At 35.2% G+C, this 271,077-nt stretch overlaps 25 protein-coding genes and 7 long non-coding RNA genes across 52 annotated transcripts; 15 read left to right on the top strand and 17 right to left on the bottom strand.

The window, feature by feature from the left end:
- Positions 1–7,756: 7,756 nt before the first annotated feature.
- Positions 7,757–8,657, bottom strand: LOC118266488 (keratin-3, type I cytoskeletal 51 kDa). The gene is made up of 2 exons (XM_035579962.2): positions 8,503–8,657; positions 7,757–8,210 (listed from the first exon to the last, which is right to left on the bottom strand). The coding sequence occupies exons 1-2, from the start codon at positions 8,509–8,511 to the stop codon at positions 7,848–7,850; spliced, it is 372 nt and encodes a 123-aa protein (XP_035435855.2). The 5' UTR covers positions 8,512–8,657; the 3' UTR covers positions 7,757–7,847.
- A 9,524-nt stretch (positions 8,658–18,181) lies between these two features.
- LOC118266515 (uncharacterized) lies at positions 18,182–20,792 on the bottom strand. The gene is made up of 3 exons (XM_035579992.2): positions 20,639–20,792; positions 19,632–20,231; positions 18,182–18,381 (listed from the first exon to the last, which is right to left on the bottom strand). Exons 1-3 carry the CDS (start codon positions 20,672–20,674, stop codon positions 18,370–18,372), a joined length of 648 nt encoding a protein of 215 aa, XP_035435885.2. The 5' UTR covers positions 20,675–20,792; the 3' UTR covers positions 18,182–18,369.
- A 573-nt stretch (positions 20,793–21,365) lies between these two features.
- LOC118266128 (uncharacterized) lies at positions 21,366–22,966 on the top strand. Of its 2 annotated transcripts, none has more exons than XM_035579504.2 (3): positions 21,366–21,652; positions 21,891–22,281; positions 22,543–22,966. In XM_035579504.2, exons 1-3 carry the CDS (start codon positions 21,587–21,589, stop codon positions 22,947–22,949), a joined length of 864 nt encoding a protein of 287 aa, XP_035435397.2. In that variant the 5' UTR covers positions 21,366–21,586; the 3' UTR covers positions 22,950–22,966. The 2 variants fall into 2 exon arrangements, with proteins under 2 accessions (XP_035435397.2, XP_050550710.1); XM_050694753.1 differs by having other exon boundaries at positions 21,891–22,286; positions 22,543–22,681.
- A 618-nt stretch (positions 22,967–23,584) lies between these two features.
- LOC118266523 (uncharacterized) lies at positions 23,585–26,265 on the top strand. Its single transcript, XM_035579998.2, has 3 exons — positions 23,585–23,847; positions 24,085–24,994; positions 25,447–26,265. The coding sequence occupies exons 1-2, from the start codon at positions 23,826–23,828 to the stop codon at positions 24,945–24,947; spliced, it is 885 nt and encodes a 294-aa protein (XP_035435891.1). The 5' UTR covers positions 23,585–23,825; the 3' UTR covers positions 24,948–24,994; positions 25,447–26,265.
- A 3,787-nt stretch (positions 26,266–30,052) lies between these two features.
- Positions 30,053–32,465, top strand: LOC118266378 (uncharacterized). Of its 2 annotated transcripts, none has more exons than XM_035579818.2 (2): positions 30,053–30,138; positions 31,970–32,465. In XM_035579818.2, the coding sequence occupies exons 1-2, from the start codon at positions 30,100–30,102 to the stop codon at positions 32,360–32,362; spliced, it is 432 nt and encodes a 143-aa protein (XP_035435711.2). In that variant the 5' UTR covers positions 30,053–30,099; the 3' UTR covers positions 32,363–32,465. The 2 variants fall into 2 exon arrangements, with proteins under 2 accessions (XP_035435711.2, XP_035435710.2); XM_035579817.2 differs by lacking the exon at positions 31,970–32,465 and adding an exon at positions 30,373–30,970.
- A 10,648-nt stretch (positions 32,466–43,113) lies between these two features.
- Positions 43,114–43,874, bottom strand: LOC126910855 (glycine-rich protein-like). The gene is made up of 2 exons (XM_050694769.1): positions 43,720–43,874; positions 43,114–43,443 (listed from the first exon to the last, which is right to left on the bottom strand). The coding sequence occupies exons 1-2, from the start codon at positions 43,732–43,734 to the stop codon at positions 43,210–43,212; spliced, it is 249 nt and encodes an 82-aa protein (XP_050550726.1). The 5' UTR covers positions 43,735–43,874; the 3' UTR covers positions 43,114–43,209.
- A 3,205-nt stretch (positions 43,875–47,079) lies between these two features.
- LOC118266476 (uncharacterized) lies at positions 47,080–48,380 on the bottom strand. 2 transcript variants are annotated; one of them, XM_050694755.1, is made up of 3 exons: positions 48,279–48,380; positions 47,685–47,901; positions 47,080–47,648 (listed from the first exon to the last, which is right to left on the bottom strand). In XM_050694755.1, the coding sequence occupies exons 1-3, from the start codon at positions 48,291–48,293 to the stop codon at positions 47,506–47,508; spliced, it is 375 nt and encodes a 124-aa protein (XP_050550712.1). In that variant the 5' UTR covers positions 48,294–48,380; the 3' UTR covers positions 47,080–47,505. The 2 variants fall into 2 exon arrangements, with proteins under 2 accessions (XP_050550712.1, XP_035435841.2); XM_035579948.2 differs by having other exon boundaries at positions 47,080–47,901; positions 48,279–48,379.
- A 9,413-nt stretch (positions 48,381–57,793) lies between these two features.
- LOC118266095 (uncharacterized) lies at positions 57,794–69,068 on the top strand. Its single transcript, XR_004782814.2, has 4 exons — positions 57,794–58,092; positions 60,585–62,005; positions 66,762–67,000; positions 68,609–69,068. It is a non-coding gene; the product is annotated as an uncharacterized LOC118266095 (long non-coding RNA).
- A 1,246-nt stretch (positions 69,069–70,314) lies between these two features.
- Positions 70,315–71,237, bottom strand: LOC126910861 (uncharacterized). Its single transcript, XR_007705441.1, has 2 exons — positions 71,071–71,237; positions 70,315–70,652 (listed from the first exon to the last, which is right to left on the bottom strand). It is a non-coding gene; the product is annotated as an uncharacterized LOC126910861 (long non-coding RNA).
- A 5,689-nt stretch (positions 71,238–76,926) lies between these two features.
- On the bottom strand, positions 76,927–92,807 carry LOC118266093 (uncharacterized). 5 transcript variants are annotated; one of them, XM_050694766.1, is made up of 2 exons: positions 92,130–92,544; positions 76,927–77,317 (listed from the first exon to the last, which is right to left on the bottom strand). In XM_050694766.1, exons 1-2 carry the CDS (start codon positions 92,139–92,141, stop codon positions 77,042–77,044), a joined length of 288 nt encoding a protein of 95 aa, XP_050550723.1. In that variant the 5' UTR covers positions 92,142–92,544; the 3' UTR covers positions 76,927–77,041. The 5 variants fall into 5 exon arrangements, with proteins under 5 accessions (XP_050550723.1, XP_050550722.1, XP_050550724.1 ...); XM_050694765.1 differs by lacking the exon at positions 92,130–92,544 and adding an exon at positions 90,997–91,634; XM_050694767.1 differs by lacking the exon at positions 92,130–92,544 and adding an exon at positions 78,526–78,576.
- Positions 92,808–93,023: 216 nt separating this feature from the next.
- LOC118266092 (uncharacterized) lies at positions 93,024–96,277 on the top strand. 4 transcript variants are annotated; one of them, XR_007705435.1, is made up of 5 exons: positions 93,024–93,251; positions 93,667–94,362; positions 94,877–94,923; positions 95,394–95,649; positions 95,729–96,277. It is a non-coding gene; the product is annotated as an uncharacterized LOC118266092 (long non-coding RNA). The 4 variants fall into 4 exon arrangements; XR_007705433.1 differs by lacking the exon at positions 94,877–94,923 and having other exon boundaries at positions 93,667–94,478; XR_007705434.1 differs by lacking the exon at positions 94,877–94,923.
- LOC118266090 (uncharacterized) lies at positions 96,273–97,565 on the bottom strand. 2 transcript variants are annotated; one of them, XM_050694756.1, is made up of 2 exons: positions 97,351–97,565; positions 96,273–96,777 (listed from the first exon to the last, which is right to left on the bottom strand). In XM_050694756.1, the coding sequence occupies exon 2, from the start codon at positions 96,760–96,762 to the stop codon at positions 96,415–96,417; it is 348 nt and encodes a 115-aa protein (XP_050550713.1). In that variant the 5' UTR covers positions 96,763–96,777; positions 97,351–97,565; the 3' UTR covers positions 96,273–96,414. The 2 variants fall into 2 exon arrangements, with proteins under 2 accessions (XP_050550713.1, XP_035435355.1); XM_035579462.2 differs by lacking the exon at positions 97,351–97,565 and adding an exon at positions 97,022–97,268.
- Positions 97,176–99,928, top strand: LOC126910859 (uncharacterized). Its single transcript, XR_007705439.1, has 3 exons — positions 97,176–97,320; positions 99,102–99,140; positions 99,761–99,928. It is a non-coding gene; the product is annotated as an uncharacterized LOC126910859 (long non-coding RNA).
- Positions 99,929–103,754: 3,826 nt separating this feature from the next.
- On the bottom strand, positions 103,755–107,852 carry LOC118266096 (uncharacterized). Its single transcript, XR_007705424.1, has 7 exons — positions 107,713–107,852; positions 107,237–107,288; positions 105,654–105,668; positions 105,050–105,076; positions 104,790–104,819; positions 104,408–104,434; positions 103,755–103,931 (listed from the first exon to the last, which is right to left on the bottom strand). It is a non-coding gene; the product is annotated as an uncharacterized LOC118266096 (long non-coding RNA).
- Positions 107,853–110,210: 2,358 nt separating this feature from the next.
- On the top strand, positions 110,211–116,771 carry LOC118266100 (uncharacterized). The gene is made up of 5 exons (XM_035579474.2): positions 110,211–110,379; positions 111,037–111,226; positions 111,710–111,894; positions 115,962–116,154; positions 116,519–116,771. Exons 2-5 carry the CDS (start codon positions 111,043–111,045, stop codon positions 116,701–116,703), a joined length of 747 nt encoding a protein of 248 aa, XP_035435367.2. The 5' UTR covers positions 110,211–110,379; positions 111,037–111,042; the 3' UTR covers positions 116,704–116,771.
- A 2,605-nt stretch (positions 116,772–119,376) lies between these two features.
- On the bottom strand, positions 119,377–122,275 carry LOC126910863 (uncharacterized). Its single transcript, XR_007705443.1, has 2 exons — positions 119,918–122,275; positions 119,377–119,714 (listed from the first exon to the last, which is right to left on the bottom strand). It is a non-coding gene; the product is annotated as an uncharacterized LOC126910863 (long non-coding RNA).
- A 47-nt stretch (positions 122,276–122,322) lies between these two features.
- Positions 122,323–126,817, top strand: LOC118266099 (ejaculatory bulb-specific protein 3). 2 transcript variants are annotated; one of them, XM_035579473.2, is made up of 3 exons: positions 122,323–122,488; positions 122,933–123,137; positions 126,083–126,817. In XM_035579473.2, the coding sequence occupies exons 2-3, from the start codon at positions 122,951–122,953 to the stop codon at positions 126,265–126,267; spliced, it is 372 nt and encodes a 123-aa protein (XP_035435366.1). In that variant the 5' UTR covers positions 122,323–122,488; positions 122,933–122,950; the 3' UTR covers positions 126,268–126,817. The 2 variants fall into 2 exon arrangements, with proteins under 2 accessions (XP_035435366.1, XP_050550719.1); XM_050694762.1 differs by lacking the exon at positions 122,323–122,488 and adding an exon at positions 122,517–122,676.
- Positions 126,818–132,962: 6,145 nt separating this feature from the next.
- Positions 132,963–141,844, top strand: LOC118266098 (ejaculatory bulb-specific protein 3-like). Of its 2 annotated transcripts, none has more exons than XM_035579472.2 (3): positions 132,963–133,179; positions 140,457–140,652; positions 141,342–141,844. In XM_035579472.2, exons 2-3 carry the CDS (start codon positions 140,472–140,474, stop codon positions 141,527–141,529), a joined length of 369 nt encoding a protein of 122 aa, XP_035435365.1. In that variant the 5' UTR covers positions 132,963–133,179; positions 140,457–140,471; the 3' UTR covers positions 141,530–141,844. The 2 variants fall into 2 exon arrangements, with proteins under 2 accessions (XP_035435365.1, XP_035435364.1); XM_035579471.2 differs by lacking the exon at positions 132,963–133,179 and adding an exon at positions 139,941–140,045.
- A 1,298-nt stretch (positions 141,845–143,142) lies between these two features.
- Positions 143,143–145,361, bottom strand: LOC118266097 (ejaculatory bulb-specific protein 3-like). Its single transcript, XM_035579468.2, has 3 exons — positions 145,235–145,361; positions 143,863–144,057; positions 143,143–143,442 (listed from the first exon to the last, which is right to left on the bottom strand). The coding sequence occupies exons 1-3, from the start codon at positions 145,305–145,307 to the stop codon at positions 143,255–143,257; spliced, it is 456 nt and encodes a 151-aa protein (XP_035435361.1). The 5' UTR covers positions 145,308–145,361; the 3' UTR covers positions 143,143–143,254.
- Positions 145,362–147,243: 1,882 nt separating this feature from the next.
- Positions 147,244–150,190, top strand: LOC118266106 (ejaculatory bulb-specific protein 3-like). The gene is made up of 3 exons (XM_035579479.2): positions 147,244–147,402; positions 148,059–148,272; positions 149,820–150,190. Exons 2-3 carry the CDS (start codon positions 148,077–148,079, stop codon positions 149,966–149,968), a joined length of 345 nt encoding a protein of 114 aa, XP_035435372.1. The 5' UTR covers positions 147,244–147,402; positions 148,059–148,076; the 3' UTR covers positions 149,969–150,190.
- A 4,311-nt stretch (positions 150,191–154,501) lies between these two features.
- On the top strand, positions 154,502–160,930 carry LOC118265700 (uncharacterized). Its single transcript, XM_035578777.2, has 5 exons — positions 154,502–154,665; positions 155,567–155,759; positions 157,141–157,327; positions 158,183–158,421; positions 160,629–160,930. The coding sequence occupies exons 2-5, from the start codon at positions 155,579–155,581 to the stop codon at positions 160,808–160,810; spliced, it is 789 nt and encodes a 262-aa protein (XP_035434670.2). The 5' UTR covers positions 154,502–154,665; positions 155,567–155,578; the 3' UTR covers positions 160,811–160,930.
- Positions 160,837–162,626, bottom strand: LOC118265688 (EF-hand domain-containing family member B-like). Its single transcript, XM_035578756.2, has one exon. It carries the CDS (start codon positions 162,526–162,528, stop codon positions 160,966–160,968), a length of 1,563 nt encoding a protein of 520 aa, XP_035434649.1. The 5' UTR covers positions 162,529–162,626; the 3' UTR covers positions 160,837–160,965.
- Positions 162,627–162,832: 206 nt separating this feature from the next.
- LOC118266221 (ejaculatory bulb-specific protein 3) lies at positions 162,833–164,741 on the top strand. The gene is made up of 3 exons (XM_035579618.2): positions 162,833–162,987; positions 163,770–163,956; positions 164,415–164,741. The coding sequence occupies exons 2-3, from the start codon at positions 163,776–163,778 to the stop codon at positions 164,600–164,602; spliced, it is 369 nt and encodes a 122-aa protein (XP_035435511.2). The 5' UTR covers positions 162,833–162,987; positions 163,770–163,775; the 3' UTR covers positions 164,603–164,741.
- Positions 164,727–168,177, bottom strand: LOC118265692 (allergen Tha p 1). 2 transcript variants are annotated; one of them, XM_035578763.2, is made up of 2 exons: positions 168,020–168,177; positions 164,727–165,249 (listed from the first exon to the last, which is right to left on the bottom strand). In XM_035578763.2, exons 1-2 carry the CDS (start codon positions 168,097–168,099, stop codon positions 164,859–164,861), a joined length of 471 nt encoding a protein of 156 aa, XP_035434656.1. In that variant the 5' UTR covers positions 168,100–168,177; the 3' UTR covers positions 164,727–164,858. The 2 variants fall into 2 exon arrangements, with proteins under 2 accessions (XP_035434656.1, XP_035434657.1); XM_035578764.2 differs by lacking the exon at positions 168,020–168,177 and adding an exon at positions 165,615–165,765.
- Positions 168,178–188,106: 19,929 nt separating this feature from the next.
- Positions 188,107–198,644, top strand: LOC118266222 (uncharacterized). The gene is made up of 6 exons (XM_035579619.2): positions 188,107–188,259; positions 188,838–189,027; positions 192,051–192,250; positions 195,573–195,637; positions 196,194–196,378; positions 198,343–198,644. Exons 2-6 carry the CDS (start codon positions 188,844–188,846, stop codon positions 198,528–198,530), a joined length of 822 nt encoding a protein of 273 aa, XP_035435512.2. The 5' UTR covers positions 188,107–188,259; positions 188,838–188,843; the 3' UTR covers positions 198,531–198,644.
- A 5,774-nt stretch (positions 198,645–204,418) lies between these two features.
- Positions 204,419–208,107, bottom strand: LOC118265699 (allergen Tha p 1). The gene is made up of 3 exons (XM_035578775.2): positions 207,957–208,107; positions 206,045–206,233; positions 204,419–204,648 (listed from the first exon to the last, which is right to left on the bottom strand). The coding sequence occupies exons 2-3, from the start codon at positions 206,220–206,222 to the stop codon at positions 204,458–204,460; spliced, it is 369 nt and encodes a 122-aa protein (XP_035434668.2). The 5' UTR covers positions 206,223–206,233; positions 207,957–208,107; the 3' UTR covers positions 204,419–204,457.
- Positions 208,108–213,079: 4,972 nt separating this feature from the next.
- On the bottom strand, positions 213,080–224,934 carry LOC118265697 (allergen Tha p 1). 6 transcript variants are annotated; one of them, XM_050694758.1, is made up of 3 exons: positions 224,780–224,933; positions 213,487–213,686; positions 213,080–213,358 (listed from the first exon to the last, which is right to left on the bottom strand). In XM_050694758.1, exons 2-3 carry the CDS (start codon positions 213,677–213,679, stop codon positions 213,168–213,170), a joined length of 384 nt encoding a protein of 127 aa, XP_050550715.1. In that variant the 5' UTR covers positions 213,680–213,686; positions 224,780–224,933; the 3' UTR covers positions 213,080–213,167. The 6 variants fall into 6 exon arrangements, with proteins under 6 accessions (XP_050550715.1, XP_050550716.1, XP_035434665.2 ...); XM_050694759.1 differs by lacking the exon at positions 224,780–224,933 and adding an exon at positions 220,220–220,347; XM_035578772.2 differs by lacking the exon at positions 224,780–224,933 and adding an exon at positions 214,017–214,145.
- On the top strand, positions 213,126–219,016 carry LOC126910856 (uncharacterized). Its single transcript, XR_007705430.1, has 2 exons — positions 213,126–213,275; positions 218,945–219,016. It is a non-coding gene; the product is annotated as an uncharacterized LOC126910856 (long non-coding RNA).
- A 5,917-nt stretch (positions 224,935–230,851) lies between the features above and the next one.
- LOC118265696 (allergen Tha p 1) lies at positions 230,852–233,847 on the bottom strand. Of its 2 annotated transcripts, none has more exons than XM_035578770.2 (3): positions 233,682–233,847; positions 232,217–232,413; positions 230,852–231,388 (listed from the first exon to the last, which is right to left on the bottom strand). In XM_035578770.2, exons 2-3 carry the CDS (start codon positions 232,410–232,412, stop codon positions 231,198–231,200), a joined length of 387 nt encoding a protein of 128 aa, XP_035434663.1. In that variant the 5' UTR covers position 232,413; positions 233,682–233,847; the 3' UTR covers positions 230,852–231,197. The 2 variants fall into 2 exon arrangements, with proteins under 2 accessions (XP_035434663.1, XP_035434664.1); XM_035578771.2 differs by having other exon boundaries at positions 233,678–233,784.
- An 11,043-nt stretch (positions 233,848–244,890) lies between these two features.
- On the top strand, positions 244,891–247,103 carry LOC118265691 (ejaculatory bulb-specific protein 3). Its single transcript, XM_035578761.2, has 4 exons — positions 244,891–244,977; positions 245,892–246,095; positions 246,644–246,770; positions 246,879–247,103. The coding sequence occupies exons 1-4, from the start codon at positions 244,914–244,916 to the stop codon at positions 246,994–246,996; spliced, it is 513 nt and encodes a 170-aa protein (XP_035434654.2). The 5' UTR covers positions 244,891–244,913; the 3' UTR covers positions 246,997–247,103.
- Positions 247,104–247,584: 481 nt separating this feature from the next.
- LOC118265690 (uncharacterized) lies at positions 247,585–249,516 on the bottom strand. Its single transcript, XM_035578759.2, has 3 exons — positions 249,077–249,516; positions 248,357–248,483; positions 247,585–247,792 (listed from the first exon to the last, which is right to left on the bottom strand). The coding sequence occupies exons 1-3, from the start codon at positions 249,369–249,371 to the stop codon at positions 247,615–247,617; spliced, it is 600 nt and encodes a 199-aa protein (XP_035434652.2). The 5' UTR covers positions 249,372–249,516; the 3' UTR covers positions 247,585–247,614.
- Positions 249,517–250,883: 1,367 nt separating this feature from the next.
- LOC118265687 (glutamyl-tRNA(Gln) amidotransferase subunit B, mitochondrial) lies at positions 250,884–256,091 on the bottom strand. The gene is made up of 5 exons (XM_035578754.2): positions 255,403–256,091; positions 255,036–255,212; positions 253,565–253,717; positions 251,952–252,124; positions 250,884–251,560 (listed from the first exon to the last, which is right to left on the bottom strand). Exons 1-5 carry the CDS (start codon positions 255,802–255,804, stop codon positions 250,903–250,905), a joined length of 1,563 nt encoding a protein of 520 aa, XP_035434647.2. The 5' UTR covers positions 255,805–256,091; the 3' UTR covers positions 250,884–250,902.
- Between the last annotated feature and the right edge of the window lie 14,986 nt (positions 256,092–271,077).

Here is a 271,077-nt window from a genome sequence, read left to right on the forward strand (position 1 = left end):
CAATGTGTTTCAAAAGCTTCCGAATTAAATCAGGATCTTTGGAATAGTTGTTCTTTAAATATTTTCATCTCGTTGGTACTGCAGAGCTTAATATTTACAAACTAGCTTCCGCCCGCGACTCCGTCCGCGCGGATGTCGGTCTTCGCGTGGAAGTTTTATTTCTCCATTTGGAGTAAATCTGACAATGACATCTTATAAATATCTATTGTACGTAAGAGTAGACAAATATAATCAGAGAGCTCCGAACTTCTAAGCTATCGGGAGTTATACGTGTTATTGTGAGTCAACCATAAGAGATAAACATTTGCTGTTGTGGAATATTTTTTAAACAATTTTAAGGAGAACATTTCCGTCATACATGATTTCTGTGTAGCTATAACCATTAAGGCTGCACACGCGACGGAAGTTTAAAAAATGGAGTAAGTTCTCCTGTTTTCCCAACATTTCCCTTCACTGCTCTGCTCCTATTGATCGTAGCGTGATGAAAAGTATACTATAACCTGCCCAGGAGTATGAAGAACAATTGTACCAAGTTTCGTTGAAATCTGTTGAGTGGTTTTTATTTCTATAAAGAACATACAGACAGACAGACAGACAGACAGACAGACAGACAAAAAAAAATCTGATTGCATTTTTGGCGTCAGTATCGATCACTAATCACCGGCTGATAGTTATTTTGGAAATATATTACATGTACAGAATTGACCTCTCTACAGATTTATTATAAGTATAGATATAGATTATGTAATCACTTGTATAAAATCAAACAATGTTTCATATTTATTAATTTTATTTTTAATCGTTGATAAGATTGGACATTCATTTACAAAAAAATCTTGTTTTAATTATTATGTTATCGGTTGAATTTAATATGTCTCACGAAAGTTTTAATAAAATCTTGTTATTGTATTCTTACTTCTGATTCATTTGTCTGGATAGTGTTAATCCCACCCAAAACATAAATGTGAAAGGATGCCAAGTTCGATAATATTGGAATGCTTCGCCTATAAAAGAAGTGAGATCTAAATAAGTACCAAGTTCCATACACAGACCTCAGTTAAAAATGATATAACAAGTTGGCAAGTTTTCACACACTTTGTTATAAACCTACTAAACGCAATGAGTCAAGTATATAATTTTCTATTAAAACTTGCCAAGTTATATCATTTTTAACTGAGGTCTGTGTATGGAACTTGGTACTTATTTAGATCTCACTTCTTTTATAGGCGAAGCATTCCAATATTATCGAACTTGGCATCCTTTCACATTTATGTTTTGGGTGGGATTTCATTTATTTTTGTAAGGTTTATTTTCTTTTTTTCTTATTTTACTTTACTTTGACTAAATACAAACCTTCGTAACGAATTTTAGGTCGGTACGACCATTGGAAGATATAATATAAATTTTTTGTTTTAGTTCCTTAGGGGTATGAATTTACACCTTCATTATTTTTAAAACCGACTCACACTTGGCCATTTTCAGATTTTTTCCTTTACCTTGACCTAAAGACCTACCTCCATGCCAAATTTCAAGTCAATACGACCATTGGAAGTGGTCTAGGTTTTTGATGAGTGAGTCAGTCAGTGAGTGTATAGTAAAAATAGCGATTTTCTGACGTCAATATCTCAAGACCTACAATAGGTACATTAATGAAATTTTGTATTTTAGATAAGTAAGTAGATCTCGACAGATACTAGAAATTTCATATGCGTAGATAAAATAGATTTTGAGTTATAGGTGGGTCGAACTTGGCCCGAAATGGTTCGTGTAATATAACCCACGGCCGGTGTGTCGGTTTTTTTGCTCGAACTTGGCGGACACACTGCCGTGTGTCTAGATTATTAAATGCGGTATAATCCTCTTTCGTAGCATCTGAAGATAAAACTAACGATTTATGATGATTGCTCTCGACCTTTCTATAATGCTGACTTTTTTAAAACTCTTCTCCTCGATCGTATAAAAAGTGTAAAGTTCATCAACATTTAGGTAATTATACATATACATATAGATATAGTATGTCTGTCTACTATTTTTTATTACAATAAAGGTTTTTCTGCCTATTTTGCTTACTCATGTTTGAACGCATTTTTTGATATTTAGTAAGTCAATAATCGGATTTTAATTAGAGTGAATAAGCGTTTCCCTTTGAAGATATAATTGGTGATCAACTTCAGAATCAATTTGAAATAGAATCTATTACTTAACCCAGTGCTTAGCAATTGTTTTCATAGTCCGGCACTGAATTGTTAGGGTTGTTGATTGATTGTTGACAGTAAATACTGTAATAGGTAATTTTGTACTGAGGTATTCAATGTCTATGTAAACTTATTGCTACAGTTACTGAAAGAAACTGATACCGGATATTTTATACTAGCTTCCCTTAGTTTCGCGCACGTTCGCGATAAAAAGTATTCGGATTTCGGAAGAAATTCGGATATCTTATATGTTATTTTGACAGTGTTTTCCAAAAATCTCTACCTGATTATGTACATTTTACAATAAATATTCAAACATATTATTTGGTGTGTAAATAAATTCTTGATCAATGCGTCAGACAGATGATAATTGAGGTGTCGAAACCAATGACATTGGTAAATCGCAGTTATGTTTGTTGAGAAATATGTGAAAAACCCCGCAGTTGGTAGCTTTGACGAGTATCACATGCAAACAACAAAATAAGTACCAATGATTTTGTTAGTCAAATTCTTACTGACGCATTTATTGTTTATGTTAAAAACTTGTTTATTCAACAATCTTGAACTTGATCTTGGTCGTCGACTGGTTGATCAAGAACATTATGTAGATAAACTGGTTTTCGTAGATAAAATTTAATATTCTGCGAAAACAAAAAACGAATATGTAACACCCGTTACTGTTGGCTGGGTTCAAGGGGAAGAACTACAATCTTGTTTCTTTAATCTCGTCGTGGAGTCTGCATGAGCTAAAACAAAACAGATTATTTTAATTATTTTTTGGTTTTTTGGCTGTATACGTGATCATATGGAGTAGACTATTACTACTACTACTCATTACAAATGATGAGTGTAGCAGTTTCTTTTGTCCATTATCTAAATTCTTTGCAGCACAAAAGTAGATACTAGTTTAGTAGAAATCCCTCGTGTGAAAGGGAATGTAGTACATAAGATAAATATTTAAACAAAAGTTAATATCGATTCACAATTACACAATGATTCCAATGGTTACCCAGTGATTCACTTACACGGACTGCTCTTACGGTCGGAGTCGAAAGCTTGACTGTCATTGATAACTGCTCGAGCAGCCAGCTTAACTGCTCAAGCAGACCGTGTATGTCGAAGTCCGTAGTTTACTATGCAGTCGCACCTTTTAGCAGTCTATCATGTTCACTGTCATATTCTCCACGTCTATTTTTAATTGAATTGACACGTGACAATCAGAGACGGGGAATTGAAGGTGACAACCATTTTACAAGGTTTCTCGAATATCATATATGATATGTAAAGGTGTCACGGCTCTGCTAGATGCAGGTTGCCTCCTACCAGCCTATCTGGAAGTCAGGAACTGATCGAAGCTTAAGTTTACCAGTGGACGTTTATGACTGATGACAATCATAAATGTTTTTGCACTTCGAGATAAATAAAAAGATACCACAATCTTTTATTGTTTTATTTTTAATGATGAGTATTTTTATGGTAACCGTACTCTGCGACTGACTTAACTGTGGTGCTAATTTATTAAGCCATTATCCGTTTAACACAATGGTAGCTAAACACGTTTAATTTGACATTATTTACATATAATGCTACCATTTAGTAGCCGGTCGATGGACCCTGTAATCAGGTAAGAAAACATAAACGTTTATTTAGTACAAGTGGCTACCATTGTTATCCATGATAAATTAGTGTTTGCTTTTTAACGGACCCGTATCTTTTAAAGCCGTTGTAGGCCCAATTACCCCCTGCCCAATTCCCCCATCACCAAATCCTCAATCTTCAAATTCCTAAACTCCCTTAAGGTCAGCAACTCACATTTGTGTTTCTGGTGTTCATGGGTGGATTCGATGATTACTTATAATCTGATGATCCGTCTGCTCTTTTGCCGGGTTATTCCATAGGAGAATATAAAAAAATAAACCAATATACATAGTAAAGAGGAGTCATATATTTCTTCATACCTAAGTTATGTTAGGAAGGCCTGTTAACAAGAAATGACTAGTCATAATGTTAAAAATAGATACTAATCAAATATTATTAAAGAAAAGATCACATAATCGATTAATATTCATACAGCATCTATGTGAGTAATTTCGTTTGCACATAATCTTCAAGTACTTACATTAGGTATACTTAGCTTTGATTTTAAGCAGTTTGTTGATTGGCAAAAAAGAATATTCTTATTGTGTGCCTTGTATGACGTTCATAGCAACATATCACACACACTCAACATTGCATTACTCAGATCAAGAGCGTTTTTGTAACACTTTTTTATTTTTGTAATCAGTTTTACGATTGAAATGTCCCAAAAATATAAAAATGCATAATAAATAACTATTATTTTTATATTTATGCATGCTTTCGTGATCCCAGTAAGGCATTTGATTACTTTCAAACATTATTATTTATTTTGTAACATACACCTTAGTAATACGAAGTGAAACGTTTAGTATATTGTATCGAAGAGGCACGTTAAGTGGTTGACATAATATTAAAAGATGTGGCTCCTTTAATTTCTATTTATGTTATTTTTTATGTTTGGTGTTCCTCAGGGATCAATCATAGGTCCCTTGCTCTTTCAGACGTGTATATTTTCTGTATAGTTTTTCTTTACACGTATCTCGAACAGTTTCTAATTAAACTTAATTAACGAATTATATCAAAGCTGTGACAGTTTTACGTAGGTATTTAATTATTTCCTCGTAATTCATTGTACCTGAACCTTAAGTATCACTATATTGCAAACTAAAACGGTAGCTTATATTGTAAATAAGAATGCCTGTATTTGTTTTGTGCGGAAAGTAAAACCACTACACATATCTGCGGTTAATTGCTCAGACTGTGCGCCAACTATGACGATTCATAACAAATAGTTTTCTTAAATATCCCGTTACAATGTTTACTGAACAATTTTTGACTTACGCACTTTTTTTATAGCCACATAGAAAACAGTGTACGCAAATATCGACCAGGCACTGTTATGTTTCCAACGGAAAGTTTCTAAGATTATTTAGACACTACTGACAAACGGTGAGGGAAACCATCGTGGGGAAAACTGGGTTTATAATATAAATCGCCAACCCATATTGAACAAGCGTGGTGATTAATGCTCAAACCTTCTTTGTGTGAGAAGAGATGTTCGGTCAGCAGTGGTTACTTATAGGCTGATGATGTTATGTTTCCGACCCACCCTCTGCGTATCGTCCTATTTGCCTGTTCCATGAGGTTTCCAAGTTCTTTAAAAGAGTGATTGGTGAAAGGCTCGTGGGACACCTGTCGTGAATTGGTCCTGACTTATCTGAAAATCAGATGGTTTCCAACAGCAGCGTACCACAATAGATGCGATACTGCGCGTCCACTCGATGTCGGACCAGGCAGTGCCCTGGGGTACCAAAATCCCGTTTGTATCAACTCTAGGCGGACCTTTGTGGCCGCTAGTGTAGAGTAAGGACTCGATTTGCTATTGGTTTCCATGTTGGCAATATGATAAATCGAAATCTTTCATGGTTGGTAAAAGACTAGGGAGGTAGTTTTGAAAAGGTGGTGCGTGATGTTTATGCTTTTTGTATAAATATGTAGTTCTATTAAAATTGGTAAACTATTATTAATTATTACCTTTTTGAGAGTGGAAAATCATCAAATGACGAGGAAATGAATGATTGTCTTGGATTCCACAACGAAATAACTAAATTAAATAACTCCTCTGGTGTTGCGGGTTTCATTGGGCGGCGCTGATCGCTTACCATTAGGTGACTCGTTTGCCTCCTATTCCATAAAAAAATCAGAAGATTTTATTAGAGGAAAAGAAAAAGAAAATACTATAGTTTCCACTTCATTCGGTGTATTTAATGCGAAGACAGAATAACTTAAGCCTAAAGGCATTAATAATTATTGTATGAAGTGGTAAGAAGTTACTTATTTGCATATGTGACTTATGTTTTAATGAGTGCATGAGTAAGTTTATACAGGAAATCATTATTATAAGTTACGCCTGATGAGTTTATGATTATACAATAAGTGTTTGTAAACAAAAACTTATTATGATTGCCATTAATTTTCTGTTATTGAACTAACTTTGACTGTTCACGTAAACAAAGTTGTTTACTTATTTACTCTCTATATACTCGAACGAGATTAATTTGTTATGTTGTTGTTGAAATTTGTTGGGTTTCTATGAATAAATATAATTATTTTTTGGTATAAGCCGGTAAACAAGCAGACGGATCATCTGATGGTAATTAATCGCCGCCGCCCATGAACACCGAAACACCAAAGGCGTTACAAGTGCGTTGCTGGCCTTTGGGGGTTAGGAATTTAAGGGTTGTTGGGGATTCGGGAATTAGAAAGATTGTGGCCTTCGGTAACCTCACTCATACAACGAAAGACAACACAACCGTTGTTTCACGTCGGTTTTTTGTGAGGCCGTGTTATCACTAAATTCCACAATTCATAGAGAATACTAAAGAGTATTGGTTGTTGTTTTGCATCTACTATTCGTCGTTTTATTCATTAGGTAATTGAAATCATCTTGTTGGGATTTGATATACCTGTTTTGTGAATATTTTTTAATTATGATGTTTATTTATCTTGAGACATTCGATGACTTGTGCTTAAGGAAAACTTTAAGAGTAGGTACCTAAATAAAACTGGTTGAAGATTTGTATTATCAATAGATTTTTGATTTTATTCGATAACAATAAACAGTAATAGTTGTTATTTTCGGACCAGTCCTCAACGATATATATTATATTTTTGTCAAATAATGTCTATATACGAACTGCGTAATAGTATGCTAAGTTACTATACATTACCTTTAAGTCAAATTTCCGTACTGCTTGGCAACTGGGCTTCTCGTAGTTGTGCAGTCTTTTTTGTGCCTAAGGCTTAAGTCATTCTGTCTCCTGTATTAAATTAATTTACCGAAGGAAGAGAAAACTATTGTTTCCTTTTTCTTCTCCTTTAATAATATCTTCTGATTTATTGCGTTGCGGGATCCAAGACATTCATTTCCCAGTTTGATAATTTGAACCTCTCTAAATTTTTAATAATTGAATTATTCTAAATTAATCTGAGAAAATTCTTGCAACCAGTAAGTTGCGCGCCGTCGATGTCGCCGCGTCTGCGCACGATAAAGAGTCGCTCTGTGACTCAAAACTAGTAGAGCTTTTTTCAGAATGTTTACGTGAGTAAACCTTTAAATTAGTTCACGAATTATAAACTTCATTTTACTTGCATTGATGTATTGTTTTCTAATCGTTCAACTAAGAAGTTAGCAGCCAGTCAAAAGGCAAATAACCCTTAAAAACAAAATGCGTTTTCTAGAGTAAAACCTACGTAAAGTGTAAATGCAGACGAAAGCGACTTCTAAAACTTTTAGGTTTGATTCATTTAAATCAATTGTTATGAATGACATGTTATAATGTGACTAAGTATGCAGTTGATATATAAGTTTTATATCTAGATCCAGAATGATATACTACTGCCACAATAATTATAGTTATGACCACTAAGACTACCGATTCAAGACGTGTTATAACAACATGAAGTGTTAAATAACATCACAATTTTTTCTTACTTAATACATATAATTTATTTTGTTAAAATAATCACAGAAATCAATATGGAGTTTGAAAAGTTCTAAATCGCTGCACGGTATTAGCGTCCAAATCCGCCGCCGAAACCGCCACCGTAACCACCGCCGAAACCGCCACCGTAACCGCCTCCGAAGCCGCCGCCGTAGCCGCCGCCGTAGCCGCCGCCGAAACCGCCGCCGTAGCCGCCGCCGTAGCCTCCACCGAAGCCGCCGCCGTAGCCGCGACCGTAGCCGCCGAAACCTCTATGTCCGTGTCCGAAACCTCTGTGACCCCACCTACGGAAACGGGTATCTTCGGCTTGTAATTGAACGTCCGCCACCGCCACTGGGGCTACTCCCGGTGCTAATTCACTGGGCGCCGCGTCTATAGGTACGGACGCTCCGTACGCCACACACGTAGCCACCAAAACAGCAAGGCACAGCAACTGCAAAACAAATTGTAATTTCAAATTATTTTTATTGTTAATACTGTACGTTCTGATTCAGGGCACATTCTGTAGAAAAATACACTGAACTTTGATTTTACAGAAAAAAATATTAAAAGTAGATTGTTCTTCGTGTAATTTTTTTGGATTGTTAAAGATTGATTGTTATTTCTTTTTATTATTTTTTCCAATAGTTAATATTACATCATTTTAGATCACATCGTTTCAATGCTACATAGGAGATGTAATTATTTGTAGGAGATTTAAATAGTGTAGAATTGTGTCTACTTACAGTCTTCATTGTTGCGAATTCTGTTCACTAATGTTGTTGGTGGACGATTTGGAGACGTATATATATGCGCGCTGGGACGTGCGCTACTGGTCTGAGTCAGCGCAGGTAAATAACCGCCACATAAAATCATTAATACGGAAATCTTAAAAAAAAGTTATCAAACTGATAGCTGAACTTCTTAAATGTTAGATGAATATTGTTATCACGAATGTAATTAACGAAATGTGATGAATTCATCACAGTTTTTGATATTGGCAAATGTGATTTACAACTTTGATTCAAATTGCGTTTCTATAGCCGGATGTTCGGTTTAGTTTCGTTTGTCTGATGTGTGTGTACATTTTGTCATTGTGGGGAATGGTAGTGAGTAGTTTTCGCACGAGATTGACCCCAACCTTGATACCTTTGGACAAAAACTGTGTACTAGGCAATAACTACGTCACGTGTAGGTACAAGGATGACAAATGATTGAAGATTCCGCGATGTCACATCGTACGTGTGTAATTACATTAAATCCCACATAACATATTATTATTCTAAGTATGTAATATTTGTGTAAAAGGGTATTTACTTTGCTCTAAGGTACCTTAGTTCCGTTAGTTATTGATTATGTCTAAACATTTTTCTTTAATTTCCATAAGTTTATTTCCAATTGCTATTCGTTGGAGTCATATTTTTTTTTGTATTGAGAAAAATATTTCTGTATTTTAGTATTATTAACGTGTATTAAAAATATGAGACATAATTATTATTAGGGTTTTATTATAATTGTAGGTACCTTTATTAATATTCAAAGTCATGGAATTTTTCTTCAATTGATGTTTATTTGCTTTGTTTTTGATTCACAAACACTTTAGTGTTAATTGCGGATCTATCGATTCGCTGGGAAACCCACACATTAGTTGAAGAATTATTATATTTATGCACATACGTATATTCTTTACATAGTATATGATTATGGTGACAAATATAATCATCTGGTTACCAAGGTAAACAACAAAATTATAGAAGTATATAGTTGTTGAAGTACGCGCCCATATTACTGTGTGCATTCCTTGTGTCATCTTGGCGATCCATCTCAATTGTACCTTCGTTGGAACAAAATTCAGTCACATAATTACTACACCTTATGTAGTTGCACAATATTTCATAAATGACTAATGTTTTATGATCATCTCTCGATACATGCCGTGTCATTGTGGTTTTAAGAAGACGAGCATTAAAAAATTTACATCTATTCATAACTAAATGATTAAGGAGCTGGTATAATTCCATATAAGTGTTATAATGGTCTTAACTAGGTACTTATTGTTTGTGATTTATCCTGCACTGAAGTGCATTACGTAGGAGTTTCACAAGCACGCACGTAGTTTTTAGATGACGGCCGAAATGCCTCAAAAGCCTCTTCTCACACGGAGAAGGTTTGAGCTATAACTACCAAGCTTGCTCAATGCGGGTTGGTGATTTCAAACTTATAAATAATTAGAAATTATAGGTACGCCCAGGTTTTCTCACGATGCTTGCCTTCATCGTTTGTCGCAGTGGTGTCTAAATAATCTTAGAAAGTACATATAAATCGGAAAAAGTCACATTAGTTCTTGCCCTCCGTAAGTTTCGAAAACGCCCGCACTAAGAAGCGGGCGTCTTGAATCTCCGGGCTTCCACGACGACCCTCCGGCCTCCGACCGAAAACTCGTGTAAATGTTACAATATTATAAATTAAAACGTTTTTCTAGTTTGATGACATTTAATTGAGATGATAATATTGTAATTATTTGATACCATATAATACGCAAATGAGATAGGTACCTACTTAAGGTAAAGAATCGAATTGCTAATTAGTTACTATTTGACTTGATTTCTTGATTTTGATTGAATATGTATTAAGTGTCTATTTTTGTATGTTGTAAGTAGTTGCCCCTATATGTTGATATAGCGTGATAAACATTTTTATATGGAAAAATTAAATACGTATTCAAAATCGCTGGTCCCGCTGTAAATTCCAAGTTACATACATAAATCCTAAACATAATGAAGTTGAGGTAAAGTGTTAATTAAAAATTAGGTATTGTACTAAATATTTATCGTCTTTATACTGTTCAATCATATTAAAATTGACGTATTGTTTTTTATATGTTTCCTTTATATAGTATGACATTGTTGTAATTTTATTTATTGCTCAAGATTGAATTTGCAGTATGTGATTCGCAGGTTGGAGTCCAAATAAACAAAATAAAAATATAAATAAAAGAATATGGACAGTAGAATTATACGATACTTATAATGTAGCGCTTAATTGCTACTAAACATAATGCTAGGTTAGAACGTGTTTGTGAAGAAGCTGGGGCGCCCTGCGGACTCTCCGTCCGCGTACCGGCCCATTGTGCTGCTCGACGAGGTGGGAAAAGTCTTCGTAAGGATAATTTCGAACCGCCTCGTCGCGCACCTGTCTGATGTTCAACCAACTAAACATTCTGCATTCCTAAAACACTATACATATAATATTGAAAAATATAATAAAACTACTGATACAAAATAAAGAAAAATAAGAAGTATTTAAAATAGAACAACATTTTTACAAGTCTTATATTAATAGGATTATAAACTCCGGATTGGTCGATTTTTTCACTTTATTAGTTTGGAACAAATTAAATGAGAAAAATAATAATTACTAGTTCGACTTCATCGTGAATTCCCGCTTTAATTAATATGTGCTAATGCTTATAACCTATGCTATGATTATCATCTATATCTATTTTATGGTTATGCATATGTATATAAACGATGAATGTTTTGTCATCACTCTATCTATAAAACAGCTAGATCAGTTTTGGTGACATTCAGTGTCGAATTTTAAGTCTCCTCCATTATTCATCATCATCAGCTTATAAGTGACCATTGCTGATTAAAACCCTCTTCTGACACGGAGAAGGTTTGAGCATTAATCACCATGCTTGTTCAATGCGGGTTAGCGATTTCAAACTTATAATTAGAAATTATAAGCCCAGGTTTCCTCACGATGTTTTCCTTTAGTCAGTGGTAATTTAATAATTTTAGGAAGTATAATACATTTAACTCGGAAAATGTCCCATTGCTACATGCTGTTGGTAGATTTTGTACACGCACTCTCATACCTAAGAAGCGGGCGTCTTAAAACACCGGGTGATTCATCTTGAGTAGTTGAATTTACTATACGGCCAGCTGTTAAGTTCCTATTCTTGGTGGCGAGAGAGACGCACTCGTGTGATTGATGTCTTTAAGATTTTTTTTTATCTTTCAACCTTTTTGGACGTGACATGATTCAGTACGCACTGTTTACTCTTTTACCCTACAAGGAATCATCAAAAGTCGCTAGTTTTACACGCCGCATTTACTTATATCACTTAACTATCTGAAAAATTGTCGGATACAAAAAAAGTAAAATGTCCTCTCGATAAAATCTTACGCACTAAATTGTACAAGTTTTTCGTACGTTATATAATTACGTTAAGTACTTGTGAGTGCCAAAAATGCCGAGACGATGATCCCTTTATCTGGACATCCGTATGTAAAAAATAAGTAGATAACATTTACTATGTAGAAGTACCTACTCAAGAAGTTATCCTTCACCTTTCGTTGACATACCAAAATGACGAGTTGAAAAAAGTAATCCGCTATAAAGTGTCTGCAGTTGCATTTGTTATGACAGTGACAGATCGGTAGGCAATAATAAGTTTTGGAGGGAAGAAGCCCTCATTCTTGAGAGATTGTTCCTTTATAAACATACTTTCGTATCTATATACTTATATAAATTCACGTCCTCTCTCAAGGACACCTTACATCAGGACGGATCACCTGATGGCAAGCAATCGCCGCCGCCATGGACGTCAGAGGATTTATAAGAGCGTTGCCTTTGGGGATTAGGAATTGAATGGTTGTTGGAGAAATGGGGATTGGGTTAGACTGGGAAAGGAGGGGAGAGGTGGTAATTGTGCCTCCGGTAACCTTACTCACACAACGCAAGCTTTGTTTCACAAAGGTGTTCTGTGAGGCCGTGGTATTACTATTAACTCCGGTCGAGCCGGCCCATTCGCGCCGAAGCATCAATACTAATTTGTCAATGTTTGTTACCTACTTTGTTTTGTTTGTTACTTTCCTTTCCTTCCGTTCATGGTGTAAACAATGGTTCCAAATCCCGGTGACGTTACTGATTAGAAGGCGTAATTTAATCAATTTCTACCGTATAATTAATTTATCAATTGTTTGTAAGTGAAAGGTCATTAAAAAGTTTAAGGGCTACCTTCAGAAACGAATGTCAAGTTCACGACTTTCATGTCAATCAAGGTAAACAGGATAACAGGGACACAGAGATATATCTTTGTAATTGTTTTTAAATAATAATGGTTAATGTTTTTTATATAAAATTGCCCATTCGGTATACAGGAAAGTCAGTCGTTTCGGCAGATTAATTTATTAGGAATTGTGAGTTTCCTTGTGCTGGTCTTTGAATCGCAACCGACAAAAAGTTCGTATCACACTAATATTATAAATGTGGAAGTTTGTTTGATTGTATATTTGTCCATCAATCACGTTGAAACTACTGAACGGATTATGATGAAATTTGGTATACAGACAGGGTATGAGTTGACTTGGGTGGTAGGATATTTTTTATCACCCGGGATCGCAGGCGAAGCCGCTGGCAGAAGCTAGGTAATGAAATATTTATTTACACTGAACCTTGTATTCTTTTATTAACCTGTTATTATATAATGTTAAAATAATTGAATCCCAAACAGTAATTTAGAATTAAACACCTGTTAAATAATAATAAAAAAATATTAATTTAATAAAAAGATAATCTATTAATAATAAATGTATGCGAGATTTAGGTGCAGATTTGCAAACGAGTTAATAAAACTATTAAGTTTGCATCATATTTATTTACATAAAAAATATAATAGAATGAAATATGGCAATACGTATGAAATTTATATTTTATTTTTTAACCTACCATTGTTATGGGTATTCTCTGAATGTCATTTGGAAGTGTCCTCTACAGGCGATCACTTATGTCAACGTGTGTTCAGTTGCTGGGCGAAAAGTCGCTTGACTGAGTTTGAGATGAAACAACTATTTTTTTATGTGATGCATATACTTTTGTTTCGGGTATAACGCCAGATTTTATAATTTACACTGCGACGACACATGACAAGTGAGAGATGACAGAAGTCACGCATAGACGATTGTCGAGCAAATCAACGGATGACGTTATAAATCCTACATCGCACATATGAAGTTTACATGCGTATAAACACCACAACGAACAAAAGTTGAGCACAAATCCTGCCAGGCATGATCACTTCGCCTGGTCGGAGGATCCTCATTTTTTTAGGGAACTTTAGTCTCTGTTGTCAAGTATTTATTTCAATTAAACCTAAAAATAGGCACTTTTGAAACGACAAGGAGTACGAGAAAAACTTAACGTAGACACATACACACAGGAGGAAAAATTTGTATATGGTTATGTTTTTGTAACAAAAAAAGTAAGTCTAGCAGGGCGGATACATAGTTGAGAATCCGAGCGTAGGAGGAAAATAATCCCATATTTTTATTTATAAAAGTCACGGTTGCACAATATGAAGTCAGTCTAATAATAGATCATCATAAAAATCGAGTTTTCCCTCCTACTACACCTGCCAATTTAGATATTCGGTGTTACATATTTTGTTATATACATATCTTTAACTGATGTAAACACTAGTATTTTTATGGTATAAGTTGCCAAACGATCACCTGATGGTAAGTTATCACCGCCGCCCATGGACATCCGAAACACCAGAGGTATTACAAATGCGTTGTCGGCCTTTTGGGGGTTAGGAAACCAAGGCAAAATGTCACAAAAAGGCAAAATGTCAGTCTTTTACGATTTTCTGCAAAACGGCAAGTTTTATTCTTAAAATACCTAGATTAAAATTCGTATCCAGTTCGTACCTAATTTAATTTCTGCAGTTTTTGATTATTGGAGGTATCTACTCATATTCAATTATGATAAAAAATTACGTGAGTATAAAACTAGTAATTTAACAAAAACGAAGGATTCAAACTCGGCCATAAAGTGGCAATAAAGGCGTTATCTATCTTATGCTACATACCAGATTTTTTATAAGATGGGAATAATATATTATCCAATGACTTCTCCCGCCTTGGGCGAGGCGTGACTCACACTGTATGTGTTAGGTAGGCTCTTATGGACTAAAAACCACCCCGTTCCTACTCCTGCTTTTCTAGCTTTACATATTTAATGAGCTACAGCATAATTAAAAAAATGGCTCAAATTAACAGACATGCTCTCAATTGTGACGTGAATTATAGAAGAAGCGAAAATAGTATGCCAAAATGGGGTCATTTGGCATTCTATTGTTTTTGTGCCTATTCGAATGGGAGACAGTTACATACATGTATGGTACACCAGTACCCTTAGTACGAGTTTGTTTTACATTATACGAAAACGAAGCGAGAGCGCGTTCGGCGCTCTGATTGGCCCGCTCAAATGAATCAACTAATCTGAGCACCGGACGCGCTCTCTTTTTGATCTCGTTAAACGCAGAACAAACTCATACTAAGCTCTCTGTAAGATTATTATTATTGTTGGGTCTTAATATTTGTCATCGAGTCATACGTACTTAGGGCAAACCTGTATACTTGTGTTTCCTGATCCTCTTCTGACGATTCACATAAGTGTCACCTCATTGCAATCATCATGTGTTAGTTACACAAAAAGTGATCTCAGGGATCACTGGACTATGCCGGATCTTAAAGCACAAGTCATTTGCGTCATTCACTATTGAATTGAATTACTTGATCGATCATTATAAATATATTGAAAGATACGTTTGTCATGTGATCATCACAGTCATCATCACTTGACGTTTCTTAATCACCCTGATTGTAGCAGATTTCATTACACTGCCTTGCAGGTCGAGTGGGCACGAAGGTTGAATGACTTGCCTTGGGTGAAACGAGAGGGAGCGTCAGACTCTTACTGACTAAAAACCACCCCGTTCCTTCTCTTGCTTTGAGCCGGAACTCTGGTACCCTGTTACGTTGTACGCAGTTCCGGATCGGGCATCAGCCCTACTAGGCCCCATCTGTGGTGAAGTCGATCCTGAATATTGATTTTAGGATTTTGGTTATTCTGAATATTTCGCAGTAATAGCATTGAGTCTAGAATTTTATCAAGTTGGTGGCAATGAGCTCGCTTCCAATGCATGGAATTCATAACATAACTGATGTAAAGTGGTTCCCACCTTAGGTGAGGCCAGAGGGAGTATCAGACTCTCTCTGAGTAAAAACCATAACCACCCCGTCACTACGTCTGCTCTTTGAGCCGGGGCCCCGATAAACCCGCTAGGCCAGTCCGCAGCTGGAATTTAAAGGCAACACCAACTTAAAGTTATGTTATTATGCCATGTAGTAGTAAATCAATCTATCTTAAACTACAATATTGCAATAATATGTTAAAATCCTGTATGTAGATATACACATAACCAATGTCATAACTATAATCCGTATGTAATTTGATTAAAATATGTTATTATGTATTTGCTACGCTATATTGAGGAAAATAAATCATTTAATATCCTTTTGATACATAATGCACTCATAGATATGCTAAAAATATTATGATTAGATTAGCTGATCTCATTTTAAAACTATTTTCATATCTAGTTTTAAAGATAGGTATCATAAGTTTTATAAACAGCACGAGTGAGATATTCTTAAGACTTCACTAATTGGTCATTGTTGACATAATCACAGAAACACTGGTAGTTGACCTTAATCTGACTTTTGGTATTTCCCAAAGATGGGCTGACATCAACTAATATCCGATTTTCATCAAAATCTCTTCATCGATCCATTTCAGTTTTCTAGATAGAAACTAAAATTGAAATTGTTCAATCAAAATTCTTGAATGGACGAAGCGAAACATCTTAAATAAAAACTTAAGCAATTTCGTAATACCAGTGCGGTCCAATTGTATTACTCCAAGTAATAGCCTAGTCGTAGGTCGTGGTTCGAAACTAAGCAAGCAATTTCGCGTGTAGATAATTGGTTAAAACAGGAATGTGTAAAAAAGCTTTACGATTAAATTGGGCTATTATAGTTTTTTGGTTAGATACAATAAACATTTTTGTGGATAGATTTCAGTCTGGTTCTCACTTTGGTTGGTTGGTCAAAGAGTTATAAGGGTTTCCTAATATTCACGGGACATAGGGTTAGCTCACGGGTGATATAGACATATTATTCCATCATAAACATTAATTCCTGAATTGATGCTGAACGCAGAAAACTTCTAGATAGGGCAGTAGCAAGCGACCTGCATTCAGCGACAATCCCATTATCAGGTTTTCTATCCATCTCGTGGTTGGACATACTGCGCTTGCCAGTATATGACCTTCATTCCAGAATTTTTTTACTCGTAGGTTCTCATCGCCATATGCCCCGCCCACTAACACTTCAACGCCAGACCAGACACATAACTTGTTATAATTACATATATGTATGGGCTAGTCGTCCCTAGACAAGTCTTCTTCAATCTTCAGAACCAGTCCCAGGTCACAGCCATTTGTGGTATTTTTTGTCAATATCAAAACGATTACCATTTTTTGGATGCTTTTTATACAACAGACGAATTTATAGTTCGGTGACCGGGCGATAATAATTAACACATAACAGATGTTGGGGAATTCTATATGGTCATTAAGTATACACCGCACATTATAAATAAATAAACTTTTAGTACTTATAGTCGACTTATTGTATTTGTTGAATCTCAGGTGACTTATTGGTACATCCCCGAGCCCTCTTATAAAATTGTTATTACGAAACCATTTATTATTATCTTATGAGCTACTTAACTCTGGAATTTGCATAGTGTGACATTTTAACGAATAAAAATAGGATAGATACACATTTTTTTTGAGGGAAACCCACCTATGTTACTTTTGCCGCTTTGGTCTAGGGGAGAGGGAGTGTCAGACTGTTACTGACTAAAAACCACCCCGTTCCTCCTCCTGTTTTTTGAGCCGGAGCCCCGGTAAACACGCTAGGTAGTCCGCAGCTCCGGTTGAGACATCAGCCTTACTGGGTCCCATCTGTGGTGGTCTGATGGCATTTCGAGGCGCGTGCGGTATGCGTCGCTCCTTTTGCAAGGATTTGGTTCTGGTCGGGCGGCGAGCTACCCTTGCTCCGACGGCGTGCGTGGCCAGCTATCGTCGCGCGATCCGCGACACCCGAAGTGTCTTTAGCGGTGGCTGGGGCGTGAGGAGGTTCGTTCTTCATTTATGAGATTACGTTTAAATTACGAGGTTATGTTGTAAGTACTATAGTTCTAGAAGTACACGGATAGGGTTGGGTTTTTCTAATAAAATATTTGTAAAATGTTTATTATTCGTGGTCGTCGAAATATTTTCGTTCGGTTCTTTGTCCTATATTGGAGTTATAAGGAGAGTCACTCCATTATGAAAAAATCAAATAAATCTGTATAGTTCGGTAAGGAACTTGTAGTTACAAAATAAAAATTAGTAAATTAGCTTTATTATAAAAAAAGAACTCTCTTTATAACAAAATACAATTGAATTTTATTGATTAATCTAATTCACATCACTGACATACAAGACTTACCTACATATAAACACTTTCAATAATAAAATGCATAGGTCATAGGTAACCAAAAAAATATTAATAAACTTAAATAGAAAGAAAAAGAAATATATTGCAAGAAGAACAATAAAGAAACAACGATGGATGTTTATAGTGCATGCCTACATCAAAAGGACTGCTACCACCTCAGCGTGGTGTGGCGCGCAGTAACATCAAAACGGAATTTCAGACGGAACCCTGCAAATAGAAATGAAGGAAAAAGTATAAATATTGCTCTAATAGACTTGATAATACTTATGTGTAACTGATAGTATAGGTAGTATAAAATGAAATCGCTTCCCACTGTCTGTTCCTATATGTAAGTATATGCTTAGATTTTTAAAACTACGCACCGGATTTTGATGTGTTTTTTTAACATATTATGTTATAGAGAGGACCCAAGAAGAATAAGTGCTAGTACTAGCTAAGCTAGAAGATAAATATAGAGTAGGAATAAAAGTTTCTATTTATGTGTTGAAATTGTAACACACCACGGTATCCTGATTCTCGACACAAGCTGTTGAAGTCGCCATGTTTTCACTATTTGTTTTCAGTAAATTCTCGCTTTCAGTGGTATTCTCAAAATTCTGGTTGGCTGGTTCTGATTTAATTACGTTATCCCGTAAAATTGGTAATATTTTAGTAACTATTGTTGGTTTTTGAATGGATCTCTTAAATATTTTACTATTTGTAGATGGAATTGGATTTGCACTCTCATAAATTTTTGCTAACATATTTTCTATGTAAGGTGATAAAGTTTTTGTTGTCGTTTTATTGTTAATTGGTTGAGTTCTACTCTTAAGTAATTCGGTGCTTTGAGCAACTGATTTAGTACTTTGAGTAACTCTTGGATTACTTTGAGTAACTGTTGGATTACTTTGGGTAGACGTGACAATACTTTGAGTAACTTTTGGATTACTGTGAGTAACTGTTGGATTACTTTGGGTAGACGTGACAATACTTTGAGTAACTTTTGGATTACTTTGAGTATCTGTTGGATTAATTTGCGTGGCCGTGACAATACTTTCAGTAACACTTGGATTATTTTGAGTAACTGTTGGATTATTTTGAGCACTTGTTGGACTACTTTGGGTAGCCGTGACAATACTTTCAGTAACTCTTGGATTACTTTGAGTGACTGTTGGATTACTTTGAGTAATTGTTGGATTATTTTGAGTGGCCGTAACAATATTTTGAATAACACTTGGATTACGTTGAGTAATTGTTGGACTACTTTGAGTAACCGTGACAATACTTTCAGTAACTCTTGGATTACTTACTGTTGGATTATTTTGAGTAACTGTTGGACTACTTTGTGTAGCCGTGACAATACTTTCAGTAATTATTGGATTACTTTCAGTAACTGTTGGACTACTTTGGGTAGCCGTGATAATATGTTCAGTAACTGTTTCAGTATTTTGAGTCCGCTTTGATGTAGAAGAATTTACCTTTTCAACGGTTGAAGATATTTGCTTCGTTGTCTCTTTTGTAGTTGTTGCGGGTTCAATAAAAACAGACGGTTTAGCTATAGATTTCACTAACTGTTCGTCCAATGTGGATTTTAGCAATTTATTCTCAAGGATGTCACTATCGACTTTGTGGTCTTTATTTGATATTCCAGATATTGGGGTTCTTGTCGGTCTTTGTCTCTCTACAGGTTTTTCTGTCTGTTTAGTTTTATCTTGAAGTTTGAGTTTATTGTCATAACCGCATTCCATTCTATCACCGCGAAGTCGACAACCGTTGCCTAAATCGATTATTTGATCAACTTTATTCAGTCCGATGTTCTTTCCATAGCCACATAGTATTCTACTACCGACTTCAAGACATTCTTCATAATCTTTTGATTTCCGTGCGTTGTTATTAATTACTAAGTTTAATGGCTCATTTGGTTCGTTTCGGACCTTTCTTATGGGCATTATATCCCTATCATTTTCTAGATAGTCGTCTGATGAATCAGATGTTGGCAATAGAGGATCGAAGATACCATTTCCAAAGTTAGGAGCGAAATTGAATGTCAATATACCTTTAGGTATAAGCAAACATATCTGAAATGTAAATAAAAGGTAGGTTGATATTTGCGTATTTCCGAATAGAACAAGATAATTTCCTAGAAAATGTAAGTATGTATATAAAATGTTATTTGGGCTACATATTAATTCAATAATCATCATCAAAAAACGGAGAGAACAGGCCACGTAGTAATCATACACATACCAATCTAAGAATTAAAAGTCAAAACACTTTAAATATTATTTAGATTTAAAGTCCCAGAATTATTTTTAAACTGACTAAAACTTATTTAATAGGATATCTATCACATTAACTTATTTACGTACTTAATTAGTTAATGGATCCTGCATTATGGCTTGCATTACGTTTATACCTTTCTCTATTTCTATTGAACCTAACCTCTCTGCCTATCCCACTTTAGTATAACAAAAAACTATCTTACCAGTAACGTTATTGACATTGTATATATTTTATCCATAATCCATAAACCTAGGTATCGGCTCAACGCCGACGTTTAGATTTGATTAATTTAACTTTACGTTCATAATTTTACAATTATATACTCGTGTTTTCTTATGTACGGTCTAGCAATACGCTTTGAAGTTCACTTTTTTATTAAACTAGTAGCTCGCCCCTGCTTCAGTCGGGTGTTATTCTCTGACTTGCATTATTCACCTTTGGCATTTTCGTTCTTAAATCAAAGAGATATAGGTGATATAATTCAAAATCAAACATTTTTTGTGGTATACTCAGTGTATAAATATTTGTGCAAATTACACAATACTTGAATCCTACTTATGTATTGCTTCTAATATTACTAATACCTGCGCATGAAAAGTGTTAATAAATAGGTAATCTAAGTGGTTTACAATGTTTTATATTTGTAGCACGGGATTCCCCTTGGCGTTCATTAGATACTTAGGTGCAAAGTCCAATATATCACATAGTCATACCTGTTCATTGCATGGCTCCGGGTTTTATGGAGATCAAACAATTGATTTGTTGGTTGATAAAAAAATCAGAAACATGCCAATCTGTTCTGGAGTAATACCCTAGTTGATAATATCATAAACTAAAGACAAAAATGATATCAAACTCATAGAAATTATTGTCAGTTTTCGAACGAAACAATTTAAGCCAAAAGAATATGTCAGAATTCCGATCAAAAATATTTATACTTTATCTGACTTTACCATGATAATAGCGCAATAGCATAAAATACAAATGTAAAATTAACAAAAAGAGTTATATGGAGCAGTATGTTTCGCAACACACAGTGTAAATAAGAAAAGAACAAAATGTAAATAATCAATATGAACAAGAAAAATTCATATTAAAATACTGAAATACTCCTATACCTGCACATTTAATTTAAATTTTTAAATTCACAATGATCAGAGCAAATATCAGGGCTTCAAAATGGAACGTAATCAAGAGTGCGTCCGATTTAGTAATAGTAAGTTGTTTGTATTAATTAACTAAATATTTTGTTCGCACTTTAGAATTCATCTTAGCTCCTGAAGCATGTATGTGCTACAAGGATATTGAAAAAAGTTCGGTTTTTAAACGTTCTTAAAATTATAGAAGTAAAGACTGAACATCTTAAAACCGTACAGTTTTCCAAGATAATAAGTTATTCTGAACCTCTTTGTCTGCAATGGATTGTTCAAAATTGCATTGGATTTTGTTTACAGATACCTAAAAAAAGAAAAGAGAAATCTTTGCCTGCCATAAAACTAAACCAAGAAAAACGAAATAAAAAACATATCAAAAACGAGAATACCACAACTACTCAACATGGGGCAGGTCTAAATAAGATTTACGATATCCAGAAGGAAGCAAAAGGAAAGTCTAGTCTTGCGAAAACAGATAAAAAGTCCAAAAAAGGTGGTAAGAAACACATTAGCAAGCCCAGTAGCACATACGCAGAAGAACATCTGAAAATAACAGCAAACAGAAATCAAGACAGACCAAAGAAACCAATAAGTAAACAGAGAAACAGTGAAGTAAACCAAAATAAAGTACAAAGTAAAAGTGTTGAAACACCCATCAAAAGACGTAATCGTTACTTCAATGAAAATAAAAGTTCGGTAAATCTTTAAAACACAGCATGGAGATCACTCATATGACTTTAATGAAACTACAAGTAGTACTCGTCCACAGAAGCATATTACAACTAAATAATTTTTACCTACTGGGTCTACTTCGTTCATTTTTCGTATATTGTCAGCCAAGATGATAACAAATATGTGGTTTAAATTAAGTCATAAGAGGTATCCCCATATGGTATATGCAATTTTAAGAATGATGATAAACTATATAATGACGGGTCATTATTTATTTCAGATTACTTTAAACTTGTCAAGCGATCCAACTATAAACATGTAGACCCTAAGGTTGAGACGAAAAGTTATATTTTATCCATAATGAAGAAATGTAATAATGATAATAAGGATTTAAAGAAGAAGAGTCTGCCCAGGACTACACAAACTAGTGCCGAAAGTTTAAGTAGCAACAAGAGTACTAAGAGCAAGGGTACAAAGACAATAAAACATAGACTTAGAAAACAAATATGGCACTGGACGAAAAATTCTATGAAACGTAGTGAACACTGGTCTAAGTTCCTTGCTGATAATAATATAAGTTTAGAAAATTTAGACATAGACAAATTAGACCTCAGTCTAATAGATGTGGACGCACTTGGTATTGAGAATAAATTACTTAAGCGTACTATACTGTGGTTATCTAAATAAAATTTTCGTTCAACTTATTCTCTATGCTTAATTTATTTTTCCTGATTTATCTGGGGGCACGGCGGTGCTTCAACCAAGTCGAACGCGAAGCAAACACTGCTGTACTATACTTTACTGGAACCATTTCGCCGCATTTTCAGGCCCCTATTTGAGAACCTGGATAAGACCAGAACAAAAATTGTTGTCTTCATGTCAGCTATAATCACATACTTAAAATCCACAAGACTGTAGGTCATTGAGTTCCAAAGTTAAGCGAAAGCAGTTTCGCATTGACACACACTCCCTCATGATCATCAAAATAGAACTAGTATTTCCCATAAACTCAGCCCAGCAACTATATAAACTAGGATAATCGAAGATCTGGAGGATCAGGGTCACCCCTGATTAAAATGTGCAATTGCCAGTCATATAGCATTTATTATAATAATAAAGAAATCGCTGGAAGGAACGTTTGACTTGGCACGAGTTTGTCTAGATTTCATTATTCTTTAGAGTTAAACAAGCAGCTCCATCGATACTTGGCTAGGTTTATCATAATGTTTTTTGTGGGAGCATTCTTGTCTCTTCTACGACGATATAACTCCTCTTTATGTTTTCCTAATGGACATCTTGAAATCTTGTATAATCTGTTGGATTTGACAGTTGTTTATGTTTCCAAAATAAAAATGTGAAAGCTGAAGGAAAAATGTTTTTAATATTAATACGATTACTTTAATGATTTTGGAAAACCTTTACACGTTCTAACAGGTTCAACATGATTATGTTATCATAATCTTGTTGAGCGTTTAAATTGAAAGCAATCGTAAAGAGGATACCATCGTGATGATTTCAAGAAATATGATATTTTAAGAAGATTTTAAATGTAAATAAAATGAAATGCGCAAGCATCGCAGAAAAGGTAAATATTGCGTTTCCGACAACATTTCATGTATCTTTCTACATTCCTAAATGTCTATTAATACATTCGCTCTAACTATAATTATTATGAAAGTCAATTCTTTTAAGATTATGACAATAGTAGTGTTTCTGTAATTAGCCACCGTAGTTTTTCTGAATTTCCTATGATTGTAACGCATATTTATAACAGTGTGAAATTGAAGTGCAATTATATAGGCCCCTATTCTTCTTTGGTTAGATTCTACTTCTTCAAGCAGCCAGGGGGTAATTAAAACAGAAGAAGAAGAACATCATCATCATCATCATCAAACACAACAACAAGAGCCAGATCAACAGTCACAACAATCACAAGCGAAAAGGAACAGCTTAACGGTATTTAATGGATGGATGAAAGGAATTTTTAAGAAGAAACCCAAAGAAATTACACCCACGCCGAGGCCACAAGCTACACCCTCGAAGCCACAAAACAACCAAGCAGGAAATGATAAATTACTGCATATGCGAAATTCTCTAACTTCATTATTTCATAAAAGTCACAAACCTAAACTTACTATCAAAGATATTGAACTTCTTGAGGGCATGGAAGTAAATAATATGAAGAAGCGTTTCGCGGTGACTGGTCCAAAAGCTAACATACTTGAAATGATGGTAGCAGATTATAAACGTGGGAGATTCTCATCACAAGGTACATCTCACAAACCCAAACCAACTACATCAACTCCGAAGGCACTCGACAAAGCTACATTGGATCAAATGATAAAAGATTATGATGAAGAAATAAGAAAAAAAGATTTAGAAGAAATACAAAAGAATGCTGATGACTTGAAAAAGAGATTTGCTATGCCTGAAGCGGAGGGGATTAAATTTGATAATATAGTCAAAGAATTGTACAAGGGAAAAGGATCTCAGTTGGATTTAACCGCAGCTTTACTTGATCCAAAGAAACTGACGAAAGAACAGCTTAATACCTTAATAAAAGAATACGAAGACAGTCAGGTTAAAAAGAAAAGATTGTCTAACATTTTTGGTCAAAGTAGACTTTCGCTAGACACGTCTAAAAAGAGATACTTTCATTTGAGGGGAAAAGGGTCTGACAAATAGGAAAATAGATAAACGAATGCAATTTAATAATCACATAAGTTACACAGGTAATTTTTTTCAATAACAGTAATTATAAAGTCGTGCATATTTCATACACAAACTAAATTTTAGAGCATGTTAGAGTAGTCTGTAGAAAATAAATGATGTAGGCCTGTATCCACACATAACTGTATTTTGACTAAGCTATGTTCACTAGGCAAGCTTTAGAACTACATGCATTTTACATACATTTTATTCTAGTCTAGTGGTTAGGGCTAATTTTTCCAACGCCAGATATATTTTATCGAACGACTGATTTTGAATATTTGTCAATTTTCTCATACCAATAACTGTCAAATACCAATACAGATAAGGTTTATCTTTCTGTTGATTGAAAAATCAGCCCTAAATCATAAAACCACAATATTTCCCTCTTTTTATGAGGAATCATGATTGATTTTATGTATTTACTAGGAATATATTTTTAAACTATTGTTGTATTTAACATTCTTGTTCACAGTTCACAGGTCACCATGAATTTCTCCTTCCACGATACTACCACACCCTGGTACTTCACATTGACCAAAAAATATCGTGCGATTCCCAAACCAAAAGATGAAAATATTTCAATGCCATCTCGTACCAAGCGATACCCTTCTACATTACCAAGACAAAAGTGTAATACCAAAGAATTACCAGTAGAAGTTCTTTTTGTGAATAAATCTATACGTCATCAGTTTACAAAATCACGTAAAATAAATGGCGAAACAAGTAAATCAATGCAAAGAAGAAGTCGTGAAGAACCTCACAGTACTAAAATAAACTCTAGAGGAAATGACACGTATAGTATCGTAACGAAAAATCAACAAACTCAAACGAAAATTCACGAGAGACATAATGCTTGCAGTAAACTATTCAAGTTAAAAAACAAACTCATATGAACATGGGCAAGGTATCAGATCATAAACAAACTTAGAATTCCAACGTAGTGTATTCAAATATGCTAGCAAACGTGAATGAATGCGGAATGCGTACTGATTAATTATTAAATTGAAAAAAACGTGAATCATCTTGGACAACTAAATATAGCTAATTTGGAAATGAAAACGTAAAAGGTAATGGGAACATAATTTACAATGTTTAATCAAACTGAAGTAACACAAATGAGTAAAGAAAATGTCATCAGGCTTCGTTTAATGAGACGAGATGAAGACAAAGAGAAAACTCATGGAAAGCAAGGATAGAAGACAGTATGAAGACTGCCATCAAATATAATGAACTTTGGAGTCAATTGTTTGCCATAATATTTTGGCTTTTTAAATAAAGTTATGGTTGCATTAATATTTCTTATTCCATACGAGTGTAAATTAATGTTTGGTTCGTAAAGAATTTGATGTGTCTACTGATAAAAATAAGAAACGAAGTTTGTGAGTGACATTGTCATGATCGTCATCAACTAAAAGACTTCCATTGCTAAATATAGGCCTTGATATTATTTATGCATGCCGAAAGACAAATTACTTGTAACCAATGGGTACAAGATTAGAACACATACTTGGTTAGAAGAGCCATCAGTGTACCAATTAAATTCTTATAACCGACTCCTACCAATTATACCTTGTGCGCTGTAACATGGTGCGGCTGACAGATTCAGTAACGTTTCGTATCACTCTTGAAAGTTGCTGCGATTTAAAAATTATGCCTTAGTATTTTAACTGTATCACATTCGTATTATGTTAAATCATTCGGAAGTGTAGTTAATTAAATTAAATCCAACCGGAATGTTCTAGTCTTTAAATAAAATCTAATGAAATCTATACTAATATTATAAAGCTGAAGAGTTTGTTTGATTGTTTGTTTGTTTGAACGCGCTAATCTCCGGAACTACTGGCCCGAATTGAATAATTCTTTTTGTGTTGGATAGTGCATTTATCGAGGAAGGCTATAAGCTATAAAACATCACGCTATGACCAATAGGAGCCGAGCAGAGCGGGTGAAACCGCGCGGAAGTAGCTAGTGAAAAATAAAGTAAAGTGTTATGCGTATAACGTAAAGCCATAGTCGTGTTTAGTGATGGGATGTACTGCTACGATGGATAGGCAGTCGATGTTTTTTTTAGAATAAAAAACGAAAATAGTGTGTCGTTCAAATTATCACTCTTAAAAAACCTTTAATTATGTGGGTAAATCTACTGTAGACGCGGCTCTTTCTGCCCGAACCACAGTGACTTTATCTGAGCACAAATATGTAGTAGATATAATCTGAAAGATCGTGGTTGCTTTAGTAACATATACAAACTAATATACTTATATTCTTCACGGTTCTGTAAAACTGAAACTCTGAAACACCTCAGGGCTCGGTCATAAAATATTTATTTTGACAAGTATATACACGTAGTTACACTGCACAACTAAATAACACACACATTTAATAAAAAAATAAAGAGAATTAAATGTATGTTGTGCGTATCGATAGCGATAAAAAAAGATTTTTCTAATGTCCATCCCTAAAGAGAGATGTCAACGTCATACAGGCATCTGTCAGCCGCACCATGTTACAGCGTACAAGGTATAAATAAGAATTTAATAGGGTATTATCCTACTAGTCAAATTCAATACTTTTATCGAAATGTCAAAAACGTTACTTTTCTATGAATTTTATAGGATACCGCAACTTCTGACGTCATATTTTTTTGCGTCAAATGGCATACTTATTATGCAAAAAAAAACAAAGAAAACTTAAATAAATAAGTATATCGTCAAATGAGTGAATGAAAATACGATTATTTTGGGATATTTTATTATGTTGAAATATCAAAATAATTTATTTTTGACCTAGGAAACTACCTGTAATATACTCCGTATCACAATGATCACTACAAACTGCCACTGGCTCGACAACACACGATATGTGCAGGCGCGCGTCCGCTCTCCACCGTGTCTCAACGTGTAGTATCCATATTGTATAGTCTATGGTATACTACCGTGCGCGCCCCACCATCCGTGTGCACGAGACAGTGTATGTGCATATATGTAACTATCTTTATAGTTACTATACTGACACAAACACTACACTACCCAATTGGTAGGTACACTGATGGCTCTTCTGAAGTCGTAAGGTATAAAGGTGTGTCCAAACATAGCGCGGCATTCAAGCGCGGCTGCCGCGCGCGGTTTGCTTGTGGCCGATGGTCAACACTTGCGGTCGGGATTGTATCTCTGATATAAATATTTCTATATCCATATGAACCACAGACTACGTGCGTGCGTTATCGTTGACTCCAACAGCTTTACGCGCGTATCGCGCACAGTGGCGTGTGGCGGCTTTTTGTGTCAACGTTTAGTCGCCGGTGCGGGCCACAAGAAGCAAACTGCGACGATTTATGATTTGCGTGTGGTAGTTGATTTCGTAATAGATCCCTTCTAGTTTCTTTGTCTTTGTTGAAAGAGTGGTCGCATCCAACACTGCTTTCTTTTATTCCTTCTTCTACGTAATTTTCGAATAATAAGCATAGCGACATTACACGCTGCGGGTCTGCGGACGGCGAGCAAGGGTAGCTCGCCGCCCGACCAGAACCAGACCCGTGCGTACGGCGCGTAGCGTTCCGCGCGCGCCTCAAAGAGCCAGACCACCACAGATGGGGCCCAGTAGGGCTGATGCCTGATCCGGAGCTGCGGACAACGTATGAGGTTACCGGGGCTTCGGCTCAAAGCAAGATAAGGAACGGGGTAGTTTTTAGTCAGTAAGAGTCTGACACTCCCTCTCGAGTCACCCAAGGCGGGAGAAATCATTGGATGATTTTCACCCCTAAAAAAAAGCGACATTACACGCGGTGTGTGTTACAGTGTGAATACGAAATAAAGAGCGCGGCGTGTCTCGGACATGCCGCTCGGCACTGCCGCGCAGAAGGTTTAAACTAGTCGCGCGGCAAATGACAATGCCAGAATCTCTATAGAGCTTAGCCCCACCAAAAAATATAGTGTACAGGCATGCCAAATGTAGCATTCTATTGCTGCTCAATTAGTGATAACTAAAAACATGATTAAAAGCCTTTAGACCTTGCGGTTTCTATATAAATCTAAGAACAAAATATTACAGGTTAGGTTAATTGTAGTTGTAATGGTAGAAATAATTAGATTAAGTGCTTTATATTATTACAATGCTATCATAGGGTGTTTAGCTATGAAAGGCAGGAATGTCATCACCAATATCACCTTTAGTAATCCTACTTTTAATTCATAGTCATAACGAAACAACAATGTAAACAGAACAGACAGAGCGAATGTCAAATAATGACTTTTTGGACATAACTGACGCACGCATGCCAATGACGTTTCGTTACATCTAATCACTAACGTTCAAACACGAAATAATAATTAGAATATGCATTCATTATAATATATATTATAAAAAAATTAAATTAACTAATAGTATGTATTAAAACCAAATTCATATTAAAATCCGTACACATTACATTAATAAATCTTTTTTTTTATTGAATGACTCGTTTTGTTCCTTGTGCAAGCGTACTAAGAAACGCAGATGGTCGCGATAAATACAGGAAATAGGCCTTGGGTTTTTTAAATTCTTTTTATTTCCTAATTTTTATCCGTAACTTTATCAGAATTATGATTAAGTAACCAAGGGACTTATTTTCGTTGCATAATTTTGATTAATTTACTTTTCTTGTACATTGATGAAATTACGTGGGGCAGGATCTGGCATTGTCATTTGTGTCCCGCGAATGCCGCGCGTAGCTGCCGCGCACTTTGCCGCACCGTGTTTGGACACACCTTAAAGTCTGCAATAGATAAAGAGAGAATCTCTCCAGAGCGGAATTAAGGAATAAGGCATGGTTTTGCCTGTGTGGAAGGAGATGGATCAAAATTGCTCCACGTCCTATAACATTTTTTTATGGATTATGAAATTTATGATACTTCTTCTTTCTTTGAAATGTCATTCGTCTACTGTTACTTACTCCGTACTTCCAACAATTTCAAGAAGATGTAAGGAGCTTGAGTAAAGGGTAAAGAGGTAAGAAACAAACAAACTTATTTTCCCATTATAAATGTCTTCTTAAAAATCAAATAACATTTTCCTGGTAACAGTACTTTTATAAGAACCGCATCAGTAATTGGAATGCACACATGCATTTAAAATTTCTTATCTTAACATGTGTAGACTTTGTGGCAGCCCGCTCATTTTAATCATGGTTAGTTTCAACGTTTTCTTTATTTTTAATTGATTTCACTCATTTTCCGTTACCAAAATTGATAATTATGTATTTATGTACCAAATCAGACATTTTCGGACAATATTTCGTTATTATAATTAAAAAGAAAGTTAAACACGATCTAGTTACTTTGGCCACTGAACAAAAAAAATCCTATAATAATACGGGAAATAAATTTTATTTACGAATTTGTGGATATTCGCGCAATTACAGATTTTTGCCGCCGCGACATCTATTGATGGCGCGCCGTACTGCGGTAATTGCATTAAACAGCAACCGAACTTGAGAAATAGACCACACAATAAACTGCTGGCGATGGATTGGGATGCGCATTCAGGCGGTATTGCATTCAGGCGTCAGGGTGGAGGCGAAACGGTACCAGGACAAGACCTAAACCTAGCGTTACCTGGCGACCCAAACGACCCAAGCAATAATGGGAGTCCAAGGAAAAATGGGAGGAAGCAGTGCTGTCCATATGACTTCGACCGAAATTTTTGCAGGGTCTTAGACGACAGGGTTCTATGTGGATATAATAAAAACATTGGACAGCCAAAGAGTAAAGATGAAGTGTTCAAAGTGACTGAGAACTGTAGGATACGTGGGGGACGATTAGAGTGTGGGTATGAGTCAAGTCCCTATAACGGTATTAGAAGGCCTCCCGCGTGGGATCATGAACACTATGGCCGTTCACCAAACGAAGATCGTGGTGGATCTAAACCTGTCACTACTCCAGGGTATCCGGCCCCAGTCACCAGTTGTGTAGAAATTGACGAGCGTATTATTTGTAAGAGAATTTCTTGAATTTAATTTATTTTTTGTTTGTTTATTTTTGATATATTTTTGATCAACAATATTGTTGATCGAAGATCGTATTACATTAATAAATGAATATACTTCGCATTCATTGTTTATGAAACGCGTTTTTATTTCTCACTTTTTAGTGTTTAGTTTAGTAGCTACTGCTAAAATTTTAGAGCTGACTATAGAATTACATGCTAATAATTTAAAAAACTAAAAAACCCGACTGCGTTTCTTTATAATATGAAAATAAAAAAACCCTAGTTTTTTAAATTACCTTTTTTATTTTATTTTCTTTTAGTTTTATTATTTCTTATATTTTGTAGTACATAGAGGTGTCGTTGGATTCGTATGTACACAGTAAATACGAATCCAACGACACCTCTCAAGCCAAAATCCATCAAGGCGTTTAGGCTGCAGAGCGTGCCAAACAATTATACATACATACATACATACTCTCGAAAAACATAACCCTCCTTCTGGCGCAGTCGGGTAAAAAGACTAGTACACGAGGTCGTACCTATACAGAAAGAACTATCGATGCAACACATTTCGGCATAAACTCAATAAGTCGATAATCTAATAACTAACATTACGTAATGAGCCGGAATGCGCCTCACGCCTCAAACTTTTCAATTTAACTGATCGCAGTAAGTTGCAGGTAAGTAAAAATTTACCTAAATGACTGCAAATTTAGGTAAACTTTTTTATAGAGAAAAGGATTATATAGTCTCGTCTTAGACTGCCATGAGTGTAGATGTATAACGGATAGATATGTATACAATATTTAAATATTAGAGAAAAGCAATATTATTTGAGAATGTGAGTTTTATCAAATGCTTACCTACTCAAAATGGATATGTAACAACATTAAGTATATTCTGCATTACTTTTAATAAGTTAAGTCTATATAATCTTATATAACCCGTGCATTTAATAAAATAAGTTAGGTATAGTTACATAATAATTATAACATCTATTGGATATAAGTAATTTATTTTTATACTTCCAGATAATTGCAATCACGAGTATGATAAGTGGAAACTGCAAAGACATTTTCCAAAATGTTAAAGTTGCGATTCGCCGCCACAATGAGATTGAATCTCGGAGGTTGGCCGATATGAGAGCACGGCAACAATTGCAACTTGCACGAAGAAACGATCACGATCGCTTGTACGATTTTGACAGCACAATTTGCAAAACTGTTGGCGATAGAGTTCTATGTGGATACAATAAGAATGTGGGTAAATATGAGGCGGTTATCGACGACACGACGGTGACGCTACCTGGTGGATGCAGGATAAGAAAAGGAAGAGTTGAGTGCGGATACGAGAGACAACCATTAACAAATCCGATACCACCAGTTTTAGATGAAACGAACGAAAATAAAAATATAACAAAATAGTTTTATTTTAGCATTCGTGCGGAAATTCTCTATGAGCTACTTAGCTACTTCTTTCAAGATTACTTTTAAATAACAATGATTATAATTATTACCTATACCTTTATGTGTATTCTTTTATTTTGCCTGTTATAAATTATGGAACACAAAAGCTCCTGTTGTTTTTCTCACAGCAAGACTCTTAACGCCTGTTAAATTATCTGAAATCACGAATCTTAGATTTGCTCAAACATAATCGATAGGCGTTCAAACATAGTTTGTGTCTTTGTGTAACTACATGTTTCTTTTGTTAGTCGATTTTATAGTTAATTTTAACTATAACGGGTTCTAACTCTTTGCTTATATTCATATTGTGTCTAATATTGCGCTGTTTCTTTGTTCCCAAATGTACCTGAGGGTAAAATGAAAGTGCGGTTAGAAATAAAACAATTATTACAATGATAGCAAATAATTTTAATAAATTACATTACTTATTCCTTAATTAAGTACATAAAAACTATTTAGAATTAAAATACTGGCATAAAAATTACATCTAGTGACGGAAAGTTAAAAAAATAAATTATGACTTAACAATGATGACTATCGTTGTTGTGGTCACCAGATAGATGTCGCTAATGTGGCCTAAAGACTAAGGTCTTACTTGTCCAGTAACTTGTAGTTTTCAAAAGTTTATGTACTGTGATTTGTGATACGAATACATTTACTATTGGGTAAAAAATATATAAACGGCTCTATTTTACACTGTACACATTTAAATGTACAGTAATATTAAAACTGAAAAATACCCTAAGTAGTTATCAGTTGTGACCTTTTATTATGGGGAGAAAAAATTATCCAATCACTTATCTCGCCTTGGGCGAGGTGAGAGGGAGTGTCACACTCTTCCTGACTAAAAACCAGTCCGCGCCCTACTTCTTCGAGCCGGAGCCACGGTAACCCACTAGATCGTCCGCAGCTCCGAGAAGCGTATTTACATTTATACGACAGTCATCATTATGTACATTTCATAGTTACCTACTTCTCCCTTTACAGTTAGACAATACTAATAAATATTAATGGCCAAATTATACATATGTGTGCTTAAAAACGATTACATACATAGATGAGAAAGTACAATAATTAAATCTGTAGATTTGTTTTACATAATTTGTTTTTCCATTGCTACTAGAGGTAAGAGTTATAAAATAGTACAGTCATACTACAATTGAATATTACCCATTATGTTAATTTTAAACACATAACTTTAAGTACGTGTACCTCTGCCTAACCTTTAGGGATAAAAAGCGTGACGTTGTTGATAACTTTAAATCAATCATCATGAATCATGATTCATGATGTTTGTAGATAAGTATTAGCATTATTGAGGATCAATCATGATATTGTTTGTAGGTACTAGCATTATTGAGGACTTATTAAAAACACTAGCTGTTCACGACATCATTCATTCCAATAAGAACTGCAAACTTTCCCGTGAGATATTTTATTTATTTTATACAAGTAGTTTGAATATCATTGGCCTACATGTTTTTATGAACAGATAAATAAATAAACAATAAATTAGCTTTAACGGTAATTGTTCGTAGTAAGCTGACATTAATTGAAACAGCGTTCTTCTTGAACAGTAGAATAAATAGTTATCACAATCAGAAAAGAGGTAATAAGTTTTATCCCTACATTTGCTTACATATATTATGACATAAAGACTTATTTTTTTTTTCTTTTAAGAAAACGTTGCCCCACATTAGGATTTTCTCCTGTGTCGTGGGTGCGTTTACAAACAAACAAGTTCACATACACATGACACCTAGACCCGAAACAACAATTTGTGGATCACACAAAGAGTTGCACCGTGCGGGAATCGAACCCGCTACCCGTTGCGCGGCAGCCAGTTGCCCAGCCACCGCACCAACCGTGCAGTATTAAACAATAAGATGAATGAGACAGTAGGTTTGTGTGTTGTCTATGTAAACTGCACTTCATACGCACACTTTCGTCAATTCATGATTGTAAGGTGATTGCTGCACCCTTAGTACGAGTTTATTTTACGTTTAACGAGATCGAAACGAGAGCTCTGATTGGTTGATTAATTCGAGCCGACCAATCAGAGCGCCGAACGCGCTCTCGTTTCGATTACTTTAAACATAAAGCAAACTCATACTAAGGGTACTGGCATTTTGCATATAAACAAGATTGTGTCCACACAGCGGCAACACAACACCGCATCAATCATTCGTCATACAAATCCGCCTATCGTCACTTTGTATGTCGCATTATGATGTCCACGGATAGTAAGCTTAAATTACACTCAAATTACATCATAAGTTCCATCAGTCCACCGAGAAAACTTTCATTGTCTGTGAGTATGGAAAAGACCCACTTCAACATTCTAGATTCGTAGTCATCCTTTGGATAGACCATGTCTAAATAGTCCATGACTGCTGACGCCATACTTCTTTGTTCACTCTCCATGCTGGATTTTCTTCGGAACCAATGATGGTGTGCATCGCAGAATGTGAAGAGTAACGTTATTGTTAAAGCTGCTATGAATATTTTGAACCGCATCTTTCTGGAAAGAAGGAAAGATATAGGTATATTAGTATTGAGGTATCTACAGAGATACGTTAGCTAAAATAATATCTGCCGCACTTAAAGACATTTAATGACTACTTAAACTATTCCTTAGTAATGATTTTGTTCCGAAAACAAATGCTGAGGATTGGTTTAAGTAACCATCAAATGACGCTGAGTACGGCAGTATTTGGTCTATTTTAAAATAGGCGTTTTAGAGTGGTCTATTGTGGGTTTTGATAATGTTTATTACATTCGGAGAAAAGTATAAATAATGCAGATACAAGTTTCGACTACGTGAACGTGGCAGAAAAACTATAAAACTTTAAATAAATTCAAATTTTACACCTTGACTTAATCAAATTTAATCAAAAGTATCGTCAAGAAACTAATTCCCATACTTTTACAACGTAACTGTTGAAAGTTAAGTGGTATTAACGTATTAAGGTATAAAAGTCACAAGTATAAACAATTTATTACCTACTTAAACAATGGAAAATATTTGAATGACAAATAGGGAAAGTCGTTTCGACGTAAAATGAATATGAACCCACAGTTAAAATATTACATAATGCTTATTGACAACTGTGTACCTACGTTTTGTAACGGATTCGTATGAAATATGATTAGGCACTAAGAGGAAAACAACATATAAGTACATACGTAACATATATACATTTTTGCCTTCGTTCCAAGAAGTTATAACAATTCTAAACATCTTTAGATATAATGTAGTCTGGTCATACATGTAGATAAATAAGCGTGGGAGAGCCATGCTTCTGCACGAATGGGCCGGCTCGACCGGAGTGATACCACGGCCTCACAGAAAACCAACGTGAAACAACGCTTGCGTTGTGTTTCGTTGTGTGAGTTATGTTACAGGAGGCCCAAGGAGGAATAATAATCAAGACACTGTTATGTAAGGTAAGATAAACACAAGATTTCTAAAACATAATTTAGGTACACTTTCAGTCACTGCCAAATAACTAGGCAGTAATTTCTTACACGAAAATAACGTAATTACAGTCTACCTATCACTTCAGTAAAAAACTAGTTTTACTGTTATGCAATGAAATAGGTTAATCTTTTCTAGTAATATTCTCAAAAATATGTGACATTGAGGTATTCCAAGATAAACTAGTTTATCTTTATTGGCCTATGAGAAAGTTTTTGATTGTTGAACTTTCTTATATCTAATTTACATGGATTCGTTCGTCCGTCCATTCGTCCGTTTCGTAACACCGTTTTATCTGTAGACACAGTTTATTAGAATATTTAGGCGAGACATGCGATTGTTAGTGTGGGCGGTAATAGAACAAGTTAATTATGTAATTGCTCAAATATTATTTCTTTGGGTAATGCAAAGTTCCTGGTGTCTATGTAATGTATTGACATAGGCTGATTCTTGTGTTGTATTTATTATATAGGTAGGTACAAATAGATAGTTGTTATGTTCAGTTAGTTTTCTTTTTTTTTAAACGTTGCCCCACCTTAGGATTTTCTCCTGTGTCGTGGGTGCGTTTACAAACATACAAGTTCACATACACATGACACCCAGACCCGAAACAACAATTTGTGGATCACACAAAGAGTTGCTCCGTGCGGGAATCGAACCCGCTACCCGTTGCGCGGCAGCCAGTCGCCAAGCCACCGCACCAACCGTGCAGTTATGATACGTTTTTGTCTTGAATCGTAATATGATACTTAATATCAAATGACGAGTCTTGTCATTTGATCGTCGAGTATCGTCATCATGGAACGAATAAGATAATTGTGATATATGTATAATGTTTATATTACACTTCTGTTTACTCTCAAGGTGTTATCTATATTTAAAATAAAAGTGAATTACCAAAATGTATTTACGCGCTAATCTTCGGAACTAATGGTTCAAATGAATTCCTTTTGTGTTAGATAGTTCATTTATTAAGGAAGGTTTTTGCGCTACAAGCAATAGGAGTCAAGCAGAGCGGGTGAAACTACGTGGCTATAGTTAGTATCAAAGACAAATAAACCGTTCTTTAGAGGATAATCAAAGAATATCACGCAAACTATTGAGAAAACTGTCCGTTATAATATATTAAAATCTCGTACACAAAGGTGAACTTATTTATTCTTAGGTCAATGAACCCATAAATAGTTCACGATGACAGTTTAGCTATTGTGTATGTGCTTCAGAGAAAGTGAATTACTTGTTTAGTTTAAAACTTAGTTATGTGATGTAATTATATTTTGTGAACTACATGTATGTACTTCTTTATTAGTGCGTATTATGTTATTTAATAAAAGTACGTAAGAGATTTTTTGTTTAGCCCTTCAACAATACTATACCCGTGTCACGAGTCCAAATATTATGACCGTTTCTTTTTGAGGTGGGAAAATCATCCAATGTCTTTTCCCACTTTGGGCAAGGCGAGAGGGAGTACCAGATTCTAACTGACTAAAAACCATTCTGCTTTAATTTTTAATAGCTAACTTAGTAAGCAAAAATCATTTATGATCGCTACGTTCAATTACTTTTTCTAGGTACTATTTTTCCTTAAGGACAAATAAAAGAACTCTTTGAATTAAATAGGCACAAGGAAAAGTTTAGTTACTCTATTTACGTTTGTACTTGTAGTAAAGGAATCGTTGGAAATTGCTTATTAACACGCACTTTAGAAACATTGTTTTAATTATTATTCATCTTTCAGAAGTGATTCTAGTAAAGGGCTGACCAAGAAACAATCGAATGTTTGTGTTCATGTGTATGTTTGTTACTCAATCACGTCAAAATGGCTGAAGGGATCGGGATTAAATTTGGAACAGGGACAGATTATGATCTGGAATAACACATAGCATAGAATAATAGGATTTTTTTTACTCATAGCATACTTCAGAATACCTTCAGCAAATGTGTTCTGATGGAATTCGAGCTCAAAGACTGTCAAACCTTACCCAACTTTGCTTATTTATGGTATACATTTACCGCTGTACTCAGAGTCATTTAATAATTACTTAACCTAGTCTTTAGCATTTGTTTTCGATACAAAATCGTTAGTAAGGAATACTTTAAGTAACCATTAAATGTCTTTGAGTACTGGAGTTACTACATAGTCATTAATTTGAAGCTTGATTTCAACATGTTTTTTGTGTGGTTGTGTTGATTTCATCTGTTTGCGTCTCTTAGATATAAAACATATTATGATTAATTATAGAATTTCCATATATTTTCCACATAAAAAGAATGAATAAATATATCACTAATACGTAGTACGAAAATAATGTATGTAAATCATATGATTTGTTTTTTCCGACGTACGTAATGTTATGGTAACTATAGATCTATTATATTCTGGAATGTTTGGCTAACAAGATTGTTCCTGTTGTCCTTCCTATCCCCTAGTGCTTATGTACTTAGATCAGGATAAAAATAATCGTACAATACAATTTGAACTCTATCTTTTATGTTTTACGAACTAAAATAGGAATAAGATTGTTGTAACACATAAATTGATCAGTAATAGTAGCAGTATTCATAAATCTTTACTACGTGTATTGCTATGGACTTGTCTGCGGAACAGTTAAGAGTAGAAAGAAAATAATTGTTTGTATGTGAATGATGGGAACTAATAAACCTCGTTAGATACATTCGATCTAAGTACCTACTCTGTGACAGTCATGTTAGGTATTGATCACAATGTGATAGAAAGACAGCCTATTGTTAAAGTTGGGGCATAATAGCTAGGCAACATGCTTTATTTCTAGGCTAAACTTTTAGGATACAGGAGCAGTAGTACACTTTTTATATCTTTATTTATTTAGAGGCTTATGATTATTAAATAACAATGTCAGCCCCACCGTAGCTCGTATATAGAGATACATACATCCTTAACTATTACTGAGAACACCTTGTAAGCTAAGCTGCACACAAACTTGTAAGTATCACATTTCTACAATTTGTGACTCAAATAATTTGATACATACCTTTATATCCTTGATAATAAAACATTAAATCTCATTCACTCACCTCACTCTAAATACAAGTCTCATTCACTCACTTCAATTAAAAAAACACTCACTTGTAATCATCGTAACATTTTGTAAAAAAAAAGTAAAATTTTGTGAAATAGTGGTGAACCAATAAGCGCGTATGGGCAACTGTCTCAGACCGTGAACAGCCTGGATCCCTACCACCTACTACCTACCTCTTAGAGCCACTTTCTTGCACACGTTAGTTAGATAGTTTCTACACACCCACTGCACATACAAACTACTAAGAAAACTTATTAATATTGTCATTTTGTTCACAATTTAATTGTTATTCTGAATTAGTATCGAAGGAGTGCGTGATACTAAAGGAAGGTAACGGTTGCATGATTTATGGGAAACCTGTATACACAGTGTGTTTTAAATTTTGCCTGGGACAAGATTTCTCCTTATTTAATTCCTTTTGCTTGTGTAGAGATTCGAGAATTTTGTCAGTAGGTCGGTGAATATTTTGAATACTTAATATTTTCGATCGATTTCTTTAAACGAGTGTCTATTTATAAGTTTAACTGTGTGATCAGCTTTTGGCCTGAGAAATGTATTAACAAATCGATATCAGTTGTGACAACAATGTCTGGTTATTGAGGGAAAATTTTCGCGGCGTACTTGCTGGCCTGGGGCAAATTAATTCTCTTAAGTGATGACTTAAATGTAATAATAGGTACATATTTATAATTACTTCAAAGTACCAAAAAGTTGGAAATGGAATATAGAACGGAATAATGGAATATGAATACCATAGGATTTGCAATTCCTGAAAAAGGCCGTTAAGCTTTGTATAATATTTAAATTAAGACCTGTAATACCTTAACATGCAAATAAAGAATTTGAGTTCGAGTTTGAGTTTGTTTGTTTGTTGTAAAACATTGTTGTAGTCTAAGCCAAATCACTTATATGTCGTATAATATCCATAAAGGCTAGTGCGCGTCCCGCAAATAAATTGTTGTGAACGGAAGAAGATTAGTATGGACATCCGTACTCTAGATTACGTTCAAACTAAACTTGACTACACATGGAGCTATATAAACCAACATATCATGGTCTCGCTATGTATGATCTTTCCATTTTTATTTTATTTTTATATTATTTTTATTTTATTTTTTTTATTTTTATTTTTATTTTTATTTTTATTTTTATTTTTATTTTTATTTTTATTTTTATTTTTATTTTTATTTTTATTTTTATTTTTATTTTTATTTTTATTTTTATTTTTATTTTTATTTTTATTTTTATTTTTATTTTTATTTTTATTTTTATTTTTATTTTATTTTTATTTTTATTTTTATTTTTATTTTTATTTTTATTTTTATTTTTATTTTTATTTTTATTTTTATTTTTATTTTATTTTATTTTTATTTTTATTTTATTTTATTTTTATTTTTATTTTTATTTTATTTTATTTTATTTTATTTTTATTTTTATTTTATTTTTATTTTATTTTATTTTTATTTTATTTTTATTTTTATTTTTATTTTTATTTTTATTTTTATTTTTATTTTTATTTTTATTTTTATTTTTATTTTTATTTTTATTTTTATTTTTATTTTATTTTTATTTTTTTTTTATTTTATTTTTATTTTATTTTATTTTATTTTTTTTTTTATTTTATTTTTATTTTATTTTTATTTTATTTTTATTTTATTTTTATTTTATTTTTATTTTATTTTTATTTTATTTTTATTTTATTTTATTTTATTTTTATTTTATTTTTATTTTATTTTTATTTTATTTTTATTTTTATTTTTATTTTTATTTTTATTTTTATTTTTATTTTATTTTTATTTTATTTTTATTTTATTTTTATTTTTATTTTATTTTTATTTTATTTTTTGATTTTTGCACATTCGACGGTCAGTTTATACTGGTTTGTATAGCTTGATGTGAAGCCGTGTTTACACAAACAGAATGACTGATGAGTAACACAAGTAATTCCGGTGGTGTACAAGAGTAACAATTATTGCATTTATTCTTACTATTACATAACAAATTGTGTACAATAAATACTTAGTGTACGGTACCTAAGTAGTTTTTAATGATATCGACGACAATGTAAAACGCTTCTTATTGCTCAAATGATTTGTAGACGTGTCGAATGCATACATTTCTTTGTAATATATACTCTGTCAGTTTACCATAAACTTGGGTGAAGAAATGGTTGGTTTGGTTGGTTTAGTCATTTCTTTATGTAAATTAAATACCAAATTCAGCCTGAATAATACGCGGGTTTATAATATTAACATTATCATGAGATGGAGTACTTGATATTTTTTTGTCTAGCAAGTAAATATTGTTACTATCAAATACACATAGTATTTTGATGGCCAGGGTCGGCGATCCCGACCTCCTCATGTATCAAATGGGATATCTACAACAGTGTATTTTAAACCGACTTCTATTATACTTTATGTGAAATAGTGTATTTAAGTAAGTATACTGAATACTTGGACTAAGAATAATAAAAATGCAAATGTAACGAAATGTAAGGTAATGGTGCAAAAAAAAGTACGTTTTTAATTGATGTCACGAAGTAATTACTGAAAATGTGCTAATGGAAAACACATGAAATTAGTACAGTAATTTCCAGACTCTATGGGCAATACAATAATTGCCCAGAGACTGTTTCAAAAGTGCAATTATAGATAAGCTGATTGACTTGCGGCGGCTTAAACGCAATAAAGATTTTCAAAAGATAAAATAGCAAATATGATTCATTTACCATTAGCAATATTTTCCGGAAAATGAATAATTAAGAAAATACAATATAATAAAGGTTACTCCAACTTAATAAACGTAGTGGTAAAATTGAAAATTCAATAGCAATGAAATTATGAATACAATGCAAACCTTGGTCAAATGAATCGCAGTATCGTAGCGTGCTAGATAAAAAAGGTTAAGGAGTTGTAATTACTATCAATTATGAATGAACATTGAATTTGACCATAATAATATTATTTATAGTCAGACTTTGTGATTTTCTGTTGATTTTCATTGTGGCATTCATTACAGTATGACGAAGTTTCTCGAGGTACCATTTTATTATATTGTGTTTAAATCTTACGCTGTACAAATTGTGTTGTGTCCTGGATTTTAATGTACTGGTTCTGGTTCCCAGGTTATTTTCCTAATTGTGGCAGTGCTGTGGTCAGATTCCAACGGAACACCATTATTCCAAGGCATAAGTTTCCAAAGAGGTTTCGAAATCAACTTCAAGCCGTTACCGAGAAAGCCAATAAGCTTCATAAAAGAAAAATGGTCTCCATTTGGAGTGTTTGGGAGAAAGCATATAATACAGAAGAGGCAAGCACTAGATGATCTCATGGTGACGGGAGTCGTGCCCCTATCTGTGGAGCCAGTGCGGCCCGCGCCAGTATACGAACGAATTGAAGATCCTGGACTATTGCAGACGCCGTTTTTGGTGACGTTACCACAATCAACTGTTAGACCTGTCCTATTGTCGTCACCTTTACCTCCACCAGTGTCTCCAGTATTACCCCAAGGAGCTACTCCCAGACCTGTTCTAATTCCGTCTCCAGCATCAGTGCCACCAAGTGTAATAGTCACTCCGGTATCTCCAGCTATGAGTAGTTTGCCACCACCGGCAGGGATCCAAGAAATAGTTCAAATACCTCCTAGGGGACCAATAAACAGTGGTATACCACTACTGCGTCCACCCCTGCCTCCGAGAGAAGGTATTCCTCCTATTTCTACAAATATGGTTGTGTCCCCATCTTCTGGTCTCTTCACGGACATCACGCGAGCTATGACAGGGGGTGCAAGTTCAGAGCCCATACAGCCTAGTCTTGGTCCTCCTGTAGTTGAAAGTAATGTGGCACCTATAGAAACCAATTCAATTCAACAAGAACCACCAAGGAATGGTTTCTCGTTAAATGACAGTTCACTGGTACGAGCATCCAAGGTAGCTTTGTACTTTGGAAGTGTTTTCCTTCAGCTTATGTCACAGTTTATGACGAATGCACGAGCGACTTTCGATCAAATGACTAATCCTCCACCAGTTTACAATAATTAATTTAAGTCGAAAGTTGTCACGTTAAGGAGAACGGGAGATTAATCGGAGGCAACATAATGAATGATTGCAGCATATGTTTTTAAAAAGTTGTTCTTAACTAAAATTAATTTTAATAAAAACGAAACTCAAATTTGTTAAACAAAATTTATTTAAAATAAATAAATTAATAAATAGAAAGTATCACAAAGACTTAGTATCTAATGCAAGGGTCTTCAGTTAAGGTTGATCAGAAGTAAAATCCTGGGCCACCAAATCCGTGTCCGTAGCCGCCATAGCTGTAGTGGCCGTAGCCGTAACTGGGTCTGTAGAAGCCTCCGTAGCCATGGCCTGGGAACCTCCCATACCCATAGCCTGGCCCGTACCCGCCACCGATGAAGCCAACTCCTAGGCCACTGACCCCGATGACATGTGCGGTAGCTACCGATAGAACCACAGCTAAGAACACTGCTAAAAGCGTAACCTGGAAGAAAATAACGGATTAATAGATAGTTTATAAGTAATTTGTGATTATTTCTGTGTGATTAAATCAAAACACTAAATTGTAATGGATCAAAGTTATGTTAGTTAGTAATGTTTATTTTATAAAAGTCTGAAACAAAAGTATAAGTTAAGTATTATTTATTATTTTTATTAACTGAATAAATCAATTGTAAAATCTGTGTCAGTATTAATTATTGCTAGTAAATCACTAAGTTTCTTTTATTCTAGTATTTTTTTATTTTACAATTTGACTTACTTTTGAGTTTGCCATTTTGTGTTGTTTTGTGTATGTCCTCGAAACACGAACTGATGTTTATATATAATTTCGCTTTACATATATATAGCCGAATAGGCTTGGGATTTCACATTCGAGTTTATATTGATTATAGCGGTTCTATACATAAACATACTTATAATATTAACTTTCCTAAAGTTTATTAATTAATTAACGTTTATTTAATTTAAGCGACACGTAAACTCATTAAAGTTCTGTTATCTGTAACAAAGTTGGTTTTATTTTAATGCTATTAATGTTTTTTTGTATTAGTTTTTCTTTTTAAGGTTACTTTAGTCCTAACGGCTTTTTGTGAGACACAATTTGGTTAATGAACTGTGATTTTATATAATTTTGCTTATCCCTTTTGAAATTAAATAACCTGATAGCTTGTTCTTAAGAGTATTTAGGTTACTATGTTAATTGAAAAGTGCTTTATTTATGACAGTGTTTATATGTTGTACCTATGTCTGTTACATATTGATTCATTCATTTCAATGTATGTATATTGTTGCTATGTATATATTCTAGAATATCTCACTCATAGTACTCATCTATATCAACCGAAGGCAAACATAAAAAGCAAACTTTGAGAATCGGTGCTAAGTTTATTAATACACGAACGAGAATGTGCCAAAAATAGCGATAGTTTGTGATACATACATTAATGGCCTACTGCCTTGCTGCGGACTAAAGACGAAAAAAGCCTACTGATATGATTTCCGGGTATAACAATTTTCTCAACCTGAATCTGAATTAATTATTACTAGCAACCCCCCAGCTTCGCATGGGTGCAATGGTGATATATTATGCACGTATCTATTATATAAAAATAAGTCAGGTTTTCCTTCCTGACGCAATAACTCTAGAATACACGAACCGATTCCCACGGTTTTGCATTCGTTGGAAAGGTCTTGGGCTCCGAGAGGTTTATAGCAAAGAAAATTCAAGAGAAATGCAGGAAAACAGGGAAAATCATTGATGGCGAAACGGAGTTCGCCGGGTTTGCTAGTAATATATAAAAACCTTCCTCTAGAAACACTCTATATATAAAAAAATCGTTGCGTAGTTTTAAAGATTTAAGCATACAAGAGACATGGGGACAGAGGAAACTGTAAAATTGGCCTTTATTTCAAGGGATTATAAACAAAACTGGCACTTATGGATGCATTTCATTTATGCTGGTATTCAGACAATCTGTTCAAGCACATAGGTATGATGTACCTAATTACGTTCATGTTTACTTTTGCGTGTCAAATAATTATTTATATTAGTCTGTTTAGGCTTATTTGTTGTTCTGTATAATATTTAAATAAATTAATAAAAAACGGAGAATCCATGCGTTCTGCGTCAGAGCCCGAAATGACGTAGATACAATATTTTGATAATAATATTGTTCGAATGAATGGAAATTTTGAGATTCTGCGCATAAATTCCGCATTCGTGAAGAGAAATGACTAATTTCAAATACCTGGGTCCACACATTTTAATAGGGTATTTTCATTGAATGTTACTTGAAAATATTTGGGCAATTTAGAAACTCGATCTCACGGCTGTGCTCACGGACTTTATTGTCATACAATTAGGACAAAGCCTTTATTAAGTTACTTCATTATAAAATAAATAAATCTTTACATTTGCATCGTCCTATAGTAACTGAAAAATGGATTTCTAGACACCATAAATTATTACTAGTGGGCAATTGTACCTATATTCTCCTTTTTTTTTCTAAATTTTATTATATAATATGTATGCCTGTTTTATTACACTTTCCAATTTATTTTGAGAGTAGGGGATTATTCCAACATTCCATTTTTGAAATAAAAAAGCTTTTTACGAAAAGCAATAGCCAACTTCTGTAAAGAAAGACGGTTAAAAAAACATTAAAAGGATCAAAATGACTTTAATTTCGAAAGTCGGTGTTTTGCAATATTGTTTGTTTCTTATTTAACTACGATCTCCGAAATAAAAGTTATTTTGACCATTTTAGTGTTCTTTTTAAACGTTTTTTTCAGTAAAGTCGGTAATGATTTATTGTTGAAAAAGTTTTTTGTTATTAAAAAGAATAATTAAAGAAAGCAGGTGGCATTCGTAGTTGATAGGATTGGTAGGTCGTATAGTATTATGTTGGTCAGTTTCATAGTCAAGTTTAATGGTTTAAGACCAGTTTAGAATTGACCCAGTATACAATATATGAATCTAATATGTTTGTATAATATGTATGTCACGGGGCGGTTTGCGAACTAAAACAAATATTTTTCGCTAGGCGTAAACCTGTTTAGTAACATAAGGAATGGCTTGAATATATCAAAAGTTTAAAGGTTTCTTTTGATTACTAAGCGTTGAATTATTTTAATCAGTATCTGATTGATATAGGAGCAGACGCGTCACTTGATGGTAAGCAATCAGCGCCGCCCATGGATACCCGCAACTCCAGAGGAGTCACAGGTGCGTTCTCGGCCTTTTAAAAAGGAATACGCTCTATTCTTGAAGCGTATCGGTTCATAAATACCGCCTATACTAAATTATTGTATTTGTATATGAATTAAAAATTAATATATTATGCGCAGACGATTTTGCCATATGGGAAATACCAATATTTACACGAACGAGACATTGCTCAGGTGTTTTAAAGATGTGACGTCATTTTAATATTACCAAGATAATAGCGATTTGTCTAGACTTTACTTACGAGTATTTCAAATATGTATATTTTAAAAAATATATTTTTTGTATGAAACACCTGATGGTAAGCAATCGCCGCCGCCCCCATGGACACTTGAAACACCAAATATGCCACCTACTACCTATTTGATCGGATAAAGTATTATTAACTTTCAGAATGGCACAGTAAAAGACTTATACTACGCTAAACCCTTTTTTTAAGGTAGGAAAATCATTCAACTTCTCCCGCCTTTGGCGAGGCGAGAGGGAGTGTCAGACTCTTGCTAACTAAAAATCATCCCGTTCCTATTCCTGCTTTTTGAGCCGGAGCCCCGGTAATCCCGTGTGTCTTATATTCAAGATGTCTTATATAGTCAAGAGATTCACTGGTAGAAAGTGGGTGTTATAATATGTTATCTGCACTAACTTTGTGCATAATGTAAGTAATGATGTTAGGTAAATAAAGGTAAAAGAAGGTAAAGGTAGGAAATTGGGAACAAATGCAACTGGGTTTAGAAGTCACCAGAATAGTGACCAATATCTCTAGCTCTTAGACTCCGTGCTATACTAAGAATAATTATAATGTTGTAATTAACTAAGATTGAATCTGGTCATAAACATATTTTTTAAATCCACACCATCCATTCTTAAATCAGGAGACGATAAAAAAACCACTGGTTAAAATAAATATTTTATTTTCGGCACTTACGTAAATAATTCCGTTTCGTGGAAAACGATCGGCATAATATTTAAATAGAACGTTATGGCATTGTAAAATTTTACTATTTACATTTTATTTTGGAAATGTCAATAGATATGGTAGAAATATTATTTGCTTCTGTACCTATTATACAGTGACTAGTAAAACAATTATTTTATACAACCTGTAACATAAAGGGGGCATACATATCAAGTGCACGGTTTCTAGATAACATAACAAACGATACGGGAAGGGTTTTTCAACCTCATGTTTTCATGGTACGAAGAATTAATTATTCCAATACATAAGACACCAGAAACCGAACAATTGAACATGAAATTAATACATCACTAGCAAAAAATCAGTGGGAATAAATCAACATGCGTATTGTTGTTGGTAACAGACTAATACTGGAAACCATTTCCAACCAAACCTCCACCTCCAAATCTGCCACCACGGGGTCTGGCTCCACCGAATCCACCTGGGCCGCCACCACCAAAACCTCCTTGGGGTCCAGGTCCACCAAATCCGCCTTGACCGAATCCACCTTGTCCACCAAATCCACCTGGTCCACCAAATCCACCTTGTCCACCGAAACCTTGATTCCCGGGTCCACCAAAACCGCCTTGGTTCCCTGGTCCACCAAATCCGCCTGGTCTTCCACCAAATCCGCCTGGTCTTCCACCAAATCCGCCTTGGTTACCGCCAAATCCGCCTTGGTTACCGCCAAATCCACCACCACCAAATTGACCGAGGACTGCTACTGCTAAAGCCAGCACTCCGAAGATTGTTATCAATATCTGAAAAACAACAATTGACACACTGTAATTTCTACAAGCGTTTATTTGAAATGGAAGAAAGCCAGTACAACCCTTATTTTAATTCATTAGGTCTTTGAAAACTGTTAAAGAAAAAACGGTGACTGCCTTGGCATTTTACTTGTTAGTAATAAATTAAAAGATGTAAAATCTAATCGATGGTTAAAAGGCCAGTTGATCTAATCGACATTTTTTGCAATATTAATTTAAATCCATATTCGGAATCACCGGAATATTTTCCATCGAATGATGTAAACATATAAGTGAATATCGCAAAAAATGACTCTTAGATCAATTAGCCTCTCAACAATCGCTATGTAATAAAGTCAGACAATAATTGTAAACTGAATAACATAGACCTTAGATGATGCCATGGTCGCGAACTATCACACTTTACTGCCATTGGTATTGTTTCCTAGTGCCTTATATATCCGTATTACAAAGCAAGCTAGTTTGCATTTGTATTAAATATGCTAATTACTACACCAAATGTGTGTGGTTCCCAACAATTCGGAGTTTTACTTCGAAATTGTCAGTACTTGCTATTTACGCGAATACTGGGATAAACCATATCAATAGTGTTACGGAAATTTGTATGTTGATATAAGACTCGATCGTGGTATTTGTGTATCGTCGTTATTTGTTAATTTGTATTAGGTTATTTTTACAATGCCGGTGGCAATGACCAATACGTTTTTTAAAAAAAATTGTTTTGGCATCAGTAGAAAATTTGGAGGCGTCCATTCTATTATTATTGTTATCGCTTTTTTGCTTTGTTTTTTAGGAGTATGAAGTAAGATTTTCAATTTAAATAATATTTTTTTTTTCAAGAAAACAATTTATTATCAGCTAAACCGATCTCACATAATGTTTCTTCAAAAGGGATTATTGATTCAAAATTGCATGCAATATAAAGATATTGACTTAATACTCATATTGGTTTATGTATGTATACATAGGTAGTATTCACTATATTTATTTAAAATTCTCTAAATTTACATTTTTAAATAATATTTAAAACACACAATATAAAATAATATTTAAAAATATAAAAATAGGAGCCGACCAGTAGCGGGAACATGGTCCAAGTCTACCGGTGGTTAGGGCTCCAGAGACAGAAACCTCCTCACAATACGTGCCGTTTCGAGGAGTACTGCCTTCTGCATCAGGCCCTTTATCCATCCGCCCAACCCCAGCCTCCTAAGGTGATTGTCGAGGCTGTTGGGTATTAATCCGTTGGCCGACACGACTATCGGCACAATGATAGCCGAATCCACACTCCACATGTCGACAACCTCGTGAGCCAAGTCAATAATATATATTTATTAGTATTATAGTAAATAATCTTCGAAAAGTATGAGTTTCCAAAATGACTATAAGACTCTAGGTTTATTTAATTCCGTTGCTGCGGACTACCTAGCGGGTTACCGGGGCTCCGGCTCAAAAAGCAGGAGTAGGAACGGGGTGGTTTTTAGTCAGTAAGAGTCTGACACTTCCCTTCATCCCTTTCGCCTCGCTCAAGGCGGGAGAAGTCTTTGGATGATTTTCCCCCCTCAAAAAAAAGTATATTTCATGGTGGGAGTTACAGTAAATATAAGGTAATACCACACCATACACAACATATATAGGTATATAGTACCTTATCATATAAGCGTTATTATTGTAGCTTTTAATTTTAAACAAGTCATTAAAACCGCAACATATCATCAACTTCTGTAAGAACATTGAACTTATGTAAGAGTTCAAGATCAACAAAATAATTAGTTCAGTTATGAAACCGTATTAAACCACCGTTCCTTACTTTTTTGAATATTAAGTAATATAAGCTTTGTGTAATACATACAGTAAATAAATAGAAGTAAATAAAAGAGTCGCTTAGAATTGTTCGAATTTAATTTTGTATCACTGATCACAGTAAACCGTTTGCACCGTTTACATTACTTAATTTAATAATTTATCACATTCGTGCTGCACAGAAAACTAAATTTATCCTTTATCGTACGCAGATTACATTTTGGAGCATCAATTTCGTTTAGTATCACTTTCCGAAGCCTCGGCCACCTCCGCGACCACCAAATCCGCCTCCGCGTCCTCCAAATCCACCCCCACGGCCAAATCCGCCCCCACCACGGCCAAATCCGCCACCTCGGCCACCGAAACCACCACCTCGGCCGCCAAAACCACCACGACCTTGTGCGAAGACTCCCACAATGAGGATCAACAACAACCCAAAGATGAAGAAAACCTGAAAGTAAATGAGAAGTTTTTTAGCTTAATAATAATAGCATTTTTGTACACATTTTTGTTTTGTGCAGACAAAATATATATCAGTGAAATATTCATTGATATTTTGCCTGATTAACATTATAAATAACTAGCAAACCCCGGCGAACTCCGTTTCGCCACCAAATGGGCTTTTCTCTTGATTTTTTTCTGATTTTTTTGCTATAAACCTAACGACAGACCTTTCCAACGAATGCAAAACCGTAGAAATAGGTTCGTGCGTTCTGGGGTTTTAGCGTCAGGAAGGAAAACCCGACTTACTTTTAAATTATAGATAAAAGTAATACTGGAAATTGACTAATAAACAGTTTTTACGTAACGTGCTGGTGTTAATAAACGAAATGTCGACGACATGTACGAATCATAAAAAACGAATATGATGTTTTCTTGAACATCGATGACGTAAACTTTTAAATAATGTAACAAGGAGTTTTTTCAGCGCTTGTTACGAATTATTATTACAGCAAAAATAGAGGAAAATAATGTAAAAGTAAAACATTATTAATTTCTAACCAAAGCTTAGAATTATAAAAAAAATCTTCAAAAACATAAAAATTGGATTGAATTTCCAATGCTAATACTATTCCGATAAAAGCCAATGGGTAAGGATCACTAAAGATACAAATCTTATCTAGAATAATTTATATAATAACTCCATAATTTTACCTTAGATGGTGCCATGATTGCGAATTATTAGAACTGACTGCTCTAAGTATTGTTCCTTTGTGCCTTATATATAAGCGCGTAACAAAGTTTTTCTGCATATAGTATGCTAATAGGTACTTGTATATAATGTATGTGGTTCCCAACAACGTGGTTTTTCTACGAAATATAATTGGAGGTACATGACTTACATTGGGGTTCAACGAGAAAGATAGTATAGCGAAAAAACTGATTGTGAATCTGAGATATTTTTTACTTTACTGTCATTTAGATGAGAAATACAGGAATTTGTGTTCACCACTTGACTCAAAAGTTTAGTGTTATAATTTAATAATAATAATATGTTGATGATTTAAGTCCTGCCTCTTAATTTAAAACATCTTCGCCTTAACTAAGCTCGCTTTACCTAATTACTTATTTTGGCACCATTGGAGGTCATGTAATATACGGCAGATTTTAGATGTTTGCTGACAATTACATTTTTTGTTCATACTACTGGGCTCATTCACCAAAAATAAAACAGAGGGCAAGAAAGAAAGTGGATAACACATAGGCAAATTTTTATCCCGCGGGTATGCGAAGCCACTGGCAGAACTTAGATTTAACATAAATTGTAAGAGACCTTTATGGATAAATGAATCGCCAGTATGATAGTGTAAAGAAACACAAAATGAATATTTTTTTAATGGTAAACTTTGGACACCACAGTCGAAGTGTAAATTAATTCATAGCCGAATTCAAGATTTAGTCACAACAGTAATGGAGATCCCTCATTTCGAGAGGATGTTTTTCTAAATTACGTTACAAAAACAAGTGTTTGTTGAGACGAAACCAGTGTAATTGTGAATGTATGGATTAACATTATGGCTTTGTTATAAATTTTATGCACTTCATGGTTTAGCATTTCCTTGTTTATCATGCTAATGTGTTATTTCCAACAATTTTCGTTGGATAGTTAAGCAAATTTTCCACTCCGCTAATATTGTTTTTCGCAGCTCTAGTGTCTACCTTATTAGTCACACTATCAGTTTATCACTAGCCAACAACAGTCTACTGTTGGACCCAGGGCCTCCTCTGTGTTTTTAGTTGGTATGCTGGGATTGTCCTGAAGAGTTTAACATATCCCTCTTGTCCCCCGAAGGAAGGACGATACATGAAGTATTTTCCCAGCGCCAACAAACAAGGGCTTCCTCTGTGTAAGACGATTTGCAATAATATCCACACGTTGATATTATTATGTCAATATTATAAATCGGTTAATTTATGTGTTTGTGCGCATGTTTGTTATATAATTACGACAAAACGAATTACGGATCGGGATGAAATCTGAAACAGGGGTAGATTGTGGTCTGGAAAGTTAAGTGGAAAGCAATGTCACGCCTTTTATCTCCGATGGGGTAGGCACATTACAGTTCTAAACGCCGCAATACTAGGTACACCCACTTTTCACCATTTGCGCCATCTGTCCCATGTAACGATTCAAAGTCACGATTTCAAATACCGTACTACTAATGAGAAATTTTTCGAAAAAACCTAGTATTATTTTGCCTAATATTACTGAGCTATAATTTCTTTTTTATTGAACTTGAACTCAACCAACGAGGCAACTACATATTTATGAGTTATTGTAATGAAAACGGATAAAGTATTTTGTGGTCTCGTGTGAGTTGTTAGTTTTTTGATATTGTTACTTATTTGATGTTTTTATGGTTGCACGTGGCATATTCTTCATCATAATATTATATCTACTCACTTGTGATGTAAGCAAACATGTTCAACTTTAATACTTATCTTTGCTGGTCATCACTCGTAATGGTACTTACTCTCAAGCAAAAAGTGTTGGCGTTTTTATGGGTTTTTACTTACCATTAGTAATTTATTAAAGAAATTTGAATGTAGGTACCTTACATAATAATATTGGGTTGGTTAGTTAACAAGTGGCGATTGGGATATTTTTTAGCTTAAGACTATTACTACCCTTTAGTTATTTTATCTTCGAAGGGACAGAGGTGCATAATACGGCACGTAATGCCACTGTACAATGTACACCCAGTTTTCACCATTTGAGTTATAAGTTCCATGTAATAGGGGATGAGCCTATTACCATATACCGGATGCAATTCCAGGCTCCGTGCTATTGCTGAGATTTTTTTTATTGAATTTGCGACCACTCGACCAACGAGGCAGTCTGTTTTAGTCAGACTTATTTTATTTTTACGATAAATAAATAAAATATTTTGTTTTTCATCAATGTATCTATCTATCTTAAGGAATGATTCTTTTGATGACATTATCTTTATAGCTTCTATATGTTTTATATGTGCTAACTGTATCCTCGAACATTTTTACATGCATATGTAGTACTTAGGTATTCGACCTTAATGATAATTTACACGTCTGATATAATTTCCTCTCAACCTTGACTGATTACTTCAAGTGAAATAACATTGTAATTACTTAATAAGATCGTGATTCTTACCCGTGAATGCGTCAACAACCACTAACCTTATTGAGATAGACGCACCGCAATAATTATTTATTTATCAGTTAGTTACTAAATATACAACTAGGCTAGCTTTGTAGACCATATCGGCAAGTGTTGATCTCGATGAACAAAATGATAAATGTTATTTACTTTTGCAAATAAGTTTCAATGTAACTCTTTTACAAGTCAATCTTTTAAATAACTAGATGAGGCCGGAATTTCCTATAAACTCAGAGGTTATAGTCTCTATTAAAGTGAAGACGAAATCAATTAAAGATGTCGGAGAGCCGTGTAAGTTGGTTCTGTAGTGGTCTTTTGAGGAAAGAACCACAAAAGTTTGAGCGGACCTGTTCAGAAATGAAATAATCTAGGTTTTCAAGGACTAATAGTTTTTGGATATAACTCGGGATATGCCAATTATTTCTGTTAGTAGTAAATAAATCCTCCTACTATTTGTCTCTCATAAAATCTGTCCTAAGACTCTCTTATTTTAGTGATTTTATTTTTAATACCTGAATATTTGTGGAGCTTGCCCGGTGACACTGCGCAGGTACCAGGTAAGAAAGGTAACTAGAAATCAGAGCAAGTAAAATTTTACTGATTTTATGCATTATATAAATGTATCTCTTAAGTCATAAAAATCAGACGCCTTCCATGAGCCAAAACTTTTATTAAACACTTTAAAGTTCTAAATATGGCGCGCCTTACCAAATTCTAATAGCAACATGTGGTGCCCCAGTAATGCAGAATTGTTTGATATTAGTAAGGCGAAGCTAAGGTTCACAAAGCTTCATAATAGGACTCTCTGAAGCATTTTAAATGTGTTTGAGATGTGGTGCTGGAGACGTATGCTAAGAATACCTTGGAGAGCAAAGCGCACCAAGGCATCAATCCTTGCCATACTTGTTGTAAAAACTCGGTTGATCGCCATTTGCTTGCTTTACTTACTCTTTCATACTTTGGCCACACAATTCGTACAGGCGGGGAGAACTTAGAAAAGCTGATTGTGGTTGGGGACACCAAAGGCAAGAGATCGCATGGACGTTCCCCAATGAAATGGACCAATCAGGTGAAAGACTCGTCCTAAAAATTTCACACGGTTGTAAGAGACACGGTCATCAAATCATTCGCTCCAGGTGCAATCCTGAAGCTGACCACGATCCTCAGACATAAAAAGAGACCAGAGAGAGAGAGAGAGAGAGAGAGGGAGAGGGAAAGAAAATACTTTAAAGGCAATATGCTTTAGAGTAAACACATTTATTAAAAGTTCTTTAATCACATTACATTATCGACCGACATAAAACTTCGAACGTTCGAACACAGGACTGTGGAGGATCCGCGCGCGCCTCAGAGAACCATCAGACCACTACAGATGGGGCCCAGTTAGGCTGATGTCTGATCCGGAGCTGCAGACTACCTAGCGGGTTTACCGGGGCTCCGGCACGAAAAGCAGGAGTAGGCACGGGGTGGTTTTTAGTCAGTAAGAGTCTGACACTCCCTCCCGCCTCACCCAAGGCTGGATGATTTCTTGCAAGTTATTGGATGATTTTCTGCCCTAAAAAAAAAAGAACTGTGGAGGATTTCACGACACATCCGTACGCGTGTGTGGTCAGGGTCCTCTCTCTTCCGCATCCCCTGCGTTGGCGGCCGGGGTTGCGGGCGGTCGGGCGTGGTGGCTCGCGCGCTTATTGGCCTCCTGCGTGACTGTACAACCACAGACCATAGAACAAATTACGTTCACTTTTCAATTCCCGCGCTATAATATTTTTATAATTATATCTTTTCATTAAAAAAATATACATAGAGCTGACATTATTTCATTATTTAATTTAATCAAAACACTCACAATTAATTCTTGAAATACGCGACATAAAGTTTATCCTTATCTTCTTTCTTGGTATAATAATTGCCATTATTGTAAGATAGATAGGGCTTATACAGTGGTTGATACACTGGCTTAATCTCACCATACGCATAATAGGGAGACGTGTAGATTCCTTGACCATATAGAGGTACTCCATAAGGTTTTTCTCCAGCATTATAATTGTATATGTCGTCGTATTTTGGCGTGACTTTGGCAGGTTTCACTGGCTTCCAGGAGTTGGTATATTCACTTTTATCACTTTTATAGCCACAGTCTGTGAACCCCGTAGCTATTAAGACTAGGAGAATAGTAAAGGTGAGTATCCAATCCATGGTTTTATTCAATAAAGAATGACAGACCTACCGTACGGAGGATTTTAAACGTTCTGAAAACTAATTAAAAATTATCAGTGGTCAGAATTGCAGTTTTAGTGTTATCTTTACGCTCTTGGAAACTTACTATTCTAGAGCCATTTATTACTAAAAGTGTTTACACATTGGGATTTACAAACTTACTTCGAGTCGAAATCAAGTTTTCTTTTCCCATGATATTAATAATTGTGTTGAAAATAAACCTAGAGAAAGGACATGGCTAAACCAAAGTATGGACGTCGTAACCCGTACAAATAAATATTGTATAAATATGGTACCTAGCAATAAATAAAGCCGCATAATTAAAAATTGATATTTTGTAATTAAGAAGGTCCAGAAACTTGGCATATCTGCGCAATCCTGAAAATAAAGTAGCGTTCCTACGTCAAACAACGTTACAAAAACTTCAAACCACAACATTGCTGTGAACTTTTATCAAGGCGTTTTGATGTACCTGAGCCGAAAGTTATTTATATATGAGATAGATAGGTAAACAATTCTGCTTATACTAGATAATGAACACAAAGTAACCAAGGACAGACACAAAATATATAGTAAGATTGTGCAATCTTATATAAAATATATATTTTGTGTCGATCAAAACATTTACAATTATTTGGTTTCAGAAAAAAATCATTATATTACTGTTATTAAAAATTGATGTTCGTTTAATTATTTCGATTTGATTTTCGGGGAAACTAATGTCCTAATAATAGCTTGCAGTACCTACTTCCGTGTTGTCATGTCAAACCACAACAGAAAAAAATCAATTATGAAACTTATTTTTGTTAATTTTTGTTCACCAAGTTATAAGAATTAGTTAAACACAAAATAATTCATAAGTGAATATTTAAATGATACGGGTTAGCGTGAAATTCGTATTCTTGTTATTATGCCTGGGTCAGTCATTTAGCCATCTCCTTTGAATGTGAGTACATCGCTGTGGTACGTATGTTGACTTATTGATATATAGTCTAAATGTTTAAAACAAATCAGTACATCATCATCATTGTCACCAGCCCAGTCAGGTTACTACCGGAATGTCCACCCGAGGTCAATTCTTTGGGCAACCTCTTCATCAAAGTTGGAGCTGCCTCGCTGGATAATCTGCCCTATACCTATGTAGTGGTCTACAATTTCGAAGATATTGTTCCCAACGATAACAGGTCTTGTCCACGTACATTTAAAGGCCCACCTGTTGGGAAACGGTATTGAGGTCGCTGAGCATATTGTTCAGATTTTTAAGAGCCTCAGCAATTACAAGTATGTCATCGGCAAAACGGAGATGAGTGATGTATTCGCCATTAGTATTGATGCCGAGTCCGCTCCAGTCCAAGAGTTAAAAACGTTTCGGAGATACCACGTCTCCCTGTTTCACTTTTTGTTGCACCTTGATTGGTTTGGTGGTCGGATGCGCATGCGGGCGTTGTTATACAAACACTTCAACACTTCGATGTATCTATAGTCGATGTGTCATTGTAAGAAAGACCGCCCAGGTTCCGATTGATTTTCTCATACTAAACAAACGCCAAACATAATGTATTCTATACAACATCGTATGCATACAGTGTATGTGTAATCTGACCTGTTACGTGGTCCGCAGCTCCGGATCGGGCATTAGCCCTACTGGGCTCCATGTGTGGTGTTCTTGGTCTTGAAGGCGCGCGCGGAACGCGACGCGCCGTACGCACGGGTCTAGTTTTGGTCGGGCAGCGAGCTAGCCTTCTCGCCGTCCGCGGACCCGCACTTCGGAGATTTTCTCACGATCCTCGACACACGCAGTGTTTTCTGCGGCAGCTGGGGCGTGCGGAAGACCGTTCCTTCACGCACTCCGCCTCCTTCTTAGCTAGCATGACTACTTCACCGAAGGAGAAGACGTTGCCCCATTCCCCCTCGCTCCGCACCATGGCCTGAATCAGAGCCGGACGCGAGAGGTTACTGTCGCCGATCACATCCCTATATGGACACGGTACTCAGCCCATGTAAGGCACGCCGCCACTGTATGCTCCACCGTGTTCTCCGGGTGGTCCTCGCAATGATGACACCCGAACGTTTCCTCCCGCCGAAAACCAAACTATTGATAGTCATAAAACAAACGATTGATTGTTATAGCTATTTATTTATATAGATAAGGAATAATAAACATGACGGATAATAGTAATTTGACAATAACCGGTTACGCTTGTGTTTTAACATAAACAACTGAGGCTGAGTCAGTTAAATGCAATGGAGCCTATTCTTGGATCATTTGTCATTTTTTTTGTACTGAATTATCTTTTACGTTGAGACCATTAGTCCGGGCAGCTATCCATATAGATTGATCTGTTTTAAACTTTAAATTATGAGCAGTAGGAAGTGACGTGAACTAGACAGTGCAGCGTTGTATATATCTCATGATTCCTGCTGATCACCAACAATCTAAAAAACATTTCAAATCTGGGACATCAAGTGTCAATTCATTTTTTATTAAAATGATGAAATTTAACATTACAATGTTGCTGATATTGGTAATTGTTTTAATTATATTATAACTCGGCACAACAAAGGTTTGCGACCCGAAAAGGACATATAATAGGTTTTATCATGAGACCTTCTGGGGACGGGTACTGTTGGGTAAAACCCCAGTGTAATTGTATATTTTTTTAACCACAATATTAATTTATTTCACAGTAATTATAATTTGAGTACCGAATCGATTCTGACGACATTATAGTTTAGATCGATTTTCCAAAACCTGTGACATAAACATACGGTACTTGTTTATTATTAGCATAATTGAAAATATATCATATAGAGTAAGAGCCCAGGCCTGCTAGACATAACTTATTTTTTGAAAGGCAAAACGTGGGATACCGATTAGCTTTTATATGTAAACAGTTATTATATATGTTGTTATTATTATGTTGTTGTTATTTTATATGTGAGTAAGCCGATAACATAAAATACGTGTGGCACTCGGAGACTGCCGCGGTAAAGCTATTGCATAGCATTTTTTTATTAATTTATGCAATTAGGTACATTTATATTTTTATTTTATTTATGCAGTATTTTCTTTGTTTTTTTCTTTGATATTAATTCAAGTTACACTTTGAGCATGGTGACCGATATTTTTTTTCTTTTATTATCTTTCAATACATGTCGGTTCTTCGGGAATATTTATCATTGAAACTGTAGGTTTATAGTCATTGAAATAAGAAACATAAGTTTGAGAGTTGATATCTTCTAAATATCTGGAAAATACCGCGTCAATGGTGGTTCCATATTTTGTTGTAGATTCTTGTGGATCATTATTCATTTTTAAAAATGTTGCAGCCATTTTAAAATTCGAAATTATTGTATTGTCAGTTGAAATTTGTGACTAGTAGTTAAAATAAAGTTTAAAGAAATTATTAATTTAATTCTTAAGATAAAAGAAGTACGTGATTATTATTAAATTCTTTTCCTATCTCGGGACCTCAGGGTCCCGGACCTTTGGAAGGCGTACGAGGGGCCGAAGCCAACTCGCAGAGGTCCGTTGAACAATTTTGATGTAAATGTAATAGAACATCAGCCTGCGATTATCCCTGTATGCACTATGAAAGTACACCAAAGGACGGATGTCGGTCTTCGCGTGGAAGTTTTATTTCTCCATTTTGAGTAACTCTGACAATGACATCTTATAATATATTGGATCCAAATACGGCGAGGCCCATAATAATTAAGGAGATCACTCTATTGAGCTACTGCTGTTGAGCTCGCGTTCTGTAGAATAAAACTGAAAAATAAAGATTTTTTTCTACGTATTTTTTCATGATAAAAGGTATCCTATTTTTTTTATGACCAGGATAATAAGGCATAATTATACCAAGTTTCATCGAAATCGAACCGTTAGTTTTTACGTGATGCCTGAACATACAGACAGACAGACAAAAAAAAATTAATCACATATTTGGGTTTGGTATCAATCCAACACACCCTCTGCTATTTATTCTTTCAATATTTTTAATTTACAGAATTGATCCTTCTACAGATTTATTATAATATGATTGAATGAATAAGAGCGTTATAAACGTAAGAGTAGGCAAATATAATCAGAAAGCTCCGTACTGCTAAGCTATCGGGAGTTATACGTGTTATTGTGAGTCAACCATAAAAGATAGACATTTGCTGTCGGGGAATATTTTTAAACAATTTTAAGAACATTTCAGTCATACATGATTTCTGTGTAGCTTTAACCATTAAGGCTGCACACGCGACGGAAGCTTAAAAAATGGAGTAAGTTCTCCTGTTTTGCCAACATTTCCCTTCACTGCTCTGCTCCTATTAATCGTAGCGTGATGAAAAGTATATTAAAACCTGCCCAAGAGTATGAAGAACAATTGTACCAAGTTTCGTTGAAATCTGTCGAGTGGTTTTTGTTTCTATAAAGAACATACAGACAGACAGACAGACAGACAGACAGACAGACAGACAGACAGACAGACAGACAGACAGACAGACAGACAGACAGACAGACAGACAGACAGACATACAGACAGACACACAGACAGACAGACACACAGACAGACAAACAAAAAAAAATCTGATTGCATTTTTGGCGTCAGTATCGATCACTAATCACCCGCTGATAATTATTTTGGAAATATATTTCATGTACAGAATTGACCTCTCTACAGATTTATTATAAGTATAGATATAGATGTATCACATTTTTCGAACATATGCGATAGTAACGCCACCTCTCAAGTTTTGATTGAAAATTTTTGTCAATCTGCCAGACGGCGCCACTTCAATTATGAACTGTCAAATTGTTTTAAGAGTGGGAGGTGTTAGGTTTTTTTCGTTACGGAATTTCTGGATTCGGTCTCCACGCTCAAGGCCCGCGATAGAAGCTATGCAATAGCTTAATAATCAATTTAGTATGTCTCACGAAAGTTAATAAAATTATGTGTTTCTTATTGCTTACATAACCATAATATAACTAAGCATTCATATTGAAATAAAAACATTTCACTTACAGGTTATGTTTATAAAATTCTCTCTAGCACAAAAACAAGTTATGGATATGATAAAAACGGTAGTTATTGCCGCTGGAAAAGGATTAATAGCAATTGGAACAGCAATAAGAATGCTTTATAAAATGGCGGAAGGTGTAGTTGAAACAATATGCAACAGTATGCCCGGAAAAAGTAGTAGCGGTTATTCTTATCATCCCAACTGGTCCTACTATCAGCCGCCGGAGTGATGCTCTTCGTCCCTGGAGTTGTATTCGTGGTTTCTGAGGCTAGTAAAACTGATGGTGCTGTTAAAATGTAACCATCGGGCCTTAGTTTGCTATTACAATTGTGTCAGAATGGTCGAGCAGTGCGAGAGGGACGGAGCTATGTAGGTTGTATAGCTCCGTCCCTCTCGCACTGCTCAGTGATCGACCATTCTGACACAATTGTAATAGCAGACTAAGGCCCCAGATGGCTACCGTACAAAATTTTCGACTTTATCGTCATGGCTGTCTTGCTCGTAGTTTTCGAGGATTTTAAAATGATGGCCCTGTCAAAACGTAATTATAGTCCGCATAATCTAAGACGTCAACTCTGACAGTTGCTATGTACTGTGAGGTAAATAAGATCGATTTCTGTTTGTAACCGATTTCTAAGTCATATCGATTAAAAATAATTAGAATTTGTAGTCACTGGATTAGAAAATATAATAATATCTCAAGAACTTTCGGAATAGCGTGAGACTGCGTAATGCAGTGACGAATCAATGACGACAAAAAGGTTTTTGTAAGACACCATTATATACAATATGAAAGATCGATCGTACTTCTATTAAATTAAACAATAAAAATATAATTGATTCATTTTTGACATACTATCTTTCAATATTTCATAATGTATGTTTGACTACTTCTAATTTTAATTTTGTTTAAATTTGACTTTAATTTTGATTATTTATGATTTTAACAATGATTGTAGCCTAAGTATGTATGCATTCTTGCATGTGTCATTGTCATGTAAAAGTGTGTTCTCTCCTAAACTTATATTGTTGTGCCCAGCAGGGTCTACATTGTGTCATAGTTTCATAGTTAAGATTACCACCTAAGCCCTATATGTGAAAAGCAATAAATAACACTGCTATATATACAAAAAAAAAAAAAAACATCTGCGGCAGGGATTTTGTTAATGGTTTTTGTTAATACTCATATTAGACGTTCACGCTGCATGCTTATATATTTTTGATTTACTCTGGTTATTGAGATGAACGGAACTAAGAAATAATTGAAAATTTCAAACATTATGGTTCATTGATTTGTTTTCACTTACGTTTGTTATCTTTTCACGGATTTATTTGCAACAACTTAACTTTATAGCTATCAGACCCTGAAGTTATCAGTTATAAATCGGTTGTTTTGTGTTAAAGTGAATTTTTCCTTTCAAAAACGTGAGTTTTCCACGTAAACTTTGTTTAAAGTATTCCTAACAGTTTTTGCTTTATTTGTGGCAAGTTTAGTTTACAAAAGCAAAGAAAAGAGATCACAGAGTTTGTAAAAACATTTTTTTTTGTTTGTTGGACCTTGAAAATAGATTGTCCTGACAAAGTAAATAAGAGGAAATCCCAAAGAAAAAGTTTTTCATGATCTTCATTTATTTATTCTAGTTAAAGGTACCCCAAACTATTATTGTTTTGTGTATTTTTGTAAAGATAACAATAAAAATAGATTTTAAATACATCTTTTGGCCCATTTATGGAAGCATTTTATGGAAAATGTTAGAAGCGTTTATCTCAAAAACTGGAGTCAATTTGACCATTCTGGTATTTTTCCCGTTATCAGCACACTCGTCTTATACAAAATCGACTTCAAGTATGCCTTCCGCAAAATGACTGTATAGCAGTGAATTTATTGAGTATTGAGCATAAGTGTAAAAATTTATTGACGTATCCATTGGGATGAAAACCCCAAATTAATTAATAAAAGATTGAAAAATATATATATATTAAAATAATAAATTTATTAAAATAATAAATTTTTAAGAATATTAATTATGATAGATTGAAACATAACATCACTATTTTCCACACTCAGAGTCAGTTAATGGTTAGGTACTTAAGTCGTTCCTATTAGTAAAATGAAGGATCATTAATAATTATTATAAAAAATATTATGAGAGCCTAACTACAGCACACGCCTTGCATTACGCGACCACCACGGCCTCTCGTGTAGCCGTAGTGCGGGCCGTTTTGCTTGACACGCTACCATTAAAGACATTATTCTTCGAGCTTTTGTCTCCGTCGGTGGTCCAGTTACCTTAGAGCCTAATGGCTTGGTACGCAACGATGGTAAGAGACCAGGGGGCCTTATCTGCTATTACAATTGTGTCAGAATGGTCGATCACTGAGCAGTGCGAGAGGGACGGGGCTATGAAGGTTGTATAGCTCCGTCCCTCTCGCACTGCTCAGTGATCGACCATTCTGACACAATTGTAATAGCAGACTAAGGCCCCTGACGGCACCACTATTCCCTTGGAAGCTGGGTAGGCCTTTAGTATGGGACGCCACTTGCGTCATTCATGTTCCAAGCCCAGCGTGTCAAGCCGGTGCTGTTGTTGCTGCTGCCGAGAACCTCAAGAGGCGAAAGTATAATAATAATTAAGCCTAATTGCTAATTATAGTTTCGAACCGTTTGGGATTGAAACTTTAGGGCCATGGGCTCCAAGTGCACATCTGCTTTACAAAGATATTGTAAAGAGTAACTATGACGCTTCAGGTAACCGAAAGTCTGGCTACTACTTTGGTCAAAGTTTAGTTATAGTTTGTTATTTCTTTTTAAATTTATTTTAAGGTAGTTCTAAGTTGTAAATATTTTAGTTATAGTTATTATTGTTATTTGTTGTTGTTTGATTGTGCTTGAATTTGTCCGATTATGTTTTAATAGATGTTTGCCATATTTTACATTTTTTTTTGTTCTATGTACTTTTATATGTTGTATTTTTTAGTTTGTGACATTTTGTATGTTTTTATAATTTTTTGCATGGTGTCTGGCCTCCTATAATTGAGGAAGCACATAATTTTAATATATTGATTGTATTGTTATTCGTGTTTTCAATGTGTATTCCTTGTTAGAGACCCTTATCTATACTTATAATAAATCTGTAGAGAAGTCAATTCTGTACATGAAATATATTTTCAAAATAACTATCAGCGGGTGATTAGTGATCGATACTGACACCAAAAATGTAGTCAGAAATTTTTTTGTCTGTCTGTGTCTGTATGTTCTTTATAGAAATAAAAACCACTCGACAGATTTCAACGAAACTTGGTACAATTGTTCTTCATACTCCTGGGCAGGTCAAAGTATACTTTTCATCACGCTACGATCAATAGGAGCAGAGCAGTGAAGAGAAACGTTGGGAAAACAGGAGAACTTACTCCATTTTTTAAGCTTCCGTCGCGTGTGCAGCCTTAATGGTTAAAGCTACACAGAAATAATGTATGACGGAAATGTTCTCCCTAAAATTGTTTAAAAAATATTCCACGACAGTAAATGTCTATTTTTTATGGTTGACTCACAATAACACGTATAACTCCCGATAGCTTAGCAGTTCGGAACTTTCTGATTGTATTTGTCTACTCTTACGTTTACAACACTCTCATTCATCCCTGATTAAAAAAATGTTAACATTATTACCTGTTTAATAATAAAAAAAGACTCATAGAAATCGGTACAGAAACACTAAAGATATACACATGAATTACGATAATAAGCCATCGTGCGTGAATACTGAATCTAGGGGTCGCAATACCGGATCATTTAAGCAAAACCAGTATTTTCGGTAATCCGATATTTTCGATATTTCCGGGATTAAGCGAAAGTTAGCAAATTTTGTATAAGTAATAACGTTCGTTTGCGGCGGAATAGTAAGTAGGTATCCAACCTAAATGATTTATATCTATACATTGTAATAACTCTGTAGAAGGGTCAATTCTGTACATTGAAAATATTGAATAAATAAAGAGGGGGGTGTTACTGGATCGATACCAACCCAAATATGTGTTTTTTTTATCTTTCTGTATGATCAGGCATCACGTGAAAACTAACGGTTCGATTGCAACTTGGTATACCTTATTATCCTGGGCATAAAATAGGATACTTTTTATCTTGGAAAATACGTAAAAAAACTTATTTTTTCAGTTTTATACTACAGAACGCGAGCTCATCAGCAGTAGCTCAATAGAGGGATCTCTTTAATTATTATGGGCCTAGCCACAGGCCTAGCCGTATTTTGGTCCAATAGATACCTATTTAGAAAGATGTCATTGTCAGAGTTACGGTACTCAAAATGGAGAAATAAAACATCCACGCGAAGACCGACATCCGCGCGGACGGAGTCGCGGGCGGAAGCTAGTTAAGTAAATAAATAAATAAAATAATTTATTTATTAGTATAGTCGTTCCTTAGTAAAACTTTAAAACTTTTAAATTTATCTTGCTTTAATGATAATTAAAGTTAAGTGTAGCAAAACCTTTACTTAAATATGTAATTATCGATTTTGAGTCTACGTTTGCGGATTACACGTTAGATATCAAAGTATTAGGTATTCATTGCTTGATTTAAATAACATCTCCAAATTGTGAAGTGTGTGGAGTTATAGAAGACCTGCACCACCCGTTGATTGAATGTGTCCGATTTGAGCCTGATAGGAGTACGTTGTTCAGGGCTTTGATGTTGAACAAAAACGATATAGGCACATTCCACAAGATATTAAGTAAGCTAGGTAGCGATGCAAGAAAGTTGATCAGCTTCATGGCCTTGATCAATTGATTCCATTGGTTTGATGTATAACTACACTGTATTAGGGTACGATGGGACTGACATACGCTTTTTTTTTTTTTTTGAGGGGGGAAAATCATCCAATGACTTCTCCCGCCTTGGGCGAGGCGAGAGGGAGTGTCAGACTCTTATTGACCAAAAACGACCCCGTTCCTTCTTCTGCTCTTCGAGCCGGAGCCCCGGTAAACCCGCTAGGTAGTCCGCAGCTCCGGATCAGGCATCAGCCCTACTGGGCCCCATCTGTGGTGGTCTGATGGCTCTTTGAGGCGCGCGCGGAACGTGACGCGCCACACGCACGGGTCTGGTTCTGTTCGGGCGGTGAGCTACCCTTGCTCGCCGTCCGCAGGCCCGTACTAACGGTGGCCGGAGATCGTCGCGCGATCCTCGTGTGCGTTATAAAATCCCTAAAAATTCTAGGAATAAAAAAAAATTGCTTAATTTTGTAGACTTTATTTATTTTGTAGAATTTCCCAGAAGGCTACTCTTGTTGTTTTACTTTATTTAAACCTTGAACAGAACCGAAGTTAGTGGTTCCACAGTTTTGGTGCCAATATAAAAAATGCTTAATACGTCATCTTGGCTTAATTTCTGAATTAAGACCAAAATTGTACTAAGCGTGGGTGATGTTGATTTACATTATTTCTGTGAATACTGTTGCTTGTGAAAGTAAGACAGATATTATTACATAGCATAAGATAATGGTTATTTAAAAGTGCCTAAAATAATACTAGTACGTTATGTTTTGTGTTCTAAGTTTCATTCCCATAGTAAAGATACAAACATATTTATTTTGTCACACCAAAGTGAATATATAAACATGGAAGACACTTACCACCGTACCGTCATTTAATAGTTACTTAATCCTGCCCTCAGCATTTGTTTTTTTATAGAACACTCCGGTAAACGAGCAGACGTATCACCTGATCGTAAGCAATCGCCATGGACACTTAAAACACCAGAGGCGTTACAAGTGCAATGCCTTTTGGGGGTTAGGAATTTAGGGGTTGTTGGGGAATCGGGGATTGGGAAGATTGGGAAGAGAGGTATTGGGCCTCTGGTAACCTCATTCACACAACGAAACACAACGCAAGCGTTGTTTCACGTCGATTTTCGGTGAGGCCGTGGTATCACTCCGGTCGAGACGGCCCATTCGTGCCGAAGCATGGCTCTCCCACACTTAAACTTGTTTTCTATACTAAATCGTTACTAAGGAATAGTTTAAGTAATTATTAAATGTCTCTGAGTGCGACTGTTAGACGATAATGTAAATACCCAAACAACCATGAATGAGTCAGTTACTTTCAATGGGAATTGTTGTAAGGACCATAATATTGTGTAGGCTAAATTATTGTTAATTTTCTTCTACAGAATTCGCTTTTACGTTGGGACCATTAGTCCGTGTGGTTATCCATATGGATTATTCCGTGTTAAACTTTAAATTATCAGCAGATGGAAGTGACGTGAACTAGACAGTGCAGCGTTGTATATATCTCATGATTCCTGCTGATCACCAACAATCTAAATAACATTTCAAAGCTGGGACATCAAGTGTCAACTGATCATTTAATGAAATGAAGAAATGGAGTATTGTAATATTGTTGATATTGGTAATTGTTTTTATTATCTTTTTACTTTTGCCTTTATTATTAGATATTTAATTATTATCACTTAAACTTCTTTTATTTACTTTATGTTTTCTCTACTGTAACTTTACATCTACCGCTTTATCATTATACTGGCGGACAGTTCATGTTGAATCAATTTAAATAAATAAATCAATCTTAAAATATTATTGTACAGTATGGAGATCACTCATATGACTTAAATGAAACTACAAAGTATTACTAGTCCACAGAAGCATAATACAACATAATTTTTAATGCAAACAGAAAATTAAATAAATGAAATTTTCAGACATAGTAAATAATTAAATTAATCAAGTATTAAATTCTGTATGAACAGTTCCATGTTTCTTGATCCCAGAAGAGCTGTAATGTTGTAGGTTGTCTAGGTATGTTACGGACGTATGGCGCGGCAGTTACAATACCGTATTTGTAAAGAGTATTCAAATTAGATCAAAGAGAAGAATGCACTTTTTGGCTTATCTACTGGCCCTATTTCGCTCATTTTTCGTATATTGTCAGCCAAGATGATAACAAATATGTGATTTAAATTAAGTCACAAGAGGTTTCCCCATACTGTATATCTTATTTATTATGGGTAAATACTAACTATATTGTCATGGTTTAAATGATAAATGATATTTATTTTGCAAATAGGTTATAAAATAACACTTTTACACGTCAATGATCACGGTTGAATGACCACAAGAGTGACAGGGGACTATGATGACTTGGGCTAACGTAATATTGCGTGAGCGACTGTCAAAGTTCTTTAAAAATGGATAGACAAAGAATATTGTAGTCTTGTAAAAAAAACAATACATGCAACCGAATAGAACCACCGAAAAAAGCACTACCGATCCATTTGTCCTTAGAGTTTATATGACCACCTTTTGAAATGCAGCGACTGATTCCACGGCGTCGGCTATTAAACGTTTTCCTTGAAGTTTTTATCTTATATATAGGCCTTATAATTTTAATGGCCAATTCGCCTTGAGCAAGCATCAAGCTTGGTGATTCACGTTCATACACTCACCATATGAGAATCGGCCTTTGATTAGCAGTATGGGCCAATGATGTACCTATATTGCCATGTGTGTCGGTCTTGTAGCCTAGCTTCACTGACAGACAGACTGACGGACAATTCAATTTGACGTTTCAAAAGTGCCTTATTTAGGATTAATTGAAATAAATGCTTGACTTTGACTTGACTTGTTCACAAGGGTGACTAGTGACTACAAAATGTTAACATAAATAAATTAATTATTAAATAAAAAAAAACTTTGTGAAAAAACGAGTGGTCGCAAAGTGCGACTGCTGAACAAGGGGTCTCGGGTTAGATTCCCGGGTCGGGCAAAGTATTACTGAATTTTCGAAAATTTCTCAGTATTAACACGGAGTCTGGTAACGTGCCCGGGATATGGCAATAGGCTCACCCCCTATTACATGGGACTTATAACACAAATGGTGAAAAGTGGGTGTATATTGCATAGTGGCATTACGTGCCGTAATGTGTACTCTGCCTACCCCTTCGGGGATAAAATGCGTGACGATGTGTGTGTGTGTGTAAAATAACATTGATTTCATTTGCAGGTTATATTCATAAAGTTGTCTCCAGCACATGACCCATCTACATTTAAGCAGGAAAAAAGGTTTCTAAAGGAGCAGCTATATGTTGCTGGAAAAGAAATGACGCATGTTTTTGATGATGTTGGACATTTTTTCAAATTCATATGGTCTAAAATTGCTGTATAAAAAGACTGACACAGAAACTAAATGGTGATGAAACTAGATAAATGAAACCAAAGAGCTTTGGAAGTTCCTTGATGGCTTTTGCATTACGTGCGACCATGCACACGAGATTGCAATTCAAGTACAATAGATCGTGGACTATTTTGTATTATTATACAACATGGGACGGAGCGCTAGTTATTAAAAATAATTTAACACCTACTGAAAATTTGAAAAATAATAAATAATGATTCCTTTCTTGTATTGAGAGCTTTGAGCGTCTACCACTGCACGGGTGGTGGAATCAGCAGTTACAACTCTTAGGGTCCGTTCACACAGACCGGCTTGGAGAGCATCGGCGCGTATTTTTCTTTTTACACAGACCGGTTGGTATACGCTTGCAGTCGGTCGCTTCGAGTCGCCAACTATGTCACATACGAGTAAACCGGCTGGAAGCGGATGCGGTCGGAGCCGATCGTATGCGCGAGCAACAAAGAGCACACAATCGGACCCGATCGGCTGCTCGAACGCACAAATCGGATCGTAATACGCTTGGAGTCGGAGTCGCCAACTATTTCACATGCACCGGCTGGACACGGATGCGCTCGGAGCCGATCGGCTGCGCGACCGAGAAAGAGCACGCGATAAGAGCCGGTCAGCTCCTTTTATTATTTCACACCAAACGCCGTCAAGCATTTTTAATAACAAAAACAGTGCACATTAGAAAATAAACCGTACTACAAGTAATTAAAACTGTGTTTTCAACGTCATAAAAATTTGCTCTCCTCTCCGAGCCGGTCTGTGTGAACGGACCCTTAGTGTCTAAACCCACTTTGCCGAACGTATGCGACCTAAGTTCCGCGGCTGATTTTACGTTCCAATGTATTCGGCTGATATGACACACCATAAGTGCCGAACTTACGCGGCAGAAATTCAGTTGTGCAATACAGTTCTACAGAATACGTTGCCACCGAATTGCCGCTGAACTTACGGCCGACCGAAGTTCGGCTGTACGCTTTAACGCAACGTAATTTCGGCATAATGTGTCGCCAGTAATTCAAATAGCATTGCAGGCGTAATCATGCCGAACTTCGGTCGCGTATCCTCGGCATAGTGTGTTTAGACACTTAAATTCGCCTTATATGTTTACATTAAAGCCTTACACAGTGTGGTATTAGGGCCTAAAAGTGAGTCAAAATTAATTAATATATAATAAGATAATAGACATAATATTTATACTAAAGAATAAAAATGAATTATTTTCTTTGATTATTGTTTTAAACATTAAACATTACTATCCACAGAGTATGAAAAAAAAGTCCGCATCGACGTCAATGGGGAAAGTAACCAGAATACTGTCAGCATTGCCAAATTGTATGGCAATGTTATTAGACTGCAAGGTTGGACAACTGACTACAGCGAAACGTGTCGCAGGTTCGATTCCTGCACGCAACAATTCTTTGTGTGATCCACAAATTGTTGTTTTGGGTGTCATGTGTATGGGAACTAGTAGGGGAAAGTGGGGGAAACACGAACACCTAAGGGAAAATATAAATAAAACAGTGGAATCAAATCACAGAGTTTCTTTAATTATTAAATTATAAACTTTACTTATCTAGCTAACGTATTACTAATCAACATCATTATTTTTTTAAATAAAATATAACAAAATGACCGAAAAACAAAACCCTTAGTGTTCGGTTTTACCCAACTGATGTCGGGTAAAGCCGAACACCAAGTGGGGTAATCACGTACTAACATTACTAAGGTAAATTGTAGTTTTTGGAACACAAGTATTTGCTGCTCTGCCAATGCTGAGTTTCTTGGTTTGAACATCGACCATAGCCTTTTTGAGATCCTCTAAACTGTATTTAGTTTCAGTTTTTCTTTTATAATTACGGGGCATCTGAAACAATTTATTTGATGTTTAGCATTATCAAAATCACCCGACAACATAATTTAGTGCCACAAAGAAATCAACATAGACTGGAAAACACTATAACCTATTTGCCAGTGGCTAGTTGGAAAAAAAATATGAACAGGGAACTAACAAAAAAAGGAGAGAGGAGTAATGCCGAACGTTCGAGATTACCCGACATGCAGCGTTCGCCTTTACCCCACCGGGTCGAAAAAAATTAAATGGAAAAAATATTTTAAGTTATAAAACTTTTACCAAATGCGTCACTGTCATTTGAATGGTTTAGTATGTAAGTTTCCCACTATGCAAAAGTTAAATAACTATTCTCAATAGAAATAAAGCTACACCAAGTTCAATTTATCAAAAAATTATATCGAAAACATTGAAAATATTAAAATTGACATACCTTGAAAAGTACGTGCGTCCGCGTCTCCCGTGTCGTTGACTGGCGCTGGTGGTGGCGTGATCTTTGAGTTACCGGCGAGTGATATACGGCTATATCTTTCTAACATATTAAAACTATTGGGTTCGGGTTTACCCCGCGTTCGCGTTTACCCCACTTTCCCCTATGTTTGTAAACACTCCCACGACACAGGAGAAATTGCTACTACGTTGTCCCAAGTTTATAAAAAAAAAATCTTAACATCTGGCCGAGGAATAGACCAGCTCTCTGATGATGACATAGGTCGACCAGGCATTTATTATATTTTTAAATAAACTATGTGCACTTGGATTTCACTGACCTTGAGTGTCAAGCCCAGACGGCACAAAAATGTAATATTTGCACCATTTCTATAGCGGCAGCTGCCGAACTATTACAACCCGCCGTTACTGGAAGATGAGAATGCGCAAGAGTATCGCAGTGCGCGTCCCATAACAGACCAAAATACTTTATGACTGAAACGACGATTATTATTGTATAAAAATATTATATATTTAAACATTTTCATGTACAATATTGTTAAATGTGTCTTATGTCATTATTGATTAGCAATAATGCCTGAAGGAAGAAATTCATTAAGGAATATGCAGTAACGGAGGATCAATTCGCCCCTTCCCAATCCCCCAACAACCCCTAAATTAACTAACCTAACCCCCGAAAGGCCGGCAACGCACTTATAACGCCTCTGGTGTTTCAAGTGTCCTTGGGCGGCGGCGATTGCTTACTATCAGGTGATACTTTAGAGTAAGCTCTAAAGTCAACATTTTGTAAGACTAGGTAAGTCTAGTAGTATAAGGTAAGACTAGGTAAGCCTAGTCTTACCTTATATGTATCCATGGCACTCTCTATGGATAGATATTATTCCCAAGAAAATATCGAAAAACGGAGTTTTATACTTAAACGTATTCGAGGTACTATTTACATATTTTTGTTACCTGTTATCTGCCAAAGTAACCCCATCTGAATTTCATAGTCCCTGATCGTTCTTACCTAAGTTGTGTCTTGTTAGACAGACTGGCTATCGTGATCGAAATCGATCGAGATCGAGATTTATATGTTTAGGGGTTGAGACTAGACGTGGCTAGACGTGGACGCATCACTAGGTGAACCGACGACATCGATCATCGATATCATTTCAAAGCTGGGACATCAAGTGTCAACTGATCATTTAATGAAATGAAGAAATGGAGTATTGTTATGTTGCTGATCTTGGTAATTGTTTCTTTTTTTATATCTTAAAGGTCAGTGCGAAACAAATGTATGGAGTTTAGGCCCACCCCTTATCGCACGATCTCCGGAGAGGCGGCTACCCTCCTTGCCGGACTACCGCCATGGGATTTGGAGGCGAAGGTGCTCGCGCGCGTCTTCAGTTTGCGCGCCGACGCGCGTCGCCGGGGCGAAACTCCACTGCCGCGCCAGATAAGAGCGTGGCGGGATGAGCTCCGGCGCGATCTCATGGCGGAATGGCAGCAACGACTGTCGCAACCGAGGGCTGGGCTCGCTGTCATTGCAGCGGTAAGTCCCCTCTTTGAGGAGTGGCTTGAGAGGCGCCACGGCGTCCTCACCTACCACCTGACGCAGGTGCTTACCGGACATGGGAGTTTCGGTAGGTTCCTGTTTCTGATTGGGCGGGAGGAAACGCCCGGGTGTCATCACTGCGAGGACCGCCCGGAGGATACGGTGGAGCATACGGTCGCGGTGTGCCCTGCATGGGCTGGGCACCGCCGTGTCCTCAGGGATGTGGTCGGCGACGGATGATGGTGCGGAGCGAGGGGGACTGGGATGCCGTCTCCTCCTTCTGCGAAGCAGTCATGCTAGCTAAGGAGGAGGCGGGACGCGTGAGAGAACAAACCTCCTCACGCCCCAGCCGTCGCGAGAGACACTCCGGGCGTCGGGGATCGCGAGACGATCTCAGGCCACCGTAAGTGCGGGCCTCCGGACGGCGAGCAAGGGTAGCTCACCCCCCGAACAGAACCAGACCCGTGCGTGCGGCGCGTCGCGTTCCGCGCGCGCCTTAAAGAGCCATCAGACCACCACAGATGGGGCCCAGTAGGGCTGATGCCTGATCCGGAGCTGCGGACTACCTAGCGGGTTTACCGGGGCTCCGGTTCGAAAAGCAGGAGTAGGAACGGGGTGGTTTTTAGTCAGTAAGAGTCTAACACTCCCTCTCGCCTCGCCCAAGGTGAGAAAAGTGATTGGTCGACTTTCCCCCTCAAAAATAAGGCCCACCCCTTAATAACGACATGAGATATACTATTTGGATGGGGCTTTTTAAATGGAACAATAGTTACAAATAAATATATGATCAAATGTTTGTTATTTAGAACCTACGACGTCTTGAAGTCACCGCAGTCATTTTTTTTTTGAGGCCGGAAAATCTTCCAATGAATTCTCCCGCCTTGGGAGGGAGTGTCAGACTCTTACTGACTAAAAACCACCCCGTTCCTACTCCTGCTTTTCGAACCGGAGCCCCGGTAAACCCGCTAGGTAGTCCGCAGCTCCGGATCCGCAAAACATATTACATTTTGTATATTAAATTGTGTTAAGTAAATAGTAACTATATTGCAATATGGGTTGAGTGATCATAAGTTCTACGACCATAAGAACATAAGTGCCTAGTGCTAAGGAAAGATCTCTTCTCACCCGGAGAAGGCATGCATGAGAAGCGGGCGATTTAACCTGCAAGCCAGTACGAGTTCGTTAACCGAATATGTGAACATAAACTTAATAGTTAAGTAAAATATTCTTATTATTAATGTAAAAAAAATTAAATTGCAGGTTATGTCCTTAAAATTATCTCTTGGACAAGGTGAAGGGGACGATGTGAAAAAAGAGGTGCAGAATCACATTGTGGGTATGATAAAAGAACAAATAAACGAAATTTTTGCTGGTATTGGAAATTCAATAAAGGGTTTCTTTAGTAGTATTGGAAACTTATTCAAATTTGGCAAATCTTAGACTGAAACATAATGAAATCATGAAAAGAAGCTGGATGAAGCAAATCAATTTTATTTGCTGGAAAAGTGGAATATTACAGATAATACAATATTTTTGAGATCCCCACATATTATCAGGTCAGGCATCCAAATATTCATATACATTAAGGAAGTTATCGTATTTTTGAAAACCAAACGCTAGTTTCACCTGGTGACTAATAAAATGGGACCCCCGTAGACATTAATCCAAAATGACAACATTAAATAGAATACCTAAGTACATAAAATTAAAATACTGTTTGTTTATTTCTTGATGTTTTTAAATATATTTTTAATGTAATTTTTTTTTTAATGTTCGAGAAATGAGCAGACGTTTCGACGAGATCACCTGATGGTATGCAATTGCCGCCGCTCATGCACACCTGAAACACTAAAGGTGTTACGTTACCAACCTTTTGGGTTTTTTTTTTTTTTTTTTTTTTTTTTTAGGGTGGAAAATCATCCAATGACTTCTCCCGCCTTGGGCGAGGCGAGAGGGAGTGTCAGACTCTTACTGACTAAAAACCACCCCGTTCCTACTCCTGCCCGTCGAGCCGGAGCCCCGGTAAACCCGCTAGGTAGTCCGCAGCTCCGGATTAGGCATCAGCCCTACTGGGCCCCATCTGTGGTGGTCTGATGGCTCTTTGAGGCGCGCGCAGAACGCGACGCGCCGCACGCACGGGTCTGGTTCTGGTCGGGCGGCGAGCTACCCTTGCTCACCGTCCGCAGACCCGCACTTACGGTGGCCGGAGATCGTCGCGCGATCCCCGACGCCCGGAGTGTCTCTCGCGACGGCTGGGGCGTGAGGAGGTTCGTTCTCTCACGCGCCCCGCCTCCTCCTTAGCTAGCATGACTGCTTCGCAGAAGGAGGAGACGGCATCCCAGTCCCCCTCGCTCCGCACCATGGCTTGTATCAGTGCCGGACGCGAGAGGGCGCCGTCGCCGACCACATCCCTGAGGACACGGCGGTGCTCAGCCCACGCAGGGCAGACCGCAAGCGTATGTTCCACCGTGTCCTCCGGGCGGTCTTCGCAGTGATGACACCCGGGCGTTTCCTCCCGCCCAATCAGAAACAGGAACCTACCGAAGCTTCCATGTCCGGTAAGCACCTGCGTCAGGCGGTAGGTGAGGACGCCGTGGCGCCTCTCTAGCCACTCCTCAAAGAGGGGACTTACCGCTGCAATGACAGCGAGCCCAGCCCTTGGTTGCGACAGTCGCTGCTGCCATTCCGCCATGAGATCGCGCCGGAGCTCATCCCGCCACGCATTAATCTGGCGCGGCAGTGGAGTTTCGCCCCGGCGACGCGCGTCGGCGCGCAAACTAAAGACGCGCGCGAGCACCTTCGCCTCCAAATCCCACGGCGGGAGTCCGGCAAGGAGGTTGGCCGCCTCTCCGGAGATCGTGCGATATCCGCGGATCACTCGAATGGCCATGACCCTCTGGGACGTGAGCAGCGCCCGAGCTGGCCGCCGCATCAGGTTCGGCGCCCACACAGGGGCTCCGTAGAGGGCCATGGATCGCACGATCCCCGCGTACAACCTCCGGCAGGAGGCGTTTGGCCCCCGAGGTTAGGCAGGAGCCGCTTAAGCGCAGCCCCCGTCTGTTCCAACTTAGGAGCCAAACGTCGGAAATGCTCCACGAAGTTCCATCGACTGTCGAGGACGAGTCCTAGGTACTTCATCGTCGTCTCGACGCCGATGGTAACCCCTCCTGCCGTTATTTGGGACCCGTCCGGAGGTAACCTTTTGGGGGTTAGGATATTAATGATTGTTGGGGAATCGGACTTGGAAAAGGCGGAATTGGGCCTCCGGTAACCTCACTCACGCAACGAAACACAACGTAAGGCTCATTTCACGTCGGTTTTCGGTGAGGCCTTGGTACACTAACGTATAAAAATTTTTCAATGGCCAGCCATTTAACATTAACTATAATAATAAAGAAATCGCAGTAAGGAACGTTTGACTTGGCACGAGTTTATCTATACTTATATGTATATGTATCTGAAGCAATATTAAGTATTTTGCGGTCTGTATCCCAATCTATTTGTCATTGGTAGGTGTGGTGGGATACTCATTGAGTTTAGGTAAGTAGCAGCACTCGAAGAGTAGCATCCGAGGGCTAAGCCCGCTGTCATTGCAGCATTATCCGCAGTTCAGTCCTCTCTTTGAGAAGTAGCTTGAGAGACGCTACGGCCTCCTCACCTACCGTCTGACGCAGGTGCTTACCGGATTACTGGGGCACTGGAATGCAATCTCCGTCTGCGAAGCAGTCATGCCAGCTAAGGAGGAGGCGGGGCGTGTGAGGAACGAACCTTCTCAGATCCCAGCCGTCCCAGGAGACACTCCGTGCGTCGGATCACGCGACTATCTCCGGCCACCATAAGTGATGATTTTCTGCTCATACTTAGCAGACCACAAAATTTTATTTGACAACTCCTGACAAAAATGTCTAAGCAGTTATGTGACGACATAACATAATATGTCGGACTTATAAGTTAGGAACTTCTTATATTAAATTATCCAATGTAGCTATAATTATCCAAGACTTCTTTGATCCCATCTTATTAGTCGAGGCTAAATGATTTACATAATTATATTCAAGGTTAGATCTTGGTTTCGAGCAAGTTTTGAGTTGTTCAGACTTTGGAAAGGTATTTCGTGTTTGGTAACAAATCTTAGAGCAAAGACGTAGGATTTTCGAATTTTTATCCCGAGAACGGGAACAACGTCGTTTAAAACTCGGCAGTTTCTATTTTCTAAACTACTGTATTTTCTTGGTTTAGCTGAACTTTATGAACATATTTATTGCTTTTAATTTTAAGGTAATTTTATAATAAAACAACAAATTATCATTTACTATTTATTACTAGAAATCCTTGTACGGTAGATATAACATGTACAATTCAATCTATGAAATATTAATATTTTTTGACAATAAGCTTGAAGATCTGTCAAATAAAGTTACTGACCACCAAACCAGTTGGGTAAGTTATTGAACCAGGCACTGGCACCTTGCATCCAGTTTGGAGAGTTATTGGCTGGGAATATCTGGCCAAAGTTATCAAATATGGCGCTCACATCTAGTGGAGACTTGGTGGAAGAGCTGCTGGGTGGTGGGGTCTCGCTGGTTGCAGGGTCCGAAGGTGTTGTGGACGCATCATCGTCATCCCGCTTAATTCTTGCTGAATGGATGGACCCGACCAAACAGACGAAGAGAAAAGTGCTCAATATGTTTACCTGTAACAATTTAGATAAGGATGATATCATCTGCTGAAAAACGTTTACTAGGTATCGATTGTTGTTTGATATAGTTTATTAGACTATTATTGTAATTGACACGAAAATACACGAATTACACAGCTGGGCGATGTCTTACAGCTAAAAGTCACGGAAAGAGGATTAAAACTACAGCGAGTCTCAGGACTCAGTCAGTCTTGTGAGTATGGGCTGTTTTTGATAGCGAGGCGAGCGGACGAGATGCGAGACAGTATTTAGATGGGGTGTCTTATCCAGTATCCTTCTATCTTGTCTTGTAATACTGTTTTCAACTTATGTCGTTTAATGGCGAGGAAAGTTAAATAACACAGCAATTATTATTAATGTAAGTTAAGTAATTATATTATGTTGTATGCAAGAAAAATGCTAATGTATTAAGCATTTTCCTTTTTTTTCAGGAGGGAGGTGTAGTGTCTCTTCTATATCGTAATCTTTGTAATCCTAAAAGTGTATAAATTAATTATATTACATTAAAAACGCAGTATATTCTGAGCTGTTAACCGTTTCATTTCACTCCTTACGCCTACCGTACTACATATGAATGGCAATTTTTCTTCACTGTGTTACGTACAACAGATTTTTTATTTTCCAACAGGGTACACCTGTTTGCACGTTTGTCTCAACTTATTATGTTGTAATATAAACCCTGCTTTTAAGCTGTATGATGATTGATAGGTGGGGTGTAGTAGGAGCCGATATTAACATCTGGTTTCTGATTAATGTATCAATCAAATATCGATTGAATTTTCGAAGATATAAAGTCCACTTCTATATTTTAACAGGAATATATCATCAATACAACTCTAGCAAGTTTAAATACTAAACGTCACCCTATGTTTTGTAAATGAAATCGTTCCGAAGGAAACGCAAATAAACTGCGGACTACCTAGCGGGATTACCGGGACTCTGAGTCAGTAAGAGACACTCCCTCTCGCCTTATCGAAGGCAGGAAAAAACATTGGATGATTTTCAATTCTTAAAAAAAGTAACAAATAAGTATTAAAATAAAAAAGCTAATTAGAATCCAGGGTCCATTTATCAGCAACTACAAACGCTCACAGATATATGAGAACGTTTTAAACTGAAGAGAAAAATGTTTGGTTTCTGTTAATTATATTACTAGTGTGAGGTTAATACTAAACTAAATACGAAGTGAAATCAGTTCTTACCTTAAAAGTCATTGTGGTGAGTCCTGTAAGGAAGGTACATCGTGTGCGAATTTATATAACATTCATATCTATTTTCTTGAACATAACAATAATTTATGAAGGCGGTTAGCTATCTAATTGACATGTTGATAAGAAACTTACTTCAATTTTCATGTCATACCAGTTAATTTGATGTCAGTGACTTTAATTTCCTGTTAAGTAAATGTATAATAGCTGAATAACTGCATTCGATTCGTCTTCAACCTGCATAAATACGACCATGTCTCTGCATTTCGATTGTAACTAAAGTGGTTGCTCATACGTCAGCGCAGGGAACAACGGGCACTAACCACATTAATCTCCCTCAATTCTCCTAATTCTCCTACTATTCTTTTTTTTTTTGAGGGTAGAAAATGATCCAATGACTTTTCCTGCCTCAGGCGAGGCGAGAGTGAGTGTTGAACTCTTATTGACTAAAAACCACCCCGTTACTACTCCTGCTTTTCGAGCCCGAGCCCCGGTAAACCGTACTTTGTGGAGCCAAGTACGGTTTACTGTGATGGTCTGATAGCTTTTTGAGATACAAATGGGTCTGGTTCTGGTCGGGCGACGAGCTACCCTTACTAAACTTATCGTCCGCAGACCCGCAATTGCCGAAGAAATAGCCAGTGTAATAGTATGCAGCGCAAAAGAATATCTGCAAGTTTTTTGATGGAAATAAGCCGGCAAACAAGAACGGATCATCTAAACACCACCGACACATACCCGAAATACCGGTGACGTTACAAGTGCATTATCGGCCTTTTGGGGGGTTAAAAATTTGAGGATTATTGGGGATTCGGAGATTGGAGAGGGGTAAGAGCTCTTACATATGAGCAGCTTGTTGCCATGAATACTATAACTGCACTCGGTGGCGTTGCTATGCGACAACAACCACAAGGATTGTGTCATGGATTCCAAAAATGTATTGAAAGTGACAAATTAAATTGGTAACAATTGATTGTTATGGGATATGGGAATGGATAAACATGGAGGATCGTAGTTATTTGACAATAACTGAGATTAGTCGACATAGGTGAGTCAGTTCAATTCATTGTAAGCGAAAGTATTGTTAATTTTTTTCTATATGATTTCCTTTTGAGACAAGACCATTCGTGTGTGCTGTTTGTTATAGATAAATTATAGATTATTCCGTGTTAAACTTTAAATTATCAGCAGATGGAAGTGACGTGAACTAGACAGTGCAGCGTTGTATATATCTCATGATTCCTGCTGATCACCAACAATCTAAATAACATTTCAAAGCTGGGACATCAAGTGTCAACTGATCATTTAATGAAATGAAGAAATGGAGTATTGTTATGTTGCTGATCTTGGTAATTGTTTTTTTTTTATATCTTAAAGGTCAGTGCGAAACAAATGTATGGAGTTTAGGCCCACCCCTTATCGCACGATCTCCGGAGAGGCGGCTACCCTCCTTGCCGGACTACCGCCATGGGATTTGGAGGCGAAGGTGCTCGCGCGCGTCTTCAGTTTGCACGCCGACGCGCGTCGCCGGGGCGAAACTCCACTGCCGCGCCAGATAAGAGCGTGGCGGGATGAGGTCCGGCGCGATCTCATGGCGGAATGGCAGCAACGACTGTCGCAACCGAGGGCTGGGCTCGCTGTCATTGCAGCGGTAAGTCCCCTCTTTGAGGAGTGGCTTGAGAGGCGCCACGGCGTCCTCACCTACCACCAGACGCAGGTGCTTACCGGACATGGGAGTTTCGGTAGGTTCCTGTTTCTGATTGGGCGGGAGGAAACGCCCGGGTGTCATCACTGCGAGGACCGCCCGGAGGATACGGTGGAGCATACGGTCGCGGTGTGCCCTGCATGGGCTGGGCACCGCCGTGTCCTCAGGGATGTGGTCGGCGACGGATGATGGTGCGGAGCGAGGGGGACTGGGATGCCGTCTCCTACTTCTGCGAAGCAGTCATGCTAGCTAAGGAGGAGGCGGGACGCGTGAGAGAACAAACCTCCTCACGCCCCAGCCGTCGCGAGAGACACTCCGGGCGTCGGGGATCGCGAGACGATCTCAGGCCACCGTAAGTGCGGGCCTCCGGACGGCGAGCAAGGGTAGCTCACCCCCCGAACAGAACCAGACCCGTGCGTGCGGCGCGTCGCGTTCCGCACGCGCCTTAAAGAGCCATCAGACCACCACAGATGGGGCCCAGTAGGGCTGATGCCTGATCCGGAGCTGCGGACTACCTAGTGGGTTTACCGGGGCTCCGGTTCGAAAATCAGGAGTAGGAACGGGGTGGTTTTTAGACAGTAAGAGTCTAACACTCCCTCTCGCCTCGCCCAAGGTGAGAAAAGTGATTGGTCGACTTTCCCCCCTCAAAAAATAAGGCCCACCCCTTAATAACGACATGAGATATACTATTTGGATGGGGCTTTTTAAATGGAACAATAGTTACGAATTAATATATGGTCAAATGTTTGTTATTTAGAACCTACGATGTCCTGAAGTCATCAGTGTTTTTTTAAACCGGAAAATCTTCTAATGACTTCTCCCGCCTTGGGAGGGAGTGTCAGACTCTTACTGACTAAAAACAACCCCGTTCCTACTCCTGCTTTTCGAACCGGAGCCTCGGTAAACCCGCTAGGTAGTCCGCAGCTCCGGATCCGCAAAACATATAACATTTTGTATATTTAATTGTGTTAAGTAAATAGTAACTATATTGCAATATGGGTTGAGTGGTCATAAGTACTACGATCATTAGGACTTAGGCTAATCCTAATAAACATAAGTGCTTAGTGCTAAGGAAAGATCTCTTCTCACCCGGAGAAGGCATGCATGCATGAGAAGCGGGCGATTTAACCTGTGAGCCAGTACGACTTCGTTAACCGAATATGTGAACATAAACTTAATAGTTAAATAAAATATTCTTATAATGTAAAAAAATTAAAATTGCAGGTAATGTCCTTAAAATTATCTCTAGGACAAGGTGAAGGGGACGACGTGAAAAAAGAGGTGCAGAATCACATTATGGGTTTGATAAAAGAACAAATAAACGAAATTTTTGCTGGTATTGGAAATTCAATAAAGGGTTTCTTTAGTAGTATTGGAAACTTTTTCAAATTTGGCAAAGAATGAAACATAATGAAATCATGAAAAGAAGCTGGATGAAGCAAATCAATTTTATTTGCTGGAAAAGTGGAATATTACACATAATAAAATATTTTTGAGATCCTCACATATTACCAGGTCAGGCATCCAAATATTCATATACATTAAGGAAGTTACCGTATTTTTGAAAACCTAGCTAGTTTCACCTGGTGACTAATAAAATGGGAGCCCCCGTAGACATTCATCCAAAATGACAACATTAAATTGAATACCTAAGTACATTAAATTAAAATACTGTTTGTTTATTTCTTGATGTTTTTAAATATATTTTTAATGTAAAAAATAAAAATCATTTTTTTTTTATGTATTAATCCGATAAATGAGCAGACGCCTCGACGAGATCACCTGATGGTATGCAATTGCCGCCGCTCATGCACACCTGAAACACTAGAGGTGTTACAGGTGCGTTACCAACCTTTTGGGGGTTAGGATATTAATGATTGTTGGGGAATCGGGCTTGGGAAAGGGGGAATTGGGCCTCCGGTAACCTCACTCACACAACGACACAACGCAAGCGTCATTTCACGCCGGTTTTCGGTGAGGCCTTGGTACACTAACGTATAAAAATTTTTCGATGGGCAGCCATTTAACATTAACTACAATAATAAAGAAATCGCAGTAAGGAACGTTTGACTCGGCACGAGTTTATCTATACTTATATGTATCTGAAGCAATATGAAGTAACACCGGTATTATCCGGTCTGTATCCCAATCTATTTGTCATTGGTAGGTGTGGTGGAATACTCATAAGTTTGAGGTTAGGTGAGTAGTAGCACTCATAGAGTAGCATCCGAGGGCTAAGCCCGCTGTCATTGCAGCATTATCCGCAGTTCAGTCCTCTCTTTGAGAAGTAGTTTGAGAGACGCTATGGCCTCCTCACCTACCGTCTGACACAGGTGCTTACCGGACATTACTGGGGCACTGGAATGCCATCACCTTCTGCGAAGCAGTCATGCCAGCTAAGGAGGAGGCGGGGCGTGTGAGGAACGAACCTTCTCAGACCCCTGCCGTCCCAGGAGACACTCCGTGTGTCGGATCACGCGACTATCTCCGACCACCATAAGTGATGATTTTCTGCTCATACTTAGCAGAAAACAACATTTTATTTGACAACTCCTGACAAAATTGTCTAAGCAGTTATGTGACGACATAACATAATATGTCGGACTTATAAGTTAGGAACTTCTTAAATTAAATTATCCAACGTAGCTATAATTTTCCAAGACTTCTTTGATCCCATCTTATTAGTCGAGTGGCTAAAAGATTTACATAATTATATTCAAGGTTAGATCTTGGTTTCGAGCAAGTTTTGAGTTGTTTGGCAGACTTTGGAAAGGTATTTCGTGTTTGGTAACAAATCTTAGAGCAAAGACGTAGGATTTTCGAATTTATATCCCGAGAACGGGAACAACGTCGTTTAAAACTCGGCAGTTTCTATTTTCTAAACTACTGTATTTTCTTGGTTTAGCTGAACTTTAATGCTTTTATTGCTTTTAATTTTAAGGTAATTTTATAAAGATGTAACAAAATGTGATTTAATAAAACAACAAATTATCATTTACTATTTATTACTAGAAATGCTTGTACGGTAGATATAACATGTACAATTCAATCTATGAAATATCAATATTTTAAAATAAGCTTGAAAATCTGACAAATAAAGTTACTGACCACCAAACCAGTTGGGTAAGTTATTGAACCAGGCACTGGCACCTTGCATCCAGTTTGGAGAGTTATTGGCTGGGAATATCTGGCCAAAGTTATCAAATATGGCGCTCACATCTAGTGGAGACTTGGTGGAAGAGCTGCTGGGTGGTGGGGTCTCGCTGGTTGCAGGGTCCGAAGGTGTTGTGGACACATCATCATCGTCCCGCTTAATTCTTGCTGAATGGATGGACCCGAATAAACAGACGAAGAGAAAAGCGCTCAATAAGTTTACCTGTAACAATTTAGTTAAGGATTATCATCTGCTGAAAAACGTTTACTAGGTATCGATTGTTGTTCGATATAGTTTATAGGCTATTTTTGTAATTGAGACGAAAATACACGAATTACACAGCTGGGCGACAGCTAAAAGTCACGGAAAGAGGATTAAAACTACAGCGAGTCTCAGGACTCAGTCAGTCTTGTGAGTATGGGCTGTTTTTGCTAGCGAGGCGAGCGGACGAGACGTAAGAGAGTATTTAGATAGGGGTGTCTTATCCAGTATCCTTCTATCTTGTCTTGTAATACAATTTTTAACTTATCTCGTTTAATGGCGGGCAAAAAAAAATAACACAGCAATTATTATTAATGTAAGTTAAGTAATTATATTATGTTGTATGCAAGAAAAATGAGCGCGGTATTAAGCATTTTGCTTTTTTTTTCAGGAGGGAGGTGTAGTGTCTCTTCTATATAGCAATCTTTGTAATCCTAATAGTGTATAAATTAATTATATTGCATTAAAAAACGCAGTATATTCTGAGCTGTAAACCGTTTCATTTCGCTCCTTACGCCTACCGTACATATGAATGGCAATTTTTCTTCACTGAGTAACGTTCAACAGATTTTTTATTTTCCAACAGGGTACACCTGTTTGCACGTTTGTCTCAACTTATTATGTTGTAATATAAACCCTGCTTTTAAGCTGTATAGTGATTGATAGGTGGGGTGTAGTAGGAGCCGATTTTAACACCTGGTTTCTGATTAATGTATCAATCAAATATCGATTGAATTGTCGAAGATATAAAGTCCACTTCTATATTTTAACAGGAACATATCATCAATACAACTCTAGCAAGTTTAAATACTAAACATCACCCTATGTTTTGTAAATGAAATCGTTCCGAAGGAAACACAAATAAACTGCGGACTACCTAGCGGGATTACCGGGACTCTGGCTCGAAAAGCAGGATCAGGAACGGGGTGGTTTTTAATCAGTAAGAGACACTCCCTCTCGCCTTATCCAAGGCAGGAAAAGACATTGGATGATTTTCAATTCTTAAAAAAAAGCAACAAATAAGTACTGAAATAAAACAGCTAAATAGTTCATTTATGCATGATAAGCCTTTCAGAATCCAGGGTCCATTTATCAGAAACCAGAAACGCTCACAGATATACGAGAATGTTATAAACTGTAGAGAAAAATGCATGGTTTCTGTTAATTACTAGTGTGAGGTTAATACTAAACTAAATACGAAGTGAAATGAGTTCTTACCTTAAAAGTCATTGTGGTGAGTCCTGTAAGGAAGGTTCTTCGTGTGCGAATTTATATAACATTCATATCTATTTTCTTGAACATAACAATAATTTACGAACGCAGTTAGCTATCTAATTGACATGTTGATAAGAAACTTACTTCAATTTTCATGTCATACCAGTTAATTTGATGTCAGTGACTTTAATTTCCTGTTAAGTAAATGTATAATAGCTGAATAACTGCATTCGATTCGTCTTCAACCTGCATAAATACGACCATTTCTCTGCATTTCAATTGTAACGAAAGTGGTTGCTCATACGTCAGCGCAGGAAACATCGGGCACTAACCACATAAATCTCCCTCAATTCCCGCAATCCTCCTACTAATCTTTTTTTTTTTTGAGGGGAGAAAATTATCCAATGGCTTTTCCCGCCTCTGGCGAGGCGAGAGTGAGTTTTGAACTCTTATTGACTAAAAACCACCCCGTTCCTACTCCTGCTTTTCGAGCCGGATCCCCGGTAAACCGTACTTGGTGGAGCCAAGTACGGTTTACTGTGATGGTCTGATAGCTTTTTGAGATACAAATGGGTCTGGTTCTGGTCGGGCGACGCTACCCTTACTTGTCGTCCGCAGACCCGCAATTGCCGAAGAAATAGCCAGTGTAATAGTATGCAGCGCAAAAGAATATCTGCAAGTTTTTTGATGGAAATAAGCCGGCAAACAAGGAGGGATCATCTAAACACCACCGACACATACCCGAAATACCGGTGACGTTACAAGTGCATTGTCGGCCTTTTGGGGGTTAAAATTTTGAGGATTATTGGGGATTCGGAGATTGGAGAGGGGTAAGAGCTCTTACATATGAGCAGCTTGTTGCCATGAATACTATAACTGCACTCGGTGGCGTTGCTATGCGACAACAACCACAAGGACTGTGCCATGGATTCCAAAAATGTATTGAAAGTGACAAATTAAATTGATCACAATTGATTGTTATTTGTTTAGTTATTAGTAGTACAGAAGGGAATGGATAAACATGGAGGATCGTAGTTATTTGACAATAACTGAGATTAGTCGACATAGGTGAGTCAGTTCAATTCATTGTAAGCGAAAGTATTGCTAATTATTTTCTATATGATTTCCTTTTGAGACAAGACCATTCGTGCGTGCTGTTTGTTATAGATAAATTATGGATTATTCCGTGTTAAACTTTAAATTATCAGCAGATGGAAGTGACGTGAACTAGACAGTGCAGCGTTGTATATATCTCATGATTCCTGCTGATCACCAACAATCTAAATAACATTTCAAAGCTGGGACATCAAGTGTCAACTGATCATTTAATGAAATGAAGAAATGGAGTATTGTTATGTTGCTGATCTTGGTAATTGATTTTTTTATATCTTAAAGGTCAGTGCGAAACGAATGTCTAGGCCCACCTCTTAATAACGACATTTGAGATACGTTAGATTTTAAGGTACCGAGATTAGTTTTTGGATGGGTGGCAATTTTTCATTGAGTAGGTATTAACAGAGGTTGTGGGGATGTAAATAATGAAATGTTCATTTTATAAATAAGTGTGCTACGATCAGTGTGATTGCTTACATTGGGAAGACTTTTTAAAAATATCATATATACCTATGCACTATGACACCGAAACCTTGACAAACATTTGACCTGAGTCTTAAATACTAAGTTTTATTCTGCATAAGAATATCTACCCACCCATTCCTATTGAGTGGTGGGCGTTTAGTAGTAAATAAAAATAGTTTATTAAAGCATTCTTATAATTAAAGTAAAACAATTGCATTTGCAGGTTATGCTCTTTAAATTATCTCTAGCTGATTCAAGCGTGGAGAATGAATTGAAAGACCAGATGAGAGCAATGGCAAAAGAATACGTGAACAAGGTAAAACAAGATGTAAAAGATTATTTTAATAATATTAAAGATCAAATATTGAACTTCTTTAAAAGTATTGGAAACTTTTTCGTGGGCGCATGGAGAAAAGTTACAGGCAAAAAGCCTGATGAATAATGATGATATGAAACGAATATGGACGAATGAGACGACAGAACTTCGGAAGTTTCTTGATGACGTTTGTATTATGTACAACCATGCACTCGAGATTGCAATTCAAATGCAAAGGATTTTTTACTATTTTGTATTATATTTATAAAATAACATGTCCAATCTATACTAATATTATAAAGCTGAAGAGTTTGTTTGATTGTTTGTTTGTTTGTTTGAACGCGCTAATCTCAGGAACTACGGGTCCAAATTGAATAATTCTTTGTGTATTGGATAGTGCATTTATCGAGGAAGGTTATAAAACATCTCGCTGTAACCAATAGGAGCCGAAAGAAGCGGGTGAAACCGCGCGGAAGTAGCTAGTGATATAATATAATCAAGAAAAAGGTGTCGATTGATTATAAGGGCTCAGAATGTGACACATAAAATGTGGACAACTGTCCACGTATTTATAGTAGGGGAGGTAGCGCTATTTTTAAAGAGTGATTTTATACCTGGTACCTATATCGTGCGTTAATGTGCCGTTTTTTTAATGGAATGTGGTTTAGTTAAGCTATTGACACCGTTTTACTTATATCATTTGGTACTGGTTACCTAATAGTTATAAATAATATAAGAATAATGAATTATAATAAACAAGAAATATTTATAAATGCTTTCTCTTGTTTATTTATTTTGAGGTTTGTAATCCCGTGCCGTACACATATTTTGGTCAAATATGATTGATTTTTAGAAGTAATCCAACAAATATAAGTTTTTAAACTGACATAGTCACTAACACTAGAATTGGAAGTTCGGGATATTTACCATGTTTATCCGTGATCATGGCGCTTGCAACAGTGCCGAAATATCGGAAACTCATTAAAATTGAAAATCATGGTAAATATCTCGCTGTAACTTCCAATCTAGACACACGGCAGTGTGTCCGCCAAGTTCGAGCAAAAAACCGACACACCGGCCGTGGGTTATATTACACGAACCATTTCGAGCCAAGTTCGACCCACCTATAACTCAAAATCCATTTTATCTACGCATATGAAATTTCTAGTATCTGTCGAGATCTACTTACTTATCTAAAATACAAAATTTCATTAATGTACCTATTGTAGATCTTGAGATATTGACGTCAGAAAATCGCTATTTTTACTATACACTCACTGACTGACTGACTCACTCACTCACTCACTCACTCATCAAAAACATAGACCACTTCCAATGGTCGTATTGACTTGAAATTTGGCATGGAGGTAGGTCTTTAGGTCAAGGTAAAGGAAAAAATCTGAAAATGGCCAAGTGTGAGTCGGTTTTAAAAATAATGAAGGTGTAAATTCATACCCCTAAGGAACTAAAACAAAAAAATTATCTATATCTTCCAATGGTCGTACCGACCTAAAATTCGTTACGAAGGTTTGTATTTAGTCAAAGTAAAGTAAAATAAGAAAAAAAGAAAATAACCTTACAAAAATAAATTACAAAAAATGAAATCCCACCCAAAACATAAATGTGAAAGGCTGCCAAGTTCGATAATATTGGAATGCTTCGCCTATAAAAGAAGTGAGATCTAAATAAGTACCAAGTTCCATACACAGACCTCAGTTAAAAATGATATAACTTGGCAAGTTTTAATAGAAAATTATATACTTGACTCATTGCGTTTAGTAGGTTTATAACAAAGTGTGTGAAAACTTGCCAACTTGTTATATCATTTTTAACTGAAGTCTGTGTATGGAACTTGGTACTTATTTAGATCTCACTTCTTTTATAGGCGAAGCATTCCAATATTATCGAACTTGGCAGCCTTTCACATTTATGTTTTGGGTGGGATTCTAGTAATCCTACAAATTTTATAAATGCGAAATTTTGTGAGGATGGATGTATGTTTGTTACCCATCCACAAAAAAAACTACCGGTCGGATTTGGATGATAAAAAAAAACTGTAATATTTGTTATTCTGATGAATAACACATATTACACATACGCCACAATTTATAATGATTTTATATAAGTTTGGTCATAATATAATGATACGTGTCAAGTATATAAGTATGTCGATAGACTGCCTCGTCTGGCTGCGGTTGCAAATGCGACTGCTGGGCAAGGGGTCCCGGGTTCGATTCCCGGGTCAGGCGAAGTACTAATGGGCTTTTTTCGGTTTTTCGAAAATTTCTCAGTAGTAGCACGGAGTCTGAAAATGTGCCCGGTATATGGCAATAGGCTCACCACAATACATGGGACTTACAAGATAAATTGTGAAAAGTGGGTGTACATTGTACGTACCGTCACAATATTTTTTCTTAAGTTTTCTAAATCCTTACGGTTGTTTATTCGAATATGAGTACATTCATTCTTTTTAAGATAAATAATTCCATTTGCGGTTCAACAAAAGCATAATAATTATAGTCATGACGACATGCAGACGGATCACCTGATGGTAAGCGATCAGCGCCGCCCATAGTCACCCACAACACCAGAGGAGTCACAGATGCGTTGCCGGCTTTTCAAAAAGGAATACGCTCTTTTTTTGAAGGTTTGAAGGTCGTATCGGTTTGTATTCTACAGTTTGTTTCAAAGTTTTTTGAGAAACGCATAGTTGTGGCCTGCCAACCATCTATATGATGGGGATGGAAGTGCTGTCGTGTAGGTCGATGGCGAAAAGACGCGGTAGGTACCAGACCAAACAATTCCTGAGAGCATTTTCCGTAATATAAGTAATAGAGATTCCACAACGAAGCTACATCTCTAAAATAGTTTGACTCCAATGAGGAATATTTCTTAGACGCTGTAAGTTAGTTTTTAAATAGTTTTTGATTTTTGCAGTAAAGGTTTCGCATAAATAAGTGCAATGGATTTTCCTGGTATTTGTGGAAAGTGGATTTTTATACAAACACAGACATAACTCGTCCACTTTCGACCCCTAGTTCACGTTGAACGCACAAACTACTAAATACAACATTTAGAAACTTTTTTAATGGACCTCAAATTAAGGAACTTCTCAAGACATTACTGTTTACTGATTATTCGAAGACACGTGAATTGATTTAGATATTTATTTATTTGTTAGAAAGGGTATACCTCACAGGTGGTCACCAAACCAGAAACCTTTAACAACATTTAAAAAATGTAGGGTCACCTAGTGCGTTTTCTTTATTAAATATTTAAAAGCACTACAATTTGCTAAAGGTGTGGAGTCGATCCGAAGACAGGGCGACTCGAGGAAACTCCTCTAAAATTTACCTAATGAGCCCTTGTTTGGGCTTGAATTATTAGTATTGATAAGAACTTTACACGTAAATGTAGCATGATTATCATCATGGGTCTGATGCTGAAGTAGGACAGAAAAGGGGGGCGAATTAAAACTTTTTACTAAACTACTTAAAAAAAGAACTTTGCCCACACACTGTTTATTTTCTGTGTCGTGGGTGCGTTTAAAAACCTACAATTTTACAAACACATGGCACCCAGACACAAAATAAAAATTGGGCTGCACGGTGGCTAAAGGGGAAAAAAATTAAAATGGCGCGCGCCTTAAAGAACCAGACCACCATAGATGGGGTCCAGTAGGGCTGATGCCCGATCCGGAGCTGCGGACAACAAACAGGTCACCGGGGCTCCGGCTTACTTTTAGGCTCTTACTGTCTAAAAGTAATCTCGCCTCAGCCAAGGCGTAAGATCAATTTGAGATCAATTTCATGGAAATATCATATTAGGTGATCAGTTAATAAAACAACAAATTATCATTTACTATTTATTACAAGAAATCCTTGTATGGTGGATATAATACGTACAAATCAACCTTCTTCAATATATGAAAATTCAATAAATGTTTAGATCTGACAAATAAAGTTACTGACCACCAAACCAGTTGGGTAAGTTATTGAACCAGGAACTGGCACCTTGCATCCAATTTGGAGAGTTATTGGCTGGGAATATCTGGCCAAAGTTATCAAATATGGCGCTCACATCTAGTGGAGACTTGGTGGAAGAGCTGCTGGGTGGTGGGGTCTCGCTGGTTGCAGGGTCCGAAGGTGTTGTGGACACATCATCATCCCGCTTAATTCTTGCTGAATGGATGGACCCGACCAAACAGACGAAGAGAAAAGCGCTCAATATGTTTACCTGTAAAAATTTACAGAAAAACGTTACTAGTTTTGAAACTGACATGGTCACTAGTTACATCATTAGAACTTAAAACGGGATATATAGTACATATACCATGTTTATTAGTTTAATGAGTTTCCGATATTTCGGCACTGTTGCAAGCGCCATGATCACGGATGAACTTTGTTTTGAGGGGAGAAAATTATCCAATGACTTCTCGTGTCTTGGGCGAGGCGAGAGGGAGTGTCAGACTCCTACTGACTAAAAACCACCCCGTTCCTACTCCTGCTTTTCGAGCCGGAGCCCCAGTAAACCCGCTAGGTAGTCCGCAGCTCTGGATCAGTCATCAGCCCTACTGGGCCCATCTGTGGTGGTCTGATGGCTCTTTGAGGCGCGCGTAGAACGCGACGCGTCACACGTGCGGGTCTGGTTCTAGTCGGGCAGCGAGGCAGAGTAGCTTGCCGTCCACAGACCCGCACTTACGGTGGCCGGAGATCGTCGCGCGATCCCCGACGCCCGGAGTGTCTTTCGCGGCGGTTACGGCGTGAGGAGGCTCATTCCCTCACGCGCCCCGCCTCCTCCTTAGCTAGCTAAGGACATGACTGCTTAGCAGAAGGAAGAGACGGCGTCCTAGTCCCCCTCGCTCCGCACCATGGTTTGAACCAATGCCGAACGCGAGAGGTCGCCGTCGCCGACCACATCTCAGAGGACACGCCGGTGCTCAGCCCATGCAGGGCACTCCATGCTCCACCGTGTCCTCCCGGCGGTCCTCGCAGTGATGACACCCGGGCGTTTCCTCCCGCCCAATCAGAAACAGGAACCTACCAAATGTCATGTCCGGTAAGCACCTGCGTCAGGCGGTAGGTGGAGACGCCGTGACGCATCTCAAGCCACTCCTCAAAGAGGGGCCTTACGGCTGCAATGACAGCGAGCCCAATCACGGATGAACTGGAGTATATGCGGGTGGATGTTTATGAGCAGACAAATCGGTCTCCCCTCTTTTTTGATAGTTTTTGACCGATTTGTCTGCTCATTCTAATGATGTAACATTAACTAGGTATCGATAAAGGCCTCTTCAAACGGTGAGAGTTTGAAAAAAATTGTATCACGTTACTAGTGTGAGGTTAATACCAAATGAAATGAGTTCTTACCTTAAAAGTCATTGTGGTGAGTCCTGTAAGGAAGGTTCTTCGTGTGCGAATTTATATAACATTCATATCTATTTTCTTGAACATAACAATAATTTACGAAGGCGGTTAGCGATCTAATTGACATGTTGATAAGAAACTTACTTCAATTTACACGTCATACCAGTTGGTACCATACTTGATGTCAGTGACTCTACAATTTCCTGTTACCTTTTTTAAGGGGGAAAGTCATTCAATGACTTCTTTCGCCTTATACGCGGCGAGAGGGAGTGTCAGACTTTAACTGACTAAAAACCACCCCGTTCCTACTCCTGCTTTTCAAGCCGGAGCCCCGGTAAACCCGCCAGGCAGTCCGCAGCTCCGAAATTTCCTGATACCTACATGTCGAAACTTTTTAAGGTACTTATATAACAGCACTAAGAATAATATCTTTGTATATTTCATTTCGACTTCTGTATCACGCATCCGTAGCATATCGAGCAATCTGAATGACTACAACTACTCTCGGTAGCGTTGCTACGCAGACAATCACCGCAATGACTGTGTCATGTATTCCAAAAATGTATTAAAAATGACAATGCAAGTTGATTACATTACAATACAATTGATTTTTATTGTTATTTATTTAGTAGTATCTATAGAAGGAAATTGATAAACATTGATGATAATGGTAATTTGACAATAAGTGAAATGCCTAAACATGGACCTCACCATGGATGACTCATAATATTCAATGGAAATTGTTGTAGTTACCTACACCATAATAATATTGTCGCAGGCGAAATTATTGTTATACTTTTTCTCACAATTTTCTTTTGCGATGAAACCATTCGTGCGTACGGTTATCGATACAGATTGTTCCGTTTTAAATTTTAAATAATAAGCAGATGGAAGTGGCGTAAAGTAGACAGTGTTGTACGCAGTGTTATATCTCATGATTATTGCTGATAGCTGATGGTGCATCGTGGTTAAAATTGGAGTACATAAATCATAAACGACATCCATGGATGTGACCAAATAACAAATAGAATAAAATTTTAGGGCTTATTATCATCATCAGTGTCAGTGTCAAAACTATCATTTAAGAAAATGATGAGATGGAAAAGTGTGATCGTGTTAATATTGGTAATTTTATTTTTGTCTTGCTTTTTTTTGGAATAGGGGGCAAACGAGCAGAAGGGTCACCTGATGGTAAGCGATCTGCGCCGCCCAGGGACACCTGCAACACCAGAGGAATCAAAGGCGCGGTGCCAGCCTCAACTTACTTAAATTACTAATTACCATGCATCCACACTGTAGTTAACTTTTGTGAAGCAAAAAAAATTATAAACGGTAACATTAGGGAACTTTCTGCAAGTTATGTGATTCCCATATTAACAAAATAATAACTTTTTGCTGTCGGATGTTGCCGAACAACACTTGGAAACGTTGATCTACAAACTGCTGTGTGGATACACGGTTAAATGTCGTATCCAACATTGGTTGATGAATGAAATTAACCAATTACTTATATTAAATTAAAATGTTTTCATTTTCACAGGTCATATTCGTAATGTTGTGTCTAGCACAAGAGGTCCCTCGCGAAATAACTAAACCATTTCAAAAGTCTCCATGGCAAAAGTTCAAGGACGGAGTAGGAAGTATAGGAAGTAGCATAAAACATTTTTTTATTGACATTGGAGATGGCATCGGGAACTTCTTTAAAAAAGGCTGGCGAAAATTAACAGGTTAAGAAGACTGATACACAGAAATGAGAGCACGCATATAAACTGCGGAAACCAAAGAAGAGGACTCATGGAGTTTCTTGATTATGTCTATTTCGTATACCACAGAGTAGCCCAAGTATCAGTGCGACCGACGACCACGGACAAACAAACATCTGCTAACGAGATTGCACTGCAAGTACAAGTTTATTGCAGTTGATTGAATGACACTAGAACTAATCTAGTAGATTGATTGATTGACAGGAAAAGCATAATTGAAACGCTAAGTCCAAAACTTATAGAAAACAATTTTATAAGTGAAAAGTGATCATGTGTACGAACGGACGGCTTTTTAGTAGCGAGTGCTAAGAAATTATTCTGTGAATTATAATTATTTAGGTATTTTTAAAGGATATTTAAGTAAACTTCTTTAACTTTGAGAAGCTGAGTTTGTTTTGGAATTTAATCACAACTGAATAATTGGGGTTTAGTATAAACATTGGTCCTACGTGGGATTCATTAGAGGTGTTTAGGTAGGTACACCTATTGTTCGGTTCATCGAGTACGACATGATTCATAATAACAAGAACGTCAGTGCAATTTATTTACTTCCTACTATTCGGACGAGTGGTAAATAAAAAAATCACGCGTGAGTACTGAGAAGAATGATACATTTATTTGACTGTAGTATGTGATTCAGTGGGATCGGCGTGTCACCTCCGGCTTACGCCTATTACTCAATTTAGGTTGCGGCCAGGGTGGCCAAAACTTCAAAAATTGGTATAAATTCATATTATTTTTCATTTCGGTTTTTGCTGGTTTCTCAATTAGAGAGAATCTTATATTTATTGTGGTAGAAAAAAAGTGTTACTGTCATGATGTTTTTTATAATATCCGTGAAAACAATTGCATAAATACCTATCTATGAGAGACAAAAATTGTTGTGAGATATACATTTCCGGGAGATTCAAATTTTATGTGTGGATTCAACTGAAATTCAAAGCCAGTCAAAAAAATAAATTATCATTTTTCAAACCGTCAAAACAGAATTCGTCGTCAGTCTACCCCTCACACAATGAGATGCAGTAGTAGTGGTAAGTGTAGTTTTACCACCAATTGGAAAGCAGTCGTTTCATGAGAAATATTCAATGTAATTAATACGAAGTATGGCATTAGCAATTTGTAGTTAGCATTGCCTATGATTAACGGTTGAATTTTCAATGTCAATTCGGTACACTGATTAGGATAGTAAATTCGTTTGTCACTAATTTGCAATTCGATGTGCTTGTTCAACCGATAATTCAATCACTGCGATAAGGGTGGTGTATCGATCAATTGTTTAAATAAAAAATAACAGGCATAAAATACTTTAAACGTATTCCATGGTCGTAGGTAGCAAGAATATTAAACAAAGTAGCTACTTGTTTAGTTTTTTCACGAGAAAGGGCCATTGATAAATATATATTATAACATGAAATTAACTGAAGTGTAAATAACATTTGATTGTAAATAAGTTTGACGATCTCTGGCGTAGCCCTTGTCCATCACATTCTATTGTCCCCAGTAAATTTGTCTGCCCGCCTGATTACACTGACACACGTGCGTGCAAAAGTGAATTCAGACCTTCCTGTTGATCCTTTGTGAGCAGTAGGAGTTAGTACGTTGAGCGCTCAGCACAACCATTGTTGTATTTGTAGTAATAGACGACTATACTATTACCAAACATTTATTGATAGCCAATTGGGACAAAACGGAACTTGTATTGAAGTAACGTTGTAAATTTTACTATGGATTTACGTCTGACTATTCTCCTATGTTTTGTAAGTACTTTTGCCTATTTTATTTGTTTTAGTTATATCGACGAACTGTTGAATACGATTAGTTTTTGTATCGTTGCAGTTTGTAATCGTAGTTGCGTCGGCTGTTCCCGCGGATCGTAGGGAAGTGTTTCGCTCGAGGCGGGATGTGATGGACACCATGAGGAACGCGTGGAGCGAGGTCGTGAAGACCCTGTCTGACGCTGGTGACGCGGTCGTGCATGTATTCAAGCCGACGGAGAAGAGCGTCATTGGCAAATTAACAGACGGGTATAAGACTTTCACAAAATAACCAGATCTTTGCAATACCTACTAGTGCTTACGTAAGAACAAGTATTGACACTCTATTGGTATAGCGGTACAAGTCAGTTCATAATAATATTATTATTGATGTAATTCTAATTGTTTGATTATTTGGAATTAAATTACGAAATATATTTACGAATACAATATTCTCTGATGCCAATGCAGTGCTACTTACATGCTACAGCGTGTAAGTCAAGTAATTAAACAATTTATCAGCCCCAAGAATAAGTACACATATGAAAACATTCATACTCATTTCGAATTTTATAATCGTAGGTTTATTGAAACTTTTATAATATAAGTGCTAAATAAAAGTATAATTTTATTTAAATGTTTTATTGTAACTAACATATTTCATACAAAGTTTTTACAAAAATATAATCTCGTGCTTATTGATTAGTTATAAACAAATTGTGTATTGTGAACACCTAGTAAGGAGATGACATAAAGTGGTGCAATGTGTTATACATCTGTGTCGCATAGTCTGGGTGAGTCAACTTCGTAAATGCCATCTCTGTAGTGTACATCGGCAGTGTCGCCGAGTATGTCAATTAGCTTATCAGTGCTATGATGCTTGGTGTGGGGAGGACTCTCTGGGTAATCAGGTCGCTTATCGTACTCCTCGATCTTCTGCTTATGTCGTGATGGTAACACGAACACACCGACAGCCATGTCTTTCTTAGTGGGTACTTCATCTTCGTTCCGCTCTAGGTCCATTATGTAGTTCTTCCGCTGAAGATCCGAAATATTATGATGGAAGAACTCTGATTTGTGTCGCTCCCGTATGAACATGCAGTACGCTATCCACATGATAACGAACGCTGCCTGCAAGGAAAGGAAAACGATATTACATATCAGCATTTAAAACCAATTCTTGGTAAAATGACGCAGTAAGGCCGCCATGTTGTATTTTAAATATTATCAACCAGTATCGATATTAGCAAGGCGTCGATTGTTATGGTAGTGATGATAAATAATTATTGGCTAACTAATTTAATGTGATTATTAATGTGAGGTAATTATGAGAATTATTTAGATTGTGAATGAGAAAAAAAAAGTTACAACTTACCAATACTAGAGCGACGATAAAACCAATAATATAGAGGGTCATTTTTATAAAAATACACGTTTTAATCCGCGTCGTTGGTAGAGAGACGAGTGATGCAAACGAGGTTAGATTGGAACAGTCGCGGCGAGCGGTCCCGGCGTCGCACTCAATTAATGTCAGTTGGAAGTTGGCTCTTTTAGACTCTGATGTCACTGGGATTTATTGAGAGTTCACGATCAAAACAGTTATTCACAACAAACACGACTTCATTATAGAAAGGACGAAGGAAAACAGGGCTTCACATAAAAGTTAAACGTAATGTGAGTATGAGTGAGTCGTTGTGGAATTACCTGAGTGCTGAGCGATATTTTCCTGCAATGATGACGTTTTAAGGTTCAAGACTCGTGAATGCGTTCAATGAGTAGGATATTACAATAGTAGGTGTTGTTTTCTCCGTACATACAGTATCGTAACAATACTTACAACCTTAAATAAAACATATACATGGATACTATAAAGGTCACATATACACGGTGTACCAAAAAGGGGGTATACATATCAAGTGCACGGTTTCTAGATAACATAACAAACGATACGGGAAGGGTTTTTTAAACTCATGTTTTCATGGAACGAAGTTTTTCCAATACATAAAATTCCAGAAACCGAACATCAAAATTAGGTAGATACTGGTACTAGGCGATCAGATTTACAGAAGAAATGTTTCGTAATATTAGCGAGTGACCCCTGTAGTGTTGTGATAAGTTTTTATGATTTAAAATCAAGAACCATGCGACACCAAGTATTTGGTACCAATTTTTTTTTAAAACGTATTTTGAGCTGAAACTTTCTGTACAGATTCTATTCAACCTGTATTCTTGTAGTGCTTCTTGACGTATATGGCTATTTTGTTACACTCTGTATATGTACAGACGTTAGAATAGCAGTCGCAACCAGTAATTCAATTAGTAACGTCACAAGTGGTATGATATTGATTTGACCTAGCGGAGCAACTATTATTAGAATACACTTTTAGTAGATACTCTTAATATTTGATTTTTATATCTTAATTGTTTTATATTGTAAACTGCTTCTTTAGTTTAGTCTAGAAGTTTCAGAGGTAAGTATTCACCAAGTGCGCAGGTAGAATTTCGTGTTGTGAAATCAGTATTAAGTTTTCCTTTTTGCACATTTTAGTACCTACAAGTTAATGTTATGACCTCTATTTATAGAGCTATAAAATACTTTTTTGTGCACTCTCGGCCCCTCGGCCTTTAATACCTATTTCATGTGCCTATTATGCCCCTAATTATAGAGTATTCTCGTCCCTTTATGGCCGAGGGTGAATTTTAGTTTTCTTTAGATCCCTAAGCTACGATTGTTTACACATTATCTGTCTACTCTATGTTATGAAATATTATATATTATTTATTAACTATTATATATATCCATATTTATATAAAATACCGTCTATTATTAAATTATTATTTAAGTACATATTACGTAAATTATATGCATTTTAGTTGATTGATGCGCACGAGTTTTATTTCCTTGTTTTTACGAGAAATGACATGATCGCTTCTACACTGTGTATGACGTATATGAGACAATAGAAAACTCATTGTGTCTCACGTAGATCTGCGCTCCCGTACTTGGAATTCCTTAACAATTAATTCATAATACCTTATCGTCCTCATTGTGTTTATAAAATGGATAGGTATATTATGACAATCTGAAAGAATAATTCCGTATAACCTCAATTTTGTATTTAATGTGTATACACATCCGCCGTCCCGCCATCCCTCCTTTTGGGCCTGCCGCGACGTATGTGGTCTACGAACTCGACATCTATGGCAAGGATTGGTCGCAAAAAGCTATAAACAGAGAGGAGTGGAGGGATGATAGGGAGGCCTTTGCCCTGCAGTGGGACGATCATGGCTGAAATATAAATCTAAATCTTACATATGACCGCACCAAATGTGCTTGCCGCATTAAGGGCCGAAAGTAGTATGTCTGCCCCTTGTATGAGAATTCACCCTCATCCCCTAGGGTTCGAGTGTGTTTTAAAGTTATGAGGAAACCAATTTAAAACATTTTTTTCTAGAGGCAGAGAAACCCAGAATGATCTGAATGGAAATGACGGGTAATAAACATTTGTGTTTTATGTTCTCATAATATTTTTAGATATAAAAAGTGTAAAGTGGTGCCAATGCCAGATGATGAATCTACTACACCGACACCCATTTATATTAGAAGTTTGCATTCACGCAAGTCTGATTGCATGTTAGTACCTACTCACATATATGTATAGGGTGACTGGTAATTAGTGAACGATATTTAAACACGTGATTGTACTCATGATTACAAACTACTTTCCCGTAGAAACTTTTTGTATATTCATTAATTTTACCTTTATAACAATAATAAAACAACAAAATAGCACGCGCGCGTGCTTTCGCGTGATCAGCTGTTGCCCACGCCCGCGTTATCCTAACTACTAGGTATTTTATTTAGGACTAGTACGTATTTTGGAACTTATGAGCGCGTGGTAATTAAATTTAGATTTTTTTTTGTGTTTGTGATAAAAATAAAACTAACTAGTTTTAAAAAAAGTCTCTATGGGTAAGTTATTTGTAATCATGAGTACAATCGTGTGTTTAAATATCGTTCACTAATTACCAGTTACCCTATATACATGTTTCAACTTAAACTTACTTAGTAATAATAGGTATTATATCAATATATTTAAATGACGTGTTTCAGAAATCCAATATGCGAAATACATGGTCAGAGAAGACTCCTTCATCGTCAACGTGTCGCTGTTATAGTACTGGGTTAATCACCACACTCATTGAAGACGTTTTCTCAAGATGTTTTCCTTCACTGTATATCAGTGGTGCCTAAATAAACTTGGATAGTACTTACACAACACTTGGAGAAGTCTCATTAATTCTTGTCATATTTCAAACCTACCTCTTGTGCTTAAGAAGCGGGTGCCTTAATATTCGACGACGCTCAGCTTGAGTCGATAAGTAATATATCTATGTAAGTTAGACTACAAAAAAAAATAGGTACATCGAGTATCGTTAAAAACATTAATGATTGATAAGCTGAAGTATGAAATATAAACAGCAGTAAAACCCGAGATACGATGCTCTACAGTACTTTACCCACTATTCAATTATCCTATACTAGCAATAAACTACTATCCGATACTCAAACAACTGATACAATTACACTAATACTATTGAAAATTTCGGAAATCGAAACACTCAATACTTAATAAGACAAGATAAGATCTTTGAGACGACTAATGTATGTATTTTTCGTCATTGATCTTCTCAGAAATCACAGCAGGTAATGTATATGTGTTAATTTGTTCACCAACCAAATATGTACAGCAAAATTCGTCATTGTTATTGTTATTGTACAACAGAGTGAATTTCTATGATTTACCTCGAGTACGACTAATACCATCATGAGGTAATAAGGAGGATAAGTGAGGGAGAGCTATGCTTAATAGGCCGGCTCGACTGGAGTGATACCACGGCGTCACAGAAAACCGACGTGAAACAACGCTTTCCTTGTACAAAAAGAAAACCTTAGAGCTATGCCTTCGTGTATAATAACAGCTGTATGTATATTGCAGCTCAGCCACCTACACCCATGCATTTACATATCATTAGGTACTGTTTTCGTGTTATTCACCTGTTTGCTGGCAACTTGGAATGGTTCAGAATTAACAATATTTTTTTTTGTTTTACCAAAACGTAGTACCTATATTATAACACCGATTGTACTATCAAGACAAAATAATTTAGGAGCGGGTGAACATATATAAAATAGTGATATTTTTTCGAAGTACTATAATATGTCCTAAACAACGACTTATTATAACAATATATTCTAACATTTCACATATACCTATTAGTCAGGAAAGAAAATATTATTGTTGGTATACATCCTTTTGTAAATATTCGTGTAGAATGTATAATGACTCACAATTGAATTGCATCATATTTTTAAATAGGTATCTACCTACCATTCTTGTTTATTCGATTATTTAATTTTAGAATTTTCGTAACTTGCAACAAGGAAAAACTAAACTAAATACTAAAAGAACTAGTTTGTAGTATTATGTATACTTAAGAATTTACAAAATTCGATACATTCGTCTCGATGATGAACGTGACCATTGTCACGTTGTATGGCAATATACATATAATACAATATACTAACCTCTCTTTTCCTTATTTTTCTTATTTCTAAAGAAGAACCGAAGTGTGGGAGGGCCTTGCTACGGCACGATTGGGCCGACCGGAGTGAAACAACGCTTGCATGGTATTTCGTTGTGTGAGTGAGGTTACCGAAGTCCCAATTACTCCCCTTTCCAACTTTTCCAATCCCCGATTCCCCAACAACCCTTCAATTCCTAACCCCAAAAGGCCGACTTCAAGTATCCACGGGTGGCGGCGATTGCTTGATGCTGTTGACTGGCTTATTCCATAAAAAAAGTAAACTCTATCCGAAAATACTCGGTACTAAGAACAGCCTCTGCTAATTTAATAATAATATTGTCATAACATAATTATTGTCTTTAAATAATGCACACATGAATGATCGGTAATATTAATTGTTTACATATTATATAATACTAAGTACTCCAATTCGATGAATGATTAGTTAGCAATACATGTCATTGTTATTGAGTTACTCTTTTTCAAATTTCTCCTTAGTAGGTAAAAAAATACCGGAAGTAGGCTTTCGCATACGCCCTTGAAAAAATTAACAAAGGTATTTCTTATCAAAAAGATATACATAAGGGTTTTTTGGTTTCATATAACATGTATTTCATTTTATTTTACAAAGTGAGGTGTCATGACAGCCCGGAGGCGACGCCCACTTCTGCTAAGTACCAATGTTACTTTTTCCGAGTTACATGTATTATCTAACATTATTTAATCACCACTGATAGCCGGTGAAGGAAAACAGCGTGAGAAAACTAGATATATGTGATATTTTCTAAATATAAGTCTAACAACGTCAACACATGTTTTTTTAATGATATAAAACGGTAAACGACCAGGCGGATCACCTGATCAATCGCCGCCGCCCATGGACACCCATGAAACACTAAAGGCGTTACAATTGCCTTGTCGGCCTTGGGGGGGTTAGGAATTAAGGGTTGTTGGGGAATCGGGGATTGGGATGATTGGGGAGGGAGCTCAAGTAACTTCACTCACAAAACGCAAGCGTTGCTTCACGTCGGTTTACTACGAGGCCGTAGTGTCACTCCGGTCGAGCCAGACCATTCGTGTCCGAGCATGGCTCTCCCACACATAAGCAAGTGTGGCCATAAATGCTGAAACCTTCTCCGTATGAGAAGAAACATTTGCTTAGCAGTGGACACTTATAGACAGTCGATGTGTAGTGTGATATCTTTACCATTGAAATATTGGAAAACAGTATTGTATTTTTACTATAGTTTTCGATTAACTGGTTCATATTTTCAAAGATTACATGAAAATGTTTAATGGCTTGTTTATCAGCAGAGTATAATGTTATCACATTTTAATCTTTAGTTAGAAGCGAGTAAATTATTTCTCAATGTACTTATGTTACTTTATATAAAGCATACAAAATAGGTATATTTTACCAGTTTCTTATTTTTATGTTGACTTGTAAATATTTTGTAGGTCGAAAATTCCTCCAAATTATTCTCCTTATGTTGCTAAGAGAGGCTCAATTATATAAGCCAGCTGATTAAACAGATAAAGCTGCAGATGTCGGTGGCTGGACGTGAATTGAGAATGATCATAAATGGTCAACTCGCTTGAACTTGGCCCACTTTGCTCAATCGAAGAGGTCACGCGACGCTTACACAATATCGCCTATCATATATTTTAAATATATGTACTTAAACTAGCTATACCTCGTACGATAATATTCGATGCGACTCCTATTGATTGTAGCTTGATGTTTTATAGCCAGCCTTCCTAGATAAATATTGTTTTCTTCCCTAAAATATGACGCTGAGTAAGAACTGTTTCACCATTAGGCATCATCATCATCAGTCCAAGGACGTTCGCTCCTAAATAAAGATTTCCCTCTTTTAGAAGAGCATTCAGATAAATCGTAAAGAACTGGTTTAATTACTACATGTGTAAAAATTGGTATACCTATACAAAAACTATACGGCCATAAAAATAATATTACTTCCTTATTCGGTTTTTAGAAAATTAACAGACACAATACCAGCGCCTAGAATTATGCTCGGTGTATATTAAGGTCATCTAGTATTATAGGATCCTTAATTTTTAGAAATATATTACCAGACACAGTATTGGTGCCTGGTGTATGTCAAAGTCAAAATCAAAATTTATTTCAAATAGACCAGGAAGGCACTTTTGAACGTCAAAGCAAATATAATAATATTATTAACGTCTGTCTGTCGGTCAGTCCTGTAGTGAATCTATTTGCTCGTTCCAAAGTGTAGATTCCTATGAAGTCCTAGAAGAACGAGCAAGAAACTCCATAGGTTACTTTTTTTTCAATCAGATTTACAATACAATTCTTAGTTACATGGTGTTAAGGTCATCTCCTATTATAGGACTCATAACTAGCTATAAACGAGTCGCTTTGAATATTTTCTTACCTTCTTACGGGGGTCAATAGGCTACTATGTTAATTAACATGAAAGAAACTCAAATGACAAAATGAATAAAAAAGCTTACGCAAATAAAAACGAAAACAGCAATTATATTAAGAAATACATATATATTATAATATTGTTATTACATAATGTTGAAATATAACTGGAACTGTGTTCTGCACTTATACTGTACGAATTCACTCCTAAATTATATTAACATCTCAATGTTAATTGAAGACTTATTTACTAATCATCACTTGCTCCCTCCGTCCCGAGGTTGAACTGAAAAAAAATAAATAAACATAGAGTATAAATATAATACGGAACACTTCTAACATATTTTAAAAAGTATGACTGCCTCGTTAGACAAGTAGTCGCAAGTGCGACTGCCGGACAAGGGTGTTTCGGTTTCGATTACCGGTTCGGGTAAAGCACTACTTGGCTTATTTCGGTTTTTCGAAAATTTCTGAATAGTAGCACGGAGTCTGGAATTGCGCCTAGTATAATAATATGGCAATTGGCTCACCCCCGCATTATATGGGACTTAAAACTTAAAAAGTGGGTGTACATTGTACAGTGGCATTATATGCCGTAATGTACACCTCTGTCTGACCTTTCGAGGATAAAAGACATGACGATATACGATTTGAAAAAGTATTCTTAGTTTTTGATTTTGTTATAATTATAGTTACTTTGGAATGTGAAATAAAGATAAATAAACGAAATTTGCAATCATAATATTTGTAATATATACTCACCAACATCCACAGGGTCGACAAAGTTCACTGTAAAAATAATAAACGACATATTAGCAAACTTACAGAGGTCAAATTAACTAAAAATCACAGTTTACTCACGTACGGTACATTAATGGAGAAAACCTCTATCAGTCATAGAGTTAATTTACGTGAGTAAACCGTGATTTTTAGTTAATTTAGTATGCCTTACGATAGTTATTATAGAGATCAAATTAGCGTAGAAAATTTTAAAAACTGCTCAACAATAAGCTTCGCATTCATTGCTCAGGTTAGGTAAAGCATAAGTGGGATTTTTGATTTAAAAAAATAATAATAAATCTAGAACAATTCTTGATTGTATGTGTATCATGGTTTAGTAAAATGTTTTTATTATAAAAATTACCTTGTGATTGGTCGGTGTCAACGAAATCAACTGAAAAGATAAAATAATTGTTACTAAAGTCCAGTTACCTGCCGTGTTCAGAGACATTTAATGATTACTTAAACTATTCCTTGCTAAGGACTGGCTTACGTAACCATTAAATTATTCTGAGTACGATAGAAATTATTTATTTATTCGGTTTTAACTATACAAAACGTTAATATTAATAAAAACAATAAATTAAAATAAAATGTTAGAATGTTTTGTATTTAAATAAATACCTTGGCGGTCACCGTCGACGACATCCACTGCAAAACAAGAAAAGAAGATTTATTAATTTAAATACATACAAAAACATATTTTGCATTCAATTTTTCCGCTTATCTACTTACGGTATAGTTGAGTTTGGCTGTATTATCATAGTATGTTAAAAGTAGTAGCTAGCAATCGAATCAGTCAAACAATCATCAGTTAATCCTAAAAGAAAGCTGCGTAGTCTATGTATGTTGTATTGTAAATACTTTTAATTTCATCTAATTTTCAATTATGTAGGAACTATGACTGTTTCCTAATCACAATAGTTTTTTTTTATATTTTGTTTTACTAATATGTAACTTACATATTTTGTTTTACTGTTTCATTATAATGTAAGTATTAATTAAAAGTAGAGTCCTTATTAGGCAGCTACTGCTCTACACAAATGCCTTGACTTTATTCCACTACACCGTCTGACAATGAACCATTTGCTATAAGAGTTCGAGTAGGTACCATAAATCTATACTTTTTATCTCAGATTTATCTCTCAAATGTCTCGTATAGATCCACAAATATTTTGGTATACTAAAACTGCTTTATATGCAGGGATTTAACATATTAGTTACTTACCTTTGGTTCCGTCATCTGAAACAAAAGAAATCTATATATTAATACGTGATGCAAAAACTTTGGACCGCTTTTTACGAAAATTGCGCGGACGTAGGAGCATAAAATTTGATACACTTATAGTTTATGTGTAGGAGAAGTGGAGAACGCTAATATTCTACAAAAATAATGCTTATAAAGTACATTAAATCAATAAATAAAACATTACACACACATGCATAGTATCTGATCGTATTTGACAAAACGTCAAAATCGATAGACATTGCGATGATATTCTCACGTCTCATATGAAAAGAGTTTTATAAAAGAGTTTGTTTGAGTTTGAGTTAAATAAAAATTATCCTTGAACGTATGTTAAGTGGTATTGTAAATTAAATCGTATATGGTTGAATTTCGACCACTAGGCGACCACTAGTATTGATAAATATAGGCGAAGATTTATAAATTAAAGTCTGAAATGAAAACGTTCTTAAAAGAATTCGAATCTACATTATTTCTACAAACCTACAATTCTAGCTTCACATTATTTATTTCTTTATTTGTTGACGTTTCAAAAGTACTAGTTACTGTTTGTGGTTTAATAGAAATAAATGTTTTGACTTTGAAAGAAATCTGTTTATGAGAAAAAAAATAGATTTTCTAATAAGTGAGATTCTTAGAGAAATATGTTTTACAATATGTAATGATATTTCCCTAATGCTTCTCTTTAGTGTAAAGGAAAAATTACAAGCAATGGAAATTACCGATTAATGGAAATCTAATGACCATATAACAGACTATAGCGTTAGGTAATGATATAACAGTATACTATACTATTGATAGATAAGTGAATAGAATTATTGGCAATGAAACCGGTTTTGTGTCATTTTAACACTAGTTTGTTGCAATATAACGTCATTATGTTTTGTATGGGATATACCAGTAAGTAAACAAGCAGACAGATCACCGATGCCTTCCATGTAGGTACACTCAAACTTAAATTCATACCAATTCTGTCAACGGCTTCTGTCTCGTCACCATATATGTATAAAAGTAAAAATCAATCTTCACTACCTAGTAGTACCTAGTACCTGTATATTTATTTATTTACACCATCCAACATACAATATTGAAAAGGACAACATAATACATATATGGTACATATGTAGGTACACATTATTTATCTTAATTAAAAGTAGTTAAAAGAATATCTTCAAGGAAAATTTGTAAAGAAACTACTAACTATAGGTCAACGTTATCAATGTAAACGTAAAAAAAAGACATTAAAACGACAAAACATTATGAAAAAATATATAGTCTCTGACATTTTAATCTTGATTTTAAGCTACTAAAGTTCATTTGTCGGTAAATTATTTATATTTCTAGTCACGTAACGTTCATTGCTAGGTATTTTTTGCGCAAACAATATCTACCTAAACTTGGCCGTATAAAATCTATTACGTAAAACAGAATTTGTTTTATTCTTTTGTCGGTAACATCTAGTTTTATATAAACCTAGATTTAGGAAGAGATTTGAAGACAATTTTATAGTGACGTTAATAAATTTGTTGGTTCGTGTTTGGAATAGAAAATGAGGACTATCATACCTTGGGGTCTCGCCAAGGTCATGGTGACCAGGGCAATCAGCAGGAGAACAATCTGAAAACAAACCATAATATTATAGAACAGTAGAGTAGGTGTAGTACAGCTATTACATATACATATTGGGTACCGTACGTACCCGGTAAAATACATTTGATTGAACTGTAAAACCCACTTAATTGTTTTGCCACAGAAAACTATAATCGTGAATATTTTGTGAACTGCTTAGATTAAGGTACAAATGCAGCCCAGCATAAAGCGAAAACATGGCAAACATTTCTATATTAGAGTCATCATCAAAAGGGACCACGTTTAGCACATACAAAGAAGATCACAAAATAGCAGATTCCTCTCTAAGAATCCTTCCTCTTAAGAAAAGAATTCCACAATCCTAGTATGATTATTATAAAACCAAAAAAAAAAATCTGAATTAATAATTTCACTTCTAATAAATAATTAAAATCACTATTGAAATACGCACCGTGAACTTGCTCATGTTTATTTTTCTCTTAACTCTTGACTTTGTAAGACAAAACTGCTTACCAGAATATATTTAAAATCTTTTTATACGCGGACACTACAAATATTGATGTTTATTAAGAACACAAGCCGATAACCCTTGACCAGACGCTCTTAGAAAACGAAAAACAATAGATAATGATTTCCTAAAAATTAAGATATTTTTTTTCCTATTCTACAAACTGCCTCAAGAGAATTTACAAAATGTCATAAGCCACGGCTCTAGTTATTTAAGTGTGGGATGTGTGTCTTGTAAGTGTGGGAAAGCCATGCTTCGGCACGAATGGGGCGCCTCGACCAGAGTGATATAACGGCCTCACCGAAAACCGACGTAAAACAACGTTGTGCGTTGTATTTCGTTGTGTGAGTGAAGTTACCGGAGGCTCCATTATCCCCCTTCCCAAACTTTCCTCGATTCCCCAACAACCCTTAAATTCCTAACGCCAAAAAGGCCGGCTTAAAACGTACTTGTAACGGCGGGTGGCGGCGATTACTTGACATCGGGTGATCCGTCTGCTCGTTTGCCGGCTTATACCATAAAAAAGAAGTTATGTTTAGTTTCTACCAAATTATTAAACATCAGCTGTAAATGTCATCTATAAATTTACCAACGTATTATCTACTTTGATAAAATATTTAGCATTTCATTAACCTTTGATACTGAAAGATACATCGGACTTTATCTCTCGATCCTGTGCGTTAACTAAGAACTAATTATGTGTAGGTAGAGTTGAAGACACCAGCAAATCTAGCTATCCTAAACTGACAAAATGATTTTCGACTTTATCACAAAACCAAAGAGTTAAAAATCTATTGAGGAAGTTTGATAATTTGGACAGTTTATTCTGCATGCACCTACATAATCTCAGGTCAAATAATATCACAACCATTCTTTGTAATGGATCGTTGTAAATAAAAGTATAAAGATAATTTATTATTTAAATGATGATAATAAAGTCAGTGTTGGTCTGATTCTAATTATATATTTCGTTTCGAAGAAGTTACGTCTATTATTTTATCGTAGTTTTAAATAGAAATACCTAAACAAACTGTAAAAGACATCGTAAAAATAGTAAACATTTTCAATAATGTGTATACAATACAAAAACACAACACAATCTTTCAGATAGTACTCGCTACTCGTATAAGTTAACTTTTTAATGGGATAGGAGGCAAAAATGCAGTTGGAATACTTGATGATAAGCAATCAATGCCATTTGTGGACATCCACAACAAACATTGTTGTTACTTTACTTGTTTTTTTTTACCTTTTGCCTTTTTATCACTTTTTTCTTTAATTATTTCCTGAGTTATGAAATATAATAACAGGTACTTACCTATACCTATTTAATGGCTCTTTATATGAGTAGTTTCTTATTTTAGTTTGGAGAGTGTTAAATAGCATTATCCAGATTTTCCCAGAAATTTCTTAGAAGTAGTAGTAGTCATATAGAAATAAATTTACGCCTTATTATTTTGGTACGGTACTACAAATAAATAAATAACTAGTGCAAAGTGATTGTTACACCTATTAGGTGCATTTCATGGCTTATTGAGTTAAACCAAGGAGGTTCAATTTCAACACTTTGTCGGTTACGTATTTCTTTAAGCCAGGGTACCTACAGCTAAAATGTAGGCTAACTTAAAGTGCAAATATCGCACTTTGTGTGGCTAATATGTGAGATCGTATTACATCAGAGTTTGTTAAGCCAACAATACTGCATCAACCTTAGAGCATCAGAAGGTCAAATTATAGCCAAATGCGCTGTTGCTGTTTCCTCTATTAACTGACCAATACTTATACTGGTTTATAAAATACTGTGTGCTAAAAGGTTTCTCTCCCTTGAACCTTCAGATCCTTCTATAATCTTTTGGTGATTCTTTTTGAAAGTAAATAACAATATAGGTACAAAAATGGTAAGTCAATAGTTCAGAATAGGAATGAGCAGATATGTTCCATCATAGGCCGCATCATCGCTTGCCACCTGGAGAGACAGTGGCCTAACGTTTAACCATCATAAATAAAAAAATAGCTATGGTACAGTGTTGTCTGATGAGCCTTTAAAACTGCCAAGCATGAAGAGAATGAAGAGAGTGGCAAAGCCTTTTATAGATAGGGGGCCCACTCAGTTGTAAATAGTCAAGAGTTATTGATGATTGATGATACATATCTTACAGACCCGACATTAGTTTATTAGCATAAGATCAGAAACAAATATCAACCACCAAATATTTAACAAAAAATTGGTACCTATTTCTAAGCCATCAGAAATATATTTCTGGAAACCTAAATCACGTCTAATGACATGACGTAATTTGCACATTAATAAATTAGATTCCAAGTCGAATCGATTGTTGATAGTTACCGACACGGATGCCATTTGTTGGACCACATCATTATCACGTTTATGAGAATGGTGCACGGTGACAATATTCTTAAATGGAAGTTTACACGTTCCATTGTCGTCGCTGCGTTTACTTTTGACCGCGTCAGCGAGTTTGATACCGCTTCACAATTTTGTTTACTCGCACTTATTAGGACTTCTTTGGTAAAATCCTGATATATATAGACGGTCTTGTAACAAATTGGCACAGTCCTCTCAGGTGCTAGGAAGGGACATTTGAAAATGTAAGTGTTTTGTATTATTATATTTTTTAAAGTGTTCTGTTATTTCGTGTTTGTTGTTCGATGGTGATCATGGTGCAATGGATGTGGATTTAAATTACATTTCATATTTTCAATTTTATTAACTTTAGAACTTAAGACGGGATATTTACCATGTTTATTTAATGTCTTGTTCATCCGTGATCATGGGACTTGCAACAGTGCCAAAATATCGGAAACTCATAGACATAAATAAACATTGTAAATATCCCGTGTTAAGTTCTAATGTTAGTTTTAGTGACCATGTCAGTTTAAAAAAAATATAAAATTTATTTACCTTGTTGTTCAAGTGAGACAGTCGAGTATGGGGTTTTGTTTGTCTACTTCATGGTCCGACAAAATATACAATTCGATTGTTTGGAGTGATGAATCAATTGAAAAGCATATTAACCTGTGGCTGGCACCCATATTTAGATACAATAACACCTTTTTTTGAGGGAGGGAGTATCTTCCAATGAATCTCGCAAAGGACTGTCAGACTCTTACTGACTAAAAACTACCCCGTTCCTACTCCCACTTTTCCGGAGTCCCGGTAACTCGTCAGGCAGTCCGTTGCATACAGTAACACCTGTACCATAACACCATAAAACTAAATAATCACATTATCTTTGCAATTTCCAGTTAAACATGAAGAGCATTATAGTTCTGTGCTTGCTGGTCGCGGCCGTCTCCTGCAAACCAGAGACTTACGACACCAGATATGACAACTTCGACGTTGAATCCTTGGTCGGCAATGTTCGGCTGCTGACCGCATACGGCCACTGCTTTCTTGGCAACGGACCCTGTACTCCCGAGGGCAGTGACTTCAAAAGTAAGTTGGCACTTCCATTATTTTGCTAGCTACTGTTCCATGTATGATGAATACGTATCATGGAAATCGTCTATGTGACATCATAAGAGTTGTCGTTCAGTGTGAAGGTTTAAAAGAGGCTTATTTTTTGCATTAGACTTATTTCAGTTGATGATGATGATGGTAACTCAGAAAAGATAAATAGATACTCTCAGTTGAATTTGTTAGAATATTCCAAATGTGTTATCCATAATATAAGATGGACGAGTACCTACAATATAGCCAATAGACTGTGCACCTAAATCAGGTAATTTAACACATCCCTTGTGTCTCTAAATCTATCAAAAAAAAAACTCAAAATGTAAAACCCGTGATTGTCAGTAAACCGTTTCGGCTCGGATTCTTCTACACGGAGGGTTCGCATTTTTAGATTTTATTCGAAAAAAAAAATACAACACGTCTCATTCGTGACAGTACCTTCATTAATATCAACTTTTTTCACAGAAACCATCCCCGATGCTCTGAGGACCGGCTGTGGTAAATGCTCGCCGAAACAGCGTCACTTGATCCGTGTGGTTGTAGCAGGCTTCCAGAGCAAGACCCCAGACCTTTGGCAGCAGCTGGTCAAGAAGGAGGACCCCAACGGACAGTACAAAGAAATCTTCACCAGATTCCTGAACGCCAGAGACTAAATACCAAAGATTTGAAAACCAAGGAGGTTCTACCAATAACGATACTTATGCAATACCAAAACAACTCATTATGATGTTACTTAAAACTTAACTTTTTAGTTTGGCTAACTTAAGTTTTGAGTAACAGTTGAGTGTTAATTGAGTACCTACATAACATAGGTGTAAGTCTTAAAAGTTAGAGGATAGACCAACCTTGCTTAACCCATGGTACGAACGTAGATCTACGCCGAGACACAATGTACAAATTTTCTATCGTGTCTTATACACCGGCAGACTAGAGGTTAATGCTTTTTTTAGTGGACTATCTTTACCATAATATTGTTATTTAAAGATTTATCTTTAACCTCAGATAAATATTGTTTACTAGGCATGAGTGACCAATTAACAACTTTGTGCTTGCGTATACATAGCTATTCAAGTACATATATGTTTTCATACACATACCTATGTATATAGGTACTTACTTTCAGACTTTGCCTACCTTACCAAGACATGGCATTAATGTATCGTGTACTGAAACCTCCTTTTTGTTAAACATCACAATAATAGTTAACTAATACTTAATTTATATTTATCTATAAGTACTGTATATATTATTTAAATAAATGAATAACAAAAAGTGATTTCTTTTATTATAATCATGTCGTTCCTAAACTGTGTGGAAACTGTAGAGCAGAATAGACACACTAGTTACCACTGTTACGGTGCTATGTATATAATAGTTAAGCTGTGAAACCATGTGAACGTTTTCACTGATACTAAGCTATGTAGCGGTGCGAGTAAGATTGTGCTATAAACATGCGCCGCCGCAAAGTAGCTGCGCAAGGAAGATGCACAGCTCGAGTATGCCATGTTTCGATAGTAGGGAAGCTACTCATAGCATGCATTCTTCCATATAAAAACATATCTTAGTTGAATCCGTTTCCAACACTACAACAGTAAGTTATGTGTAGTCATGAACATGATTGGTGGACGCCAAACGTATCAACAGCAACGTATCTTAGCACATCTCTGTTAGAAAAGCACCCGTACTCTTCCCAAACGCTACAATCTCTGATAAACAAAAACCTTTTAAACTGCAATCTCCAAAGCGAGTACTTACCAAACTCTGTTTTGTAGAGGAGGTTCCTAGTAAAGTAGAGGATTCCCACTACCTCTATCTAGTGTTGAACTCAGCAAATTAAAAACGCCTGCTCTAAAAAACATTGCATTCAGTATTTAAATTCATTGCTTTATTTTGCATGTAAAGATCTTATCGCTCGGTATGACCTTACATGATCACAGTTTCTAGACATCTAATTACTATGAATGGACTAAAGATTTAGTTAAATCACACTTCACACTGTTTTGTTTGGATGTTTGTCCGTCAATCACGCTGAAACCATTGAACGGATTTTGATGAAATTTGGTATACAGACAGGGTATGAGCTGATTTGGGTGATAGGATTTTATCCCACGAGAACGCGCTGCTTTACTAATGTTTTAGATAATAAATTGTAATAGAAAATCACTGTTATACAACATATTGCTCAAAATATTTTAAAGGGGACTTAAATTAAAATATTTGTGATTTGTGAATAATTTTGGCAGTTTGTATCAGCCAAATCGGCACCGGCAGAGCTGTTTAGTACCTATATTTTTTATGTGTATATATTTATAAAGTCTTGTTTACGATATACAAATATGTAGTGTGACTGGTAGACAACCTTGCACTAATAATAAAAATTAAATTATGTTCGAATTTCAATAGATAACTAAACCTATCAAACGTTAGACCATTTTGATTTTAGTCTGCATCAATCCAGTTTGGGAGGCGTATCCTTCAATGTAAGTACTGTTTTATTTTATTTCCATTTATTTGTTTGTGTTCCTGTTTATCGTTTTATTTGTTAACTAATAATCTGTAACGAATCACTTAGATTATAAAACAGCCTTTAATCTTCGATGTGATTCTATTGCCGTATTCTGAAAAAGGTAATACAATGGGTATGTTTGTTCAATTTGCAATGAGGGTCGTGTAGTGAATAATTATTCAATTCATTCAGACGTCCACTGCTGAACCAAGGCCTCCCCCTTAGGTCTCAATTATTTTTTAAGAAAAAGATTACTAAGCTCTATTATAAAATATCCATTTATCTAAGTGATGTTTCAGTAATAAGTAAATATTTTGTAGTATAATCATATTTTCTTCCGATTAAATCCTTAATAAGTCATTGATTTAAAAAGTCTCTGCTAACAACATGATATTAATTTTAGTACATAGATTTTGCTAATATATACTTTACCAATTCAAGAATCAAAGTTTATTTTTGTTTAAAGTCAACTTATTGAGTTTGTGACTATTAAAAATCCAAATAATTTTGAATTGAGATCGATCAAATTTCTCAGTAGTAGCAAAATAGGCTTACAACCTATTACATGGAACTTACAACATACATACATACATATCGTCACGCCTTTAATCCCCGAAGGGGTAGGCAGAGGTGCACATTATGTCAGGTAATGCCACTGTGTACACCCACTTTTCACAATTTATGTTGTAAGTCCCATGTAATAGGGGGTGAGCCTATTGCCATATACCGGGCACATTTCCAGACTCCGTGCTACCACTGAGAAATTTTCGAAAAACCGAAAAAAGCCCAGTAATACTTCGCCCGGCCCGGGAATCGAACCCGAGACCCCTTGCCCGGCAGTCGCACTTGCAACCACTCGGCCAACGAGTGAACGAACTTACAACATAATTTGTGAAAAGTGGGTTTACATTGTACAGTAGCATTACGTGTCATAATGTGCACCTCTGCCTACCCCTTCGGGGATAAAAGGCGTGAGGTTGATGTTGAGATCGATAATTAAGTAAATATTATCTAGTAGGTACTTATTAATGCAGAATATGTGTAGAAAACACAAAAACTGACCTTGATTTTAGATGCACACCTGGTCTAATTTAAATATCTAATTAATTTACATTAATCTTGTTCTTATTTGAAATTCGATTTCACCATCTGGTTGCACTTTTCTTTATCTAATGAATAATCAATCGCAATATATTAAAGATAGAGTTTATTTTTATTGATTTGTGTCTGGGTATTTGAAGATTTATTTTTTACATTGAGATGCTTAGATTATGGAAAATATGAGATAGTAACATTGCATTGTAAAGAGATAGACATGGTCTTTTCTGAATTTTCTCACCAAAATACTTGAAAGTTAGAAGTTAAGTAAGCAATATTTGTACCTGTTACATAGCAACAACCTAGTGACATCCTGATAAAATCTTCACACGTTGTATATATTCTCATTAACTTAATTTTAGAACCAAGCTATAAATTTAGTTTTAAGTGATTTGGAGGTGATAGATATTTTTACCACGATTCTAATAGGTCAACCTATAACGAGTTATTAATAATATAGGTCGCCAAGGGGCCTACTCCGGTTCTCGAATCCGAAGTTTCGTTTAATCTTCGGCCGTAGGTTTTATTGATTTACCAATAGAATTACTTGAAATAACGTTTTATTTTTAATTTCATATCAACATCTATTTATTTATCTTCATTTCATTCGTTCATTTTTGTTCAGGAAAGTTTGCAATAGATAGAATTATATTTAGTATGCGATCTGCGAAGTTTTTTCGTTCGTTCTTTGAATTAGAGTAGGCCCCCAGATCTCTTTCGAAGAATAGGTAAAGAATAGGTAAGACATATACCTAGATTTTACCTACTTAATAGTGACTCTCACTTTTCACCTATTTATGTTTTTTTTTTTTAAATCAGCGACTAATAAACTTCCTTCATTATACAACGCCTACTAGAAATATCTGAGCACACTCATGATTTAACTAATAAAATGAATATGTGCTACCATAATGCTCAGGCGTCTTGCAGTTTCAATTTCAACTGATATAAGTAAGTAGTAACTTAAGCAATAGCAAAATAGCAAATCCTAACCAAAGATATTTTTTTAGTATTTTGAACTTAAAAGTTTCTCAAATACCTAGTGATGTCAACTGAACAATCGGTAAAATAATTGAACATAACGATTTAATCGATTTAAACGTTTCTTTTCAGACAAGCAAAATGAAGTTCGTATTAGTAGCCTTCGTTGCAGCCATTGCGGTGGTAATGGCTGAAGAATCGTATGGAACACAGTATGATAATGTAAATGGAGAAGCCATCGTTTCTGACGATAAACAGTTCCAAAGCATCGTCGACTGTTTTATGGGCGCTGATTCTTGTAACGAACTCGCTGCTGCATTCAAAAGTAAGTCAAACTTCGCACAGTTTCCGAACTATTCCGATGTATAAAAGTTGAAATCTTTGGAAATTATCTATACAGTTGGCATCAGTATTAAATCTATATCAAAAATAAACAAAAGTCAATAATCTACAATTATCGAATGTATACTGAGTATTGCAAAATTATTAAGTAGAAGGAATAATCATTATAGGCGGGGGAAAATCATTCAATGGCTTATCTCGCCTGGGACGAGGCGAGGGGGATCTCTATACTGACGCAATCTTTATTTGCTTGCATATATACCAATAACTGCGCACACTGAACAAGTGGCTCGAATATTTTTTGATTATGTAATTCAATAACTGTATTTTTTTTTCATTTTCCACAGAAGTTCTACCTGAAGCGATTGTACAGGCTTGTGCTAAATGTACTTCAGCACAGAAGCACCTAGCGAGGGTCTTCATAGAAGCATACTCAAAGAAAATGCCACAAGATTATGAAAAGTTCAAAGATTTATTTGATCCTGAAAGAAAATACTTTGCCAAATTCGAAGCGTCTGTTACCGGATTTTAATTGGACATAATAATTATAAACAATTTAATTTTAATGCTTACAATTAAAGGATTTTGCGTTTGATACAATTTGTTTTTTTTTTGTTAAAATAACATGAAATATTTATAAACGAAGTATCTATGTAACATTTATGATCCAATCAAATTTAATATGCCTCATATTAGGTATATGAAATATTATGTCGGCTGACAGGATTTCTCATCAAAAAAAAAGGGAAAAAACACAATTTATCACAGAGACGAATAAATATAGATATAATGAAAAAGAAATATGAAGTGAGCAAAAACTACACCAGATTATATAATTTCATCTACCAGGCAACCTCACATTTAATAAATTATATTCTATGACTTTCAATCACAAATTATTACCTAAATCTGAATCAGTGGTTTTATTTGTGAATGTTCTAGTTTAATACGAGTAGCAATTAATATAATTATAAATATTCAAACTATAGCGCCCTATCTGGCTATGATTTTTAATAAAAGTATAGATGACGGTGTTTTTCCTGACCTTATGAAATATAGCAAGGTTATCCCACTATTTAAAAGCGGTGAAACCACAGAACCTAATAATTATAGGCCTGTATCTATTTTGCCGGTCCTTAGCAAAGTGTTTGAAAAGTTGATACTGTCTCAGATGCTTCATCATTTTAATAAAAACTCCATCTTCCACCATCAGCAGTATGGTTTCACTAAAGGTCGTTGTACAACTGACGCCGGTGTTACTTTAATGAAAGAAATATTTGGTGCCTGGGAGGAAGCACAGGATGCCATAGGTGTTTTTTGTGACCTCTCAAAAGCATTTGATTGCGTTGACCACGAGACACTTTTGCTGAAATTAAATCATTACGGGATTAGAAACACTGCGCTCCGTCTATTGAAGTCATATCTAGGAGATAGGCAGCTAAAAGTTCATATTAACGGTGTTAATTCACAAGGGTCTGAGATAAAAATGGGCGTTCCTCAAGGTTCAATATTGGGTCCTTTCCTCTTTTTAGTGTACATAAACGATTTGCCACTCATATTCGAAAATGAACCAAAAATGGTTCTGTTTGCAGATGATACATCACTGATTTTTAAAATAGGTCGACGTACGAATAATTTTGACGACGTGAACAGCTCCATTCTTCGAGTCTATGAGTGGTTTACTATTAATAACTTGGCGCTTAATGAGAGAAAAACCAAATGTGTTAAATTTTGCTTGCCAAACGTACAAAATAACGAATGTTATGTTGCTTTGAACGGACAAAAGTTGGAATTTGTTAAGGAGACTGTATTTTTGGGTATCACATTAGATGACAGATTGCAATGGGGGCCCCATATAAAAGCACTTTCGGGGAGACTAAGCTCGGCTGCTTATGCAGTTAGACAGATTAGGCAGCTAACGGACGTAGGTACGGCAAGGCTTGTTTATTTTAGTTATTTTCACAGCATAATGTCTTACGGCATTTTGCTGTGGGGGCGAGCTGCGGATGTAGAATCAATTTTTATTTTGCAAAAGCGAGCTATTCGAGCAATATATAACTTGCCCCGTCGCGAATCTTTGAGAGAACTATTTAAAACTATAAACATTCTTACAGTGCCTTCTCAATTCATTTACGAAAATATTATGTACGTGAGAAAAAATCAACAATTGTTTGAAAAAAGAAGCGATAGACACAATTTTAATACGAGAGGTAAAAATAAGTTAGCTATACCGCAATTCCGATTGTCCAAAGTGCAGAAATCCTTCATGGGATTTTGTGTTAAGTGTTACAATAAACTACCAACCACCATACTGAATCTGAACGAGAAAAAATTTAAATCTTGTATAAAGCGTGAACTGTGTAAACAGGCATATTATAAACTGTCAGATTATATTGAAGATAAAAATGTGTGGCAGCATGTTGGTCCGGCTCCACTGGACACTCGCTCACACTAGACAATGCTCTAATACGATCACTAGTTACACGTTAAATTAAAGTAGTAATTTATTCCAATGTAGTCTAGGGATCCTGTGGCATCAAGCAGTTATTTATTATTTTTTTATTTGAAAAATTAAATTAAAGATTATTTTTTATTTGTATAGAAGCATTATTTCAAAATTGTAAGTGTACATATGTGGGCACTATGTTTGAAACAACCCGCTTTTTTAATTTATATTCTTTACAAATTGGTTTTATTGTCCCATAGTTCTGACGTCGTATTGTCGTTACATTGTTCCTACATATATAGACAATAGGTAAATGATCAAATAATGTATCAGAGATATTGTAAAAAACATTTTTTGAAAAGAGTAACGATGGAGTTTCTTGCTCGTTCTTCTCCATTCGAAGCAACACTTTGGAACGAGCGCCTAGCTTCACTGACAGACAGACTGACGGACAATTCAATTTGACGTTTCAAAAGTGCCTAATTTAGGATTAATTGAAATAAATGCTTTGACTTTGACTTTGACTTTAGCTATTTAGTCGGTTTGGTTCAGTGCTTTAGTACTCATTTACTTGTAGAGGTTTTATTAAGGGTAAGTAACAACGTATTGTTTTAGTATTGTATAATTTCACCAAATTTTTATATCAAACCGAAAATTTTCAAATAAAAAAAAGACAGCAATGCTACTAATGATACAAATAATTGAACCCAAGATTTTGTGGTATTGATGATTGTTAAATAAATATATCTTTATTTAAAAAAAAAACGTTGCCCCACATTAGGATTTTCTCCTGTGTCGTGGGTTACAAACATACAAGTTCACATACACTCCACACCCAGACCCGAACAACAATTTGTGGATCAAACCTGCGACACGTTGCGCGGCAGTCAGTTGCCCAGCTACCGCATCAACTGCGCAGTTAATATTTGAATATTTCCCTACCCATTTGTTGTAGGTATATGTATAATTAATTACACTTGCAATCACTCACCCAAATACACATCCTTTACATGCAGCGGCATTGATGCAGACAATAATACGGCAGATAAGTTAATTGCAAGAAGGTTTCCGGCGGCGACGCGCCATGCTGGTACACCCTGTGTGATTACATCATCGTGAACATAATTGATAAGAATACGTGAAATCTTATGAGCCTTGTATTATGTTTGTATAATAGGGAATAAAATTATTATTGTTATGTAGAAAAGCTAGTAATTACATGCAGGCGTGAAGTTCAATTTATTAAAATTTCAATTATGGATATATTTACTTACATTACAACTTAAGACGGGATAATTACCATGTTTATTTATGTCTATGAGTTTCCGATATTTCGGTACTGTTGCAAGCGCTATGATCATGGATGAACTGGAGTATATGCGGATGGATGTTTAAGAGCAGACAAATCGGTCTTCCCTCATTCTAGTTCGTCTTTTTGCTAACGACACCGCTACCACTGTCACTTGTATCACTTGTAACTCGATTCATAACCAAATAAACATGGTAAATATCCCGTCTCAAGTTCTAATGTTAGTTTTAGTGACCATGTCAGTCAGTTTAAAAACTTATATGTATATTTGCTTATTTTTTTTAAACATCCTGAGAATAAATTAAAAGTCTTGTCACATTTTATCAGCAAACAACCTGTGCTGACATTTATCAGATTTTCACAAGTGATGTGAGTCAACGCATCTATCTTGCAATATGCCAAGGCAATGCAGTTGACAGAAAAAACACGACAAATTTAATGGGTATTATAGCAGAGTCAGTGGATTTTGAACCCTAAAGTCTTTATTTCCTATCTTGTTTTCCTATAGTAATTTGATTATGTAGTTTTGGAACAGTCAAAACAAATGTACCTATTCTATTTATTTTTAAGTCGTTTCCAACTTCCAAAACCTTCTTCAGTTTAGGTATACCTTCTTTTTTCGATCTTGTATGGATGTTTTTTCCTTTAACATCGTCCTATCAACGTATCTAAGGTTTTCCTGTTGGACAATCGTGATGTTACGAATATAATAGGTAGGTACATACCCATTTTTTACCTGTTACAAGTTCCATTTAAAAGAGCTAAAAAAGAATCTGCTGTAGTTTTGAATACTTCGAAGAAAATGGTAACAAATTCCGTAAATGCAAAATGGATAACCCAAAACAAAACCACCGACTTTCAATCAGAAAGACTATAAGCCTTACCTGCGAAAGATAATAATATTAACAGTAGGTACATTATTAACATAGGTAATTCAAGTAACCGCAACAACTGATTTCTGCCCCGATAAAGATGTCTTCAACAAATGATGTAATGGCGTTGTACCATGAAACATTTATTTCTATCTAGGTATTTTGTCGCATAAATGAATAATTGACATAAAATTGATTAACAAATCACGTCTTAATGGGATAGGTCACCTCAACTATTTACGAGGTTCACAAAAAATCTATATCTTCGTAGAACATTGCTACGCGATTTCACCCTATGCTTAGTTCTTATTAATCGTAGTGTGATGTTTTATAGCTCATTTCACTCTCCATCCCTTCAACCACGGAATACAGAAACTATTCCATGCTTTCAACTGTCTCCTCTTAAAAAAAACACCTCCATTCGTCCGTCGGTCCGTATTGCTGTGAAAGACGGACAACAAACAGACACATTCTTTCACACCCATAATATTGATATGGATTTCTATGTTATTAGTATCGTCAAAGATACTAACTTTACTCTTCGGTATCGCATATAGTTCATCAATATTTTTGTTTAGACAATAAACACTGATTATACATTTTTAAACTGATTACAAGACAACACACACACTGATTACTACAAAATAAACACTGATTACTTTTGGAATAATTGGTTTGCCAGTATTGAGATAAAGATAAGAATTAATGAATTATTTTTGTACCAGTATTATCATGTGCAGCAATTGTTATTATTATTGGAGTCTCTAAAGACCACTTAGTGGTTTGTTAAAACCATAGATAATTTTGTGAGCCTAAGAAATAATGTCTATAGTTCAAGTTCCAGTTCATGCGGCCTTTTTGGTAGCTTTTCGTAACATTGCCCTTTTATGAACACTGCCAAAGGTCACTTATGCAGATAATTATATCTTCAATGTTAATTTAAGAGGTTCTTAGTGGCACTTCTCATATTATTTCTTTAATTCTGTGTTGACAACCCAAAGTGTTGGTATCCTAGGTATTTGGATGCATTCATCACAGGTTAAAGTCAATGTGTTGATTGAATACACAATGCATGTTTAAGATCAATAAATCAACTACACAGTAGAGTTAAGAGATCTTAAATCTAACCAAACAAGGATTGTATCATCAGATCTAGAAATTAGGCAATTTGGCTTTAAGTTTTTATGTAACCAGCATCGATGTAATAAAGCTGTAATAAAACGAGTTTTTGCCAAACGCTTATTGCTCTAAATTAGCCAGGAACACGATTTGAGCCGGTCATTCACCTTTAAGACACAACACGAGACGTCAATCGACCTTGCTTCAATTATTACCAATCATATAACGCGCGTGTTAAGATTAAATCAACCAAATAAATTAAAACTATATTCAGACATAGGACTCTTATTACTTAGGCTAATGAAATTCTGTAAAGATTTTGCAATGGTTTTATGCAACATGCGGTAGACAGACATGTTACCTATTGTAGGCATCGTATTCACTGTTTTTGTGAATTAGATTATCATGTTATTTCTTTGAGAACAATACTGTTTTTTTTTTCATCAATCCATCGAACGTGTGGGTATTACCTATGTAGTAAGTATAAATAATAAAGGAACACTTACGTATAAAAGGAACGTATCACGGCATATGAGCATTATTCGTCCACAACTCTTTATCCTTAAATAGGGTAAGTCTTCGCTCTAGTCTACTGTATTAAAATTATTATTTTATTTTTAATATAAGTCTAGATGGTACGTTTCCATTGAATTGTTCTATGTATCTTGGTATCGTTATGTAAATAAAATCATTACCGTAACGTAATTAGAAGCGCATTCCTTTTGGTTTTATTATTGTCTTGTAGCTCGTTGGTTGAAGGTATTAATAGTTCTTTTTGTTCCTACTTCTATTAATAATCAAGCAAAAAATTAATAATAGTTAACATAAAAACAGTGCTCCTCTGACTATTGTTAATATATTTTAGTAATTTTAATTAATTAAAATGAATGTACTTATTACTTTTGTAAAAAAACTATTTGTTACCAAAAAGTCTGGAAACGTCTATCTGGTCCTGTCAAATTTGACTTGTGATTTGTGAAGCGTTGTTTATAAGTAAAATAATTTGGTTTTGCAGAAAAGCAATTCTGACACAATGAAGTGCATCTACGTGTTGTCTGCTCTGCTGGTCTTTGCTGCTGTCCAGGCTGAGGACAAGTACAGCACGGAGAATGATGACCTGGACATCGATGCAGTGGTGGCTGACGTGGATGCTCTCAGGGGATTTGTAGGATGCTTCATGGACTCTGTGACCTGCCACGCTGTTGCTGCTGATTTCAAAAGTATGTATAAACACGTGTTCTAGTTTAGGTTTTCTTTTCTTTTCTTTTCTTTTCTTTTTCATGTCTATTGACATTTTTAGATCACACTACTACGGTAAAACGAGTGAATAGAATTCAAAGGGTGAATAGATACAAAAATGGGATGAACAGATGTTAGAACATTTTCTAAACATTTATTCACCCCGCTTCTGTTCATTTATTCTAGAATTCTATTCATCCCTTATTCTGCCAGTGGCTGATATATTATTATTAAGGCTATCCAGGCCTTATTCGCGTTCTCGTGGGATAAAAATATTATTAGTATAGTATCAATCAAATTAGCTTATTCACTGTCTGTATATTAGATCTCATCAAAATGCGTTTAGTAGTTTTAGCATGGTTGATGGACATATTATATCCAAATATCCAAACAAACAAACTTTCACATTTATAATAATATATTGTTTTATTACATTGTGATGTTATCAGAACCAATGTGGATGCAGTTAATCATTTACATGATAATCTTAGTGACTGCTTACGACAGGCACCAGTTTCAAACCGGCTGTTCTCGTTATCTCATGATATTGCGGTAAACTTTACACACATGTGCCCCAACTTGAGCCCAATTTTGAAATGTGCAAAAATCTGCATGCTGTTATGATGTGTGGAGTAATAGCGGTGTGATAATGTTAAATGATATAATATCGTGGTGTAATATTGAATTTAAAATTATTATCTACATTATAAACATGTATACAATATTAAAAATTCTAGTGCCTGTCTGTTTATAATATTGAAATAACTGCTTTTTAATACAAGCACATTGTTTGTCTGTTTGTTCCGGGTAATCTCTGAAGAGGCTGGACCGATTTTAAAGGGAATTGGTAGGTAGCTCATATATGTATAAAGAATTAAGTTGGCGACTTTTATTAGTAACAAAGTCCGTAATACACGCGAGCAAAGCCGCGGGTATCAGCCATGCAGTCTTCTATAAAATAAGTAAATAAACTTTAGCTGACCATTTCGTGAGTGTCATGTTTTTACTTACACCTATATTCAACTATATGTAGGTATGTATTGTTTATCTAAATAAAAACCTAGATTACACGCGGGCATAACGACCTACATGTGTGTTTTATAAATACCTACACATTAAAAGATTGATTTCTATTCAATAGTTTTCACGCGGAAGAATAACAAAGCATTAATTACAAGTACATTTATCAAAGGTTTATATTATATACCCACGAACGTTTGTGTTAGTAAAGAAATTAAATATTAATTAGCACGAAATTCCTTTAATTTTATTTTTCGTGGTTAAAGCCTGGGGACCAGGCTTTACGTGACCGCCAACATGACAACCAACCAAAAAGCCATTTTTTGGGTCAACTAATGAGTTAAAGTACAAATTATTGATATTTTTGGTTTTCAAAACTTGACACTAAGTAAGTAAGTAGTTCGAAGTTTGGAATTGAGCTCAGTGCGTAAACTGATATTCTTAATTTACGGGAATTAGTTATAACACAGAAATAATGGGTGTTATGTTCAATTTCACTCTCACACTCGTCTGGGAATGAAAGTTGATAAATTGTGTATGTATGTACCTATTTTTTATTTTGCAGTGTTAGTGAGTAATATTAATCATTGTTATTTACACAGATAAACATTCATTGAACTTTAAATCGTTTCTTTGTAGCATAAATTGCCTGCGATATGGAAAAATATTGAAGAGTTGTTTTTTTATTGAAACGAGGTTACTTGTTTTGTTTACATTAATATTATTTATTTTCATGTTTTGTTGTTGCCCGTGACATACATACATCAGGTTGTTAATACATAACGTCAATAATACATAATAGCAACTGTTATTGCTTACATGCGCAGTGATGTATGGTCATATAGTTATATTCCACTCTTTATACTCGTTATGTACCTATCTTGTAGAGCGAGCCTGTCACCGATTACTGGATGCAAATCCAATCTCTTTTACAGTGCGGTTGCTAACAATTTTATTCTTGAGTTCTTTAAAAGTAGTTGTATTCGCTTCGCCTTGACTAAATCTCCTCTATTTATGATTTAAGAATTAACAAACGAGCATTACGCTAAGGAATTCCACACATAATTTTATAATAAAAATAATTTGTTTAACAACAAAAAATACTCATTTTAAAGTCAATTAAATTGCCTTTTGTATGATATACAGTACCGATTAATGAAATACTAATAGCACAAAAATATATTTATCTAAAAAATGAAAACAACACTAGTAGCTCCATTTGTTTGCTCCCGTGTGTACGATCCTTTGCTCATGTTACAACTTGAAGCTAGCATTTAGTGATTTTGTCCCTAGTTCAAAAGATTCAAAATTGAATCGACATTGAACTAATCTTTACAAACTGTCATATTTACAATAGTGCATTTTTTTAAAATAAATGCTAATAGGTCACATCATGTTTTACAAAATCAATTCACTGATCGAGGTTATCTTCAAATCCTTGACTGCAATAAGCCTCCCTATTGTATCATCCTTTAAGTGCAATTTAGTTTGGACACGCCGTGTCTATTATTTTCAAATAATAGATACGGTGTATAAAAACATCGTGAGAAAAGGTTAGAACTCAACAATGAGTACGTAATTAGTTGGTTTATAGATTTTATGTACATATTTTCAAAACATATTTTACTCAAATATTAAACCATATTTAATAATGCCATAACATCACATAATAAGCCTACGGCCACTGCTGGTCAAAGTCTCTTCTCACACGGAGAAGGTTTGAGTATATTAGAAACTATAAGCCCAGGTTAAGAAAGTACTCTAATAATTCGGAAAAAATTACAGTGGTGCTGAGTTTCGAACCCGCACTCTCATGCATGAGAAGTTCCGAGCCACCACAACATTTTTAACAAGGAAGTTGGGACTGACCAGAAGTGCTTTAATATTTGATCTTCTCTATTTGCAGAGGATCTCCCCGAGGCGGTGGCGACGAGCTGCTCTAAATGTACAGAAGCCCAGAAGCATATCTTCCACAGGTTCCTCCTTGGACTGAAGCAGAAGCTGCCTGCTGATTACGAGGCCTTCAAGAAGAAGTTCGACCCTGAGGGTCAACACTTCCACGCTCTCGAGGCCAATGTCTCCAACTCTTAAAGACCTTTAATAAAGCACAGACTATACAGCTTTCATTATGTATTATCATCATTCAATTAATTAAAATATGCGAGTTATTTACAAGAATTATTTGAGAAAATTTCAAAGAATACGAGTCACAGTTTGACTTGAAACTGGTAGAGATTTTCTCGAAAAGTTCGTGTTATTAATTCAATTAATTTAGTATGTCTCATGATAGTCATATTATACATAATTTTGTTGCCATACTGTGAAACAAATTATTATAATATTCTACAGATAAAGGATCAAAGTTGTCTAGTCTGTGTGATACTTAATACCTAATGAGTAAGCTTAATTCTTTTAAACCCGACCTTGTAATAACTGCAGTAGTCTATGTCATATGCATTTATTCTAAGCAAGGATAATGGATTTACTCTCAAAGTTTTTGTCGTGTCTTCATAGAATAAGAACTATAAATTGTATTTTATTTTATTTTATCATTAACGTTGAAGCATATCTAATAACAAAAAGCGAAAGATTGTATGATAAGATGCAGTTATATTTTCAATAAAATCTCCGTATGATATAAGCTTTTGTTTGTTTTAACATAATGACATAAGGTTTAGTATTTACCAATATAATTGTGAAGTGCCTACTCAAATTTTAAGAATGCTTTTCTACCCAAGATGTGCTATGTAGCTATGCTACGAAGATGTAATAGTTAAACTGTGAAACTATGTGACTGTTTTCACTGATATTAAATGTAGCTATGCAAGTAAGATCTGCTGTAAAGATACCGCAAAGTAGTTGTTCGTGGAAGATACGCAGCTCAACTATATGATGTATGGATAGTAAGGAAGCAATCCAAAGCACACAGCCATAGCACACATCTTTCCATAAAAAAAACCTAGCATAGCTGAATCTGATTCCACCAGCACTAAGCTATGTCTACCAATGAATATGAGTATGATTGGTGGAAGCCAAACGCATTCACAGCAACGTAGCGTAACACATCTCTGTTAAGATAACACAAATCGTATATAATCCAATTAAAACGATAGTTTATGTCTTAATCGTATGCCAATCTAACTAATAAATTTCATGGTGAATTATGGAAACACGTTGTCAAAAGAAACGCACGTGCAGCCAAAAGTTGAAAGACACCTTTATTAGTGTTTACAATATTCATAGCGCTTTTAATTGTTTCATTTGAAAATACGATGATTAGGATTCTTCGAAAATTAATTATCAACAATTAATGAGTGCAATAAAAAATCTCGAAGTACCTTTAAAATGCTAGGACTAAGGGTGCCTTTCTTCATGGCGGAATGGCAGCAGCGACTGTCGCAACCAATCGCTGTCATTGCAGCGGTAAGTCCCCTCTTTGAGGAGTGGCTAGAGAGGCGCCACGGCGTCCTCACCTACCGCCTGACGCAGGTGCTTACCGGACATGGAAGCTTCTTATAGGTTCCTGTTTCTGATTGGGCGGGAGGAAACGCCCGGGTGTCATCACTGTGAAGACCGCCCGGAGACATTACACGGTGGAACATCACGCTTGCGGTACTGCCCTGCGTGGGCTGAGCACCGCCGTGTCCTCAGGGATGTGGTCGGCGACGGCGCCCTCTCGCGTCCGGCACTGATACAAGCCATGGTGCGAAAAGCGAAGGGGGAGTGGGATGCTTAGTCTAATCCATTTGCGAAGCAGTCATGTTTAGCTAAGGAGGAGGCGGGGCGCGTTAGAGAACGAATTTTGTCCTAACGTTCCCAGCCGTCGCGAGAGACGACTCCGGGCGAATCGGGAATTATGATCGCGCTTACGATCTCCGGCCACCGTAAGTGCGGGTCTGCGGACGGTGAGCAAGGGTAGCTCGCCGCCCGACCAGAAAGACCCGTGCGTGCGGCGTTCGCTTCTGCGCGCGCCTCAAAGAGTAATCAGACCACCACAGATGGAGCCCAGTAGGGCTATATTAATTTAATACCGGAGCTGCGTAACTACCTAGCGGGTTTACCGGATACTCCGGCTCGACCTACAGGAGTAGGAACGGGGTTGTTTTTAGTCAGTGAGGGTCTGACATTCCCTTCGCCTCGCCCAAGGCGGGATAAATCATTGGCTTATTTTAACCTTCAAAAAAAAAAAAAAAAAAAGGGTGCCTTTCTACCAGAGGTGTGCTTTGTTGTTAATCGACGAAAATGTAATAGCTAAGTTGTGAAACTATGTGACCGTTTCCACTGATACTAAGCTATGTAGCTGTGCGAGGAAGATTTGCAGCTCGAGTATCGTATAGTAGTAGTAGTATATAATCATAGTAGAGAATCTCTCCATATAAAAAACATAGCTATGTCCGTTTCTTGGTGGAAGCCAAGTGCATCCATAGAAACGTAGCATAGCACATATTTAATGGAAATGCACCCTAAAAACTGAATATGTCTAAAGTTTTGCAGCGGCGTAGAATATTCGATCGTAAGATTGTTTGGGTATTTCCATCTTAAAACTTCAATGATTCAGTTAATAGTTAATTTATTTACTTTTTCTTATTTACAGAATGACAAACAGTGCATTAAGACTTCATATCTTTATTTGTCTTACATAATTAGTTATCTGGAATTATACTTTGAATAAAGATATATATGACAGAATTAATGACTTTGTAAATCATCAATCATATTGCGAAGATATATAAGAAGTTAATAGTAATTATAAGAAGACCGTACGTTGTTTCTTCACATCAAAAAGTTTAATCATAAAGGAAACTCCATTCAATCTGATAGTACAACTTGTATATAACTTAAACAAAATAAGTAGGTAATAATTACCGCACACTCATAATTACGAATACAGTTCCGAATATTGAATAAAGCACTCAACTTTTTGTTAATGTTAATATCATCCTTCCTTATAAATATTATGTTTTGTTGAAGGTCAGGCTATGAGAGGGTTTTAAATACACGCATTTGTGATGTGCCCGTCATTTGATTCAGACATTACATCTATTTCGTAATCTATTCAGAGCTTAGCAGTTTACAGTAATGAACGGTGCAAATAAATACAACTTTGGCTTATTGTTAATCTTTATGTGTTTATTCGTTGCAACTGTTGTTTCGCAAGAGAAATTCTATGATAGAAGATACGATTATTACGAAATAGATACTTTGATACAGAATCCTAGATTATTGAAGAAGTATTTGGATTGTTTTCTCTGGAGGGGACCCTGTACGCCTATAGGCAGAGTGTTTAGACGTAAGTATTAAAGTTTATTTCTTACGTCATTTTCTACCTTATGTAATAGGTAAGTGAGTCTGTAATTCTATGTTTGAAACAGTGAAATATAACATCCTATTGCGCCCTATACAGGATATGTATTCGGATTATTTTATGCTCCTACATTAATGGTTGTGAATATTGAATTAGCTTTCTTCCATTAATTTATTTAACAGTTATTAAATTGTCTTGTAAATGATGATGCTTTGAAAACCATTAATACATATACTTTCATAATTTATGCTGTGTTTTCATCAAGTTTGTTGAATCGAACTTAGATCATTGGTTGCTATTTTGTAATAGGTGAGTTAAACAAAATCAGGGCTTGAATAAGCTTATACAATTAAGCGCATCCATCCAAAACATATTATTATCAAATCTTTTCATAAACTGTACCTACATGTCATTTGTTTTTTTGTTTTGCGCGTGAAATAATTGCTTTTTCCCTCTTTCTTTCTTTCTACTTCTTTTCCCTCCTTGTATGTATTCACTCTTTGATTTCTATTCACCCCGTCTTACAGTACCTAATACTTTATCTTCTGTAATGTTATATCTTTAACATCATAGTATCCAGGCACTCTTTCTTCTATATTTTTCTATATAATGAAAACATAATCTACATTGTACTTCAAGGTAATTTTCACACAAAAGGGATGATGACGGGGTATGGAAATTAATAATGAAAAAATATATGATACGTATTTTTTTATTTTGTCATATAGGATAACAATACTTAGATAAAACGAATCAAAGTGTACCTAGAAGAGACGTTTAGTCCATTGAAATGTTCAATTATGAGGGCCGAATTATGCATTTTTTAGAAAACGCAATTTTATTTTTTGATCATGTAGGGGGGTCAATAGAAGCTTAACTTGAAGTTTGTGGGGTCCGCCCTCTAACTCGACAACGGTTCACCATGTAATAAAATTTTTAGACAAAAGTTGTAGAGAATTTTGTATTCTACAATATTGATAATGAATACAATTACCAAAAACCCATAGGAAATGAGATATTTCCAAAAAACCGCAAAAGAACATTTTTGGGACCTTTGACCCTGAATTTTAAGAGTTGCTTACACCCTACCATATATACCATGGTTTTGAGACAAGTTTTAGTGGGGTCAATGTACAAGTATTTACAAAATTACAGCTGGTCATTCGCATTCCGAGATTCTTACTTAAAGCAACATAACATTCGTTATTTGACTGGACTAATTTGACGAACCCGGTTAACTTCGGAGCGCTATTAACTGAGTTTTTAATGAATGAAATTGAAAACAGTTGTAATGAAAAATTTTTCTCGAAAAATATTCTTCAAGATTGGTCTGAAGCCATTTATTTATAAATTGTAAAAAAAAGTTATAGAGCAAAAGAGAAAATTTTATTAAAAAAATTTCACTTTTTTACTTATAACTTCTTTAATTGTTAATTTAGGGCAAAAAGGTATATAAACATATTTGTAGGCAAAATAATTTTCTACAAATTTGATTTTGAAAATTTTATTACGATGCATAGTTTCCGAGATATAGCAAAAAAAGTGTTTCCATCCCTTTTTCCAAGATGGCGGCCGAGGGACAAGGGTGGCGACCCCACAAACTTCAAGTTAAGCTTCTATTGACCCCCCTACATGATCAAAAAATAAACATTGCGTCCTCTAAAAAATGTAAAGCTCATGTAACATTTCAATGGACTATGCGAAATTTCAAATCGATATATCTTGGAAAGCATTTGTTTCTGTGAAGATATATAAAATACCTACCCACGTTACGTGTCTAATATTTTAAAATAATCTACTAGACATTAAAATAAAAATCAGTCATTTACTCTATTCTTCTTTTCAGTCCATAAACATTCACATTTTATTAATTTCATATGTAATGTAAGTAATATCATAAAACCATAATAATTATCATAAATAACATGTCCCAAGTCAACATGTTTGCAAATTGTTTAGGATGTAACTTTATGTCTATGTTACGTCGTAGGTATGCTGTAAGCTTTCATATGTATGTGTAGGTACTTTACAAATATTGGATTTGTCAACTTCTTGCTGTTACATAACTCGTACACAATATTACGTCCCAAAGGAATATTGTGTGCTTGTAATATTGCAGCTGTAACTTTTGTACTATATTAGTGAGTCTATAGTCATAAACCGAACATAAGTTTAGACGTTTCGCTGTTATAGACATAGCCTGAAAATATAGAAAAAATTCTTCCCTACTACGTTTGATTTTTATCATTCCTTTGTATTAGTTCTGGCATCTGTTACATTTGGTAATTATCATTCCTTTGTATTAGTTCTGGCTTCTGCCAGCGGCTTCGCCCGCGTCTCCGTGGGATAAAAAGTATCCTATCACCCAAGTCAGCACATACCCAAGTCTCGATACCATATTTCATCGAAATCCGTTTAGTAATTTTAGCGTGATTGATGGACAAACATCCAAATAAATAATTTTCACATTTATAATATTCGGAGCGTACTCTACATCTAGAAAAGTTTAACGTAACCTAAAACTATTGAAATGTTTCCCGGCTGAGATGCTTTAAATAACTGAAAAAATACATAATTGTTTACAACGCAAATTTAAGAGAGAGGAGGACTCAAAATTTTATTCAAATATATACAGGTATATTCAAAGTAGGTACGAGTACCTATATACACATGTTCAAAGTATAGAACAATAATGTAACTAAAGAAATAAATGGGAAAACCCAAATGTATGACTATTTACTTTGATCTACTCGACTGCTTATCAAGTAGTGGGTTTAACCGCAAAAGTTCGCCGGTCAAGTACATTCGATCAATATTTAACTTGATGTTAGTAGCTACACTTTTTTGTTTATTTACTCAAGTTATGTATGAAGCTTCTGGAAATAATATAAACTACTTGAATATTACATAATTCATTATGTAATGTGTTGTGTTTATGTTATTTTTATTATATTGCGGGACTGCCTCGCTGGTCGTGGTTGCAAGTGCGATTGCAGTTGCAGTTGCAGTTTCGGGTTCAATTCCCGGGTTGGGCCAAGTATTGCTGGCCTTTTTTCGGATTAGTAGCAGGAGTCTGGTAATAGGCTCACCACCTATGACATGGGGACTTGCAAAATAATTTGTAAAAATAGGGTGTACATTATACAGTGGCTGTAGGTGCCATAATGTGCACATCTGCCTACCCCTTCGGGGTTAAAAGGCGTGACGATATTGCGGAAACTGTCCTTTATAAATCAGACGTAAATATTTCACAACTTGTAAACCAATTTTTACTCGACTGCGCCAGAAGGAGGGTTATTTGAAGTTTCGTTTTAAGTTGTAAACTTCTATAGAAAAATGTAGTCTTTGGAACAGTTTTTCCTTTTGTACGAGAACCTGGACTTAAATGAAGATACATAATCTACGTATATGAAAAAATATGGTTAAAATATTATTGAATTCAAAAACAATTTAGTAAAAAAATCTACAATACTAATTCCAGAAATCCTGCCCGAAGCAGTTCAGACGGCGTGTAAGAAGTGCACCCAATCACAGCGGAGGCTTGCAAGAAAAACGTTCGACGCCTTCAAGGGATACTTCCCAGAGATACATGAGGAACTGAGGAAGAGACTTGACCCCAAAAACAAGTACTATGAAGCCTTTGAGAAGGCTATATCTAGCGCTTGAACTTAACCACTGCCCACTTAGCGTTTTACCAAGTGAGTATAAGTTTTATAAGTATACTTATACAGCCTGATTTTTTTATCACCAAATAACCAAATTTTTTTTTTTTTGATATTTCGATGTCATTCTAATATTCCATTGTTGAATAAAAACAAAAAACTTTTACAAAAAAAAACAGACTTCACTGAAGACATTAAAAGGAGCAAATTGACTTTGATTTCGAAAGTCGGTGTTTCACATTATTGTTTGTTTGTTATTTAACACCGACCTCCGAAATAAAAGTTATTTGGACTATTTTAGTGTTCTTTTCAACCGATTTTCTTCAGTGAAGTCAGTTTTCTTTTCTAAAAAAATAATGTTTTATTTAAAACTTGAATGTTTGAATATTACATAACTCTCAGAAAAAAAATTGGCTGGTAATAAAAAAAAACAGGCTGTATATGTAAGTACATATGAGTATAAGTGAAGTGAGTCATATTGCTTAAAAAATACGGATGCAATTGCTGTAACAGATTTTGTCATATCCGTGGTTTAGTTTCCGCGTTATGTCTATTATTTCAAAGGGCAATAATAATAAAAAACGTAATTAATTAACATACTGATTATACGCATGCCGTGTTTAGTTAAGGTAGGTTAAGATTATAGATAAAATTATAAACTTCTTTCTTAGATACGTCTTCCGTAGACTCGTAATGCAAATTAGTAGTCATTTGCGTTAGAATTACTCACTGCAACGACAGACGTAAATATAAGTCTAAGTTTAGAATTACGTTACATAGGTTGGCGTAAAGCAAAGGAGGATGCAAATCCTGGTCCCTCCATTCAATAGCTATGTATGTGTGTTACCTAGATCATTGAATAGGTCATTTTGAGCTAAATAAAAGTTACTTTCTAAGCCAAACCCTTTAGGGGTAAAACTGTATAAATCAGAGTTGTTTGTATGTTGACAAAACACGACACCAATTTCAATTTGAACCGATAATTACTTATTAAAATAAAAAAATATATCGAAATAAAAAAAATCGTACATTCGTTCTATTATTTCGATTGCAAGGAAAACGAGTAAGTAAAAAATGTGTGTAATCGATTCAATACTCGATTGGTCAAAATTGAGGACTGCATTCATCGATTGCACATGTTTTCAGGTTTTGTGTTTAATAATACGATGCAGGTGCGTTTATATGACTCAAGAATAATATAATAGGTACGTTACACCATTCATGATTACGATTGTAATGTTACTTTATAACATAACGTTTTTTCTACAAATTTCTACTATCAACTATGGCATTCAGTTTTGCCAGTTATGTCATGTGTGAGTCTGTTATGTTATTTACTAACAGCCTTTATCGCTTAGGCCTGCCATAGTCATAAATTCCTTTGTTTGAAATCTACTGATAATAATTTTGAAAACAGTTACGTAGACTTCTTATTAATATTAAACTGTTTATAATGGCTAATAGTAATAGGTAAAACTTTATTGTTTATAGTAACTTAAATCCCTGGATGAATTAAGATATAATGCCGTAGAAAACCTTTCCTTTTTGATGACGGGTGCATACCTTTAAATGGCGCCTAGCTTACTGGGGATAAAAGACTAGGGAGTGTGGGATTTTTGCCTCACCACCCCGGTGGCCACCCTCAGCACCTGTAAGGGGCACTAGGTCCTCTAATAGACCTGGCCCGGAGCTCTCACAGTAATCATAGGAAACCTATAAGTGTGTCCACCTCAGTTAACTCTGCACTAAAATATATTAAAATCGGTCCACCGAGTTACCTACATGTTAAAGTAATAGGTACAACACGCAAAATCCCACTATAAGACACGAATATCAACATAACATCACGCCATTTCTAACTGTAGCTGCATAGTTTAATTCTAGCTTGAGTCAGTCATAACATTAGTACTATGTAATCAAACAAGCTATTGCTATATACCGGACGCATTCATACTAGTACTGACCGTTTAGAAATCGAAAAACCCAATGTTCAAGAGTTTTTGCTCAATATTAAATAGTGACTTGAACGATTTGAGATCTACCGAGCACCGAATGCTGTATTGTATTTATATTGGGAATGGCTCCAAAGACTGTTTTTATTTAAGAGATAGAGTTATTAAGAGATGTTTTGAAAACGAGAAATCCATATATAAGAAATGTATGTACATCAGTAAGAGTCTGACACTCTTCTGCCTCATCCAAGGCGGGAGAAGACACTGGATGATTTTGCACATAAAAAAAATCAAAAAATATTTTTATTATTCTGTCAGTAATTTGTCTTTCTCTTAGGTATATATTCGGTTCATTTTACTTAGGCTATGATTCGCAATTAATTGATAAGTATTTATTACTAGTCTAATTGGTGGAAAATTTAAACCATATTCTATAGGTAACATGTCAATTAAGATTACATAATTGGTCAGTTTTAACCACCAGTACTCGTAGTGAAGCAAGCATTTACATGTTAATAAATAATGTGTGTATGCAGAACTCTAGGTACTTGACTAAGAAATCTATAACTTCTTAATTTCTAGAAACTTCTGTACTTACCTTGGCAGTTGAAATATTTCCGTATAGGTACATAATAAGTAATTATTATAAGTGATTCTGTGTGATTCGACAATGGAAGCAGTCTCGTTTTAACTTTTACCTTATAGGTGTCACTAAATACGTCATACGAGTCAGGTGGCATATTAAGATTTGGTAGTCTCTCCAAAGAATTTCAATCTTACAAAAACGAATAAATTAATAAATAATGTTTAGTTTGTGCAAACTCTGATAAAATTTTAACTTGGAGAGATTGCCACTAAAAAGTGGGTTCCACTATCGATATATTGCAAACTCAAGATGCGCAACTTCTGTGCACACCTACATAGCACATCTCTGGTGGAAAAGTATCCTTAAACTTCGGTTAAGGGATGTTTATTTTTTATTTCAACTTTACTTACTTAAACATATTTATCTTATGACGATGTTTTCAGTGAATAGCATTTTTTACAGGCATCTATGACGCATATGAAACACTACACACAAATAAATTAGAATATAAAAATAAAACAGAAAATAAATATACCATTTAAATCAGTAGATAAAATAATAAAACTCAAAATTAGGAGTAATAATAATTGCTGTACAAAAGACCCATTAGTTTAATGTCGTTAGACTAATGTCTAACACTAGATTCACCTAACTGAATTTATAATTAAGTTTCAATTAGCATACTTAGTTAAACAAACTTGCAAATGTAATTACAATTGCGTCATCAGCGCCTCTATTGATAATGAATAAAATAACAGTTATAATATAATTTATACAACATAAATTTTGTAATTGTATAATTATATTAGCTAATGGTACTTTAATTTGTAGATTCAATTAGTAATACTGAGAATTTTTAAATAAACACCTTCTAAGAAACTGATCTGTTTACTATTAGTTACTGTATGTACCCTTAGAACGAGTTTGCTTTACGTTTTACCAAACGAGACCGCGTTCGGCGTTCTGATTGGTTGGTTCATTCGCAGCAGCCAATTAAAGCGCCGAACGCGTTCTCGTTTCGATTACGTTAAACGTAAAACAAACTCGTACTAAGGTTCCTGTTCATGACATCATAATACATACATAGTACCTATGTATGTTGTTTCATTATGTGTTATTATAAACTTACACTGTTCTATGAATTCTTATGTATTAGCGTCACTGTGTTACATTCGATGATTGTCACTTGTAATCTAAGATGTAAGAAAACCACGTCTGTCTATTTATTTTTCCGTTTGTATGGTGAAATACTCAAAAAGAACTGAAAGGATTTTCTTATGGTTTTCAATACAGGCAGATTGTTCTACGAGAGAATTAATACATCGCAAATAAACTACAACATAGTATATAGTATTGCATATAGCCCATCTATACATACATGCATACATATCTACAAATATTTGACGGCCCCGTGGGTCACGTGGTCGCAAGTGCAACTCATGCAACTGCCTCACAAGTGATCCCGGTTCCGATAGTATAATAATATGGGAATAGGCTCACCCCCTGTTACACGGGACGTTACGTGCCGTAGTGTGCACCTCTGCCTACTCCTTTGGGGAAAAATGCGTGACGTTATAATTTTTTTTTTTACAACCTCCCATACCGCTGCAACTCCTGTAAGCCAGGATCTACAGTAGATACAAAGAAATGAAAACACCGGAACACTGAAGTCCGGCGCGTCCCAGGGAAATGAATGACTGTCTTGGATCCCGCAACGAAACAAATCAGAAGATGTTATTAAAGAAGAAAAAAAGAAAACGATAGTTTCCACTTCCCTCGGTGAATTTAATGCAGGAGACAGGATGACTTAAGCCTAAAGGCACAAAAGAGACTGCACAACTGGGAGAAGCCCAGTCGCCAAGCACCACGGAAATTTTACTTAAAACTAAAATACTAAATGGGTCCTATGCGTGAGCTGTTATACTTGCTTCCAATAATAGGTATGGCAAAAACGCCTAAACGCACGGAAATTTGCTCGAGACTCCACAAGGTCCGTGTAATAAACTACACCTGATGAAACAATTAAATTATCCAACATAGCGTTACGCTCAGATTGCCAGAGACCACACTTCCAGAGTATGAATTGAATGAATTTGATGGGCGAATTGCTCATGTTGCAACTCCGCTGTCGAACATTGGCACCATGGTGAATCAACGAGTTTAAATGAGAACAATTTGCTTTTAAAGTTGCCATGGCCAGTAAGAAATTGGGCAACACAGTGATCCACCTCCAACCATGTCCTCTCCAGTCGCTCATGCACGGATGGAAAGAACTGATAGAGGTGGCGGCCCAGTCAGAAGTTCATCCCAGACGTCCGTTAATGGCTTGAGCAATCTATAAATTTTGCTTCGATCACATTGTGAACGTGATCGAAGCAAAATTGTTACGTTGCGTGACGTTAGTAACAACATTACAGGCTGTTTATGATAATAATGATGACGTAGATTATGAAGTAAAAATATAATATTTTATAATAACTACTAGTTCCTAGGAAGATAACAAATAATAAAATTCAATTTTTAGGGTTCCGTAGCCAAATGGCAAAAAACGGAACCCTTATAGATTCGTCATGTCTGTCTGTCCGTCCGTCCGTCCGTCCGTCCGTCCGTCCGTCCGTATGTCACAGCCATTTATTTCCGAAACTGTTGGGCCTACATAGTTGAAACTTTGTAGGATAATGTATTTCGGTAACCGCTATTCGAATTTTAAATAAAAAATTATAAATTTAAAGGGGGCACTCCATACATGGAACTGATAGAAAAAAATTTTTTTCAGCTAACATATCCGTGATGGTTGTCTATGGATAGGTCTTTAAAAAAGACATTAAGGTTCCGAAAACCACTTTTCGATAAAATCAATCGTTTGAAAGTTAGACGCTTCCAAACTGGAAAAATGAGTGTCCCCCCCCCCTTTAACTTTTAAAATAAGAGAGTGAGAAAACTAAAAAAAATATATGCTGTAGATTTCAATAGAAACTAACGACGAAAATTGGTCTGAACCAGATATCATTAATACTTTTTAAGAAATAAAACATTTTCAAAAACCGCAAATATAACTTTGTCGTTCATACAAACACTATGTAAAACCAAGTTATTTTGTAACTTTTATAATATGTCATCTACTTGCTGTTACGGAACCCTTCATGGACGAGTCCGACTCGCACTTGGCCGGTTTTTTATTATGACATGTGTATAGTAGACACATAAAGGTGACAAACGATTTCTTTGTGTTCAATTATTGTCATTGAGTCATCCAAAGCTATTCAATTGTAGATTTATTGAATCAGCAATAATCATTCCGTTTAAGGTAAAACGAGGACCTTTTCAAGGACATTTAAGGAATAGTTTTACAATAAAATATGATAAATCGTATGTACTTATATGATAAGTGTGCTTTTCCACCAAGGATGTGCTATGCTAAATTGCTGTGGATGCGTTTGGCTTCCACTAATCATATTCATTGCTTAGCTCTGGTGGAAACGGAGTCGGCTAACCTATGTTTTTTATATGGAAAGATGTGTGAAGATGCTGGCTATAGATAGTTTCCCTACTACCGATACATCGCATACTCGAGCTGCGCATCGTCCTCGCATAGCTACTTTGTGGCGGCGCATCTTCGTAGATTCTAAACTATGTAGCTGTCTACATAGTTTAGAATCGGTAGAAATGGCCACATAATTTCACAGCTTAGTTTCTGGTTGAAAAGCACCCTAAGACGGAGTCGGAGAAATCTCTTCTTCCCCTCTATTACTTCCCTTTTTTCTTGATTTATTTTTATTACATTTTACTAATTAATTAGTCGTAGTAATCTTATGTAATAAATAAAGAATAGTCAATACTTATTGATGTAAAAAAACTAAATGTTTATTTTACTTCAATATATGACAGTTAAAATTAATGTTGACCTCACTCAGATGCTACCCTTGCGATCGACCTAGAAAACACTATATGTCATTTTTCATAGGAAATTGTACCAATGCATATATCACTGTCAGTACAACAAGATTTTAAAAGCCTTGCACTTTTATTTTGAAGATAATTTTCCTTATTTTTTGAAGCAGCAAAACATATAGGTATTGCTTAATTTTCCCGGTAACGCAGTAATATACAGTATGTGTTGTTTATAGCCACAACTTACGACCCATTAACATTTCACTAACAATACAGGGAGGGTTTTACCAAAACCGCTCAGGTAATTAACTAAGTACCCTATTCGTTTAGTTAAAAGGTTCAAATTGGTTTGTTTTGACTGCGCAAACGTTGACCCATGTGCCAATGAAGGTAGTGGGTATACCGTCGTCAATATAAACCACTGTCGCTTTCTGCCACCGCTAGTTCTTTAGGTCGATTGTAGAAGGTAAAAGGTGGGTGAATGAACTTCTTGTTAATCAGTGACGATATATATTTTGTGAATTGTGATATCGAAGTTGTGATAATAGTGTAACCTCTAGACTTTACCACTGTACTATTCGACTATATCAAAAAAAAAATCTTCGCTACTTTGTGTCTAGCCAAAAATGAATTCGAAGATCAATAAAATTAACATTCAACAAAGATTCGAATTTAATGTTTAAGATTTATAGTTTTAATTCGTGTGACATGTAACTAATACCGTAGTCCACACACGTCCCGTGTTTGTACAACGTCCATGGAAACAGCTCGCTAAATAGGTTTCAACGCTTAACATTCGGGACAGAACACATTCTTTGTTCCATTGTGTTCGCACGAAGTTCATTAATTAGAAGACAGGAATAAAATTCAATTATTATTTGCAGAAATCAACTGTCAATATGAGGGTCCTGGTTGCTTTGTCGTGCTTGGTCGTGGTGGCGTTGGCTGCTGATAAATACAACGCTAAATATGATAACTTTGATGTGGATACCCTGATCTCCAACGACAGACTGCTGAAGGCATACATCAACTGTTTCTTGGATAAGGGACGGTGCACGCCCGAAGGATCAGATTTCAAAAGTAAGTATTCTTATTGTAGTTGCTAGTAATTATAGTTAGTATTTGTTTGTGACCTTATTTGTAGTGAATCAAGAGGATGTGCTATTCTCAATGGAAGGCTTCGTGTATGACTAACACTCCTGTTATTCTTTTTTCTTATCATTCCATACCATTACCATATTCTTACTAACGTACTCTCATCTAAAGAAAATGAATTTATTATATTTCAAACTGCCAATAAAGCCGAATAGAACTATATTAACAAACTATAGTACCTAGATATTTTTTAGTGCTGATATATTATTAAACTGCAGTCGATAATTTTTGCAATAATCCAGTCGTGGTTTTGACACCGCATTCGGTGTTGTGGCACTAAATACATATTTACGTAACTCCGGATTAACCGAGTGCTCCACTCAAACAGTTTGCACAAACCGGGTCGAGGTCAAGGTTTGTGAGCAGGAAAATATCCTTAGGCAATGTTCAAAGTACGTCTATGTGGATTCGTGCTAATTTTTTTAAATCCTTGGTGCGTTTTCCTTTATAGAGTTGCTTAGTCACTGTCATTGTTTGTATCTTAAAAACTTTTAGGGGGTTTAAAGAATACAGACTACATTTTAGAAAAGCGTAGACTTTATGAATTTATGGTTAATTCTTTCATCTTAACATAAATCCTAACTATATACTAATTTACAATCAAACTTTTCCAGAGGCCCTCCCTGAGGCGATAGAGACAACTTGCGCCAAGTGCACAGAAAAGCAGAAGGGTAACATCAGGAAGGTGATCAAGGCCATCCAGCAGAAACACCCCAAGGAGTGGGAAGACCTCGTGAAGAAGAACGACCCCAGTGAGAAGCACCGCGCCAACTTCGACAAATTCCTCCAGGGAAGCAGCTAATAATTTCCACCATGTTCCAAGACCATTTAGATTTAAGACATAGGTCCTGTAATAGGTAAATACAAATCATTTGCTTTAACCGCAGTTCGACTGACTCCCATACAGCTCTCTATAATACTGTACCTAGCAACTTCACCTCCCATAGGATTTATCCCGCATCCCCCAATATTTCTCCGTTCCCCGGGATTTAAATCCTTGTGATTTAATTTATATGTAGGCTTTTAGATTTTAATCGGATGACAAATTGTTGTGTTATTTATTGAAATATCACGATGTTGACTGATATTATTGTAATAAAATATGATTTTAATATAATTTTGTTTATTTTATTTTATTACTCTTAATGTGTGTTTACGAGAGATCCAAGGTTTATTATGAGAAGGTCTCTTGAAATGACTTGTCGTTAATATGTTGAGCTTGAACTCTTTTATAAAACTGGCCCTATTAAATCGTAGGTCAAAGTAGTCAGGGTATTGTTTTAAACGGTATTGTTTGCACAATTAGATCATTGTAGCATTGTAATTAATGATGAAATTAGTTTTAAAAAAGGTGAGGTTGAGCGGGTTGCATGTGGGTTTTTATGTCAGGCAGGGCCGTCTAGCGGCGATGCGGCTGTGCGCTTGCGGCTAGTTGCGCCAGAGAGCTCACATAGCTACCGCTGCAATCTGATGTAACTTCATAGATTGTGTAAGCCCGTCACATAATCTTCGACACAACGCAATCGTTCCGCATCATGGCACGATTTTCACGTCACTGGCGCGCCATGGGACCCTTTACTAGTTTTTGTTAGTGTTCCATTTAGTTTTCGAAACCTTTTCTTTGTGGCTTTCCCTTTCTTTACTGTTGCACGTAAAAAATATCCGACAATTTTCTTAGATTGCAACAATTGCACGTAACATAGCGTTTTTATTCCGCAATATACATAGATATAGCTAGGTAAATAGGTACACGTTATCTACAGTTATATCAGAAATCCTGCGGAATAAAATTTATTAATGGGAGACGAAACAATAGTTTTAATTATTAAATTCAATGATAGAAAAAAGAGGTTAGGTGTATAATTTCGGATTAGTTACGGTCTTGATGGATGCAAGTCGTGATATTATTATTTGTATTGACGTCAAATGAAGTTTGTTATTAGTGATGAATGTTATAGAGTATTATTATCTCCTTCGGTTGTCCAGTTATATAGCTAAGAGTCTGGGACATAACGCAATGAGTCAAAGGTCTAGCGTGACGAAGTGTTTAGCCAATCAATGGAAGATAATCGGACCGTTTTTATCTATAGTAGTTTTATAATAGAATTGATCAAGTTTTTATGTAACCTTAGTAAACAAAGATGGTTTATATTTTTTTCTTTAAGAGTTGATTGATAAGTATGTGACTGTTTGTAGGTCGGTATTTGTTTTGATTACTTGTGAAGGCCTCTCTAGGGTGCTGAATATGTTTATATCCTAATAATGCTGTGTGTGTATTCTATTTATCAAAATATGATTTTGCAATAACCTAATTCAATATTTAAGTGTTTATCCAGACTAAGGCAATCACAGTTTATTGTCTTAAAATTAATTCTTATCAAATTACCTACTTCAATATTAAATAAAAAAACAATATAACTTTGCTTCTTATTTATTGTAATGCTCCACATATATTTTAAATCAGTTCCATTCAAAAATCAGCCATAAGTTCAAAGTCAGTAACATAAGTTATTATTAAAATCTTCTTTTAATCTGTACCAATGACGAAAGCACTGAATGCCTTCTCGTATTCGCCCTTAGGGTCGAATTTGGCTCGGAATTGGGCAAACTCATCAGGTTTCTTCTCACTGAGGGCTTTGACTGTCTTCCTGACATTTTGCCTCTGTATGGCATTGCATTTCTCGCACGCTGTGGCTATCACTTCGGGCAGCAGTTCTGGAATTAGGTGAAGAAATTATTTTAGTTCTAGATATTATGAAAATAGTTTTCTTCTTATGCATATGTAAAAGAACCATCGCCCATGGATGATGTTATAGAAATAAAGTTATATTCTGGTTGAATTATTTTTATGGGATGAAATTATTTATTGAATGAAATTATTTTATACGGGTCAACCGTTTTGGAGCCATCCATGGAACTTGCAACATAAAAAGAATTACAAGTGCGTTTCCGGTTTTTTGCGGATTGGAGTCATCAGGAATGGAGTGAGAGAACCAAACAGTGAAATACAACACTAATGTTATTGCACGCTACTTTTGTTGTTGAGCCGACCCAATCGTACCGAAAAGTGGCTGTGTTATATGTACACATTATTTTTTAGCAAACAATCACTACGATCCAATTTTCAATACTCACGTCTGAAGTCAGCAGAATGTTCTACCGAGCAGGGTCCCTTGTCCAGCATGCAATTAATGTAGGTGGTGAATAGTGCATCATCCCCCAAAATCTTGTCTACGTCTATTTTGTCATATTTCTCGTCATAGCCATAAGCAAGAGGAGCGGCTAAGGCGAAAACAGCGATCAGTAGCGCGTTCATATTGAATTTTGTATCTGAAAATAAAAATAAAATAGAGTTTAAGTTTTTTTACAGATTTCAGTAATGGTATGGCCTTATGTATGGCCAAAGATCCTGTTCAAAGTTAAAGTCTTGCTCCGTACGCAAAAAGTTGCTCCATGCAGGAATCGAACTTATGGCTAAACGTTGCACGGCAGCCAGTAGCCCAACCACCATACTAGCCACCACCAGCAACTCTTTGTGTGTACCACAAACCGTTGTTTCGGGTCTTGGTGTCATTTGCATGTGAACTTATACGTTGTTTGTAAACGCACCTACGACACGGGAGAAGATCCTTGGGGCAACGTTTTTTTTTAAGATAAATTTCAATTCACATGAAGATATTTAAACTGACGGAAATATTTTACATTTAATCACCAATTACACATATTTCAGCCAAATTGATGTGTATTTTTATTTTCATTGTTTTATCTTATTAAACATATTTAGGTTCGTTTACTTTTCTGCTGTGGTTCGTTGCACTTGGCAGATGTTTATCCTTTCTTATTGTTTTGGGATGTCTTTTCCGACTACAGCACGTGTACACGTGTTAAAAGAAACTGTGGTTGCCAAAGATTACAAATATCACTGTAGGTAGAGAATAAGGGTTTCAGAAACAATCCTTGATCTATCACAGTAGGTATAAAGGTTTCTAAATTCCCAAAATGACTTTTTTTGGGTGGAAAATAATCAAATTTCTTGTCCCGCCATTTACGATAATAGAACAAAAAATAATACCCCTTACATAAAGTTTTCATGCATACTAAAAATTATATTATTAAATTGGAGAGTATGTTAATAATATAATATTGAGGGCATAAAATCATTCAATCACTTCTCCCGCCTTCAGTGAGGCGAGAGAGAGTGTCAGACTCTGACTAAAAACCACCCGTTCTTATTCCTGCTTTTCGAGCCGGAGCCCCAGTAAACCCGGTAGGTAGTCCGCAGCTCCGGATCGGACTTAGCAGTGGCAATTGCAAAATTGCGATCCACTACTCGTGTCTATTAAAATATAATTTTAATTTTAATGTACTATTATTAAACTAAATACAAATACAATTAGTTTTAGTTAAAGTTAATTATTTTAATTGAACATGAATGCTCTGTGCGAGTTTCGAGAAAAACTTGATCGGTTTTTATAGCATATAAAATATTTTTAACTTGAAATCTTACCAATGTGTATGATCCGATGTCCCAGTGGTATCGATGGTTGAAGCCACCATTCATCCAATTTTATACCATACATTTCGGAAACAAATAATTATCTTAATTTCCTAAAATATTAAAAAAATGAAATTGTTTAGGCTAATGGCATTAAAGCATAATTTTGGCAGATACAATTTGCGATACCATGATAGCAATGGCCTTGAGAGATAAACTGTTTCAAATGAACATTGAACACTAGACTAATAGAACTCAAAAGTCATGTAACTGCACCAAAATATTGACTTTGGTTAGCAAAACGATTCAAAAACGTATTTTACTCGATTAACAAGAATAAGCTCTTGAATTCATTATAGACAAGTTTGAGATTTATTCAAGCATGCCTAAAGATAATAGTAAGGCTCCCTTCTGACAATATCCGCAAATCGGTTGGCAGTAGTTGGATGCTGATGGCTGAAGATCGAGCTCAATGAGGTGCAATTGGAGATGCTTATGTCCTGCAGTGGATGGCAACAGCCTCATCATCATCAGGCTGTCAATTAATTCGATGAAGTCATTAACTTCCTTATTTTCGGAGAATCATAAAAAAATAGGCAAGTAGAGACTTGGTCTACCAACAAACAAAATTCACATCCATAACAATAACAGCAAAGATTATTATCGATTGATGATACCTGTACGGTTATTTACAGTGGACCAGTCATCCGAAGTTGATTGCTTTGATAATATCAAACATATGATGCTAATAGATATCGACGGACCCAAGGTCTATGTAAGGTCAATGTTAATATAAATATTGAACCACTATATCTCATATACTCGTAGTTTTGGTAATCAAAAGTCATTTTGGTTAAAAGAATAACTGGTCGTTGAAAGAAATTATGAAGAATAAAGACTTAGGTATGCACATCAACTTTCAACACGCATGTATCGTAAATAATGTTATTCGGATTTTCTTTACAATTAATATACATTAAGAATGTATGTGGACAACGGATTTCTCATAATGAACTATTAAAATGACAATCTAGAACTCTTTCAACAAATTACAATTGTATTAATTGTATAACACAAAAGATACCAAAATCGTGTAACTTGTGTATGTGCTTTATGAAAAACTTTAAGTATCTTATAGCTACACATAAGCTGGACTTGAATGAAAAGGATAAAAATTGAAATGATATTTTTTTTTTTTTAGTCTGTGATGTGTCGAACTTTCCTGGACAGAATTGTGGCATCGTACATCTGTAAAAAATAATTAAAATTTAATTAATTACCTACAACAAAAAAGTAATTTACGTTATTTCTTATTTATCTTGAGAAAAATGAACTGAAATTATATAAAAATATTGTAATATTGTAAGCAAAGATTTCACACAGGTTTATTGACGTCAGTTAAATGCTTAGGGATCAATAAATAGAAATGACCCGTTCTAGTCACTGACCGACTGACAGTGTAGATCTAAAATTACAGGTCTTAGAAAATTTAAACCTGAACATTTTTTGGGCGAAAGTATATCCCAACCCCCATATTATATTATGGTTTAAACCCCATATTATAAAAAAGTAACGTCACGACTTTTACCCCCGAAGGGGTACACATTACGGCACATAATGCCGCTACATAATGTATAGCCACTTTTCGCCATTTCTGTTATAAGTCCCATGTAATAGGGGGTGAGCTTTTTGCTATATACTGGCCACAATTCCAGACTCCGTGCTACTACTGAGAAATGTTGGAAAAACCGAAAAAAAAAACCAGTAATACTTTGCCCGACCCGGGATACGAACACGACACCCGTTGCCCAGCAGTCGCGCTTGCGACCACTCGAGCAACGAGGCAGTCTATTCATTATAAAAATTAAATAAATAATTATATTTAGATAACTTAATGGCTGAAAGCATTTTCTAATTGGTTCCGTGACCAACCTAAGAAGTACCTATATATTGACAAAGGGTTTCCTAATGGCTTGTACCTATGTAACAAGGAACTTTAATGTGTCGATAGAATAATTAAGTGGTGGATATAATTGATCAGTCCATTATATTCCTTGTAGGTATCTTGGAATTTTCCTCAACTTATGCAAAACATATTTCAGTCTCACGCGCAACTATAAATTGTGGATAAAATCAAGGAACGATTGTGTTGTTCTTCAGTGTTATTCGTTGTATCAGAGGTAGGTAGTGCTAATTGCTTTTACACAGTCGTCAACATTTCAAATTATTTTATTAGTGATAATATTCTTGTTTTACATTTCTTGTTTAAAGTGCATTTTTCCTTTATTTTTATGTTTATTCGTATTACTTTTGTATGAAAGCTAAATTCCTTTTTCTACTACTATAATCGAGTTATGTGTTTCTATAGTGAATTTGTTTGTAAACTTTAAACGTAAACTTTATTTGTAAACTTTATGCCACACTAGAATTGTCTCCTGTGTCGTAGGTGCATTTACAACCATGCAAGTTCACATACACATTTGATACCCAGACTCGAAACAACAATTTGTGGATCGCACAAATAGTTACTTCGTGCGGGAATCTAAACTGCCCCACGTTACGCGGCAGCCGAATGCCCAGCCACCGCGCTAACCGTGCAGCCAAAACTCAATCGACATAAATACTTTTATTTATTCATTTATTTTACGCTTTTCAACAATAAGTACGCTATTACATTATAATTTGTACATTAATAACTTACGTCTAGGTGCTGGCTGCTAAGTGATGAGCACTTAAAGAAAAGCAAAGCATGCACTATCTTATGCGCATATAATAACCTAACCAAATTAGATGATTAAGTTTAACTTAATAAAATAGAACTTATTAACTTTTCCAGATAAAGTGAAGCTTGAAGATGAAGGTACTAGTAGTGTTGTCCGTATTCCTGGCACTTGCAGCTGCAGCGCCACCCAAACCCATCACGAAGGAAGAGTTGGCTATACTGGAGGCCTTCGACTACGACGCCGTATTCGCTAATGAAGAGAGTAGGAAACTAATATTCGATTGCTTGCTAGACAAAGGAGACTGTGGCCCTTACAAAAAAGTTGTTGGTTAGTACTTTTATAATTATTTTTTTCTGAGTATTATAGTTTTGTTCAAATAATTGAGAATCTATTATATTTATTTATTTATAATTTAACAACAATATAGACTAACAGTTACAGAACCAAATCGTCTACATGTTTCCTTAAAATTACATTATATTAAACTTAAATCTTAACAATAATCAAAAATGAATCTATACAATAAATCAAAACAAAATCACTATAAATATAAAAATATTTGAAAAGAGCTTTCTTTGTTTTAAACGGTAAACTATGCGCGTGTCGTTTCTCTAGTGATGTGAGTATCCGTAGATGGTGCCGATCGCTTATTATCCGTTAATTAGGTGACACGTTTTGCTTATTTTCTCATTACCCCATAAAAATGTCTATTAGTCTACAGTTTGCGGATTCCAAAAGCTTCTTGTTCAAGCGTGGACGTTGAAAAAACTAAATGATAATGTCAGAGTCAAAGTCAAATCATTTATTCCAATTAAATCATATACTTAGGTACTTTTGAAAGGTCAACAAATAAACAAATAAATAATAGTGTGTCCGGACGGACAGATGCTCGGACGAGCACCTATATAGGTGCTCGTTCCAAAGTGTGTCGAATGGAGAGAATTGAATGGATATTTTATTTTGGCTTTGGGGTAAAGCACGAAGCTTGTAAGTCTCGTGTGATGTTGTTCGCTACCTGGCATTTGGACAACTGGTTGCATTTGCTTTTCCCAAACAATAAGGGAGATTTTCCATTATGTATCCAACAGCATATAAATCGATTTATCTATTACAGAATTTTAGTATTTACTAGCAAAACCGGCCACCAATGATATTCCCTATTTTTCTGCTTTTCTCTTGATTTTTGAAATTTTCTGATAGTCGTATCCGTAATAGTAAAAGGCCCAGTAACACTTTCGCTTACGTAATATTTTAATTTTGTTTACGTTAAACTTTTAAATGCATATTTAAAGCAGTTTAAAATCAAATGGTTAGCATTATGCACTCCAAAGATAATGATGCAAATTGTTTGTGGAAGATTTTATCTGAGTCCAAATGAAATATGACGCAGCGCGGATACGTTAAATTGGTCTCTAACTAAAAACTTTAATTTATTGCTTGTGTAAAATATAATCACGTAGGTATTTAATCCTCTAAAGTGGTAAGCAGGAGTGCATTACGATACATGAACTTTGCATCAAATATGTCCTATAATGCCTATCACTTTTATGTTATGTTGTTGTAGTATCCAACTACTTACCATGAACCAAAACGTAGAAAAGCCTCGTATTTATTTGACGGAACCAGGAATATAATCCAATCCCCTAGTTAGGAAATTGCACTTGTCTTACAACTTATTGACCAAATGGTTCAACCAGATGGTTTCACAGCAATATTTAACTGTAAAACATATTTCACCGGTTTGATGCGATTTTTAGAAAAGTGTTTGTTACCTAAGTAGCTTTTAATAACCGATTTTATTATTAAATAAAAGGTTTTTGGTGACGGCTTTTGTAGAAGTAGTTTTTATTCATATATTTATTTTATTGTTTCAGAGCTATCAAAGAAATCAATGTATGATGAGTGTGCACTATGTTCCCCAACCCAGATGGCGAAGTATGACCGCGTACTAAAACTATTGCACGATGACTATGAAACCTTCTACAATGAATTGATCAAGAAAGTAGCTTCCGAGAAGGAGTAAAATCAAAATGCATCCTTATTTAGTAACGGAATAAAATTTAAAATTGAATGTAGTTTTATGATTAATTTTTACGAAAAATTTTGTAAAGTACCTATGAGACTATATAGGATAATGATTCGAAAATTTTGTAATAATTATGATTGAAATGAACTTTTGTAAAAAATATACATCTATTGTTAGTATAAATTATGTTAATTACAATTGGATTCTATGCATTTAATATTTTTTTGTTTTTATTCATCCTAATTTAAATTTGATGCAAATTACTATTTAGTAACTTGCTGCTAAGATTTCAAAAGGCGCAACTCAATCGTTTGTGTAAAAATAAGTATGCAGCAGTTTGCTATTTACATTTGAAAAGGCGCACGAGTGCGTTAAGTTTATTAAAATAATTTTTGCATGCCTAAAGGCAAGGCCCTCACGCTTAGTTTGAAAAGGTTAGAGCAACCTTTACTTGTTTTAAGGGGTAAAACCAAAAGCACAATATGTATGACTCCTACCATTCCTGCCAAGATAAATAAAAGCGAGGGTGAGACTGTTACTAACTATAAACCGCCCCGTTCCTACTCCTGCTTTGAGCCGGAGCCACGGTAATTTCTTTTACTATTCCTTAACCCTGATCGATCCTAGTGTGTCCACCTATGCATCAACCCAGTTATAGCACCTCTTTAGATTTGTTTCATGGTGCTGGAGGTAATACTACGGACCTGATATACTTCTTTTGTATCTACTATGTCGTGTAGTAATTATTTAGTTTTACACACTTACAATGATATGTATTTTTATGGAATAAGCCGGTAAACTAGCACAGGATCACCTGATGGTAAGCAATTGCCGCCATCCATGGACACTTACAAGCGTTACAAGTGCGTTGCCGGCCTTTTAGGAGTTAGAAATGAGGGTTGTTGGGGAATAGGGGATTGAGAAGATAGAGAAGAGTAATTGGGCCCTCGGTAACCTCACTCACACAATGAAACAAAACGCAAGCGTTGTTTCACGTCGGTTTCCTGTGAGGTTGTGGTATCACTCCGGTCGAGCCCGCCGATTCGTGCCGTAGCATGGTTCTCCCACACTTATAATCAAATATCATGATTAGACTGTATAAGTCTATATGATTACTTTACAAGCCGTGTCTTTAATTAGCCTCGATCGTCTATGTAGCTACCTACTTGCCTCAATACATCATAGCTACCTACATACTGTTACATTCGATGTTATTGCCAATACATTCTATTCTCTAACAAGTCACTTAGTAGCGAATTTACCGTTTTTGAATGGCAAACAAACCTATATACCTACTTATTAGTTACATTCAAGATTTAACGCAAAGTGATATTAACAATATCAAGTTTTATTACTTCTGGTAATTTTGGGTAAAAAATTTGGATATTTTGACGTATTTTCATACAAATTATCTAATTAGAGTAGATAATAAAGACTGCACGGTTGGCGCGGTAGCTGGGCAACTAGGTGCCGTGCAACGTGTCGCGGGTTCGATTCCCGCATGGAACAATTCTTTGTGTGATAAACAGATTGTTGTTTCGGGTGTGGGTGTCATGTGCATGTGAAATTGTATGTTTGTAAACGCACCCACTACACAGGAGAAAATCCTAATGTGGGGCAACTTTTAAAAAAAAGGCCTTCTTAAACAGTCAAAGTAATTGAATGAGTTAAAGTATTATTACTAGACCTACTACTATCCGTAGGTCTTATACAACCGGAGCTGCGGACTGCCTAGCCGGGGCTCTGACTTGAAAAGTAGGCGTAAGAACGGGGTTGTTTTTAGTCAGTAAGAGTCTGCCACCTTTCTCGCCTCGCCCAAGGCGGGAGAAGTCACTGGATGATTTCCCCCCTTGAAAAAAAAACGTCCTATACAAACTCTCTAGTCTTTCTCCCCAAAAATGATGTTTAGAGTTTTCTAAACATCATTTAGTATTTAGTATTGTTTGTATAGGCCTGTTTAGGCCTGTACAAACAAAAAGTTCTTTGTGTCGTTGTAGTAGGTGACATGTAAAAGAGTTGATATTATAATTATTTATTTTGGCTCATTCAACGGGTTCATTGATCCTCATTTTCACGGTTATAATGTTGATGTTTATATGCAACAAAACAAGTTTTTCGTTTATCAAAATCATCCGATGATAATAGTATAAAATGATGACGTCAGAGATCTATTTTTGGTTAATTCACACATAGAAATAGGTACTAGCTTAGCTAGAATACAATAAATTATTAAATTCGTAGTCGCATGCGCAACTACCGTGTACAAAGATTTAGAATTAATTTCTGGGTTAAAAATATCTGGTTACATTTTGACTCACTGCTTCTTATATAAAGTTCTGTGAATATTATCGTGAATGTGATTATTGATAAATAAGGAAAACAATGTTTATTTGTAACCTACTTTCATTCAGTTTTTTCGTAGAATTTGTTTTCGATAGCTCATGACACGGATGCAGGTAGCTGCCAATTGGTCGATCAGGGACTTACTCTTCAATCTGATCCCGATCTATCGACATTAATTCCTTATTGAACGTAACGTATTGCGTGGATATTAAATGAACTAAAAGGTATTGAGTATGGTTTTATGTATATTCCGAAGCAAATAGTAGTACCATCGTAGCAAAGCTACATAGCATATTACTAGTGGAAGAGCACCCTTGACATTGACGTCTTGTGGCTGATATAACAATGACGGTGACGATGTACACTGACTAAGTAATTAGCAGTTATTGATTACGAAAAGCTGATGATTAAGTTCACAGGCAAGCTCTTGGAGAAAACCTATATCCAGCCTTGGACGAAATCGTGGATGACGATGCTGAATTAAAGTATCTTTCTATTTTTCTTTTTTTTTAGACTTTTCCCCACTCTAGGATTGTTTCATGTATCGTGGGCGCGTTTACATACATACAAGTTGTGAATCACACAAAGAGTTGCTTCGTGCGGGAATCTAACCCACCACATGTTATGCGGCAGCCGGTTGCCCAGCCACCGCTCCAAGCGTGCAGTTCTTGTTATAAACTAAATTCAATAATTTTCAGTAAACTACGTTTAAAACAAAAAAAAATTACTTCAACCTCCTCTTTTTGAAGTCGGTTAATATACTAAAACCTGCTCCAGAGTGTAACAATTTCTGAAATCCGCACCAAAATCACTTCGACCAATCGTGAGATACAGAGATAGGTCCAAACACAGAACAGGTCAAACAAAGAGCCTCCTTCTTTTTTGAAGTCAGTGAAAATTTGAAGTGTTCCATTGATGGCAAACACGTATGTTGATTAAGTATCAGCCTGCTGTCTTACTAATCTTAAGGAATCTTATTGCATTCTATCATTATGAGAGCACTACACACCTGCTATTAATGGTCTTCTACAATGACTTCACCTCACCTCTCTAACAGCTGAGATACATACTCGAGTCCTTCCGTATTCCAACATGAAACTTCTTTAACGATATTTAACGCATTTTCGCATTGTTTATAATTTTACTATCTATAGACTTTAAACAAAATCATTTATTTGATGTGTTGTTATTAAGCATACACATTATTCCTATTAACCACGTGTGAGAGGCTTAAGGACTAAAGAATTCCCGATCTTTGAACATAAACGTCCACACACATAAGGACACATGGCGAGGATACATACGTATACAGATTACACAGCCCTCCTGCCGCGATGTTTACGATTATGTCACAAAACCGGGGTTCAAAAGATGTTATTGACATTGCATCCCAAACCAGTTCTCTCAGAATCGATGCTTTTATCACCAAACACTTCGAAGGACTTTATTTTTTCTTAATCTCTTAACACACAGTTATAATAACGGGTTTAGAAACAAAGGATAACGGTTTTACAGTTAGCCTGCCAAGTTGTACTGCGAAGCCTATAACGTTTTACCTTTAGATTAGGTAAGACTTTAAATAGCATGTAGGAAATGTAAATTCCATGTAATCTCCTTTAAAGAGCAAAGGATAGGACATAAAGTCAGCTTCGCGTAGTAAATTGTGTCAAGTCTATTGTAATTTACGGTCTACAATAATAGCTACATACACATCGACAATGTACGTCAGAAGTCTTATAAATTATGCCTCTGATCGAATCTTAAGGCTGCGTAATGAATTAATAATATTGTCATAACTAGTAGTTACAACAATAACTAAGTAACTATGCATAGTAACTAAGCATAGCAAGAACTTAGTTTTTGCTCCTTATTCTCAACATAGAAATACAATGATTAATTTTATTATACGCTTATTATACACCACTACAAGAAATTATAAAATATATAATATATTATGTTCAATATCTGTCGACTATTATGATAAAAAATGTCTTATTGATAAAAACAACGAATCCTAGAAAACAAATGTTGCAAACATGTTACTAACCCATAAACCTCAATGTAAAAAGTGTTCAAAAGAGAGAGAAAAGTGTAAAACAAACAATACAATGCTACAAGGTAATAACGAGATCAAAGCCATGCAATGAATATCATTACCGGTGGCGGGCGCACTGCTTTCTTCGTCGCTTAGTATGCGGCCCGTTACATCGACCCCAAGCCGACAGGTTTGAGAACAGTTCGCACCCCGCCGGGCAGGCCGTGGGGATCACAAGCCATGGGTCCACAACCATCTAAACCCGGCATTGCGACAGTAGACGCCGCAAGAGGAGCACTTGCACAACTTTCTTTCGGTAAGTATTTTTCTATAAAAAGCTTCTTAGAAAGTGCTGTGAAAGTGAGCGGATGTATTAGTTTGTTCGTAGAAACGTGTTACTTCTACTGCATGTTTTCCTTGCTTTAGATTCCGGGATATTGTGTACGTTGTTTTCTTGCACCGCTTTGTTTATTGATATTGTTTTTGTCACGTTTAGTAGCAGTTTCTTGTTAAATCTAATAGAGCTATTAACTTTTAAATGCGGTATCATCATTACCAATGACTATATTGGAATCGTTAACAGTTAAATCTTTGTAAGCGGTCGATTATAGCATATTAAATCCTTTATTAACTTCATCATTTCGTTTTATGGAACGTGTGTCGTCAATCAGAAGTTTCTGAGAAATAAAACGTCTTGCATACTAAGTAATTCGCGTGAATCCTTCTATTTTTACCGGTACATGTGCGAGAAAGTAGAATGAAGACCACAAGTAGTGTAGCCTTGACATTGTACGGAGCTATTGTTCTTTTAACTTTCTTCGATCTCGATTCGTAATTTACTTTAAGCGTATCACGTAGTTGCCACTTGGTGAATAAAAACACCCAACAATGATCAGAATATTGTGTAAATACATTTGTTTAGGTACTTACTTGAGCAATAACTACAGAGATATTTGTACCATATTCTACCACTCAGAAATAAATTAGATAAAAGACTATCATCATGACTATACAAAATATATATTATGGATATCATGATGACGTTGTAATATCCATCTATCTATGTCAATGACTTCTGGTGTGTGATCTGTGATCACTGATCATCATAGATGAAACATTTTATCAGACCAGATACCGAATCTTGCTGATGGAAACCGACCAATATTTTTATGTCCTACTTCATCCACATAATTTGAACATAATATTCTCTTCACCAGGTAACCATAAACATGAGGAACTGGTTGCTATGTCTGTGTGTGCTGACGGTGGTGGTGTCATGCTACTCCCAAGCCAATCGCTACGAGAACTTCAACCCTGATGCCATCGTGCAAAATGACAGGATCCTGTTAGCTTACTACAAGTGCGTGATGGACAAAGGGCCCTGCACGAGAGATGGCAAGAACTTCAAACGTAAGTTGAATTTATTTATAATACTGTTTTCGATGATAAGACGACGACATGAGTCATTGTGTATTGAATTTATTAACAAGATTTTAGCGAGAAATGGGTATAGTTTAATTATATTTCTTTCTGCCCATATCTGGGGATAGTTACAGACATGATGATATTTTGATTCTAACATAGTTGTAATTATTATAGGTAGGTAATTACCGTAGCAGTATCTTATAGTTCTTAATCATCATGAGAGTCATCAAATTAAGCGTCTATCTATTATTCCTTTTACATGTCAGTTAATTTCCATTGACGAGAATGTACTTACATTGAAATACATAGAATTTATAGGGACTTTAAAAAATACTTTAGAAAAATACCTATTACTTGTTGACACAAAGTGAAGGAAATATCGTGAGGAAACACTGGGCTTATAATTTCTAAATATAAGTTAGTAATCACCAACTCGCATTGAGCAAGCGTGGTGATTAATGCTCAAGCCTTCTCCGTGTGAGAAGAGGCCTGTAGCCAGCAGTAGTCACCTATAGGCTGATGATGTGATGTGACTTGTGTTGTTAAAAAGTATCTGCGGGATTACTTTGTCCCTACTATAATGCCCCCCCTAAACAATTCACAAAGCGTATACATTTTCTTATTTCAAGCCATTTCTATGCTAAATCTCTCTTCGCTCCTATGATATTATCTTTATGTGTCTCTGGAAAACTTTACTATTGTAACAAATTCTGCTCACGGAAGAAACCACAATAATGTGATATGTATGTTAAATAAAACATTATTGTCTTGCTTCATTATCTAACTCAAAGTATATGTTTACATTTCATTTACTACAAAAAATATAAATAAATCTAATTCTATGAGTAAATGTTTTCTTAAATCGAATTAATTACTTCTTGTTCTTATATTTACAGCTAGGCATTTAGAATTGCTTTGAGGGTGTACCAATATAAAAACGTAATGAGATTTTGACTATACAAACATTGTTTTATACGTTGCTCCACACTAGGATTTTCCCCTGTATCATGATAACAAACATAAAATTTCATATACACATGGCACCCAGACCCAAAACAACAATTTGTAGATCACACAAAAAGTACGCTACACGTAACGTGGTAGCTGTTTGCCCCGCCACCACACTAACCGTGCATTCACTGTTATTGTTTATTGAGCTTCATTAGCTTTCAAACAATTAATTATTAAAGTCACCAATAAATAGAATAGTAAAGATTTCTTGATAGCAAAAGCTACAAAAAAGTCTTGCATCTCTTATAGAGGTAACTTTACAGCAAACAAAATATCAGTATTTGTTTTGCCTCACACATTAGACTCACATAACAAAGAATGTGACATTAAAAAAAACTTAACATTTTTATTCTAGGTGTCCTACCAGAGACGCTAGCCACCGCATGCGGACGCTGCAACCCTAAACAGAAGACGATCGTGCGCAAGCTTCTACTGGGCATCAGGTCCAAGAGCGAACCCCGTTTCTTAGAACTTCTGGACAAGTACAACCCTGACCGCTCCAACAGAGATGCTCTATACGCCTTCCTTGTCACCGGTGCTTAAGACCAAAATCAAAACTTAGGCTTATGTGATGGAGTTTTCGGCGCGTGATAAGACAGTACCCATTAATCATTCATTTATCATCATCGTCATTATCATGATCATCATCATCCATTCAACATCCCCCAGTTACTTAGACCCTAGTAACTGGGGGACTATTACATCCTAGTAAAATATCTTCTGTGGGTTTTGGAGAGTTAAGAGAAAACCACGGTCCAAACACGCTATGGATTCATATCGCTTGTCACAATCTCCATCACATAAATCAAATCCCACATCACGATATCCAGTCCAATATCTATAAAAGTAACGTTACTTATCTTAAGCTCTAAGGAGTAAGATATCAAACTCAATCTGTTCAGCAACGAGTTTGATGTGTACCGTTACGTTGTAAAAAAATATGTATTAAATGATTGACAGTATTGTTAATTAATATTAGAAATCTTGAAGCGGTTTAAAATCATACTCCGCTCTCTACGACTGCTATATTTGATTCTTTAAATGGGTTTTATTATTTCAAATCCCGTTAAATTATTAAGCGAAGCATTTATAATTTATTCAAATTGATTTCAATTAGTTTAAGGCTTAGATTAAGATATTAAAGATATTTTAAAACATTTTGTGGTTTCAATCAGATTACTCTGTTTATCACATTAAGCATCACAGAAGGTTGCTATTAAATGCAGGCTAGTTTCGTCATTGAATATGCAGCAAAACAATCTTCATTGAACCGATAATTATCGTGGTAATATGCCCATGCATAATTACTACCGACATATTTGCCATACTGTGGTCTGTTCTAAGAAATAAGGTATTTTATAAGTTAGTATAAATATAGGACAGGTCGTCGATTAAAGCACTCAGCTGCTAGACAGTGTCCGAGATTCACCTATCAGTGTAAAGAGGCCAGTAATCATGAAGGTAGCACTACTCACACTCTGCTTCGCTCTTGGAGTTCTCGCTCAGGATATGTACGAGAATGCCAACGACAACTTCGACATCTCTGAGGTTCTGGGCAATGAGAGGCTTCTCAACTCCTATGCCAAGTGCCTGCTCAACAAGGGACCTTGCACTCCAGAAGTAAAGCAAGTTAAAGGTAAGTTTAATTAATACAAATATTTCAAGAAAAAACTTAACTTTTATTCTAAAACTAAGGTACATTCATCATCAACAAAGTCCACAAATTACGAGTACAACTTATAACACAAGCCCAGAAATGCTAACTAATTAAATTAAAGTAGGCTTGTCTGGTGTTACGGGTGTCCGTAGGCGGCGCTGATCGCTTACCATCAGGTGATTAGTCTACTCGTTTGCTCCCTACTCCATAAAAAAAGTTAAAATTTTCATTTGTTTACATAAATTACGTCCACGTGGTTCTTATCTAACACTTTTTTAAATGTAGCAAAAGAGACCCATCCTTCAGAATGTAATTTCTTTGCTTCTTCCCAAAGCTCATTGAAACTTTGATCCGTAAAAGAATCTCCAGCAGCTTCAAAGACCTTTCTAACTACTTCTGCGGAACGTTTGGCGAACATATCTCGATGACTGACGCCAAGAAGAGATAAAACATTCGGACACAAACATGCTCGTGCGTCAGTTTCTTCACTAAGGTATACGGTGTCGGCCTTACAATAACGAGTTGGAATGACGGGAAAGCTTTTATCGAAATACCTTCCTGATGGTAAGCCAGCTCGAGTGTTCTTGCTGGGTAACTCTTGTCCAGGTTTCACCATCTCCTCATACGTAGTAGAATAGTACAAGCATTCTTTAGAAGTATCTGGTATGTTGGGCAATGGCGGTAGTGGTTTTGTATGATCAATTGCTCGAACAAAAGTTTTATAGTGTATTTGAGTGCCATTAAATGCGTTCCATGACTCTAAAAGAGTCTCCATCAGAGACGGATCGATTTTAATATGTTTACTCGTACAAAAATCATAAACAGTTTCTTTTGGAAGCCAACCTGATTTAGTTCCATCAAGATATTTTAAATGTAAATAGAAATTGTGAAGGTATTGCGCATCGAAACGTTTAGATAAACATCTTCGTACATTATTTAAGTGCTTCAGACATTTTAAATAAAATAGTCTTCTGGGATTCGAAGGGCAAGTTGTTAAGACTTCTGTAATGTTACTAGGTGGCTTTAATTTTCCAAACGTAAAATCAGGCGGTACGTTATCAATGTTCCTATATGGCGCACTCGGCGAACCTAGATGTGCCTCTTTCATTTGCTTAAAGTCTGCTAGTTTGGAACTTATATGATTATAGGACGAGTTTCCTTGTACGACTCTGTCGTCGGTCAAACAACATTTTACATGTTTACCCCCTTTGTCAATATTGGTTTTTAAACCAAAAAGAAAGTTAGGATCATAAGGCGGTGAGCAGTAATTACGATTCGTTCGATAACTTGGTTGTTTACACGCTGGTAGGTCAGGTAAGGGAACTTTTGGCAATACAACATCGTATAAACGTTCGTTTACCTTAGTTTTCTTCCCCATAGTGGTAGTTAGAACATTGCATCCTTTGGGCAACATAGGAACTTGATCAGCAACTGCTCCAACAGGTTTCTTCCAATAAGATCTATATACTGTACATTTTAAGTCTTCTACAAGGTCTTGGTATTTAGTAGTGCTAGGTGGATTGATAAGTTCACTACCGGGAGAATAAAAACCTGCATGACGCATATCTTTATCCTTTGAAGGTCTTGGTTTGATATCTTTTATGGGAATAATTGCATCACCAATGAGGGCATCAACTTCGTCTTTCAATAAGTAACATTGAAAATGTTTGGCAACGGATTCATTGCGTTGTGCAGTGGGTTTACCAGCAGCAGCTATATTTGGACTCCTCTCATAGAATAATCCCGCATTTCCCTTGCCCCCATGGATACATGGAACACTTCTTAACATAATGTTATTGCTAATAAATAATTCCTACATATGATTCAAATAATCTTTAAACATTTATTGACAACTTGTAACAAAGACGTGAAGATGACGTGAACTAACCTTTTCTTTTTCATTGATATCTTCATTTCTGACACTTTCGAGTCTAAGGTCTTATTAAATTAAAAAGATGAGGCTGTATAGAATACTTTACTAAAGCAGAGCAGTTATTTGAATCTAAAAACGAATGGGTCTACTATTCTGTGATTATCATATGAGTGTGCTAATGCAGCGTAATGTCATATTCGTTACATAATTATAGGTATCAAATAATCAAATACTGTATTGATTGATTTTATTAGAACATTGAAAAAAAAATTATATGCAATAGTAACCATTAATTTATTTTTCTCTTTTTAAGATAAATTGCCGGAAGCCCTGGAAACCCGGTGTGCAAAATGTACAGACAAACAAAAGCAAATGGGTAAGACTTTGGCTCAAGAAGTTAAGAAAAACCACCCCGACATCTGGAAGCAACTGGTAGAGATGTACGACCCTGAAGGCAAATACCAACAAGCGTGGAAGGACTTCCTCCAAGAATAAAACTGTATATCAAAATAAACACACCATTAACATTTCTATCAATTTTAAAATTGAAATTACAAATAATTATTGTCTAAATTAATACAAATATTTGGAAAATAAAGCATCATGTTAAAAATATTGATGACCATCTTTTGATTTCTCTTCACTTAATCTCATGTATACTCGTAGTTTCCCAACGCCTGTCGAAATGTCTCGAAACAGACCCAGCCTTCTGAATGATGTTTTTTAGCTTCTTCCCAAATCTTATTGAAACTTTCATCTGAAAACTTTTCTCCAGTTGCCTCAAAAACTCTTCTAACGAGATCTGGTTCTCTTTTTTGGTACATATCACGATGCGAGACAAAGAATTGCGTCAACACACTTGGACACAAACATGCTTTAGCATCTGACTCTTGAGGAAGGCAAATTATATCTGCTTTACTCATCCTATCAGGTTTTATCGGGTAATTCAAATCAAAGTACCGACCCGAGGGTACACCAGCCATTCGCCTAGTATCAATCGGTTGGCCTGGTTTTACCATTTCAGAATAAGTAGTTCGAAAATCAAGGCAGTCTTCTTGTACATCAGGTATTTTAGGAACATCAGGAAGAGGTTCTCTATAATCCAAAACTTGAACAAATGTTTCATACTTAATTTTAGAACCGTCAAATGCTTGCCATGTTGATAAAAGAGGCTCAATCAATTGCTGATCAAATCGTATTAGATGGGACCCACATAATTTGTAAACTATTTCTTTCGGTACCCACCCCATTTTTTCTTTATCATAATATTTAATTTCAAAATAAAAGTTGCGATAGAAACTTGGCAGTATTCTTTTAGACAAGCCCTTACGTACGGTATTCAGATGCTTAAAGCAAGATCTAAAAAAATCTAATCCTTTGTTTATCTCGCAGAAAGTAAGACATTCTGGTAAATTATCGGAAGGAGACACTTTGCCAAAAGCGTGATCTTTGGGAACTGCAGTAATGTTTTTGTTCGGAGCTAGTACCTGCCCCATTCCTGCAGTATGAGTATCCAAGTAATTCGCTTCGATTGAGTTAAGTATAGCCCTATGTGCTGTCCCATTCATAATTGCGTCATTAGTAAGACAACACCGAGCATATATACCACGTGGATCTATACAGGAACGGTGGCCGTATGTTAATTTTTTGTTAAAAGGGGGTGCACAATATTTGCGATCCGTCTGTGCGCCAGCCTGTTTTGAGGGAGGTGTTTTATCAGGTATTGGTTCTTTAGGGAATAAAAACTCATAAAGGGGCTGAGAAGTATCCAATTTTTTGCCATATGTTGTTCCTTCTATATCATATCCCTCCGGAAACATTGGAACTGGATCTTTTACTTTTCCAAGTGGTTTGTTCCAGTACGATGAATAAGAAGTTTCTTTTAAATCATCTACAAGGCTTTGAAATTTTGTTTTAGCGGGTGGATTAACAAGAGCATGAGCTTGCCCACAGAGGCCCCCATGTCGCTTATCTAAAGGTATTGGATGACGTAGGGGTGGGAGTGGACGCGGTTCAGGTGGCGGTATGATTGCGTCACTCAGTAGAGCGTCGACTTCATCTTTGAGTAGATATTGTTGCAAAGCGTCTTTCACACTCTCATCTGCCTGACGCGTTGGGACACCAGCGGCGAATACTTTTGGATCCCGTTCCTTAATAAACCCAAGATTTCCTTTACCCCCTGTAGTAATAGGTTTAGGACATTCTTTAGGCATTATAAATATACGTTTAACTAAAATATAACTTTATAAATAAAATATGAATGTTCACAAAAATATGTTGTAAGCTGTTAATGTCATCTTGACGTCGTTTTATTTGTTTCTTAAATTGATTGAAATAGTTTGTTAATTCATAGACACACTCTTTGGGATAATTAAGGAAAACCTTACTAAAATGTAAATGGGACATGCAGGAAGTAATAAGAGGAATAAGTTGATGTTTCTGCCTTCATTAAAACCAAGGGTCGTCCGGTGAGCGTGAATCATATGCGTATCACTGACGTTGTATCTGATAATGCACCTATTACCAATGTACTCACGTCTTGTAGATCGTAATAATCACTTCTGTTTGCTCTGTGCGCACTTATGGACGATGACAAACAAGGCTTTATATACAACTAGGTATTTCACTTCCTCTGCAGTCGTTTTTCTCACCTGGCTGGACATAATTCACAGGTAGATATTATTTGTGTTTAAAACTATCACAACCTATAACAATAATTTCATTTCTCAAATTTTTTGGTGTTCATAATCTATTCAGCTTTCTTTATAATTGTTAGTAATAATCAGTTCTTAAATAGTAGGTTAAATAGGTGGAAATAAACGGTCCACAACTAAACACAGGTTCCTTTATCGCTTTACTGAGATCGTGGCGGATATCCCGCAATTTTCCATAATTATTTTGAAAGTGAATTAGAGAGTAATATTACAGGTTTTGTGTTATATAAACAACCGTGAAACTGGACGCGGCGTTACTTTGTATATTATTGCCCATGTAGGTACCTTACTTTATGAAATAATGAGTGTTATATCAACACTCATTATTATATTTTTATTAAGTTAATAGAGAAAAATTATTATGTGGTATAGTACTGAATATTATTTTAAGTCTGGTAAAAATGTTACCAGTGTGTCCATGATCGCCGCGGACTGCCTAGCGGGTTACCGGGGCTCTGGCTCGAAAAGCAGGAGTAGGAACGGGGTGGTTTTTAGTCAGTAAGAGTCTGATACACCCTCTTGCCTCGCCCAAGGTGGGAGATGTCATTGGATGACTTTCTCCTCTCTAAATAAAATAAATTAATATAGGGTCCACGACCACACACTACCCATTCTTCTGAAGGTACATAATTTTTACTCACTCTGACATATTAGTAGTAAGTACGACATATTTATTAATATGAATTGCTATATATCAAACACTGGAATGATCAGACAAAACAATATTTTTTTTATTTCAGTTCATCATGAAGGCTGACTGTGTGTTAATTATGACGTTGATGGCGGTGGTCGCAGCTGACTTCTACAACTCCAAGTATGACAATTTCGATGTCCAGCCCCTGTTGGAAAATGATAGAATACTACTGAGCTACACCAAATGTTTTCTAGATCAAGGACCTTGTACGCCTGATGCCAAAGATTTTAAAAGTAAGTTTGGATTTTTGCAACTTTGTCATTTAATTTTATTTTCCTATTACTATTTTCACATTGTAAATATATTAGATACTTACCTATGTGTCTGTCACGATGTTAATGACCTAATTATAAAGTTAGCTACTTTATCAAAAGTGTTAATTATATGACTGAGGTAAAGTATTTCATCGTAACTGCAGTATGAAATTTATATCTACATTTTTAAGTCGCCCAATACATGAGTTTTCCACCTACCTACAAGTAGAACTTGAGATCTTGTAACTAGGCATAATGCATGACATATAATATTTATGACTTAGGACTTGTTTCACAATGTTTAGATAGCCGCTATGTATCAGATAATTTTGAATTAAGAATGTAATTTGTAGGCGCTATCTGTCACATAAGTTTATCAGGCACTTATAAGAAAGTGTTGAAACAGGCGCTTAAATTCTCTGTACTTATGTTTGCAGAAATAATACCAGAGGCTCTAGAAACTACGTGTGGTAAATGCAGTCCTAAGCAGAAGCAATTAATTAGGACAGTGATCAAGGCTGTGATAGCTAAACACCCTGAGGCTTGGGAACAACTCAGTGACAAATATGATAAGGACAAAAAATATAAAGACTCCTTCGACAAATTCTTAGCCGAACAAGAATAAACGTAAGATAGTTATTAAACAATGTACAGGCGCTGGATGGATGATTTAATAGATAGTCACTGGAAAGATATGTTCTAATAATTTTAAGTTTAAATATAATATAAATTGAAATAAATACAAATACTTAATAAAAAAATAATTTATTTTCAATAAACTCCAATCGAATATAACTTTGGTAACTGCGTTCCTGAACATAATTTATTCTCCACCACCTGTTCACCAGATCGATGAACTCTTTCCTTTCATCATCCCCGTCTTAATGTTTCTTGGCAGCTTCGAGCTGAGTCTTGTACCTCTCCTGGTAGATATTCTCAGGGTCGTACTTTCCTGACAACTCCTGCCATAAGTCTGGGCGTTTATTCACCAAGAACCTAATGACCTTGTCTGAACTCTTCTTTTGTTTTTCCGTACATTTGCTGCACTCATGCTCTAAGGCGTCAGGAAGGGTTTCTTTGAGGGCTTTGCCATCAGGAGTGCAACGTCCTCTCTCGAGCAAGCAGTCCACGTACCCTTTCAGTAGACGCTGGGACTCTAAGATCTCGTCTACGTTGATGTTGTCCCACTTGTCAGTGTAGGTGGAGGCAGGCCTAGCCCAGGCGACTCCCACCACACATAAAGCGAGTACGATGATGAGTTTCATTTTGTATCTGGAATAGAAAAATATAAAATATCACAACACAGATCACATCAATAGCTTATAAGTGGCCACTGCTGACCAAACGATTCTTCTCGCAATGAGACGGTTTAAGTATTAATTATGACGCTTGCTCAATGCGGATTGACAAATATCACTACAATTAATTTGATAAAACTTTTAGATCCAAAACAATTATATCTAAGCCTAAATTCAATTAAGTCTAATTGGTAGTCGCCACCCTAATGTCACATAGTAATCCCTATTATTACAAAAACATCACGTTTAGCCCATTTTTTATCAGAATCAAGCTATCCAACAATTTTACTGAAACACTTCATGAATCTTCGTTCATAGTATCTTGTTACTTGAACTTACTTAATAATCGATTCTTGAATCGATAATTTTTCCACAAACGTATTACAAAAGGTAGTGACAATGGTGAAGTGAGATAGCTGTCGGTAATTGTCCGCCGTAGGTACCTACCTATGTTATTAATTAGCAAGATTACCTATTGTCTCATTGTTACCACGATAATCGTACGATTGTTGTGATTTCTATGTCGGTCTGTGTGTGTATAAGGAACTTTTAACAGAAATTTTGATATGCTACTTGGCCAGACAGTAGGACATTTTCATTTTTGTTTGGCACTTATTTCTCCTAAGCGTATTATGCATGATAGCCTAATTTTAGATGCATGAAAATGTAAGGACTATTTCATTTAAACTATTGAAAGATCTGCACCTATAATATAAACAACAATTAGAGTCTAAGCATGATGTAAAATCCGGAGCTGCGGACTACCTAGCGGGTTTACCGGAGTTCCGGCTCGAAAAGCAGGAGTAAGAGTCTGAAACTCCCTCGCCTCGCCCAAGACAAGAAAAGCCATTGGATGATTTCCCTCCATTAAAAAAAAACATAATGTAAAATGGCCAATGAGTCAACATTAATAGGTAGTACATGGATTGTAATAGTAAACTCACACTGACAACAAGTAAAGTCAGTAAATAAACAGTATTGCACCGTGTAAGTGTCGTGTAAACTCAAGCCCGCGACTGTAAACATAAACTCATGAATGCATAATGCAGCGACTAGTACTAATGGCACACTGTAGTATTGCAATGCCAACAATTATGCAGGATCGAAACCATAGCGGTAATACTATGTATATATTATGCAAGTGTTACATGAGAATTATGTTAATTTGAAAGTGACAGCTTTTTACACATAATTGAAAGAAAATGTTCTATTGATGACTAAATTTGACAAGGTATGTTTTGGAGGAGAAGGGATGGATGAGGATTGTTCTTTATCTGGCCGGGTGTCCTAGTGAACCCTATCTATGGTAGTCTAATGGCTCTTTAAGGTTCTGATTCTTATAGCAGAAGTATACCTTATTGTCAATACTTAATAAAAGTACCTACTCTAATACCTAATAACTTATCCCTGAGCAGTGAACAAGGACACGAAAAATGTATTTAAATAAATAATTAAATGATTCCTTGTCTAACTCGGGAATTGACTGGATTGTTACGTTAATGTATGGTAATTATATTTTTTTATTTTTTTATTTCCAAAATAAAAATATTAATTCAGGAAAATAGGTAAGCAACGTTTGAAACGTTGACTAGTAGTTGTCAACCTATTTAACTGTATTGGTTAACAAGAACTAGATAATTGATACTGTAATCAGCATCTAAGAATTGCTTCTGTTTTCCTGGTTGTTAGGTAAGAAAATAAATGGAAATATTGCGGACTTCCTAGATTTTTCTATTAATCGTTTCTTTGATTTCATATCGGAGTGAGTGAGTGAATATTGGTATCTTGCCTGCTACAATCTATTTAATAGTATTCTGGAGTCAATAGGAAGATTGACCTCAGTAGCGTGCCTTTTATGGCTTATGGCTTACAAACGTATTTACCAAGCATGTTGATTAAGGTTTGAGCAAAACCTTCTCTTGAGAAGAGGCCTTTGGTCAGCAGCGGCCACTTATACTACTATTGATGTGATTGGCTTATGATTTGATTGGCTGATGACGAAGACAACAGTTAAGCAAATAGAGTCACAACGCAACCAGAAAAAATCCATTTACGTAATCCTATTATCCTCACTCCCTTTTAATATATTAGTTTTAATATTTCGGAAATTGTGATATCGGAACTTAGCGTTCAAGTCAATTGAAGTGGTGATAAAGATCTTAAAGGGATTTAAACGTTTCCGAAACGATTATATAGATAAAGATATAATACGTACCTATCTCAAGTTTTGTTATCAAGCCACTTGTTATCGCCACCACTCTATCAAGAGCGTCCGACTAAGAAGAAGAATCTCAATAAGAGGCAATCCTTATTCAAAAGACCAGCCACAATAGGGTAGATGATTAATTTAATTCATTATAATGTCACTATGAACAGTAATAAATTAACACATCACATCATCCACCATCAGAAGCAGCGAAAGAAAGGGAAAGTTTAAATTATATCAGAAACTTCTGGTCCTAGGCTTTCGACTTCAATTTCAAAGACTTCGTTTGAATTTCAGAGTCTGGTCATATTTTATAAATTGGCATTTTGAAATCCTTATAACACTATCATTTAGACACGACTGTATATTTACACCCCCTAGAAAATTACGCACACAAATATGCAAGATTTTAAATAAAGAAAATGGTTTTTTTTATTGTGAATTAAAGATGAAGAAAGGTTTCAAATGATAAATAATGTTGTTAATATTATTGCCTTTTACGAAAAGAAAGTTGAAACTAATAGAAGGGTTGACTCACCGTATTTCCCGTGAGCTCCGTTCGACCCTTCGCTGGGCTGTGACGCCTTCATCTCGCCCATAACGGAATATATACTGCATTCACCTCTTGAATTAATCAGGCATTGTGACGACATCTATGCATATAATAGACACCGGGATATCATAAACAATGGCGTTGCATTACGAGGTAATTATAATTAGATGAATAATATCAATTGGTCAATGAAAGAGATCACTGTTCCGATAGTTTATTGATTTCCCTTTGTGTTTTTTTTTTTCTATTTTCATATAAACATGATGGAGATCATTGTGAAAGAACATAATCCTGACTTGACCTCTATGAACACATGATCGTGAATCCAGAAACTGTAAGGTTTGTAGTCGGAGGTGAAGTTTTTGCCCAGACTTCCCTCAAGGGACATAGACCTAATTGATTGATTGGTTATATGCACAGCCTAATTGTAAACTAAAAAATGTTTTCCAACCATCTATCGACTTGCGTACTAACCTACAAAAGTCCAGGGACGATTGGTTTCCCAGCTTAATGGTTGAGACACATGGAAGTAAACGACCAACCTGAATAAAGGTAGGTAAGGTTAGTTATTTATACTGTTTAGGCCTTTAATTCATGTTAAATGTGCAAATCTATCATTAATTAATCAAAATTGAAAAAGATCTATCAGGCTAATAAGAAGGTGTAGCTCAGCCTCCGAAAATGAAGGTGAAACCCGAAGCCAAACCAGAGAAAAATGATTGACGAATGATTTGTAAGCTCCTACGTCTATCAAGTTGAGGTACGGTATATTACATAATAGGTATAACATAAAATTTAATTCCTATTGTCAAAATGTAGGATAAAGTCATTTATATAAAACTTGTATTTATTCCTTTATTTTTCATCACTATCATCGTCATCATACCTAAGTATATGTAACGATGTCCACTGCTGAACATGAACCTCTCCCAGTGAATTTAAAATAGGCCGGTTAGAAGCCACCTACATCTAGCGGTTCCCTGAGTCCATTCACAGAGAGTATAATTTCACATATCATCACACTCAAGTCACTATTCGGATAACACTTCTTGGATCACATTAACTGTTGAGTAACTAAGGGCATTCAAAGCAGTTTGAAATGAAACGCTTACTTTAAAAGCTTATTAAAATTGATTTATGATTTCTATGAAGGCTGTATTTTTCCAGTGATAAGTAAAGGCCAATGGCGTTTTCTTTCTTATTTTACTGATTTTATCTAAATGTATTAAAGTATATACAGTTTCTATTACTTTCACAAAAATTTAAATAACAACAAGAATCTGGAAATCTGTAATCATTCTCATCAGTGCAATGCATGTAATACCTAAATTCATGTTTCTAAGAATAACTGCAATATACAAATCAACATGTTGTGGTGAGTCATTTAAAAATAGACTCAACTATAATAATTAAAAGATCTAATTTGTTATTGTTGCACTCATTTGCATGTTTACTAAAAGAATTGCGCTAGTTCCTGCAGTATTTTTCCTTTGCGGAAACCAGTTGCTCTACTAAGCTCGTCTGAAGGATAATTATAGACAACTAACAAACCCGGCGAACTCCGTTTCGCCACCAATGATTTGAATACGTTTTTCTCCCTTTCTCTAGAATTTTTTCCTGAATTTTCTTTGTATAAACCTCACGGAGCCCGAAACCTTTCCAACAAATGCAAAACCTTGGAAATCGGTTTGTGCGTTCTGGAGTTACTGGATCAGGAAGGAAAACTCGACTTATTTTTATATTATAGATAATTATTATGTTGCTCAGTAGTTGTTAAGATCAGAAGTAAGGTGAATAATTATTGTTTCCACTTTGAGATGATTTACATTTTACTTTTTATTTAACTTTTACTGGGCATGTTGGTTGTGTGAATGAAACTCAATATTTGTTTGTATTGAGTCGCTATTAATAAAATACCGTATCTATTTTTCTGTAGGATCCTTCCGTGTTGACATATAGTTTTATATTAAAAATATATCACGCATTCATACGAACAAATATGCATACGCACAAAAACGTTCGTTGTAGTAAGTCCCATAAAGTAAAAAGTGACGCTGTTCCCATAATTCGCAAAAATAAACTATATATGATGGAATCGCGGTTCCCCATCCAAATATCAATAATTGTACCTCATACTAAACTAACGGTGCCATTACTTAAGATGACGATGACGTGACGACAGGTTAAGACAAAACAGGATAATATTTGATACAAGGGCGGCGACTCACTATGCTGGTTAAACATGTAAATTGACTTCGTGAATTATAGATTTAACTTGTATTGAGTTAACATTTAGAAGAATCTTAGCATTCAAATGGATACTTACATTGTAGGGTTACTTACATGCTATAGTTGAATTTTTAACTTTTTGAATCTGTTATATTTTTTGATATTTGGAGACAAAAGCCCAGTAATACTTTGCCCGAGCCGGGAATCAAACCCGAGACCCATTGTCACTCATGCTACCACTCGACCGACGAGGCAGTCAGTGTATTTTTTTATTTAGTTTATTAATATCCATAGTATATCGACTCCCATTCCACAAGAGGCGCACATACAATACAACATTGGGTGAGGCCGCTCTATTACATATAATTCATCACTTAATATCCACGGAATAGACCACTGCAATATCCAGAACTGTTTTTTATTTTATTTTTTATGGAATAGGGAGTAAATGAACAGACGGGTGATGGTAAGCGATCCGCGCAACCACCTATGGACACCCGCAACACCAGAGGAGTCACAAATACGTTGCCTGCCTAGTAAAAAGTAATACGCTCTTTTCTTGAAGGTTTGAAGGTCGAAATTGGACCATAATTATAATAGTTTTTAAATATCATAATTAAGAATTTGTCTTCAGACTCTACTTATAAATATTCCTAGTTATTCAGGTTAAACATACAGATTCGCACACACGACCATGAACTGTGCAAAAGATATTTTTCCCAGTACTTGCTGTATACTGGGAACAAATATTTGCAAATAAAATTTAACAATTAAGGCCGTAGACATTGTTAACAATTGCTAAATGATTGTCTGCCTGCCCAATTGTTTAGGACACACAAGACACTAGAATAAAATTAAAATACCTCGTTAACTAAGATCAAGACTGTCCATTACGATTTTTCGAGTTGATAAGAAATTAAATAATTAGAAATGTGCAACAAGAGCTCAGGTGAAAAAAAAATCTTAACAAAAAATATGAACATAAGAGTGGGCCTAATATGAAGCCCTGGGGAACACCTCGCTTTTCATAACCGTTGCTTCGATGATTCACACGTAATGTTATTGCAAAGGTCGATGTCGTGGTAGCCTAGATTACGTATGTACGACTAATCTTTACAATAACACGACACACGAAGGTTCATGCATATAGTCAGTAGTCAGTGACTCATCATTTACCAATATTATTTAGTGAATGCCTGTTTTATGAAGTAGAAAAATAATTTCGTAGAACTGCGATATAGGTACTATGTCAGAGAAAGATGCATTGTTCCGAAAATGTTAAAGAAAGTTCTTTAAGTGTCAGTACAGCAACTGGGTCTTTTTGAGTCAATACTTACGTAAGATTAAATTATTTTTTATACATGAAAATATGACTTAGGAAGCACTATAGCCCATGGCGTGATTGTATTCCTCTTTGAGTTATCAATAAAACTCGTTGATGTTGATTGCAATTAAGTAATCTTGCAATCAATTAAAACCTACTTGTTATAGCTAAGTTTTTTCCATAACATTCTATGGGCTGTTAATTCTGTAATTATATTCGTTTATTATTTATTACCTACAGCTAGATGTTTCAGCTTATCAACTAAAATTTTCTCTCTATAATAGTAACTTCGTAACATCGTCCTGTATAGCTTTCATATTAAAGAGGTGTGTATTAGTTTCTATTTGAAAGAGGCTGATTTTCTTTAACTCAATCTATTTATATTTTTGGGATTACAATTTATAACTCCACATTACCTCTGACTTGAATTCCTAAACGAAATATCATTGTTGCATAATAAATCGTGAATTCTATCACATAACCTAAACATATCATTTTCACATTGGCAAAAGTTGTGCAAACCAGGAACTGAATACTAAGTGATCCTAGAAGCATTTAACAATGGCAGATGACGGTTGCACAAGCGTTCATGATCGATGCACAGGCGCTGGCTTTGTTAGAGCTACTGCACACCTGGCGTAAAGGAAATAAATTGTAGCAAGACTTCACTACAAAGTCAGAATCCAACCGCACTGAATGATTTGTCATTTAAGGGTTTATTGTATTAAGCGTTTGCGTGATTGATGGGTGGTGATGGTTTAAAGGTTGCAGGTAGCCACTGGATGCCGGTTTTTTTATGATATAAGCCGGTAAACGAGCAGACGGATCACCTGATGGTAAGCAATTGCCGCTGCCCATGGACATCCAAAACACCAGAGGCGTTACAAGTGCGTTGCCGGCCTTTTGGGGATTAGAAATTTAAGGGCAGTCGAACATTGGGAAGATTGGGAAGAGGTGTATTTGGGCTTCCGGTAACCTCATTCACACAACGAGACATAACATTGTTTCACGTCTTGAAGACACCCAGTTTTCTGGGAAGCCGTAGTATCACTCCGGTCATGCCGGCCCATTCGTGCCGAAGCATGGCTCTCCCACGCTTTACACTTTAGGTAGCTTACAATTGGCGAATATCTGGAAGTTATTGGAAGAGGCCCATGTTCAGCAGTGAACGTCTTGTAGCTTGTAGCTGATGACTATGATGGTGATGTTGATCATCATGGGGAAAGATATTTTGGCGTTTGTATGGTCTAAGTAAAAGTATTTTTGAGCATGCCTGCTTATTCATAAGCAACTTATGCCAAGTGAATAAGTTGCTTATATATATGTGCCTTGAAGACACCCAGGTTATACCTACTCTTCGAGGAAGACATTGCAGTGTAATGTGAACAGCTCTTTACAGTCGCGTGTTGTACCTGTACAGCGTATGTTTACCATTGTTTGCACGACACTGCCGAGTATTGGACAGACGTAACGTTCTATTATGATGACAAACTGTCTACCTCAGTGGTTGTTAATCACGATTACAAATGAGTAAACTACCGTTATAATTATCAAGGAAAGTGATTATGGACAAGGAAATTAGTAATTCATAACTATGTAGTCTACACTAAACTATTTTTATTAAAAGGATACCAGTATAGGTTGCAATTGTCTTTCTTGGTACTTAAAACTCGAACTGTGTGGGTAGTATTGCGAACCCGATGGTTTCATTAAGACTTTTAACTCAACAGATGTCTAGTCTATACCTTAAAGTATTCCTAATTATGACTATTTTTCAAAGGGTGCGTTAACCATATTTCGTCCCTTCCTCCAGTTAAAAGAACATACATGGCATTATTCCCAAAACAACAGATTTCTATAAAACATAGAAATACTGCAATCAGTACATACACCATGTTTTGTAAGCGATAAACAAACAATGATTTTATTCCGCTCAGGTTTGCGTGTTAATTACCTAATGAGAGGACTGTTGACTGTGGTACATATTATATCGTAACATGGTTTCACGTCAATACTAATTATGTTAGGTTTCTAAACAGTGCCTCCTCTATTCAGCGTCATCTTTGAACCATGGAAAAATACATGGTTATGAAATGAAATGAAATTGATTGAGCAAGCTAAGGTTGTTGGGTAGTTGATGGATTAATTGTATAGATGGCGTTGAACTCAAAGAAGGGATTCAATACTATTGTTATATTATTTAGAAGTACGTATTGTTATTGTGAATGTATATGGTTTTCTTGGAGTTTATTCTTAATTAGAGAGTGGTAAATGATTTATACTTTTCAGTTACTGAGATGGGCAAAGATAATTCATTCCCATTTTTGTTGTCCCTAGGTGGCGCTGACGCAGTGTTAAGTATCGTTAGCAGTCTATGACTGTAGAACACAGAAAATGTCCAACAGTTTCACAATATTTTGATGCGGTATAATTTCAGTATATACTACAGATCTAGAGGTGTTTTGATGTTTAAATCGGATCTGTATTATAATATTGTGGCTTATTAAAAAGTTCTTTTATTTTCTGATAAGTATATCAGAAAATAAAAGAACTTTTAATTGTATGTTGTACATGTATATATTATATTGAATTAGGATATAAGGCCTTAGACAAAAAAAAAACATAAGACTTTGTTCCTCATTAACCAAATTAATGTTGTTTTCTTGTTCTTGTAATTAATATGATCATTATTAGTTCTAGTTGAGATGTTACGCGTAACGAACAAAAGTGATGTAGGCCAGAAAGGAGGATATAATAGTTATAGGTACCGAAAAACCAAAAGGTTATTTTTTTTATTTAATTTGCCATATTTTTCTAAATCTGAATGGCACAGAGTGTCTTTGAAATGTGATTGGTTTTAGTGATACTATATTAGATATCTCGTCGGTTGAGTGGCAAGAGTGCCTGTCGAGTAAGGGTTTGCATTGGTTCCAAGAGACAAAGAATAATTATAAAACACGAAGTTGGTGTGTCCAATAGTGTATGAGAAAATGACAATAGACTTACTCTCTATTCTATTAGACTCATAGCATTATTAATAAATGATATTTATTTTTGCGAATTGGTTACTGCCTAAATGCCTAACACTTTATTTCCTCTACTTACATTTATAAATCATAAGACAAAGTGCAGCTTTAAATTTAATTAGACCACTGTCTGTGATCTAATTTAGTGAAGAATAAGAACAATCTACAATTTAATTGTTATTTTTATGACGCTGTAACGGACCGTGAACTTGTAATTATGCGTACATAAACAATATATGTATTATTGTTGCGTGATCATGGCTCCGTTGACGTCCACTGGGATTCCCTAGATCTTGGAGAAAAAAATATTAATATAGTTTTTTTTTACTATTGATCATTAGCTAGACGTGACTCGTAAGTCGTGATCGCAAGCGTGACAGCCGTGGAATTTTATTCCCGAATTCGTCACCCAATTCGAATTATTTTAGCATTAGCTGAAATTGAAAGCGAAAAGCTTCATGGCATATTTTAGTTTAAAACAAAGCAATAAATAGTTTATTACCCCCCCCCCTCCTCCCAACTACCAACAACCCTTAAATTCTTTACCCCCAAAAAGCCGGTAACGCACTTGTAACGCCGCTGGCATTTCGGGTGTCCATACGCGGTGGCGATTGCTTACCATCATCATTACCATTAACCATCTGCTCTTGTACCGGCTATATTTATAAAAAAACTACTATTTATTAAAAAAAATCTTTTCTCTTAAATAAATAATATATTAAATCGTCCCAATTTACTACGTACTGAAAAAGGGTCAGTAATGCACACACACATATAATTCCTTATGCAGTACCTAAGTCATATTATATGAGCTAGTAGGTATCTACTCTAAATCAAACTGCAAGTATAGTCATCACTCTTAAAAACCCAGGAAATAATAAACTCATCGAACCAAATCCACTGAAAAATAAATAAGAACACAATGGAAAACACCAGAATAAGTAATGAATATAGTGCATAAGTCCATATAAACATTACACATATGTATCTACGAGTACTATACGTCAAAATAATAGTTAAAACCAGGTCAAAGCCTTCAGGAACTTCCAAGTAGAAATCAGTCAATCGTTTTGCACTGCATTTTCTACTTTATTATTTTATAATATAAAGTCGAAAATCCAATGAACACATTAACAGATTGGAGTAGGTAGACCTGCTGGCTACTGTAGGTACATCAAGTGTATAGTGTAATTATGTGACGCATGGCAAATCCAAACGAAATTCACATTCATTAACTGACGAGAACACATCAAGCTGCACAAAACCACTTTATCATGGTCTCACTATGTAAGATGTTTCTGTAGATTCGAAGGTCAGTTTATACTGGTTTACTTAGCTTGATGTACTGTTGTGTGTACAATACACACGTCACATACCTACATGTCACATCACTGTAAACTATGAATTAAAATCAATCTCTGCCTTGTATGTGGGTTTTCAACTCAGAAACCACGTAACAGATTTTGATGAGGTATTTACTACTTGTATACGACAATGTGGTGAAGCTAGAGAAGAATAAAAAAAAGTAAAATACAATTGTCACTTAATTTAATAAGTTTAATAAGCTCGGGACTATAAATACATTTTATAGAGACAGGGCAGTACCCTTAGTACAATTTTGCTCTGATTGGCCGGCTCGAATAAACCAACCAATCAGAGCACCGAACGTGCTCTCGTTTCGAGTACTTTAAACGTAAAGCAAAGTCATACTAAGGGTACAGGTAAAGATTTTGTTTGTATTTCATTATTTAGGTAGACATAAAGTTTCCGTTCGCCGTTGCAAAAAAAATAATGAATTATCAACTGAAAAATCAAGATTTGTGTAAAAACCGAATTACTTAGTTCCCGTGTCGGTATATTTTTTACTTTAATTGAATGTTATTGCTTAATATTAACTATTATTGTGTTGTTTTATTTTTTTGTGAAAGATATGATTCGTTAACGTGATAATTACATGATTAATGTTATTATTTCAGTGTCCGAGTAGAATTTTATTATATGGAGCACACATTTTTTTCGGTTTCATTTAAAAAATACATCTTCGTAAGTCAGCTATACAATCCTTGGAATTGGGGTTGTATAGTTGACCAACTGGTTTGGACAATTTTTTTATATTTCTGACTTATGATATGGGTTCATTAATTGTAAGTAGGGTAGTACATTAATTAATTATAACCTTTAAAAAAATACATACATAGTTCAGTTATTTCTAGTGTGCAGTGCAGTGATGATACTGTGGCCGCATCGTACGCAGGAACGCTGAGAATTAACTTACTTATTAGAATATTTATTTATTACATTTCTTATCAAGCAACTGTTCCTGCTAAAGAAAATTATTATGTAACTAATAAATATAATTATTACTTAACCTGGGACCTTGAACCCTTGTTGGCTTTAAACTAAATCTTATACACGATCCTTTTGAATTTACCAGAAGTAATTTCTTATCTTCAAAAAGTATACCTAAGTCAACAGATGGCCTTGAAAATCAAAATACAAAGAACTTATGACGTAAACAATTAAATAAAATAGGCAAATAGTTAAGTTTTAAACAAAAATTCTACGTCACGGTTTGGTGCACAAAGAATAATGTTATCACATAATTTAATTTAAAAACTTTTTGAAGGCACACTCGTGAATAGATGTTTTATATCCGTGTCTACTGTATTTTTATTTGTGTTTTAATACATTCGTCACGTGATTGTTACTTCTATCGTCTAGTTCATGGACTCGACCCCTTCCATTCAAGGTCGTTAAAAATGTTTTGTCTTCGAAATTCTTAAAAATTCTATTAGTTTACTACTTTTTTTACGGAATGGTCTGACGTGTAAGTATCTCGCCTGGTGGTAAGCGATGATAAGACCTACAATTTAGCACGCCCATAAATAAACCTCAAGCCTTGGAGATACCCACGTTTATACTTTTCGGAAAACTCACTGGTGTATAAAAACAAAGTCTGTTATCCTGATGGTCAAATATTGTTCTAATTGCATTTTAAAACTAGTGGGAAATGCAATAAAAATTTTAAATTATCAAAATAGCTCTTAACCTTGCAAGAGTGCATAATAAGTTTTTGTGCATTGACGTGCTTAAACTATGAACAAAAGATAAACTATTAACTGTAAATAATTAGTTACTCAAAATAAACATTATACCTTGTGCGCTGTAACAAGGTGCGGCTGACAGATTCAGTAACGTTTCGTATCAATCTTGAAAGTTGCTGCGGTTTAAAAATTATGCTTTAGTATTTTAACTGTATCACATTCGTATTATGTTAATCATTCGGAAGTGTAGTTAATTAAATTAAATCCAACCGGAATGTTCTAGCCTTTAAATAAAATCTAATGAAATGAAAAATAAAGTAAAGTGTTATGCATACGTAAAGCCATAGTCGTGTTTAGTGATGGGATGTACTGCTACGATGGATAGGTAGTCGATGTTTTTTTAGAATAAAAAACGAAAATCGTGCGTCTTTCAATTATCACTCTTAAAAAACCTTTAATTATGTGGGTAAATCTACTGTAGACGCGGCTCTCTCTGCCCGAACCACAGTGACTTTATCTGAGCACAAATATGTAGTAGACATTTCCGGCGCCTTTGATACTTAATCTGAAAGATCGTGGTTGCTTTAGTAACATATACAAACTAATATACACTTATATTCTTCACGGTTCTGTAAAACTGAAACTCTGAAACACCTCAGGGCTCGGTCATAAAATATTTATTTTGACAAGTATATACACGTAGTTACACTGCACAATTAAATAACACACACATTTAATAAAAAAATTAAAGAGAATTAAATGTATGCTGCGAGTATCGATAGCGATAAAAAAAGATTTTTCTAATGTCCATCCCTAAAGAGAGACATCAACGTCATACAGGCATCTGTCAGCCGCACCTTGTTACAGCGCACAAGGTATAACTGTATAATAGGTACACAATATTTTTTTAATCTGAAATGGTTCAAAGTTTATTTTTGTAAGTTCCACATTTTTTTAAATGATTCTAATGTTTTTTCCTGAGCAAGTCATCTTAACTCTAAACTATGTTTTAAATAACATATGAACGTTTAACGGTTTCATAAGACCATAATGAATATTATCAACCCCTATTTATCTGGGGATTTTTCAGATTTTTTTTCAGTAAAAAGTTATTGGTACGTAATCTTATCTCTCCAAAAATTCCATCTTCCTACGACGGCTATACGTCGACAACCAATTGTGTGAGACAACAATTATTACATTATATACAATCAAGTTATATGCATTGTAGAATAAAATGCATTTACGTTAAACTAAGCTGAAATATAAATCAACTAATGATGTTACATTGTGCAGCGTTTGGCCTCTAAACCTTTTAATTATTCCACACTAATTAATTTCATTTTGTTTTATTATAATACCTAGTATTTAAGGCTTAAAATAAGTAAACTTTGATAGATAAGGTCCTGAATGGCTGTAATTCAGATTTGAACGAAATAGGAATTATTAAGGAGTTGGGGTTGCTAAACGAACAAAATACAATGATCAATGCGATCGCCACAGATCTCTAATAATCATAATTTAAACAGATACTAGTCTTCGTTTACTCCATACCTTGAAAGAGACTAACATAACAAGACATTTCTCCCACTTAAGTGCTGCGCAGATGCTTTGTTTCCAGTCATTATCGATGCCGAAAACTTTTGAATCGATATTTTGAATGTGTTAAGTGGAAGCAACAGAACGCACGAATGCGCAGACAGTGGACGTTTTCAAATTAGTTCCATCTATACATATAATAAAATCGTAGAAAAGTGCTGTCTGTACATTGAAAATAAAAATAAAAAAAATAGCAGGGGTTATTGTTATGTCGATGTCGAACCCAAAAATGTAATTAACTTTTTTTTTGTCTGTTTGTCTGTTTGTCTGTTTGTCTGTTTATCTGTTTATCTGTTTGTCTGTTTGTCTGTTTGTCTGTGTGTCTATGCGCGCTAATCTCAGAACCAGCTGATCCGAGTTGGATGCAGTTTTCACGAATATATTGTGGTATGCTTCAATTTACATTTAGTGTTTGTTTCATGTTAATCGGTTCATAAATAAAAAAGTTATGTCAAATTAAAGAATCACGTCGAACACTATTCTATGCTTATACCATTAATCTCCGCCACTATTTGACGGATTTGGTTGAAATTTGGTACAGATATAGTTTAGAACCTTAGAAAGGACATAGGATAGTTTTATTTCAAAAATCCCAAAATGAAAATAGAAATAGATCGCGCTATGGTTTCGTTACATTCATTTGGTTGGGTATCGGCCGAGCGCTTCGGTACTATCGTAGAAAAAGTGTATTATCAGTCGTATGACTATTTGTTTGTAGTGGTCCTGCTGTTTCGTATATTCTAAATAAATTGGTTTCGTTGTATTTGTCAATTAATAAGTTTATTTGTTGGGTTTTTCTGGTTTTCTGGTTAAATTATTTAACGTAGGTTTAGTTTGATATCGATTATTAGTAGTTACTGTAGTTAGTTTTTTAATAAAATTGTAAGTCTAATTTATTAATTAATTAGATAGATTAGATTTAAGTCGTTTCTTTTAAATTATTTAGTTTAAGCTTGGTTATTATAGCATAGAGGATAGGTTGTAATATAATTTCTTTTTTAAATGTTATAAATTCGTAATTCGTAGCTTTCTTTAGTTTTAAGTTAGTTTTCATCTTAAGTTCGGAAAGATTATAATATTTCTTTAGTTTAAGTCCGTTTTTAAACAATTTTTTCAATGCCCTAAGTGAGTATACATCTATTAAATTCAAACGCAGAGCTCATTATGTTGATTTTTGAAGAGTTCCCTGGAATATCTTCTACGTTTTATTTTTGAAGAGATTCCGCGAGATTGGTAACTTTGTGGTTAAAACCAAAAATTTGCCGGAAGTCACTATTCCACGCGAACGAAGTCGCGGGCAAAAGCTAGTTAGATAATATAATTATATTCATCGTTAGCTTGTATCTGGCACCAGACTCAAAAATGTTCTACGTTTGCGCTCTCCATCACTGTTCCTCAACTCTTCTATTTTTTATTCTTCTGTATAGTTTTCATTATGAATATGGTAATTTATGTAACTTTACCAATATTCTATGTTCAATAAGTAAATTAACAATGAATAATAATAAGTGATAATAAACACAAGAGCTTGCTAAACCTAGCGCATGAAGGTCTTTCCATGCTTGTTGCGTCTGCTGTATTCATTTGTCACTTCTACTCGACCTGGCGACTTATGATAACCCGAGTGGAACTTACTTAAGGGGAATATTGTATAAATAACTAGCTGACCCAGCGAACTTCGTACCGCTTTCGCGTAGCAATGATGCTCTACTTTATTTTGTATAGCTGAGTTATGTATGAGTCCCTATTCAATTTGAATTGGAATCTATAAATATCCTCCATATAAAAAGGAATCCATAATTTCCTGATCTCACTATACCTGAAAAGGAATTTACTAATTAAAAAAAAAAATCAAAATATATTTTCATAATAGTGTTTATTTCATAGGATTCAATCATTTCACTGTCCTGCAAGCGCCTTATCGGCTCTGATGACAATTTTGTGATTATCTGATGGCATGCGGTCTAATGCATTTGTGAATGTCTAATGCATCGGTCTAATGCAACTAATTCATTGTGTTGAAGGAAAAATGTTTGAAGTTGTTCATCACAATGGATCTCTTTACTGAGTTGTTGTGTGCGCAACGCTGATCGACTTCTCTTGCTGAATTGTCCATAAAATATATTTGCAAAAATGTATAGTCTTCAACAGGCACTGGCAATAAGGAACCTGTTTGATGATATATTTGAATCCCTGAATCTGCAAGAATATAAATATGTATACAGGCAATTGTATAGCAAATTGTACCACCATGTGGCTCCCAAAATACTGCCACAATACTTTACATCATTTCAAATTAAAACTACTTTTAACCTCGCCATTAAACAGCCTTCCACGGCAGCTTTAGGTAGTAGGCTTTACCAAGAACATCTTGCTCATGCCACTATAAAATACAACATGTTATAAATGTTGCTGATTAAGTCTTCGGATTATAGACTATTATTATGTATTTGATTTATTGTTTACAAAATAAACACATCACTGACTCGACATATTTTAAACCAGCTACATGGTTTTAAAACTAAAAAAAAACGTTTGCCATTATACTTACTTGCTAAAAGTAGGCAAAAAATTGTCTCGTATAACTTTTGTTGCCCCAAATGATGTCATTTGAAAGCAATTATTGTACTGCTGGATATGAGTCAAAAAATGAACCAATGAATGTAGTGGCTCTGGTGGCGGTACCAATGGCGTCAATTTGACTTGGCCACTGGCGCAACACAATCCAGAGGTTTCATTTTTTAATTTTTTTTTTTTGAGGGTGGAAAATCATCCAATGACTTCTCCCGCCTTGGGCGAGGCGAGAGGAAGTGTCAGACTTTTACTGACTAAAAACCACCCCGTTCCTACTCCTGCCCGTCGAGCCGGAGCCCCGGTAAACCCGCTAGGTAGTCCGCAGCTCCGGATTAGGCATCAGCCCTACTGGGCCCCATCTGTGGTGGTCTGATGCTCTGAGGCGCGCGCAGAACGCGACGCGCCGCACGCACGGGTCTGTTCTGGTCGGGCGGCGAGCTACCCTTGCTCACCGCCAGACCCGCATTACGGTGGCCGGAACGTCGCGCGATCCCCGACGCCCGGAGTGTCTTCTGCGGCGGCTGGGACGTGAGGAGGTTCGTTCTCTCACGCGCCCCGCCTCCTCCTTAGCTAGCATGACTGCTTCGCAGAAGGAGGAGACGGCATCCCAGTCCCCCTCGCTCCGCACCATGGCTTGTATCAGTGCCGGACGCGAGTGGGCGCCGTCGCCGACCACATCCCTGAGGACACGGCGGTGCTCAGCCCACGCAGGGCAGACCGCAAGCGTATGTTCCACCGTGTCCTCCGGGCGGTCTTCGCAGTGATGACACCCGGGCGTTTCCTCCCGCCCAATCATGCTCATCAGTTTGATTTGCTCTTATATTTCTTTGACTTGCCGTATTTCGAGTTCTGCAGCCTAAGCTTGTACGTCTGGTTGGTAGCATTGTTAAAAACGAAATTCCAACTGAAAATAAAAAGCTCTCATACATTTTCTGTATACCAAATTGTAGTATTGTGTAGTCACCAAAAGTTACTAAAAATCAATAATGAAGATGTGAACTTACTTTGACTAACAAACACTTAATAGCAAATTAAAATCTTCTTAGTCTTTAAAACTCGAAGAAATATTAAGATAATCTCTCAGAAATATTGAAAAATATACATTTAATTTTGCATATTTTAAAAAACGCGCAATACGAATGTCAATGTCATTCACACCAATAGACTATATTGAAAGAGCATCGTTTGTTCGAAAACGTAAATAGAAACTTTAATTTACACAAAATAAATTTCTGAACACACGCGTAACTGTTGATAATTTGTCATTATTTCTGAACACACGCATAATTAATATTTGAGGAATTTCTATTAATGCTTAATGCACTTTTCAACATTTTCAATAGATTAAAAAAAATACAGAGAAAAGGTTTATTCACCCTTTTCATAGTTTATGCATAAATGTCAATCATTATTTACAGAATTTGAATTTAGAAACAACAAATATTTGACATGTACAAATGAAAATTTATCGAATTTAGCTTTTGCCCGCGACTTCGTCCGCGTAGTGGTGTTAGTGGTCAAAATGCTGCCGTATGTCATCTAAAATGTGAATTACTTGAGAATATGTTACTGTTAGCATTTTTAAAGATATGTATTCCAAAGAAACCACGACCGCCGATTCATCATTTTATAATCATGATGAAAAGTAGCCAAGGTTATCTATATTATTATCCTTTAATTTCCTATATATTGCCTATCAATAAAAAATACATTGGTTCGTTGTTATATTCCAAAAAAAAAACATTCGTGCAAGCGTAACCTCAACACAAACAGGATTACTTTCGCATTCATAACATTAGTATGGTAGTAGGGATATTGGCGATTTAAATAAGTATATGTGTATTTAAATAAGAATCGAACGCAAGTGAAGCCACAGGCAACGTATTAACGAAAATGACGAATTTTCAAGCAAACATTAATCTCCTCTATCAAACATACTACGCCTTCTACCCTTTTTATTAAAAAGTAGCCTATGTTCTTTTTCGCTCCTCATTAAGTGTCTAAATACAAAATTTCACTGTTACAGCTTTAAAAATGACGAATTTCCATATGACCATTCATCCCCTATTTTTACCCACTCTCCCCTATTTTTTTGCAATAAAAAGTAGCCCATGTTCTTTCGTTCCTCATTAAGTATCTAAATACAAAGTTTTACTGTTACAGCTTTTAAAATGACGAATTTCCATATGACCATTTATCCCTTATTTTTACCCATTCTCCGCTATTTTTTTGCAATAAAAAGTATCAAGGTTTATTCTATCTCAGTACTAAATTCCATCAAAATCGGTTCACTGGTTTAGGCTTGAAAGCGTAATTACAGACAGACAGAGTTACTTTCGCATTTATAATATTAGTAGGGATTCTGTGCTCCAAGTCTCCAACGCACACTTATTCAATAGCATTTGTTTTTTAGTATCCAATAGCATTTATCCAACAATGAACTTTATCCAATAGCAATAAAGCTCAAATTGACTCTACGTATTAGTTAGAAAACGTTTGTATGGGATAAATGAAAGGGCAGTTTTTAGGGTTTTTCCGTCAATTATTTGATATTTTCTCACCTTTTAAACCTTCCCTGGACTTCTACAAATAATTCAAGACCAAAATTTTCCAAATCGGTCCAGCCGTTCTCGAGTTTTAGCGAGACTAACGAACAGCAATAGATTTTTATATATATAGATAAAATAGATAAATAGATAAATACTTTAATTATATTATCATTAAGTACTAGCAAAGCCGGCGCTTCATTAATTCCGTTTTTTTCCTGTTTTTTTTGCTATATACCTCACGGAGCCCGAGACTTTACCAAAGAATGCAACCGTGGAAATCGGTTCATGCGTTCAGGAGTTATAACGTCATGAAGGAAAACCCGACTTATTTTTATATAATAGAAGATTATTATGTCTTATTAGTTGACTCAGAAGTAAATAAAACCTAAGGCGCTAAATAAGTTAAAATGACTCAATTTTGGCGTACACCATTAAGTTTTTTTCTTAACTGAACAAACAATACAATGTCAAATCTTTTTCGTGGTTCAAAAAAAAGAAATTTTAATGACACTTCAGTTTTTTAACAAAAGTAAATAGAAACTTATGCTCCTGAAAATAAGAGCTATATTAACTTGCCATAATATTTTGAAAATTATATGTTTTGTCTGTGACAATGACTAAATCAAATAAGAACCTTTATTTAATTATATTTTATTAATTTGTCTGGCGTTTTATGAACAGATAGTGATGTGAAAATAATTACATAATGTAAACAATGAACGCAGTCTCAAGGCTGCGTAACGGTCATGAAAACGGAAGACCCTGCAAGCGTTTCCCCTTAACACAATTTTCATATACAGCGTGTACAAAACAAACAAATTATTTAGGTACATTAGGTATATTAGGTGATTATTGCCCGAATACTCAAACGCAATTTTAAGACGCTCTCAAATGTAGTTATGTCACTATCAATTCTTTATAAAATGACAGAGATAGCACGATATTTAAGTACAATTTAAAATTGAGTAGCGTTTGAGTATTCGGGCGTATATCTCATAGATATCTTTCTTTAATCATACATATAATTTTGTTATAACTTTCGTAAGACATACTAAATTAATTATTATGTTACCGGCTTACTCACGTAACTGTTCGACGAGGCTGCTATTCACGTATTTCATTTTTTTTTGTTTTTAACTTTATCCGAGGGTGTGGCCCTCGGATTTTCTTCATGTTGTGGGTGCATTTACCAACATACAAGTTCACATACACATGACACCCAAAACAACAATTTGTGGATCACACAAAGAGTTGCTCCGTGCAGGAATCGAACCCGCTACACGCTACGCGGCAGCCGCGCCAACCGTGCAGTATAGTCAATTACTAATTAGTAACTAGCACATAGAGTAAAATGCAAACAAATACATACAATACATGAGTAAAATACTAGAGCAATATATTTCTATTGATATTCCTTAAGCATTGCATCTGAGTGAACAACTAATAATAAGTATGAGCTCTTTAGGTCTTTGCAAATGGATTTAAGTACTTTACAACACAAATAAGTATTCAATTCCATTACATAAATTACATAACATCTTCTATATAATATGCATGCATGGTTAAGTGAATTTTATAGGCCTAAGTAAAAACTGTTCATAATGGAAATCATTTCCATAACGTGTTGCTATGCACAAATTTCGAAAACAGCTAGACCGATTACTTATCATTTGTTGATATTGTTGTTTATATTAGTCACGCCTTTTATCCCCGAAGAAGCAGGTTATACAATGTACACTTACTTTTCAGAATTTGTATTATAAGTCCCATAGAATAGGGCGTGAGCCTATTGCCATACACCGGGCACAATTCCGATTCCATGCTACAACTGAGAATATCAAAGATCCATCTGATTCAAATTTTCAACTTCAGGAACTCTTGATACTGAATGTTTATTTTCTCACATACAAAACTGATTAATTACAAATTAGTATTATTAATACTAATTTGTAAACTTATAACTCAGTATTATTCCTACATTGCGATCAACTCAATCATGTGTGAATTGCACTGAATTATGTAAGCCAGTAACGTATTGGATGTAATATGTCTGCGCACGATTTCAGACAAGAAACGACAAAAAACTGTTATGTTTTGAAACTAGATTGCGTTCATCATCAAGAACTCGTGACAACTACTGCTAGGGACTATGGACTTGGGGCCTTAGTACGAGTTTGCTTTACTTTTAATGAAACTGTTTTCGGCACTATGATTGGTCAGCTCCAATGAACCACTACACACACTACCAACCACAGCGCCGAAAGCGCTCTCGTTTCGATCTGGTTAAAAATAAAGCAAACTCATTCTAAGAGTGCTTTTCCATCGGATATGTGCTATGTTACGAAAATGTAATAACTAAGCTGTGAAACTATGTGACTGTTTCCACTGATACTAAGCTATGTAACTGAACGAGTATTTGTACTATAAAGATACGTCGCTGCAAAGTAGCTATGCGAGGAAGAAGTGCTGCTCGAGTATACGATGGAACGATAGTAAGGAAGCCATCGACAGCATGCATCTTTCCATATAAAAAACATAGCTTAGCTGAGCCCGTTCCACCAGTGCTAAACTATGTGTACCACTGATTATGATTGATGGAAGTCAAACGCATCCACAGCAACGTAGCATAGCACATCTTTGTTAGAAAAGCACCCTGCTCTACTTAAAAAAGGTTTGCTGTAATATCCACGCTTGATACATAGATAGGATGGCGAGTTTAAAAGTTTCCTTTTTGAAGTAACGACTTGAGATGTATATTAGATTGTTCTACGTTAAGTATCAATTTACTGTGATTAGGGAAAAATACAGTTGACCTCACACAAAATATTTTCAATGTAGGTTAAAGTTGCAAAAAATATTCTTGAATACTTTCAGGGATTTGTAAAGCAATTAGGATAATTATGACTAATGATTGAAAGAGTAGATACGTAATGACTTGGCCAGTTTTTCTCACTGTTAAATAGTTAACAGTGAGATAACACTGTCTGATAGGTTAAAAAAAAACCTTCGTGATTGGAAAATTATCTAGATCAGAGGATATTATTTTTTGTAAGAAAGTACATAATAATACTGCGATGATTAATTACTGAATTTAATTAACATTAACAATTTCCTTTTTCTATTGTTCTCTTGCATAAGACAAAAAAAAACGTCAAATACTTCAGCAAAAGTTCCTGAATTATTAAGAATTAAAGTAGTTACCATAATTAAATTTTTCATACAATTATCATAATAAGGTAATTAAAATGAGTAGATAATCTAAATATTTATCCTTGAAAACAAAGCGATGTAAATATAGCATATGAAATATTTTGTATGTTTGTTTGTATATACTTAAAGATATACCGTACTTAAACATTGAAGTAAATTGTTATGTATCTAATATAATTTAATGAAATGCAATTTTTAATTTTGTAATTTAAACAGGGTGCAAACATAAAATATTATTCTAAACATGGTCTCCGGAGCTGCGGACTACCTAGCGGGTTTACCGAGGCTCCGGCTCGAAAAGCAGGAACGGGGTGGTTTTTAGTCGGTAAGAGTCTGACATTCCCTCTCGGGAGAAGTCATTAGATTTACCCCCCTTAAAAAATATCTAAACATGGTCTATCTATCTTTCTAAATGCCTAAAATTAAATAAAATATTTCCAAAAATCTATTCAATTTACCTACACAATAGACATAAACAAACAAGATACAACATCCTGTACAACAAGAACGCGCAAGAACGCATCGAAGACAGATAAAATAATGAACCAACCAGGGGCAAATTAGATGTTTTAAGCACACGACCAGCAGTATATATAGAGGCATATTATTACAGTGGACATCATAAGTCACTTGGCTACTTGAGATTACTGTACACCTCAGGAACAAAACGGTAGGTTATACAAACATATAATTATTGTACTATCATATATTCTTATATAGTAGTATCAGGTTCATTTATAAAAACAATAGTCTAGATTTTAAAGGAGACAGTGTTTGTTTTAAACCTAATTTAACTATATTTTAATTAAATTTAATTTTTCTTGATTTATTTTCCCCAAAAAGTAGGTTTAATGGTGGATGTGTGATTTTAAGTGATTTTTGTATGGTCTGATTGTTGGTTGAAGTGTTTTATTGATATTATGTGGAAATCTTTAATTCGGAATCTATAAATCTTTTTCAACTGTGCCCTGCTAATGTTAACAGTTAAGGCATCAATTTTCTTAATATCAAAATGATAAAATATATCTAATTTTTGTATTGTATTTGTGTCTTACATTACATAACTTTATTGTACAAACATTGTTGCTCCAATTCGGAAAGGTCTCCCTAATTCAAAGTTAGCAAGTAATCGCCTCTTTCTCTCTCTGTCTCTATTATCTCTAAGAATATAATGATCATTAGGATTCTTTAAAGAAAACATAGATATTAATTAGCAACTTGCAACTAAAAAGTTCTTCTCTCTTCCAGGGCAACATGAAATTCGTACTAGTATTGTGCCTGGTGGCCGCCGCAGTCCTGGCTGATGATGACAAGTACACCAGTAAATACGACAACATTGATCTGGACGAGATCCTCTCCAACAAGAGGCTCCTCACTGCCTACGTCAACTGCGTCATGGAGAGAGGAAAGTGCAGCCCTGAGGGCAAGGAACTGAAAGGTAAGATCCTTATACTTAAAGTAATAGGGTCCTAATTTCTGTGTACAAGCATTGCTCCCTCAAAATACGATTCCTCCATTAATTTGACCTATATTTAATAAAATAAATAGCTAAATTTAATTAATTAAATATGTGCTATCTATAATTGATTAGAGAAAAGAAGGTCTGCCATTTTTGGCCTTTCAAAATAGTCTCAGCTTAAAAAAGAAAAGAGACTCCTATATTTTATTCATCACTGATCAGGAGTATAAGAGCCATAGAAATGTCTACAGTTATCAATACATAATTACATGGCTATCTAAATAGGAACGTCAATGACTGACGTAACACAACACTATGAATATTTAAAACTGCAATCACAAACAATACATCATTCATTGGTCGTTACTTCTATGTATGGATGGAGCTCTTTGTCTTCACGATAGTATCAAAGGATAGAAGACTCTATAGTTTAGTTGCGACCTCTAATATACTCTATTTGACACCATTTGATCCCCGAAGTGAACAAAGGTGCTCATATACAATGTAATATATATCAACTTTTGACGATTTTTGTGTAATTGGGGGTTATTCTATACCTATGTATGTCCTATGACATGGATGATACTAGAAACACATTCCATTAATACTTTGTCCAACACGAGAATAGAATCGAATTTCCTTGCTTGGCAATCGCACTTGTGAACACTCACTCGATCGGAGAGACAGATTATAAATAAGAACAAGTTTCAAATATAAAAAAAAATACTTTGGAAGATCCATATTATTTTTTATCACAAACGTTAATTAGGCAGTGTTTCATACATCTTATTAATAATTTATTATTCATTTGCATTAATAATAATAATTAGTATAAGATAAGAGGATAAGGAGATACGCATCTCCATTTAATTTAATTAAATTTTGTTCTGAAAACGTCCGTCTTACAGATATAACTATGTGGGCCAAGGTTGAGAATAAAGCCTACGAATTTTATTTCATAATTCATTCTAAGACTGAAAAGTCATTATAGAACATTTTATGTACAAACAAAGTTACTAAAATGTTCCACAACCTTCTTTGATATTTGATATTTTTTTAACTCTTAAAGTACATAATACATGTAACGTTAACTTTAACCCTATAATAATTATAATCTAACACATCATACCCAAGATAATAGGGATGATGATGGGATATGACTTCAGTAGACTCCTAGAAGTGAAGTAACGTGTTATTTCAAATCAATATATCTTAGAAAATATTTGTTTCCATATAAAAAATACGTGTCTAATGTTTTAAAATTATCAACAAGACGGACATTAAAATAAAAATTAATCATCTACCATATTGGCCATCACTGATATAACGAAGCGTTTAAAATGACCACAACAATTCAAACAAAACAATAACCGAACTCACACAACAATACTACAAGTACACACGTGTAATATTATTGTTCAATGGCAAATGTAATTAACCTCCCACCTCGTCGGTGTAATTATATTAAATAGAGTATTTATCCTAACCTCACAGTAGGCAGTAACGTATTGTATACTTATTGTTGAGTTATGTAATGGCTGTCACATAGTATTATGGTGTAAACCTGTCGTGTACAATTTACGTACATGGGTGTAGATATCCTTTTTAAAATCTAAGACCTAGCCACGCTTGTAATATTTTTGCTATCATTAGGTAAATGAAAATTTGTGATCTTTTTATTAAATAATTAGACTTTAAACCTAAAATCATTAATAAAATCCTCAAAATCTTTAATTTCGACCTTAGTAATGCGTTAGTAACTGTTCATGTATGAGATACACAGGAAATGTAGTTTTATTTTGAACCTTAACTAAGTACAGTAAAGTCTAAAATTGCTTACAACGTGGATGGAAATGACAATATTTTATTTCGCAGTTTTCACGTCTAGTCTGTGTTCCTTTTCCGTAACTCATATGACGAGGAAAATAATAAGAAACAACTGCACTATTGTTTAATTGCCATAAAAATAATTTCCGGGAAAATGAGAAAAATCTGAACTAGTTACCTACTAATTTCATAATAATGATGACAAAACTGCACGTAAGGAAAATACTATGTATTCATATTGAAACAAGGAATAAACATTCTACTCAATCGACTGAGAAAGATAAAAATATTTCATTTCCTTACGCGCTGAGAAAAATAAAAGACCATGAAAGAAATTTTCTAACACATCTTCATCTCTATTACAGAACATCTAGTAGACGCCATTGAGACTGGCTGCAAGAAATGTACTGAAGCCCAAGAAAGGGAGCATACAAGGTCATTGAACACCTGATCCAGCACGAGCTGGACATCTGGCGTGAGCTGTGCGACAAGTACGACGCCTCTGGCAAGTGGAGGAAGACATACGAAGACCGCGCCAAGGCCAACGGCATCGTCATCCCAGAATAAATTAAACCTTATCCAGAATAACTTACAGGTGATTTTCAAACAGATCTAGATCAAGCATTCATTATCCACCGCACTGCGTATTTTAGTAATTCCTTTATTACTTACTTAAATCAAGTACAAGAATGCTACTACGGCATCTGTTTAAGACACCTCAAAATGCTCAATTTTTTACTCAGTACTTTTTTACTGTTACTCAAACTTTTTGTTTAATTAATTTTGCATTTTTTCTTTATGAAATCTGTAGTATTACCATGACATGTATGTATTTTTATTTTGTTAAATTTGATATTATTAATATTTTAATAAACCAAAGAAAATATTATTTTGTTTTAGTTATTGTACAAAAACCCGTGTTATTTTAGTGTATCAGAGCTTAGAAAGTGTTGAAAAATGACACAATCAGTACTGAAAAACAAAATAAAGTCACTTGAAAAAAAAGTAATAGAAGAAGTTAAAAACTATTATTGTTTATAGTACCGTACCTAAATTATGTTGAAGCATGGTATTATTTAAATTTGAAAGATAAAAATATTTCATTTCCTTACGCGCTGAGAAAAATAAAAGACCATGAAAGAAATGTTCTAACACGTATTCAATCTCTTTTACAGAACATCTAGTAGACGCCATTGAGACTGGCTGCAAGAAATGTACTGAAGCCCAAGAGAAGGGAGCATACAAGGTCATTGAACACCTGATCCAGCACGAGCTGGACATCTGGCGTGAGCTGTGCGACAAGTACGACGCCTCTGGCAAGTGGAGGAAGACATACGAAGACCGCGCCAAGGCCAACGGCATCGTCATCCCAGAATAAATTAAACCTTATCCAGAATAACTTACAGGTGATTTTCAAACAGATCTAGATCAAGCATTCATTATCCACCGCACTGCGTATTTTAGTAATTCCTTTATTACTTACTTAAATCAAGTACAAGAATGCTACTACGGCATCTGTTTAAGACACCTCAAAATGCTCAATTTTTTACTCAGTACTTTTTTACTGTTACTCAAACTTTTTGTTTAATTAATTTTGCATTTTTTCTTTATGAAATCTGTAGTATTACCATGACATGTATGTATTTTTATTTTGTTAAATTTGATATTATTAATATTTTAATAAACCAAAGAAAATATTATTTTGTTTTAGTTATTGTACAAAAACCCGTGTTATTTTAGTGTATCAGAGCTTAGAAAGTGTTGAAAAATGACACAATCAGTACTGAAAAACAAAATAAAGTCACTTGAAAAAAAAGTAATAGAAGAAGTTAAAAACTATTATTGTTTATAGTACCGTACCTAAATTATGTTGAAGCATGGTATTATTTAAATTTAAACTCGTATTCCAATTCAAGTACTACTAATGAAACTATGTACCAGCTTTAGTTGGATATAATTCCTGAATTTAAACCTGAATAGATATAAGAATGATGAATGCAAAAAGATAATACAATCTCTTTTTTCTCAAAGAGAACGACTTTTCAGAGATCAAATGTTATTATCGAAAGACCTAAGAAACGTTTGATCACTTCCTAATTTTACATTGAAAATTACATACACAAATTAATTGAACATATAAATTGACTACAGTGATAGCACAAAACCTCATAAATAACCAACGTGATACTCATAATCTTACATAGCGAAACACGACGCCAAGCGTTGTCGTACTCTGACGTTATGTTGCTTTACCGGAGCCATATCCACCCCAGCCCTAAAAGACCAGAAACGAACTTGTAACTCCTCTGGTGTTGCCGCCCATGGACGAGTGTACATGGGCGGCAACACGAAATTCCTATAATAGAGTTAGAGAAATCTCATTAATTTATTATTACGATATCAAAACTCAACACAAAAAAAAATGTTTTTGAAAATGAATTCAATATACTTATTTAAAATTAAATTAAATTGAAATTCACAGCCAAAAATATACATACATACCTACTACGGTTGCGACAAACTGTCCTTATTATAAAATTCATAGATTCGTAGGTAGTTAACTAATTCATCGACTGCCATCTGGTGGAAATATCGAATAACTATAACATTACTCTGGTACGAGTATGTTGCTCACTCGCCGATACACGTGTAACGCCATCTATTTACAAGCATACAAAACAATAAGGAGAATATCATAGGTTACATATAAAGTAATAATCTTTCAAAACTACCATAAACCACTAAAGTTCATACATCATTTAATCCGTTGTAAGTGGGAATGTAGATCTACTACAGTGTCTTTGCTATTTTGTCTCATATACCGGCAGACAAGAGGTTAATTAATCTTATACTATTTTTACCATTTTGGAAATTAAATCGTTATTATTTACTCACAAGTTGTTTCCGTTTACATATTAACATCCATGTTTTCGTTAAAACACTTCCATTCTACATCTGTCAGAAACCCTACAAAAGAAAAATAATAAAGTTAACTTCGCCGAACAGAAGACATCAACGCGCTGTAGTTCATTGCTAATACAAATCTGTCAGGAGCTAAAAGTCAATATGTACATTTACACCTATGTACATTTTGTTTAATAAATTACACTTCTTATAAAAAAAAATCTGCTGTACTTCAACATAGAAGAAAATTAAATATTAAATTAAAATTAAATGTAGTTTATCCTAGTACCGTTAACGTTAACGTTATCAACGCCTGATTTCCAAATGACTGTAAAATATTGTAAGCCAGAGACTTGATTTCATAAAAGAATAGGTACCACATACAATTAATTGACTTCGACGTGCTATAGAAGACAGAATGACAACAAAAGTAAGATGTATGATAAATAGAAAAGAAAAATAAAATATAAGAAAATTGTAATGAGAAGCGGGTGCTTCTCATGCATGTGGTTCGAAACCTACCAATGCAAAATTTCAATGTGACTTTTTCCGTATTATATGTACTTTCTAAGGTTACTGAAACACCACTGGTAAACGATGAAGGAGAAACCGGGAGGAAACCTGGGCTTATAATTTCTAATTTCAACTTTGAAATAGCAAACCCGCATTGAGCAAGTGTGGCGATTAATTCTCAATTTCGTGTGAAAAGAGGCTAGCAGTTTGCAGTCAGCAGTGGCTACTTACACGCTGATGATGTAAAATATTTATGTAATAAATAAGCAAGTACCTATGTATGTAGAATCTTAACTCTAAGTAATTACGTCTTATCTATACATAGGTACCTATACCTGTCAATATAAATTATAAAATTGCGAAACAATAACTTTATTACACTCTTATATTATAGTTTCCTGATATATACGACCATTACTCAAATCACAGTTACTTGTAACTATAAATATTAATAGTCTTGTTATGGTATACATGACCAGTTTATCATGGACTCCCGTTGTATTATCTCGTCACACATTCAATGATCAGTTTATATTGGAGTTATGTAGCTGGATGTGCAGTGTACAAAAACCATAGAATCATAAATTAGTCTTTATTTTTTTTGTTATGTTTACATTAATTCTTAGAACGAAACATCAAAACATTGCGTACTACTATTTTTTGAGTTGATTGAAGTTTTTATAAAGAATAAGTAGGTATATGTATTTACGATTTGGCAAATTTTGGTCTTGAATTATTAGTAGAAGTCCAGGGAAGATTTAAAAATAATGTTAGTGGCGGTAGGAAGATTACCTAGTTTATCTATAAATAAAAATGCATAACTTCTGAAAGACTGCACCTAATTGGATGGTTTTATTTTTAATGTAATAATAATAAAATAAAAATATAGAAAAGTCTCGCTGTATGTTAGTCTTGCTAAAACTCGAGAACTGCTGGACCGATATGGCTAATTATAGTCTTGAATTATTTGTGGAAGTCCAGAGAGGGTATAAATGGTGAAAACAAAATGTTTGTTATGGCCAGCTAGTATATAATATTTTCAAAAAAACTAAATCTATTAATGTGCGATTCATAGATTATGTAGCAACATGACACACTGACTCATGATTTTTTCTCGATACTTCAACCTTGAATGTAATCAATAATAGACATTAATTGCTATAGGGTTGCAGGTTAAGTGTTTTACATAATTAACACGACAATGGACAACGTTTTTCCGCAACTAATCGACGCTATCAAGCTATTCCTATAAATGAAAATGTTTTTCTTCTAATCTTCAGTGTCCCACAATACTCTTGGACAGGATCCTATTGTCTAGTGTTTGGATTAATAAACCTACTAAAAGGTAGTTTAAAAAGTTATATATTATTATAAATTCATATTTTTGTAATTACTTTTCGTCATGAAAAACTATTTAGACTTCTTTTGTCCCGACTTACTTTTCTATTACAATAATCTGTATTCATTGTACATTTTTATTTATTACTATTTGAATTTTTACTTTTACTTGCAATTTAACTTGTTTACTTTAATTTCTAGAAGCCTCCAAAATATTTGTTTATCCATTATTTACGAGTATTTTGAAAAACAAAAAAAAAACCATTTTAATGTTCACATTCATTTTTTTTACAACAATGTCATTAAAAAGGACATCATAAATGACTGTAGTAAGTAAAAAATGTACATGACAAATTTTATAATAAATACATATGCAAAACATAAATCATTTTGAAACCTATTACTTACGACAAAGGCAAAAGGTCGTCATAAAAATATGACGTAACGATGAAAATAGTTAAGTATATAAAAATGCAAAAATTTAAGAAATTCTAATCATTATTTTACGTGAAGCCATCAGCTAGAGGTGACAATTGTTGAAATTTTATTTTCTAAAATTTCAGTATGAATTTCCTCGTGTTGTCGATTGTGGTTACGATGGCGGCCTTCGTAGCTGCTGAAACTTACACGGACAGATACGACCACATCAACATTGACGAGATCATTGAGAACAGGAAACTGCTGGTTCCTTACATCAAGTGTACCCTGGACCAGGGAAGATGTACTCCTGAAGGCAGGGAACTGAAAGGTAAGATATATAGTGTTGCTCATTATAGTCATCATCATCATATCAGCCATAAGACATTCACTACTGAACAAAGGGCTTCCTCGTCACTTCCAGATAGGCCGGTTGGAAGCGAGCAACATGCAGCGGCTCCATAACCTTAAAATTTACTGTTACTTAAGTGACTAGGATTAAAGGCGAAGGCCTGAACCTTTTATGTTAAATAAGTTGAGACACTTTCCACCACATTAAATAAATAAAAGTTTGCCATTTTGCATATGCCTGTGTGCAACTTTGCACTTTAGCTTGAATACATTTATTTCTAGTCTCCAAGCAAAAAAATCAAGAGATTATGTCAAGGTAGTCCACTAAAAATATAATATCAATGCATTGATTATACCTACTTTCGGTATTCTAGAAATACATGTCCAAAGGTGGTTTCGTTTCCACTTTAATATAGAAGTTCCTATATAAAAACCGCAATAAGAAAAGCAATTAACTCTAGACAAACTCTATTCCGGAGCTGCGGACTACCTAGCGGGTTTATTGGGGTTCCGGCTAGAAAAGCAGGAGTAGGAACGGAGTGGGTTTTAGTCAGTAAGAGTCTGACACTCCCTGTCGCCTCGCCTAAGACGAGAGAAGTCATTGGTTGATTTCCCCCCCTTAAAAAAAAGACAAACTATATTGATGTCTTGAAACCTTATTTTACGAGTTCAAAGAGCAAAACAATTCAATGAAACAAACCTTCCGTGAGCGTGACAATTAGCAATCTTCTATAAATGTTAAAATACGGAAAAGTACTCAAAGTTATTTACCATACAATGATATTCATTAATCTAGACTAGATATTATTTCTAAGAGCTAGGTGTTGTCTGTTGTCCCACCTGATTACAATGAGTTCTTAGTATCAGACGCTATCAATATCTATCTAGAACTACTTTGAATATTGCTTTATTTACTATGATAGGTTATTAATAGTGACCGTGATTGCAAAGATTATTTATAGTTTTGCTTTAGTCAAGAAGTGGTGATTTTTCAAAAGTCAATAGTCAAAAGATTCATTCTCGATTTTTCCTTTTTATCGAATTACATTAATTTACACGGTCTTGGTTGAGAATTTAAATTCTTCACCTGCCCTTATCACTCCAAAAGGACAATTAATGGGGCTATTTCTGTGAACCCGCGTTCGTGTGGGATAAAAAGTATCATATCACCCAAGTCAGCTCATACCCAGTCAATATACTAAATTTCATCAAAATCCGTATAGTAGTTTCAACGTAATTGACGGACAAACATCCAAACAAACAAACAAACTTGTGGTTGCCAATTGTATTGTTTTTAGAAAACATCAATACGTAGTTATTGTAAAATATTGTTATAATATGCATTGCCATAGTCCTTATGGTGATAAGCAATTATGTCCATATTGACTGACGTAAGTCATGGATGGCGTCAACAATAATCATCCATATCAAATGTTTGAATCTCTATATGTATGGAAAATTCGCGATTTCATAATTATTTTATATTTCACTACCATCTCAGACAAAAACCGCGTCAAAGAATTTCTAATTTTCGAGAATATTAAAAATACCTAAATATTGGGAATTTCAAAACAACCATACAAATATATACCAGTAGAGGTATTTTCTAATTTACATTAACGATAATTCATTTTGATCCTCCATACATTATTAAGATTAAAAGTTCATACGAAAATAACTGTGTTTCCCTTTAAAAATATTAGTTGGAGTAGAGTGGTCACGATAATATCTGCCGTTCAAATCACAAGTTTAGAACCCAAATATACAAAAGTAGTATTAAAACCATACTTACTATTTTCTATCTTTGCCATCACAATAGGACCAATATAAGTTATTTTTAATTCTACAATATAAGTCACCTCTATCCTTTGAAAAAAAGAAAAACGTTGAGTTGACAGTATAACCAAAACCTCTTCAATAAAACCTCAACCATATTCATTCCAGCTCACATCAAGGACGCTATGCAGACCTCCTGCTCGAAATGTACCGAGAAACAAAAGAAGGGTGCCAGGAAGGTCGTCAGACACATCAGGGCTAAGGAGCAGGATTACTGGAAGCAAATCCTGGCCAAATACGACCCTGAAGACCAATACAAGGAGAACTACGAATCCTTCCTCGCCGCTGAGGACTGAGAGGTCAACATAAAATAGCCATTTGTTACAAATTTTACCAAATTATACTGCACGTTGAAGAAAATTAAGTCGATTGTATAAAGTATTGTAGTCTAATAAATCATCAGAAACAAATGTCAGTGTTTTAAAAGTACATATACATATAGATGTGATATGTACGGTATATGAATGTAAAAGAAGCTAAAGAAGTAAGAATATGAAAGGTACGTACTGTAGCGTAGCATTCTAAGGTTTAAGTCTTATTTTCCCTTTGGACAAAGTTATGAATTTATAATTATATGTTTATTTCGTCATCGTAATCGTCATCGCAAGAAATTTCGTGTTCGAGGACCAATAAACAAAATGAAAAAGTGTTAATGGGTTTGTCGACTTCCAACAAATTCTCAGTTATTAAGGCAGGAGCTAAAATTTTACTCAAATTATCAAATTATTATTAACAACAGTATAGTCACATTACATAAGAAAAGTTAGTTATAATCTTCTAATAGCAGAACGGGTTGGTTTTAGTCAATATGAATCTGACACTCCCTCTCGCCTCACCCTAGGCAGGAGAAGTCATTTGATAATTTTCCGCCAAAAAAACATTTAAAGAAAATTATTATTCGTAGTTTCAACAAAAACAATATTAAAAAGTATTCTTGAAAACAAATTGGTGACTCAATCCTTACACAACGATGTTTACATTTTTCTTCAATTTCTGTGAATTACTGTCAACTCATAATAACGTAATAAAAAATGACCTTCAAAATATTATTGCGACATCAAATAAAGCAAAATGATAAAGTAAGCACTTTAAGTGTGGGAGGGAGAGCCATGCTTCGGCACGAATGGGCCGGCCGGCTCGACTGGAGTGATACCACGGCCTCACAAAAAACCGACGTGAAACAACGCTTATGTTTCGTTGTGTGGTTACCGAAGGTCTAATTTGCTCTGGCTTTAAGAAGATTACTAAGATTGGAAAGCCAATCTTCCCAATCCCCGATTCCCCAACAACCCTTAAATTCCTAACCCCCAAAGTACTTGTAACGCCTCTGGTGTTTTAAGTGTCCATCCATAGGCGGCAACGAGTGCTTACTATCAGATGACCCGTCTGCTTGTTTACCGGCTTATACCATAAAAAAACAGTTGTACCTGAATAATAAAACATCTATTTTTACATTCAAAATAAAAAATAGCGACGTAAAGCAATGGGGATTTTGAGATCATTATAATTACGAATCTAATTTTAGCCTAACAATCAAAACGTGGTAAACAAGTTCTCATAACATGGTTTTATTTATATCAATATAATTGAATGTGCCTTTAATAAGTCACTTACGTAAAACCCCTATTTTGAATTTTTTATTGGGTAAAACCCCTATTTTGTATTTGTAGCTGGTTTTTCAGAAGCTCTTAAACGACGTCTGAATAATTACGCTGTAAAACAACGCATAAATTAGCCGTTAATTCATTCAATTAGTAATATTATAACTAGTTGAACTACGGTTTCTATCACACCTACTTAGCAAGAAGCTATACTTATTCAGACAAACAATAGCTGCCGTACTCAGAGTCATTTGGTGGTTACTTATCCCAGTCCTCAGCAAATATTTTCGGAACAAAACCTTACTAGTAGAATAGTTTAGGAACGATATATTAAAGAAGGGCAAAATAAAAGTACCTTTAACCGATGAGCATGCATGAAAAGACGGATGGCTGTTGATAAATCGAAAGAGGTATGTAAGAGTCGTATCAATTGGCGGTCCATTGTCTCTGCCTACTCCCATGAGAGACAGGCGTAAAGTTACGAATGTAACTTATGTTGAATGTAGTTTAACACATTGAACGCCGTTGTGGTCACCGATAACCGACGTTAGCGGAGGATTTGCCTTCAACAGTTTTCTATTGGCAGTCAAAGACTTAAGTAATCATTAAATGTCTCCGAGTACGAGAGTAAATGAACGAATCTTTAATGATGCCATGTAAAGTAAGGGTTACAAAAACCTTTGCGTCACAGACCCAAGCTTGCGTCAATGAATTGCAAAAACAAAGAGTTAGAATACCTGTCAATCATTAACGCATACATGTTTTTTGCATCCCGAAAGAAAAAAGCGATGTCTGTCGAATGGATTCCACGACAACCAAGAGCAGCGTCTTTGTAAAACTCTACACGCACATCAAAATATCCCAAAATAACAAATCAATTTAATCGAATTTCAACTCTGTAGAACAAATATAAGGTAGAAAATTGATTAAATTGTTAAAGCGATATAATTCGCATCGCAACAAGCTATCGAAAACAAGAAATTATCTAACTAGTTCCATGTTCTGTAATAATAGCTATAACGTTTTATGTTGAAAAAACATCTGTTCGTACGATACTTGAAAAAAAAACATATGAAGCAAGTTTACAAACAAGTTTGACCTAAGTAAAGTGGTACCTATTATTTGTGTTCGGATAATCAATGTTTTAGTCTTAATGCTCTCAGTTCTCAGTTGAGCCTGTATGTTTGTGTGCGTTTATCTCATGTTTAGCTGAACTGATTTTGATGTGGAGTTCAGCATAGTATTTTTAGACTTATTTAGGTGAAGCTTTTAGGGATATCCCTAACCTTAAAGCGAGTGAGGCGGTTAAGAAAATAAGGGGCACTTCCCATTTAAAGACAAAAGTTTTATTAAAGAATGGTTTGATTCCGTCGTGAATTCAGTAAAACACTACTCGAGGACTCCGCTAAACACAAAGTCATTTTTATACTCATAGATACCTAAATATGTCTCAAATATTTAATTGTGAGCAAAAAACAGCGCTAGTCTCGAGAACTGCTGGTTGGAATTCAATCATTCCTTTTGTATTGGACAGTCCATTTAACAAGGACGAATCAAGCTACGATCAACAGGAACTGATTAACGGGTGAATCCGCGCCGGGTTATCAAGTTCCTATTTATTTACCAACATGAATATTCAGGGTTAAATTATTTATCCCTGTACAGTGACGCACTGTATTGTTGTTCTGCAAATTGTTCATTGACTCACACAACTTTAATGAATGCACGAGTGGCAAAGGTCGTCAGGTTGACAATCAGTATGATTGATTTACCTTGTTACGATGAAGTTGTTAATTGTAAATTAATTTTATCATGTAGTTAAGTCAATATTTTATTGTTTATCTTATTAACTTATTTACATAATATAATGTTTTTAATATACCAATAGAAAAATAATTATATATTTTTTTATGGAATAAGGGGCTTACGATTAGACGAGTCACATGATGGTAAGCGATCAGCGCCGCCCATGGACAATGGCATGGCAACACCAGACGTGTTACAGGTGCGTTATCGGCCTTTTAATAAAGATATGCTCATTTCTTGAAGTTTTGAATGTCGTATCGGTTCAGATATACCGCCGACAGCCTCGATTGGTCGTTAAAAGTATTGCTAAATACTGAGGGGTGGAACTGGGAAGCTGTCTTCTCCTTCTGCAAAGCAGTTATGGCAGCTAAGAGGGAGGTAACAAAAAATTACATAATAATGTGTAAACCACGATACCTAAAATCTATATCTCAAAAACGAAACTCATGTTAAGACAACAGCTTATCAAACACAGACACCCATACCATACTCATACATTGAAGTTTATCGGTAGTCACACAAAGTTGAAGCAGGTTTCCAACTATTTGTCGGGTATTTATAAACCCGATCAGAGTGCAAAAGGGAAAAAAACAACAAGTTGCTTCAAGTGATTGCTTTAGTTGAACAAACAATTTCTTGTTATTTTTGACCATCGATCAACTGCTGATCAAATAGTATTTTACATCAATTTATTTTACTCTTATTTCGTTTTTTATTGTGACCGAGCAATACATAGTGTTTGAAGACGACTGTAAGAGCCTACTTTTTTAATGGGATAAATCATCCAATTACTTGTCTCGCCTAGGGCGAAGCGGGATCTTCACAAACTTTTGACACTCCCGTGTCAGACTCTTACTGGCTAAAAACCTCCCCTGCCCTACTCCTACTATTTGAGCCCCGGTAACACACTGGACAGTCCTCAGTTGGGCTCGCTGTCACTGCAGCGGTAAGTCCCCTCTTCGAGGAGTGGCTCACCTTGCCCAAAGCGAGAGAAGTAATTGGATGATTTCCCTCCCCTTAAAAAAATAATAAAAAGGCAGTCCACAGCTCCGGGTAACAGCCTGCTTAAGAATTTTGATATATTCTTAGTTAACGTACTTTTCATAGCCTTAAGGGCCAGTTTCACAGTATTTAGATAGTTGCTATGTATTAGATTTTGAATATAGAGGATAGTATTTTGTATGAACTATCTGTCACATTAGTTTATTGAGTAAGTATATGAAGATGGTGAAACAGGCGCTTAGTTTAAAACTTGACGACAATCAAGAGTGAAACTACATATTACTTTTCCTCTTTTTTTCTCTAAGTGGCAACTATTATTCGTACACCTGAAGTGGTTTATTATCTACTGACCTCTAACTGCTTCTAAGTTACACTGACCTACATAAAGATCATAATTTAAATTAATTTCTAGGTCATTATAATGTCCAGGTACTCTAAAATAAGATCCAAGTTAGGTAGTTATGATGACTTAACTGGCTAACTGCCGCATTTAGAGACATTTAATGAATACTTAAACTATTATTTACTAACAATTTTATATCGAAAAGATTTGCAAAGGAATAAATTAAGTAACCATTAAAATAAATGACTCTGAGTATGGAGGTAAGTATGACGAATTAGTTTTATTTTCCTAATATTCAGCAACTTATATTATAAATAATAATAATACTTATTATTAATCTTAATATTTTGTTCTTAAGTTTAATAATAAGATTTTAAACTGCATGCTATACAATGTAGGTACTCATGTTAATGTTGTTTTTGTTGAATAGTACACATCCGTGAATAAACTACCTCGTCACGGTACTCTTAGCTGCTGATAGCTACTTGAGATGAGATTGAATCTTAGATTTAAGCAAATTTTGAGCATTTTAACTACAATAGTAAGTATCATGAATAGTGAAGTGTAAAATTATGGTTCGTATATAATTTCTATATTTGCTATAAGTTTTTAAACTGACATGGTCACTAACACTAACATTAGAACTTAAGACGGAATATTTACCATGTTTACTCGGTTCATCCGTAATCATAGCGCTTGCAACAGTGCCGAAATATCGGAAACTCATAGACATTAATAAACATGGTAAATATCCCTTCTTTATATCTTAACTTCTAATGTTCTATATTTACTTGCGAAATTATTAAACAGAAATACACCTATATATTTAGATGTTTATATTTCTACATCCTCAATTCTTCTAAGAACACGTGCAAGATCCAGTCAATTACATTTCCTAGGTCTGACCTTAGAACAAAGAGTCTCATAAAACGCGATAATATGTATAAACAAATACTTACATATTAAAATGGCTCGGCAAGGAAGTCTTACGAAGGCTAACTTGTGAAGGCGATACTTAAACTAGCTGTGGACAACGAAAATAATAAAAATTCCACTGCAGTTTCAACGAAAATATGCAACGTCACGCCATTTATCCCCGAAAGGGTAGGCAGAGGTGCACATTACGGCACGTAATGCCGCTATACAATGTGGGTGTACATTTTTCACCATTTGTGTTATAAGTGCCATGTAATAGGGGTGAGCCTATTGCCATTTATACTGGGTACAATTCCAAACATCGTGCTACTACTGAGACTCTGAGACATTTTCGAAAATCCCAAAAAAGCCCAGTAATACTTTGTCCGACCCGGGAATCGAACCCGAGACCTCTTGTCCGGCAGTCGCACTTGCGGACCACTCGACCAACGAGGCAGTCATTACCGCAGTTTCAACAGGAATAAATGAGGGACAGACAGACAGACAAAAAACGGAATATTCTTAGGAAATTCTTTATTTTCATGAAATAAGTTATTTATTGTTTAGCGGATTGGTACTCCTGTTCGTACTTCTTCCTGTATAATCCTTCGGGGTCGAATTTGTTGCAGAGCTGGTCCCAGATGTCTGGCTTATGGTTGATGAGGAACTTCAGGACCTTCTCTGTACCTCTCTTCTGAGCATCAGTACATTTTGCACATCGGTTTTCTAAAGCTTCCTTAATGTGCGCTGTGAATGGAAATTCAGAATCAAACAACTGTGGCAAAGCCCATAGAGATATAAGTTTTGAAACTGAAATGGACACTAACACTATTATTAAAACTTATGACGGGATATTTACCATGTTTATTCATTTTGATGAGTTTCCGATATTTCGGCACTGTTGCAAGCGCCATGATCACGGATTAACTATTAACTCATCAAAATGAATAAATATGATAAATATCCCGTCATAAGTTTTAATAATAGTGTTAGTGTCCATTTCAGTTTAGCCCATAGAGGTTTATTGCTAAGAACTAATTTGATTTGGTTCTTAAAATTTTGTATTTATACTAAATATTTGATTGAATTTTGTGTTCTTGTATTGCATTTACAAATTAATTAGCGCGATTAGTAAATAGCGGCGAGGCGAATGTCGAATGCGCATAATGTAAACAGTGTACTCAGTACATTCGCCTCGTGCCGTTCGCCTGCTGGCGTTGGTAACGGAGTTTGGCTGAGAATCAAAGAGCATGAATTAAAATAAACCATGTGTGAATAGTATAGTTCACAATCACCCCCATATACGAAGATTTCGTTGAACACGATGTGCAAATGCGGAATTATAATAAAAGGCATCTGACTTTTGTTAATTCCAACTATAAATCTCGAAATACTAGTTTTTCAATTAATTAAACGGGATTCACGGTCTTGCTGTCTTGTTAATCGAATAGGCTAAAGATCGAAGAAGAGGATGGCAATCCCTAATAGCCCAAAGTGCCGAAGTGCAGACACTCCATCTATCACACTGTGACTACTTGCATAACTGTGAAAAAAGCTTATTCTACAGACAAAACTTTAAAAAATATATAAATTATGTTGTGTTTCTTTAACTGACTTTCACTTTGACAATATTTGCATTTGACAAAAGTGAATAAACTCTGCCTACCCTAATGAATGAAAAGGCAATACTTAAGAAAGGGAAACTAAAATAAAGTACAATCGACAAAGTTGGCAGTCGACCATCATCATCAATCGCATGTACCCCACGCGAGAGACCATAGGGAAAACGCTCGGTAGATAGAGTTTGAGATCTTGTTTAAAAGGTGTACTACCGTAAGCTTTGCCGATAGTACTTTTTGACTGATTTTTTGACTGATAGTACGATTGACTGCACGGTTGGTGCGGTGGCTGGGCAACTGGCTGCCGCGCAACGGGTAGCGGGTTCGATTCCCGCACGGAGCAACTCTTTGTGTGATCCACAAATTGTTGTTTCGGGTCTGGGTGTCATGTGTATGTGAACTTGTATGTTTGTAAACGCACCCACGACACAGAAGAAAATCCTAGTGTGGGGCAACGTTTTTTTTAAAGAAAAAAAAAGAAAAAAAAAGTACATTGAAAAGCCATTAGTATTTGGCCTACTTACATTTCAATTCCTTGCCGTCAGGTGTACACTTGCCCTGGTCCAGGCAGCAGTTTACATAAGATTGCAGGATTTTTTCGTTATGAAGGATCTCGTCCAGGTCGATGTTGTCATATTTATCCGTATACTGCTCACCGTACACCACCGCAGCCAACACACACACGAGAAACACGACCTTCATAATGAAGGATTCTGTGAACAGAGAATACGAGTATATTATTAATTATATGAATTAAATTAACTGGAATGAGACTACTTAGTAACGAAATAAACAATCGTATTTTTATAGGCAGACGTGCTCCATCGTAGACCGCATCATCACTTACCATCAGGCGAGATAGCGGCCAAACGTCGGCACATACATACATACATACATACTCTCGAAAAACATAACCCTCCTTCTGGCGCAGTCGGGTAAAAAGGATATTGTATTTTTGTTAAAAAAGGCAATTCAGTTCCAGTCTTGGACCTTTGGCCGTCAAACAAAATTAAAGGTGTCTGTCAGTCCTCAATTGAAGCTATTTGCTCGTTCCAAAGTGTAGATTATATATTCGGACTGTACATATATTATTAATTCTAAACACATATTATATATAAGACATCATTAATCTTGTTTAAAGACGAATATGAGTTACTTAATAACAAATATTGTTTTGTTATGTGCACCACTTGAAAGCTATGAGGTTTGCAACTGAGATTTTATATGGAAGTAGCTTTTGGCCGGATATATCCAGGATGTAAACTATTATTGTTTTTACCGAGTCTTAAACCCTATCTGTACTAATTTTCACCCAAATTAATTCAGTGGTTTAACAATGGAAAGTCCCAGGTTTTTATCCGAACATTTCCAGTTCCTTTGTGATTTCCGAGATAAAAACTATTTTATGACCTTTTTTTGTTTTAAACCATTTATGTATACCGAATTTTATTTAAATCGGTTCGGTGATGACAGTCAGTCAGTCATCTTCTATATAATTAGATAGCTACAATGTTTTAGATTCTTATTATTTACCCAAATCTTAGGAATTCTTTCAACAATTATGTGGGAAATAAAGGTAATAACAGCGTGTTAATTATTGGTATATCTGCATTCTTGTTAGTCTGGTTATCAGAAATATATTCGAAATATATATTATAGAGTCGTCTGCAAACTACGGACACTATTGTCGAAAATACGCGCCACTCTATATAAACTTTGATATATAATATGTGTATGATGACATTCAATGAGCATAAAGTGCTGTTTATTTACTAACACCCGCTGCTCACCTCCTATTAATCGTATTATTAAATAAACTATCTAACACAAAAATAATGATTCGATACGAACCAGTAATTCTGGATGTTATAAGTAACAAACTCTTCAGCTTAATAAATTAGTATAGACATAGATGAAATCCCCAATATTAATAATATTAATCTAGAAATTCTTAGATCACCTATCAATTTAGTTTGGGAGGTTGATTCAAAGAAATCTTCAATGTTCTACTGAAGAAGTTTGCGGTTTACCGAGTCTACTGAACTTCTAATTAAAATAAATGCAAGTTTGGAATAATAAAGACACAGACTGCATGTAGTCTGATAGTTTGATTTTTTTGGGCATTAAAGGGATTCTAAATACTTCAATATACTGTATTTTTTATATTTTTCAAAACAAGTTAATAGTCACAAACAAACGAGGTTTTAAATGCAACTAAAACTCAGCACTTTACGTGGAATAATTGATACCCGCTTTCCAAAACCCTTAGATACATTATTACATAATTTATTAGAAATAGGGAAGAATATAAAATTTACCAATAATAATAACTAATATTTAAAAGGCCAAATGAAAACGACATTAATGTCTAGACGCGAGAATTATTTGTTCTATTTTATGAATAAGAATTAGGTTGCAATATACAAAACTACTCACGTTTGGATCAAGTTTTGGTGATGTCTGTTGCACAAACTCAGTTAGAATGCAGTGATTGAGGTCAGTATTTCAATATATATGCTAGTACATCATCTCCTAAATCCAGACAATAAAACAAGTTTGAAGTTTCACACGTCACAAATCTAATTGACTTTTTGTTTTTATTTACATCTGAGAACATACGATTGCTTTGTTAGTTGCATCAAATCTGCATATTATGTTTTGTTTAATTATTGTGTTTATTTTTGTACTTAAGATTGTTGTTTTGTTTAAGGCTTCCTTGACGTTTTTATTAGGCAGATTGTTTATGATACTCGTAGATGGAGTTATTCAAAACCTTGTTTCAGATTATTTTTTTTATTGTATGATTCCGTACAAGTGGTGCATTATTTTTTACATACATACATATGTTCATTTATAATCTCCGCCTGTCTTCAATGGACCCCAGTCAGGGACAAAGAAACGCCAATTACTACGAATCTTACATACTCCTTTCGCTTCATCAACAGTCTTTTTATGCATGATCGTCAGGGTTCTTTTAATTTGACCCTCGTTTGCTACACTTTATGAAATAAAACTTTAAATCTTATGTTGTCATCATAGTTCTAGTAATTTGGGATTATTTAATGTTATCTACCTACTAAAACCTTTTTATTTAGGTTTTTACAAAGGCCTTGTATGATTTAGCTGGAAGTGAAGCCAAACAAAACAACGCTAAGCAACTAATTGAGTATAATTGGCGGCATATCTTACGCATAATATTATTTTTAACAGCAGTTCGTTATAAGAAACCATCAAAAACCATAATTTAAAACGTTAAAACTTCCTATTTTTGGTAATAAAACCCAATTAAATTAATAAGAACTGATGTACTCTACATCGCGCGTTTAATAGTTACACTAGTAATAATATATTTTTTTAATTCTAAACTGGGACAAAAACTCTAATAATAAAAACATGATCAACTTTAGAACGAGTTTCAGTATTATTCCAGTACTTATGTGTTGTGTAAAAATAGTTTCTGGTTTTTACCAATCGATCTGAATAACAGTAATAGACCTGTTGGTCTGTTTGTGTTTTCCATTCCCTGGGAATTCACTTAAGTGTAGTCAAGAGATTATAATCGTATTTACATAATACTTTGGATTTACCAAGTCACTCAGGCTTAGCAATTAAGTAGAAAAATATCTCTAATATAAAAGTGTCAAAGCTGTGACATCTTTTTTATGGAATAAACCGGCAAATGATCGGATGAATCACCTGATGGTAAGCAATTAGCGCCGCCTATGAACACCCGTAACACCAGAGGAGTTATAAATCAGTTGCCGGCCTTTTGAGGGTTGAGGATTTGAGGATTAGGGGTTTGGGGGTCGCGGTGGCAAGTCCTTTATTACATACCTACAGATATTTTTACTTGGGTGAGCCATGCTTCGACACGAATAGGGTGGTTCAACTGGATACTTCTGCATCACAGAAAATGTGCGTGAAATAATTCTCCCGAGACTGAGCTTACCGACGACCAATTCCCTTCTCTTAAATGGCCAGGAACACACTTATAACTCCTCTATCGTTGAGGGTATCCGTCGGCGGTGCTGATTGCTTACCATCAGGTGATCCATCTACTCATTTGCCGTAATTAAAAAGCATGGCACACCTAGGGTATTAAAAGAAAGGATGTTATGTATCCTATATACTCGTAAATGAAAATATTTAAAAAGCAATTACACAGGCCCGAATTAGTTTAAATTACCGTTGTAGGTATATTTCCAGCAGAATAAATAGCAAAGAGTAAAAAGAAATGCATGACCGTACTCACCTACAATTAGTATAATATGACCGCTAAGCATTAATTAAACAAAAACTTTACAGACAGGTTAACAAACAATAGTTTTTATGTAATTTTTGTGGACTTATATTACAGTCCGTCCGTCCATTGCTAGCATAGTCGTCTCCAAGCACGCTACTGAGCGTACATCTTTATTTGCTCACTGTAAATATTTTATTTCGTAAATATTATTTACACGAAATTTTGGTTTTAATCTCTATTTAAATATGTATTTATTTTACATAATTAAAGACACGTTAAATATTAATAATAATAACATAAGATAATATTTCTAGCATTTATTTAAATATCCTCTAAAATTGTATTTTTAATTGCTACTTATTAAACAAAAATAAAATAATATTTAAAAACTTATAAAAATAGGAGCCGACATGTAGCGGGTGCATGTCCAAGCTACCGGTTCGGGCTCCAGAGACAGAAACCTCCTCATAATGCGTGCCGTTTCCAGGTGAACTCATTAATTAGGTTTCTGTCTCTGGATCCCTATCCACCAGTAACTTGCACCATGCTCCCGCTACTGGTTGGCTGCTATTTTTACATTTTTAAATATATTGATGCGATACCGTATTTATTTTAAATTACGATTTTAAATTAATTAATTAATCTCTATATATAAAAATCAATTGCTGTTCGTTAGTCTCGCTAAAACTCGTGAAAGGATGGACCGATTTGGCTAATTTTGGTCTTGAATTATTTGTGGAAGTCCAGGGAAGGTTTGAAAGGTGAGAAAAAAATTTTTGAGGCGGTATTAAGTTTGCCGGGTCAGCTAGTTAGAAATAAAAATGGATAGATGATGGCCTGGAGGTTTCAGCGGTTTCTGCTTCTCATACAGGTTGCAGGTTTGAAACCTACCAATGGCAATTAACAATATGACTTCTTCTGAATATTTTTTAAGACTATTTAGGCACCAGTGAGAACCGGTGAAGTAAAAACATCGTGAGGAAACCTGGGCTTATAATTTCTAATAATAAGTTTGGAATCACCAATCCGCCTTGTGCGAGCGTGCTAATTAATACTCAATCATACCTGCCCCGTATGTGGGAGCACTTATAGGCTGTTGATGTGTATGATGTGATAAGACCGACACGTTTTTTCTTTTATTACAGATTCCAAAACTTTCAACAATTTTCTAATTTAAATTATAACATGACATCACGTTTTTATACAAAAAAGGGTTCGATTCCCGCACGGAGCAATTCTTTGTGTGATCCACAAATTGTTGTTTCGGGTCTGGGTGTCATGTGCATGTGAAATTGTATGTTTGTAAACGCACCCTCGACATAGGAGAAAATTCCAATATAGGGCAAAGTTTAAAAAAGACCAAGAGGTAGCAACTCGAACTACTAAACTTTAATTAGTTTTAATTCAGTATTTTTTCCTAATAGGGCAAATCTCATATTGATGAAATAATTGTTACATCAAATATATACAGTATGGAGATCACTCATAATATGACTTAAATGAAACTACAAGTATTACTAGTCGCCAGAAGTATAATACAACTAAATATTTCAACGAAAACAGAAAATTGAAAAAAAAATAACAAAATAAATAATTAAATAAATTAAGTAATTCATAGAAGAGCTGTAACGTTGTAGGTTGTCTAGGAATGTTACGGATATGTGTCGCAGCTGTTGCAATGCCGTAAAGAGTGTTAAAATTTGCTCAAAGAGAAAAATGCACTTTTTGACTTAACTACTGGGTCAAACTGTTTCGCTAATTTATCGAATATTTTTAGCCAAGATGATAACAAATATGTGGTTTAAATTAAGTCCTAAGAGGTTTCCCCATACGGTATAGAGAATGTATAGAGGAACGGATCTCATCAGGTGCAAGCAAACATTAACTTAATGGTGGTCAAGCGCATGTGACCACCATTGTACCACATGGGATTCGAGTCTGTATCACCTTGTAACCAGTTGCATTGCGTCTGCCGTGCAGTCGTAATATTTAACTAATTCAACAGGTTTCTGCCTCCAGTTACACCAGTGTAAAATTTAGAAGATTGCCTTCGTGTAGGTTTCGATCCTATAAGACTATCTGGATAAAAAGTAACTAAGTTACTACCCCGCAATGTTTTTTAAGTCGACCGAATTAATCAATTTAGAGTTTACTCAATGCAAAGTAATTGCTAATTTTTGAGTTTAGTTTTGTTACAAAACCAAGTAAACCAAGAATCTTAAAAATTTGGTATCAACGCCGGAGTCCCTCAGGGGTCAGTACTTTCAGTAAACCAAGAATCGTATTCTGCAACGCTCTTTTTGCTGCACATCAACGACCTGCTTAAGCCCGGTATCTTTGGGTATGCAGATGACAGCACAGTTGTTGAAAGGTATGTGTCCGATGCGCGGACTAGCGGAACACAGATCCAGTCTCTAAGAGAATCCATGGTCGAACGGTTGAACTCGTCCTTGAAGGCGGTCTCCGATTGGGGTGACGCCAACTTGGTCAAGTTCAACGCTACCAAAACCCAGGCGTGTCTATTCTCTGCCAAACGGAGTCAATTTCCGCTGGCTCCTACTTTCCGAAATGTATCCGTTCCAATATCGGATCATCTAGAGCTTCTTGGCGTAACTCTATCGCCAACGCTAAACTTCGGCTCTTATATAGAGTCGAAGGCGCATCTGGCTGGTAGGAAGTTGGGTATCCTCTCGAAGGTGAGACGGTACTTCACACCGAAACAACTGCTGAGCCTGTACCAAGCGCGCGCGTCACCGCTTCATGGTAGATATCCCACCAACTCGATATCCCACCAACTCGCACGAAGCGCTTCGCTTCAAGCTTCCTTGTGCGAACTGCTAGGGAGTGGAACTCCTTGCCGGAGTCTGTGTTTCCTGATGGGTATAACCTGGGTGTCTTCAAGGCCCGAGTGAATAGGTTGCTTATGGGCAGACGTGCTCCACCGTAGGCCGCATCATCACTTACCATCAGGTGAGATAGCGGTCAAACGTCGACCCATTAAATGTAAAAAAAAAAAAAAAAAAAAAAAAAAAAAAAAAAAAGATTGCCAACCTTAGTTAAAAGATAATGATAGAAATTGTTCGTCAGTTTTGCTTAAATTTTGATAATGACTGACGAGTCAGATATTGCTGTGTCGTTAAGTACTATGTCATCAGAGTTACTTCCGCAGTTATGAAGAAACAGTAATTTTCGGTGACTCAAGACAAAATAATGATCTCTAACTTTTATACTTAAGTACTTCAAGATGAACAATAACTCATAAACAACACCAGAATTTGTGTCACTCTTTCTACACACCGGTAGACGAAATCAAAGGTTTATATTATGTAAAATTTAAGTTTTTATTTACAAACTAAAATCACATCACAATTTCAATTGAGCAAGATTTATAAATAATGTATCACTTAAGCCTTGATCTTCTTGAGTTCACTCTCGTACTTGACGGTGTACTTCCTCTCAGGGTCGTACTTGGCCGTCAGCTCGTTCCAGTACTCTTCTTCGTTGTTGATCAGGTGCTCGATCACACGCCGGGTTCCCTTCTTCTGGGTCTCAGTACATTTGCCACACTCGTTCTCCAGAGCTTCCCTGATGTGTTCTGTAGAAAAAAAACATTGTTAAACTTGATGTCAGGTACAAACCAGTAACTTGAACAGTGTCATCTCAATCAATGTGAACTTAATTTCAATTACAATTAAGTTTTATTTTGATTAACACGCTACGTACCTTTGAGTTCCTTGGCGTCGGGGGCGCACTTGCCCTGGTCGAGGATGCACTTGACGTAGGGCACCAGCAGACGGCGGTTGGAGAGGATCTCATCAAGATCTACGTTGTCGTAGCGGTCGGTGTAGTGGTCGTCGGGGCGCGCCACCACCAGCGCCGCCACAGACAACACGCAGAGTACAAGCATGGACTTCATATTGATGCTAAAGTGGAAAAAAAAACATGATTAAAACTATAACTCTGTACTAAACCAAAGCTCATCATAGCTTTGGTATAACATATTATAATGAAATAAACGATGAGAACAATAACAAGACTACCAAGAAACATAGGTCAAGGCGACACAAACTGCTACAGAAAAAAAAATCAAACCCATAGAAAAATAAAAAAATATATAAAATTTTTCATGATAAGATACTAGGTAAGCTAAGAACCCATTTAAATTTATATAATCAAAGCTTTACAGAATCCCATTTTGAATTTAATATTAAAAAATGCACCGGTCTATATTGCACTGATTTAAATAAAATTACCTGTTTGTGTGAGAGGTTTGTAGTGTGGAGAGATTGAGTGCGGTCTACAGTAGGCTGCGCCGCTGCGTGCACTTATATACCAATAAACAAGTAACGCAAAAACTCCCGACGGACGCTGCGTATGACTAAATATATTCATATCTTTAGTGTTTTCACTTGAGGAGGTTGATTACCTGGTTCATATTCTGATGCTTCTCTGTCTTTGTTTGGTTCTAAAATTAATGATCGGGTTTTTTCTAATCTTTTCAGTGTCGATGGAAAGTTTCGTTGATGTGGGGAAGTTAGGTTGCTTCTTTATTGTTGAATTTTTTCTGATGGTTTATTAATAGCTTCTTAAATACGAGTTATGATCCTTTTTTGTTTTTCAGTCGTATAATGAGTATAATTTGAAGTTATAACAAGCTGTTTTTAATTAGAACTTCCTGGCAATAGCTATAGTTTAGGGGTGAAAATGGAGCGCCCGTATTTTTAACACTTTTTTTTTAAGGGGCGAAAATCATTCAATGACTTTTCCCACCTTGGTCGAGGCAAAAGGGAGTTTTGGACTCTTACTGACTAAAAACCATCCCGTACCTACTCCTACTTTTTGAGCCAGTGCCCCGGTAAACCCGCTAGGTAGTCTGCAGCATCGGAATTTTTAAAACCTTTAGTCTGGATTATATAATTGTGGAACATTAATAACGTAGTTTGGACAGCATAGAGGTTATCTTTGGAATTCACAAGAATTTTCTGCAAACAAAGGCTCTTGACAGGCAGTATTTTAATTACTTTTATTACTGGAACTCGCTCAGTAACCTGATTTCTGAGATGAAAGAAGGCCAGGCCTATTTCGATGACTTAACTATATTCTAAGAATAATTGTCTTTGTTTTTTTTTTAATTCAACAAATTTTCCTTACCTACTTGTATGACAAGCGGAATAGGAAATCTTGCAATTTGCATTCATTAGATGAACATTGATTTCCGTAGTACTCGGTGAGGATATTTACGATTTCATGATTCTGATTCATATAATTATGTACGTCATGATATGGAACTGTTATCTGTCTAGCTGCAACGTCAACGTCACGCCTTTTACCCTCGAAGGGTGGGCAGAAGTTCCCACTAAGGCACGTAAAGCCACTATACAATGAACACCCACTTTTCATCAATTGTTTTATACGTCACATGTAATAGTGGGTGAGCGTATAGCGAACACTCGACCAACGAAGCAGTCTAGTAATAGAAAGACTGACAGACAACCCACAGTCGAAACTACTGGACCTAGGAAGCTAAAAAGCATGTATGTTGTAGGAAATCACCTATTTGTGCGTATGAAGTCGCTGCCAGAAGCTAGTCGGGTATAAAGTCAAACTATGTTGGAACGAATAAAGAAAAGTGAGTCTGACATTTATGAGAAAAAAAAATTCACAATTACAAGACCTTTCTTTAAGCAGAGATTCACACCGGTTTACCTTCCGAGTGTAAAACATGTGACAAACATTTACGAGTAATTAATTATGCCTCTTTTCACCAACCGGTAGACGTTCATTGCTGAGCAAAATCCAGAGGTTCTGACAATTTTTGTTTCTGACAGCTGACCATAATACAGTTTCTGCGTTTCATCCTCAAATTAGACAAATATAGAATTTTTTATGTTATCCGTAGTAGGCATAAAGGCACTTAATGGGTTATAATGGTTCCAGTTTTCCAAAAAATATTATTACTTTGCCGAGACTAGTAGGTAAACATTATCAGTGACAGGTTAGCATTTAAAAGTGACACCTCTAAGTGGGACGTTTATTTCTTAACATTTTATTTGTTAAGCCATACTAACACCAACTAACTACAAACTATCATATATTTAAGAGATACTCATACTCAGTTATCTGCAAAATTCATAATCTTATATGTAAAAATGAATTTCTGTTCGCTAATCTCGCAAAAACACGAAAACGGCTGGAATAATTTGGCTAATTTTGGTCTTGGAATTTGCATAGGTCCAAGGAAGGTTTAAAAGGTGAGAAAAAAATTATTGGGGCGGTACGAAGATGGCCTAGTCAGCTAGTATTATTTATTTCTTTCTAAACAAAAAAAAACTTGCAGTACTTAACCCTGCATGTACCTATACCAATCATGAAAACTTAATACTATTTTCTATTTAAGGACTTGTATAACTGGCTAATAGATAGATGACGTCATTCCATGCGATCTACGTCAATACTGGGAGTGCAGTCAACTTTTAATATCATATATCGCAGCACTCAGTATCTTGTATACATCTAGCCGGTCTGCCTAACTAAGGCTCAGGCTACACTACGGGTTACACTGCCGACTGACCACCATATTTTTTTGACATTTCAAGAACATGGTCAATTTTATAATATCTCTGGTTATTATTATATATATTTTTATGGTATAAGCCGGACAGATCACCTGATGGTAAGCAATCGCCAGGCGTTACAAGTGCGTTGCCCGCCTTGTGGGAATTTGGAGTTTAAGGATTTTTGGGGAATCAGGGATTGGGAAGTGGGGTAATTGGGCCTCAGGTAACCCCAACGAACAACGAAACACAACGCAAGCGTTGTTTCCGATAGGATTTCTGTGAAACCGTGGTATCACACCGAACAAGCCGCCCATTTGTCTCTAAAAAATGGTACAATTGCTGCCACTTGTACATATTAATTTTGTTGTTTATTAACCTCACTTATTATTGAAAACAAAACAACTTTTTTTCTAAAACCCGAAAATAGGTGAAATAATTTAAAAACGCAAAAAATCTGTCCACGCCCATGTATGAAATAATTTTGAAGGTTAATAGCGTTTATAGCTTAGCCTCTATTATTTTCCTAAATGGAAATACTAGTTTGCACAGACAGCCTGACACTCCAAACGCATGTACCAATTATACCATCTCCGTTACATCAGCGCGGGTAAAACCCGCAGTGTGGCCTAAGCTTAAGATGCTTTACTTATTTAATTATGTATTATGCTTCGTTTCCAAGTAGCGGTTATTCCACTGTTGGTCGGATGGAAGATTTTTATTTATAAACCTTACATGTTTATTTACTCCACAGATACTATTAAAATAATTTAATCGTGTTCTGAGTATCTAATATGGTAAACAAATTATTGATTTTATATAAAGTGTTCTATAAATATCTGCCACAGCTTTAATGGGAGGTAGTGTTGTGTTTGAAGATTTAATAATAAATATAAATTATTGATTATGAGTTTTTTTCATACAATGTTTACTTAAGTGTCTGTTATGAAAAAGCTATCTCTATCACTGTCTCATAGTGCGTATTTGTGAACCTCTTTATGCAGAGTAGAGTCAATGTTTAAAAAACAATGACTCTACTTCTACTAACTTCTTTATGTTCTCAAATTAAATTAACTAGTCCGCGTTACGAAATATCTGCACTCTTGTAATCTTCAAATACAAAACAACTTCCCATTAAAGCCGTGGCAGATAATTTTAGAACACTATAATATATAAAGCTGAAATAAAACTTCCATGTTCAATGTAAGTACATTTTATTGCATAATGTCTGTAAAGTGCCTGGTACTACAAACATTTAGCTTTTTGTCTTCTTTGGGTCATATCCCCAAAACGGGTATTTGTGTGATCGCTCTGGCACTTTTCAGGTATAGATATTTCATGGTAATTATGTATATCATGTGCGCTTTGGAGATTGGTCCCTTTACAATAGAGAGTTTCTAATACACACAAGTGAACTATATTTCACCTTGAAATTGCATTTTTTCTTGCAAAGAACATTATCCTAACTATAAGAAACCCAATAAAAAAATATATTTAAAATCGGCTCAACTGTTCCCAAGAATTGCCTTAGCAACCCACATTCAGCGATTAATTTTCATGTCATAGAAGATTACTTAGATTATGGACGTATTATCCTGTATTTGTAGTCTATAACGATTTTTAATTAATTTATAATGAATAATCTCCACGTCAGGTGGCGGGTTGAAGATCGCAGTTCAAAAAGTTCAGGTTATGACGATGGCTGTTCAGTTTCTGTCAAATTACATATTTCTTTCTTTAGGTTCTTACGACATTCTCAGTTAGAAGAGACAATGTATCTAATACCTCCTCTATCGTCATCACATGGCTTAATTAGTTAATCATTATATTAAATGTGTGCTTTTACTATAGTATAAGCACTTGAACTTACTGTTCTGTAATTTTACAGTGGACCCTCGATAATTCAAACCTACGATAATTCGAACTTATTCGTAATTCGTAGTAATCACGAGTCCCTAGAATGTTTTATATTTCAGACTAAATCAACTTTATCCAAATGACTCATTAATTCGAACTTATCGGTGTCAAACTCTAAATAATTCAAAGTTGCAGAGACGAAAGGACAGAAAAGTCTCAGAATTTGTAGAGGTAAGTAGATAGAAGTAAATTCAGAGGCAAGTTCTTCCATTTGATATTTCCAACATTTGGTAATACGAAATGTTTTAAGAATCCCTTGAAATTTTAACTAACGAGAGTCGACTGTATATTAATGTGATGGGAACAAGTGTATATCATCATACAAGTACCTAAGTAATGTGAACAAGATCACGATCTGGAAGTTATAGGGGCTGCCTATGATCAGCAGCGGACGTCTTGTGGCTGATAATTATGATGATGATCGATAATAAAGGTTAAATATTCATAAAAAAAAAATCAGAACTTGATATAAATAAATATATTTTCTAAATACTCAACCTAGTTAAGTATTCAGAAACATTTTTATTTACAAACTAAACCTAAAATCATATCACAATTCAGAGTCGACTTTATAATTACACAATTGAGCAACATTGTATCACTTAAGCCTTGATCTTCTTGAGTTCACTCTCGTACTTGACGGTGTACTTCCTCTCAGGGTCGTACTTGGCCGTGAGCTCGTTCCAGTACGCCTCCTCGTTGTTGATCAGGTACTCGATCACACGCCGGGTTCCCTTCTTCTGGGTCTCAGTACATTTGCCACACTCGTTCTCCAGAGCTTCCCTGATGTGTTCTGTAGGAAGAAGAAATAGGTTAGACTAATTTATTTATTTATCTGAATAAAAATTAAATAAGTATCTTTGAACAAAATATCTGAATTACTGCTCTAAATCAAGTAAATATTTTAGGTAGTTCCTTATATTCGAGTACAGGTTTGTCGGAAAATATTTTACAAGAGCAGGTATTAAAAGCTGAGTTAGTCTTTAGGTTTCCAATAAATCTTTGCCAGATTATCCTGTCACAACTTTCAGTGTAAGTCCTTCCATAAAACTTATAAATGTAGTTATTGTTCTAGGCAAATGCGTTGTAGTACGCGTAGACTATGCAAATATAATTAGAAACAATAGGATATTCATGCCAACCTAATGATTATGTGAATTTATGGAGTAATTAAATCACAAGATTGCTTTGTAAGTAAACAATTAGTCATGTCTAGATGACTGAATATTCATAGCATCACGGACAGTGACAACAATTGATTGAGAACAAGATTGGCCACTACTGAGCCTGGTGAGATGACCTCGTCTTAACGCCGGCTTTTAGACACCATTTAAACTTACTCAAATGGTCTAATATTTCAAAGGAACCTCTCATCAAAACCACAACTGGTTCACACTGCACTTAATCCTGTATATCTCCTACGTACCCTTGAGTTCCTTGGCGTCGGGGGCGCACTTGCCCTGGTCGAGGATGCACTTGACGTAGGGCACCAGCAGGCGGCGGTTGGAGAGGATCTCGTCCAGGTTCACGTTGTCGTAGCGGTCGGTGTAGTGGTCATCAGGGCGCGCCACCACCAGCGCCGCCACAGACAACACGCAGAGTACAAGCATGGACTTCATTTTGATGCTGAGGGGAAGAATTAAAACAAAATCAGCATATTGTTAATAAAAAAAAATATTAGTTGGGACTTATCTCGTTTTGTATTGAGACAACGCGTTTTTAGATCATAATTAAATTAACTAAAAATAGAACATTTTAATACTATATAATAAACATTTTAATTAATTAAAAGTATTAAATAAATACAAGCAAAATTAACGATGCTAAAAATTAGTTATTTTACCATGCACTATCCAAAAAAATGTAATATAACATAGAAAAATCCAACGAGAACGAGAACTAATACCACTAATATTTTATATCTATTTAAATTTTATTTTATTTAAACTTTTATTTTAATATCAACAGACGTTAATTTGCATTACCTGTTTGTGTGAGAGGTTTGTAGTGTGGAGAGATTGAGTGCGGTCTACAGTAGGCTGCGCCGCTGCGTGCACTTATATACCAATAAACAAGTAACGCAAAAACTCCCGACGGACGCTGCGTATGACTAAATATATTCATATCTTTAGTGTTTTCACTTGAGGTGACTGACTATGTAATTGATATTATTAAGTAATATTTGGTTGGTTGGTATTTATTGTTTATGTTTTTTCCTAATTTAAAGAAAGCTCGCTTTACATGAAATAAGTTACAAGTTTCTGAATTTGTGTTTCTGAGTCTATGAGTTTAGTATAAATAAAAAATAGGAGCCGAGCAATTGAAACACAGCTAGTATTATATAAAAAAAGTTTTTTTCATTCTATGCGAAGATGCTGTGTTATGATAACTTCATTGCCAGTAGCTTGGGTAGTGTAGAGTCGTTTAATGGTTACTTAACCCAGTCCTTAGCAATTGTTATTGGAACAAAATCGTTATCAAGGAATAGTTTAAGTAATCATTAAATGTTTTGAGTACGGCAGTCTCAGGGTCTTTTCCACCAAAGATGTGCCAAACGAATCCACAGCAATGTTACTACGTTCAGATATTCATTGTTATACATATGAAGCTTAGCACTGGTGGAAACGGATTCAGCTAAGCTGTTTTTTATATGGAAAGATGCGTGCTATGGATATCTTCCTCGCACAGCTACATAACTTAGCATCAGTGGAAACGGTCACATAGTTTCACAACTTAACTATTACATCTTCGTAGCATAGCTACATAGCACATCTCTGGTAGAAAAGCATCCTTAGACAATAATGGACCTTAATAGAGTAGACAGAGATATTCTCGGCACTAGTTTTGTATGTTATAGAAATACAGGAAATAATGAGTTTTGTTAAATTATAAGTTCAATGCCAGAGTCTGAAAATGTTATTTATTTTGGTGCGATAAGATTAATTAAAATAATACAAAATTTAAGTTAAATAATTTTAAAATGCTAAAAATTAATACAGTGTTGCCAATGTATGAAATAGTTTTTGAAGTTTAATAGCGTTTATAGCTTAGCCTCTATCCTTTTCCTAAATGGAAATACTAGTTTGCACAGACAGCCTGACACTCCAAACGCATGTACCAATTATACCATCTCCGTTACATCGGCGCGGGTAAAACCCGTACCTAGTGTGGCCTAAGCTTAAGATGCTTTACTTATTTAATTATGTATTACTAGCTTCCGCCCGCGACTCCGTCCGCGCGCGTGGATGTTTTATTTCTCCATTTTGAGTAACTCTGACAATGATATCTTATAAATATCTATTGGACCCAAATACGGCGAGGCCCATAATAATTAAGGAGATCCCTCTATTGAGCTACTGCTGTTGAGCTCGCGTTCTATAGCTCAGAAAGCTCCGAACTGCTAAGCTATCGGGAGTTATACGTGTTATTGTGAGTAAACCATAAAAGAAACATTTCCGTCATACATGATTTCTGTGTAGCTTTAACCATTAAGGCAGCAAACGCGACGGAAGCTTAAAAAATGGAGTAAGTTCTCCTGTTTTCCCAATATTTCCCTTCACTGCTCTGCTCCTACTGATCGTAGCGTGATGAAAAGTACCTACATATACAAAACCTGCCCAGGAGTATGAAGAACAATAAAATTGTACCAAGTTTCGTTGAAATCGTTTGAGTGGTTTTTGTTTCTATAACGAACATACAGACAGACAGACAAAAAAGAATTGGATTGCATTTTTGGCGTCAGTATCGATCACTAATCACCCGCTGATAGTTATTTTGGAAATATATTTCATGTACAGAATTGACCTCTCTACAGATGTATTATAAGTATAGATAGATGCTTCGTTTCCAAGTAGCGGTTATTCCACTGTTGGTCGGATGGAAGATTTTTATTTATAAACCTTACATGTTTATTTACTCCAAAGAGTGTATTAAAATAATTTAATCGTGTTCGGAGTATCTAATATGGTAAACAAATTATTGATTTTATATAAGGTGTTCTAAAATTATCTGACACGGCTTTAATATTAAATGCTGGTTAACCTATAATTGGCGAATGTATAAGTCCAAAACTAATAAGTATTTACTTCACTTAATATTTTTTATACAGAAGCTGTTGGTAAACCTTTATTAATGAATAAAATAAAATAAATATAACTAATTGATTACGAGTTTTTTTTCATCCAAAAGAAATGAATATAAATAATCTCCACGTCAGGTGGCGGGTTGAAGATCGCAGTTCAAAAAGTTCAGGTAATGACGATGGCTGTTACTCAGTCTCTGTCAAATATGTAGTCCTTTAGGTTCTTACGACATTCTCAGCTAGAACAGAAAATGTATCTAATACCTCATCTATAATTCGAACTTAATTCAATAATATTTTTTGTTCACTTAATAATTCAAACGAAAAAAATCTTTGCTATGCCACCAAATGACTCATTAATTCGAATTTATCCGCGTCTAACTCTAACTAAAATAATTCAAAGTTGCAAAGAGGAAAGGATAGAAAAGTCTCAGAATTTGCAGAGGTAAGTATAAATTCTGAGGCAAGTTCCAATTTCGGTCAATTTGATATTTCGAACATTCGGTAATTCAAAATATTTTAAGAGTCCCTTGAATTCCGAATTAACGGGAGTTAACTGTATATCAAAGTAATGTGAATAAGCGGTAAGATCTGAAAATTATGGGGGCGGCCTATGTTCAGCAGCAGACGTCATGTGGCTGAGATGATGATGATGATCAATAATGAATGTGTGGGGTTAAATATTCATAAAGAAAACTTCAGAACTTGATATAAATAAATATATTTTCTAAATACTCAACCTAGTTAAGTATTCAGAAACATTTTTATTTACAAACTAAACCTAAAATCATATCACAATTCAGAGTCGACTTTATAATTTGTGTAATTATAAATCAATAAACTACCGATCGGTAAATTTGCTTACGAGCCGTAGAATTTTGACATAAGCTCCATACAAAATGTGTCAAAATTCTACGGCTCGTAAGCAAATTTACGATCGGTAGTTTATTGGAATGCGCCGTGAGTCGATTGAGCAACATTGTATCACTTAAGCCTTGATCTTCTTGAGTTCACTCTCGTACTTGACGGTGTACTTCCTCTCAGGGTCGTACTTGGCCGTCAGCTCGTTCCAGTACGCCTCCTCGTTGTTGATCAGGTACTCGATCACACGCCGGGTTCCCTTCTTCTGGGTCTCAGTACATTTGCCACACTCGTTCTCCAGAGCTTCCCTGATGTGTTCTGTAGGAAGGAGATATAGATTAGACTAATTTGTTTATTTATCTGAATAAAAATTAAATAAGTATCTTTGACCAAAATATCTGAATTACTGCTCTAAATCAGACCAATATTTTAGGGAGTTCCTTATATCCGAGTACAGGTTTGTCGGAAAATATTATAATTTAATTATAATATTAAAAGCCAAGCCGTCTTCTAGATTTCCAATAAATCTTTGCCAGATTATCCTGTCACAACTTTCAGAATAAGTCCTTCCATAAAACTTATAAATGTAGTTATTGTTCTAGGCAAATGATTTGTAGTACGCATTGACTATGCAAATATAATTACAAACAATAGGATATTCATGCCAACCTAATGATTATGTGAATTTATGGAGTAATTAAATCACAAGATTGCTTTGTAAGTAAACAATTAGTCATGTCTAGATGACTGAATATTCATAGCATCACGGACAGTGACAATAGTTAATTGAGAACAAGATTGGCTACTACTGAGCCTGGTGAGATGACCTCGTCTTAACGCCGGCTTTTAGACACCATTTAAACTTACTCAAATGGTTTAATATTTTAAAACATACTACCACTAAAATTACAATTGCTTCATACATACATAACCTCACGCTTGTCTCCCATGGGGGTAGGCAGAGATAATGGAACGCCAATAGCTACGGTTTTTACACACCGTACTTTGCTTCACACTGCACTTAATGTTGTATATCTCCTACGTACCCTTGAGTTCCTTGGCGTCGGGGGCGCACTTGCCCTGGTCCAGGGTGCACTTGACGTAGGGCACCAGCAGGCGGCGGTTGGAGAGGATCTCGTCCAGGTTCACGTTGTCGTAGCGGTCGGTGTAGTGGTCATCAGGGCGCGCCACCACCAGCGCCGCCACAGACAACACGCAGAGTACAAGCATGGACTTCATATTGATGCTGAGGGGAAGAATTAAAACAAAATTAACATTATCCTTAGAAAAAAATATTAGTTGGAACATATTTTATATTGTGACATCACGCGTCTTTGGATCATAATTAAATTAACTAAAAATAAAACATTTGAATACTATATTACAATAAACTATTATAATTTTTTAAAAGTATTTAATAAATAGACACAAATTTTAAAAAAACTAAAAATTAGTTATTTTACCATGCACTATCCAAAAGAAAAATATAATATAGAAAAATCCAACGAGAACGAGAACTAATACCACTAATATTTTATATCTATTTAAATTTTATTTTATTTAAACTTTTATTCTAATATCAACAGACGTTAATTTGCATTACCTGTTTGTGTGAGAGGTTTGTAGTGTGGAGAGATTGAGTGCGGTCTACAGTAGGCTGCGCCGCTGCGTGCACTTATATACCAATAAACAAGTAACGCAAAAACTCCCGACGAATGCTGCGTATGACTAAATATATTCATATCTTTAGTGTTTTCACTTGATGTGACTGACTATGTAATTGATATTATCTGGGGGCACGGGAGTGCCCCCGCCAAGTCGAGCAAAAAAAAAGCGGCACGGCCGTACCATCCTTTTCTCGAAGCAATTCGGGCCTTTTTCGACCCCCTATAATTCGGTTGTGGATAAAGCAAGAAACCTGAATCTTCAGTAACTAATCCGGCATTGTATAAACACGGAATATTTAAAATTTCAGTCAATTTGAACCAGTAGTTTAAGAATGACAACTTGTTAAAGTTTCTAAATTTTGTCACTCACTGACTCACCGATCATCAAAAGTCCAAGGCACTTCTAGCAGACTTAGAAGCTTCATATTTGGAATACATATAGAGTTTAGTGTCTTAATCATGGGAAAACTTAAATATTTTGTAATTTCGGTCCAGTTTTCCAAATACACCAACTGCATCAATAACTTTGTAATCCCATATAAATATATGGGATTACAAAGTTATTTATGCAGTTGGTGGTTGGTGGTGGTTATAAATTTAACTCTACAAAAAGAAGTGAGATCCCATCAAAAACATCCTGTAAAAAACCCAAGTCTCGCAGCTCAGTCTTTCTACCGTCAAAAGTTGTGAGATCCATGTAATACCAAGTCGGTTAATCTATTTAGTGTCTACTTGAAGGACCTTCTGTCTTAAGTTATTACATAAGTTATTATCATGCCAATATTAAAAATATTTAACGTTTTAAACAAATAGATCGACTTGGACATCGCATGAAAACAAAATGAATATTACAATATTATATTAGATTCTTTAGTCTCTCGCGCCTCACGCGATTGAAACTCTCGTTCCTGTTGGTCGCTGGCCCGTCGTGCTGTGTAGTGTGATACATACTAATAATCAAATCAAGCGATGTCCAAGTCGATCTATTTGTTTAAAACGTTAAATATTTTTAATATTGGCATGATAATAACTTATGTAATAACTTAAGACAGAAGGTCCTTCAAGTAGACACTAAATAGATTAACCGACTTGGTATTACATGGATCTCACAACTTTTGACGGTAGAAAGACTGAGCTGCGAGACTTGGGTTTTTTACAGGATGTTTTTGATGGGATTAAGTAATATTTGGATGGTTGGTATTAATTGTTTATATTTTTTCCTAATTTAAAGAAAGCTCGCTTTACTGTTCGACAATTTGAACTAACTTATAACTTGCTGATTACGTCTATGCGTTTAGTGTAGGTAAAAATAATTGTCTTAATTTTTTTCCATCATATACTAAGATGCTGTAAAGATATTCATTGGTACATAGCTTAGCACTGGTGGAAACGGACTCAACAAAGCTATGTTTTTTATATGGTAAGATGACTGCTATGGATACATGCTATGGATGTGTGCTATGGATACCTTCCCCACTATCGATACATCGAATACTCGACCTGCGCATCTTCTCACACAGCTACATAGCTTAGTAACAGTGGAAACGGTCACATAGTTTCACAGCTTAACAATTACATCTTCGTAGCATAGCTACACATCACATTTCCACTGGAAAATCAACCTTAGACAATAATGGACTTAATAGAGTAGACAGAGATATTCTCGGCACTAGTTTTGTATGTTATAGAAATACAGGAAATAATGAGTTTTGTTAAATTATAAGTTCAATGCCAGAGTCTGAAAATGTTATTTATTTTGTTGCGATAAGATTAATTAAAATAATACAAAATTCAAGTTAAATAATAAAAATACTTTAAAGCCTGCATTTTTTTAAACTTGTGAGTTAGAAGGTCACGTTTTGGTTTGTGGTGACGTCAATGCATGTTGACGTCAAGGGTCGGCTAGCGTCTATCCCATTTAATATAATTCCATATTATCAAATAATATAAAATTATATTAATATAATTTACTTAATGTCATTACACAGCATGATTGACACAGTAGGTATAAGAAGGTGGCGGATTCTATTTCAGCGTTGATCAAAGGTTCTGATGAAGTTATGTAATGATAAATATTGAAAAAATTGTTGACTCCACGCGCTTTAGACGGAGCCATATTCAAAACATTTAAGAAACCCATATATTATTTTTCAAACTAGGTAGGTAACCGAACGTGAGACCTTTTGCGTAACAGTCGCACTCTTAACCACACGACCAACGACACATCAATATATTTTATGCCATTTCGGTAAGTAGCAATGCTGCCAGGCCTTTTTTCGACGCCTTAGTCTTTTAGCTTTTATTTCTTTTAAGGTATTTTTACGTTGTAAATATTTAGTTATAGTTTTTATTATTATTTAGTTAATATGATTTCTTTACTAATTAGTGTAGTTTGTAATACATAAGTGGAATTGCTTTTTTAAATGTGTTAACTTTATTACCGTTACCTACTATTGCTTCACTCGATTTGCGAAATAGGACACTCATCCATTTTTATAGTTTTATTATTACTCATAATTTTCCATACACTATAAAAAATGACAACATCCTACTCTATAAATGTCGTATTGTTGACACTTCGTTGTTTAGGTACTCAAGGTGGATTAGTAATCATGTTATGGCTTGTATGTTCCTGATTTCCTTAAGATGTTTTCCTTCGCCATACATTTGAGGCAAAAACACAATGTAGGTTATAGGAAAACGGTCGAATTTAGAAACTTCGGGTGATTCACTAATTCGCCCCACATGCCTACGGCCCATTTGGGACAACTTGCAGAAAATTAAAATAAATTAAAAAAAAATTAAATTGTGCAACTCGCCCCACTTACTTTCAAATTAAGAAAAGTACAAATAGTAGCATCTTTCCATCTTTTTAAAGTTGGTTAAAAAGTTAATAATAATAATTAAATAATAATAATTTACTTGATGGGTCTGATGGCCTGATACATATTTAAAAAAATATTTTCAATAATACGTAGTCACCATGATACATAGTCTATGTATAATATAATAAATGAATCGCTAAATATGTTGCTAAGCGCTAATCCGAATAACAGCTGAGCCCATAAATCTTATGAGAAGGTTGTTACGTAAGAAAATAAAACAAAAAGGCGCAGAAAATTTTCCAAGGCGAAACAAAGTTTGTGGGGTCCGCTAGTTATGTATATTAAAAAGAACCTACAATATTTTTGAAAATACTTTATATTAATTACTTCTTAATAAAATATTCTTTCAAACCATTTACATAATTTCGATCCAAATACCTTAGTCCTTATTACCTTTAGTCCTATTTATAGATTAAAAGTGCGTCAAGTTCCGCCATTAAATGGTTTCGATGCTACCTGCAGTAGACAGGTACTTAAATTAGCTTATTTCAAACGAGAGGTCATTGCCCTACTAATTCAATAAATTTGGATGAAAATTATTTGCATACACTGATATCACTTTTATAGAGTAGGGTGGACATAACCGGAACTGCGAAGCGGGTGTACCTAGAAAAGCAAGAGTAGCAACGGAGTGGTTTTTAGTCAGTAAGAGAAGTCATTGGATGATTCCTCCCCCCTCCCTCTAAAAAGGGTATACATAACGAGTGAAAATTGATAAGAATAACACTTTATTAATTTTGCTAACAATTTTAACATAAATTTTCATACAACAAACGCTATCAAAAAAAACAAAAATCCCAAAAATAAATGGATTACAATGAGTCAGTGACTGGTCAAATAACGGGTTTAGGATTGCTCATTGGTCTATTTATATTATATTATTTACTACCTCACTTATGACAAATGTGTCAAAAATCCTAATAAAATTCATATGTATAAAGAACTAGTTTTTTCCTCTATAGTTTCCTTAAAGGCATAATAGTAAGGTCAATGTTTGACAAAAAGTGTACTTCCCATTACAAAACAGACAAATAGCGACAAGTTCATTGCGGAGTTGATTTACTCCTTACAAAGATTCATATTTACACGGTACTAGTACCGTGTAGTAGTACTATTATCTTGTAGTACTAGTACTACAAGATTTTCTCAAGTACGTAAAAAGTAGTTTTGGTACTTGAACATTAAATACTACTATTTTGTACTTCACCAATTAAAACAATTACATCTAATAGTTAATTACGATAAATCACGACAACCCCGCCTTGATTCTGTTATGGATCAGGCTATCACTATTACCTTTAGTCGACGTCATTATAAAAGTGCTTCTTTCACGTTTTCTATAATGACGTCACGACATGTATTAAATAGTATCTATGCAAGTTCATATGATAAAGCTAAAGAGATGAAAACTATGGATGTCATTCAATTTCAGTATTATTGTTTTGTCCACAGTAAAAAGATCGGAGATATTAAAGTAAATTAGGGAATAAGAACTAGATTATTACGTGTAAATGTAGGTTTAGAATATCTTTACATACTGAGAAACAGTATAGATAAGTATCTATATATACTTTGTGTTTTAAACTACCTAGTTTTTTTCCTAAACTTTACGGCAGTTATAACCATGTTTGTGTAATTTATGGAGGTTATGTCAAGTTTTTCTTAAAATAAAACAGTCCAATACTTATTAAGATCAAATGAATTAACTAAAACCGTGTTTATTTTTAGTAAATACCGGAGCTAAGAATGTGTAGCTATGTTGTATAAGTTATCATACTTTATTTAATTTGATTCATTTATTTATTTATTACACTTGTTTATTACATTTTTAAATTAAATATGAAATTTTAAAAAATAACATTTAGAAATGTAAAAAGCAGTAGCCCACCAGTAACGGGAGAAATCCTCTCAAGAGAAAGGAATTTCCGGACAATACGCGCTGTGTCCAGAAGTACTGCCTTCTGCATCAGGCTCTTGATCCAACCGTCTAACGTTAACCTACTTAGGTGTTGGTCGAGGCTTTTGGCCATTGGCAGATACGAGATATAATTTGGTTTATTGTTACCTTGTTATTCTTTAAGTTAGTAGCACGATTACTGTGACACATTTTGAATCCTCTTTCTAGCAAATTGATTTATTGATATTTGGAATATAAGCAGCTGATATTTATACATATGAGAGGTGATTCTTCGAAAAAATTTTGGAAAAACACTCAAATGACCGGAAAAATGTCCTTGACTCAACATTTATCTAGTTCACAGAACAATATTAGTCTATTAGCAATTCTGAATAAATATTTCACATTAGTTTATACCTAGAACTACCTACATGGAGGTGTTTAATTGCTTATATTGTTGTGTACTCTTAAACGATTCCGTGGAAGTAAAGTTTAATGTGGAAATATCCTTGTTGACTAAACAAATCTTACATCACACTGTATTGACGCCAATAACAAAGTCTATTCTAACACAATGCTCGTGTTTATATGCGAAATCATGACTCATTCCGTTTACCATCATGATTATGGATAACTAGCTGGATAGAAGTATCCTATCACCCAAGTCAGCAGTCAGTTAGGGATTTTGATAAAACTTTATATTCAGACTTGGTATGATGTCTGTATACCAAATTTCATCAAAATCCGTTTCCAATTTTCATCCTGATTGACGGACAAATATCCAAACATCAAAACAAACAAACTTTCATATTTATAATTATTATAGTTAGATATAGTGTGTCATGGTGTGATTAAGATGCATTCGCTAAAAACCATTAAATAATTAAGTTGTATCAGTTGATTTTTGTTTCTTACAGGGATGTTACAACACATGTTCCGATGTAGGGACCGCAATTAGGCAAATATATAGTGTAGAATTTTATTCTCTTTAGCAATGTTACCAGTGACGGATGGGTGTGAAGTTCTGAAGATCGAACTCAGTTGCGTGCTTTTGGAGAAGTCTTTATCTATTAGTAGACAGAAAAGGGCTGATAAGAATGTATTTTCATTTTATGGTAGGATTTTTGTATCTGGAGTTAGGAACCTAGATAGTGATATAGCCTATACAAACATGTTTTCCCTTTGGTTATGGGTTAAAGGCTAGTTATAAAATAAAAATACAGGCGCTCGATTAATTACCAATAATTTATTTATTGCACTATACTACAATTTACTTTAATTCACAAGCCTTGAAATTCAGATATGACAACTTTGATTACGTTTAGTAACTTTAATGAATAAAACTATTCACTAAAGTAGCAAAACAAAACAAAGAAGTTACAGAGTGTCTGTTAAAGTGTAAAGCAACGACAACACTGACAATTATCAAAAAGAGGTTTAATATAAGTTGGCTTGAATACACAGTAATTACGTCATCATTGTTTTACGAAGTCTAATTTGTATTTTGTATTCACTTAATCGAAAAAAGTTAAGCTAATCTATTACTATTTAATCCTTATTCTATAGAATAATTTATTGTTTCAGTTTTTTGAGTTCCAGTTCGTATTTGACGGTGTATTTGGACTGAGGGTCGTATTTGGCCTTGAGGCGGTTCCAGGACTCCTCTTCGTTGTTGATGAGGTGGCCCAAGACCCTGCGGGTACCACTGCGCTGAGCATCGGTACACTTGGCACAGTTCTGTTCTAAAGCTTCCCTGATGTGAGCTGGAAAAGAAAGAAATATGCTGTAGAATATTTTGAAGACATAATAGTCATCATAGTTTTTAAACTAACATGGTCACTAACACTATTATTAGAACTTATGACGGGATATTTACGTTAACCAAGCTAGTTAGGCAAGTTAATCCGTGATCATGGCGCTTGCAACAGTGCCGAAACATCGGAAACTCGCTAAAGTGAATAAACATGGTAAATATCCCGTCATAAGTTCTAATAATAGTCGTCATAGTTTCGTCTGCGTCGAAGGATTAATATTGTGTCTCTTGTCCGGACTTAAACATTAGTATTTTTGTTGGTCCAAAACAACGTTATAGGTACAAAACTTATCATTAAATTCTGTTAAATATTTGTTTGAAAAATAAATGTTTTGATCCATTTTACACAATAAAAATCTTGTTTTTATTTTTGTACATTATTTAAAATGAGTTTTAAGCAGATACCGGTTTCTACCTTTTCCTATATTATTTATATTGGTATACGATTTAATAATAAATATTAAGATTATGTGATATATAAACTGGTTGTTTTAAATGTTAAATGTTCAGAGAAACATAAACAAAAGTGCTTTATATTATTCAAACAACTATACCTAGTAGTTTCATGACCAAGGGCCTGTTTCACAAAGTCTGGATTAAGCCACTATGCTCTACTGCATGTACCAATGATTATAAGTGATTTGCCACATAATTTATATATTTATTCATAACATTTTCAAATACTAATAGCGCTAAGGGTACTTCTATATGAGCTAGGGCTGTAAAAGATTCATTTTAACAGCCTCACTCATTTAAATAAATATACAAAACTACTTACATTTCAGTTCCTTGCCATCAGCAGTGCACTTGCCCTCTTCGAGGATGCACTTAATGTAAGGAGTCAGGAGACGACGGTTTCCGAGGATCTCATCCAGGTTGACATTGTCGTACCTATCGGTGTAAGTGCTGCCATTTGGCTTGGCCAGAGCCACTGCAGCCAGACCGAACAAACACAGAACTATGAAGGACTTCATTCTGTAACAAATAAATAAAACTTTTAACAAGAATATAAGGGCTAGTAAAGTATACTACTATATATAATGTGGCAGTATTTAAGAAATATTACGATAGTTTTAAATGGAGTTGAATTGGTCTGCTTGGTTCTAAATAGACTGACTCTCAATAAAATTCGTCTCAATTGTAAAGTAAGAACTATTGGCTTTGAAATGATATAAGGAAAATGGCCTCTAATCACGCAATGTTATGGTTTCTAATACAATAGTAAAGTTAAGATTAACATTGTATAAAAAAACTAGTAAATACTTCTTGTAATAATGCTGTATTTTGCTGAGTCATTATTGAATACAGAGCTATTATTTAATGCAATTATTCAATTTTAATATTTTTTATAACTTATTACTCCCCAATAAAGTTGAAAAAATTATCCAAATCGATACAGCCGATTGGAAGATTCGTGCGTATAAATAACATTTAGACGAATAATATAATTAAACAATTACATAGGTACATCGAAGAAATTGTATTTTTCTTTGTATACCAGTTTTATATAAATATAAGATAAATAATAGTAAAACCGGTGAGGAAGCCGGTGTTCTCAGTCGGATAGTCTTCATTATTCATGTACACCTTGACCGCTTAAATGACAATGACCCGCACGCAAATGGTAATCTTATCCTTGTCGCACAAAATCATATTTATAATATATAAGTAAATTGAAAAACTCATAAAACCATAATTTCGCAATAAGTCTATTCAAATTATGAGTATTTACAAGTTGGATTACAATTAGACAATAAAAAATGGATATCCAAAACGTTTGTACATATAAAACTAAATCAAATAGTTATTTTTTACTGCTAAGACAAGGGAAACGTAGAATTAAAAATTGACATATTCAGATCGGCAAGAAATAAAAATTAATCATAAGAAATGAATATTGGACGCACTTTAACTCCCAAACGATTGCTTGTTGAATTTGTATATAATCTACATACCCTTTGATTACAAAGGGATAAAGATATAGGTGAACTTATATGTAGCACCTACTCTTGCCTATTTATAACAAATTCAATATAATAAACTGACAACAGACAAATCGTATCGAGAAACAATAAGTGAAATGTTGTTAAAGTTTTGTATCCAACCATTTCACCCCTTGTTATGGAAGGGCCTTAAAATATATAAATATACTATTATTTTAGTATAATAAATATTTTACTTCGAGATATTTTTCAATATACAAAATCTTGTGCAAAACGAGAATATTATATGAACTGACCTACCTTTGATCGTGTTTTCCTGAGGAGTACTGCCCAACAGCTCTGCAGAGGGTTTAATAATTCACTGTCCACTCTTCCTCCACTTTTTATACTGTACATATAGCGTTTTGGTTGAACAACGAAACTAGTTTTGCTATGCCTATAATTCGAGGAATATATTCCGCCGTTTCGTCATACCATCAATAAACATCGGAAAACGTGCGAATGATTTTTTTAGGCGTCCATTTGAAAACATAAATATAATTAATATTCATCGTACATAAACAGTTTTTAATAACACCGTTTGGGAATAAAGTTTGTATGAAAAAATATTACGTTTCCATAAGGTGGCAATTTCTTTTTTATGTGTTCTTTGGGAGCCCTCTCTATATAACACAAGTTTTGAAAAAAAAGTAGATATGTTATTGATTAGCGTATTTTAACTTTTAATGTTATATGTTTTATTGCTATATTCATTAAATATTATCTTATAATAATAACTAATAATTATTATATGGCAAATTTTTGTAACCTAGTAAGAAAGGTATAGTACATAAGAGGTAGAATAATTTCATTATCATCACCTATCTGTCTTTAGCTAAGTACAAAAGCATAATTTTGGCACTAACTCTGTACAAAATACAATATCCAAAATTGACGAAGTTATTGAGATTGATCAATCAAGTCAATCAATCCCAAGGACAACTGTCCTTGAACCCTTTACATCAGCTATATTCCTGTGAAACAAACCCAATAGTAATCTATATATTAATACGTGATGCAAAAACTTTGGACCGCTTTTTACGAAAATTGCGCGGATGTAGGAGCATAAAATTTGGTACACTTATAGTTTATGTGTAGGAGAAGTGCGAAACGCTAATATTTTTCAAAAATAATACTTATAAAGTACATTAAATCAATAAATAAAACATTACACACACATGCATAGTATCTGATCGTATTTGACAAAACGTCAAAATCAATAGACATTGCGATGATATTCTGACGTCTCATATGAATAGAGTTTTATAAAAGAGTTTGTTTGAGTTTGAGTTAAATAAAAATTATTCTTGAACGTATGCTAAGTGGTATTGTTAATTAAATCGTATATGGTCGAATTTCGACCACTAGGCGACCACTAGTTTACTTAAATCGGATAATTGGCTCCGAGACCCCTTAACAATACTTTTCCAGAAAAGTAACAAGGCAGCGGTAAAACGGGGTGAATAAAATTCGAGGGGTGAATAGATACAGAAAAGGGGTACGGTACATAAATGTTGGAAAAATATTCTAACATCGATTCACCCCATTCCTGTATCTATTCACCCTTTGAATTCATTCCACCCACCCATGTTGTACATTATTCCATGAACATATTTCTCCATATATCTAAGAATATTGCATAGTCAGATAACGTGTCTTAGTCGAGATATATTTGCTCTTATCCTTTACTGAGAAACGTGTGGAACCAGTTTCTAATGGATTAGTAATAGTCCATTGAAATGTTACAATTTGAGGGCCGAATTATGCATTTTTTAGAGGACGCAATTTTATTTTTTGATCATGTAGGGAGGTCCAACTTGAAGTTTGTGGGGTCGCCACCCTTGTCCCTCGGCCGCCATCTTGGAAAAAGGGATGGAAACACTTTTTTTGCTATATCTCGGAAACTATGCATCGTAATAAAATTTTTAAAATCTTAATTTGTAGAAAATTATTTTGCCTACAAATATGTTTAATAACTTTTTGCCCTAAATTAACAATTAAAGAAGTTATAAGTAAAAAAGTGAAATTTTGTTAATAAAATTTTCTCTTTTGCTCTATAACTTTTTTATAAATTATATACATTTTATAAATAAATGGCTTCAGACCAATCTTGTAGAATATTTTTCGAGAAAATTTTTTCCCTACAACTGTTTTCAATTTCATTCATTAGAAACTCAGTTACAGCGCTCCGAAGTTAACCGGGTTCGTCAAATTAGTCCAGTCAAATAAGCTTAAATTAGGTAAGAATCTCGGAATGCGAGATTACCAGCCGTAATTTTGTAAATACTTGTATATTGACACCCTAAAACTTGTCTCAAAAGCATGGTAGAATATTTTTCGAGAATTTTACATAACCAACCATCACGGATAGGTTAGCTGAAAAAAAAATGTCTGATGTGATGCAGTGACCGTGCGTTCTCCGCCCTCTAACTCGACAACGGTTCACCATGTAAAAAAAAAAATTAGACAAAAGTTGTAGAGAATTTTGTATTCTACAATATTGATAATGAATACAAATACCAAAAACCCATAGGAAATGAGTTATTTCCAAAAAACCGCAAAAGAACGATTTTTGGGACCTTTGACCCTGAATTTTAAGAGTTGTTTACATCCTACCATATATACCATGGTTTTGAGACAAGTTTTAGGGTGTCAATATACAAGTATTTACAAAATTACAGCTGGTCATCTCGCATTCCGAGATTCTTACCTAATTTAAGCTTATTTGACTGGACTAATTTGACGAACCCGGTTAACTTCTGAGCGCTGTAACTGAGTTTCTAATGAATGAAATTGAAAACAGTTGTAGGGAAAAAATTCTCGAAAAATATTCTACAAGATTGGTCTGAAGCCATTTATTTATAAAATGTAAAAAAAGTTATAGAGCAAAAGAGAAAATTTTATTAACAAAATTTCACTTTTTCACTTATAACTTCTTTAATTGTTAATTTAGGGCAAAAAGTTATTAAACATATTTGTAGGCAAAATAATTTTCTACAAATTATGATTTTAAAAATTTTATTACGATGCATAGTTTCCGAGATATAGCAAAAAAAGTGTTTCCATCCCTTTTTCCAAGATGGCGGCCGAGGGACAATGGTGGCGACCCCACAAACTTCAAGTTAAGCTTCTATTGACCTACACTACATGATCAAAAAATAAAATTGCGTCCTCTAAAAATGTAAAGCTCATGTAACATTTCAATGGACTATAAGTGCGAACAAACACTCACACGCTAACAGGCGTGACATGTTCCTAAGTGTTTTAACTTCAATTGCAAAACAAGTACAAAGAGCAGTGTATGTAATGTAAGATAGAACTGTAGTTTGTTTATTTTTAGATATGATCATGAACTCTCGTGGGGTGACGGCAGAGCAGAATATATTCGTTACCAGCCCTGCTCTTTCCACGGGTATCGGAACAGCGAAGTATAGTACTCTAACAGTCACGGGCTGTTGATGTTGATTATTTCTATAATAAATATCGTGAAACATGCTAAATTAAATAAAAATAATTTTAATACAATAAAATACACGTAAATATGAAAGAAAAGCTCTAATAGTTTTGGCAGCGGCCTACAGTCGATGTCGCCGCGTCTGCACACGCTGCTCATGAGGAAGAGTCCCTCTGTGACTCGAAACTAGTAGAGCTTTTCTCAATACATTTACGTGACTAAACCGTTATTTTTAGTTAATGAACAGAACCTTATTACTTCCCAAAGGCATTGATTAAAATATATTACTACCATTCTATGAAAACATCTTACTTAGAATCCATAATCTTTATTTACCATAAACAACAGCCTCTAACCAATGACAGTAGTCAATTGCTTAAATATGAACGTCCTCTACATAAAAGGGGTCCGCTATAATCTCCACGCTTGACAGGCAGATTAAAAGATTGCATATGGCTGTGTCCAAATTATTATCAGGAATCAAAATCAGAATCAAATGTAACCGCTAAGAAACCTGTCTAGTTCAATCAAAAAGTTACAAGTAGAAGAATAATCTTAATAGTAAAAGATTAAGAGGTGAATTACCCTTAGTATTTAATACTTTTATTTTACATTGAAGAAAAATTGAGCGAAGCAATTTCTTAAACTATCATAGGTGACGTGCATTTCGTTTTAAAGGTCATTGAACTATTTAGCTGCGTTAAAGCCCGTAATAGTCACGTGCACTGCAGAATTTATTTATATTTCAACGTGAGTAAGTCTAAGACTAATTCATGATCGATAGAGCAGGTGATTGACCTCCAGGCTTTCTTCCTACATCATTGACAGCATTAGTGATGTATGTACTCGATAAACCTATTTGAGAAAAAAATACCCGAAGGCTTTATGAGCAAGAACTTAAACTGGTCTTGTTAGATGCTCTAATAAATTATACCAACTCTTAAATTATCTTTGATCATCCTATCTTTAATACAAGGAATCAAACCCATTGATTATGTTAATCAATTCAATGTTGTAATACCATTATCTAAAAACCAGTGGTATTATTAGATTTGAACAATGGTAGATAGTCTAATTTTCCAAAACAATTAAAAGGACACGTTTGGTAAAAAAAAACATACAGCTTTTAAAAATGTACCTAAAAAGGTGCAATTTTAATAGCAGACCTTCAAAAGAAGAACTCGAAACGCAACTAATTAAAATTAACATAGCAAAAACGGTCTGGCCTGTGATCCAGTTTACTAAACGGCCGAGAACAATGACAAATATGTTCATCTCATCGCGTTTATTAGGTCTAGGTCACTAGGCGACTATTGTCTCGATACAGTTGCGTAATCGATACAAAATTATAGCTACACCAGCCTCATCTCTAGGTCGTAAACAACAAGCGATTCTACTGACATTAGTGACGTCACGTGTTTTGGTCACAACTCTCGACTCGCTAATATCTCTACTGAGTATTAATTACGGCTGTTGGATTTACCATAAACTTTGAAACGTGTTCAGTGTCGGATTGGTCACGGCACATGCTCCGCGCAAACGGGCAACCAAATTATCTAAGTTGGTATTCCCTAAAGAATTGAAATTTTTAATTGGCAAAAATCAAGTCCTGGTACAGCGCGTCGCTTTCCGCGCACTCCTCAAAAAGCTATCAAACCACTACAGATGGGGCCCAGTATGGCGGATGCCTGATCCGAAGCTGCGGACTACCTAGCGGGTTTACCGGGGCTCCGGCTCAAAAAGAAGGAGTAGGAACAGGATGGATTTTAGCCAGTAAGAGTTTGACACCCCCTCTCGCCTAGCCTAAGGCGGGAGAAAATATTAAATGATACTCCCCCTTAAAAAAAATAGACTAAAGAAATGTGAAGTGACACTTGGTTTACGAAAGACTTCTAGAGCGTCTATTTAAGACCGAGGGCCCCTCAACAGAATTTGCTACAGGTCCCACGCTTAGTTAATCCGGCACTGAACGTGTTTAGTTATAATAAATCTTTAGGTAAATAATATGTAGTTGCGCAAACTCGGAGATCAAGGGGCCAAATAGATTTGCGCCAAAGTACGTACCTACATGTTTTATACTGTGTCTCTAATTGGCTGTTTGTGTAAACTAATGTTTCAATTCTTATATAAATACTTTATTACTTTACTATACAAATGACTAACGATATGTGATGCTCGTTGATTACCCTTTGTTTTTATTTATTAATGCATTGATTAACAAGTAAAGGTACATCTATTAAGTAGATGTGAAGTAAGATGAGTACTATGAGTAGATGTAAATATATTTAATATATAAAATTTCAAAGACAAAACAACGTTTGCCTGGTGAGCCAGTATTACTTACTAGAAAATAACTTTCTACTGTGAGTAGATGTAAGATTAATTGTTATACTTGTGATACCTGTTTAAAATAACATATGTCTGCTATGTCGACCCTACAGTATATTATTTAGTAGCAATTAATTCATGGCGTAAGACTTAAGATAAATTTAAAAAAGTTGGTTTTCTGTAATTTCAGCAGTTAGACCAGAGCGAAATTTTTACCAAAATTCTAATAGCTACATTTATTTTGAAAATTCAAAATTGCACACCAACATCACGCCACATTTTAAATAAAAATACAAAGAGACGTTAAAACATTAATTATGAACAAAACAAACAAAGATTTAAAAAAGAAAAAATCCCCCAGTCTAATCTAGATTCAAGATCTAGAGCATACGAAAGACCACAACATAAATAAATGTATTAAATGTCGCCAGTGACGTATTTCTACCACCTCACAAGAATACTAATTAATGACTCATAATACTAGTTTTTCCCCACTGTATAATATTATGAGAAATATATTTTCCATCGATGGTTTTTTTTCTATTGTAATAAATTTATACGTAAACTTTCTCAATATGTAAATCTGATTCTTCAATGTCGATCAAAATCCAAAGTCCGTTCAAATTCTTGCTACTACTGAATATGCAAGCACCTAATTAAAACTGTTTGGTAAGATTATTTCTTATCAGTTTTCCCCTACAGATTCACTGGAAACAAGTGATACACAAAACATATTTTGTATGTTAAGTAATGTATATGGCTATCAAAAATAAGAGTTTATACCAAAAATTAGATTGATCTGTCATCAGAAAGCGGGAGGAATGCTATTTTTTGGATTAGATCCAAACAAACAAACAGATCTGAAGCTCTAAAAAATCTGAACCAACCTGAGTTTTTACTGATTAATATTTAATATTAATATATGATTAATATTTAATATTAATCAGTAAAAACTCACTGAAGCACTTTTTTATTTATAAATATTGGAAAATTAGAATGTAGATGTAAAGTTACAAGATAGTCAAGATATTTCTATTATTCGTATTGTGTGGAACAAAAACAGATGTCATTTAATAAAAAAAATAATATAAAACTAGGTATGTATGTAGTAAATCTCACCTGTCGATACAAATAAGGTGTAATTTTGAATATAACAAACGTATTACAATGTCCACTTTCAATCAATTATGCAACTTTAGACTTTAGGGCTAGTCCTTTAGAACACCAATTTTAATTCACTTCTGTCTTAATGCACTATCCACAGTCAAAGTAACCTCAACAATCATGTTCCACAGAACTACTGCACTTCTCATGGTGAACACAGTATACATGTAATGGGGTTCTAGTGTGTCATTACACACCTCACTGTCGTCCATCAAACCCATAATTTCACGGTGTAGTGCCTTTGTCAGCAACTTATCTTCTTTAAGTTCCAAGACTATAATTTCCACGTAATTTCCCATTTAACCACCGCACTACATGAAAGTTACAGAATTAAATCAAATTGTCGTATAATCATAAGGCAAACATTCCAGTAAGGAGCAACTCTTAAATGTGATCCACAAATTGTTATTTCAAGTCTGAGTGTCATGTGCATGTGAAACTGTATGTTTGTAAATGCACCCACGACATAGGAGAAATTACTAAAGTAGGGCAATTTTTACCGGAGCTGTGGACTACCTAGCGGGTTTACAAGGGCTCCGGCTCCAAAAGCAGGAGTAGAAACGGAACTGAAAAGTGTCTGACACTCACTCTCGCCCAAGGCGGGAAGTACTTGATTCTGATTTTCCCCGTTTAAAAAAGATACAGCATATATAACAATCATCAACGAATGTATCTACAGTTGGAAGACATCCACTACTAAATTAAGGTATCTCCTTTCCCTTGGGGAGGGTTGCGATGATCCCCACATACCTATAACAGATTAATCACAGCAAAGTCATCGATCTGTATTGAGGATAATCTCTTCTTCAGTAACAGTTCGCTAACATCCAAAAAATATATGAGTCACTAATATAGGTATTAGAATAATGTAGTTGATGTTATGCATTCAATATGTTCTACGCATATCAGGCGACTGAAGTGACACAGAGTGCCCTTGTACCGTGACTATCAAGATCAGGAAAACCGCAGTTTGCGTCTTATAATTACACTGTACTAGTATTCGAGGCTCTACGTACGGAAGCATTATTTTGAGGCATTATTATCAAGTTTTATAGCTCGTAAATGTGTGTAGAGTCGAAATTTTAGCGAGAAGTACGTAATAGAAAAAATGTAATAACAGAACTGATTTCTTGTTATGTACTGGCGAGGTAAACAATAAATGTCTCAGAATTATTGCTATTATTAAGTTGTATAGTGGGATGTACCAATTATATATATTTTTCTGTCGAAAGATGTTCAATGTTGAATAAAAGTGTCCTCCTCATAAATGTTTTCCAAGAATCCTCATGCTTGAAAATTGGTCACTGAAAAAAGGATGCTACTGGCACCTTGTGAAAGCTACTCTCTTGTATGTTCGTAATTAATGAAATACTCTAATTATAAAATATTCAAAATGTATTCTTACTTACTTATATATCTTTTCCTTTTTCGATCATCGTTTTATTTATCTTAATATTATAAAGAGGAAGGATTTGTTTACATCAAAAGTTACAGAAAAATCTTCCAACCGCAACCAGAATTTTCCTCTATATGTATATAACCAAATAATCTGTGTTTACTATAAATTTTTATTTTTACGTAGAAACTATACTCGATAATTGGCCAAGTCACCTCGTATAGGCTTCTCAGAATTATTATGAGACGCTAAAACTAGTTGAGCACTCTCCTTGAACCATAAAAAGATTTAAAAAGAAAAAAGTTCGAACAACTGAATGATGATCATGATACGACACAAAATTGTCTTTTTCCAACAGTCAATATGCAATATTAATCGCAGGTACTGGAACTTTGTTTATTAACTGGTCACTGTGTGTTTAGTTAAGGCCGGCGCCCACTGCCGGCACGGCACGGTATGGCACAGTACGGCATCCCGCGGCATCCCGCGGCATACCGTGGCGGGTCGTCGCATCCCGCAGCATGCCGTGGCATGCCGCGACATCGTGGTATCAAAATAAAGTAACATAAATTCTAAATTCATTGAAATAAGGTTCAAAATAACTTAATTTGTATTAAAATCCTTGGCCGTGCCATGCCGTGCCCGTGCCCTGCAGTGAGCGCCGGCCCTTACGTGACCGTGAATTAGGTCCACCGCGGACGTCACCCAGTGATTCATCATAATTAGCCTGACGTCTAAACTAATTGAATCGACAGTTAACCTTATATAATATATGTATTTATCAATGTTTTTATAGAATAATATTGGAATCAATGGATCTATATTTAGATACATAAACCCTTCGAAAAATGTTTTTGTTGTTGTTCGTTTTGTTACAGGTTTAATCAAACTACATTGATAGCCCACTTCTGCATCTATCATCTTCTGCATAAACACTAATTTCCAAAAGGGTTAAAATACACATAATTAAAATACAGTTTTAAGTTCGTGATGCTTTTGTTTCTATTTTAATAGAATGTGGAGTCCTTTAGGATGCTTTTCACCAGAGATGTGCTATGCTGCGTTGCGTTGGATGTGTTTAGCGGAAGCTATTGGTGGGAACCAATCATATTCATTGGTACACATAGCTTAGCACTGGTGGAAATGGACTCAGGTAAGCTATGTTTTTTTATGGAAATATGCTTACTATTGCCGTTTGCTCTGGATGACTACCCTACTATCGATACATCGCAAACTCGAGCTGCGCATCTTACTCGCACAGCTACGTAACTTAGTATCAGTGAAACGGTCACATATTTTCTCAGCTCAACTATTACGTCTTCGTAGTACTCGTATAGCTCCATAGCACATTTTTCGTGGAAAGCACCCTTAATCAGCTCGTAAAACACTTACAAGAAAGTGTGGTGCCAAATGTATAATACTATAACTTCATCGTCAATAGTCAGACGAAACAATATTAAGTTGTGGTATCGGATCAACACAACATCAGGTTTATTTTTTTTAGTTGTCCATATCGTATCTACTAACAAACCTACGTCACGTTCATTAATTTTTTACGTTTAATGATTTAACGATCTTACAAGACCGGTTTTCTCAAAATTCGATCAAAAAACCCGCTTCTAATGGTACTGGCTTATTTTTAAACTGTTTAAGTATACCGAAGAATAAATAAATTAAATCGACTTAAGTAAGGTTAGGTCTTTTTATTTATTTAGGAACAATCATATGTTACATTAGTACAGTAAAAGTTATATGATCCACACCATTGTTCGCGGATTAACTATTAAAAATTGAAATTCGGTCAGAGGAAGCGATATAATTTAGCTGTTATAAAAAAAAAATGCAGAACATGGATGTAAGATTCTTAAGATTGCTGTTAATAGTTGTTAGTAGGTATTTTTAAAACTGTATCGTTTTGAGAGCCCTTTTTAAATAGTTTTTAATAAAAATGTACCTAATGAAAGAGACCTTCATCTTCTATAGATCCAAAAACAGGTTGAACCACTCATGTAAACCGAGTTTTGCTCCTTCTACTACCATTAAAAAACCTAACAAAAAACTGGCACGTGGACAGAATGTAGGTAATAATACCTAGCCATCAGTGTATGTACGTATCTTTCTTGAGAACAATTTTATAGAAGTAATTAATATAAGTTTTTAAACTGACATGGTCACTAACACTAAACATTAGAACTTGAGACGGGATATTTACCATGTTTATCTATTTTTTTTTTTTCGAAAAATATCGGAAACTCATAAAAATAGATAAACATGGTAAATATCTCAAGTTCTAATGTTAGTAATTAATAAGTCATCAGTCCTCAAGTCATTAACAATACCTAACAGTGAGTCAGTGATGGATAAAGGAAGATCAAAAATTGGAAGGATAAAATTAAGCGGTGACTGAACAACGAACAAAATAAGTAAATGGGAAAAATTTAAAGATCCTGCTACCAATTCTTCGAAAAGTAGTAAAACCTAAGACAAAAAGGAATTAATTTGGAATAAAGAAAAAATAAGAAATTGAAATGATGTAACTTTTATCTCTTCTGCAGAGATGACTAACGTTATGAATCATATTCTCGTGTTAATAATAAACTAACAAAAGCAACACGTTAAAATCGGTTTAGGTGATTAAAAGCTATGTTGTAACAAACGAACATACATATGTATGTATATGAATAAACAATGATTGCCTCGTTTGCAGAGTGGTTGCAAGTGTGACTGCCGGGCAAGGGGTCTCGGATCTCGATTCCCGGGTCGGCCGAAGTATTGCTGGGCTCTTTTCGAAAATTTCTCAGTCCCAGCAAAATGAAATGAGCCCAGTATATGGCAACAGGCTCACTCCCTATTACATCGGACTTGCAAAGTGAATTATGAAAAGTGGGTGTACATTGTACCGGGGCATTATGTGCCATTATGTACACCTCTGCCTATCCCTTCGAGGATAAAAGGCGCGACGATGATATAAAAAAAAATATAATAAACAAAACCAAAAGGTTATGCAGTATAGGTATAAGCAGTTTTAACGATATAGGAAATAATGTCGATTACAATGGTTAAACTAAGTATAAAGTAAGTATGTTCAATGATTTGAGATAACGATGTCTGATTTTCGCTCATTATACTATCTTCTTCATGATATAAAGGAATGGCTTCCTCATACTATTCAGTACTTACAGTGAACGACGCTGTTACTCCTTCTACTGTTCCTGGTAAGTAGAAATATTGAATTTTGGTTTTTTTAAATTTTATTCTTATCACTCTCTAGTGCTAGTGTGGCGACAGGTCCACCTCTATTTATTGAGACTCTTAACAATGGTATAATATTTTAATATAGACACCTCTCCATACTCATATTTCTGTGTAGCTATGTTACGAAAATAAGCTAAGCTGTAAAACTATGTGACCGTTTCCACTGATACTAAGCTACGTAGCTGTGCGAGAAAATGCGCACTCGAGTATGCGATGTATGGAAGCCATCCATAACACGCATTCATAACACGCCTTTTCATCATAAAAAACAGCATGGTTGAGTTCGATACCCTTAGTGCTATGCTATGTGTACCAATGAATATGATCGGTGGGAGCCACACGCATCCATAGCAACGTAGCATAACATTTCTGATGGAAAAGCATTTTCAAACACTGTCATCCTGCATACAATCTATTAGCAGCAAATTATGTAGCGGTGTATTGCGGAATAAAAGGTTTAACGTAAGTTGTGTGATTGCTTTGAAAATTAAGTTAGGAGCGAGCAGAACATAAGAAATAACAGTAGGTAAGATGTACTTAAAAGCAACTCGAAGTGGCCTTCAATTAAAATTATCAGTTTGTGAAAAATGTCTCTAGAATGTCTTGATCCTGTAGTACAACAGTGTGTACAGTGGCAATGAGATCATTAATAATAGCAATGTGCCTAAATCTATGTAAAAATTAGGATGATATTTTGAAACAAAACTAACAATTCATATTTCCAACTCAACGTAGACGATTGCTATGAAAGATAAGTTAGGGGCTTCATTAATATCTGTAAGATCTGTTTTGGTGCATCGAGCCCGGTGCCGAATAAATGGTTTTTCTTTCTTCTTTCTAAGAACATGAATAAGAAAGAGCCTTTAACTTCCAGGAATGATGAAGAACTCGTTTAAAACAATGATACTCTTAGTATACTTGACAATTCAGAGCAACGCGACGGAGACTTCCACATACACGACCAAATATGATGGCATCGATCTTGACGAAATACTAGACAATGACCGTCTGCTGACTGGGTATGTCAACTGTCTGATGGATCTTGGTCCTTGCACGGCTGATGGAAAGGAATTGAAAAGTAAGTATAATGTTATAGGCCATACAACTATTTTAAGTACTTCCATTTGTAAAATTAGTCCTTTACGGTCATCTATGCGACGCAAAACGTTGGCAGCGCCTTTTCATTTGTGAATGCTACGAATTGATTATTAGCGTCTTTACAGTTTCTATAACTTAGCTTATTATTTAAATTCATTAGTTACTTGTTAAATTTCATACTCTTCTTTGTTTTACCACAGTATAGAATAGATCAAATGTTACTTCGTCTGTTTTCTCAACAAATATAAAATATCTCACATTATCCTCTATTTCATTGTCTGGACTTTAAAAGAGACTGTGACCTCTGAGTTTGTTTCGGCATTTCTTCTCAGAGTAGTCAGATAGGAAATGCCGGCCTCATCTAGCTATTTGAAATATTGACGTGTAAAAGTGTTATTTTATGACCTATTTACAGAAATAAATATCATTTATCATTTATCATTTATCAATATTTTTCCAATCGGTGTCATTTGTTGTAGCAACACCTAAATATTAATTTCCACGTTTTATATTTGTCTATCTCCACAGAAAACCTTCCGGATGCTATCGAGAATGACTGTAAGAAGTGCACTGAGAGACAGCGTGAGGGAGCCGACCGTGTCTGTCATTACCTCATTGACAATAGACCTGAAGACTGGACCAAACTTGAGGAGAAGTAAGTAAAATCTTTAAATTATTCAAATGCAAAATTATAGATTATATTAGAAAAATAAATAAAATATAGGTATAGCAATGTGAAATTACCAAACTTATCCTTTTGCAGATACAAATCTGATGGAAGCTATAGAGCTAAATATTTAGCCAGTAAGCAGACTAAGGATGAGAAGGAATCAAATGCCACAAAATCCAGTGAAGATACAAATAATGTATCTAAAGAATAAATCTGACAGAAACCACCTGACGACGATGAACCAGCAACTCGCAAAGGATTAAATGATAATGATTTTATGGATGCCGCTAATATTACTAAATAAATGATGAGTTCAGCTCTTTGTCTTTCCTTCAAATAGCCTAAAAAATATAAATAAGATGAAGAAAAAAGTTGATTCAATGGATTAGATAAAGAAGATTTTAAATGAAAAGCATCTACATGCTGTTCTTTTGAATTCACTTAAATTAAACATTAACAACTGTTTTCGGTTCTGCCCTATCTAACTGCCGAACTCATTCTACACACACCAAGTCATTTAAGGATTACTAAAACTTTTCCTTAGTACTCTGTTGTATTCGTTCTGAAAACAATTGCTAAGGACTGGGTTGAGTAACCATTAAATAAGTCTAAGTACGGCGATTAGTCCTGTTTCACTACAATGAAGTTACATTATATTTTTCATCGGACTCCACCTTTCTTCAATAATTTTTGTTTCGTCTTGAACGCAACACTTATTAATAACTAGATGGAAGTACATACCTACATAACTCAAAATAAAACAAAAAATCTTCAATTAAAATTGTTTACTTTAATATAAATGAGTGCTAATAGTTAACTAAAACATTACTTAAGTTAAGCTATCTAATACCTTTTCGGAAACATATCGTTTAACTCTAACCTGCACTCCAGGCATAATATAACTATTACCAGGAGATCGAACTACATCTTCTGGTTCTCCTATATCTTTCAAACGAATCTCTTCGCGTTTGTTAGGTTGTTTTCTTGCTTTTAGTTGAAGTGCAGATCTATAACAATACAGATTGAATCATCATCATTATTTAACACCTACAATTCAAATATTACTGAAGCTATACAAAGATCATTGTTTTCCTAGAAGAATAATCCAAAATTTCAATACATAGAAGCAGAATTTTCTATTGTATTACCTGTATGTACTGTTATAGATAAACAACAAGCGGGCCAGACAGACGTTGTCCTGTCTACACGTCTTTAATTTAAAAATTTGTCGGATCCAATGTAAAACATTCCAAAAACAACAACTACTAATAAATTAAAAATTAATTAAAAAAACATTGTCCAGCGGACAAAATTGTGAATCTAAACCATTCTCAGATCCCCTTGAACACACACAAAAAATTTCATCAAAATCGGTCCAGTCGTTTAAGAGAAGTTCAGTGATATACACACTTACAGAAGAATTGTATATATAAAGATAAACATTGGATCTTGGAAAGCATAGTACTAGTAATGCAATATTTACATATACTCAAACGTAGGTAAGCTCCTTATAAACTCATTGATTGTTCTTCTATCCTAGTATCCTTTGGACTTTTTTGATGCCGTCGTACCTGGTGAGGAAAACTTTCCACGCGACTGGATCATGAGCCATCATGGATGCAATTACTTTCCCAGCTTGATCCTTCTGCTCCACTGAACATTTCGCGCAGTCATCTTTTACAGCTTGTATCAATACACCTGGAATGATATAGAGTTTTTATCATCAATTTTACTACTGCAGGTATCTACTAAACTTAAATAAGTAGAGGGTTTATATTCAGAGTATCTCTAAAGGACCAAATCCTATATGAGAAATAGTTACAAACGTAGCCCAACAAATTCGTAAGCTAACATAGTAGTGGGCCAGTCACATTTGTCGAAGAACCGATGACCGTTACGGTATACGTGTTCTGGAGTGAAAACCACGTCTATGTAAACGTAGTGTAAGGAGCCCTCCGGAGCTGGCAGTAGTAGAATTGGATGATTAGCCGTAGAGCTGAAGATCCAAATCAGTAGTGTGCCATTGGAGAGGCATATATGTCCAGCAATGAACAGAAACGGGATGATGATAAATAAATTAAATAAATAAATGATGATGATAAATTAACTAAATACTTAGGCAATCTTTAATTCGGTGCACTATGAAACATTATTAAGGTAGGATACCAAAATCGAGAAGGATAGGGAAACACATTCCAATACATACTAATAACACGTAAAGTGAGTGTTCTACTAAAATATTGAGTGCACCACCGTCCGTGTTATATTAGTGAACAATTCAATAATCTTACTTTTCATCATGCCCATCTCCTTGCTACAGTACCGGTCGACAGACATCAAGCACTTGACATCTTGCGCCGGTAAGGGTTTAATAGCTTCATTCAAACGTACTCTCTTCTTAAAAGCACTGCCTTTTTCGGCTTCACTGACCACTTGGTTGATGATGGTCATGTCTTCATCGCCGTAAATGATCTTAAAGCCTCTGCTTTCTACTCCGTCGCTCATTTCTCTAGAGAACCCTGGCACTTTTTGTTCTCCCATCGCCACATGTACTACGATCAGGTATGGAATCGCCTGAGCCCACATTATGACTGAAGCTGTTGAAGGCTCTCAATTCAATGATGAACTCTAACTAGTGAATGACAGCATTAACAATGGACGTAAGATCAGTGTTTAGTAAGTTTACGTGTTTTGCTCGATAGTTATTATGCTTTCAATAGCATTAGGGTTGTCAAATGAATTCATGCGATTACCAAGGTAATTAAGAATTTCTACCTAATGGGTTTACTCATGTCCTTTAAAGTAGGTACAAATTAATACAGGAAGGTCAAATTGATATTTCCTTAGAAATTCCTCTTAGCAGTCAAGAATCTTAGTCACAAATTAATTTAAAATTATTTTTCCTTTTCCCATAATTAAGTTATTAAGTCATTCCAGATTATGAGTCAGTGAATTCGTAAACATTAGGTACCTAATAAAAGTGGTCAATATCTATCGCTTTATCAAAAAATGTAGACATTGTCTTGAATGTTAATAATTTTCCGTTAAGTTTTTTTTATTTTTACAATCAAGATTTTACGATCAAGTCATCGTAGAACTGTTGACATTAATCACATCGAAAACTCGAAATTTCCATAAACTTACTGACAATTTTAATAACCGATCGTATCCAAAATCTTTGAATCGATATTCATTTTTGACAGAAATATCTTCCTTTGTAAAATACGTATTACTTGCAAATAAATTTCAATTTGAAACTGTATAAAACTAATGTCTAAAATAGATTTTAATCTAAAGATTTTGGATTGAGATCTATTGTTGAAACCGGCAATAAACCTGTTTTATCTAAACAATCTTACTAAAACATTTCTTAGTTATGTTATCAATGTAACTACAATTTTATTCGGAGCAAGCATAATGCCAGACACTAGGTCCATTCGAGAAAAAAGTAAGAACCTATTAGAACCTTACAGCCCTACACTGGTTGGTGTGTATTCGGGCCGCGTATGAAACAACATCAACAAACAACCTTCGACTGGCCAGCATACCAATTCTAAATGTAAATATACTACGGATGTTGTTCAAACAGCCAAATTGCTTACCTATTGTTTTAGATAATAGAGCATATTAATTTAATGCCGATATAACCGCAATTGATGCGAAGTTTTATGTAAAGTCAGGTCATAAATAGGTCCGAAACACTAGCTGTATAATAGACCGTTACTTATATAATACTCCAGTGACCAGTGTTAAGAGATGATTTAATTTATCTAGAAGATTATCACTCGATCGTGTGTATAAGCTTGAAAAAATATCGGGTCGGTCCTAAAATCGTGCCCTGTGGAAGCCCTTGTAGGAAAGTTATTAGTGAACTATATGATTGTATTAATGGTATGTACCTACTTTTAGTATTCGTTTGAATCTGTATTTTACATGTTTGTTTGTAGATAAGTATTTAAGTTCGAATAAGTTTGAGATATCGTTCGCCCATGAATTATGAACCTTAAAATTGTTTCCTAAGGTCTCCTTAAGGAAACTGTAGTGTTATTATAATAAATATTATTTACTATAACACTGCTTGAAATAAAAGACCAAATATATGATTTACATTTTATTTTCACTTTTTCAATAACCCTTCCATAATCTTAGACGCTACAGACATATCAACCTTATTGTTGCTCTTAGATAATATTCCTAAAAGTGCTTTAAATACTTTGGTTTTACCATTTTTATATTGTTTCACCAACTTAGGATTATTTTCTAAGACTTCAATACATAGTTTAGTTAGTTCATCCTCATTGGATTTTAGTTTCCATCCCTTTTCTTCTACTACATCTAATGGAGATACATCATCATCAGATATAACGATCAGTTCATCTAGAACGTTTCTACATATTTCTAAATTAATGTCTTTACTCAAAAGCATGTCAGTCAGTTCTTTTAGTTGCTTAACTGTAAGGGGACAATCATCTGCACTTAGCTTCTTTTTATTAAGTACGGTCATAAGATCATTGATTAAAAAATTGGCTACTTTCGTTGGATTCCTGGTTTTGTCCGATGTTAAATTTTGGAAATAGTCCAGTAGTGTAGGTTCGTTGACTAGTTGGATTGATGTTTCTGGCCGGAGTCCAAAGTCTTCGATGAGTTTTTTTCTAGATTGTTCTGGAAGTTCCGGTATCTTTTCCTGTATTAGAGGTACGCTTAGAACGTCCCTGTGCTCTATGTCGGTCTTCAAGTTGACGCGTAACGGTGGTAGATTCGGTTCCGGCATGTACCTAAACAAACAGAAATACTCATTAGCAAGCGCCTTCACATCAATTAAATAGAATAATGACTTGATAAGATAACAAATAAATGTGACACAAATACTTTTACTCATCATTTATAGTAAGTAAATAAAAGTTGGTAATTTGTATATTTAGTCGGTATTTCTTTACAAAGTTTGGGATTGTTACTAACAAGCGGTAAAAGGCTCATCTTATATGATCCTCTGTTACAGACTAATATAACAGCAAAAAATAAATTTTATACTACAACTCTGCACCGTTTCACACATTGAACGCCGTGGTGGTCACCGACGTCAGCGGAGGATTTGCCTTCAACAGTTTTCTATTGGCAGTCAAAGACTTAAGGACTTTTTCATAAAGAGTATTATCAAAATCTCACCTATAATCCTGCACGACCTCCTTGTCTCTCATAGGTATGGTGACTCTTGCGGTCGCGTCCCACGCTCGGGTCTCGTTGATAATGTGACCCCCATTGTCCAGGATCGTCTTTTGTCGCTCAATCTCATGCCGGATAGCGCCAGCCACGCCACGCACTGATCCAATGTTTTTAATCTGCAACAATGGAATAATAAACTTAAGTTAAATGATATAATTTTAAATCTACACGCAGTTTTCGCGCTAGCAGAGGCGCTAGTGTAGCGTTTGGTCATTTTACCAATATCTTTTAAGAATATTAACTAATTTCAAGTTCTGGACCTCACATCTTACTAGCCCCGTCTTATGAGCGCAAATTGTACTTGCCGTTGTTTAAAAAGTTGGGCAAATACACTGTTTACAGCCAGGAGACAGTAATAATGTATAAAACACCCCCAAAATACAGCAGCATATGAGACGAGTAGTAACTCGTATTATATACGATATAGCATGTATGGAAGAGGTCGCGAGAATCTGGATACTCAATTCTAATTAAATATTTTATCGCCATTACAAGGCTGTTACGATTTAAAGAACCAAAACTATTTTAATGACTTTAAACATAAAGAATTTAGCATAAAGTCATTAAATTGAAATCATACCGGCATCATTAATAAAATGCCAACACAATTAAGAAAAACTCGTTTCATTGTCGAGAAAGTACCACAAAAATTTGTTGGATTATTACATTAGAACTTGTAATGGGATATTTAATTTACTATGTTTTTATTTATTAATTTCCCGATTTGTACTGATACTATAAACATCCACCCGCATATAGGTACTCCCGTTCATCCGTGATCATGGCGCTTGCAACAGTGCCGAAATATCGGAAACTCAAAGAAATTAATAAACATGGTAAATATCCTGTAGCAAGTTCTAATGATATTGTTAGTGACCATGTCAATTTAAAAACTTATATAAGTAGTTGGATCATCATTAGGAATCATTATACAAATACGGACCGGAAAAAATACGTGACTATTTGACGTCATAGAGTCATTATCTGCTAGGTACATGATAGGTGCAAAGTCCTTGTGTGACTTGATAGTACCTTTATCTGATGGTCATAAGCCTATTTCGGTTGTAAAACACACCTACTAGTACGCAGTAGATAAATATAGGCGTGTAAATAAGAATAGGTACCTACCAACTTCTATGATGTAACCTCTATTGAAATGGGTCTTCTAGAAAATTCTTTAGATCTGCGTAATATGGAATCCGTGTGATATCGTGAAGTTTTTATTATGTACCGAAACCTGTTAGCATTTTTTGTCTGTTACGCTTTTACGCATAAATTGGTAAACGGATTTGGAGTTTCATACAAATATAGATGCGATCGTTAAGGTTGTTGTGGAGGGGAGTAATTTGATTATCATTAACGCCACAATATTTATATTAGTTTGGGGAAAAGGCGTCGAAACCCCTAAATAGTTACTTTAAATTAGTTGTTAATAACTAAGTTCCGAATAATAACACTCAAATAACACTCACACCACTTCTGCTTTATAAAAAGGAATAAAGTTAGGTTACTGTGGTACTATAGAAGAAGTAAATGTAGCAATGTAGATATTTTACCTCAGTGCGAGTAGATAACGGGTCGCCGGGCCGCCTAATCGATACGTTAGCGTCGACTCTAAGGGCGCCCTCTTCCATACGGCCGGTGCAGGCACCGAGTCTTTGCACAATCAGCACCAATTCCTTAACCAGAGCCGCCGCTTCTTCGCCATCCTGGAATTAAAAGACAAAATTCATTAATATAATGTTGAATATAGTAATAAATATGTATAGGTATTATTAACTATGTTTGGCACTATGCGGACTATGTTCTAAGAACAAAAAATAGGTCATGAAAAGAGCACATTATGTAACTATTGGTATTAACATTGTATTACACGAAATTATAATTATAATTCAAAATTAGAAATATATAACTAAGTTAAATTACTTATTGGACTAAAAATATCATAACTATTTGAAAACACAATCATTTACATAATGATTAGGTACATTCACATGTAAACATTAGCAAAATTTAAATGAAAATTCAGTTAAAAAATTGTTAATTTATTTAAACATACCTAGTAACCTAATTATTTCCATTGCAGATTTTTGTAAACAAAATAAACTTTGATTCTGTTTAAATGTAACGAGGCCAATGTTTTGAATGGATTACAAAATTACTAATTTATTCTTCACATTCAATTACTAGTTGATTTGCAAATGAGTGTATTCAATCAGAGGTCATTTTGCTACTTAATCATGTCTTTAGTACTAATTATTGCTCAATCCTGAGTTAAATTTGAATTTAATTCTACTATTAGGATTAAACAAATATTAATTCATATTTAGAAGGGTATAATTAGGAAACATTATTGTTTTTAATTTACAATTTATTATAATGATTGAAGTTAATCTAGTTATTGCATTACTTATTGCCAGAACAAGCCTATAGAGAATAAAGTATTTTTTAAAACAAGTAGTTTGTTACTCATTTAAGTACATAAGGTTATTATCTTTCTTTATCATATAATTCCTCAAAAAAATTGTTGTCTTGTATATTTCATTTGTTTTATTATTAAAGGCTTACTTCAACTGACAAGAGTATAAAATGATAAGCTTTAGATTGTAAGATAATAATGTCTACTGTATCAGTATGCAGACAGAAAGACTATTCCTTTTTGTAACTTAAGAAATTAAATAGCCTTTTGCTTAGTGCTTGTGATGTTAAGTCATTTCAAGTACCTATTTATATTACTTCTATAGTACCGATATTATTGACAACAGATATGTATATTGTATACAGTCAAAATTAAAGAGATTTTTAATATTTGGATAGAGATTGGTTAATAGCTAATTTAAGTTTGGGAGAGCCATGCTGCAGCATGAATGGGCCAGCTCAACCAGTGATACCATGGCCTCACACAAAACTGACATGAAGCAACTCTTGCATTGTGTTCAAATTAATTTGGTATGTTGTACCTCATATTTGACTTCATTAGATAAGCAATTAAACTTGTATAATAAAGACTATTAACAAAATACTTGCCTCCAAATCAGGTTCGAACACCAGTTCTATAAGTGGAGCTCCCGCGCGGTTGAGGTCAATGAGGCTCCGCTTGAGTTCCGCATCATGCAATGACTTGCCACTGTCCTGTTCTAGCTGTATCTGCTTAATCTTTGAACTCTTTCTGTACGGTTTCTTGTGAATTCCCGGAGTAAATACCTGGAATTAAAGAAAGAGGTTGTATAGGTATAGAGAAACACTAAGTTATGTGTGTAGGGACCTCTTTTAACGTAACTGATGATGGTATTAGGTACAGTACTAGCTATGTAATGGTTTCTTATTGGTAACTCTTGAGTATTTTACAAAACAAAACATGTTTGAGGTTATGTGTCTTAAAAGAACAAACTACCTGAAAATTAATAACGCCATCGTTAGCCAATGGATTTCTTTGCTGCGTAATTTGATAGCCTGTCGGCAAATCGGCATAGAAATAGTGTTTTCTGTCAAAAGTCGATACTTCGTTGACTTTGCAAGATAAAGCTAAAGCAGTCATTATACCCAGTTCCACACATTTTCTGTTTAGTACGGGCAATGTACCAGGCACAGCCGCGTCGAATAGTGACACACAGTTATTCACAACACCACCAAAAGTATTCTGAGCACCGGAAAACAGTTTTGATTCTGTATTCAACTGTGCGTGAACTTCTAAACCAACTACACTTTGCCACTTATCAGAAACGGTAGAAAAGCCGCGTGCCACCAAACTCTTATGTTCGTAACTTAATCGACGACATATTTTCGTAAATTTCATTTTGATATTCTTCTAATATTTATTCATAATATTATTAATATTTATCACTTAACAACAATTTATCGACCAGCTGATTTTGACAGAAAACCACTCTTTGACAATTATAAAAATGCAGATAACACAAAATTACAGATCTCTAAAAACTATACTGCCATCACTATTTTGCACAATTTCGCAATCGTAAATTCGTAAAATGTTAATGCCTTTCCTTTGTTTGTTATTATGATTTTTAATTATCATAAATTAGCGACTTTTGACACAGTACGATTTACACAACTGACAAATACCTTCTAATAATTTTAACTCTCGAGGTCAGCCTTGAGCTTCTATGAACGAAGTATTAGTTTAAGAGCTAAGTAACAGATGGCGCTGAACACTCAAAACAATGTGAGACATTGATTTTCTATTATCGAAATACTTTATTTCACTGTTACTGTTACTTCAGAAAGCAGGTAGGTAGTACGACAGTAATCTCAAAACTTTAGCAAATTAAAAATTGTAGTAAAATAAAAAATGACTTACCTTAAGTGTTTCCTTTCAATTGATCCAGTAGGTAGTGTTTGATTTTCAAAACATTTTAAACGTAAACCTATGTAAATAAATAATACCTAATTCATTACACCTAAATTGCATTGATAATTTGACTTAATAACTTAAACTAACTAAAACACCTAATTTATAGATTTAGAAAATATCACATTTTGGAAAGTAAATTAAAATTAGAAAATAATATTCATTTTATACAACTAATCCTGCTACCACTTCGAAAAGGAACGAGAAAACGTAGAGGACAACAAAGGCCAGAGTGACTTCAGCGATGGAGTACATTTTTATTGATCTTTTTTACAAAAGGTAAAAATGATTTTCGCGGCAAAACGCGGTGAGCGTACGTTCAATAGCGCCTCGTTGCGAGATATGACCGCAAGTCAAAACAAAACTGTGCTATACCCACAGCCTTGACGTCAGCGATATTACGCGATCGAATTATAATGAAACCACATGCATCGATGCTTGTGGACTGTTCACCATCTTTATTTATACGTATTACAGCTGACAGTCCCGCTATTATAGTGGTTTGGAGACGATGTAATTAAAGAATGTGATTAACTAATTGGCAGGTAATAGGAGTTGCCAACTTTCCTTAATTTTGTTAGTGCGTCATAATTTTTGTCTAATACCCTCCAAATAACGCAATACCTAATTAACGTAAATAGTTAAGCCCACAAAATCACAGAAAGCAATAAATTACTGAGTACCTACTTAATTTGATAGCTTTGCACTATTTAGGTAAAATATGTGTTAACAGTTAGGACAAAACCACAAACGGCTTGAATCTAAAATTTAAAGAATTCTAACCTCGACCTTTCATTTTTCCCTGCTATGTCAATGACTGACGACCTTCTGTATATCGTAGTAGGTAGATTACCTCCTTGGTAATCTTCACTTATCCTGTATTCTGTGTAGTATAAGGCATATAAGTAGGTACCTACATAGTGTGAGGATACGAGTACCTACCTACATAAGGTATGTATCTAGTAAGTACGCCCGTACAAGTGCGACCTTTGACTTCCTCGTACTAACTACTTACTGTAGACTTCGTACCTCTCTATCTATTAATCGAATAAGCAGGTTTGTTACCGAGTCATTCACCTTATATTGTATGCTTCTATAAATAAAGATTAAGTGCATTGCTCAGGGACACTTAGTTAAATAATGCACGTGCAATCCAAGTTGGTGCCCCTTAGATCCAGGCGGGCCATGTGCCCCTATCTCACCTAAGCTAAAGCAAGTTCTAAATGAAAATATGAAAATAAATAACAGAACTACCTACTACCTAATACAAGGGTAATAACATCTCCACTTTAAAGTCACCGGGTTAGGATCCGATCTTGGTATAAGCACCCATAGCGCAATCAATATATCTACATAACCGCTTATCCTATACACTACTGCAGAAACATTTTTCTGAAAATCTCGTAGCTCATAAAGTCAAAGTCAAACCATTTACCTACCCATTTCAATTATTCCTTAATTTAAATTGGTGCCTAAACAACTTTCATCTTATCAGCTGCTCCTGTAGGTATTTCAAGAAGTTATTTTCGTACTTTCGTATTGTTTGGAAAATACAACCAACCTACATAATACGTACTTATGAACTTTACATACAACATAACATACATAGTTGCCTAATTAATTTAAAACAGTTAATTACGCTATTAACGTTGTAAAGTACACGTGTGTGACCACTCCCCTTAGTGACAAAATTATATCGAGACTCGGGAAATGCACGTAATTTTGTGTCGCGCACACGCAAGCTCAGGATATAAATAATTCAGATAGGTACATAAAGCAACTACATTAAATGTCCGATTGCTGACCGTTAGTTCAGTAAATTACGTACACACTGATGTACTGACATACATTTTATTTTGTAAAACAATTAGGTAAATTGTTGCTATTTTTGTCGAGAGAGGGGAGAAAAGAGATTGAGCATATTAATTTAAAGAAAAGTTTGAAATAGATATGTACTTAAATTTCTTATTATTACTTACTTTAGTTTTCGAATTCCTTTTATTCCCAAAGGCCCACAAAGACACTAGGCATACGTTTTTTAACTGTCCTTTTATTTTTAGGTATCTCTGAAAAGTACATAATCATGTCATATACGATGTAAATGTTACATTTAGTAGCCATATCTATCTATATCTATACATATAATAAAATCGTAGAAAAGTGCTGTCTGTACATCTATATTCTATATCTATACATATAATAAAATCGTAGAAAAGTGCTGTCTGTACATTGAAAATAAAAATAAAAAAAATAGCAGGGATTATTGTTATGTCGATGTCGAACCCAAAAATGTAATTAACTTATTTTTTGTCTGTTTGTCTGTTTGTCTGTTTGTCTGTTCGTCTGTGCGCGCTAATCTCAGAAACGGCTGATCCGAGTTGGATGCGGTTTTCACGAATATATTGTGGGATGCTTAAATTTACATTTAGTGTTTGTTTCATGTCAATCGGTTCATAAATAAAAAAGTTATGTCAAATTAAAGAATCACGTCGAACATTCTATGCTTATACCATTAATCTCCGCAACTATTTGACGGATTTGGTTGAAATTTGGTACAGATATAGTTTAGAACCTTAGAAAGGACATAGATATATTTTTATTTCAAAAATCAAAAAATAAAAATAAGAAATAAATTATTTATAAATAATTCTATGTCGATCGTTACACGACTTCGGTTCATGTTATTGTTTTAATTCATCGAAAAAAAGTAAATAAATAGTAAAAAGGTATGAAAAAAATAATATCAATATAATTAAACTTTTAGTACAAAGAAAATGCCCGAACGGAGTATAAATAAATAATCCAAGTTGTCTTTATCCTCGGTAGATGGCGTTGGGATCGAAATAGATCGCGCTATGGTTTCGTTACATTCATTTGGTTGGGTATCGGCCGAGCGCTTCGGTACTATCGTAGAAAAAGTGTATTATCAGTCGTATGATTAGATTCTTTGTCTGTAGTGGTCCTGCTGTTTCGTATATTCTAAATTGGTTTCGTTGTATTTGTCAATTAATAAGTTTATTTGTTGGGTTTTCCTGGTTTTTTGGTTAAACTATTTAACGTAGGTTTAGTTTGATATCGATTATTAGTAGTTACTGTAGTTAGTTTTTTTAATAAAATTGTAAGTCTAATTTATAAATTAATTAGATTAGATTTAAGTCGTTTCTTTTAAATTATTTAGTTTAAGCTTGGTTATTATAGCATAGAGGATAGGTTGTAATATAGTTTCTTTTTTAATTGTTATAAATTCGTAATTCGTAGCTTTCTTTAGTTTTAAGTTAGTTTAAGTCCGTTTTTAAACTATTTTTTCAATGCCCTAAGTGAGTATACATCTATTAAATTCAAACGCAGAGCTCATTATGTTGATTTTTGAAGAGTTCCCTGGAATATCTTCCACATCTCATTTTTGAAGAGATCCCGCGAGATCGGGAACTATGTGGTTAAAACCAAAAATTTGCCGGAAGTCACTATTCCACGCGAACGAAGTCGCGGGCAAAAGCTAGTTTTAAATAAAATGTATTTCACGAAATATTATCATAGCATGCTAATGCACTTACAGTACGTACCTTTAAAGTACATCTATAAATAATTATGCCCGAATCATTCCGAGTAGATATGTACCAAAATATTTCCAATAAAAGAAAAACACCTGTCATCCCTTTCTTGTAAATATTGTTGTTTACAAACCGTTATCATTTTGTTTATGCGGTATTTCAGTAAAGACTATCTGCACTAAATTATCTTAATCCGAATTTAGGGTTTGAATAAACAACTCTCTAATTTCTTTGTGATAAGGAAACAATTTAATTTTTTATGGCTTTTCAATTACTACAAGTAAGCAAGCTTGTTTACAGTGTTTTAGATATTTCCTAAAACATTGTTTAATGAGAGAAGTGAATATGAATGTGTCAAGGTTTTAGAGAACAGAGAGTAAAGTTCACTAAGAAAAGGAGGATTCTTCGACCAGGTGAGGTGATCATGCCTGGCGGGTTCTCTGCCCAACTATTGTTCATTGGGGATTTTCTATCCATGTTTATTCGCATGTAAATGCACGTGAATGTTGCGTTACTCAACTCGGGGTTGAAGTAAGTGCATTATTAATTATTTCGTATCTTTCATAGAAATCATGGCGCCCTCGTCTGTTTTAGTCATAACATAATTAGAATAGCGTGCTGCCTTCCGTAAAACCCGTGTAGGGGAAAAACCAAAAGGTTACATTGTGTTAACAAAGGGATGACTCGTTGGTTGTGTAATCACAAGCGTGAACGCTGACCAAGGGGTCTTAAATTTAATTTCGAGGTCGTACATACATACATACATATCGTCACGCCTGTAATCCCCGAAGGGGTAGGCAGAGGTGCACATTATGACACGTAATGCCACTGTGTACACCCACTTTTCACAATTTATGTTGTAAGTCCCATGTAATAGGTGGTGAGCCTATTGCCATATACCGGGCACATTCCAGATTCCGTGCTACTACTGAGAAATTTTCGAAAAACCGAAAAAGGCCCAGTAATACTTCGCCCGACCCGGGAATCGAACCCGAGACCCCTCGCCCAGCAGTCGCACTTGCAACCACTAGGCCAACGAGGCAGTCAGGCAGGCAATTTCGAGGTCGTGTAAAGTGCAATTGTACCTATATTTTATTTTTCTAAAATCTCAGTACCTAATAGCATATGGTATATCCGTACTTCAGCAAAATGATATAGGGTAAATATCATTTTAGGTACTACTAGCTTTTGCCCGCGACTTCGTTCGCGTGGAATAGTGACTTCCGGGTTCCCGATCTCGCGGGATCTCTTCAAAAATGAGATGTGGAAGATATTCCAGGGAACTCTTCAAAAATCAACATAATGAGCTCTGCGTTTGAATTTAATAGATGTATACTCACTTAGGGCATTGAAAAAATAGTTTAAAAACGGACTTAAACTAACTTAAAACTAAAGAAAGCTACGAATTACGAATTTATAACAATTAAAAAAGAAACTATATGTATTACAACCTATCCTCTATGCTATAATAACCAAGCTTAAACTAAATAATTTAAAAGAAACGACTTAAATCTAATCTAATTGATACCAAAAAAATTAGACTTACAATTTTATTAAAAAAACTAACTACAGTAACTACTAATAATCGATATCAAACTAAACCTACGTTAAATAGTTTAACCAAAAAGTCCAGGAAAACCCAACAAATAAACTTATTAATTGACAAATACAACGAAACCAATTTAGAATATACGAAACAGCAGGACCACTACAGACAAATAATCATACGACTGATAATACACTTTTTCTACGATAGTACCGAAGCGCTCGGCCGATACCCAACCAAATGAATGTAACGAAACCATAGCGCGATCTATTTCGATCCCAACGCCATAAAGACAACTTGGATTATTTATTTATACTCCGTTCGGGCATTTTCTTTGTACTAAAAGTTTAATTATATTGATATAATTTTTTTCATACCTTTTTACTATTTATTTACTTTTTTTCGATGAATTAAAACAATAACATGAACCGAAGTCGTGTAACGATCGACATAGAATTATTTATAAATAATTTATTTCTTATTTTTATTTTTTGATTTTTGAAATAAAAATATATCTATGTCCTTTCTAAGGTTCTAAACTATATCTGTACCAAATTTCAACCAAATCCGTCAAATAGTTGCGGAGATTAATGGTATAAGCATAGAATGTTCGACGTGATTCTTTAATTTGACATAACTTTTTTATTTATGAACCGATTGACATTAAACAAACACTAAATGTAAATTTAAGCATCCCACAATATATTCGTGAAAACCGCATCCAACTCGGATCAGCCGTTTCTGAGATTAGCGCGCACAGACGAACAGACAAACAGACAAACAGACAAACAGACAAACAGACAAACAGACAAACAGACAAAAAAAAAGTTAATTACATTTTTGGGTTCGACATCGACATAACAATAACCCCTGCTATTTTTTTTATTTTTATTTTCAATGTACAGACAGCACTTTTCTACGATTTTATTATATGTATAGATGAACCACAATAGCACATAATATGCCCATGTATGTATGTATGTAGATTATTTTGCATACCAAGTTTGTACCAAGAGTTCACAGTACTAATTCTATTGTTTTGAAATACCTATGAATACGCACATACATAGGATAAGTACATACATACATAGGTACTAAGTTACTCATTCTTTCCAATGATATTTTATATGCAACTTCCATATGCAAGTGTTCAAGTATGGGTATAAAGAATAAACCAATGTACTAGGTACTCATATCGTGTAGGTATGTCTACAAGTACTTATCTACTATGTGCCTAGCTATCAATTGTAATGTCTGAAATAGTTTTCCCTGTAAACTAGGTCAAGACTTCCACGTGCTGACGTGTTGAATAAAATGTATACGATCAACTCGACATGACCTAAAATAAAACGTATTTCTATTCAAATATAGTAGTCGTGATCATAGTTGAATTTATTTTATACCATGTGTTGCATTTTGCCACCAAAGCAAAGACTTTTTTTTAGTACTTCGAATTCATTTTAAAATACCCTGTGTTGCATTTTGCATACAAAGCTTTTTGTTTGAGAGAGGAAAATGATCCAATGACTTCTCCATCTTTTTGCGAGGAGAGAGGGAGTGTCAGACTCAGCCAACATATCTCCATACTTGTAATATACTTTACAAGAAAATTAGGGTGCATTATTTTTAACTTTGCATTTTACTGAACGATCTGATTGCACTGTTATTGGGCTTTTTAACTGCTACTTTTTAATTAAAGTATTGATTTGATATATGAACATACATACATAGTTGCGTTCACCTAATTGGAGATTAGTGGCAGAAGACGTGTTTTATTTACATTAATCTAATGTTATAAAAGGCCACTTTACTCGAAAACAAATTATTCTAGAAAACTATAAATCTTCACTGATAAACTAATCGATTCAAAAGCTAAGATAACCAAAGTAGGCGATAATCTTAGTCCCACATTTTAGTCCTATCATAGATTACCTAAGTAGTATCTATTGCAGTATAAAATTCGCAATATATTAAGATAAAACATACAACTGCACCAGCCTACCTTATCGGCAAGATTAGTAAGAAGCTCTTTGGGGTATCAGATTAAATAAAGCGAATTAATCATTATAATAAGTACCTACCAAGTGACCGATAAGATATAGGGAGTACAAACTACAGTACCTCCAGGATATTATAATCGACAGATAATCAGAAACATAATAAACTTGATATCATGACATCTTTAGCTCATTTCAAATCATCCATAATTGATTAAATGTACTAATGATTAGCTATTTGTTTACGCTGTTATACTGTTCAATTTTTTATGGTTTATCGAGATTGTGAAGAGCTATTAATGAATGTTTCCCTACCATAAGGTTGTTAAAATTGTTATCTGCATTGTTTTTCTGTATACCTATCACCATCCCGGAGCTGGGGACTGCCTAGCGGATTAACGAGGTTTCGGTTCGGAAAGCAGAAGTAGAAACGGGGTGGTTTTTAGTCAATAACAATCTGACACTCCCTCTCGTCTAGTCCAAAGAGCATTGGTTAAAAAAATCCTATTACCATCTTTCTAAAGAGACAATAAAATTACGTTTCTAAAACTTCAAGCTATATCTAATTGCCTATTTCAACACAACACAGAAATTTTCCAATACCAAGAAAAATCAAGAAACGTACCGCAGAAAAATAAAACTTTCAATTCAAATCAATTCAATTAATGTCGAAAATGATTACGCTGAACTAACACAAACGGATACATCTATTAGTTAAAGCAGTAAAACTGTTACTTTAATGTAATTTAAATTTCCCTTTTGACGTAAAACAGTACATTAGCCACTTCTTATTACTATGTAAGTAGGTAAAATCCGAACGTCGGCTGCGTGTGTGTCGAATTAATTATTTCTTCGTTCGTCATTAATGACGAGAATTATTCTGCATCACGATACAGTTTGAGTACTGTCAATATAATCCCTAGTATTTTGTTCGGTTTGATGTAGGAATTGTTATACTTGGCTATCTTATAACTATCAATTCAAATTTTCGAAGTGAGTTCGATTGCGCTCCGCCATATCATTGGTTGTGCGAATAATCTCGACCAATGACGGGCGAGAACGAGAACAAGCACACTTCGAAAATTTGAATTGACAGTTACAGAATAGCCTAGCTGAACAGTCTCATATGAAATTAAATAAAGTTTTATGAACCGAATATGTTCTATCCTATACATAGCCATCGAGAGACGTGCAGTTTCATTTTCTATATTTCTCATATTGCCTGCCGTGTGGATACTATCGTGCATACATAGCCACCAGACCACCACAGACGAGGCCCACTAGGGCTGATGCCTGATCCGGAGCTGTGGACTACCCTAGCGGGTTTACCGGGGCTCTGGCTCGAAAATCAGGAGTAGGAACGGAGTGGTTTTTAGTCACTGACAATCCCTCTCGCCTCGCCCAAGGCGGGAGAAGACATTGGAAGATTATTCCCACTTAAAATAGTGTGGATTACTATATGCTAACCTACTTCATAGTAATCTCTAATTCACTCTGTAATTCCTATTTTCCAGGGATTAATCACGTAAACGATATAAACTAATCAATGGATATAATAACTTACAGCTTAATACCTCTTCTGGGAAAATATGATGACCGATAGAGAGGTATGAACCATGACGATGTATGCTGCTTTTGTTTGTAATTCACTGGTAGTTTGTGTATGACCGAATCACCTTTAAAGATCCGCAATGAACACTCATTCTTGTCTTTACTTAAAAACAAAAAAAAAATTAAAATGTTTGTTTGTTTGTAATGAATAGTCTCCGAAACTACTGGACGATTTGAAAAATTCTTTTACTATTGGAAAGCTAAATTTTTAAGGAGCCTACATCACATTGCCTATAGCATAGGCAATAGCATAGGCTATAGCATAGGCAATGTGATGTAGGGATATTTTTATCATAATATCCCTACAGAATCGGGACCTAATCTAAGAATAATATAATGGTACTTATTTGTTTATCTTCCACAAAAGTGCCTTAATACAAACATATCCTTCACTAAGTATGTGATTTAGCCTTTGTGGGATTTTGGTATCTTCTCTAGGAATCCCTAGTCACAAAGATTACCAGGTCGACCAATTTGTACATTGGATTTATACATAAAATATAGATATGATATTCAAACATCTTAAATACAACCAGGCGAAACCACAGGCGGAAAGTTACTCCTCAATACTTGAAACAAACAATCAGAAAAATACAATAAAAAGTTTATTTTATTATACATGGAAAAACACTTCTCTATGTAGTAGTCAATTAGAACCCCAATGACGTCAATGTGACAAGTGTACCTACATATATGAGTAACGGATTTGTGCTAACACAAGTAAACATACCTACTGCATACATAATCTTTACCTATGTAATAGCTTCTTTAAGCTTTGATAGCTTAATAATCGAATTCAAACCTTATTGACAAGCGACGTAAAGTTGAATACGCAAATTAATCAATTTCTTGTTTGTTTGTTTATTTGTTTTTCGTGACACTTTCACAGATGAACCGTTGACCGCGATTAGTGACGTCAGTAAATCGACGAACACAAGCTACTTTCATAAAATAGTAATGGAAGTACGTAATTAAATACCTCAATGACTGACGTAAGGGAATAGAAGGGAAAACTTGGGAAAACAATTCAACGACACCCCTTTTATCCCCGTAGTAGGCAGAAGTGCACATTATGGCACGTAATGCTGCTATACAATGTACACTCACTTTTCACTATTTGTGTTATAAGTCCCATGTAATAGGGGGTGAGTCTATTGCTATATACTGGGCACAATTCCAGACTCCGTGCTACTACTGAGAAATAGAAGGGAAAACATAGGTTTATTTAATAAGGCATCTATTAATTAAGACGGCAGAAGTAAAATTAGGCATCAACATCAAAGATGAGCCTGAACAACAACTAGTTCTTACAAAAGAGGGAAAATCCCAAATTGAGTTCATCGACCCCAAATAACTTGCATCAAAGATAGATAGATTAATATCAGAAACAACATTTTCTTCGTTAGTATTTCTAACCGACTAAAAAGGTTTTATATTCGTACAAAACTATACTTACCTAAGTACTTGATAGGAATTGTTATATAAGGTAAATGGGTAACTATTAGCATAGCATCAATTGTAGTTAAAGAGCTAAGGTACAAAGTGCAAAGATCAAACGCCACACAATTGCCTATTCTAATTCAGATTTCCATTCAAGCACTAGGTAACTAACTCGTTTACATACGTCTTTTTTTAAGGGGGAAAGTCATCTATCCGACGTTGGCGAAGCGCCTCTACCCTCGCTGGAGGGCTCCCTACACACTACGTTTACCTACGTAGACACGGTCTCCACTCAAGAACACGTATACCCCAACGGTCATCAGTTCATCGACAAAATGTGACTGGCCCATTGATATGTTGGCTTACGAATCCGTTGACTTTCGTTGGTAACTTTACTTCTCAGTCGGATCTCCTCATATCGGATTTAGCCCCCGTGTCCTCAGACTGTCTGTCCATTGTCAATCCTATGGGTAGACCAAAAATTCAATGGTTTTTGCCATCCTGCGCTGCGCTTGACGGTAAAGTAGCATGTGGCTACTTAATTATGATTTATTGGTGTTACTGTTGCCTTTCCTAATATACGGTAGCAAACCTATTGGCAAACACTAAGAGCCATACTACATTTCAAGTAGATACTATCAAACAACACTAACAACATCTTATACTTATGAAATACATAAAAAATGTTACTGTGTTATACCTAAGCATTATTTTAATTATTTCCGCTCTTAATAAATGAACATAATTTTCAGTAAACTACGTTTAAAAAGACCCCACATCAACCTCCTCTTTTTGAAGTCGATTAATATACTTAAACCTGCTACTAAATGTAACAAACACTTTTCTGAAAACCGCATCAAAATCGGTTCGGGCAATCGTGAGATAATCGCACACAAACATTTTTGAAGTCATTTAAAAGGAAAAATAAATTAATTCTTGAAACGTAATACAATATCTTTGTTCTTTATTTGTTCTGCATTTAAGATTTCACTGAAGTGGCTCTCTGTAATTCAGATTTGAGTGGAAAGAAAACATGATAACGTTACTGTTTAAGGATGTGTAAATAGATTGAAATTGAGTGTGTACGAACGTGCGTTGTACGTTTGTTCAGTACTTCAGATGTGAAATGACTGAGGTATTTATAGTACCTAAGTACCGACTAAAGAAAGGACATAGGAACTTGGTACAGTGTATAATAGGCAGTAGGTACTGTAACTAAGCTTGTTATTTACAGACAAAGAAAGGGTCGCACATAAGTTTTCGTGGAACTATATCACTTGAAGTTTTGTTTTATTCTAGTGATTCATTTATTTATTTAGTGATATCAATATCACTATAGTTTCATCAGAATATTTCCAACTTTTCTCAAAAGAAACCCGAGACGGTCTCATTTAATAAAATTTAATACTTTTGTTTTACCGTAACCAATAGGAAAAATAATACCTATACTCTATACACACCTCTAAATCGACAACGTTTTACAACTTAGGTACAATAAAGATCGATTATAATCTACATAGTTATATAACACGTAGCTATATGTATAGCTAGGTACTTAAAACTAATCGCGATTCAATCGCAAAAGGTATGTACCGACCAACCCCCACAATCTGATACCAGGTTATGTAAATATCAATAAATAAATACATAATTATCAGTACAAACCTGCACTTGTAGATTCTAGATCTTTTATCCATATCTAAAATCGTAAATTAGAGGCTAATGACATTAATCAGCAAATTTTAATTCCCTGATTTAAATTGAAAATCCTTGATAATGAAAACTTATCACAAGGCCGTTTGTAATGAGCTCGCTGTAAACTGTCGTTACAGCGGTAAGTCCCCTCTTTAAGGAGTGACTTGAGAGGCGCTACGGCGTCCTCACCTACCGCTTGATGCTGGTGCTTACCGGACATGGGAGCTTCAGCAGGTTCCTATTTCTGCTAAGGTTTAGGGAACGAACATCTTCATCGCGAGAGACACTGGAAGTGCGGGTCTGGGAACGGCGACCAAGTGTAGCTCGTCGGAAAATGCCTAGCCAAACAGATATTAGATAGTTAAATCATTATATTTTATTTCTTGATGTAGATTAAGACATAAAGTAGTCTTTGGTACCTATCCTTTACACGGTTCTAGAATATTCGTCGTATTATTGTGAAGTTAAAATTAATACCTTGTAGAATGTTGCAGGCGTAATGTAGGTAAATCATTTATTTTTCTTTTTTCTTTGACATTTGCAGCAAGTGTCCGAGTAAAAAGACATACATAATATACAATCCAGATTGTACTCTTGAGATTTATATGTGTTTAAATGTCTTTACGTTACGGGTTTGAGATTGTAATCATTTTATGCCTTTAAAATAAGTGCATAAAAATGCCATGTATCTCTACCACAGAATACTATCACTACCCCTTTGTCTCCAAGTGTGGAACAGACGATAGGACAAAACATTTGGCAGAAATAAGGTAGCAGCGCTCTCTGCGATCAGCGTGAAAATTATGGCAAACACTCTTATGTGGAGGTGGCCCGTAGTCCAGTAGTGGACTGTTGATAAAGGCGATGAAGAGTATTAATATACGTCATAAGATGTTACATATATATGTAGTTATTTATAAGAAATTGAATTTATCGTCGTCACAATTTATCGTTGCCAGCACTTTCTATTGTTTATTTAGAGCCATCTCGTAGACTGCTCGACCGTACCTAGTACCGTCGGTAATTAATTGGCTAGACAGGTATGTACGTAATCAATTTGACAGCAATATTAATTTGCAATGACGATGTTAATTTTAATTAGAATTCTCAGTCATATAACGATCGATTACTGTTTATATTTGAACAAACGTACTTGTTGAGTACTTAATTGAAATGTGGCAGAATACACATAGCATACATTCACAGCACTTATCGTTTCGTATAAAAAACATATCTTAGTTGAACCTGTTTCCACTAGTGCTAAGCTATGTGTACCAAGGAATATGATTGGTGGAAGCCAAAGGCATCCACAGCTATGTAGCATAGCACACTAAATCGCAAGTATGTTTTTTTTGACAGATCTGGATTAATTTTTGAGAGTTATGCAAAGGAAACAGTGAGCTGTTTGCATAATCGTTATCAAATAGTTATCAAATAATTTAAACATTTGTGGTTACAATTTTTCTATATTTAACTTTATCAATACTAATTTATTACGGAACCTATTAATAGGTACTTGTAACTTTGCAAAGGTGTTTGATAACTTCCTGATTTGAAGACGTTTCCGTAGTAATATTGTCTGTTGATAATAGTCAATGTAAAATCAATCAAATATTCTAGCCTTATTGTCAATTAAGCACCTGTTTATACTTAAAAATACGTGATCTTGACTGCACGGTTGACGTGGTAGCTGGGCAACTAGCTACCATGCGACATGTAGCGGGTTCGATTCCTGCACCGAGCTACTCTTTGTGTGACCCAAAAATTGTTGTTTCGGGTCTGGGGGTCATGTGCATGAGACATTGTATATTTGTAAACGCACCCACGACACAGGACAAAATCCAAGTGTGGGGCAACGCTTCAAAATAAATATCTAACCACAGAAAGCACAACTTATGTGTTTATCTGCGCATATGTAAACATATGTAACCAGTACATATACAATATACATATACTTCCTTTATCTAACGCACGTATGTATTATTCATATAGCGTAATCTGCATATAAAATCTGTAATAAAAGAACAAAAACACACACATAGGTATAGCATTATAAAATCCATGTAAGAAATCCCATATATATACATATAGGTAACTCATAATGCATGCCACACGCACACTTATGTATGTTATATTCACGCAGAATATCTTAAGTCTGACTAAGCAAGACCAACCATATGTTGGCGACTTTGTATGTTATATTGCCTTTATTTACAATTTATACATATATTATACAGTCTATTGCGCAATATACTATGCCACACCTCCCAAGCGACTACGATGGATTATAAATAGCAAATATATCGGTGTCCTTAGTACGAGTTTGCTTTACGTTAAACGAAAACGAAACGAGAGCGTGTTCAGCGCTCTGATTGGTTAGTTTATTCGAGCCGGCCAATCAGAGCGCCGAATGCAATCTCGTTTCGATTACTTTAAACGTAAAGCAAACTCGTACTAAGGGTACTGGTTTCTTACACCTATCGGTACAAATTCCGCTTTTGTTTGAAATGTTTTGGTGTTTATCGATATGTCAGGGTTCAAGGAGGTTAATTTATAGTTGGGTAAGTCATAACTAACTTGTAACAGCCTTTGAGTAACTGTCTATTATGAGATTGGAAAGATTTCGAGACTTCTTCATTGGTTAACCAATATGTTTAAATCGTTTATTAACTAAATAATAGTTTCTAGTCTTGTATTGATTAATGGTGGCTGGAAAAAAATGGTTTCCGAACCAATCTGATGTAGAACATCGTTCAGTGCATACAAGATACTGTACATAAATTAAAAAAGAAAAAATCCATTAAAGTCAAGAAGGCCGATCTACTGATGAAGTTTAAAAGAAAGAATAAATTTTTGAATA

This window comes from Spodoptera frugiperda, chromosome 7 (assembly GCF_023101765.2).
Source record: "Spodoptera frugiperda isolate SF20-4 chromosome 7, AGI-APGP_CSIRO_Sfru_2.0, whole genome shotgun sequence".
NCBI lineage: Eukaryota > Metazoa > Arthropoda > Insecta > Lepidoptera > Noctuidae > Spodoptera > Spodoptera frugiperda.

What these genes read in the sequence shown, in the direction of transcription:
- LOC118266097 (XM_035579468.2), bottom strand. Translation starts at nt 145,307, where the DNA reads ATGTATGGTATAAAATTGGATGAATGGTGGCTTCAACCATCGATACCA. An exon ending in ACATCGGATCATACACATTG is followed by an intron (nt 144,058 to 145,234) that starts GTAAGATTTCAA and finishes TTTTATTTTCAG; the next exon opens with ATACAAAATTCAATATGAAC. An exon ending in ACATTCTGCTGACTTCAGAC is followed by an intron (nt 143,443 to 143,862) that starts GTGAGTATTGAA and finishes ACCTAATTCCAG; the next exon opens with AACTGCTGCCCGAAGTGATA.
- LOC118265688 (XM_035578756.2), bottom strand. Translation starts at nt 162,528, where the DNA reads ATGCCTAAAGAATGTCCTAAACCTATTACTACAGGGGGTAAAGGAAAT.
- LOC118265699 (XM_035578775.2), bottom strand. Translation starts at nt 206,222, where the DNA reads ATGAAGGTCGTGTTTCTCGTGTGTGTGTTGGCTGCGGTGGTGTACGGT. An exon ending in TGACGGCAAGGAATTGAAAT is followed by an intron (nt 204,649 to 206,044) that starts GTAAGTAGGCCA and finishes TTCCATTCACAG; the next exon opens with CGCACATTAAGGAAGCTTTA.
- LOC118265700 (XM_035578777.2), top strand. Translation starts at nt 155,579, where the DNA reads ATGAGGAACTGGTTGCTATGTCTGTGTGTGCTGACGGTGGTGGTGTCA. An exon ending in TTCCTTGTCACCGGTGCTTA is followed by an intron (nt 157,328 to 158,182) that starts AGACCAAAATCA and finishes CGTCGATTAAAG; the next exon opens with CACTCAGCTGCTAGACAGTG. An exon ending in AGAAGTAAAGCAAGTTAAAG is followed by an intron (nt 158,422 to 160,628) that starts GTAAGTTTAATT and finishes TCTCTTTTTAAG; the next exon opens with ATAAATTGCCGGAAGCCCTG.
- LOC118266106 (XM_035579479.2), top strand. Translation starts at nt 148,077, where the DNA reads ATGAAGGTACTAGTAGTGTTGTCCGTATTCCTGGCACTTGCAGCTGCA. An exon ending in CCCTTACAAAAAAGTTGTTG is followed by an intron (nt 148,273 to 149,819) that starts GTTAGTACTTTT and finishes TTATTGTTTCAG; the next exon opens with AGCTATCAAAGAAATCAATG.
- LOC118266221 (XM_035579618.2), top strand. Translation starts at nt 163,776, where the DNA reads ATGAAGGCTGACTGTGTGTTAATTATGACGTTGATGGCGGTGGTCGCA. An exon ending in TGATGCCAAAGATTTTAAAA is followed by an intron (nt 163,957 to 164,414) that starts GTAAGTTTGGAT and finishes TTATGTTTGCAG; the next exon opens with AAATAATACCAGAGGCTCTA.
- LOC118266100 (XM_035579474.2), top strand. Translation starts at nt 111,043, where the DNA reads ATGAAGAGCATTATAGTTCTGTGCTTGCTGGTCGCGGCCGTCTCCTGC. An exon ending in CGAGGGCAGTGACTTCAAAA is followed by an intron (nt 111,227 to 111,709) that starts GTAAGTTGGCAC and finishes CTTTTTTCACAG; the next exon opens with AAACCATCCCCGATGCTCTG. An exon ending in ACTCGCTGCTGCATTCAAAA is followed by an intron (nt 116,155 to 116,518) that starts GTAAGTCAAACT and finishes CATTTTCCACAG; the next exon opens with AAGTTCTACCTGAAGCGATT.
- LOC118266515 (XM_035579992.2), bottom strand. Translation starts at nt 20,674, where the DNA reads ATGGATAAAATATATACAATGTCAATAACGTTACTG. An exon ending in CAATGTCAATAACGTTACTG is followed by an intron (nt 20,232 to 20,638) that starts GTAAGATAGTTT and finishes TTTACATTTCAG; the next exon opens with ATATGTTTGCTTATACCTAA.
- LOC118265690 (XM_035578759.2), bottom strand. Translation starts at nt 249,371, where the DNA reads ATGTGGGCTCAGGCGATTCCATACCTGATCGTAGTACATGTGGCGATG. An exon ending in GGAGATGGGCATGATGAAAA is followed by an intron (nt 248,484 to 249,076) that starts GTAAGATTATTG and finishes ATATCATTCCAG; the next exon opens with GTGTATTGATACAAGCTGTA. An exon ending in TGGAAAGTTTTCCTCACCAG is followed by an intron (nt 247,793 to 248,356) that starts GTACGACGGCAT and finishes GTATTGTTATAG; the next exon opens with ATCTGCACTTCAACTAAAAG.
- LOC118266128 (XM_035579504.2), top strand. Translation starts at nt 21,587, where the DNA reads ATGATCAGAGCAAATATCAGGGCTTCAAAATGGAACGTAATCAAGAGT. An exon ending in GTGCGTCCGATTTAGTAATA is followed by an intron (nt 21,653 to 21,890) that starts GTAAGTTGTTTG and finishes TTTTGTTTACAG; the next exon opens with ATACCTAAAAAAAGAAAAGA. An exon ending in TTACTTCAATGAAAATAAAA is followed by an intron (nt 22,282 to 22,542) that starts GTTCGGTAAATC and finishes TATTTATTTCAG; the next exon opens with ATTACTTTAAACTTGTCAAG.
- LOC118265687 (XM_035578754.2), bottom strand. Translation starts at nt 255,804, where the DNA reads ATGAAATTTACGAAAATATGTCGTCGATTAAGTTACGAACATAAGAGT. An exon ending in CGTTATCTACTCGCACTGAG is followed by an intron (nt 252,125 to 253,564) that starts GTAAAATATCTA and finishes CCATTGTTGCAG; the next exon opens with ATTAAAAACATTGGATCAGT. An exon ending in GAGGTCGTGCAGGATTATAG is followed by an intron (nt 251,561 to 251,951) that starts GTGAGATTTTGA and finishes CTGTTTGTTTAG; the next exon opens with GTACATGCCGGAACCGAATC.
- LOC118265696 (XM_035578770.2), bottom strand. Translation starts at nt 232,412, where the DNA reads ATGAAGTCCTTCATAGTTCTGTGTTTGTTCGGTCTGGCTGCAGTGGCT. An exon ending in TGATGGCAAGGAACTGAAAT is followed by an intron (nt 231,389 to 232,216) that starts GTAAGTAGTTTT and finishes TTTCTTTTCCAG; the next exon opens with CTCACATCAGGGAAGCTTTA.
- LOC118265697 (XM_050694758.1), bottom strand. Translation starts at nt 213,679, where the DNA reads ATGAAGTCCATGCTTGTACTCTGCGTGTTGTCTGTGGCGGCGCTGGTG. An exon ending in CGACGCCAAGGAACTCAAAG is followed by an intron (nt 213,359 to 213,486) that starts GTACGTAGCGTG and finishes TTTTTTCTACAG; the next exon opens with AACACATCAGGGAAGCTCTG.
- LOC118266099 (XM_035579473.2), top strand. Translation starts at nt 122,951, where the DNA reads ATGAAGTGCATCTACGTGTTGTCTGCTCTGCTGGTCTTTGCTGCTGTC. An exon ending in TGTTGCTGCTGATTTCAAAA is followed by an intron (nt 123,138 to 126,082) that starts GTATGTATAAAC and finishes CTCTATTTGCAG; the next exon opens with AGGATCTCCCCGAGGCGGTG.
- LOC118266378 (XM_035579817.2), top strand. Translation starts at nt 30,100, where the DNA reads ATGTGTAGACTTTGTGGCAGCCCGCTCATTTTAATCATG. An exon ending in GCCCGCTCATTTTAATCATG is followed by an intron (nt 30,139 to 30,372) that starts GTTAGTTTCAAC and finishes GCGCAATTACAG; the next exon opens with ATTTTTGCCGCCGCGACATC.
- LOC118266093 (XM_050694764.1), bottom strand. Translation starts at nt 91,146, where the DNA reads ATGGCGCTTGCAACAGTGCCGAAATATCGGAAACTCATTAAACTAATA. An exon ending in TCATTAAACTAATAAACATG is followed by an intron (nt 90,997 to 91,092) that starts GTATATGTACTA and finishes AAATTTTTACAG; the next exon opens with GTAAACATATTGAGCGCTTT.
- LOC118266222 (XM_035579619.2), top strand. Translation starts at nt 188,844, where the DNA reads ATGAAATTCGTACTAGTATTGTGCCTGGTGGCCGCCGCAGTCCTGGCT. An exon ending in TGAGGGCAAGGAACTGAAAG is followed by an intron (nt 189,028 to 192,050) that starts GTAAGATCCTTA and finishes TCTCTTTTACAG; the next exon opens with AACATCTAGTAGACGCCATT. An exon ending in TGAAGGCAGGGAACTGAAAG is followed by an intron (nt 196,379 to 198,342) that starts GTAAGATATATA and finishes TATTCATTCCAG; the next exon opens with CTCACATCAAGGACGCTATG.
- LOC118265692 (XM_035578763.2), bottom strand. Translation starts at nt 168,099, where the DNA reads ATGCAGTATATATTCCGTTATGGGCGAGATGAAGGCGTCACAGCCCAG. An exon ending in CGGAGCTCACGGGAAATACG is followed by an intron (nt 165,250 to 168,019) that starts GTGAGTCAACCC and finishes TTTCTATTCCAG; the next exon opens with ATACAAAATGAAACTCATCA.
- LOC118266523 (XM_035579998.2), top strand. Translation starts at nt 23,826, where the DNA reads ATGCGCAAGCATCGCAGAAAAG. An exon ending in GCGCAAGCATCGCAGAAAAG is followed by an intron (nt 23,848 to 24,084) that starts GTAAATATTGCG and finishes TTCTTTGGTTAG; the next exon opens with ATTCTACTTCTTCAAGCAGC.
- LOC118266090 (XM_035579462.2), bottom strand. Translation starts at nt 97,063, where the DNA reads ATGACCCTCTATATTATTGGTTTTATCGTCGCTCTAGTATTG. An exon ending in TTATCGTCGCTCTAGTATTG is followed by an intron (nt 96,778 to 97,021) that starts GTAAGTTGTAAC and finishes CTTTCCTTGCAG; the next exon opens with GCAGCGTTCGTTATCATGTG.
- LOC118265691 (XM_035578761.2), top strand. Translation starts at nt 244,914, where the DNA reads ATGGCTTCCTCATACTATTCAGTACTTACAGTGAACGACGCTGTTACT. An exon ending in TACTCCTTCTACTGTTCCTG is followed by an intron (nt 244,978 to 245,891) that starts GTAAGTAGAAAT and finishes TTTAACTTCCAG; the next exon opens with GAATGATGAAGAACTCGTTT. An exon ending in TGATGGAAAGGAATTGAAAA is followed by an intron (nt 246,096 to 246,643) that starts GTAAGTATAATG and finishes CTATCTCCACAG; the next exon opens with AAAACCTTCCGGATGCTATC.
- LOC118266098 (XM_035579472.2), top strand. Translation starts at nt 140,472, where the DNA reads ATGAGGGTCCTGGTTGCTTTGTCGTGCTTGGTCGTGGTGGCGTTGGCT. An exon ending in CGAAGGATCAGATTTCAAAA is followed by an intron (nt 140,653 to 141,341) that starts GTAAGTATTCTT and finishes AAACTTTTCCAG; the next exon opens with AGGCCCTCCCTGAGGCGATA.